The 257,227-nt window shown below is 36.3% G+C and overlaps 7 protein-coding genes, 1 long non-coding RNA gene and 1 pseudogene across 9 annotated transcripts; 5 read left to right on the top strand and 4 right to left on the bottom strand.

The window, feature by feature from the left end:
• Positions 1 to 363: 363 nt before the first annotated feature.
• On the top strand, positions 364 to 14,954 carry LOC102802183 (arrestin domain-containing protein 3-like). The gene is made up of 8 exons (XM_085506902.1): positions 364 to 554; positions 6,454 to 6,624; positions 9,151 to 9,395; positions 9,885 to 10,067; positions 10,793 to 10,993; positions 11,714 to 11,871; positions 12,420 to 12,433; positions 13,495 to 14,954. The coding sequence occupies exons 1-8, from the start codon at positions 440 to 442 to the stop codon at positions 13,770 to 13,772; spliced, it is 1,365 nt and encodes a 454-aa protein (XP_085363028.1). The 5' UTR covers positions 364 to 439; the 3' UTR covers positions 13,773 to 14,954.
• LOC102802051 (mitochondrial outer membrane protein SLC25A46-like) lies at positions 14,446 to 23,333 on the bottom strand. Of its 2 annotated transcripts, XM_085506901.1 has the most exons (6): positions 23,154 to 23,273; positions 20,991 to 21,081; positions 20,445 to 20,545; positions 16,913 to 16,990; positions 16,131 to 16,346; positions 14,446 to 15,663 (listed from the first exon to the last, which is right to left on the bottom strand). In XM_085506901.1, the coding sequence occupies exons 2-6, from the start codon at positions 21,022 to 21,024 to the stop codon at positions 15,061 to 15,063; spliced, it is 1,032 nt and encodes a 343-aa protein (XP_085363027.1). In that variant the 5' UTR covers positions 21,025 to 21,081; positions 23,154 to 23,273; the 3' UTR covers positions 14,446 to 15,060. The 2 variants fall into 2 exon arrangements, with proteins under 2 accessions (XP_085363027.1, XP_085363025.1); XM_085506899.1 differs by lacking the exon at positions 20,991 to 21,081 and having other exon boundaries at positions 23,154 to 23,333.
• A 6,903-nt stretch (positions 23,334 to 30,236) lies between these two features.
• On the bottom strand, positions 30,237 to 111,343 carry LOC102808258 (uncharacterized; annotated as a pseudogene).
• Positions 77,956 to 80,406, bottom strand: LOC146734981 (histamine N-methyltransferase-like). Its single transcript, XM_085506905.1, has 2 exons — positions 80,248 to 80,406; positions 77,956 to 79,423 (listed from the first exon to the last, which is right to left on the bottom strand). Exons 1-2 carry the CDS (start codon positions 80,369 to 80,371, stop codon positions 79,095 to 79,097), a joined length of 453 nt encoding a protein of 150 aa, XP_085363031.1. The 5' UTR covers positions 80,372 to 80,406; the 3' UTR covers positions 77,956 to 79,094.
• A 13,684-nt stretch (positions 111,344 to 125,027) lies between the features above and the next one.
• LOC146734980 (uncharacterized) lies at positions 125,028 to 125,417 on the top strand. The gene has a single exon (XM_085507300.1). It carries the CDS (start codon positions 125,028 to 125,030, stop codon positions 125,415 to 125,417), a length of 390 nt encoding a protein of 129 aa, XP_085363426.1.
• Positions 125,418 to 130,853: 5,436 nt separating this feature from the next.
• Positions 130,854 to 256,454, bottom strand: LOC102802145 (uncharacterized). The gene is made up of 7 exons (XM_085507299.1): positions 255,725 to 256,454; positions 253,102 to 253,122; positions 199,165 to 199,813; positions 162,986 to 162,998; positions 162,912 to 162,928; positions 131,519 to 133,271; positions 130,854 to 130,952 (listed from the first exon to the last, which is right to left on the bottom strand). The coding sequence occupies exons 1-7, from the start codon at positions 256,452 to 256,454 to the stop codon at positions 130,854 to 130,856; spliced, it is 3,282 nt and encodes a 1,093-aa protein (XP_085363425.1).
• LOC144356109 (uncharacterized) lies at positions 163,242 to 166,108 on the top strand. Its single transcript, XR_014931385.1, has 3 exons — positions 163,242 to 163,321; positions 163,682 to 163,768; positions 166,027 to 166,108. It is a non-coding gene; the product is annotated as an uncharacterized LOC144356109 (long non-coding RNA).
• LOC146734979 (uncharacterized) lies at positions 166,290 to 169,813 on the top strand. Its single transcript, XM_085506813.1, has 4 exons — positions 166,290 to 166,331; positions 166,432 to 166,629; positions 167,114 to 167,175; positions 169,666 to 169,813. The coding sequence occupies exons 1-4, from the start codon at positions 166,290 to 166,292 to the stop codon at positions 169,811 to 169,813; spliced, it is 450 nt and encodes a 149-aa protein (XP_085362939.1).
• On the top strand, positions 171,924 to 193,801 carry LOC144344263 (CST complex subunit CTC1-like). The gene is made up of 14 exons (XM_085506812.1): positions 171,924 to 171,955; positions 174,139 to 174,298; positions 176,074 to 176,253; positions 178,133 to 178,571; positions 179,058 to 179,494; positions 185,527 to 185,712; positions 187,464 to 187,573; positions 188,023 to 188,144; positions 188,617 to 188,755; positions 188,958 to 189,068; positions 189,543 to 189,701; positions 191,525 to 191,626; positions 191,776 to 191,944; positions 193,775 to 193,801. The coding sequence occupies exons 1-14, from the start codon at positions 171,924 to 171,926 to the stop codon at positions 193,799 to 193,801; spliced, it is 2,373 nt and encodes a 790-aa protein (XP_085362938.1).
• Positions 256,455 to 257,227: the final 773 nt, after the last annotated feature.

The following is a 257,227-nucleotide window of genomic DNA, read 5'->3' as shown; positions in this document are numbered from 1 at the left end:
ATTATGGGTACATACTACAAATTAAAATGCATGTACATATTCTATTCATTATTTCATCATCATTTCTCACTTTAAAACATATTTTAAATTTTCATGATAGATCACAATATCACCGGTTATTTCATATTAATTATCGAAAAAACACTCAGAGTTATAAATATATTGTCAATATTTTTTATTTCAATACATTTCATATGAATGTAAACAGTTCTTGACTAAATTACAGTTACTATAGTAACGGCGATCAAATGGATTAATTCACCAAGGCCACTGTACCATGCTTAAATTTTACCTTCACCGTATTCAGCTACCAACCCTGGATGACCCTTGACCTGTCAACAAGAATCGACGTTGGCGGCGTTATTTGATATATTAATAGAACTTCGTATTTTGCGTGTGTCGTCTGAGAGGAAACCAACTTGACAATTTATTCCACACGATGAAAGTCAAAACTTTTCGAATCCAGTTTGCCAAAGACAAAGAAGTTTACGAAGCTGGTGACTTGCTTTCTGGTGACATTCTATTAGACATTACCCGAGGAACGCTGTTGAAAGGTAAGTGGGCGTACTTTCACTGTGATACCCGTATAAACAACTTGCCGTGGGCCATAACCGAGGCACACATCGTGAACGATTCCGGGAGTGGCTAGTAGTGACTTAGATCAAACTTGTTGTTATGGCACATTGCCAACAGATAATATTTTTATTGGTGATCGTGTACCAGAAATTGACTGCATAGAAGTAAACTCGACACAGTGGTATTGTAATGAATATTTATATTTTAATTGCCCGCATTAAATATTCCAAGCTCCTGGTTCTATAATTAGTAACATTTGCTATACTAGTGACTGTGTGCTGAGGTCATGGCCTAGCTAGACAGCAGTTCTGTCATCACTGTTTAATAATTAAAGCTGCAGAGCAGCTTTGTGGAGTGAAATCTGAACATGCCTTAATATTATATTAATATTAACTGATATACATGTTATTGTCCAGAAAAACTATGCAGAATATTTTATTTTTCTATTTACAATGCTGAATTATTTTTTTTGTTGCCAAAAAATCCAAGATGGCAACCAAACCATGTGACTGATAAAATTATTTAAATTTTCTAATGAGAAGCTATGGCCATATGCTACATGCCAAATATCCAATCGGTAGGTTAAATCAAGATGGCGGCAAAATCATATGACTGATTTGAATTATTCATTTGCTGTCTGCAGAGTTTGGTATAAAGATGCAAATTTCAAAATAATCAGATAAATGATGCATCTGTGAAAAACTGCTTCCTGTTTACAAGTAATCAGAGATGGCAGCCAAACCACATAACCAATCACAAAGAGATTTGAAAACTTTAATGAGCATAGATGCAAAAAAAAAAAAAAAATCAGATCAATGAGTTCAGTGGTTCTGAAGAATAAGATTGTGGTGGATAAAGCCATGTGCCTGCAAACAGTTGGGAAATAGGTTGCCCATGTATCAGTCATGGTACAAACAATTCAAAATGCCTAGTCTCTCTAGTTCAAATTCAATCTAAGTTGGCTGCCAAACCAGTCGACAATGGTGGCAATGGGAGGGAGACAAATAAACAGCAAAAGAAGAAGAAAAACAAAAACTTGAGCAAAATCAATAGGCTCCAAACCGACTTGTACCCTAATTATTAAGAACAATTATATGCCTAGAATTTGAGACTTAAAATAGTGCCTAGTTTCTGTGGTTAGTTTAGCTTATATTAGCTTTGAAAATGTAATGTCAGTGAAAGTTTGTAGTAGTGAACATTTCCCAGCGGTCTATGACACAGTGTGTTAGGGATTCCCTGGGGTCTGTGATACAGTGTGTCAGGGATTCCATGGGGTCTATGACACAGTGTGTTAGAGATTTCCTGGGGTCTGTGATACAGTGTGTCAGGGATTCCCTGGGGTCTGTGATACAGTGTGTTAGGGATTCCATGGGGTCTATGACACAGTGTGTCAGGTATTCCCTGGGGTATGTGATACAGTGTGTCAGGGATTTCCTGGGGTCTATGACACAGTGTGTTAGAGATTTCCTGGGGTCTGTGATACAGTGTGTCAGGGATTCCATGGGGTCTATGACACAGTGTGTCAGGTATTCCCTGGGGTATGTGATACAGTGTGTTAGGGATTCCCAGCGGTCTATGACACAGTGTGTTAGGGATTCCCTGGGGTCTGTGATACAGTGTGTCAGGGATTCCATGGGGTCTATGACACAGTGTGTCAGGTATTCCCTGGGGTATGTGATACAGTGTGTTAGGGATTCCCAGCGGTCTATGACACAGTGTGTTAGAGATTTCCTGGGGTCTGTGATACAGTGTGTTAGGGATTCCCTCGGGTCTATGACACAGTGTGTTAGGGATTCCCTGGGGTCTGTGATACAGTGTGTCAGGGATTACCTGGGGTCTGTGATACAGTGTGTTAGGGATTTCCTGGGGTCTGTGATACAGTGTGTCAGGGATTCCCTGGGGTCTGTGATACAGTGTGTTAGGGATTCCCTGGGGTCTATGGCACAGTGTGTTAGGGATTCCCTGGGGTCTGTGATACAGTGTGTTAGGGATTCCCTGGGGTCTGTGATACAGTGTGTTAGGGATTCCCTGGGGTCTGTGATACAGTGTGTTAGGGATTCCCTGGGGTCTATGGCACAGTGTGTTAGGGATTCCCTGGGGTCTGTGATACAGTGTGTCAGGGATTCCCTGGGGTCTGTGATACAGTGTGTTAGGGATTCCCTGGGGTCTATGGCACAGTGTGTTAGGGATTCCCTGGGGTCTGTGATACAGTGTGTTAGGGATTCCCTGGGGTCTGTGATACAGTGTGTTAGGGATTCCCTGGGGTCTGTGATACAGTGTGTTAGGGATTCCCTGGGGTCTGTGATACAGTGTGTTAGGGATTTCCTGGGGTCTGTGATACAGTGTGTCAGGGATTTCCTGGGGTCTGTGATACAGTGTGTCAGGGATTCCCTGGGGTCTGTGATACAGTGTGTCAGGGATTTCCTGGGGTCTGTGATACAGTGTGTTAGGGATTCCCTGGGGTCTGTGATACAGTGTGTCAGGGATTCCCTGGGGTCTGTGATACAGTGTGTCAGGGATTTCCTGGGGTCTGTGATACAGTGTGTCAGGGATTCCCTGGGGTCTATGGCACAGTGTGTTAGGGATTCCCTGGGGTCTGTGATACAGTGTGTTAGGGATTCCCTGGGGTCTGTGATACAGTGTGTTAGGGATTCCCTGGGGTCTGTGATACAGTGTGTTAGGGATTTCCTGGGGTCTGTGATACAGTGTGTCAGGGATTTCCTGGGGTCTGTGATACAGTGTGTCAGGGATTTCCTGGGGTCTGTGATACAGTGTGTTAGGGATTCCCTGGGGTCTGTGATACAGTGTGTCAGGGATTCCCTGGGGTCTGTGATACAGTGTGTTAGGGATTCCCTGGGGTCTATGGCACAGTGTGTTAGGGATTCCCTGGGGTCTGTGATACAGTGTGTTAGGGATTCCCTGGGGTCTGTGATACAGTGTGTCAGGGATTCCCTGGGGTCTATGGCACAGTGTGTTAGGGATTCCCTGGGGTCTGTGATACAGTGTGTCAGGGATTCCCTGGGGTCTGTGATAAAGTGTGTTAGGGATTCCCTGGGGTCTGTGATAAAGTGTGTTAGGGATTCCCTGGGGTCTGTGATACAGTGTGTCAGGGATTCCCTCGGGTCTGTGATACAGTGTGTCAGGGATTCCCTGGGGTCTGTGATACAGTGTGTCAGGGATTCCCTGGGGTCTGTGATAAAGTGTGTTAGGGATTCCCTGGGGTCTGTGATACAGTGTGTCAGGGATTCCTTCGGGTCTGTGATACAGTGTGTTAGGGATTCCCTGGGGTCTGTGATACAGTGTGTCAGGGATTCCCTGGGGTCTATGGCACAGTGTGTTAGGGATTCCCTGGGGTCTGTGATAAAGTGTGTTAGGGATTCCCTGGGGTCTGTGATACAGTGTGTCAGGGATTCCCTGGGGTCTGTGATACAGTGTGTTAGGGATTCCCTGGGGTCTGTGATACAGTGTGTTAGGGATTCCCTGGGGTCTGTGATACAGTGTGTCAGGGATTCCGTGGGGTCTATGACACAGTGTGTCAGGGACTTTTGCAAAGTTTGTCTTCATGAATACCATACAATTTTTAAATCGTAAAAAAATCCTAGAAATGAAAATTAAATGCTTTACAGTGTTTAAAGTCTGCTACTTCAGAACCAAGGAAGGTAAAATACTCTCCATTCATTGGTCAGTATAACATGTAATATAAAGATGATTAATTTCCAGTCATCATATCAAATTTTTGCAATATTTGTATTTTTGCCAGGAACCAGGATGAACAATTGCAACTTTTGTTGTCTGCTGTTACACTTTATGTTACATATTTGCTCTATAACAAGCACATCTTTAATATATGTTGTTTACTGACTCATCAAAATATGACTTATTTTGACCATAGAAACACATCAGTAATATTATAAGTACATGAGCTACTAATAGAGCAAATACAGTAGTATAAATAAACATTGGAGGTAATATATATATAACTAAGCTGAGTCAGCCATCTTTGATTTGATTGGAATACGTGCAGATATTCTTATAATGGCTTGAATACAACTAGACAAGTACCAATTTTGAAATTAAAATAATGGCTATCAGTCAGCCATTTTTGACTGGCTTGTGATATACTATAATGGCTTGTCCATGTGCCAAATTTCAGTCAAATCAATAACTACATGGCTTGAATACAACTAGACAAGTACCAATTCGGAAATTAAAATAATGGCTATCAGTCAGCCATTTTTGACTGGCTTGTGATATACTATAATGGCTTGTCCATGTGCCAAATTTCAGTCAAATCAATAACTACATGAATTGAATACAACTAGACAAGTACCAATTTTGAAATTAAAATAATGGATATCAGTCAGCCATTTTTGACTGGCTTGTGATATACTATAATGTCTTGTCCATGTACTAAGTTTGAATGTCTAAACTCCTCGAAAGAAAAATTATTACATAACAAAAAAAAGCATACGCTCATTAATAAAAGTCACAGCAATACATAAACAATAAATAAAATAAAATCAGAACTCAAGATATAATAAGGACAATTTAATAATAAAGACATCCTTTGATTGTTTATTAACCTCTTCTAGTAAGATTTTCCACTGTAAACTACATACTGTAAAATATTTTATTATAGTGGAATTAATTTTTGCTGAAAAGATTTTTGGGGTGTTTTGTATGGAATTTATTTTCACTGATTTTTGACGAGTTGAATGTTAAAAATAGGATTTGCTGGATTTTATTTTCACTGAATCATTCCTTCAGCAAAAATAGCGAAAATTAATTCCAAGCGAAAATAAAGTATTTTACAGTAGTGAACAGTATGTTATGAAGTGTTCTTCATCAAACATACCTCACATATTTTTTTTCCTTTGGGGTTTTCGGTCTAGTATGGGTTTCCTTTTCAATTTTCAATTGGTGGTTACTGAGGCAAAATCTAGTGCAATTGGTCGATGTGTGTCATACATACACATCTATTTAAAATAAACATTTTCATTTTTTCAGCGTTTTATCCATTGCTATTTTATGTATTAATGTATATGACATCTGTACAAGAATACTGTAAAATACTTAATTTTAGCTGGAATTCATTTTTGCTAAAAAGACTTTTTGGGTGTTTTATATAAAGTTTATTTTTAAAATATAAAAAAAAAGAAGTTATATTTGCTAAATTTTATTCTCACTGAATTATCTCTTTAGCAGAAATTGCAAAAATAAATTCCAAGCGAAAGAAAGTATTTTACGGTAATGCAGACTTGATTTCCACATAAACAATGTGTACAGCTGTGACCGTAATTACATTTTGTAATGACAGTCATAGTCTGCATGCAGATTTACAGCTTCACAACACTCACCCCTGTATCTATGTAGCAGATTTTGTGACAATTACTCACACAATGTCATTTGATAGCCTTGAGACCCAAAATGCAACCCTGGATATTTAAATCAAAACATTTTTAACTTGTTTACTATTCTAGTAAATTGCAATGATGCTACAAGACAAAAATAGACAGGAATGTTATTTCACTCACAGTAGCAGCTTTTAATAGTTGTATAGTCTATTTGTGATTTAAACTGGAAAACATCTAAAAAAATACTGTTAGTAATGTATATTAGAATAGCTAGCATATGATTTTTTTGTTTGGATTTTTCTGCAGTGTAGAATATTTTAAATCTACTTTCAAGTTTTCTAGTATAGTTTGAATTTTGAATAATTAATTAAAAATGTTAAAGGTTTCCAATGATCATAAAACTGACAGGTGATCTAAGAGGATTTGATATATTTTTGGTGTTTTTCTTGTACTAGTCTGAAGCCCATAATATCAGGGTATAGTTACACACCCATATCCATATGAAGGATTGTTTTTTTACCAGGATTTCATATCAAATTTTGTGGTGAAGCTTGTGTAAAGTGGAGAGAGTATGTCAACAAGCACTATCGCAAAGTTGTTCATGAAGCTTATAAAACGTTATTCCGCCATGAAATAACTTGTTACGTTGGTAATGAAGCTTACTATAGACATGATGCTATGGTTGAAATCACAGGTAATAGACCATTTTTTGTTCACTGTGGGATCCCGCGTTATGTGTGAAATTGAATGTAAAAACAGGACAAACAAAGGTGTAGCGTCGTATAGTGGCGCCAAACATAGTATTTTGGGGGATTCAACAAATGCGAAGTATTTTGGGGGATATCGCCACGCTTAATAATGTGCTGTACACATTTGATGGTGATCAATTTCAATGAAGTAAGAGTATCTTAACGCAATATTCCCCAGTCAAGGATCGGCCTTCAAATTTGAGCTACGAAAATAGAAATTCGAAATCAAATCGTACGATTTTTGCGGCAGACGTTCGGTTCGGTTCACATCTTTCATGCATTACGCGAGTTCTCGCAATTGAACAGAGAATCACCTATTGAATATGAATAGTATCAATATGATAATATAATCACGCATTCAAGACACTTTATATTATACCAGGTACATGATATTTTCAAAAATTAAAAAAATGAAGAAATTTAAACAAATATCCCCTAGACTTGCATATAGTCTCTTGTTTATTTTTTAGCGTTTTTTTCAATAAAATAAAAGAGTGTGTAAATGGCAAAAGCCGGTTTACCACAAAAGTTGTGTTACCATGAATTGTAGATGCCCTTTTGCAGCACCAGTAATGATTGTTATCTGTCTGGGTTCAGTGCGTGATGCAATGATTGACAGGGTCATTATTATTCTACCAAACTTTTGCTATATATACACTCCCATATTTTATTTTATTGAATAAACAACAAAAAATAAACAAGAGACTGTATGCAAGTCTAAACGAATCCCTGAAAATAGTGTGAAATAATGGAATGAACATGAAAAAACATGTTCATTTCTTGCATGTGCCTTCAGCGACATAGTTTAGATTTCTCACCAGTGACATTGACATAACTAGATATACTGCTAGAATTATATTTGCAAAATATGCTGATGACATTTGAGGGAAAAAATCTATTGTCCACTTTATTATTTTATTTTTTATTTGCACTTGTTATTGCTCAACTTTTTGCAATGTCCTACGATGACTGTATGAATATTTATAGCAACTCAAATTTTGCAAGGAACAAATTTTTTTCTTTGGTCAGCTTTCTTTTCCCTAACACTGGTCTCTTGCATGTTTGAGCCATTTTCATTTTTTTTTCATTTTCCAAAAAAACACAATATAGAGAATGCATTTAATCATTCTGCATGTGTAATTCTTTTGTTCAATTTTAAGATCGTTATCCTATGACTCTTTGTAAAGTTAGGGCACATTTTCATGTTTTAGGTGTCTGTTTTTATAACAAAATGCTAATTCCTAAGATCAGCATTCATACTCATTACAGAATGATGTTTGAAAGAGTTGTTTATAAATAATTTGTTATTAAATTAATTTTGATGATTTTTTTACATCGGTAAGTATTTAACCAGATTTTATTAAAAAAATTGTGTGTTAGAGATTTTGTACTATTAAATTGATAAGTATATGACCATAGAAATAATAGTATAAATGATTTACTGTTTAATAGTCATTCAGATTTCATGATTCTGTGTTTTCTGGTCAATTGCATGTTTACATCAATGTGTCTGACTTATAATCTGACAGCATGTTATATGGTTTATATCGGGTGTCTGGGTTCTGTCACATCTCTCTCTATCAGTGTTAAAGATACGTTTCTGGTAAGTACACATTTCTGCATATATATATCATTGGAGAAAGCTTATAATTTAGACAAATCAATTCAGATTCTTGTTGCAAAACCTGTTATAAACAATTCCGACTTCGTATTTTCTCTATTAGGAACACATCTTGAATAGACGTGCACATAAAAATTATTCTATGTTCAATTATTTTGATCATAGACCGTCTGTCATTAACGTAAAAACATGTACTTCAAAATTTAACAAATTACTCTAGCTTGCCAAATTAAAGTAAATGAATTATTCAAAAATCATAATGCTCTAATAACCCTTTGTGTGCAATGTCAACTTTTATCACCATCTATTAAACTGATGAAATGTTGATAAAAATTGACAATTTTTTTTATTAAAAACTAATGGCAATATCTGAAACTGTCTGTATGGACCAAATTGATGATGAAATTTACTGAAACTTTTACAAAATTTGAAAATATTTGCATAGAATTTTGGTCTCAAAGTATTAACTTGATTATTATGCCTAGAATAGGCTAGAACACAGTCCCTCCATAGAAGGACTGTGGCAAGAATTAACCCATTGAGATCAACATTAAATTGTTGTCATGTTGTCATAGATCAACATTAAATTGTTGTCATGTTGTCATAGATCAACATTAAATTGTTGTCATTTTCATAAATAACAAAGTTTGATCAACACCTGTAGCAATAGAAAACTATGTTCATTGGATCCGGAATAAACAAAGCTTTTACAGAAAATACAGAAAATTTTGCAAAATGTCCCCCAAACATTTAATAGGCGTCAAAAGGCATTCATAGAATTGAGTCATCTCATAAACAAAACTAGATTAATTGTTTTCATTAATATTAATTGATACATTGCTTTGTATAGGTACACAGAAACCAATGGTAAAAGGCAGTGGTCTCACCTTACTATCACCAGGTCAATATCGGTATCCATTTCAATTCAAACTACCAGCTAAAAACTTGCCAGCCTCGTATGAAGGAAAGTACGGATATGTGCGATATTATATTGAAGCTAGGATTGACAGAACATGGAAAAGTGAACATTTCATTATTCAAGGATTCTCAATACAAGGATCACCAGTAAATCTGAATAAAAAAGCTGATATTAGGGTAAAATTCAAATTCAGTCTTATCAATTTTGACAATAGTTCAACTCATTCAAAATATTTCATCAGAATACAGTGGAAAAGTGAACTTGTTTGTGTAAGGGGTTTTTGGAAAACACAGACTACCTCAGACACAAACTGCAAATAAGTTTGAGAGCACACTAACTCTCACTAACCATGTCAGACAAACTCTTATAAAGTATCCTTATATGCCATAACATTGTTATGTAAAAAAAAAACCCACCACCTTAAACACATTGTAAAACAACACTCTCTTACATATCTTTATGTGAAAAAACACCATCTTATACACCATTATTTAAAACAACACTCTCTTATATACGTTTATGTGAAAGAACATTCCCATATATTCCTTTATGTGAAAAAACACCATCTTATACACCATTATTTAAAACAACACTCTCTTATATACCTTTATGTGAAAGAATACCACCTTTTACATCATTATGTCATCAATCATTCTCTACTGTAGACTCCCATATTAGTTGGCAAAGAAGTTGAAGTGGCCCAGGGATGTATATCATTATCTCACATTCAGGTGAAAGTTGAAACAAATCGCAGTGGATATGTACCTGGAGAAACTCTTCAGTTCACAGCATATGTCAATAATAAGAGTAGACATAGAATCAAGAAATTCAGAGCAGTATTTGTTCAGGTCAGAGTTCATGATATGTTTGTTTGTTTATTTATTTATTTATTTATTTATTTATTTATTTATTTATTTATTTATTTATTTATCACAACAGTGGCTATGATGTCATACTTAACCCATAATCATTTTGCACTTTAATATCACAATATTAAATGTGTGTGGAATTATGTGGCTGAGGTCATTAGCACATGAAGTCACGATGGCTTTCATGAATTTATTTTAAATCAATTGCAAAAATTGATAGCATTGAAAATATACTAATCTACAGTATCTTCTAAGAATGTAATATTTTTAGCTCCACTGTAGAGCGGAGTTTATCATATAAGTGATTGTCCGTCGTCGTCTGTGTCAATGTTTTACTTTTTCGACTTCTTCTTGAAAACTACAAGCCTGAATGCTTTGATACTTGGTGTATATGTACCTTGGGCAGACCTCTCTTAGATTTGTTCATTTCATGATGATATCTTCAATTCTCTAATTTTGGTGAATATTTCTGTCATTTTTGGTAAAAAGTGATATTTTCCACTTCTTGTTGAAAACCGCAAGTCTGATTGCTTTGATACTTTACATATTGTTCATTTTCTAATGATATCTTCAGTTCTTTATTGAAATGTGCATTGCTAACAGCGGAGCTATCTCAGCCGACAGGCTGCTTGTATTACGGTAAACAGTTCTGGCTGAAATGATTGAGAACTAACTACAGTTTCACATTTCAAATCTATATACAGTTCACATCCTACTATGGACACAGACGGGATTCTAGTAAGAAGATATGTCTTCGAGAACAGACCTCTGAATTAATAGTAATAAAAGGAAAAGGATTCAAAGCTGAAGTCACCAAACAAATAGAGGGTGAATTTGAGATACCGCCACTGCCAGCCACAGGATCTCATACATTCCCATACATCAATATTGAATATTATTTGCAAGTAAGTCTTTTTGTAGGGTTTTCATTCTTATTCATTAAGTATCAAAAAAGAAAGGAAAAAAAAAACACCAATTAATTGAGGGCGCACTTCCATGATGTCAAAACTCGGGTTCTCTTTTTTATTGACAGCATATTCACATTGAGACTGACACTGTGCAAGGATTATAGGAAAAAGATCTTTGTTGTTTGACAATCTGAAATACAGGACCATTTGAAAGTAAAATCCAATTCATATTATGTTCCTACAAATTTTCTGGTTTACATGTATATGTTTACAAATAAACATATGGGCAAACAGCATCAGACTCCACTAACGCCTGACAAAATAGTGTACTTCTTGTTGGCAAGATCAATACTGTGAATTTGCAAAGTTCACGCCTTCTGGCATTTTGGTGGTCATGGTAACACCATCAATCAAAGCCGTGTTTGCATTGTCGGCAAAAATCACAGACAGACTGTCAACAAAATGATAAACATTGGGCAGAAATTTGCCAGCACCTTAACACACATTATGTCCACAAACAAGTAAACTCTGCCGTAAATGGTTACTCTTGGATGGCTGTCGGGGCAAGTGAAAAACTACGTTGTTCTGTCAGGCGTGTGTTGGGTTTAAAGCACAGCAGAGGGCGCAACTCAAGCGACCTTGTCAGGCTACAAACAAACAAGAGTAAACATTTCTAAATTAAAACATTAACATTTCACATATTAATATTTGTTCTAGTTTACAGTGAAAGTAGCCAACTTTGACAAGACTGTGATTGATGTAATTGTACCTGTGTTGATTGGTAATATTCCATCTAGTCAAGTGTACACATGGAAAGAACCGCAATCTAATTTGGTGTCTTTATATCAACCACTGCTAACATTTGACTCTGGTGAGTATGTGTACAGTAACTTTCTTCATTATAAATAATTGTTACATACAAACATGATACAAACATTTGTGCAGTACTAAATGTATGTTCTATCCACAGTCATGTCTCTCTCCTGCAGAAATAGACTCAAGATTACTGTGGGATACTTTATTTTCACTTGGAATAAATTTTCACATAGAAATGATTCAGTGAAAATAAAATCCAGCGAATATACCATTTTTCCTATATTTTACATTCAACTTGTCAAGAATCAGTGAAAATAAATTCCATACAAAACATCAAAAAAGTCTTTTCAGCGAAAATTAATTCCAGCTAAAATAAAGTATTTCACAGTATATTTAACAATAAGTTTCTGCTCAGATTAATGTTAAAACTACTGTAAATGCATTAATGTTTTGCTATGTTTTAAATTTTGCTGTTGTGATATCCATTAAATTAAATCCATGTGAACATGTAAAAAAACCAATATAACTCATTGTTTTGATGATAATTCATGAACTTAAAACCTAGTATATAGACTCAAACTTCCAAAATTGTGAAATTAAATGCTAGTGAAAAAGAAAATAGTTTTACAGTATTGGGGTCACTGTTCATCCATATATCTATCCAATATAACATTTCTCAAGTTTGAACAAACAAAAGAATTAATTGTATACATAATTCATCCTGCTTCGTTCTGATATTTTTGTTTTGTTATATCTCGTCATAAGTTGATTTGATTGTTCAATACTGATTTGTGGAAGTGTTATTGACCGCTTGAATACTGTATTTACTTTCCCACAAAGATATGTATGCATCATTTGAGTATCACACTGAGCAATGGTGTTACAGCACCTCATCGCAAAAGTACTGGTATTTTACAGTATATTGTCTGCTTTCGGCAAATAACTGTAAATCTTGATATTGATCTCAGCCTGGACAAACTTACAACCATTTTTGCCTCTAAATAATCGTAACATTCTAAGTAACCTAGTTATCTTTCATTTATTTTGTGGGCCCATTCCCACATTAGTCTGGACATGTTGCCTACATTTTGTTGATTGCTTGATAAATAGAGCATGATGCTAATCTGAATATGTTAATTTTCCAAGAACAATAGATGACAGTGTATGTTTTCCCCACGTGCTGTATCAGATGATAATTACTACAGTGTTATCCCACAATTCTGGTGACGTTAAATAAATTTACATGGTTACTGTGCGAAATCTAGGAAATATGTCCTGACTATTATGGATAGGAAATAAAGAGGAAGGTAACCAAGCTACAATCAGGGAGAAAAATCTTTGTATTATTATCAGTTAATGGTTACAGTGAGCGATGGTACAGTGGATAGCCTTGCATCAGAGAGGTTGTGGGTTTGATTCTTAGAGCCGACTTTTTACTAAGCAGTGAAAATCAGTCTGTACATTATGCCCTGCCTTTCAACCATGTAGCATTCAGTTTGGGAAACCTGTTGCATGTGTACTTGCAATTAGCATAAAAAACCAACAAAGAATGTCAGGAGAGAAAAAAGTGACTTCAATATCTGGAATGTCACAAAAAATATTCAAAGAAATATTTTTTTTATGTGATTATGTACAAAATAAATGATATTGATTTTTTTTGTCAACAGGAGACGCCACTGAAGCGTCACCAATGGGAGTTCCACAACCAATAGAGAAAGAATGTATACCACCAATTCGTGTCAGAAAACCAGATGACGATGATGATATCAAGGAAGTCATTGTGGATTTAAAAGGTCGATACAAACCTAAATATAGATGTTATATTGAAAAATGTGATGTTAAACCAAAGATGAAAGTATTTCAAGTTGGGGAAGATTCTGTTCGTTTCTTTTTTATGAAATACATGCCTTACAAGGTAGCTAAAGTGGCTGTACATAATGCTATTGAGAAATCAAAATAATATATAAAATATTTCTCTGTTAGTCTCCATTATTCATAATTGGACACTTTATAATTTACTAGGTAGGCTTCATGGCTTGTTTTTCTTGAATTGTTCATTCAACAGTACCTTCGATTTTTTAGTGAATATATCTTTGTAGAATTACCAGTGATGTTCATTGTAACAGCTCCCTCTAGTGGTCAATTGTGAAAATCTGAATAATATAAAACATGTCTGTTTATGTTGAATTAAAATTTTATACTACCCAGCACATTTCTGTAGATATGTGCAATGCATGATGGGAGAGAACTTCCTATTGTACATAATGGAAAACTGAAAACTCAATAAATTGACTTAATTTTAGGAAATATTTTAACAAGGATTCATATCAATAATATGACTTATCAATGGAAAACAGTGACCATTTTCCACCACTTTTGTGATCCAATTTTTTGTTGTTTGTAATCCTAAGATGACATACAGTAAATTCAGTCTGAATCTCCTCAAATAAAACCGTTGTTCATAATTGTCTTCTAGTACCCGGTAACTTGGTTTCCATTATCTGCTGCCAGCGTTGACTACATAATCTTTAAAGCTTACACTTTACATTAATCAATGACAATATAACTGCTTTCATCAGCAATTTCTGATTACAACTGTCTGCCCATCAGTCTGTCAAAAATATACACAGTAGTTTGACCAAACACTTCTGTTTATTTCCTGAATATTGTCAAATTAATTTAAACATTATACATTTCTAAAAATTTATAATTATTGAAATAAGTCACAAAAAGCATGATAATAGTGCAGTAAGGAGTGTGGCATGGCACTGCTCAGTGTTCAACATGCATAGGAATGTGCCCATTAGTTAATAGAATGACAGTGGCCATAAGAAATATACAAGACCAGATACAGTTTGATCAGCGCTACAAAGGTGAATATCTAGTGTTGTATTGTTACAAGATAATTACACAGATTATTTACTACATTGTATTAAATAATAAATTCAACTTCATATTACAATTTCTTGTCTGAAACATTTTCTATTTTAGCACCAAACACAGAAATTGAATTTGCTGCATTTTAAGCGACTCTGGATTAAAATGCCTAAGTGTAATGTAGGATGCCTTAACATCTAGCTATCTGAAAGATGATGTAAACACTAGAGTAAATAAAAGGATAAAATGAACATTCTTTCTTCAACATACCTGTGCTATGATTATATATACAATGCTATAATTAAGTTCTGCAGTTTATTATGGGAGCATGAATTCATTACGTACTTCACTCAGTCACAGTAAACTGAATACTATCGTTGTTTCTTGTAGCCAAAATCTTCTGATAAACGAATGAAAACAGCTTTGGTGACTTTCAAAATGATAAAATGTAAAGTATATTGAATTATCAAGGCACCAAGACCTTTATAGAAGCCCAGTCTTCCTTCAGTTGCTTTAATATTATGAAAGCAATCGTGTAACCCTTCATAACGGGTATCTAAGGGTACAACTTCTGTACCAAAGTCCATGTTGTCTATTATGGTTCTTGTTCCTTGTATGTGTAGTCTATACACTACAGTTTCCAGTGGGTACACGGCGACATCCGCTATAAGGTGACCCATAAAACTAGCAAACAATTCTGGGTAATAAGCTTCAACCATTGTTTTTGGCGGGGGTGGTTCGTTCGCCGGAAGATGGGATGTCCTGTGTTTGTATGCATAGTTCATTATTGCCGAGACCAGTTGTTGTACTAATGATGATATTATATAGTGCAGTAATCCATGCAACACGGTAGGTATGACTAACGTCCACATTGGTAGAAGTCTTCTTGTTTGTGGCATGCCCCATCCCAGCATTCTAGAGAATCCTTCCTTTACACAGTCCAACACGCCAGGTTTCTCACTAGCAATATCACTCTGTGCAAAGATATAACAAATAAGTCACATGACCCATCTCATGAATCAATAAAGAGACATTCTATCAAAAACTATATAATTAATATGCATGGTTTTAAGCTAAAACAAATCAGGTCTTTGCATTGTTTCAGAGCACCTACCAAGTTTCATTGAAATACAATGATTGGTTCTTGTGATAATGGTGGAACCTTCATATTTCATTTTTAAATATCTGTTGACATATCCCTCAAACTAAGGAATTATTGTAATATTTTTATTCACAAATAAACCTCCATATAAAGACCACCTGTTTATAAAGGAAAATTTCTTAAAGTACACAGGTTTTATTACCACGGGTGGTCATTGTACACAGGTTTGACTGTAATAACAGTTATTTGTAATAAAAAGAACAATGCAGTATTCTTTAGTCTTTTCAGCAAGGCAGTTAATCCAATAGACATTTTAAAAAAAAAAGAGTATTTTCTCACCTGCACAGATTCAATAAGACTAGCAGAGAAGAATGGCATGGACACAAGTAATGTAAGTGATTTCAATGCTAGATGTCCTACAAGTTGTTTAGGTTTACTGTGTTTAGTTACTTCCTGGGGGAACCATGTGACTTCACTGATGAAGGACTCACTACACATAGATATTCCTTGCACTACAAATTTACTACCAATGCCCTTCCATAAACTAGATGCACCCTGCAAATCAAATAAGGAAGAGTAATTAAAAGTACCCCCGATATAATCACAATATCATGACAAATTATTGAATATTGTAAGTCATTATATTGTTGAGAGCTTCACAATGATTTAAATGTTGAAATACAAAATTAGATAATCTACCTTCACTATTCCAATATGACATGATATAGAGAATACGCAATATACGGTCAACTTTTTAAATTTCACTTCTGGGCACTTTCATGATTCAATGATTTTATGGCATTTTTAAGGACAAAATGTTGAGAAAATCACAGATACTCCATGTCGTAGGACCCAAGAGAAATTCTCACTGCTATAATATTGTCACTGGCAAACTGACAACATCCACGAAATTTTACCTCACGAAATTAGAATGGTTTAAAGCATGTGGTGATCTGGAATTATATGACCGGAATCATTTACTGTTTGTACAATGTATACAATTTGTACAGTACCTGAAATGTATGCAAAATGCAACCAGTTACACAGAACAACAGAAATGCTATTGTTGGCAGGCTATATTAAGGAAATTTAAACAGATTTGAAAATATGCAAAAACTTACTTGGGCTCTCTGTAACTTGATCATGATTTGGAAAACTGAGAATGGTGTTAGATGATATCGAGCACTTTTGGGATTTACCTAAAATAATATAGAAAACACATTTTACAACGCTGATTTAAAAAGAGATACACGATTTATGATATACATGAATGTACAAAATTATACGTCAAATTGTAGGTATTAGAAATATCACAAGAAAGTGTAGATTTACTAAGAGTTAACAAGTAAGAAGATGCTAAACCATTTCACTAAAAATGGTTTAATGGGTAAGTATTCGAATAACCTGTTGGTCAGCTATGTTATACTACAAATATACCTAGTAGTTATAATCAATTTCACCAGTTTTTGGTACATTTTACAAGCCTCTGACCAAAAACTATTGGTTTAAATGTATATCATTAAACCCATATCTTCAAGTATTTCAGATCTATGCCACAAAAAAATTGAAAGATTTAGCAATCTGTTGTACTGCCAGTGTACTGCACTGAATGTAGGTTAATTTACATGAATACTTGTGGAACTCGGTCTCCTCGCAAACGTAGACATTGAACTACCGGTAAAGTTGACTAAAGCTGCACAGCCTTAGTTGAAGCACAAAGTCTAATTTACAATGTCGGTTTACAAAATATGTCACAGTTATGTAGCTATGAAAATGTCGGTTTACAAAATATGTCACAGTCATGTAGCTATGACAATGCCAGTTTACAAAAGATGTCACAGTTATATAGCTAAGACAATGTCGGTTTACAAAATACGTCACAGTTATGTAGCTATGAAAATGTCGGTTTACAAAATATGTCACAGTTATGTAGCTATGACAATGCCAGTTAACAAAATATGTCACAGTTATGTAGCTAAGACAATGTTGGTTTACAAAATATGTCACAGTTATGTAGCTAAGACAATGTCGGTTTACAAAATATGTCACAGTTATGTAGCTATGAAAATGTCGGTTTACAAAATATGTCACAGTTATGTAGCTATGACAATGCCAGTTAACAAAATATGTCACAGTTATGTAGCTATGACAATGCCAGTTTACAAAATATGTCACAGTTATGTAGCTATAACAATGCCAGTTTACAAAATATGTCACAGTTATGTAGCTATAACAATGCCAGTTTACAAAATATGTCAATGTTATTAAGCTAAGACAATGCCAGTTACCAAAATATGTCACAGTTATGTAGCTAAGACAATGCCAGTTAACAAAATATGTCACAGTTATGTAGCTAAGACAATGCCAGTTAACAAAATATGTCACAGATATGTAGCTATGACAATGCCAGTTTACAAAATATGTCACAGTTATATAGCTAAGACAATGTCGGTTTACAAAATATGTCACAGTTATGTAGCTAAGACAATGCCAGTTTACAGAATATGTCACAGTTATGTAGCTAAGACAATGCCAGTTTACAAAATATGTCACAGTTATGTAGCTATGACAATGCCAGTTTACAAAATATGTCACAGTTATGTAGCTAAGACAATGTTGGTTTACAAAATATGTCACAGTTATGTAGCTAAGACAATGTCGGTTTACAAAATACGTCACAGTTATGTAAATGTCGGTTTACAAAATATGTCACAGTTATGTAGCTATGACAATGCCAGTTAACAAAATATGTCACAGTTATGTAGCTATGACAATGCCAGTTTACAAAATATGTCACAGTTATGTAGCTATAACAATGCCAGTTTACAAAATATGTCACAGTTATGTAGCTATAACAATGCCAGTTTACAAAATATGTCAATGTTATTAAGCTAAGACAATGCCAGTTACCAAAATATGTCACAGTTATGTAGCTAAGACAATGCCAGTTAACAAAATATGTCACAGATATGTAGCTATGACAATGCCAGTTTACAAAATATGTCACAGTTATATAGCTAAGACAATGTCGGTTTACAAAATATGTCACAGTTATGTAGCTAAGACAATGCCAGTTTACAGAATATGTCACAGTTATGTAGCTAAGACAATGCCAGTTTACAAAATATGTCACAGTTATGTAGCTATGACAATGCCAGTTTACAAAATATGTCACAGTTATGTAGCTAAGACAATGTCGGTTTACAAAATATGTCACAGTTATATAGCTAAGACAATGTCGGTTTACAAAATATGTCACAGTTATATAGCTAAGACAATGTCGGTTTACAAAATATGTCACAGTTATGAAGCTAAGACAATGTCGGTTTACAAAATATGTCACAGTTATGTAGCTAAGACAATGCCAGTTAACAAAATATGTCACAGATATGTAGCTATGACAATGCCAGTTTACAAAATATGTCACAGTTATATAGCTAAGACAATGTCAGTTTACAAAATATGTCACAGTTATGTAGCTAAGACAATGCCAGTTTACAAAATATGTCACAGTTATGTAGCTAAGACAATGCCAGTTTACAAAATATGTCACAGTTATGTAGCTAAGACAATGTCGGTTTACAAAATATGTCACAGTTATATAGCTAAGACAATGTCGGTTTACAAAATATGTCACAGTTATATAGCTAAGACAATGTCAGTTTACAAAATATGTCACAGTTATGAAGCTAAGACAATGTCGGTTTACAAAATATGTCACAGTTATGTAGCTAAGACAATGCCAGTTAACAAAATATGTCACAGATATGTAGCTATGACAATGCCAGTTTACAAAATATGTCACAGTTATATAGCTAAGACAATGTCAGTTTACAAAATATGTCACAGTTATGTAGCTAAGACAATGCCAGTTTACAAAATATGTCACAGTTATGTAGCTAAGACAATGCCAGTTTACAAAATATGTCACAGTTATGTAGCTAAGACAATGTTGGTTTACAAAATGTGTCACAGATATGTAGCTAAGACAATGTCGGTTTACAAAATATGTCACAGTTATGTAGCTAAGACAATGCCAGTTTACAAAATGTGTCACAGATATGTAGCTAACTGAGGGCACTCTTATCATAACGCTATGTTGATACAACTGAACTACTGCATTCTGGGTAGATTCGTATTAATTGAGGTAATACACAAGCTGTCATGATTGTTTAATACCAATGTATCGTTCAGTTTCCACTACGGTCAGTAATATTTTATACAGTTCAGTTATTGTTCTCAATTATTTTGCACTATTTTTGCACAAATTTATAATATTGATTTTCTTCTTTACTGACTCATGTTTATATTCTAAATTATAAAACTAAAAGTAATATAGTGTACAAATGTATAACCAGTTTACAAGAAAATTAAAAAATGTACAAGCATAATGAATGAGTTATGTAAATCATATGCTAATTATTATGCAAATTAGCCACCATCCATGACCAAAATCTCGACGAGAACACAGCAGCAGTATAAAACTATAAAACATGTGGTATTTTGTTTGGGAGACTGGTTCAAACACATGCACTTTCAATTACAACCCAAGACAAAAAAGTCAGGAAAGACAGCAGTGTCTCAAAGTCACCTGGCAAAAAAAAAACAAAACAAAAAAACAAAAATAAAATACTAAAAATAAATAAACTTTACCTGACATTGTCGTCTAAGTACAATACATGGATGAGACAGAACATTGTCAGTGAATAAACTAGCTATTCCAATACCAAATCCAGCATATCTATGCCACTGTTCTGTTGGGAGAAAATACAATTAAGTCAATTACACAGTTGAATTCATAAGCATAACATGTAGGTTGGTTACATGTCAATCACATATATGTTGTGTCAGTTATCCAATCATGCACATGTCAATTTGCGGAAATAAAGGGGTGTAGAACATCCACACATCTTCACAGAGTTTTATCTAAACCAGGTAACAGGGGTGCAAAGCTCTGATACTCTCGGGTGGCACCCTCTTACCGAATTGCCGATTGAACCTTCAAGTCATAAATATATTTCTTGAGCCGCGCATTTCCGTGCTGCTGTACAACATGAAATCTTCCTCAAATATATTTTTCTCTGTGAAAACACTCTCCAGCAACACAAGATGACAATGTGTCTTAGACACCAAATACACAAAAATTACTCCAAAAACATTTCAATGGTGATAGATGCATTGTTAAAACGGCACAGAAACCTTCCGATATGGCAGTTCCAGGTTGATCCGTCATGTTGTTTCTGTGCTAGCTTGGTCCTTCGCCTGTGTGTGCTCCCTCTTGTTCATTTTTCTAGAAAAAACCCTGCTTCAATTACTAGAATTATTTTCTGAATGTCAAAGTCAGGTTATGCATGTATGTTATTAACTTTTTATTATCAGGTATCAATTGAATGAGTGTGTACAGTAACATAGACTGCTCTAATGCATTTTAATTCATGTGCAACTACTACACAGAATAAAGAGTGATTCCTGCCTAGTCAATACAATTGCCTTTTTTTAGATTTCAATATAAAACAGTCATTTTAAATAAACATGCTTCATCTGACTGTAGTATATAACTATAATTCTCATTTTTAGATTAATTAAACAGACAGGGCAGATCAAAATTCAGTTAGCAGCTCTTGGAAACCGACAAGACAGGTCAAAATTCAACTAGAAGAGATTGGAAAAAGTGACGACAGGTCAAAATTCAGCTAAGACCCCTTGAAAACAGACATGACAGAGATCATATTCAATTAGGAGCTCTTGGAAACAGACATGACAGGTCAAAATTTGGTTACTTGGAAAATGGCAGGTCAAAATTTAACTAGAAGCGATTGGAAATGAACATGGCAGGTTAAAATTCAGCTAGGAGTCCTTGAAAACAGACAGGGCAGGTCAAAATTTAACTAGAAGCAATTGGAAGCAGACCAAAATTTTGCTGGAGATCTAAAATTCTTTTGTTTCATACAATAAAACAGGAACATTTCCAGCTGACTGACATCGCAAGATTGTTATGTGATTACAACTGGTTGGATCAAACTTATTCATGTTTGGTCAAATGTAGGCAGTATATCAGTAATACAAACAAATTTGTATGAACATGACAACTGGCTAATATTTTTATAATTACTCTGGTAACACAATGGCTAATTTAAAAATAGAACAAGCACTTTCGTGAATACATGTACATTGGAATGACCAATCACAATGCAGTTTATGTATTGTTACACACATACACATACCGGTACCTGACTAGGTTTATGTCATCAACTTTCATTTACCATAAAGCAATTTGAGAGAGAATTACATCTACTATTGCTATTTAATATATCCTCTAGTATTTTCTGGATGATGTTGGTTTGACCCAATCTTCAGACATTCATAACAAAACCAGTCAGCAAATTAACTGGCAAGGTTGATGTGTGAAACAATACATCGATGACAGTAACTTATACAGTAAAAAATTAACATTCTCCCAGTGATCAAATTTGATAAATGCCTAAATCCCACTCTTGTTCAACGCGAGTCCCATGCAACGCGAGTCCCATGCAACATATACTGTGTTTTAATTATTCAATTGGTCAATGACCCAAACCTATATGTACAAGCTATTTCCCTTCAAAGTGCAAATCTAAAAGTTTCCAATAATATCAAAAATATATATATTTTACAGCTGGTGCAAGATATTCACATACACCTAAGTTCCACACACGGTAGGCAATTACCAAGGGACTTTGCAACATTTCCAAACACTTTCCTAGACACTCCAATGACCGTTGTAGACGCAATAAAGTTACATACCCACTCACATGACAGTTAATATATATTTGATGTGTGGCCACAAGGAACGAGGGGTAGTTGGACTATTCTATTGCTTTGTAGGTACAAAAATCATTGCTCTGTAACACTTGGGAGAAATATAATATGAACATAAAACTGTGAATGAATATTAACAATGATATTAATATAAATTCTTTTGATTGGTAGTTTGTTGAGATTTTGTCAATGGATTTATATTAATAATATTAGCGCTGTGAGTGTCTCGTTTAATTTTTCGCATATTGGCTGGTCCCATTGCCAGTTTGCCAGAATACTCATCGCCCAGTCAATCTTTCCCTGGAATATTCACCTCCACACCGTCACCATATACCAGTTTCAAATATCTTTCAGATCTCGGACAAAATTCGATAATGCACAAACTGATTCTTGACATCATTAACCAGTCGTCGTTAATTAGTGACAAATTAATTATGTATAAATTATACTAACATTTAAATCTGTTACTCAAATCACGGTTACTAGAATAAGTATCCGAGCTTAAAGGACGAAAATGGGATACTTATTACATGACACAACATAGACATTCAACATTCTGCATACCAACATCATGTTGTTTGGGAGCTCCAGTCTGGACTGCCGACAAAATATTATGTTCAGCCATTGTTACAGGGTCATTGTTACCATGTTCATATTCATCCATGGTTTCTTGTTCAATTCCTGGCAATCTTTTAAAGACCATATCACTTCCCGATCCTGAAAACAATCATGGCTGCACCGAGTTCACCGGTGTTGATCACGTGTCATATTAAGGGTCATGACAAGGTCAATTAAGACGACTAAACCGGATGACAAAACTTCGTGTAACATACGACAAATGAAAATAGTGCATACACTATTTTTAACAAGCTGATACAGGCTAAAGAACAAAAATGCTCCATACATGCAGGAACGGTTACCAACCGTGATGCAGGCGACATTATAGAGCGAAGCAATCTTATGAAGCGCCTTCTGCGGTAAAAATGTATAACACTTTTGTTTTGTTTCTCATGTCTCCATAGCATTGGTTGCACGAGTCTAGTCCCCTGTCCCAATTTCAACGCTGAAACCGCCTCCAGCGCTGAAATTAGGGCAGGGGACCAGACTATGGTTGCGCATTTCACTCTTCACGTAACTGGAGTCATAAAAAATGCGCGATTATGGTTGAAATTGTTATCGTAGACACAATGTCTGGATTATCCTGGTAGATATAGCCAGATATTCTATCACTTTTGCGTATGCTTGGTATGAACTGCGTTTCGAATATTTCCGTGATATACACGAGACAGACAAGTCAGAGATTAATACTAATTTTAAAAATGTTAGCTCGCCTTATCAGCGTTGGCTAGCTTTACGCAAGTATCAGTATCACCGTCTTCATTAGAAACTCATCAGATGTTATAACAGCGTCATAAATATATCAACGCGAAAAATGTGTTTATTTATAACTTGCCAACGTAATGGACAGCGTGTCCGTCTTCAAATCCCGTTAACTAAACATTATCAAACATGTTCTGCAAGTTCCTGGTTGCACTTCATGTAACAATGTTACCCAGTGTAAAATTGCCACGTTCGAAATTGATTGAACGAATGTATGATTTAACAGTTTTCGAAAATTCAAGCTCAAATTCCATAACAAATTTAACAACTTTGCAATCGCTTTACACAACTTTGTTCTCTGCAAATTTTCAAATTGCTTTCACGATTTAAAGCAGTTTTTACGATATTCAGGGGAAATATTCCTCAAGTTTCACTAGGCGATTTACTCATTACATTTCATATTGACAGATCACATGGCACTCTACTATAGATGTCTTTTGAAATTGTATCTATGAGCTCCACATGATTTGAACATAATCCAACTATTTGTGGTTATTTACGACACTTTTCATCACTTTTTCGAACTTATAGAGTTATAGGTTTCGAAAATTAAACCACTTATATCAAATTTCCAAACAAATCAGGAAACTTTGCAATCGCTTTAAACATTTTTTCTCTGCTACTTAACATTATACGTTCAGTTCGTATGGGCGTCAATTAGAACCACATTCATTAAAACAAAATAACCACCAGTCGGTTATTTTGAATCTGATCAGAAAATCAAAATAATGTGCATCAAAGTCCCATAATGTTCAATGTATGTACCAAATTTGAACACAAGTCGATCTGCAAACATACAGGAAATGCTTGATTATGATGATTTATCAGTACAAACATGGCTGTACATGTCATTCGATCATCTTGAATCACGTGAAACAAGTGCATATGTATAATATGTTATGTGTTATGTATGTTTGAAGTTTGAATGTTATCGGCCCAGGCATGTCTAAAATATAGGTTCAGATCCACAGAGGTCAATCCATAAGTTCCTTTTGTTTTACATGGCATCATGAGACATAACGATATAACTATCTATGATCTATTTTTATAAGGTGGAAGCCTATACGTAAATTAAAATACCCAGAATTTATTCATTTTGTAATAAACTGTACTCCAAGACAATATAAGGATTTGGCCTGAAAAAAGTTGGGGGTCACCAGCCTTTTTTTCGAGAAATTGATGGTCGTATTTTAGTGAAAAGTCGCCATTTTGACACTATTATAACACTTTGACCACAGCAGAATTATTATGCAATATCCCAAAATATAGCCTGGTGACAAAGGCTAAAATAATTATATATTATTAATGACGGAGTACTTTTTGTTGTTCTGAATTATTTGAAAAATCAGGGTTTTAAAAAGTGTCAAAAAATGAAATTTTTCTTTAACATTGTGATCTATAGAATTGTTTTAAAAATAACAATTTTCAAGAAATATTAGGACATGTTTCTCAAAAAGCATAACTGTAACACACAAAATAATGCTATTTCATTGTACCATGAGACATTAGCTTCAGATTGTACATGATAAACTAATGAACATTGTCATGCAATATATGACCAATTTTGTCAAAATTTTTGCTGTAAATAAAATCGTGAAACGCATAAATATTACTGGCTGAAACATTTCAAATGTGTTTTATTTGACCTTTAGTTGGATATATTGGCTTACTCAACTTGCAGACAAATACAAGGATAAATTCATTAAATACAAATAAATAACCAATAATAGTAAAAATCGTTTTGTGAAACAATACTTTGACTTAGAAAAAACTACCGTTGTTGAAAGTAGACACATTAAATATTATTCTAAAATTACTTGTGCTTGAGATATTGAGAAAAAAGCTGATAACTAACTAATTATGCAAATTATTATGCACAAATAATCAGGTCTCTGCATAGTCCACGAGTATCTATGTACCGAGTTTCATTGAAATGTAATGCTTAGTACATGAAAATATCAAAAGCTGAAAATGTATTATGTATGCGAATTAGGTAAATATTATGCAAGGATATTAGGATGTTTGTGCATTGACCTATGACATCTGTGTACCAAGTTATATTGCACACACACACACACACACACATACTTGTATTGCAATATGTTCCGAGGACTCCATTGGATTAACTTTTAATATAGTTGAATTAACTTTTAATATAGCTGCGATATGAACTCGATTAAAACGCGTTCCTATATAGGGTTGCGTTTTAATTGGAGTTTAATTAAACTCAATTACAATGCAATACAATGGAGAATTGCATTTTAATTAGGTTTAATTAAACAAGAGTTGAATATCCCGTGACTGAACATAGAAATGTTTGCGAAGCTTAGGTTTAGTATCGGGGTAAGGTATGGTATAATTATATTAATATTAATATAACGTGAACCATACCTTCCCCCGATACTAAACCTAAGCTACGCAAAACGTATTAATAATCGAATTAACTATTAATATAAATTATGTTTTCCGAGGACTATGAAAAAGGTCCTCGGAAGGTGTGTATGTCCTCGGAAGTAGCTATATATATGTATTTTTGTCCTCGCAACATATAGCAATCCAAGTACACGCACGGGCGCACACGCACACACACACACACACAAACACACATACTTGTATTGCAATATGTTCCGAGGACTCCATTGGATTAACTTTTAATATAGTTGAATTAACTTTTAATATAGTTGCGATATGAACTCGATTAAAACGCGTTCATATATAGGGTTGCGTTTTAATTGGAGTTTAATTAAACTCAATTACAATGCAATACAATGGAGAATTGCATTTTAATTAAGTTTAATTAAACAAGAGTTGAATATCCCGTGACTGAACATAGAAATGTTTGCGAAGCTTAGGTTTAGTATCGGGGTAAGGTATGGTATAATTATATTAATATTAATATAACGTGAACCATACCTTCCCCCGATACTAAACCTAAGCTACGCAAAACGTATTAATAATCGAATTAACTATTAATATAAATTATGTTTTCCGAGGACTATGAAAAAGGTCCTCGGAAGGTGTGTATGTCCTCGGAAGTAGCTATATATCTGTATTTTTGTCCTCGCAACATATAGCAATCCAAGTACACACACACACAGACACATGCACGCACGGGCGCACGCGCACACGCGCGCACACGCAGACACGCACACACATGCACACACACGCACACACACCCATACTTGTATTGCAATATGTTCTGAGGACTCCATTGGATTAACTTTTAATATAGTTGAATTAAATTTTAATATAGTTGCGATATGAACTCGATTAAAACGCGTTCCTATATAGGGTTGCGTTTTAATTGGAGTTTAATTAAACTCAATTACAATGCAATACAATGGAGAATTGCATTTTAATTAAGTTTAATTAAACAAGAGTTGAATATCCCATGACTGAACATAGAAATGTTTGCGAAGCTTAGGTTTAGTATCGGGGTAAGGTATGGTATAATTATATTAATATTAATATAACGTGAACCATACCTTCCCCCGATACTAAACCTAAGCTACGCAAAACGTATTAATAATCGAATTAACTATTAATATAAATTATGTTTTCCGAGGACTATGAAAAAGGTCCTCGGAAGGTGTGTATGTCCTCGGAAGTAGCTATATATCTGTATTTTTGTCCTCGCAACATATAGCAATCCAAGTACACACACACACACACACACACACACACACACACACACATACTTGTATTGCAATATGTTCCGAGGACTTCATTGGATTAACTTTTAATATAGTTGAATTAACTTTTAATATAGTTGCGATATGAACTCGATTAAAACGCGTTCATATATAGGGTTGCGTTTTAATTGGAGTTTAATTAAACTCAATTACAATGCAATACAATGGAGAATTGCATTTTAATTAAGTTTAATTAAACAAGAGTTGAATATCCCGTGACTGAACATAGAAATGTTTGCGAAGCTTAGGTTTAGTATCGGGGTAAGGTATGGTATAATTATATTAATATTAATATAACGTGAACCATACCTTCCCCCGATACTAAACCTAAGCTACGCAAAACGTATTAATAATCGAATTAACTATTAATATAAATTATGTTTTCCGAGGACTATGAAAAAGGTCCTCGGAAGGTGTGTATGTCCTCGGAAGTAGCTATATATCTGTATTTTTGTCCTCGCAACATATAGCAATCCAAGTACACACACACACAGACACATGCACGCACGGGCGCACGCGCACACGCGCGCACACGCAGACACGCACACACATGCACACACACGCACACACACCCATACTTGTATTGCAATATGTTCTGAGGACTCCATTGGATTAACTTTTAATATAGTTGAATTAAATTTTAATATAGTTGCGATATGAACTCGATTAAAACGCGTTCCTATATAGGGTTGCGTTTTAATTGGAGTTTAATTAAACTCAATTACAATGCAATACAATGGAGAATTGCATTTTAATTAAGTTTAATTAAACAAGAGTTGAATATCCCATGACTGAACATAGAAATGTTTGCGAAGCTTAGGTTTAGTATCGGGGTAAGGTATGGTATAATTATATTAATATTAATATAACGTGAACCATACCTTCCCCCGATACTAAACCTAAGCTACGCAAAACGTATTAATAATCGAATTAACTATTAATATAAATTATGTTTTCCGAGGACTATGAAAAAGGTCCTCGGAAGGTGTGTATGTCCTCGGAAGTAGCTATATATCTGTATTTTTGTCCTCGCAACATATAGCAATCCAAGTACACACACACACACACACACACACACACACACACACACATACTTGTATTGCAATATGTTCCGAGGACTTCATTGGATTAACTTTTAATATAGTTGAATTAACTTTTAATATAGTTGCGATATGAACTCGATTAAAACGCGTTCCTATATAGGGTTGCGTTTTAATTGGAGTTTAATTAAACTCAATTACAATGCAATACAATGGAGAATTGCATTTTAATTAGGTTTAATTAAACAAGAGTTGAATATCCCGTGACTGAACATAGAAATGTTTGCGAAGCTTAGGTTTAGTATCGGGGTAAGGTATGGTACAATTATATTAATATTAATATAACGTGAACCATACCTTCCCCCGATACTAAACCTAAGCTACACAAAACGTATTAATAATCGAATTAACTATTAATATAAATTATGTTTTCCGAGGACTATGAAAAAGGTCCTCGGAAGGTGTGTATGTCCTCGGAAGTAGCTATATATATGTATTTTTGTCCTCGCAACATATAGCAATCCAAGTACACACACACACTCACTCACTCACTCACTCACTCACTCACTCACTCACTCACTCACTCACTCTGCAAAAACTCCCATTATGTGCTTTGCACACGGGAGTAAAACATTTGAAACCTTGCCCGCAAGGGAATAGTTAATACAACTGGTGAAGTTGAGACCAAGAATTGGCTCAATTCTTGAAATAGTGAAACTTCATAACATAATTTTCATTTCTTACTACCAAATAACACCCTAAGCTATACATTTGAGGGAGGGGTGTTGATTGTGTGATGTTCTGCTTCTATCATTGTCGTTGTTTGATTCCACAGTATTCTAATTATTAGTGACTTCATTCACAAAACTGCCCTAATCACCACTTTCATTAAGAGTGTTATATAACAAGATATCAGAGACAATTATACCCTATGATTTGAACAGTTCAGTCTTGCTCAATAAATAACTAAACTGAGACTCTAACACTTTATAAGGACGAATGTTTTCTAACTGAACACGACCGCTGTTTCCTTTTCAATTTAATGGGTACCGTTTCTGATTCACTTAATTTTCATGGTAAATTCACAATTGTGCTATTTACATGAGCAACTACGTTGACAATATTACCATGGATACTTAATTGACAACCACGTGGTAGCTCCTTTATTTGCATAAATTCTTGGAAAAATCAATCTTTCTTTAAGTGGGTATAAACTTAATTTAGCATTTTTGTCAGGAAATTTCATTTCATTAGCATATGAACATGTTGGGATTGCTTCTCATTTCAGGGAATTAGAACAAGTATTGCATATCCATTGTTTATCACTTACTGATTTAAAATCAGTTATACCTAATTTAGCAAGTTCCTCATTATATTGTTCATGATTACATTCAATAACAGAATGTCTATACCATGTTTGATAATAGCGATAACATAAATATTCTGGTCCTTCAGACACATTTCTCAGAAATTCATTAATGACTTCACTAAATCGATCGTTTTCAACTGCATTTTTATCTTTCAATCTCTTAGCATTACACATTTTTTCTTTTCAATCGCTTTGCATTTCTCTCCTTCTCCAATTGTTTTACATTTTTTTTTACTTTATCTCTTTGTATTACACTCTTTCTCAAGTTGTTATATTTGTCCTCTTTAATCTCATTGCATTTCTTCTCCTTCTCTAATTGTTCTATATTTTCCCTACTTAATCTTCTTGAATATCCTTCCTTCTCCAGATGCGAGATATTTTTTTTTCTTGGCTCTGGTTGACGATAACATTGGTTTTTACGTTTTTGTTTTATATATTGTTGTGTATATTCCCTCTTACGACCAATAACATCAGCTTTCACATGCCTCTTTTCTATTTCATCAAGCTCAATTTGCCTGTGTAATTCTTTACTTAAAATATCATATTTAAGAGATGAACTAACATCAGCCTTATTTTGAACCTGATCTACATCAGAAGATAAATCTTACCAACTAAGTATATGACATGGTTCTTGACTGTAATTATTAAATTCATAAAAAATACTATTTATTTCTATCATTTGATAACATGTAATCCCGTTCTTTTAAATTTTTTTCGATATCAATAAGTGTTACGCTATCATCATTGAATTTATACCAGTTATTATCAGAGCTTTAATATAGCCATAGTAATAACTTTTATGTATTAGTATTTGTTCGCGTTTTAGTCTAAAACTCTTTTTCCTAAGTCGAGGCATTCTAAATAATGAAAATATTGGAATGACACTTATGTAATTGTGCAAAGTTAATTTAATAGTCTGGATATTAGCAAATACTGCTCAGTATACTATATAATTATGTCAATTTATAGTATAATTATCTTATGTGACTTAATAGGATATAAGTGATTGTACAGTAATAACTTTAGAAAACTTATTGCACTAAAGAATACTGAATATGCTTTAAAGCAACTTATAATATAATTATTATATGTGAACTGTAGGCTATAACTTATTGTACAGTAGCAACTTTACAAAACTTATTGCACTCACTGAACAATGCAGACTAGTAGCGAGTACAACTGCTTACAGTAGAATACTATCTTATAATGCTTAACCACACTCCCTCGTGACTGTGGTTTGACAAACCAAGTAAACTAAAAGAATGTGTTTCTACTGATGACAGTACCAATTGTTGAAAACTGAGCTTAAATATAAACCTTGACCAGATCTAATTACCATACAATGACTTCTCACAAAGATCAAATGGAGGCACTTTTTAATAATGAACTCCAGATGGCCCTGATTATAATAAGATTGAAAAACCTACTCAAGTCACACAATGGAAATGTAATGATACACATACAGTGTAGTTGTACAAAGTTAACCCAGTGCATCTATTTGGGAGATTACTGCTCACAGTATAAACTGACAATTGTGAAAAAAAAAACTTTGAACAAATCTAATTACAATACGAGAATAAAGACAAAGGCATTTTTCTATAATGAACTTAAGATGGCACTGGTTCCAAGATGAAAATGTATACATAATCACACAAAAATGAAAAATTCCAAAGCATTTCAAAACAACTATTACACCATGGATTTTCTCGTTAAATCCTGATACATATTAGAAGGACTGAATTTCAAAACTTTAAAATTACTTTTTACTGCCTTGTGCTAATATATGTTTGGGTATTTGGAGTACTAACAAATTCCACTTTATGTATGTGCTCTGTAACTTGCAGCACATGAACCTAAAAACATTAGGTAATCAAACAAAAATGACCTTGTACTAAAGTCCAAAGAGTAGGTTCAACGTCTTCACTTTTTCGTAGCATAAAAACGATTTGCTACCTCACTTATTGCGACACCCTTAAATCGACTGATTTCCATTCCCCTCAAGAGTCAACAATGGTATATACCTCCATTTTACGCCACGACTCGAGACAGTCTTTTTTGCTTGACGTGTTCATTCGCTTTCAATAACGTTTCATTGGCTATCGGATTTGGAGTCTTGTGGATAACATTTTGGTTCAAATTCACGTAGCTATCACCCAGAAAACTCGAGTAAATTTGCATAACAATGATTTTGCCATTTTGCCAACATTTAAACCTTACTAGTGACATTCACTCACATTAAATTGCATTCGCTGTGCTAGGCAATCAACAAATGTATTTGCACTAAAATACGTTCAAAATCTGCATAACAAAACACTGTTTTTACCCTCGCTTACTAAAATTAAAATATGATTGGGGTCGCAGTCACCGTAGCGGTAAGTAGTCTCTCACTTCTTGGTTATAACTGTCCAAGTAATTGACATCCATTCAAAATGGATGACTGAGCAAAAATAGTTTCTTTTTTTTTCTGTTTTTGACTTCGACCTTTTTTGCTCGGAAAGCCATTCACGCTAAATTGTTATTCCCCGGGCGCTACTAATAAATAACCTCCCCACTAAGGGCTTGGCTGAATCATTCGTATCACCAAATAAACATTGAAGAATAGACGAACATTCGTCGGGATATTGCATTACTTGCATTACATTGCGTTTTTCTCGTGCCATAACTTGCGTTTTTGGAGTCCCTCAATTTTGTTTCAAAGACTGCAATCGCACAGACATAGCCAGAACGTTGAAAACTTCGTCGTGAAATTCATGTGCAGTAAGTTAAAGTTTTTGGATTCCTTCAAATTTGGTTTTGACCTTTGTCACCTATTCCTACATCAGAGTAAATTACAGATTAATATTTGTAACCTGGGTATCTTTGCTGGCATTTTCGCTCGGAAACACGTGCCATAAGACTAGACCTCCAAGGACGCAGGTCGTTTGGATCATGGACGTACTAACGTTAGTACTAACGTTAGTACGTCCATGTTTGGATGAACGATTTATTTTGTTCCAAGTTCGTTTTATGCCCAGAAACATAGCAACGTTGTTATTTTGGTAAATATATAGAAATGGGTGGAAATATCAGTTAAATCAATCATGAAGACCAGACTTTTAACCAGCCACCCGTCATTTGGGCGGGCAACATTTTTTGGGGGGGGTGTGTAAAATTGAATATTCAAACGAATACAGTTCGCTGCTGTTTTTCGTTACGACAAGTATGATTGGCCCAACTGAATCCACGCTTACTCGCTCAGCCAATCACGATCCTTGTTATAGCATTCATCGGAGTGTTTGACCTTGTATGATACTTCTCCCGGTGTGCGGAAGATCAACTCTTTCTTCACTCCAAAGTGAGTTGAAACAGGTTAGATTTTATTCATCATGTATAAATAATAGTTTTTAATATGGGTTACGAAAACTCTGGCGACTCACTGTGATCAGTGATCTGTGCCAGTCATTCCGGGCAGTCACCGTGACTCGATCGGATCAGGGAGTCTCGTAGCCCGTGGAGGCCGAATGATCAGCGGAAGGAGGCCAACCTACAGGACTGTTCTCAGGCTAGGAGTCTCTTTACAGGTCCTTGATCAAACAAATCAGAAACATTATGTTTAATTTGATATTTTTAACACGAAATGCAGAATACAGCTAATGCTGATCCAGTCGTCTCGGATTCTATTTTCGTTTGACTGGACATACGTGCTGAAATCGAGTGACTGCGTAATATCTTAAAATTGTGTGCGATCTATAACGTTTTCGTTTAAAGTGGACGAATTTGTTGATGTTTCTATTTTAAACATGTCTTTTTCATTCTAGTTTTTGTTTGACATTTTTATTTCATATAATTTGTTTGTTCTATGCATAAATTTTGTTTTCTATGTTTCAATTTAATTATATTCTAGAACATGTTTGGAAATTTAGTTAATGTGTTAGAAAAATATGCATGGCTTTATACAGTTGACAGGTATTCAAAGGTAAAATGTTTTTCTTTATACAAATGTACTAGTTTTCCAACAAAATAATGATATTATATTATTCTATAATTAAATTTGTTATATCACAGGCACTGAAGATGATGCTTCTGCATCAACTTCTAGTAGTGGCACTGTTTCAAGCGACAGTAGTTCTGATAAAAGGAAGTCAGCCAGAGGATTTTGTCTTGAATGGCTAGAGTGGATCAGTTACAGTAATAATTGCATGTACTGTAAATTATGTATCAAACATAAAGTGGTCCATGGGTTTTAACTGGAACAGATAATTTCAGAGACACAAGAGCTGGTATCAAGAAGAAGAAAATCACCAAATCTCCATTCCAATATTACACCAAGAATAACCACACCTGTCGCTGACCAATGCATACCTATCACTAGGAAGTGTAAACTTTTGCTTTCAACCTGGAATATCCGATCTCTCTGTAATAAAGCACCTGGAGTAGGAGACTATATCACTGACAAGGATATTGACATTATCGCACTGACTGAACCCTGGATGAAAGAAAATACTGATGAACACGTCATTATTGAATGCACCCCTAATGGATACTCCTTCAAGCATACTCCACGCAACACGTCATCTGGCGGTGGTATTGCACTACACTTTACTAATCTTCACTGAAGTTATCTACCTGGAAACCTATCACCAACATCAAATCATTTTAAGCTACAGAGGCCACGCTGATACACCAAGGAATCGCTCTCAAATTTGTCATCTTATATCGTCCACCACCTAGTGTTAAGGACAAACTCACTGTGTCACAGTTCCTCCTCGAATTTGGGGTCCATGCTTGAGAAATATGGTTCATACAATGGAAATATGTTCATTGTTGGTGACTTTTATTTGCATATCGACGATCAACTTAATTCCACTACCCAGAAATTCACCAACATTATTGACTCATGCAACTTGAAGCAGTGGGTTCATGACCTTACTCATATTCGCGGACATATACTGGACTTAGTTATCACAAACTCGGATGTCATTGACTCAATTTCCATCGTCAGTCAGAGTCTTTCTGACCACAGACCAGTTCATGCACAACTGTTACTCCAGAAGCCACCACTTAGATGCCAAATCTCTTATCGCTGCATATCATAAATTTCTTCTGCTGTTTTTTCTAAGGACATTGCTACCATCCAGGATCTACATCAACAACCTTGTGATTTGAACTTCGCTGTTACTACTTACAATTCTGCTATCTCTTGTCTTCTCAATACGTATGCACCAATCAAGAAGCACATCATCACTGTTCGTCCAGACACCAAGTGGTATACTGCTGAATTAAACCAGGCAAAGAATCATCGTAGGGCCACAGAGCGAAAATGGCGAGAAACTAGGCTTGAAATCCATCATCAAATCTACAAAGACGCATGTCGCCATGTCAACAAGCTAATTCGCGAGACCAAGTGTAGTTACTACACCAACCTCATTAAAGAATGTGCCAATGACCAGAGCAAGCTATTTCACACTATTTCAGGTGGCCTTTCCGGGTAAAATACTTGATGCATTCTTTACATTCATATGGTTTCTCACCTGTATGCACTCTCACATGTCTTTTCAGAATTGCTTTCTGGGTAAAATGCTTGTCACAAACTTTACATTGGTATGGTTTCTCAGTATGCAGACTGTGTTGTTCCATGTTTGACATATTCCTGGTACTCAACTTTTCAATCACTCCCTGCAAATAATAATACATCTTATTTCCTCAGTATGTATCATATGTGAATTAAGCTGGTTGGTTGAACAGTCAAATATAAGAACTCAATTTACCAGGTACTTTGCATTTATAAGGGAAAAGTAATGTATGATGAGTGTTTATGGTCAGAATTATTTAAGGAACTTAATGTAAACAAATTACCAATGATATTGTTTACAAGATAAGGAGGTGATCTCATATTCAAACACTTAGGTCATACCTGGGTTGACCCAGTCTGCCCTTTCTAGCCCTATTCAGACCTACAATATGCAAGTGTAGGTATGAACCTAACTCCCGGATTAACAGCACATTAACATCCCCACTAAAACAAACAACCCGAGAACAAAGAAAGACAGACCAGAGAATTTCAGGTTTAGATTGGGAAAATCTGCATGGGTTTTTCTTACAATACAATTTCAAGGAGGAAGATTCAAAAGAGATTTCACATACTGAGTGTTATATTTTTAAGAGTTATAACAAATTCCAGCAGTGAGTTTTTTTGCAAGTCATGTAAATTCTAATAAAACAAGTCATTGTTAATGACACAGTTCCCGTCCAAAATATTTTGATCTGACATATCAATTTGATGCTGATAAAGTCATTGAGATTAGATTGAAATCATTAACAGGAGATGAATTTGTAAAAAATTATGATTTATTGCTTTTACATGAGAATTGGACATTGGGCAGTCATATTGAATCAAATTACAAAAATAATGTTCCTGTTGATGTATCTGTTGGGATACACTCTTTGTACAAAATTTAAACAGAAATGTTCATTGCATTCATGGGAAAGTAGGCATGGGTATCATGAAAAACAAAAATGGCCACCAGTCAGCCATATTAGTTTGAATCACAGAAACAATATGACATGCTACTATAACCCATATGTATGATCATCATACCAACTTTGATCCAAATTGGCCTAGTCATCTCTGAGAAACAGTAAAAATGACGATTTAGCGCTTTTACATGAAAATTGGGCATCGGCCAGCCAGATTGAATCGAATCACAAAAATAATGATGGTGTAGATATATCTATTGGTATACTGCCTTTGTACAAAATTTAAACAGAAACGTTCATTGCATGGGTACCATGAAAAACAAGATGGCCGCCAGTCGGCCATAATTGTTCAAATCACGAAAAAAAATGACGTACACCTACAAATCGGCCTTGTCATCTCAGAGAAATAAACACGTTTAGGTATCAGAAATAGCAAATTTTACATCAAAATTTGTTTTGTCCGATCATAAAGTAACTTGACGTGCTTATGTAAGACACATTATGTATTGTCTTCATGTGAAGTTTGAATGAAATCCGTCTATGGGTGTCCGAGATATAGCTCCGGACGTACATACATACGTACGGAACGAACCCAAATTGTTTTGCTTCATAAATCTATTTACATATGTCATTTTTATGTGTGATGAACATTGTATTTATTTATTTCTGTGATTGGTAATAATGATCAGTTTCCCAAAACTTGCATTGTGATACAAGTCAATACAACTGTTATTGTGAATAATTAATCAAAGTATCTGCAATTAATTACGGACATGATGGGCTTGATATATTTTTTGTCATTATTAAATGTGAATCAAGTGATACCATGAACCATCTATTGTGATATACCCGGTATATGGTAAATTAATGTTTGAAACAGAACAGGGGAATAATGCAATAGAATTTTGAAGAGCAGCTTCTTAGGATGATTACTTATGTTATATATATATATATTTGGCATAGTCAGTAAAATATTTTTATCCATGGAGCTAACTGGTACATTTTGTCTGCAACAAGTACAGTCAGTTTTTGCCCATGTTAGTTCATGAGATCATAGAACACATTTTTGTTAGATTTGTAAAGTATGTGTGAATGGGAGTTATTAAAAGATTATGAATGTAATAAATCGATATGACAGTTTTTTCTGCGAATGCATCTCAAAACCACAGGTCTCAGGTCAAAGGTGAGACTAACATGTGGTCTTTTGTTTACCAATTAGCGGCTGTGTACCTGTGGGTTTACTCTGTGTGTATTTAGATGTTCTAATCTTGTTGTTTTCCAGTGATTTCTCTAGGTGCAATCCAAATACAGCAGGTGTGTCTTGTTTACCTGAGATTTGCGGGAATTTGAGCCAGCTAACCTGTATTTTCCATGTGGTTGATTACTGGCATGTTGATTTCCGATTTTAAGGCCATGTTTTCAACTTTGTTTATCATTTTCATATAGCAATCTTCTCATATGTTTACATTGTCATCTATGGAGTTTCAATTTATGGTATGAGACCCACAGTCCTATCACTGTGTCAAAAATAAAGGCATTGATAACGCTATGACTATGATGAAATTGTTTTTGCGTATCTGTTGACTGATTTAATTAGCTGATTACTAGCGAATGACTGTGTTATGTCTGTCATCGTTTCGGCCCATTTGAGGTTCTGATAGGAACTTGGCTCAGTGATTTGAAACTAATTACGAGATAATCGTCGCTATTCGGACTACTATTTCTGACAGTTAGTATTCGCAATTATTAATGTAGTGAACGATTAATCAAAATATATGACGTATTCAGTACTTAGTGTGACTGGCTGTATGACTGAAGGTTACGCCCTAGAGTCTTTTTACTGCTTTGTAATTGGTTAAGGTTTTGAAAGTGAATAAAGTTGTTTTTAGTTGGTCTTGGCGAGTACACCACGATTGACGCAGTCCAGTCTTAGAGAGTCTTGGAGCGAGTCTTGACGCAGTCTAGAGAGAGTCTTGGGACAGTCTTGCGATAGTCTTGGGGACTTTTCGCCAGGGCGCAGTGTCTTATAGAGTGCTCGACTGACCGACTAAGACAAGAGTTGAAAGGTATTTCGTTGTGTGTGTCTTATTTGACTGTAAAGTTTAAGTGACTTTCCCGATCCCGTACCTCAAGGGGACGCGATAGAGAGACGAGACGCTATTCCCCCCTGACACGTGTGGAGAACGCAGAGAAGATTTTCCCCCTGATACGACCACAGTAACATTGTCAGCTGTCGGCACTGCAGTGAAATTACGGGTATATACCGCTGACGATGTTATATCTTACTTTTCCGTGACAAAGTGCACACATTGATTAAAAATAAACAATTATTTTAGAAAGAACATCCAAGCACAGTCCTTTGAGGAACAGTGATCAAAGTAGGCAGCGTGGTGTTGTTTTTAAACACTGCGGAAAATCATGCATTCTGATTACCTCCATCAGAATTCCACTTGTCACCCAGCATGCATCGATCGCAATATTGCAATATGCACTGTGTTGCCATAGGCGGTAGTCCTCAGTACAAGGCACTCTAAGAATAAAGTATTTCCAGAGGTCAGGGTTCGTTCGTCTTACCTGCAGTTGAATAAATTTTGCTTTGAATGAACATTTACAGTAGTTCTTTCTTTCAGCGCAAGTCCATCATTTAATTTTTTTTGATAATTTTTGCCACTGACAATCAAACAATTAAAAACTGCAAATAACCGATTTGCAGTAAATGTGAATACATCTTCATGGTGTATGCTGCATTTTTTGTATTTAGCGATGTAGCATGAAAACAGTAGTAATGGTTTGAGCAGTACATCTGAAGTGCAACTTTGTTACAACAAATGTTTGTCTTCTGATACTTATTTGTTGTCAGTGACACATATCAATTATCCAGCCCAATAAAAAGTCTGGATTCACGTTTTTGGAGGCTTTGCTCAATTCGTGACTCAAGCGTAACAGTTCATCAAAACAAAACAATTTTTGGGAGATTGTTTTTTAGGCAAGACGCAGTGGAAAATGAAGCTTGCACACAAATAAATCGACACAATTTGGTCTATCAGGTCACAACGAGATTGGTTTGAATCCCTGTTTTTATGCAAATTTGTGTCTAGACTTTGTAACCGCAAAATTGGGTTTTATTCGGGCGGTTTGGGTTAACCAAGGTTTGACCCAAGTGATTTCACCCCTAAATGATTTACATCATTGAACACATACAGCAAAGCATATTCCTAGTGGGACTAGTGACCTTTGAATGTGTATCACCAGTAATCAATCAAGAAGAAACAGTAAAAACATTTTATCAGATTTAAATTACTACTTTTGGTATGATATTTTCACACAGGACATCTGTTGTTTGAACTAAGAGAAGATTTTATACTGATGATAGATGTCAGTTTGATAAAATTTGAAATAGAATTAGTAAAGTTATTCTGTAACATAACATTTACATTTTTAACAACGACGACATTTTCCCCTTTAATATACCTTTCCTTTTTATCTTATATGATACGGGCAAGGTAAAAACTAAGGATGAAGACTATAAATTTTAACAATCAAATGGCCACTATTTAAGAAATAATGAATCTTCTTGTTTCTCAGTTAATAGTAAATGTGCAATACCGGTATTAATGTCACAGGCATTAATTCTATAAATGTTCTATATTTCAGCAGACAAATACTTTTGGACGTTTTGGTGTAAAATACTCGTCCAAGTTTTCTGGACAAATGTATGTGCATGTATGCTACATATTATAAAGTCATTGTCAATGCCAAGATCAAACCCCATGTTAGTGACTGTAAACATTAGTGCTAAATAATTATTTACACTCGTGTGACAGACATGATACAATGTGAAGCCAGTTAATTTGCGTAATTCCTTCCTTTATTCTACCCACAATATTCATAACGCATTTCTAGTACAAAAATAATAATCAGCAGTCTTGTATTACATTCTGAAATTGATGCATGTGCAAATGTGTAACATGATGTATGTGTGAAGTATGAACATTATCACAGTCCAGCCATGTTATCAATATGGCTCCAAACACAGCATTAGTTAAAACATAGTTGATCTTTGAATACAAACAAGTTGCAGGATTGAAACAGCAGGGGGAAAGCAGTCTACCAAATGTCCTTGATTGATGTAAATATCTTACAAAAACATTGGTACCTAATTTGTTTTTTAAGGGACATAATTTCCAGCTTCATTCAAAGTAATTCAGATATTTTAGTATAAAAACCAATGCCTTATCTCAGAAAAAAGTTCTGCATTTAGACATGCACGATAACAGAAAATCTTAACTGGTTTTTGCCCAAGTATTTTGTACAGGTGTCTGTCAAAAATTAATGATTTACTGAGACAAATATGAACTGCCTTACCATAAAAACTTGATTAATTCGTGGTCCCTATTAATTCGCGCACCCATTTTTTTTTCGAACACTAATTTTTAAATGTATCCTTTTAATTCGCGGCTTTCAAAAACATTTTAAAATTTGTATCCTATTAATTCGCGGGCCAAAATAAAATGGATAACTCGGAATACATTGCATGACGACATTAAAAATATACATTTTGTTTGAGTTTTTATGTTATCAATCGCAGACGATCTCCGTCATCACAGCCTTTCAGTTAACAAGTAGTTTAGGTTCGGTCAAGATTTAACCTGAAAAAAATAATCATTCCCCCACGACACTACTGATGTTGGGCAAGATTATTACTCGATAAATATCCATCGGTCAGCACATCGATTACGAATTTCCAACGCTGGGCCACAGGGTTGCATCGACCATGTGTCCACCATTTTGGAAAGTGATTTTATTCTATGACGTCATTTAAGTGAACCGCCCTTTGGTGCGTAAATTGACGTTTTTGATTGGTCGGCGATTGACCTCGTGTCACATTTTCATTATAGATGAAAGTGCTTGGCAAATGTAAACAATGAACACATGGCTACAATGTAGCCGTTAACTTGTGCTGTTTTTTATTTCTTTGGCAGTACATCAGTACCGATGACCTGTACGACTAATACCGGATTCTGTTGTAAATTCGCCCATCCGAATTCACCCTAGCTGGTGGACCCATATTTGGGGTTCACATTTTCAAAAAAATTGTCATCAAATATTTTTAGAGGGCTTATATTTTCATTGAAAAATCCACCTATGCCGATTTTCAACTCCGGCAGTTGGACCACCCTAAACAAAGAAACTATTGCAGAAGCTAATCTAAATTTTCTAAGTTAAATTGTTATACATTTTTTTTCTTGCTGGAATAAAAAGTAGACAGCGCATCTTTCTCCAAAAAGTCACATTAACGAACATCGTGTGACAAATACAATTATTTTGTTTCATTTTATTTTATTAGTAACGAAAGTATATTCTAAACGAACTGCAACTTCATTGCTTAGTAGCAAATGATCGCGGTGTTTTACCATTGTTGATTGTTACCTAGTAATAATCATAATAGCGTGCATTCGTTGAATTGTTATAAATGCAAATAAATTTCAACTTATTTCATCGTAAGCGAATGATTCCGATCGCATTTTCAGCGTTTGATGCTGTAGAAATGAATATTCGCCATGTTTGACTTGAGCGGTGTTCTTTGACCTGACAGGTCAAATCGATAATTAACCAATGAAAACGAGGGAAGACGCGAACGTGTTCAAAATACCATAACTCATTTAAATATGTTAATGTTATTGAACGCAGTACGGATGAGATTTGCCGATCTTTTGGCTTGGATTTTGATGGGAAAACGGCATGATTTGTTTTTAAATAAAAAATTTAGTTGGTTTCAAAAGATAAACTGAGCATTTGAAGAATAATTTAACATTGTTTACAGCGATAACAGCTCATTGTCGAAACGAAGCTAACCCATTCACGCGCTAGTCGCAATAAACATCAATACTCTTGAATAGGCGTCAATGAATACGGCGAAACTTTTAGGCATCAGAAAAGGTAAAAATAACACCTTAAAAAACTCATTGAAAATCGCCTTGGGCGGCTTCTTGGTCCCATTTTATTTGTTTTTAAACCCAAACTGCCGTTTAACGGCCCTGGGCGAATTTACGGCAGAATCCGGTAATAATGCTGTTTTTACAACACAAACCAAACGTGTCTGACGGTATTGCCTAGAAAAACAAGCAGCCTCTCGGCTGAGATAGCTCCGCTGTTAGAAATGCACATTACAATTAATGTGAACAGAAGATATCATTAGAAAATGAACAATATGTATAGTATCAAGGTTTTGAAGAAGAAGGTGAAATTGTAAAGTTGACGACGACGGACGACGACAGGCAATCAGTAATATGAACAGCTCCGCTGTGTCGACATTTGTAGATGTTTTAAAGCTTTAGAATAGTGTTCTTGTTCACGATTTTAGTTTTTATATAATGTCCTTCAACTCTCTCCGATAAGTAAATTGGCTGCGATGAATAGAAATACGCAGAAACTTGTGACACAGATCACCATCAGAAAACATCATTTTTGTCTATAACTAGGTGTTACTATTGCATAATTTATTCAAACTTGGTACAGGGGCAATATATTTGTGGTGGATAAGTTTATATCGCAAAACTAGACGTTGGGGTGTTCTTTTCGCCACATAAAACGAACTGACTAATCACGCGGAATTGTTATTGAAACGGACATCGATTGCGTTGCGTTTTCTTGAGTTGAACAGACGTGAGGTATAATTCAAACTGGTTTATTTGTACTCAACATGAACATCAATACGTTGTACAGCAAATACTTCTTGGTATAAAATATAGATCGCTAAATAATAGCTTCATGAGGAGTTGGCATCGTAGAGAGCATAGAAAGGAGGGTGTGCATAACGAGCATCAAGTTGCGAAGCTACCATAGAAGGAATTACAGCGACGGCCTGAATCAGACTTCTCACGACAGCGCTTTGCCTGGTTAATGTAATTGTCAACGTTAGAGCGGCATTTGTCTCGGTGACAGCTAATCGGAGAAGTGCCAAACACGTGTTTGTACTCTAGAATATATCATGCCAAAACGTTCCGAAAATAAAACAACGCTAATGATTGGCGCATACAAACGAAACATAACACTGTCATTCCATATTAGGAGTGACACGCGACTAACACGAGGCAGAACTTTGGTGGGAATTTTGGGCGGTAAACAGACAAGTACCGCGAGAACGCAATGGGAAACAATGTAGCGAACGTTTGGATATAGCGTCACGGTTGCTACAGAAACCGATCTAGTCTCTCAGGGCTCAACTCGTGGTTATCAAAACAATGTCTGAAATTACAAACTAGCTTGGAGAACATCATACAGAAAGTAAAATTTGTTCATGTTAGATAACTGCGCGCGACATACTCCGGGGCGCAAAAATCACGAGAAGATCTCGGGATAACCTGAATCGAACATGATAAATTTTAAAATTAACTTGAATAAATCTCTGAAATTTAAATGACAGACTCTCAACAATAAACACATGTCAATCACATTGAACATCAGATATGAATTGTGAGTTTCAATCTTAGCTAAAACAGCAAATAACACGGTATATCAAAAACAATACAGTATATCATGAACACATTGCAGATTTTGCTTTACTGCACGGAACAAATGATTCTCATTGAAAACTTGAAATAAAGTTACAGTGCAATACAAAGTTCAAAATTCTACAAAGTTACACAACACCATCACGGCACATTTGCCGTATACTTTCGCTCGCTTTGAGCGCTGAAGCCCTTGGTTCGGGCCGACTAGAAAAGTCGTGGATTTGACTAGAAAATTCATTTTCAACGGAGGGACTACCAATAACTTCCTCGGGAATTGAGAGTGTATTCTCTGGTGTTTCTGCATTTAGTTCGAGTGGATAAAGATGGTGTATAGAACAATTTGTTGAGCCGTTTTTGGTCTGTATTTCCACTACTCGGACGATACCGTCCTTGCCTGGAAGCAATTTAGTTACACGACCTAGTAACCAATGACATCGTTTTTTGATGTCCTGGTGTAATTGGACAATATCCCCAACCTTTATACAATTATTGGTTGTCCCTTTGATTTGATTCAAGTGACGCTCAGTAAGTGATGTCAAATATTCTCTTTGCCATCTCTTGCTAAAAGCATTGTGAAGGGAGGATAAATACATAGCTCTTTTATTTGCAGTAATATTATCAATCTCGAAATTGGGTTCAGAAACACTAGGAGTAGCTGGGGGTAACATTCTAATCTGACGTCCATTTAACAAGTGGGATGGAGTCAGTGGAGCTAACACTTGCGGAGAGATGAGTTAATGGGCGGTCATTTATTGACGACTCGACTTCGACTAAAATTGTGGATAGTTCGGTAAAACTATCAACGGTCACGTTGGCACGACCTAGAATTTTCTTCAAGCATTTTTTTGTTATGGCTATCATTCTCTCGAAAGTAAAATTTTTTCATGTTAGATAACTGCGCGCGACAGTATTGTGTTGTAGCACATCCATAAAGATTAATGTTCCATGATCTCATGATATGCGTGAAATTTGAATGTTAGGAAATGGGATAAACAAAATCGTTTGTTTGGATTGTCAAGCATCTGAACAAATCTGGGAGAGGTCTACCTCAGGTGCCTAATATGTATAGTATCAAAGCAATCACACTTGCGATTTTTAGCAAAAAATCGAAAATATCACTGACAAAAATATTTATTAAAATTAGATATTACGAAATGAACAAATATGAGAGAGGGCTACCTAAGATACATATACACCAAGTATCAAATCAATAAGAATTGTAGTTTTCAAGAAGTCGAAAAAATCAAAAGTTGACATGGACAATCATTCATTTAATAAGCTCCGGTCGACAACAGAGCTAACAATGTTACTTTTCTGAATTGAGTGCCTGCTATATACATTTGACCTTTACACAGAGCCTCTGATTAACAACTTTACTACGGTAATCACAATTGTCAGTGAATGAATACCGTCTGTACAGAATGTCATGTAGTCGCTTAATTTTTTACCTTTTGCAATTTAATGTTTTTCGTCGAATGATAGTGGTAGTTGTAATTTTTTAAAACAAATCTGATAAGATAAATGTTTTGCTATATTTGTCATCATTTTGAAACCGTTATGTCAAACATTTCTTTCTGATCAGTTTTTCAACATGAATATGGACAGACTGTAGTACACTACATAAATATTACACGGAATACATGTACTCTTCCATCATTCTCTGTTTCTTCTAACTTTCTGATACTGTGACGTTGCTGAACAATATGCACTCTCATGTGTATTTTCAGGTGGCCTTTATGACTAAAGCACTTGTTGCATTCCTTACATTGGAATGGTTTCTCCCCAGTATGCACTCTCATGTGTGTTTTCTGATTGCTTGTATTTATAAAACACTTGTCACAAACTTTACATTGGTATGGTTTCTCACCAGTATGCACTCTCACGTGTGTTTTCAGTGTTCTTTTTTCAGTAAAACACTTGTTGCATTCTTTACATTGGAATGGTTTCTCCCCAGTATGCACTCTCATGTGTGTTTTCTGATTGCTTGTATCGCTAAAACACTTGCCACAAACTTTACATTGGTGTGGTTTCTCACCAGTATGCACTCTCATGTGTCTTTTCAGGTTGCTTTTTTCAGTAAAACGCTTGTTGCATTCTTTACATTGGTATGGTTTCTCACCTGTATGCACGCTCATGTGTTTTTTCAAATTGCATCTCTCGGTAAAACACTTGTTGCATTCTTTACATTTATATGGTTTCTCACCAGTATGTACTCTCATGTGTGATTTCAGGTTGTCTTTCCAGGTAAAACGCTTGTTGCATTCTTTACATTGGTATGGCTGCTCACCGGTATGCACTCTCATGTGTGTTTTCAGGTGATCTTTCCAGGTAAAACGCTTGTTGCATTCTTCACATTCATATGGTTTCTCACCAGTATGCACTCTCATGTGTTTTTTCAGGTCGCCTTTCCAAATATAGCACTTGTCGCATTCTTTACATTGGTATGGTTTCTCACCAGTATGCACTCTCATGTGTCTTTTCAGGTGGCCTTTCTGAGTAAAACACTTGTCACATTCTTTACATTGGCATGGCTGCTCAATATACAGACTGACGTCACTTGGGTATTGTTCCATGTTTGACAAATTCCTTGTACTCAACTTTTCAATCACTCCCTGCAAATTATAATAAATATCATTTCCTCAGTATGTATCATATGTGAGTTAAGCTGGTTGGTTGAACAGTCAAATATAAGTAATTTGCATTTACAAGGAGAAAATAATGTATAATGAGTGTTCATGGTCCTAATTACATTATTTAAGGAACTTGATGTAAGCATAGTTGTCATGATGTGTTCTCATTGGATTTTTAGTTTAGTTTTAGTAAAATTCATAACTTAAAAATGTCTCAGATTTCACCTCTAGTATTTACTTCCAATTGACAGCAAAGGCACTATGACTTGCAGTAAATTGCCTCAGAATGGTGATGAAATTTAAATCCATAGAAAGTCTCTCAGACAGCTTATTTCTGTTGTACTTGTTACTAGCGGACGATATTAAAATGAAATTGTAAGGGCAAACAAATAAGTAAATGTTTCACAACGCCGTATTTATGTTCAACTTGTCGATGACTGGCCAGAAATAGAGCTCACCAAAATAACGTTTTACTTGGTAGTTATATTCCAAAAATAAAAATAATGCAATTATTTAAGGTGACAATGAATGGTGCATAACAAAGACCGTTGATTTCAAACACTGATTTAGATGCCAGATTGATAGGTGCAAGGGTATCTGCTTAACGGCATCTGTAATGTCAAATTAACATATGAGGGTGTTTCCCCCGCCATGCTAAATTTCCTCAATTGCTTCATCAATTCAAACATACGATGGTTTCAATTTTGATTTTTCTTCTGCCAAGCCCGTGGGACTATTAATTCCGTGCAATAGAAATGGAGGGGTGTCAAACGGACCAATGACAATCAAATCAAAGTTAAACTGTAAATAGCTCCTGTATGATCAAGGCAAGTATTATAAAGGTATAGACTTTGCATAATAAGTGAATGTAATTGCATGTAGGTCCATACTTTTACCAAATATCAATAAAATTAATCAAGATGTCCGAAAAACTATAACATATATGGAAACACTAGATTTTGAAAAATATGAAAGATCACTTTAAAAAGAACAAAAAAGATTAACATGTGAGGACGCTATCACTGTAAAAACAGCTGCTTGTATAGAGATACCGGTACTCTCGTCATTTTTTTATGGAAAAACATAAAATTTATTTATTTCAAGTTAATTTTCCCAGAGCTACATCTAGTATTTTGTAATATTTGTGATACTACCTGGTTGGTTTTTATCGCACCAGTTGTCATGTAAGTGTTAGCTTTTGACGTTTTCCAAGAGCAATGTTGGGGATACTGGCAGCAAGTCAGTACACTCTTGATCCGTAAATAGTGGTAAAATATAGATTTTCATTTTATAATGACTAAAGTGGCTCTTAAATATCTCACTGGTTCTCTTATTACAATCAATTTGCAAATGATTTTCTTATATTTTTGCAGAAAACCGGCGATCCCAGGTCTAACGAGCACCTGTGATTCCACCAGCTTCCTCAGATTTCAACAAACCTAACTACATTTGTGCCCGGTATTTTGATTAACTCAAATACATCAGTGTTCTCCCCAGACCCCATGCCAAGTATTGCGACTAATTTGCAAAACAACACATCTAATTTGCATAATACATTTGCATAATAGTTAATTTATCCAACAAAGATTGTGATACAGTAACTACAATAAAAAAAAATATTTTTATGGCTCATATATTTTATATCATTTTTATTTCACTTTAATGTATTTTATGTGTGCATCAAGTCAAATAAAATTTGAAATAGAACATCAAAAAATGTATTATTATGAATATATTGTTATCCATGGAGGTAACTGGTTCATCATTATTGTCAACAAAGTGAAGGGGTCTCACTATTCACTGAGGGGCTCACTTTGTGGATGTATGTCCATGGATTTGGCGTCACTTGGATAGGAAGACATGACCGCAGGCACATGTACTTCCGTACAGAGGTCAAAACATAAGTCCCCGTTTTCATACCCCTTCCGAACGGGAACTAATTATAAATTACTCGTACTACTTATCATTTACTCGTACTTACATTATCACGCCTTGCTTAACAAAGCAAATTATACCAGGCCAAGTAAAAACATTCTATGTCACCTAAAGCAATGCGACCACAAGTCGGCGCCAAGCGGTTAGCCAATTCGCTAGCGAGTTTGCAAATTGGCTGCCCCAATACTTTTGAGACTTGCTTATAACAAAACCATGACATTTATAAAAGGCATAGTGCTAAGATTCACTTCAAGTATACCTGAAATATAATCCTATAATTGCATACGAGTCGCAAAACGTACAGCTTGGTGACAGTTGGAAATGATACCAAGATTTAACAATTCCATGAGAACATCGCAATGTTCTTTTAACACATGAAACGGATGTGCATTGGTCGAATTATAGTTTCAAGCACCCGTATATATTTTGACAATTAAATCCTCGTTCACATTGTGCAATTACAAACATGGCATTAAACCTTCCTGACAGTAACATGTAAGTTTTGTAAAAACCGGAATGAAAAAAGTCCGGAGTCACGGCAAATACTTTTTAGTGGTCACCCGTCTAAAACATCATTACTGTGGCCAATGACATTGAACTTTGCTCTTTTATAAAACAGCAGTTTTCACTTTCAAATAATCAAGATACCCTGGGGGAAGTATGTCCATTGTTTCACAAGAGCGACTGTCCCAAGGGATTTTCATCTTCTCAATTTCTCAAGGTAAACGTCCCAATGTTGTTTTGTTTACTAGAAGGACGTTGGCAGCATTTCTTGTATTAATTTCCATTGCACAAAAAAGCAGCAAATACGGTTGCTGAAGCACAGAATTTGCATGAATTTTTCTCCCGACCATTCACGCAAACTGCAAATCAAGTCTTTTACCGTATCCATAGTTGTTGACACTTTGCAGCTGCCTTGATGGATGTATTGTGACGTATTTTGACCTCCGGATTCTGACCTTGCATTCAGGCTACATTTATAGCTGCGGTTCCGTAGCTCTTTGGTGCGACCTACAATCGAATTTCGCCCTAACAATTTCATTTGGACGTCTTTTTTTAATTTTGTTGTTGTACGGGATCTATCACCGTTTAAAAACAGAAATCTGGCATACGTAAATTAAATCGCTTTTGCTTTCGATTACGATGGTGTGACATACCTTTATTGTGAATTGATAGCTGGATAAATAACATACAAACTTTTGTTTGCAATTTGTGTTTATAAATAAGCAATAATTTGTGATATTTTACAATTACCGCGGAAACCAAGCAAATTACGAGAAAACGACAGCCATTGACATCCCACACTCCCTAGCGCAGAATAAATATAATCTCGTTTGGCGGTCATGTGATACAGTGGTGGAAGAATAAAACTCACTCTTCCCGTTATTCTAATTGTTCCAACAAAGCAATCACATACAATATTTATAATTGTATGATTTTTGTTTAATAATAGAAACTTTATCTACTGATTTCGGTCACGTGGTACAAAATTATAGGTCTCGCGTAATTTGCTATAGGTCTCGCGTAACTCTGTAGTCCAAATGGCGTCTTTCGTCTTGTTATTTTTCTGCGACTCTGTGTACGGTAAATAAAGTCAATTTTTTATGACCACCGTCATCATTTCACAGCGCAAATAGGTTCTGGTCATTGTTTGGAAGTAAATAAACATAGTGAGTACTTTCGAAGGTCTTAAAATGTGATTTTCGCGACGACCAAATTTGACATGTGGATTTTAACCGGTATTCAGTCGCACAAGGCCCCATAGCCCTATGGGCCGGCCAGAGTCAGTCACGTAAATAATGCGGTCGGCAACATAGGGCTATGATTCCACAGCTAGCTACATTTACAGCCCTTTCATACCAGGTCAATTTCCTTTCATTATTACATCCAGATTCCATGATATTTATTATTTAAAACCAACCTTTATTTTACACTCACTCTAGTTTTCGCTTTTCTAAAATTATTTTACTGATCAGAAGACTTTTCACTTCCATCATGCAATATCCCATAGTACTTCCGCGGACACAGCGGCGATCGCCAACACAACTACGAATAACCTCGCTCCCAAGAGCTGAGGAATGAAGTAAGAAAAGCAGCTAAGCACAGTCACAAAACATGCTAACAACAACAACAGTAAATTTATGAACTTACCGGACACTAAATGAGAACTGGAGAAAAAACGCCGTTTAAAAAGAAGCAGAATTGCTAACAAGGAACTGTTACTGATGGAACACATGCGCATAGAAAAGCAGTTTTGTAAGATGGTTTACAAAATCTAAACAGCTTGGATTGTACCATTTATTTGTAGGAGTTCATCCTACCCCAGCTAGGGCATGCTGAAATTATCGATTTAATGTTTATATTGACTAAACGTGAGTAAAAAAAAAAGTACCAGAAATTCTATGTAAGTTGACAGTTATTACTTATTTTGTCAATAAGTCCAAACGAAAGTAATTCTCATTTTCACATATAGTTACGTGTTCCAACCATATGCAATGAATGGTATGCCCCTGTCTAGACTGTGTTTGCGTCGCGAAACAAGGTCATTGGTGATACATCATATTGCTTAGAAAGATGTGTAGAAAAGTGTATTGTAAATTTACCAGTTACATGCCGTTTTCCACGGATTACTAGATATTAGTAGAATAATAATTAATAGAATGACAAAATGATATGCTGATTGGCGCTCTGAACGTAAAGTGTCATGTGAATATGCCTTAATTAAATTATAAAACTTTGCAAATCCTATTCGACGGAATCCGGAATTCCGGCCAGAATTCCGGAATCCGTCGAAATTGTGGCTTGAATTCGGTCTGAATACAGAATACTTGGCATAAATGCTAAGTTCTCAACTAAAGCCCCCAACGATCCTCTCCTATATGATACCTTACAATGTGATACTTACTATTTAATTATTATTATCTGCTCTAGAGTAGCGTTCAGTAAAGTATGTAACCACGGTGAAACTAGTGAAAACAACCCCCAGCAGAAGAAGCTAATGAATCCTATTTTAAAATAACTTACCTATATTTTAGTAAATTTAATAAAATAATTAAAGCGCATTAGTCGTCGTGCTGCGCATGTACGATATGTATGGGTCTCATATAAACAAATATGGCGACTTTGACTGTTGCACAGATCAACGAGTACGAACTGAGATGTTTCCAAGCTATAATTAAGTAATTTTCATGTTATTGGAAGGTGTCGATGGAGTCACCGGCGGTAATCAGTGCAAGTCGCCCAGGTCAAACCTCATACCTGTGATTTCCATTTGAAGAGCGCATTTGATTGTGGAAAAATCGATGTCTATCAACACAAATGTCGCACATGCGCGACGACTACCGCGCTTTAAGCAAACTATAATATCTGTTTATTTTTTTTATAAGATTCCTCTCATTAGTAAATTAAAATAGCACCATCACTCAACAATATTTAGAATGAGTGGTTGGTCAAACGTTTGATGAGTCAGGTGCAGCTATTGGCTAAGCGTGTTGTACATAGATGCAAATGAGTATAGAAACCAATAATGCTGTAGGGTGTACTGGGAGGGGTGGAGAATTTCATGTTCGTAATGACTGGTTGTAATGCGCTATCTCGTTGTTTTCAGGATGCAGCCTGATATTTGTTGCTTTCTTGGTTGTTCAATTATGGCTAAAATTTGTGTGGTGGGTGGAAGATGTGTTTATTGCTTGTTGAGTCATTGTTTAGACACCCTGCAGCTTGAAATGGTATGGTCCAAATCCAAATTCGTTATGGCGGTGTTGAATATCTTTGCGATATGGCGGTGTCGTCTACAAACATGGCATCAAAATGATTTTTGTTTATTTATTTACTGTTGTAGATCATGAGAACTAGCCATTGAATATGATGTCGGGAATAAATGGTTTTCTGAACAAGCTTTATTAATTATTGCTGGCAATATTCCAGTATCAATTGGGAGCAAACTGTGACACTAAATCTAGTCGTTGTATTGTTATGCTTCTAAAATATTTTTGTTCAAATGTCTTGAAACAGATTCAAATATAAGGATATAGATTGTAAAATATTAAGATTATATAGTGTCCAACACATTAATTTGTAAATGGTCAATTTATTAATGGTAAAGAATTCAGTGGCAATATTATATTATAAAATAAAATAAATTAAATAGAAATATCATGTGTATTTTTGTATGTGGAAACTTGGCTGGCCCACTCAAAAATATAAAGAAGTGAGGTCTGCAGTTCTTTTTTTCTAATTTTCTTATTTGTGATAAGAACTGGTATTTTACAGAGTGTAAACAATAAAACACTCAAAGTGCAAGGCTAGTTCACCAACATGTCTATTCTCTTGCCTGAGTGTGAAAGTACATGGTTTAGTGACTACCTCTTATGTTTTTAAATTTTAGAATTTCGTTTTATTTGGGAAGGTTCTTCTATAAAAATAGAACATATATATTATATATATATATATTATATGTTTTGTTTTCCATATTTTATGCTGGACACGGTTCACAAATGGGTGAATTATAAATATTCAAAACATATAAAGGCCAGGCAGTACATTTCTTCACAATGTGCTATCATATGTGCTAAAAAGGCCTCGTTTAGGTAAAAAAAGAGGTGGTAACAGGTAAAGACTGGTATGTGCACATGACGGAAAAGTGTCGTGCAATGGAAATCAATTCTCAAATTAATTGTTGTTAATAGTACGGTCACAAGTGTACAATTAAAACATGTAGCCATAGTCATTCATAGTATTGCCGTTTAATTTGAATGAAATAAATAGAAAACAATTATTTATTTGGATGTTCAAACATATATACAATAGTAACTTTTAATTTAATGGACTTTATTGTTTCAAAAACACTTCTCTAATTGACCTATAACATACCTAAAATACAAATTTAAATATACGAATTTTTTATATCGAAATATCAAGCAATTTGTAACATTATAAACGATTAGTACTAATTTGAATATAAATTAGTCACGACCAGAGAAAAGTCATTTAATGTCTTGTGTGTTTTTAAAATTCTAAATGTTAATTTACATACATGTATACAGTAATTGTCAGACGTCGTCGTGTTGGTCTTAGCTACCATGAAAGATGGACATGGCGAACTTCTTTCTCCTATGTCGACAATAATGTGAGCGACAGTCTTTCTGGCCTAATGTTTTTTCAGTGAAATAGTTAATAAATGCGTTTGCGTTTGACCAGCGCGCGACTTGCACTAATTACCGCAGGCGACTCTTCGTGAGATACAAAATACTAGTATATTCCTTCTGAAGTAGCTGGTCGCGCAATCAACTGTGTATACAATCAGAGTCACTTGTATTGTGGTCGATGAATTCGGTTGAAGTGCCGACATCTATTGCCATGGTACTACCAACCAATTTTTTTCAAGTTTGTGAAAGTCGAATTTGACGTCTGGCTTGACTTCTAGTTACAGTATTTGTCAGGTTACTGGATATGTTCATACACTGATGTATTCCATCAATTGTCTATGAGAAGAAAAAAGATTCAACATGTTTCAACATTCTAAACATTGAACTATAGCGATCAATGAAATAGAGAAATAATTAAAAATGATATAATGAGTCTATAATTCGTAAATCACAGTTACTAAATGATAGCCATGTGCAAGTGAATTTACATCCTGTTAAAATGGGTGGATGGACGTTTCAGCCAAGAGTTTCGACCAGGGCGGACGTTTCGGCCTAAGTAGAGTTCATAATAGACCATGTACTAAATATTTCTGTGAACATCTGTATGCCGACACGTATTAGACTGTGTTACATATTTCTGTAAACATAATAATAATAATAATAATAATAATAATAATAATAAATAAATTTATTCATAATACTGCAGGCCTCCGGCCCCAAGGTCATAATTACATACCATTTTACAGAGGACAATGTCAATTTACAGTGACTGAAAAAGACAAGAAAATATGAAAAAAACGTGAATTGTCAAACTAAAATAATTGTACTACGCTTTTTTGTGGCGAGAAAAATCAAATTCGAAATATTACGCAAGATTACTGCATTTTGTAATTGTAATAGCGATATAAATTTTTCGGGTGAGGGAAATGTTTAATAATAACTTGGGATGTATTTAGATCTCAACTCTTGGTAAAACGGACAGATAATGCAAAAATTGTAATCGTCCTCTACACAATTGGTATTACATAAAATACAAACTCTTTCTGTGCGTGTATTATGGAATTTTCTATCAGTTTCAATACGTAGACAATTGGCAGAAATTCTTAGGCGACACAATGCTTCCCTGTAACAGTCTTTTTGGACTGTTTTAAGATAATTCTCTTGACCAAATATATATTTAAATTTTCTATAAAAACACAACTTCGGAAATAACTCGAGTCAACTTTGCCAATTTTGAATAATAATGTCCAAGCATCGCTGTTTGAAAAGCTTAACAAAGTATTCAGAATTTCCCACCCCTTGTTTGTACCGTGCTTCACCCAGACCATATAAAAGAATTAACATTTTAAAATTTAATAATAATAATAATATAGACGTAATAAAAAGGGGCATAAATATTAGACCCTTATATACTTGTATTATTTTTACTTAAATTAAAACCAAGTAAATATATACAACTAAAAAAACAATGGATATCTAAATGCCCATTTTAAATGGCTCGTTTCTCAATGTGTTTCGTCTACTGGCTAACAAAGCACTATTTTCCACTCCAGAATAAACCTAATATCTTTATATAAACGTATACTACCAGCACTTATTGTTATGAGATTACTGATATCAACACATATAACAATAGATGTGAATTTCATAATGAAAGTAAATCATTAAGACCTTTTATGCTCATTCCGTATATTAACGATAAAAGTGGTATACCGTTACTTTCTTATATGTCACCACCACTGTTTGCTTGATCTGATTAGCAGATATTTCTATATGGCTTTACTAATGTTGGCAACATTACTTGTAACGCTAATTTCAAATACTGAAGATCGTTTATTTTACAGAAGAGAGGCAGGGGCAGAAAATTCCGCCCTCGTCGAAACTCTTGGCCGAAACGTCCGACATTCGTTGAAATGTGGGTTAACGCTTTGGGTCATGGCGAGGAAAAGTGCGTGAATGTCGGTGTTTGGTTTGATAATACAAATAATTGAGAGCGATACACAGCAAAATGTCAGCGTGTGATTTGAGTTGTCGTGACTGTCTCGGAAGTGACCAACTGATACGAACTGGTGGTAACTGCGATTCGCCATGTAGCCAATTATGTCCTGCATGTTTTGTGTGTAAGAAAGTTGACGGACATCCCTATAGTAAACCTATAACTACTCCACTTCCGGAGTACCGTGTCCAAGAAGCCTCTGCATTTTCTATTTGTGGAATAGACTATGCTGGAGCTATGTATGTGAAGAACATTACTTGTAACACCACTACCAAGGCGTACGTATATCTGTTCACCTGTGCCGTTACTCGAGCCATACACCTCGAACTTGTCCCTGATATGAGTACTAATTCATTCATACTCTCATTCAGACGATTCCCAGCACGGCGCTCAACCCCATCAATTTTAATAAGAGATAATGCGTCAACTTTCATGTCGGCTGCAACCGAACTCCACAAGATCATGTTAGACCCGAAAGTGAAGTCCCTGTTATCACAACATCGTACCACGTGAAAATTTATACCAAACGTGCGCCATGGTTTGGTGGTTTCTATGGAAGAAAGATTGGTATAACCAATATATGGCAGTCTGAAATTTGACCAATTTGGTCAGAGTCCGCAATAGAGCATAAGCTATGATGGTGTTTTGGATCCCTCTGTCAATCTGTTGTGTCCCCTTGCTTGTTGAGGTAGGTCACCATCGTGACATTGTCACATCTCACCAATACCCATCTGCCCCCGATGTGGGTCTGAAAGGTCCAGAGGGCCGTGTTTGGCTAACTAAATGGTGTTCCGGAGACCTTGGGTCTTGAGGTCCAGCATGTGTACCCCACAGCTAGTTTCCTGAGGCATTCATTAAATGAAGAACATTTAGAATATGAAATATACAAGTATGTGTTTCTGTTAATAAAACACCACTTTGAGGACTTTTCCACTACCGCGTCCTTTCCAAAATTCACAAAATTTCACTGGTTGGTCATAAAAACTACTGGTCTTGGAGTATTGACTTTTCCGAATACTAGTAATCAAATTGATATTATACAACATTGATAACGACCGTTGTGAATATCGTGTAAATGTGTACACTATAGTGACCGCTTCGACAATGACCAGTCAACAATACTTCATTCCATATTTAGTTTACCATTTAACAATTGTTAATTTCCCTAATTGAAGAAAAAAAATGCTGTTTTTTTTGCTGCATAGAAAAATTCAAACAGATCATACTATGACATCTACAATTCACTCATCATTGTGTTAGCAGAATGCATTCGGAGATTCCTGGAGAATTGAGTTGGTATAACACTGCATTCTGATTGGTTAATAACAGTCAGGCATGTTGGAAAACATGGCGAAAATTGCTTTGCAGCGAGAACTTGCGTACAATTGAAAACATTCAACAAAGATAATGATGAATCTCTTGACTTGATCTGTTGACCGTTTTCCTACAGACCCTAATAATTGTGCTCCGTAAATTAAGATGGGCATGTAAGTAATATTGTAATAAAACGTGCATATTTGTTGTGGTCATTTCTGTCTCATCATTGTAACAATATTCCTGAAATGCAATTGCAATGGCAATGCAGCTCATTACGCAATTTTTATTCCACCAAAAATGTGTACTATCCACCCCCTATAGGATGGTGTGGGTCAAGTCGTGCAAGACAACAGCATAGCAGAAATGGTATTACATCAAATGTTTGTGTACAATTGAAAACATTCAATGAAGGTAACGATGCATCTCTTGACTTTGACCATTTTCCCACAGAACCTGATCATTTTTACATCATAAATTCTTATGGCATGTAAATAATATTGTAATATTATATAGTCCGGAATTTCAATTATGAAATGAAATGAAGGACATAACGGTTAACTGCATAATGAAAATTGCCTTGAACAAACAAGATCTAAATATTGAATATATGCAGTCGTAAATTTTAATCATTACTATTTGTCTCTGCAACTTACATGCAATGTTATCGCAGCGTATTGTGAGCTCGTACTGATCAGTGAGTGAGATTTGTTAACATTCGCTTGTTGGTTGGGAAAAAAACAAACAAATGATGTCACAGTGTGACAGCCTATATAAAGTAGTTAATCGAACCCGTGGACAGACACACTTATGGTCATCTTGGCCTTTTGACTCATGACATTTACTGTAAATAATCACCTGCTTGACATTTTACCACTTAATTATCTAACAGAACTTTGTAATTCATGTGCATCGTAGACAGTTATGCATACACAGTATGGACATTGACGCAGTTAAAACTTTCGTAGCGATGACATGGTTTATTATATATATATATATATAATAGACACGTAAAAAATGGGATCAAACAGAAGGTAGACTTGGCCGGGGGTACATAGAACTTGGCAGAATATTTGTATTGCACAGAACATGACAAATATGATTATTATACTTAAATATAATCAAAGAAAGCTTAGAAAGCACCCTAGTGTGCCGAGAGTATTGGAGACACATTAAGTATAATACATACAGAAAATACATTTGATTTTTCATCCATGGTTTTTAATCTAATTAGTTCCAGAGCACGATGAATTCAATTTAAATCTGATTTTTTTAGATATCAGAAATGTGCTAATAATAGATATTCAATATGCATGTTTATCAACATTAAATTAATCATGTCTGTGGATTACTTCAATGAACCAAATGAAGTATTATACAAATTAAGCTATTATTATGCATACATTTAGGTCTGCATATTGTTTCAGGGTGCACATGTACAAAGTTTCATTCTAATATTATAATTAATCCTAACTAAATTAGTGGAAAGCTGAAAAGTAAATTATTATGCAAATTAGATAATTATCATAGATGTATATAAACATAAATCTAATTTGTTCATCACATTATGTTAGAGCACACATGTACCAAGATAAGATAATTACTGTCACAGACCATCTACATATATGTATGAAGTTTCATTGAAATTTGATTAGAAGCAAAAATTATGATTTATTATGCAAATTAGTTAATTAATATGACATGATTTTAACCCAAAACTATCAGGTCTGTGCATTATCCTACAACATCTATGTGCCAAGATTCAATGAAATGGAATAATTAGTACTAGCGATATCAGTGTAAAATTCAAAAATTAACTAATTATGCAAATAGTGAAAATATCACTTTTTACCAAATATCACAAAAATATTCATTATAAATCGAGAATTGAAGATATCATTACGAAATGAACAAATATGAAAGAGTTATACCTGAGGTACATATACACCAAGTATCAAAGCAATAAGAATTGTAGTTTTTAAGAAGAAGTCAAACAAATAAATAGTTGATTCCGACAATCATTCAGATGATAAGCTCCGCTCAACAAAGTCGACAACAGAGCTAAAAATGTTCATTTTCAGAATGCCTGAATGACTAACAACTTTACTACGGTAATCACAATTGTCAGAGGATGAATACCGTCTGTACAGAATGTCATGTAGTCGCTTAAATTTTTAGCTCTCTGACACTGACTTACTTTTGCAATTTAATGTTTTGCGTCAAACGATAGTGGTAGTTCTTGAATCTTGCATTCTTTTAAATGTATTTCTGTGAATAAATCACTGTAATGAAACAAATCTGATAAGATGGATATTTAACCTGTATGAAGCCCAGTGTAATGCTGGGATAACTATATTTGTCATCATTTTGAAACTGAACCGGTATGTCAAACATTCTATCTGATCAGTTTTTCAACATGAATATTGAAAAACTGGTCAGAAAGAAATGTAGCACACTACATAAATATTACACGAAATACATCTACTTGTCCATCATTCTCTGTTTCTTCTAACTTCCTAATACTGTGACGTTGCTGAACAATATGCACTTTCGTGTGTGTTTTCAGACTGCATTTGTTTTTATAAAACTTGTCCCATTCTTTACATTGGTATGGTTTCTCACCAGTATGCACTCCCATGTGTGTTTTCAGAGTGCCTTTCTGAGTATAACACTTGTTGCATTCTTTACATTGGTATGGTTTCTCTCCAGTATGCACCCTCATGGTTGCTCGTATTGATAAAACACTTGTCACAAACTTTACATTGGTATGGTTTCTCACCAGTATGCACTCTCGACTGTTTTTTCAGATTGCTTTTCTCGGTAAAACACTTGTTGCGTTCTTTACATTGGTATGGTTTCTCACCAGTATGCACCCTCATGTGTTTTTTCTGATTGCTTGTATTTATAAAACACTTGTCACAAACTTTAAATACGAATTATATATTGCGAGGTTCAATAATTCTAAACCAAACTTAAACTTATATATTGAAAGAGTAAAACAAACCTTTAACCTAGAAAAAGCAATTGCAGAACAATATAACAAATACGAAATATTTGTTAACAAATGGGAAAATATAATGAAATACCTAGAAAAATAAAAATGAGCGACTTTGACCTTGTTTTTTGTGTTTTTGTATTTGTATTTTGTTCAACTTTATTTGTTCTTTTTTTTTGTATTTGTATTTAAAAAAAGTTAATCAGTATTCTGTACATCACACTTTAATATACGATTAATTAAAATCTGTGCATTGTATTTATTACATCACACTTTAATATACAATTAATTAAAATCTGTGCATTGTATTTATTAATCACACTTCAATATACGATTAATTAAAATCTATGCAATGTAAAAAAAAAAAAACAAAAAAAAAAAACAAAAAAAAAAAACTTTACATTGGTATGATTTCTCACCAGTATGCACTCTCATGTGTGATTTCAAATTGCTTTTCTCAGTAAAGCACTTTTTGCATTCTTTACATTGGTATGGTTGCTCATCTGTATGCACTCTCACATGTCTTTTCAGAATTGCTTTCTGGGTAAAATGCTTGTCACAAACTTTACATTGGTATGGTTTTGCAGTACGCAGACTGTGTTCTTTTATGTTTGACATATTCCTGGTACTCAACTTTTCAATCACTCCCTGCAAATAATAATACATTTCATTTCCTCAGTATGTATCATATGTAAATTAAGCGAGTTGAACATGGTCAAATACAAGTATGGTACTCAAGTACCCAGGTAATTTGCATTTATAAGGGAAAAGTAATGTATGATGAGTGTTTATGGTCAGAATTGTTTAAGAAACTTAATGTAAACAAATACCAATGATATTGTTTACAAGATAGAAGGTGGCCCCATATTCAAACACTTAGGTCATACCTGGATTAACCTACTCTGCCATTTCTACCTCTATTCAGACCTACATTATGCAAGTTCGTAATAGGTATGAACCTAACTCCCGGATTAGCATCACATTAACATCGCCACAAAAACAAACAACCCGAGAACAAAGAAAGACATACCAGGGAATTTCAGGTTTAGATTGGGAAAATCTGCATGGGGTTTTCTTACAATACAGTTTCAAGGAGGAAGATTCAAAAGAGATTTTAGTAGGAAAAAAATAAGATGCATACTATGGAGCTCCATATTCATACTGAATGTTATATTTTTAAGTGTTATAAAGAATTCCAGCTTTGAGTTTTTTTGCAAGTCATGTAAATTCTAATAAAACAAGTCATTGTTAATGAAACAGTCCCCGTCCAAAATTTTGTGATCTGACATATCAATTTGATGCCATCTTGTTTTTCATGGTACCCATGCTACTTTATCTTGAATACAATGAACGTTTCTGTTCAAATTTTGTATAAAGATAGTATTCCAAGAGATACATCTGCACCAACATGATTTTTGTGATTCAATTCAAGATGACTGGCCAATGCCAAATTTCCATGTAAAAGTGCTAAATAGTAATTTGTACATGTCTGACGCTGTTTCTCAGAGATGACTAGGCCAATTTGGATCAAATATATATTGGGTTATAGTTGCATGTCATATATTTTTGTACAAAGACAGCATACCAATAGATACATCAACATGGACATTATTTGTTGTAATTTGATTCAATATGACTGCCCAATGTCCAATTCTCGTGTAAAAACACTAAATCATAGTTTTTTACAAATTCATCTCTTATTAATTGTTTCATCTCCTATTAAATGTACAGTCAGTTTTGTGCCCATGTTAGTTCATAAAGTCATAGAACACATTTTTGGGTAAATTTCTAAAGTCTGTGCGACTGCGAGTTATTAAAAGATTATGAATGTAATAAATCGATATGACATTTTTTCTGCGAATGCATCTTAAAACCACAAGTCTCAGGTCAAAGGTGAGACTAACGTGTCGTCTTTTGTTTACTACTCAGCGGCTGTGTACCTGTGGGTTTATTCTGTGTGTATTTGGATGTTCTAATCCTGGAGTTTTTCCAGTGATTTCTCTATATAGATGCAATCAAAATACAGTAGCTGTGTCTTGTTTACCTAAGATTTGCAAGACTTTGAGCCGGCCAACCTGTATTTTTCATGTGGTTGATTACTGGCATGTTGATTCCCGATTTTAGAGCCATGTTTTCAACTTTGTTTATCATTTTCATATAGCAATCTCCTCATATGTTTACATTGTCGTCTATGGAGTTTCAATTTGTGGTATGAGATCCACAGTCCTTCTATCACTGTGTAAAATTTAAAAGCAGTGGTAACGCTACGACCACTGTAACATTATCAGCTGTCTGCACTGCAGTGAAATTACGGGTATATACCGCTCCCGATATCTTAGTTTTCGGTGACAAAGTGCACACATTCCGAATTGCAAGTTGATTAAAAATAAATGATTATTTTAGAAAGTACATCCAAACACAATCCCTCGAGGAACTGTGATCAAAGTAGGCAGCATGGTGTTGTTTTTAAACACTGCTGAAAATCATGCATTCTGATTACCTCCATCAGAATTCCACTTGTCACCCAGCATGCATCGATTGCATTATCGCAACATGTATTGTGTCGCCATAGGCGGTGGTCCTCAGTACAAGGCACTCTAAGAATAAGGTATTTCCAGAGGTCAGGGTTCGTTTACATAAACAGTCTCATCTGCAGTTGAATAAATTTTGCTTTGAATGAACATTTACAGCAGTTCTTACTTTCAGTGCAAGTCCATCATTAATTTTTTCTTTTGTTTTGATACTCTTTGCCACTGTCAATTAAACAATTAAAAACTGCAAATAACCGATGTGCAGCAAATCTGAATAAATCTTCATGGTGTATGCTGCATTTTTTTATTTAGCGATCTAGCATGTAAACAGTAGTAATTGTTTGAACAGTAAATCTCAAGTGCAACTTTGTTACAACAATTTTTCGTTTTCTGATACTTATTTGCTGTCAGTGACACATATCAATTATATAGCCCAATAAACAGTCTGGATTCACGTTCTTGGAGGCTCTGCTTAATTCGAGACTCAAGCGTAACAGTTCATCAAAACAAAACAATTTATTCGAAACGCTTTCAGCATTCTTTTCACCAGTATTTAGACGATTGTTTTTTAGGCAAGACGCACTGGAAAATTGAAGCTTGCATACTAATAAATCGACACAATTTTGTCTATCTGGTCGCAACAAAGATTGGTTTGAATCACTGTTTTTATGCAACTTTGTGTGGTCGTCCCGGGAAGCACTGTCTAGGCTTTGTAACCTCGATTTTGATTAACCAAGGTTTGACCCAAGTGATTTCACCCCTAAATGATTTACATCATTGAACACGTACAGCAAAGCATATTCCCACTGGGACTAGTGACCTTTGAATGTGTATTACCAGTAATCAGTCAAACAGTAAATTTTTTTATCAGATTTAGACTACTACTTTCTCAATTTTTTTATATTTTCACATAGGACATCTGTTGTTCAAACTAAGAAAAGATTTTACAGTTTGATAAAATTTGAAACAGAATTAGTAAAGTTATTCTGTATACATTAACATTCTTAACAATGCAACGAAACAACGACAACAGACATTTTCCCCATAAAGCGAACCTAAATGCGGCCTTAATTTATAGTTGTGTATATTCTAAACTGTATTCGATATAATATTGCAGTGGTTTAATTTTGTTTTAATTATAACTGTAGCTTGAATAGGCATTTGAAGTGCTTGCCATGGAGGCCATTCATGGAGGGGAATAATTAACGAACGAACATATTTAACATCCGGGTACTTTTCAAAGCTATGACGTTTTAGTATCTGATCGCATTCGTATACGCCATTGTTCATAGCCGTTCATGCTGCCAAGCATTGTGTACTATTAGTATAAACTCAACTTTTATATGCACAATGTGCTTTTTAAAACTTGGGTTAGAGCCTTATGCGTTTGAACCACAGTATTCTGAGAGTGAAAGCCCAATTGCGTTAAAGTACCGTACTTCCCCGATCGTAAGCCCCTCCCGAGTATGAAGCCCATCCCTATGTTTCTACTTGGTATTTATCGAGTTGAGGGCATTCACGATTATAAGCCCAGTGTTTTTACTGGGCGTCGACGATATCTTTAAAATATGCGTGTAAAAGGTGTGTTTCATTTCATAATAATCGTGATTGGCATGTTAGTTTGGTTCATGCTTTTAGTTTTAATTATGAGAAAACTCGCATTAATTTCAAGTTCAGAGTGCATGGCGAACATACACAACGTGATTCGCATCGTTTCTATTCTGTCATTTACTCAGGATGAACATCGATGTTGCAATTCTGGAGTAATCCATATTTTTTTGAGTAGTAGCCTTCGAAAAGCCAAAAATGTGATCGTCAAGGCGTGTACCTGGATATTGGGCATGGTTTACTTTGTGACTATCATGAAAGGCCTAGGGTTTGAACGATAAGACATGTTGGCGACCGAGAAAGGTGTTTAAATTCTTCCTCCACACTCAGTTTACCCACGGTTACTATTAACCGTCGTTTATATTTCGGAAATTGCGAATCGCCAGTTTTTAGGGGAAAAAATCATCGTTTTTTCGTTGCAATCAGTGCTACAGATCGCATTTTAACATTGCGGTAATTCACTTCCGCATTGCGCTAAAAAAATCATCGTCAATAATCGGAAAATTTCATCATTACGACACATCATTTTGATTGGTTAATGAAAGACATGACCTGTTATGTCAAAGGAAGTTGTTCCAGGTCAAATCGTGCTGAAAAACCTCATGGTGGAAAATTGTTTTGCGTCGAGAGTTTGCGTACGATCGAAAACATACCAAAACGAAGATAATGATAAACGCCTTCGTCCACAGTTTCCTCACAGACCCACCCATTATTTCACCGTAAATTCAGACGGTATGTAAATCGTATTGTAATAAAATGTGTGTGTTTTTTATGAACATGTTTGTTTCTTCATTGTAAGTATCGTTCAAATCAATGACGCATTTTTTTTCAAAAATAAGTATTATTTTCCCGAGCCCGGCGTGGTGAACGAATTTTTTTTTTTGGATAATTTTTCGTTGTTTGCAAGATGGTTACAGTGTTTAACCCCAAAACAAAATCATTTTTTCTGAGTTGGTCCTCGAGTACAAGCTCATCCCTTACATTTCCTTTACGTGTTCATGCCTCCGGGCTTATGATCAGGGAAGTACGGTATACTGTGACGATTCAGATCAGTCCAGTGTGAGTGATGAGAGTATATCGTCGACGATGCTCCTTGTTCGGATGAAAGTTTTATTTCAAATTACACGGAAGTCTGTGAACAATCTTCTTGGTGTTCCTGTGACACTTGTCCCATGTTTTGCCAGTGCAGCCCCGTGAATACATGGACGAAAATGTTTCCACCACCACCCTACGAACTCAAGATAGCATACTCCAGCATCCAGACTTTGAATAATTTGCACGCTGCACAGTGCAGTACTGGAAACAGCATTTATTAGACAGACAAAAAACAAAACAAAATGCCTGTCTCGATCAATCGCACATCCATAATGTTTGTATGTTGATACGCTTGTAAATAACATTAACGTAAAAGTCGAAACAACCTAGACTAGAAGTCAATTCACCAGTCCAGCCAGCTATGGCTCCTTAAGTTGCTTATATTTAATCAGATACTATTTCGTCATCATGCTTTGTTACCTTACCTGTTTATTCCTCATGAGGGCGTTTTTTTATGGCAAGATGGCGCAAACGGAAGTCCTTCGCAGGTTTATGGTTTCTCATGTTTAAATCATCATAACTCTGAAGATAATCATTTTTTTTAATTTTTTTTTCAAATTTATTATCAATATACATAACTTGATAAATACAAACACCAAAATAGGCTCTATTTAGTTCCCCTTTAATATACCTTTCCTTTTCATCTTATATGATACGGGCAAGGTAAAAACTAAGGATGAAGACTATAAATTTTAAAAATCAAATGGCCATCATTCTTGAATTAGATCATCAAATGAATTTACATATATGTGATATGATCAGTAATGTACATTGTATGTGTAAAATTTGAAAATGATCTCGCCAGACATATCATGAGATACATGTACATATGCACAGAAGTACATCTATCCCCATTCATGAATTCTGTTTGAATTGCATTTTACAACAATGAGGTAACAAATAATTATTTAAGAAATAATGAATCTTCTTGTTTCTCAGTTAATAGTAAATTTGCAATATTAATGTCACAGTCATTATTTCAGCAGAAAAATACTTTTGGTGTAAAATACTCGTCCAAGTTTTCTTGGACAAATGTATGTATACTACATATTATAAAGTCATTGTCAATGCCAAGATCAAATCCCATTTTTAGTGACTGTAAATATTAGTGCTAACTAATTATTTACACTCGTGTGACAGACATGATACAATGTGAAACCAGTTTATTTGCGCAATTCCTTCCTTTATTCTACCCACAATATTCATAACGCATTTCTAGCACAAAAATAATAATCAGCAATCTATAGTGGCCACCCATAGGACTTTGATATGTTGGCCTTTATATACAGATGGCCTTTATAGACAGGCACACTAATTTATTCATGAATATTAATTAGGCATTGAATCAATGTATTAAAACAGATGCCACAACCCCATTTGACACACACTGTCACACTTTCGTACACAGTATCCAAACACAAATTATATTATGTAAATTAAAATCATTGCACAATAATGAGTAGTATCGAAAATTAAATGTTTGAAGCAGCAGTTTTAGCCTCATTTCCTACTAAAGAAATCACTCAGCTTGCTTTGCTTAGCTATTCTGAATTTGTATGTTTCTTTTAATACTTATTGTGTCTCGTACACTTAGTAACTGTTCTAATAAATCGGGATGTCCCTGGGCTACAGCAAATTCTTCCAAGGAGAAGTGCTGGATCGCCTTCAGTTATGTGATAACTTGAAAGTTTCCTCCCAAACACAATTCCCTTAAAATTTTTTTTATTGTTTTCAAAAATCTTCCTGACCTACCTCACCTACGAAATGGTTGATCCCTCTAATCGAAACATTACTTTGCGCAATCGAAATCTGGACGACTTCCATGTTGGGCTCCAGTCAATTTCAACCCCGACCCCTCCCACCTCAGGCAATACGGGGCAAATATGGGGCATTAGACAGGGTTTACTGCCAAACTGTGCCGTGAAGGTGGGGTAATAGCCGTATTTTGTGTCCCGTCATCGCTAGCTGCGCATGCGTATACGTTCATTGAGTAGCAGGCTGGGAGCAAGCATGGCAGACAGTGGCGATCGGTGTGTGTATGTGGGGGGATTTGCCTATCCTTCCTGCCCCACGAGGTGGGGCATTTGGCAAATTTTACAACAATAATTTCCAAATCCCCCACTAAATCCCGAAGTGGGGAGGGTGGGGGTTGACATTAACACCTTGGCAACTCCATCGACATTGGCTGTTTATGCTATTGATTTAGCATTTTAGCTCACTGATAACAAATGTCAAACTATCTGTACGTTTTGAATCGGATTAAAACAGGAGTTGTAAGCGGAAATGGCACGGATCTAGAAGCCGTACCTACACGGCTGTGAAACTTCAAACGTTCTTCAGTGTAGCGTGTAATATGTGGGTCAACAAAAGCATATGTAAGTCCTAGATCATATATGGCATGGATTCATGAGATCAAAGTAATAAACTCAGAATCGAAAACAATATAATTACCGGTAGTGGATGTGTTCTAAGAATGTTTCTAAAACAAACTCTGAGTGGTCCTGGCTTCACATGTCGTCGCATTGCAATCCTGTTTTTTGTAAATGAGTTTACACCCAGAGATGTGGGCTGAACGATGTTCAAATATGGAACGCACACAGGTCACTTGAATGTATCATATAGTAGTGCAATTATTATGAGTAATATCATCTTTATATACCCCGTTATAATATACCCCGTTCTAGCCAATTATCACATTTCCGATTCAATTTATTTATTTAATATTTAATTTAAGTGAAACAAATAAATTGTGTTTTACAGTGCTACTTATTATTACATAGACATGTGACAGGACTTTTGTTTCGTGTATAACGTATGGCATGACATATTACAGTTTCATGTCGCAACAATATAACAGCAGTCGCCCTATAATCGATCAGATGAGAACACTACTTTATAAACTTTAATAGTAATAATGTTTGCACTATGCAAGGTGCAATACTTCGATTTTATCATACCATTAATGCCCCAGAGTTTCCATTTGTAACCGAATACAAACAGCTTACAATATAGATGCACCCATCTCACGGTGAACCATAACTAACAATTCAGCAAAATTATACGACTGAATTTTGGTCCCTGCTCAATAATGATAAACAAATTTCCATCCTAGATTATGTGTCCTGTTCGGTAGTTTCATTACAGTCTTCTCTTAGTTATTTACAGACCCCAATTCTAAATTTGGGTGAGTCGAGCGACATCTTCTTTGACGAGCTGAAATATTTTGTGCATAAATTAAATTCAAATTTGATTCAGATTCAAATAAAGTTTAGGACATTTTCATGGATAAGTTTGAAAATTCAATTACACGCAATAAAGGCAATACATATTACCAGTCACTTTAAAAGTCGAGGTGTCATTGCTTTTTAACAATATACTATATTTGGGTCAATTTCCTGAGACAATAACTCTCCTGTCATCAATTACGACATTATTCAGTAATATTATATATCAAAGATTGTTAAACTGGATTGAAGCAAACTATTGTCTCGGTGAAGAGCAGGCTGGTTCGAGGGAAATATATTCACAAATTGATAATCTTTTCATTTTATCCACTATATTAAATAGATATTTACCATTAAAGAGTAGGTAGTATTTAGCTTCATAGACTATGAACAAACTTTTGATAGAGTGGAGCATTATATTGTTATGAGGGTTTTGTCGTCCAAATTTAAAGTTTACTCCTATGAATGTATTGTTATGTTTCAAGGAATTTAAGTTATCCTGACACCTGTGGGCCAGCCTGGAAACCTTTCAGATAGATACGCAAATTATATCGACAAACAATGAAGACATCATTAACACAAGTGAATTCTAGAATTTTCAGGATACATTATAAAACATAATGATACCGACAGCAAAAGGAGTAAAAAACACGCCAAGCTACCTAACGACAAGTACGAAGAATGAATAATGGTTTGAAAACGCCAACAATTAAGTCGTTTCAACAATTACGTGGAAGTCAACGATCCTAACAGTCCACGATGAATCTTTTCACTTCAAGTGGAAGGAAGCACTAAGACTTGATATTCTAATTTCCTTTGGGTTTTACATACCGACGATCATGTCTACGGCAACTGTTATTAAATAGCCTTATGAGGTCCTTTATAATTGTTAATTTAAATATTGCTAAGTAGACTTAATTCATAATTTCTCAAGCATTAAGAAAGGTTTTGTTAAGTTGTCAAGGAGTTTTTATTGCATCACATGACTTTAGGAGATTTTCAATTAATTGTCAAATAATTAATGTGTCCATTTTAGAATAGTTTATATATTTTGCGAGTTTAAATCTATTGATTTGAGAGACACTATTATATCGTTTTGAAATCATTCTGAAATAGAAGAGACGAGCCTACGTATCTATCGCTGCATAGATGAAAACATTTGATCATGTTCAACAGAATTATGTGTACCTCGGTAATATTTTATAATTATGATATAAATGTTTCCAACTGATCTAGGAGACAGCTGAAAATATTATCTCTGAGAGCTCCATTGCAATCAACATTTCAAAAATTTATTTACATGCATGGTTCAGAATTCTACTGTTTACCTATGTAGTATAACATTGTATTACATTGTATCTTGTTTATCATTTAATGTTGCAATGTTAGGTGTTGGTCTTACCGCCTCTTTCTATAACCTTTGACTCATAACTAAGACTAATTACTTGTTGCTATGATAGTGGAATCTTCCACTTTGAATTGAACCAATCGCAGTTATTTATTCTATTTTGAAAACATTATGCAAATACTCCAAATTACCAGATTTTTGGAGGGAGTAGTTCTGGTTTTAACTTCAATGTACTTTGACGTGTTGCAATAAAGTGGATCTCTCAGAACTCTGACTTTGTCTCATGGAAGTCTGTTTCTCTACACAACGCAAGCCTATCTCACCATCACATAATTTTGGTGCCGAGACCAGATCGAATGTGGACTTAATTGCGGAACTCACAACATTCTACCGGAAATTGGTAACCTCTACAAGTAAACTCATCAGCAAGTTACAACTCATCGTTTGAACTCTATTATTAATATTCTTCAATTAACATATTCATCTCAATACTTCAACTACTCTCAAACTTCAAATGCAGCCAAACCTAAACTTGTGGAACACATCGAAGCAAGAAACAAAGCCAGACGCCTTGAATCAGTTCTAACTCCCGCCGAACAAGGTGTGATTCAATACAGTACTGCATCGGCAGCGAACAAGATGGCTATTCGTACTGACATTCTCACCAACAAATGGGCGATAGATAAACGATCAGAAAAATTCTTTGAAACTATCGAAGTTATCACTCTACACACCAGGAATTTATTAACTCTGACGGAGATGAGGTGGAAATCTACGCGCGAATCAGTCATATCAATCAGTTTCTCGATGACTGCAAACGAATCGATACAATCAAATCTACAACCAGTTCTACAGTTCAACTTAACCCCGCCCATTATCCGATCATCACAGAGGAGTACACTACCGTAACTTGAGATTGCAAAATTCTATGGAGATCCCCTGAAATGGTGTGAATTCGATGACAATTTCAAACATACTGTGGACTCTAATCCTAATATCACCGATGTACAGAAATTCGCATACTTAAAGGCCGCACTGGATGGTGAAGCCAGCACTCAAATACAAAGCTACACTCTGTCTGCTGAAAACTCTAGAGCTGCTTACAAACTAGAATCGAGGTACGGACAGACTAATCAAATTATACAAGCTCACATGCGATCACTTAGCTAGACAACGGTCTGAAAGTACTGACCAATCACTTCGAAACTATCGTGACAGTTTGGAAGTATCCGTAAGATCACTCCAATCACTTGGAAAACCTGCTTCAGGATATGAAGACTTCCTAATTCCTCAACTACTCGATAAACTACCAACAACCTTTCGTCAACAACTGTCTTGGCCGACATTTGGTGAGCGCTTGTAATTCACGATTCACGTGTCGCATTTGTAAACGTAAACGCCATACTTCGGTGCACGCTGACAGTCCGGATACTGCCAATACAATGTTCGCATTTGGATGCGGGTTCTAAGCTGGCAAATTCTGCTCACAACCGCTACACAGTGTCCTCGTAAATTGAGGGGACAAAGCCGGCGACTATGAGCCTCTGGCGTGCCTGCCCTTGCTTCTATCCATTTATAAAAACACATTGGTACAAATGAACAAGACATGCATGAGGGAGACCAATTACAGTTGAAAACTGACACAAAGAAAACGAACAAAGCGGTAAAATTTGCATCGTCAAGTTTTTTTCTTTGTTGTAAAAATACACACACAAAAGGGGGCGACACAGGGGTAAAATATAAGAAAACTTATTCTACCAGCCACGGTGTTGACTGCCGCGCTAGCAGCAGCAACACAAGCTAAAACTAGTCATTTTGGTGGGTATTTGAACGTAGTGAATTGGTTCAACAAGTGTACAACACGTTTTAGTGCCCATGTCACTGTCAGTTCATATGACGCGAGGAAAAACATTTTTTGTTTAAATTTGTAAAGTCTGCGAGATTGCGGGTTATCAAAATATGACTTAGAAATCAATAAATCAATAATGACATTTTTTTCTACAACGGCATTTCAAATCGCAGGTCAGCGATTTTTGATTGATCTATCTATACCTTATGCGGAACGCTACGATCACCACGGGTATTCACCGCTGCTGTTGCGATCATAGGTCCCTGACTTTTTGGTTTAAAAATACACAAATTTAAAATGTCTTGTAAATTAAAACGATTCATTGACGATTATCTTAGAAATTACATCAAAATCACCAACGAGATGTTGTTTTTAAACATCGCAGAAATACATGCACTCTGTGCCGCCATCTTTGTTACCTGGATCGTAAACTAGCATGCATCAGTAAATAACATGCGTTACGTCGCTTCAGTGGCATTCCTCGGTTTTTTTCCCATGCGAATTAATTTCACTTGTTTTTTTTAAATTCTTGGTAATTAGTTTCACTGGCGATGGAGTAGTAAAAACCACAATTAACCGCAGGGCAGCAAATCGGGATTTGAATTATTTTGGCTATGCGAAGTTTCACTGCTCGACGGTCAACGCCCCGAAAAATGATCTCAAATAACGGATCCATATTTATAGCCGCCGCTAAGATTTTGAAGGGACTCTAGTCCAAAGGGACAACCAATAATTGTATAAAGGTGGGTGATATTGTCCAATTACACCAGGACATCAAAAAACGATGTCATTGGTTACTAGGTCGTGTAACTAAATTGCTTCCAGGCAAGGACGGTATCGTCCGAGTAATGGAAATACAGACTAAAAACGGCTCACCAAATCGTTCTATACACCATCTTTATTCACTCGAACTTAACGCAGAAACACCAGCGAACACACCCTTTGAAAATGACTTTTCTAGTCGACCCGAACCAAGGGCCCCAGCGCTCAAAGCGAGCGAAAGTATACGGCAAATGTGCCGTGATGGTGTTGTGTAACGTTGTAGGTTTTTGAAGTTTATATTGCACTGTCACTTTATTTAAAGTTTTCTATTCAATAAGTTTCAATGAGAATCATTTGATCTTTGGAGTAAAGCAAAATCTGTAATGTGTTCATGATATACAGTATTGTCTTTGATATACAGTGTTATTTGCTGTTCTAGCTAAGATTGAAACTCATAATTCGTATCCGATGTTGAATGTGATTGACATGTGTTTATTGTTGAGAGTCTGTCATTTAAATTTCAGAAATTTATTCAATTTTTAAAATTTATCATATTCGATTCAGGTTATCCCGAGATCTCGTGATTTTTGCGCCCCGGAGTATGTCGCGCGCAGTTATCTAACATGAAAATTTACTTGTAATTTCAGACATTGTGTTGATAACCACGAGTTAAACCGCGATAGGCTAGATCGGTTTCTCCAAACGTTTGCTACATTTTTTCCCATTGCGTTATCATGATACTTTGTTGCTTACCACCAAAATTCCCACCAAAGTTCTGTCTAGTGCTCGTCGCGTGTCATTCCTAATATGGAACGACAGTGTTACGTTTCGTTTGTATGCGCCAATCATTAGCGTTGTTTTATTTTCGGAACGTTTTTGGCATGACATATTCTAGAGTGGCAACACGTATTTGGCACTTAGCTGTCACTAAGACAAATGCCGCTCCAACGTTAACAACTACTTTAACCAGACAAAGCGCTGTCGTGAGAAGCCTGATTCAGGCCGTCGTTATAATTCCTCCTATGGTAGCTTCGTAACCTGATGCTCGTTACGCACACCCTCCTTTCTATGCTCGCTACCATGTCAACTCATGTAACTATTTATTGTTTAACAATCCATATTTTATATCAAGAAGTATTTGCTGTACAACGTATTGATGTTCATGCTGCGTATAAATAAACAAGTTTGAATTATAGAGAACACTATAAAGAACACCTCAACGCACAGTTTTGCGACATAAACTTACCCACCACACCATTGAATGGCAGGCATGTTTGAAGTCATATTATCAGCTTTACCATCTTCTTCAAGGTACTCGGCGATTCCTTGAACATGGAAAGAAAATTTGACTCTATTCCACTTGTCTTGATATGATTCAATTAACCTCCTAAATTCCAACAGCCATACAATATTTCAATATTATATCAAAGTGTACGAATATTGCAAGTGCAAATGTAATAAAAGTATCATAAAACACCTGAAGGTTTTTAAGATCGATCTTTAATGATAGTTCGGTATACTTTCTTATGTACGTATACAGAACCACCTGTGGTATTTATTGCCTAAAGTACACAAGCCGTCACCAGTATTTTCGTTAGTAGTCAACTAATCACTGGTTGATCCAGAACGACAGTAAAAATATTTGAACAGATTGACCATTTTTAAATTGCTATCTTAAAAAAACGCACATACATCAAAGATACTTCCAATTTTATTAACTAAACCGAACAACTACGTGTATCCGAAAATAACGTTCTAGCAACCGTGGATATCGTATCAATGTAAACTAATACTGTACACAAAGAAGCGATCTAAGTTACCGCCAATGCAATAAAATCGAATCACAATCACGGTTATAGCCCCAGTTATTACTACCTTTGGAATATATACTTAAACTACTCGAAGAAATCATTTTGAAAAAAAACATTCGAGGTCAATAATGAATCCTACATCCAGACTTGCGGAGTTAGTATGGGATGGCTTTTGAGAGGCATCTTCATTGTATTCAATGATACCGTGCCAGAATTTAACCGATTCGCAACGGAAGCCAACATGCTTCATAAGAAGTACCTACCGTCTCACATTCGAATATTCTCTAACACAAGTAACGTACGAATATAAGGGACAACGCTTCCATGATTTGAATATACTAGTCATGAAAACGCATGCAAAGTCGAAGGAAAAGTTTCAGTATTTGAAACTTAATTCTTCTCAGCCCACATCAGTATTCATGCTCGAGCATGTAATAATCTAAACGATTTGTTACAGAAACATTGTGTGAAAGAGATTGCACAGATAGCGATATCGAAAGATACTCTTCAACGACAATTGTATCTCACATTTACGTTAATAAATTTTCACAACAGCATTCAATCCAAATATACGACGGTTTTAGCTCAAAAGAGCTGCATTAAAATACTAAGACACAATTGGAATTGACCCGTCACTTGGTAACACTTTTTTCAAACCCTCTATTTAGTGCTTTTCTTAGAAATAAAAACTTGAAAGATGAACTTAAAAGTTCTACTCTACACCTTAACAAACTCGTAATAAATGACGTACCAAACGACGAACAATTACTTTCCATTTTAACTTAACTGTATAATTCAAGTAGTAACGTCAAACCTAATCTTAATCTGTTATTATTAATAAATATTGTGTATAAAAGTAATAGGAGTGAATAAATTGCGAGCGCTGGGACAGGAAGTATGCTGTGCTGATCTTACCAGATCCTGGTACTTTCATATGCAAATGAATAGTCGCGCAGATGTCTATCATTTTATCGTGGCCAATCGTGAAAAGGGTCAATGAAGGCTGGCTACTAGGATCGCCCACGACTTACGCGAAGTTTGTTTTGACTGTACTATGCGCGATCGCGACACTTTCCACAGGAGTGTTTGACGAAAGAATTGTAAAAGTGCTGGAACGTTAAGACTACCATGATATTTCTTGCACAGAGGGAAGAGATGTCTTCGTCAGCGTGTCGTGTTGACATTCGACTTGTCAAAAACATGGAGATAAAGCCATGTCAAAAAGAACTCGTTTCGAAGAAACCTGGGATCTCTCACTTTCAGTTGCCATTCTCTTAGAGGAACATGCCTGCGACCTTTCCAATAACTCTCGCTTAGTTTGTTTAAATTTATTCCCGAACTCATCCATGTTTTTTTGCAGTCGACGCTTTCAGTCCACATTTTCCGCACGCATACGAACTGACAAGCTGTAGATCGACCGTCTCTGCCACAACAAATTCGATTTCTTCGCATGTCGTAGTTCTGTTGATCCCGCGAAACCGTCTATTCCGGTGTTTTATATTATCTATTTGTCTGCCACAAACAATGCACGTTGTTTCCTTGGTTCTAGACGATTTAATAGTTTCTTTGCTATTTTAGTTGGAGTGACTGTATTCATTGTGTTCATACTAACGTGAACGACCAACGCATTCAAGGGATCATTTAGAATAAATTTGCAAACTTTATGTTAATAAGCATCAACTATGAATTATTCATATCAACTAGAAACTTGCAGAAAGGGACAGTCTCTCGGGACTAATGTCTCTCACGTGAAATGTTTTGCATTCCCAATCAAACGCCCTAGGCGTTCGAATGTCTAGGAAACACAATTACATTAGGCCCAAGGACTGTCGACAGTCTATGTCAAACAATGTGAAGGCTAAATAAATTGATTTGGCCAATTACTGTTCCGACTGATGAAGGATTCATCAAAAAACACAAAAGAGCGCCATCACACAAGTGGGTAGTTCAATAACGGATCAATTGTCGTGCTATATCGACATAGGCTTTCTTCGAACTCAGTTTTGTATACCAATATTGTTTCTATGTTTACTTACTGCCCTCAGTCGGTGGGATGTTCGTCAATTTACCATCCCCATGGTGGATTTTGTTTTAAACCACTCAAACAACATCCAAAAATCACTCTCCAGAGAGAATTTCTTTCACCCCCTGCTATGAATATTGTTTGCACTCAGTCACGTATTATGCAACTATAATATTTGCCAATAGTATTACACTTACTTCGTACAAAGTCACTTTGTACCACACCTTGTTGAACCTCAGACTAGTAATACAAGAAAAAGTGCAAAGTTACCATGTGGTATCTATGTTGTCCAAAGTGACCGTATTATGATAAAGAATGAAAAGTGTTCAACCTCAGACTAGTAATAATGTATCATAAAATATCAAATTTATCATAATACGGTCACTTTGGACAACATGGATACCACATGGTAACTTTGCACTATGCGTGTACTTCATTCCATGGTACATTGAACTTTTAACTTATTTACCCGTATTCTGTTTGAAATTATGTTAATATCGCCTACGTTGTTTTTGTTAATTTAAGGAATAATGGTTATCCTGAAATTAAATTGTGTTTTTCAGGAGGGAGTTTAGTTAGTATCAAGCTACGGCTGCTGTATCTGTGCGACAGGAGTTGTAGTTTTGAAAGGAGCCATGCACGTATTTATTCTATAATTCATAATATCTCATTTCGTGCGTGATACTAATTGGTAATGTTATCTATCGGGTGGATGCAGAGATTCATACTATAGTTGTATTGCCAGTAAATTGAATAGACACCTGGTGTTAAAATAGCAAAACTGAAGTTAAAACATCTCTTGGTAGTCTCACTAATAGTTCTATTATATAAATGAGTTATTAGCACCAAGTACTATTTTATAAAACATGTATTCATAGACAGATTACAAATGGTATTTAACATCTTGTTTTCACTTTGGATAATGACAGTTATTTGTTGGCCGTGGGTTTGTATATTATGAATTATTTACTCAAAGGACATCATAATTGTTATTGATTCATGGACGCTTTTCTTGATCTTCAAAGTAATAGGACGACAGCTCTCAGACAACTGCCCCTTGACATCTTACTCAGTAGGACCTGTGATAACTGTCCCAAAAGTTATCCAGGGCTGTTGTCCTGGAACTTATTATCATCAGTATACGTTGAACTTACTTTCCCGCCAATAAGACAGACAGACTGGTTTGGACAGCTTATTCCCTTTGAATTGCAGTCTTCTCTTAGCAAATGTAAACACCGAGTAGTCTCTCCTTATGACATGTAGATAGAAATAATATCTGTTCATGCACGAAGAATGCCCTCTCTTAATTTCCAATGTATTTTTTTTCATAACTCTTTTTAAACTAATACCACATATCTATTAACCGGCTACAATATATTTGTCGCGTGTTTTATAAAAAATAAAATGACAAATTCAACCAGTATGCTAAATTTCGCGGATTAAACAATTATTGCTAAATTTACTAAACCTCAATGACGTCAGCAATTTACGTTGTATAGTATTATTATAATTTATATCAAATTACTAACTTTTAAATATGCACACTCGAGATTCAAAAAAACACATTCACAACAGACACGCCACACTCGCCGACCCAAACAGTCGGTTCCACACAGCGACCAGAAGACAACTCAGGCAACTCGGTAATATCAGTATGTTAAATCATGCAGCCGTGTTTTATAAATCAATGTTCCCAGCAAATCAGCAAAAGAGTGGGGATACAATAACCTAATAATAGTAATTTAATATCTAATATCAGTTTTGTTTTCAGACAACATTTCTGCATACAAGTAATGGTAACAGATACAGTGAGAGAAAAAATAAACAAAACAATTGAAAAAATACCGCCAATTTCATAACAGAAATATAGATATCACAAACAATATTGTTTCATTTCAGAGGTGTACAATATTCTACATTACATTGCTTTTCATTAATTAGGTATGAATCTATTCATCTACAAAAAATATGAAGGTAATATTTAAAGTTGTCAGAACCTGATTTCGAAAACCAAAAACGATAAATTTTACAACCAATCATTAGAGTTGGACTAATGTTATTAATATTGATAATGTAATGTTACTCCATTGGATGGTACATCCCTAAACATTATTTTGAAGAATTAATTACTGATTTAAAAATCGGAACGTAATATAATGACTTCTGTATTTCAACTATATGTTACTAAGTTACTACTAATTTTTCCAAATTATGATGTCGCTTTCATCATTATTAATCATTATTTCATCTTCTTTAAAATAACAACAATGATCCCTCAAATATTTCAAGCTCGCCTCAACCTCATTTGGTGGTCGTGAATTCCTAAAATTTACAATTTCGTTAATGAAATCTAGCAATCTATTACCATCTCTTGAATCTTTGTCAAAACACTTAGTGACAGTGACTTCGATAGGGCCGTGAATTATCTCAATAGGAACATTAGGGAACTGGAGACTTATCAGATTTTTAGCATCAATTCCTGTTATGTGTTTTCTGGACCCTTGGAAATTGTTTCTGTATTTCCTATACTTGCAGACTCCTTTGCCTGTGCAATACAATAATATGACTACGAGTTACAATTATATTGTACAGTTCATTCGATTGATAGACCAAACACATTATGTTTTTGTAATTAGCGCCAAATGCACACAACTGTACATGCATGGAGAAAACATAATACATATTTGATTAAAAAAAGTATGTATGAACACAGATTTAATCATTATGATCAGCAAAGCTTGATAAAACAAAGGTGGCGTGATTTGTGTAATTTCAAGAGACATGATTTACAAACCTGTCACAGCTCTTATTAGAAGTATTCCATTCACATTGAGCATGTTATATAAAGTGTGCAGTGTATTTCCAACATCACCAAAAAAATACAAAGAATGACAAGCATGTATGAAGTCATACTTATCAGCTGCACCACCTTCTTTAAGGTACTCGGTAATTCCTTGAACATGAAAACTAAAGTTGACTCTATTCCATTTATCTTGATGAGATTCAATTAACCTCTTAAATTCATCTAATGGACCAGATACCGGTTCCACCACGGTGTAATGTATTGTAGTATATTTGTCCACCAATGCATTAATGAAATGAAGATCAGCAGAACCTGATAATATGAAAACATTTACAAAGGTGATAATTTGTATTTCAGTGACATCGACTTTGTTTTAATCATAATTATCAAAAATCAAAAATCAAGATTTGAGTTTGTAGTCAAATGGTATGAATGAAATATGTGCAAATGTAATAGAATATATCTTGAAACACCTAAAAGGTTTATGCGCGATCTGTGTAGATAGTATTGTACACTCTTTTAGTGAGATTTGGTGTGGTTGTTTTGGATTCTTTTGTTATTGTGACAGACTATTCAATTTCCGACCCTCCTTTTTTAGGAAAATGTTGTCATGTACAACTTGTTCGTGTCTATTGTTTAGGGCTCAAGTAATTCTACAAAACTTCGGATTGCCGATGGACATGCGAACCATCGGTTATGAACTTGAAAGTCGAATAGCAAGATGACACTTTCAGGTGACAAACATCCAGTGACCTTGTTAAACCAAATAACAATCTATGTAAATTGGGTTCAAAATACTTTTATCTCAGTCCGAAGAGATACAAAAACACTGGTAAATATTCTAATTGGGGGTTTAGTTTCACGGAAGATGGTGGCGCTATTAACAGTTCCTTTCCCACGAATCGCTGTTAACGCAATCTTAGCGAAATTTGAGAAGAGTTTTCACACTCACAGGTCTGGGTTAGAAACACATGAAATACAACTAAACACAAACATGCATCCAAAATACATTCGACATTTCAATTTTTCGTCCCAAAGTCGTATATCAATAATTGGGGTCTTATCATAGTTAACCTAGTGAAATTGTCCTCAAATGGATTCGCTGATTTTTGTTATGCACAGTTATGGAAACGTACCATTCCCGGGTCCAATAGAGAGAACGTATACCTGGTTGCACGATTCAAGTTGTAACTTGTCAACCGTTTTTATCGAATCTTCCTTGTAACGAAGCTCTCTGAATCTCCCGCCGTAATCCATCATAGTTTGGAAACTTTGGTGATATTCATCCGGATAGTCAAGCAAGTAATCTGACGTTGTTGCCATAGTTTCTGCTACAATGTTGGTATTGATAGTACACAATTCTGAAAAAAAAATACTTGATAACACAAGTATACGCAAATCCAGAAAAACAAATACGACAAACAAAACACAATTAATCACAGGACACATACAAGTATCTCTAAGTAGCCAGCTAAAACACTGTATTGTTCTCCTGGAGGAGAGTAGTGTGTAGATTCTGGTTCAATATCAAATCAATATCTACGTAATTACCAGTGAACACATTTTTGACTTGTGTCGATGATTCAAAGATTATGCAATGCAAATGAACGATTTCATGTTTTTGTTCTGAGCCCACTAATGTACATCTACAACAAGTTATTGCGTTAAACATAACTGCTCTTGAAGGAATATGTCTATATTAATATAATATATATATATATATTTATAGCTCAATTGGCGATAGAAGGACCAAGACACCTGTAGACAAGACTTTCAAGACTGTCATGCCAAGTAGAGATCTTATTATAATTTAGATAGTCTTTGAACAATGAAGAACTAAAAGGACACATCCAGTTGCGATGTATGCTGAACCAGAGTGAACAAATGAAGGTGGGGAGCGGGGTGAATAATCTATGATACCAAGTCACACCAAAATAAAATTGTAATAGAATTTCTTTGTCTTAAGTCTATTATAAAACTGTCACAGTGTAAGGCCTGCTCATAGCAATTGCGAGGGCCACCCACATAACCCACACTGAACCCGTTTTTTTTACTGCTAGAATGCGGTGGACAAGACAATAGTACTGGAAATGAAATACACATCAAGCTCTTGGCTTTAATAGCTCTCAAAATAATTACAAGTAAATAAAGTCACTAAAATAGGGGATTGCTTAGGGAAGTGAGCATTGGTGATAACTCACAGTTCCAGGATGTGATACTGGACGACAGCTAATGGCTTCTGCAACACAACAACGAAGAAATACAGGACTCTTGCTTGCAGGGGAACGCTGGTAGTCTGGAGAGCACCGCTGAAAGCAGGAGATCGCAGAGAAGTTCATACACGTCTCACAGAATAATGGTTGTAGTCTGTATCCCTTGTCACATACTATCATAGTAGCACACACAGGATACCAAGTTGAAATGATGGACCCCAACTGTCCACAGTATGTCCAATTTATAGACATGATTCAGTGACACCACCTGGGTTTCCACATGAGCCAATCAGAATGTGATCTTGCTAGCAGCTGTGTCACGTATACAACTCAGTAGATCATAAACATCCTTTGTTATTCAAATAATAGCACAGCTGGTAGATTCCAACTCCCATTCCAGAGTTGAAAACAAGTATGGCCTGTCAATCACCTTTATGACAGTTATCACACGGCAATGCACACCGTTCTTTCCCATGATTTCATGCACATTATGAATTGTTAGGGAAATTTCTGGAAATCATGAAACTCATTTATGAACAGAAAGTGTGTACTGAGGGTTCACTAGTGGATTGGACCACTTTAACGTTGGCAGTGAACTACAGCATTGCACGTGTATTACCCATAATATCATTGCAGGTAATTCTTTTATCCAATACTGAGTTCTGCTCTTAGACAGATTAAAGTATAGAAGACTTATCGTCTACTGCCGGAGTTAAATTATCGGTAACTTTACTTTCAAAGAGGCCTGACATGACCACGGCTCTTGGTTATTCACTTATGGCACGAGGCCGGGTAACATATTAAACCGAACACCCAATATTACTCAATATTTTTACCACCTCATGTGCGGATTCTTAACTAATTTAGAATTATACTATTTGTGTAATACAGATAATTTAGACTGGTAGGCAACAGTATGTTCCAACACAATTTCGTATACATTTGAAAACATGAATTCACACCAGTCAATCCTACACATACAACGCCATGCATGAATAGTGAAACCATAGTTTATTGGGCACAGAAAGATTCATCTTTGCTGTGGTATCGTCCCGTATCTTATACGTCGTGCTAATCAGCGTGGTTCAAACTATACACAAATGCGAGTTCCCAGTTGATAAGAGGTGGGGGATACGAAATTAGACAATGTACAAACTACAACAAGGTCAGTAACGATCGTTGAACAACAAGAGAGCTACAATGTATTTGTGAAATATCACATAAATAAACTGAATATGGACAGATATCCATATAGGTAGAGTTGTGACTCGATTTGTGTATGAACAGCTGGCACATGCGAAAAATAATGCAAGCTCTTTCCCACTTTAAAAAAATGTAAAAACCGAGTGGCTCTTGGAAATCATGGAAGCAACGAGTTTCCATTCGATGTGTATACAATAAAGACAAATGACATGTTACAACCGCGGAATAATTATTTCATTGAGATCATGAAAATATATACAACATTAGACTGGCACAGTCGGGGCGATTAATTTGTCTTTGAAGTTTAAATAAAATAAAAGAAATCGCGAAATATTGGTGTTAGCGCGAAATCACTCCGACTGGTTTATTCTGCAGGAAATTCATTGCTATTAAATATTCATGATGCACATATTATAATGAGGTGGGCGCGAAAATACGTGCATAATGAGGTCAACATGATATAGGTCACACTGCAGACACAAAATGGCGGCACGTTGAAATTCGAGTTTGTCGTAGTCGTCGTTTCTAATTCATCACAAAGTGTAAAAAAGTAACTCGTACTAGTCGTAGAATTAAAAAAAATCGGCTGCTACAATCAGCCGACGTCTTTTTGGTCAGAGGTCAGTTGAAGGGACGTTGTGATTGGCTTAGATGATTGTCAATTAGAGTACTCATTAACATAATTACCCGTTGAAAAATCGACGGGTTCCTGCAGTGTCGATAGAGGGCCATGCAGAATAAACCAGTCAGGGTGATTTCGCAATTACAGGGGATTTCGCGCTAACACCTCCATTTCACGATTTTTTTAATTTTAATTAAACTACAAAAACAAATTAATCGCCCCGACTGCGCCAGTCTAATACAACATGTACTTTGGTATAAATACGGGTATACATTTGTAGCTACCAAGTTATAAATATGGTAACGAGTTTAAGGTCTCAGAATCGCCACGCTGTAAATTCAGTCAACCCCCGATCGTATGCCTTATAATTTGAGACATTAATGGTTTGTAATACACTAAATCATAACTATTATATAAAATGTGTAAACCTTATTAATATATCAGCCATGATGTACATAACTTGTGTATCTGGCCTACACTGGCTTTACCAAAGTTGGCCTCAATTTACGTTAGCATAGCAAAAGCCGTGCACATCGGTAACAAAGTGAGTAATTACATCGCCAAATCGACAAATATTCCACAGAGGTTATCGTTATAAATTTAAAGAAAAATTGCTAACACCCGTGGCTTTAACTCCATATATTTGATAACAAAATATTATCATTGCGTCACGACATGTATCACTTTGTGAATTCATATGTGCATTTTAACACAGTTTTTAGTTCATGTTTCACACAAATATTACATTTAAACTACCCCCAAACAGTACATATTAGAGAAAGATGGACTGCTGACCTTTTATGTAGCTGGAATCAGGAAGCTTAGTGAACCAGTTTAGCTTAAAGAAGGGTTTTTAAATGCCCGGTGTTTAAATTTACTGTATAAATAGGATGGTCTTAAATTTGAATACTGAATAAATTATGTTAATGATGCTATGGCTTGGGAGTAAAATTGTCACTAGAATTTATTTTTCGTATTGTTCAAAAAACTAAGCTGTAAAGATGGCTGCTAACAGAAATGGCAAGAGCCGTTGATATAAAACATTGCTATACAAATGTCACTGGTTCCTAGGGAAACACTCGCCAACAAAATGTCAACAACATGAATGTAGTATGGATGTGTGAACTGTATTGTAAATGTGAAATGGATAATTGTCATTATCTTTAACTGGTTGATGCGGGTTGCCCTGTGCTAAAACCACCATTTTATAATAGAAAATATTGTTTACATTCTCCAAAAATGTTGTGTTATTGTTCTTGTTTGATATGGGCGTTGGTTTGGTTAATAGAGACAGGCCCTCCTCACTCCTGAAGAAATTCATTTAATTAGTACATACTTTGTCAGCTATTCATTGTGTCACGCAGTGTAGCGAGAAATTGCTGTTTCGGCGGTCCATAGAGGGCGTAGCTTCATGGAGGGCACCGTGCTCTACACCGAAAGATGGTGTTAAATAATGTACAAGTGGTGGTCATTCTACGTGTTGCCACAGAGCAAATACCATCTACATTTTGGTCACCGCATTCAGAATAGAAGAATCAACGGAGAGCCTAGATGTTCAACAGCTATTACAAGCTAACAAAACACAATGCATAATGGATGCATAACACAGCGGGTCAGCAGGTATTCCTGCACCTACCCAACAATCGTTCATTATTGTAAATCAGCCAAATGTATACTTGGTAAACCAGTAGTAAAAAAGAACCAATCACCGCTGACATTATTTATAAATTAGTTGAACATTTCGAAGCTGATAATACTTTAACTGATACTAAGGATATTTGCTTATTTCTGTTTTCAAGTCAAGACCACCACAAAATGTTGTTCATTCCCATAAACAAATGAATAGGTAGTGTAAGCTAACCCATGTAAGATTATATTCATCAGCTGTATATCCCACGGTTCTGTGGTACAATGTAAGGTAGTCAAACTATTAGACAGTTATCTTGAGAATCATGGAAGCAGCGAGTTTTGTATTTGATGTGTATACAAAAATATATATTACAACCGTGGACTGCTTATTTTTCACGTTAGCAAATCCACACGGTGAACATCTCAGTTAAAATAGTATTCAATGCTTTGCTGACAAGTTCATTTATTTAGTATTCAATGGGTCAACTGCCGGAAGTATACTATTTGTAACTTCGCTATCAAAGAGGCCTGACTTAGCCATGTCTCAATGATCGTTCACTTATGATACGAAGTCCCGTAAAATATTAACCCAAAACATCTAATCATACTCAATACTTTTACCACCTCGTATGCAGATTCTTATTTTTTTAAATTTGTAATTAAACAATTTGTGTAACACAAAGGTAATTTAAATTTGTGAGCACAGGTATGTTTCAATACAATTACATGCATATACAATTGGAAAAAAAGAATGCATACCAGTTAATCCTACACATACAACGCCATACATGAATGATAAAACCGTAGTTTAATAGGTACAGAAAAATGTATTCGTGGTGAGTGATATTGCCTATGGCAGTATCGCTCGCCTTGTTCAGCACTAAACGTGGTCCTAACTGTGCACCAAGAATTCTTATACCCAGTTGATAAAATGAGGAGTTAATTACACACTGTACATAATCCAAGGTCGGCAAAGTTGAAGGTATAGATATATAGGACGAACCAGTGTGTGTTTGTGTGTTGGAATGTTTGTTACCTGACGTTTCCTGATGTTCGTCAAATCGTATCAATGCCGCGTAGGGTTGATTGACCGGCGAATTTTACGCAGCCAGCGACTAGAGTCAAATCTTTATACTCGCCATCGTAGCACCAAGCTACCTCCCCAATTTCACTTCCGATTGTTAGACTTGAACGTTGAGTTTGGCTATGATAGTATGTGAATCTGCCCAGGGTCACACAAATTATAGTAATTATTGTCTTCCTAGTATATGTTACTGAATATCATTTCTTCCAAATTATGATTCTACATCATCATTATTTATTTATTATTTCATCTGCTTTAAAATAACAACATTCATCTCTAAAATATTTCAAGCTCGCCTGAACCTCGTGAATTTCTAAAGTATACAATTTCGTTAATGAAATCTAGCATTCTATTACCATCCCTTGAATCTTTGTCAAAACACTTAGTGACAGTGCCTTCAACAGAGCCGTGTATTATCTCAATAGAAGCACCAGTGAACTGGAGATTTATCAGATTTTTAGCATCGATTCCTGTTATGTGTTTTCTGGTCAATATGAACTTGTTTCTGTATTTCAAATACTTGCACCATCCCGCACCTTTGTATTACAATAATATGGCTATCAGTTATTATTATAATTATATTACAATTATATTTAAAAAATCATATATATTTGTTATGTGTAGGTCATTGTATTACATTGACATAACAAAACATTATTTTTTTACAATTTGCGACAAATGCACACAACGGTACATGTCAATTGATCAATAATAAATGTATGAACACGGATCTAATTATTATGATCACCAACGTTTGGTAAAACAAAGTTTGCGTGATTTGTACAATTGTAGGGACATGATTTGTAAACAAAAGTATTCCATCCTCATTGAGCATGTTATATAAATTGTGCAGTGTATTTCCAGCATCACCAAAGTGATAAAAAGAATAACATGCATGTATGAAGTCATACTTATCAGCTCTACCACCTTCTTCAAGGTACTCGGTAATTCTTTGAACATAAAAAAAAAATAAAGTAGACTCTATTTCACTTATCATTATGGGATTCAATTAACCTCTTAAATTCTTCTAATGGACCAGATACCGGTTCTACCACGGTATAATGTATTGCAGTATATTTGTCCCCAATGCATTAATGAAGATCAACATCACCTGATAATATGAAAACATTTACAAAGGTAATACTTAATTTATACGTATATTAGTGACATCAACTTAAATAAGATGAATAATCTAAGTGCAAATGTAATAAATGTAATGTAATAAGCACCTAAATGAGTTAAGGTCGATATTTAATGATAGTACAGTATACCTTCTCTTAATGCCATTTTCGGAATCAGACATGTACTTTGTGACATTTCTCATTTGTTTCCTCTTTACAGAAAATATCAGTTCTCCTGCATAACCCTTAGTATCTATTGTCTTTGGACTCAAGTAAAGTCAATTGACATTGCATACAAGGTCACCGAAGTCTGATATCTTTCTGTACTTCTCGCGGACATGCGAACCATCTTCTAATGAACTTAAAAGTCGAACAGCATGACAAAGTTTGTAGGTAACACTTAATAATCTAATTAGGTTAAATTTAAAACAATTAAAAAAATACTGGACACAAACGGCTCAAAATCATTTGACAGTTAAAAATGGATTCGCTGATTTTTGTTATGCACAAATAATCGGATAAAATAAACAATTGTGGAAACTTACCATTCTCGGATCCAATAGAGAGGACGTGCACCTCGTTGCACGATTTTAGTTGTAACTTGTCAACCGTTTATAGAATCTTCCTTGTAACGAAGCTCTCTGAATTTCAAACCGTAATTCATTATAGTTTGGAAACTTTGGGGATATTCGTCCGGATAGTCGGGCAAGTAATCTAAGGTTGCTGCCATCGTTTCTGCTACAATATTAGTAATGATATTACACAATATCAAGACATGAATTCTGGAAAAAATAAAGAAACTGACAAAATAAGTGTATTGACCATTTCAGAAAAAAACAATGACGACAAACACAACTCAACACCACTTCAGAATGTTCATTAGGCTGAATAAGTCTATCCCATAAACCCACGTAAAACTATGTAACAATATATCCATCAGCTGTTACGCAATTATCAATGAACACAACTAGACTATTATTGTAGTATTCAATACAAAGGAAAAAAAATGAACCATTTCCTGTTTTCCCTGAAAAAGTGTTGGCGTTGAACATTACTGGTGGAATATTTGTATAGCTTTAATGGCAATGAAAGGACCAAGACAAGGGTAGGAAAGTTGCACAGAGAATGGGCACGTGTGTCATGCCAAGTAGAAATATCAAAGAGTTCTTATTATAATTTAGATAGCCCTTGGACAATGAAAGACTAAACGGCCACTCCAGTTGGGATATATGCTGAACCAGATCGAAAACAAATAAAGGTTGGGAGCGGGTTGAATACTCCACGATACAAGGCCACACCAAAATAGAATTTGTAATTATATTCCGATTTGTTATAGTCTATTATAACACACACGAACCTTGTGATGTTTTTATGTAGAATAAAGTATTCCAAACCCCAAGTACTTTCCAATAAGGAATTTGACCTTTGTGAATTGATAGGGGAATTGCTGGCAATCATGAAACTCATTTATGATCAGAAAGTTTGTGTACTCAGGGTTCACTAGTGGATTGTACCACTTAACGTCGGCAGTAAACTACAGCATTCATTGCACGTGTATCACCCATAACATTATTGCAGGTAACCTTTCATCCATCCAGTTCTGCTCATGGACAGATTAAAGTATAGAAAACTTACAGTTAGAAATCTCGGCACGAGTTGTGTCACAATTTGTGTATTCCCACCTGTTGGTACTCGTACCAAAAACAATCAAGTGTCTGTCCCAATTTCAGGCCAAATGTGAATATATATATATATATGTTTAATTTGTTTAAAAGTTTCCTCTCATTAGTAAATAGCGCCCCCACTCAACAATATTTAGAGTCAGTGTTAGTTCAAAAGTTTGATGAGTCAGGTGCATCTATTGGCTAAGCTTGTTGTACATAGATGCAAATGAGTATAGGAACCATTAATGATGTAGGGTGTACTGGGAGGGGTGGAGCATTTCATGTTTGTAATGACTGGTTGTAATGCGCTATCTCGTTGTTTTCAGTATGCAGCCTGATATTTGATGCTTTCTTGGTTGTTAAATTATGGCTAAAATTTGTTTGGTGGGTGGAAGATGTGTTTATTGTTTGTTGAGTCATTGTTTAGACACCCTGCAGCTTGAAATGGTATGGTCCAAATCCAAATTCGATATGGCGGTGTCGTCTACAAACATGGCATCAAAATGATTTTTGTTTATTTATTTATTTACTGTTGTAGATCATGAGAACTAGCCATTGAATATGATGTCGGGAATAAATGGTTTTCTGAACAAGCTTTATTAATTATTGCTGGCAATATTCCAGTATCAATTGGGAGCAAACTGTGACACTAAATCTAGTCGTTGTATTGTTATGCTTCTAAAATATGTTTGTTCAAATGTCTTGAAACAGATTCAAATATAAGGATATAGATTGTAAAATATTAAGATTATATAGTGTCCAACACATTAATTTGTAAATGGTCAATTTATTAATGGTAAAGAATTCAGTGGCAATATTATATTATAAAATAAAATAAATTAAATAGAAATATCATGTGTATTTTTGTATGTGGAAACTTGGCTGGCCCACTCAAAAATATAAAGAAGTGAGGTCTGCAGTTCTTTTTTTCTAATTTTCTTATTTGTGATAAGAACTGGTATTTTACAGAGTGTAAACAATAAAACACTCAAAGTGCAAGGCTAGTTCACCAACATGTCTATTCTCTTGCCTGAGTGTGAAAGTACATGGTTTAGTGACTTATGTTTTTAAATTTTAGAATTTCGTTTTATTTGGGAAGGTTCTTCTATAAAAATAGAACATATATATTATATATATATATATATATATTATATGTTTTGTTTTCCCTATTTTATGCTGGACACGGTTCACAAATGGGTGAATTATAAATATTCAAAACATATAAAGGCCAGGCAGTACATTTCTTCACAATGTGCTATCATATGTGCTAAAAAGGCCTCGTTTAGGTAAAAAAAGAGGTGGTAACAGGTAAAGACTGGTATGTGCACATGACGGAAAAGTGATTGTCGTGCAATGGAAATCAATTCTCAAATTAATTGTTGTTAATAGTACGGTCACAAGTGTACAATTAAAACATGTAGCCATAGTCATTCATAGTATTGCCGTTTAATTTGAATGAAATAAATAGAAAACAATTATTTATTTGGATGTTCAAACATATATACAATAGTAACTTTTAATTTAATGGACTTTATTGTTTCAAAAACAATTCTCTAATTGACCTATAACATACCTAAAATACAAATTTTTTATATCGAAATATCAAGCAATTTGTAACATTATAAACGATTAGTACTAATTTGAATATAAATTAGTCACGACCAGAGAAAAGTCATTTAATGTCTTGTGTGTTTTTAAAATTCTAAATGTTAATTTACATACATGTATACAGTAATTGTCAGACGTCGTCGTGTTGGTCTTAGCTACCATGAAAGATGGACATGGCGAACTTCTTTCTCCTATGTCGACAATAATGTGAGCGACAGTCTTTCTGGCCTAATGTTTTTTCAGTGAAATAGTTAATAAATGCGTTTGCGTTTGACCAGCGCGCGACTTGCACTAATTACCGCAGGCGACTCTTCGTGAGATACAAAATACTTGTATATTCCTTCTGAAGTAGCTGGTCGCGCAATCAACTGTGTATACAATCAGAGTCACTTGTATTGTGGTCGATGAATTCGGTTGAAGTGCCGACATCTATTGCCATGGTACTACCAACCAATTTTTTTCAAGTTTGTGAAAGTCGAATTTGACGTCTGGCTTGACTTCTAGTTACAGTATTTGTCAGGTTACTGGATATGTTCATACACTGATGTATTCCATCAATTGTCTATGAGAAGAAAAAAGATTCAACATGTTTCAACATTCTAAACATTGAACTATAGCGATCAATGAAATAGAGAAATAATTAAAAATGATATAATGAGTCTATAATTCGTAAATCACAGTTACTAAATGATAGCCATGTGCAAGTGAATTTACATCCTGTTAAAATGGGTGGATGGACGTTTCAGCCAAGAGTTTCGACCAGGGCGGACGTTTCGGCCTAAGTAGAGTTCATAATAGACCATGTACTAAATATTTCTGTGAACATCTGTATGCCGACACGTATTAGACTGTGTTACATATTTCTGTAAACATAATAATAATAATAATAATAATAATAATAAATAAATTTATTCATAATACTGCAGGCCTCCGGCCCCAAGGTCATAATTACATACCATTTTACAGAGGACAATGTCAATTTACAGTGACTGAAAAAGAACAAGAAAATATGAAAAAAACGTGAATTGTCAAACTAAAATAATTGTACTACGCTTTTTTGTGGCGAGAAAAATCAAATTCGAAATATTACGCAAGATTACTGCATTTTGTAATTGTAATAGCGATATAAATTTTTCGGGTGAGGGAAATGTTTAATAATAACTTGGGATGTATTTAGATCTCAACTCTTGGTAAAACGGACAGATAATGCAAAAATTGTAATCGTCCTCTACACAATTGGTATTACATAAAATACAAACTCTTTCTGTGCGTGTATTATGGAATTTTCTATCAGTTTCAATACGTAGACAATTGGCAGAAATTCTTAGGCGACACAATGCTTCCCTGTAACAGTCTTTTTGGACTGTTTTAAGATAATTCTCTTGACCAAATATATATTTAAATTTTCTATAAAACACAACTTCGGAAATAACTCGAGTCAACTTTGCCAATTTTGAATAATAATGTCCAAGCATCGCTGTTTGAAAAGCTTAACAAAGTATTCAGAATTCCCCACCCCTTGTTTGTACCGTGCTTCACCCAGACCATATAAAAGAATTAACATTTTAAAATTTAATAATAATAATAATATAGACGTAATAAAAAGGGGCATAAATATTAGACCCTTATATACTTGTATTATTTTTACTTAAATTAAAACCAAGTAAATATATACAACTAAAAAAACAATGGATATCTAAATGCCCATTTTAAATGGCTCGTTACTCAATGTGTTTCGTCTACTGGCTAACAAAGCACTATTTTCCACTCCAGAATAAACCTAATATCTTTATATAAACGTATACTACCAGCACTTATTGTTATGAGATTACTGATATCAACACATATAACAATAGATGTGAATTTCATAATGAAAGTAAATCATTAAGACCTTTTATGCTCATTCCGTATATTAACGATAAAAGTGGTATACCGTTACTTTCTTATATGTCACCACCACTGTTTGCTTGATCTGATTAGCAGATATTTCTATATGGCTTTACTAATGTTGGCAACATTACTTGTAACGCTAATTTCAAATACTGAAGATCGTTTATTTTACAGAAGAGAGGCAGGGGCAGAAAATTCCGCCCTCGTCGAAACTCTTGGCCGAAACGTCCGACATTCGTTGAAATGTGGGTTAACGCTTTGGGTCATGGCGAGGAAAAGTGCGTGAATGTCGGTGTTTGGTTTGATAATACAAATAATTGAGAGCGATACACAGCAAAATGTCAGCGTGTGATTTGAGTTGTCGTGACTGTCTCGGAAGTGACCAACTGATACGAACTGGTGGTAACTGCGATTCGCCATGTAGCCAATTATGTCCTGCATGTTTTGTGTGTAAGAAAGTTGACGGACATCCCTATAGTAAACCTATAACTACTCCACTTCCGGAGTACCGTGTCCAAGAAGCCTCTGCATTTTCTATTTGTGGAATAGACTATGCTGGAGCTATGTATGTGAAGAACATTACTTGTAACACCACTACCAAGGCGTACGTATATCTGTTCACCTGTGCCGTTACTCGAGCCATACACCTCGAACTTGTCCCTGATATGAGTACTAATTCATTCATACTCGCATTCAGACGATTCCCAGCACGGCGCTCAACCCCATCAATTTTAATAAGAGATAATGCGTCAACTTTCATGTCGGCTGCAACCGAACTCCACAAGATCATGTTAGACCCGAAAGTGAAGTCCCTGTTATCACAACATCGTACCACGTGAAAATTTATACCAAACGTGCGCCATGGTTTGGTGGTTTCTATGGAAGAAAGATTGGTATAACCAATATATGGCAGTCTGAAATTTGACCAATTTGGTCAGAGTCCGCAATAGAGCATAAGCTATGATGGTGTTTTGGATCCCTCTGTCAATCTGTTGTGTCCCCTTGCTTGTTGAGGTAGGTCACCATCGTGACATTGTCACATCTCACCAATACCCATCTGCCCCCGATGTGGGTCTGAAAGGTCCAGAGGGCCGTGTTTGGCTAACTAAATGGTGTTCCGGAGACCTTGGTTCTTGAGGTCCAGCATGTGTACCCCACAGCTAGTTTCCTGAGGCATTCATTAAATGAAGAACATTTAGAATATGAAATATACAAGTATGTGTTTCTGTTAATAAAACACCACTTTGAGGACTTTTCCACTACCGCGTCCTTTCCAAAATTCACAAAATTTCACTGGTTGGTCATAAAAACTACTGGTCTTGGAGTATTGACTTTTCCGAATACTAGTAATCAAATTGATATTATACAGCATTGATAACGACCGTTGTGAATATCGTGTAAATGTGTACACTATAGTGACCGCTTCGACAATGACCAGTCAACAATACTTCATTCCATATTTAGTTTACCATTTAACAATTGTTAATTTCCCTAATTGAAGAAAAAAAATGCTGTTTTTTTTGCTGCATAGAAAAATTCAAACAGATCATACTATGACATCTACAATTCACTCATCATTGTGTTAGCAGAATGCATTCGGAGATTCCTGGAGAATTGAGTTGGTATAACACTGCATTCTGATTGGTTAATAACAGTCAGGCATGTTGGAAAACATGGCGAAAATTGCTTTGCAGCGAGAACTTGCGTACAATTGAAAACATTCAACAAAGATAATGATGAATCTCTTGACTTGATCTGTTGACCGTTTTCCTACAGACCCTAATAATTGTGCTCCGTAAATTAAGATGGGCATGTAAGTAATATTGTAATAAAACGTGCATATTTGTTGTGGTCATTTCTGTCTCATCATTGTAACAATATTCCTGAAATGCAATTGCAATGGCAATACAGCTCATTACGCAATTTTTATTCCACCAAAAATGTGTACTATCCCCCCCTATAGGATGGTGTGGGTCAAGTCGTGCAAGACAACAGCATAGCAGAAATGGTATTACATCAAATGTTTGTGTACAATTGAAAACATTCAATGAAGGTAACGATGCATCTCTTGACTTTGACCATTTTCCCACAGAACCTGATCATTTTTACATCATAAATTCTTATGGCATGTAAATAATATTGTAATATTATATAGTCCGGAATTTCAATTATGAAATGAAATGAAGGACATAATGGTTAACTGCATAATGAAAATTGCCTTGAACAAACAAGATCTAAATATTGAATATATGCAGTCGTAAATTTTAATCATTACTATTTGTCTCTGCAACTTACCTGCAATGTTATCGCAGCGTATTGTGAGCTCGTACTGATCAGTGAGTGAGATTTGTTAACATTCGCTTGTTGGTTGGGAAAAAAACAAACAAATGATGTCACAGTGTGACAGCCTATATAAAGTAGTTAATCGAACCCGTGGACAGACACACTTATGGTCATCTTGGCCTTTTGACTCATGACATTTACTGTAAATAATCACCTGCTTGACATTTTACCACTTAATTATCTAACAGAACTTTGTAATTCATGTGCATCGTAGACAGTTATGCATACACAGTATGGACATTGACGCAGTTAAAACTTTCGTAGCGATGACATGGTTTATTATATATATATATATAATAGACACGTAAAAAATGGGATCAAACAGAAGGTAGACTTGGCCGGGGGTACATAGAACTTGGCAGAATATTTGTATTGCACAGAACATGACAAATATGATTATTATACTTAAATATAATCAAAGAAAGCTTAGAAAGCACCCTAGTGTGCCGAGAGTATTGGAGACACATTAAGTATAATACATATAGAAAATACATTTGATTTTTCATCCATGGTTTTTAATCTAATTAGTTCCAGAGCACGATGAATTCAATTTAAATCTGATTTTTTTAGATATCAGAAATGTGCTAATAATAGATATTCAATATGCATGTTTATCAACATTAAATTAATCATGTCTGTGGATTACTTCAATGAACCAAATGAAGTATTATACAAATTAAGCTATTATTATGCATACATTTAGGTCTGCATATTGTTTCAGGGTGCACATGTACAAAGTTTCATTCTAATATTATAATTAATCCTAACTAAATTAGTGGAAAGCTGAAAAGTAAATTATTATGCAAATTAGATAATTATCATAGATGTATATAAACATAAATCTATTTTGTTCATCACATTATGTTAGAGCACACATGTACCAAGATAAGATAATTACTGTCACAGACCATCTACATATATGTATGAAGTTTCATTGAAATTTGATTAGAAGCAAAAATTATGATTTATTATGCAAATTAGTTAATTAATATGACATGATTTTAACCCAAAACTATCAGGTCTGTGCATTATCCTACAACATCTATGTGCCAAGATTCAATGAAATGGAATAATTAGTACTAGCGATATCAGTGTAAAATTCAAAAATTAACTAATTATGCAAATAGTGAAAATATCACTTTTTACCAAATATCACAAAAATATTCATTATAAATCGAGAATTGAAGATATCATTACGAAATGAACAAATATGAAAGAGTTATACCTGAGGTACATATACACCAAGTATCAAAGCAATAAGAATTGTAGTTTTTAAGAAGAAGTCAAACAAATAAATAGTTGATTCCGACAATCATTCATATGATAAGCTCCGCTCAACAAAGTCGACAACAGAGCTAAAAATGTTCATTTTCAGAATGCCTGAATGACTAACAACTTTACTACGGTAATCACAATTGTCAGAGGATGAATACCGTCTGTACAGAATGTCATGTAGTCGCTTAAATTTTTAGCTCTCTGACACTGACTTACTTTTGCAATTTAATGTTTTGCGTCAAACGATAGTGGTAGTTCTTGAATCTTGCATTCTTTTAAATGTATTTCTGTGAATAAATCACTGTAATGAAACAAATCTGATAAGATGGATATTTAACCTGTATGAAGCCCAGTGTAATGCTGGGATAACTATATTTGTCATCATTTTGAAACTGAACCGGTATGTCAAACATTCTATCTGATCAGTTTTTCAACATGAATATTGAAAAACTGGTCAGAAAGAAATGTAGCATACTACATAAATATTACACGAAATACATCTACTTGTCCATCATTCTCTGTTTCTTCTAACTTCCTAATACTGTGACGTTGCTGAACAATATGCACTTTCGTGTGTGTTTTCAGACTGCATTTGTTTTTATAAAACTTGTCCCATTCTTTACATTGGTATGGTTTCTCACCAGTATGCACTCCCATGTGTGTTTTCAGAGTGCCTTTCTGAGTATAACACTTGTTGCATTCTTTACATTGGTATGGTTTCTCTCCAGTATGCACCCTCATGGTTGCTCGTATTGATAAAACACTTGTCACAAACTTTACATTGGTATGGTTTCTCACCAGTATGCACTCTCGACTGTTTTTTTCAGATTGCTTTTCTCGGTAAAACACTTGTTGCGTTCTTTACATTGGTATGGTTTCTCACCAGTATGCACCCTCATGTGTTTTTTCTGATTGCTTGTATTTATAAAACACTTGTCACAAACTTTACATTGGTATGATTTCTCACCAGTATGCACTCTCATGTGTGATTTCAAATTGCTTTTCTCAGTAAAGCACTTTTTGCATTCTTTACATTGGTATGGTTGCTCATCTGTATGCACTCTCACATGTCTTTTCAGAATTGCTTTCTGGGTAAAATGCTTGTCACAAACTTTACATTGGTATGGTTTTGCAGTACGCAGACTGTGTTTTTTTATGTTTGACATATTCCTGGTACTCAACTTTTCAATCACTCCCTGCAAATAATAATACATTTCATTTCCTCAGTATGTATCATATGTAAATTAAGCGAGTTGAACATGGTCAAATACAAGTATGGTACTCAAGTACCCAGGTAATTTGCATTTATAAGGGAAAAGTAATGTATGATGAGTGTTTATGGTCAGAATTGTTTAAGAAACTTAATGTAAACAAATACCAATGATATTGTTTACAAGATAGAAGGTGGCCCCATATTCAAACACTTAGGTCATACCTGGATTAACCTACTCTGCCATTTCTACCTCTATTCAGACCTACATTATGCAAGTTCGTAATAGGTATGAACCTAACTCCCGGATTAGCATCACATTAACATCGCCACTAAAACAAACAACCCGAGAACAAAGAAAGACATACCAGGGAATTTCAGGTTTAGATTGGGAAAATCTGCATGGGGTTTTCTTACAATACAGTTTCAAGGAGGAAGATTCAAAAGAGATTTTAGTAGGAAAAAAATAAGATGCATACTATGGAGCTCCATATTCATACTGAATGTTATATTTTGAAGTGTTATAAAGAATTCCAGCTTTGAGTTTTTTTGCAAGTCATGTAAATTCTAATAAAACAAGTCATTGTTAATGAAACAGTCCCCGTCCAAAATTTTGTGATCTGACATATCAATTTGATGCCATCTTGTTTTTCATGGTACCCATGCTACTTTATCTTGAATACAATGAACGTTTCTGTTCAAATTTTGTATAAAGATAGTATTCCAAGAGATACATCTGCACCAACATGATTTTTGTGATTCAATTCAAGATGACTGGCCAATGCCAAATTTCCATGTAAAAGTGCTAAATAGTAATTTTTACATGTCTGACGCTGTTTCTCAGAGATGACTAGGCCAATTTGGATCAAATATATATTGGGTTATAGTTGCATGTCATATATTTTTGTACAAAGACAGTATACCAATAGATACATCAACATGGACATTATTTGTTGTAATTTGATTCAATATGACTGCCCAATGTCCAATTCTCGTGTAAAAACACTAAATCATAGTTTTTTACAAATTCATCTCTTATTAATTGTTTCATCTCCTATTAAATGTACAGTCAGTTTTGTGCCCATGTTAGTTCATAAAGTCATAGAACACATTTTTGGGTAAATTTCTAAAGTCTGTGCGACTGCGAGTTATTAAAAGATTATGAATGTAATAAATCGATATGACATTTTTTCTGCGAATGCATCTTAAAACCACAAGTCTCAGGTCAAAGGTGAGACTAACGTGTCGTCTTTTGTTTACTACTCAGCGGCTGTGTACCTGTGGGTTTATTCTGTGTGTATTTGGATGTTCTAATCCTGGAGTTTTTCCAGTGATTTCTCTATATAGATGCAATCAAAATACAGTAGCTGTGTCTTGTTTACCTAAGATTTGCAAGACTTTGAGCCGGCCAACCTGTATTTTTCATGTGGTTGATTACTGGCATGTTGATTCCCGATTTTAGAGCCATGTTTTCAACTTTGTTTATCATTTTCATATAGCAATCTCCTCATATGTTTACATTGTCGTCTATGGAGTTTCAATTTGTGGTATGAGATCCACAGTCCTTCTATCACTGTGTAAAATTTAAAGGCAGTGGTAACGCTACGACAACCGTAACATTATCAGCTGTCTGCACTGCAGTGAAATTACAGGTATATACCGCTGTCGATATCTTAGTTTTCGGTGACAAAGTGCACACATTCCGAATTGCAAGTTGATTAAAAATAAATGATTATTTTAGAAAGTACATCCAAACACAATCCCTTGAGGAACTGTGATCAAAGTAGGCAGCATGGTGTTGTTTTTAAACACTGCTGAAAATCATGCATTCTGATTACCTCCATCAGAATTTCACTTGTCACCCAGCATGCATCTATCGCAGCATGCATTGTGTCGCCATAGGCGGTGGTCCTCAACACAAGGCACTCTAAGAATAAGGTTTTTTCAGAGGTCAGGGTTTGTTTTCATAAGCAGTCTCATCTGCAGTTGAATAAATGTTGCCTTGAATGAACATTTACAGTAGTTCTTACTTTCAGCGCAAGTTCATCATTTAATTTTTCGTTTGTTTTGATACATTTTGCCACTGGCAATTAAACAATTAAAAACTGCAAATAACCGATGTGCAGCAAATCTGAATAAATCTTCATGGTGTATGCTGCATGTTTTTTGTATTTTGCGATGTAGCATGAAAACAGTAGTAATGGTTTGAACAGTAAATTTCAAGTGCAACTTTGTTACAAGTCTTCGTCTTCTGATACTTATTTGCTGTCGGTGACACATCAATTATCCAGTCCAATAAAAAGTCTGGATTCACATTCTTGGAGGCTCTGCTTAATTCGAGACTCAATCGTAACAAAACAATTTATTCGAAACTCTTTCAACATTCTTTTCACCAATATTTAGAAGATTGTTTTTCAGGGCAAGACGCACTGGAAAATGAAGCGTGCACACAAATAAATCGACACAATTTTGTCTATCTGGTCACAACAAGATTGGTTTGAATCACTGTTTTTATGCAACTGTGTGCGGTCGTCCTTGGACGCACTGTCTAGACTTTGTAACCGCGATTTTGATTAACCAAGGTTTGACCCAAGTGATTTCACCTCTAAATGATTTATATCATTGAACACATACAACAAAGCATATTCCCACTGGGACTAGTGACCTTTGAATGTGTATCACCAGTAATCAGTCAAGGAAAAACAGTAATTTTTTTTATCAGATTTAGACTACTACTTTCTCAATTTTTTTATATTTTCACACAGGACATCTGTTGTTCAAACTAAGAGAAGATTTTATAGTTTGATAAAATTTAGAATAGAATTAGTAAAGTTATTCTGTACACATTAACATTTTTAACAATGACGACGAAACCACGATGACAGACATTTTCCCCTTCAATATACCTTTCCTTTTTATTTTACATGATACGGGCAAGGTAAAAACTAAGGATGAAGACTATAAATTTAAAAAATCAAATGGCCATCAGTCTTGAATTAGATCATCAAATGAATTTACATATATGTGATATGATCTGTAATGTACATTGTATGTGTAAAATTTGAAAATGATCAAGCCAGACATATCATGAGATACATCTATCCCCATTTATGAATTCTGTTTTGCAACAATGAGGTAACAGATAATTATTTAAGAAATAATGAATCTTCTCGTTTCTCAGTTAAAAGTAAATGTGCAATATTAATCTCAGAGTCATTAATTATATAAATGTTCTTTATTTCAGCAAAAGAATACTTTTGGTGTAAAATACTCGTCCAAGTTTTCTTGGACAAATGTATGTATACTACATATTGTTAAGTCATTTTCAATGCCAAGATCACATCCCATATTTAGTGACTGTAAACATTAGTGCCAAATATTTGTTTACACTCGTTTGACAGACATGATACAAAGTGAAGCCAGTTGATTTGAGCAATTCCTTCCTTTATTCTACCCACAATATTCATAACACATTTCTAGTACAAAAATAATAATCAGCAATCTTGTACAGCAATCTATAGTGGCCACCCATGGGACTTTGAGATGTTGGCCTTTATAGACAGGTGGCCTTTATAGACAGGTTCACTAATTTATTCATGAATATTAATTAGGCATTGAATCAATGTGTTAAAACAGATGTCACAACCCCATTTGACAGACACTGTCACACTAACGTACACAGTAACCAAACACAAATTATATTATGTAAATTGAAATCATTGCACAATAATGAATATCGAAAACTAAATGTTTAAAGCAGCAGTTTTAGTCTCATTTGCTACTAAAGGAATCACTCAGCTTGCTTTGCTTAGCTATTCTGAACTTGTATGTTTCTTTTAATATTTATGGTGTCTCGTACACTTAGTAACTGTTCTAAATCGGAATTTCCCTGGGCTATAGCAAATTCTTCCAAGGAGAAGGGAGAAGGACAGTTAGCAGTACTTTATTGATTCTAAAACGTACACGAAAAGGACACTTATCTATTGTAGTGCTGGATCTCCTTCAGTTATGGGATAACTTGAAAGTTTCCTCCCCAAACACAATTCCCTTAACATTTTGTTTATTGTAAAATCTTCCTGACCTACCTCACCTACGAAATGGTTGATCCCTCTAATTGAAACATTACTTTGCGCAATCGAAATCTGGACGACTTCCATGTTGGGCTCCAGTCAATTTCAACCTCGACCCCTCCCACCTCGGGCGATACGGGGCAAATATGGGGCATGAGACGGGGTTTACTGCCGTGGAGGTGGGGTAATAGCCGTGTTTCGTGTCCCGTCATCGCTAGCTGCGCATGCGTATAAGTTCATTGAGTAGCAAGCTGGTAGCAAGCATGGCGATCGGTGGGGGTGGGGGGGGGGTGCCTATCCTTCTTTCCCCAGGAGGTGGGGCATTTGACAAATTTTACAACAATAATTTTCAAATCCCCCACTAAACGCCGAAGTGGGGAGGGTGGGAGTTGACGTTAACACCTTGGCAACTCCATCGACATTGGCTGTTTATCCTATTGATTTAGCATTTTAGCTAACTGATAACAAATGTCAAACAATCTGTACGTTCTGAATAGGATTAAAACAGGAGTTGTAAGCGGAAATTTTCACACGTCGATGTAAACACAATTTCCGGCATAGTGTCCGAATAACCCAACCTCGGCTGTAGTGGCGGAGATGATACTAGATTTGAACGTATTGTTGTTCATATAAACGTTTCAAGTCATTCTGAGGAACAAAATATAGATACTTCACCTGGGTGTACTTCACCTCTGGCTTGTCTACTTTTGTAGTCATCTTTCGTTTATACGTTGGGGTATAATCTTGTCTGTTCGTTCTACAACAGTGCCTACCGACGCACGAGGTCACCTGGTATATCAGCTGTTTGACCTCGTCACAGGGTTCATGGCTGTTTGACCTCGTCACAGGGTTCATGGCCGTTGTCCAGCTGGAAAAGTGCCATGTATCTGCGGCTGATCTGCACTGGCTCGGAAGATGAATTCTGATTGGCTAAAAAAACAAAAAAACTTGTGGCGTTGAATGCACGTTCATTGTCAGTATTGTTATGCAAATTCAAACTAGCTAATCATTTACAACGTATCTGAGTTGGTTGTTTTAGTATGATTTTTCAACAATATAGTATGGTTTAAAACATCATAAAAAAATAATGAGTCGGGACTCCAAAAACAATATAACTTTAAAGCATATGTATTTATCTTTAATTTATACAATACAATGAACTTATCATACTTATTGGTAATATCCGACGCATTTACTTATGCCATTGTTTTGACTGCACCCATTCCATCCGTTCTTTCCAACATTATGTTTTGCAGGATATTGCATGATATGAAGTGGAATAGATCGTACATCTCATATTTTAAAAAAACAATATATATGAACAAAAAACTAAAAGTAAAAAACAAATATATAAAAAGACTTGACTTATAAATTCATTTACATACGTTTACTGTACAGAACATAACACTTCGAACATAAATGCGTGTCGGATGATTAAGCACGCCAACGATCACTTTTAGTAGACGTGTAGAAAGTGAAAAAAAGTATGTTTCGTCTTAGAGCGTCAAATGTGGGAATATTGGAGGACGTTAGCATCAGTCCCTGGGCCGACCCAGAAATAAACGAAATGCATTATTATATGCTACACGGAGATCATAAATATCTTACTATGTGTATTAAGTAATAAAATTACCACTAAAAGAGGTCACTGAAAGTCTTTGATATTCACACGGCGATTTTAATGTGTACCTTACATCAGCTGAGCGAATGAGATCTTGATGTCTGTCAATGTCACAAAGCATCGTCCATGGTGAGTGACTTATTATTTGGCATTTCGGGACACATGCCTTGTATTTCTTCTTATTTCCAAACAAAGCTTAAAATAACGCCAGAATTCTACTGTGCGTCGAGCTTTTAGTATTTTAGTCATTGTTCGCGTACAATTGGCATACTGTAATTTTAACAGGTATACCCTGTTCGCATGACCTGCTTAAGTATCACCTAATGAATATTCATGACTAACTCTTATAGTAAAAAATCCAATAACTAGCTTAATATTCTACGTAGCTCAATTGGCAGCGTGTGTCAGATCGTCGCAGTGTGAACTGTAATATCTGGGCCAACAAAAACGTATGTAAGTCCTAGATCATATATGACATGAATTTATGAGATCAAAGTAATTCAACTCAGAATCCAAAACACGATAATTACCGGTAGTGTTTATAAATTATGGGTGTGTTCTAAGAATGTTTCTAAAACAAACTCCGAGTGGTTCTGGCTTCACATGTCGTCGCACTGCAATCCTGTTTTGTTTTTTTTGTAAATGAGTTTATACCCAGAAATGTGGGCTGAACGATGTTCAAATGTGGAACGCACACAGGTCACTTGAATGTATTATATAGTGGTGCAATTACTATGAGTAATATCTTCTTTTCAGTTCTAGCCAATTATCACATTTCTGATGCAATTTATTTATTTAATATTTAATTAAAGTGAAACAAATAAATTGTGTTTTAATGTATCATTATAATTACATAGACATGTGACAGAAGGACTTTTGTTTCGTATATAACGTATGGCATGACATATTACAGTTTCATGTCGCCACAATATAACAGCAGTCGCCCTATAATCGATCAGATGAGAACACTACTTTATAAACTTTAATAGTAATAATTTTTGCACGATGCAAGGTGCAATACTTCGATTTTATCATACCGTTAATGCCCCAGATTTGTCATTTGTAACCGAATACAAACAGCTTACAATATAGATGCACCCATCTCACGGTGAACCATAACTAACAATTCAGCAATATTATAAGACTGAATTTTGGTCCCTGCTCAATAATGATAAACAAATTTCCATCCTAGATTATGTGTCCTCTTCGGTAGTTTCATTACTGTCTTTTCTTAGTTATTTACAGACCCTAATTCTGGTTTCTGGGAAATATATTCACAAATTGATAATCTTTTCATTTTATCCACTATATTAAATACATGTAGATATTTACGATAGGGTAGGTTGTATTATGGCTTCATAGACTATGAAAAAGCTTTTGATAGAGTGGAGCATTATATTGTTATGAGGGGTTTGTCCTCTAAATTTAAAGTTTCCTCCTATGAATGTAATGTTTTGTTTCTAGGAGTTTAAGTTATTCCGACACCTGTGGTTCACCCTGAAAATCTTTTATATAGATACGCAAATTAAATCGACAAACAATGAAGACACAACACAAGTGAATTCTAGAATTTTCAGGATACATTAGAAAACATAATGATACCGACAAAAACACACCCCCAAGCTACCTTACGACAAGTACGATGAATGAATAAAGTTTTGAGGACGCCAAAAATTAAGCCGTTTCAACAATTACGTGGAGATAACGACCCTAAGAGTCCAGGATGATTCTTTGCACTTCAAGTGGAAGCAAGCGCTAAGACTTGATATTCTAATTTCCTTTGGGTTTTACATACCGACGATCATGTCTACCGCAACTGTTATTAAATAGCCTTATGAGGTCCTTTATAATTGTTAATTTAAATATTGCTAAGTAGACTTCATTTATAATTTCCAAGTATTAAGAAAGGTGTTGTTAAGTTTTCAAGGAGATTTTATTGCATCACATGGCTTTAAAAAAATGCCAATTGTCAATTAATTAATGTGTCGTTTTTAGAATAGTTTATATATTTTGCGAGTTTAAATCTATTGATTTGAGAGACACTTTTATATCGTTTTGAAATAGAAGAGACGAGCCTACGTATCTATAGCTGCATAGATGAAAACATTTGATCATGTTCAACAGAATTATGTGTACCTCGGTAATATTTTATAATTATGATATACATTTTTCTATCTGATCTAGGAGACAGCTGAAAATATGTCAGGGAGGGCATGTGTCACCATATTGATAGACAATCACGTACATGATTTCACCTATGTTTGTTAAGCAATGAATCACGCGTATTATGGGCTTAACTCCCCCGAATCGGAAATAGTCTACCAAATGTCCTTGATTGATGTAAATATCTTACAAAAACATTGGTGCCCAATTTCCAGCTTTATTCAAAGTAATTTAGATATTTTAATATAAAACCAATGTAAGCCAAGGTCAGAGGCCAGTGACTCCAAAATGATGGCTGACAGATAAAGTTGTGTGTAAAGCTCTGTGAAAGTCGTCTGCTTTATTGCCATCGAGCACTCCTAATCTTGACTGGTTGAAAGTCTCAGAATTGTGTTGGTTGCTGGGTCAATCTATAAATACGGTGAGAATAACATTTCCTGCAATTTGCTGTGTTTTATATGTGCTGAAACTTTCCATGCTGCTCAGTATAAGTGCCTATTGATTATCATGGAATAACTTGTGCAGTGAACATTATATCATATAATTGTGTATGGTCGATTGAACTATCGGCTATTTACAGCACATTTATTCATTCTCGTTGATGTTACACTTGAATGCTTTATTAATTCAGTGTTTTCTGTGTTTATGTCAGATCATGCTCTGATTGAATATTTACTGTAAGTATTTAGTGAATGTGAATTTACCCGCTTGAGGGCGCTGTTTCCCAAGTCATGTAGTTTATGGTATGCTGTATTTTACTGTATGAATTGTTATGTACAGCAATTTGCTTATTGACTGTTTTTATTTGTTTGCAGTCAGTCGTTACTTGTCATGCGATATTTGGACTGGAATAAATTTTTGCAAATCGCTACAACTAGTATTATAAAAGCTCTATAATTCTGTTTTAATGGCTGAATCAAATTTCTGTGAATTTTGACTTTCGAAATTTATATACTCACTTGTTTTGTCAAATGACCTGTTTGTCAAATACAGAATTGCCTTAGAACACGTTGCGACATCACATTGTTATTGTTATCATGTAGAATTCCTTGTGGTGTTTTTTTTGTCACCAACCTATTCAATATATTAAGTGTGGATGGAATAGCATAATTATAAACACGTGTGAGTGCGTTTGCGTGAGTAAAAGGGGAAGATGAGACTCAGTGTCTCATCGTGTTCTAATATTTATTTCCAACACACGTGGTCGGCGCCTCTGATTGCGTTTATTTTGTATTTTTATTCTCGAAATGTATTACTGACTGCATTCGTTTTGTCATTTCTCGCAACTGAAAGTCCAAACTGACTTTGTTTTGACTGTATATGCATGATCAATCATAACGATAACAGATGCTGTTGTGCATTTGTCCACTAGCAACAAATCAACCTGTTTTACGTACTCTTGTAGTCTGGAGGACGTGATGGCTCTAGAAAGGTCCGTTGGTTTGTGTGCACAAAGTACGTGTTTCAGTGTTTGAACGGCAGTGTCAGAAAAAAAACTATGTTACAGCACTGTGCTGTATCAATATGTGTTGAGTGAAAAATCGCCCTGCTCAATTTTCAACAAATATTTCTCTTTTGTATACATGTGACTTTCTTTTGATGGTCAGTAAGCTCGTTCAGAGAAAAAACTAGCTACCCGTTCATTTGATTCCGCCATTTTAAATTCACCAAATATTGTGTTGTTTCTTTTGTGAGTTCTGATTGAGTGATGCATCTTACAATCGTTTGAGGTCGTGCGACATACAGTAAATCGTGGTGAAATAAGCCAAGGGTTAATGTTGAGGCTTCGGCCGAATATGGTCATTGGCTGGCGAAGATGTTGAAATTTGAATGAAATTTGAATGTTAAAAACAGGACAATCAAATGTCATTTGTTTGGGCTCTCTCCAACTGTGGCCTGCCCGAGGACTGCACTGTATTCTTTAAAATAAAATGACCACCAGTCGGCAAGTTTCTGCAATGTGTATTACGATTTTGATACATTGTGGCATACAAATAGCTGCCATTTGGCCATCTTTAATCAGATCATGAAATAAAAGCATGTGCACATGTCCGATAGGATGCATTGTGTGAGATACTGATTTCTACAGACTGATAGATGGACACACTCATGGAGGTTATTCCACATTTCTATCCAAAACTTTAATTTTGGTTGTATCCTTTAGCAATGTTTGACATGCCTCAGTTTCATTAAATCTTGGGATATTATATGTAGAAAGCATTACACAGGGACTTTATTTTAATTTTCTGATCCATCCTCCCATAAGGTGAATGACACCTACCACTATTGTTTAAATTAGACAAACTGGGATCGAGTCAAAATCTGAGCCCAATTAAGACATAGTGTGTAAATACCAACTCTTAATACCCACTAATGATAATCTACATAACTGTGTAGGCATGATACATGTTATTTTACAGAAATACCTACACATATCTTGTATTGAACAGATAACTTGAACAATGATGCCTCATTGCAATTCAAAGAAGTAAATAGACTAATATGTACAATACAAACACTGAACATGGCCAATCTAAGGGCCGTCAGGGTAAAGGTAAGCTATCTGGCAGTGTCAAATAAATGGGAATTAGAGCTCTCAGATCAATCATCTTAGCGGTAACACCTCTGTGGAGCGTCCGAGTATGTAAAGCTGATCATCTCCAGAACCCATCTAAAAAGTGTGGTACAACTCGCTAGGACCTGTAGTTTCCCATCTGCATGGCCAGTGAGCCTGAGTACCTCTCACTCCTGGTAATTCAAGAGCTTGTGCACCAAGCATACAGCTGCTAGTCAGCCATCTTTGATTTGATCGCGAAACTAATAGATATGTTTCCTAACATTTATAATGTATTAATTTGAACAAAAACTGGCAAAGCATGCATAAGATACCACATTTTCAAAAAACAAATTGGCTGTCAGTCCGCAATCTTGGATTGAATCAGTTTTTTTTTATTGGACAGACATTTTTAACAAATATGATTATACTTCTTTGTAAAAAAGAAATGTTAAATCTTCTATAAATACAATAAAACCACAACTAGTTTCTTGGAATCCACAGTGACCTTCCAATGGCAGTGCATGTTTGGCCGGAAACAATTCATTGAATATAGTGTACCGAATCAAGTGCGTACTATACCCTTTGACTTGACTTCACAAGCATTAGCGGATGAATATCATCTGTACAGAACATCACTGTAGTCAGTTAATCTTTAATCTCAATGACACTGACTTGCTTTCACAATTTAACGTTTTGTGTTAAACAGTCGTGGTAGTTCTTGTTAATTGCATTCTTTTAAATTTATCTCAGTGAACGAATCACTGCAATTTCAGGTGTTAAACAAATCAAGAGCCTAAATGAATGTATAATGCATGAAACCGAGTGTATTGCCAAAGTAATTATATTTGTCTTCATTTTGAAGTTGTGTACCATTATGTCTAACTCAAACATTTTTTTCAGTTTTTTTTTGTCAATCAAAACGTAACATTGATTTTCTTTATTTCAGGGCTTGTTGATAAAAGCAACACAACATCATATAAAAAGCCATTAAATTTCAACTCATTCAAGTGTATAAGGATCAAAACGAACATATATAGAGACTGTAGTACACTACATAAATATTACACGGAATACATGTACTTGTCCATCATTCTCTGTTTCTTCTATCTTGCTAATACTGTGACGTTGCTGAACAATATGCACTTTCATGTGTGTTTTCAGGCTGCATTTGTTTTTATAAAACTTGTCACATTCTTTACCTTGGTATGGTTTCTCACCAGTATGCACTCTCATGTGTGTTTTCAGGTAGTCTTTCTGGGTAAAACACTTGTTGCATTCTTTACATTGGTATGGTTTCTCACCAGTATGCACTCTCATGTGTGATTCAGGTGGCCTTTCTCGGTAAAACACTTGTCACAATACATTTGTATGGTTTCTCACCAGTATGCACTCTCATGTGTGTTTTCAGATTGCTTGTATTGATAAAACACTTGTCACAAACTTTACATTGGTATGGTTTCTCACCAGTATGCACTCTCAGGTGTTATTTCAGGTGGCCTTTCTCGGTAAAACACTTCTCACAAACTTTACATTGATATGGTTTCTCACCAGTATGCACTGTCATGTGTGTTTTCAGGTTTTCATCCCGGGTAAAACACTTGTTGCATTCTTTACTTTGGTATGGTTTTGCACCAGTATGCACACTCATGTGTGATTTCAATCTGCTTGTATTGATAAAAAACTTGTCACAAACTTTACATTGGTATGGTTTGTCACCACTATTCACTCTCTTGTGTGTTTTCAAGAAGCATTTCCAGGTAAAACACTTGTCACAAACTTTACATTGGTATCGATGCTCAGTATACAAATTGACGTCACTCTGGTATGATTCCCTGTTTGACATATTCCTGGTACTCAACTTTTCAAGCACTCCCTGCAAATAATAATACATTTCATTTCCTCAGAATGTATCATATGTGAATTAAGCGGGTTGAACACAGTCAAATATAAGTACCGGCACCGTTAAAATCCTAATATAAATCGTGGTTCATATTAAAATGTGTCAATATAAAAATTGGGATCAAAAGCTCAAGTTTGGGGTACAGTTTATATTAATCACTAAATGGGCGTGGTCATTTTCCTCTACAACACGTGCACAAAACAAACAATACACCGTACAACCTTTTGAATATAGGCGCAACTTCAATTTAGGCATTAGGGAAGAGTGATAAGCGTCACGTCACAGTAACATGATAAAAAAATACTCAGTATATTAAATGTAATACATGTATGCATTTATTTCTTTTAATTTTCTTCGTAACAGAAAGTATATTCTGAGAGAAGTTTCAAATAAAAACAAAAATGAATGCATTGCTTAGTAGAAAACAATCATGGTACGGCAACACAATTCGGCCATGCTTTGGCTTACAAGTGAATAACTTACTTCTTTTCAAAGTGTTGAAATTGTTGGTTATTACTCAGTAGTGATTATAATAAGGCACGAAAAATAAAATCGTTGAATTGTTATGAAATGCAATTAAATTCAACTTATTTTCACCGTAGGCGAATGATTTCGGTCACATGTAAATGATCGATGTGATACGATATCCGCCATATTGTTTGAATGCACACGAGACGTGTTTCTTGACTGGATAAGGTCAAGTCGCCAATTAACCAATCAAAATGCTGGATGGTGCCAACATGTTTGAATTACCATAGCTCATTTAAAAATGTTAATGACAGTTCAGCAACTTCACGGTGAATGCAACACGGAAGAGATTTACCGATAATGTAGTGCGATCTTTTCGCTTTGATTTTGATCAAGAAATTAGTTGTTTTCAAAAGATAAACTGAGTATTGAAAATTTAACATTTTTACTGTGATAACAGCTCATTGTCGAAAACTTGCGAAACATGGACTTATTTATAAGGAATATTGACAAAGGTTGCCTTATAAATAAGTGTGAATATTTTTTGGCACATTGTCAAAACAAATGAATAGGATTAGGACCAATGCCGTTTTGGACCTGCTGGATGAAACAAAGTCAGTCATGCTTTTGTTGAATTGGGGGTGCGGTTAGTAATAGGTACTTTTCAAGTTTTCAACTTCTCTGCACAAATCTGTAGCCGAGACTGCTCTATCACCTATGGGCAGGGATCCTTTTGGCCGTTCGGGCTGGCTCAACAATCAAAGTTTGACCTACAACGACGGGACCCACCCTAAAAAGATCTTCCTCAATGGATTGCGTGTCTCTTAGGCAATAATTGATAAAGACGATTTGCATTCTCTAAAAGCCTGGCCACAGAACATGTTCGAGGGGCACCTGACACAACAGCTAATGAGTTTGCCATCACACAAACCTCATGTGCTCGTAATTGATGTCCGTTACAATTTCTAGGTGGATCACTTAGACAGTGTTTGTGGTTTATGATTACACATGGTCGACATAGGGCCATAACACATAACCCTGCCTCGACTCTTTAGTATGTCTCTCATAGCAGCTCAAAGCTTTAACAGGGCATAGAAGAAACTCCTCGATGACGATCAATCCGTGTCTTTTAGCACAGCTTGATTGTCCATAAAGGCGATACAAACGTCCAAAAAACAGGGCTCCTAATTACGCCTACCAGAGGCGAGAGCTAGTAGGAAAACTGTTTTCCACGTCAAATATTTCAGTGGTGCTGATTCCAGCGGTTCAAAGGGTGGTTCGACAAGTCCCAATTGGGAAGTTGCCTAAATTGGAAGCCAGGTCTTCGATTATGAAAAGCAGTAAACAGTCGCCCCCGCTGAATACTTGTCCATCCCCCTCTTGTTGCTGACATAAGCATCAAACTTGCTTCCTTCTGAGGTACCAACCAAGGAAGAGGAGGATCTACTACCTCATCCCTTCTTCCTGGGAGAGAGGGGGCACTCTTCTCACCCCAGGTAGAGTAGGGGCGATTGCTCCCTGGCTGCTTCTGGCCAGTGGGTGCCGACTTCGGTAGTTGAGTTTTCTCCTCTTGGGATCCCATCTGTACCATCTGGTCAGTGGCTTTCCAAAGCTCCAAGACTGCAACCTCTGACGTAACAATCAAAGTGGGTGGAAGAGGTCCAGTCTGCGTAACTGAGATGGTGACTCACCCTGTTACTCAGTTCGACTGCATCCCGCTGCAGAGGTAGTCCCTGCCAAGAGAGCCAGATGACACTGCAGGATATCACATATAGCCGTGCAATACTGGTCTCAGAGGCTGGTGCGTTCTGCCTCTGAGACTGGGAACGCACTGTTTGGTCCAGGGGAAGAGTCTAGTCTTAAGATTACTCCCACCCTGGACTATATTCTTTCGCAGGGGACCAACACTCTCCCATCATCAACGTCTGTGCGCTCCATGCCACATTCAGTAATCTGCTTGACCAGGAGAGCCGTGTAGTCGGTGTTGCCTTTGATCTCACCGTCACGACACTACCAGAGCAACTGCTTTAGGACCTAGGGTGAGAGTATGAACATCGGGTCACTAGGATCGATGACCTCCCGCATCACCCCAACGACGCGGTTCAACGGAGGGCTGCCTGCAGGATTAGACATTGTCATCCCCAGAGATCGCGCTGTTGTTCGTCAGAAGCCCAAATCGCAAAACAGAATTGGGAAACCGTAAAAACATTGTCGCACTGCAAGTTATAAATAGAATGACACAATAAGCTAGGAAAGCAAACCAGTGTTACTGCGCATGCGCCAATTTACAAATGGTAAGCTAGTGTGTCACTTTCTTTTCCGCCACGTCATTTCAGCAATGAGTGACAGTCGGCCCGCGAAAACTCAAACTTCCTTTCAATGAACAGTCTATGAAGAGAGTGCGTGAAAAGTCCCATCACAGATTTTGACAGCAGTTTGAGTCAGACAGGATTGAACTCTGACAAAAAAATGCAACTAGATTATCACAGTCTTTAGACTACAATGCAACCGACCCCGAAGCAAAGAGACATCAACACCAAAGTCAACCACGTCGCCAAATGTCTTGGGTATACAAGAAAATCAAAAAAATTAAATCAAAATGTTTTACTGACATATTCCCTGGCTACAGCACGATGGGGGAAAAAGGTGTTTTATTGTACGGTGTACCGGATAGCCAAAATGCTGAATATATTCACACTGGAAAAAATGCAACCATTCACAAGCAAGATCACAAAGCTGCCGTCGTCGGCTCAAAACAGTACAGTGATATGAAACTTGTATCCGCTGAGTTGTACAATAAGGCGAAAGACGCAATAATGTATGCTATGTGTAATGTTACTCGTTGGCTAAAGAAAACATTGCTAATAGGAAAGACTGGGAGTTTAAATCTCCTATGTCGAGAAATTTATGTAAGTTCACTGAAATATTTGCTTTCTAATTTAAATTAATTATTCAAAAATAATTATTATGGAAAGTTCATTGATTTATTTTTTATTTTATTTAAAGCACCTGAACTTCAGTATTCTGAAGGCATCTAGTTTCAAGTGTATTCTAATGTGTTTATTTTACCATTTTGTATTATTTGTAATATTTAAAACAAATATAGTTGCATGATGTTGATTGAACAAGAATTTTATGTTTCAACATAATTTTTATTGGAATTTTTTTTACTCAAGCTGTAATCAACAATTGCTCAACGAGTACATCAGGGTATGTGTGAATGGTTGACAGACTTTCAAGAGATAATTTCTGATCACATTGAAAATGATACACTGCAAAACCCTGGCAAGATGTATTGTTTGATGGTTGATGAATGTACAGATGTATCCGTAGAACAATACCTAATTATGTATTTGCAGTTCATGGAAGATGGCATTCCTGAAAATCATTTTTTAGTCCCCATTCGGACGCAGTCCGAAAATGGGGACTTATGTTTTGACCTCTGTGCATTCGTGTCCATGCGTGCGTGAATCCGGGCCCGTATCTTAGAAATGCCTGGACCAATCACAATCAAACTTCAAACATACACCATACATGACATTATACATATGCACATCAATTTGTTTCACGATCTGATTCAAGATAGCCGAATAGCAGCTATTTTTGTACTGACAAATCATCAAAATTAAGCATTTCTCGGCTGTTTACAGATGGATTTTGTTGAACCTTGGTATACACATAGGATATTATAGGACTTTGATGTACATTATTGTGTGTTTCAGATAATATTCAAAATGGCCAACTGGCGGCCATTTTGTTTTAATGAATGTGGTTCTGTGCCATATGTCTGACATGTTTTGACTGATAATGTTAACATTTTAAATACTCAATACATCATGTCATAGATATACAGATTATTGGTTTGACGATCCTATTAAAATGGCCACTAACCTCTACTGTGCATCAACCTCTACTATACATCAACCTCTACTGTGCATTAACCTCTACTGTGCAACAACCTCTACTATGCCTTAACCTCCACTGTGTATTAACCTCTACTGTGCATCGACCTATACTGTGCATCAACCTCTACTGTGCTTTCACCTCTACTGTGTATTAACCTCTACTGTGCATTCACCCCCACTGTGTATTAACCTCTACTGCGTATTAACCTCTACTGTGCATAATCCACTACTGTGGATCAATCTCTACTGTGCATTAACCTCTACTGTACATCAACCTCTACTGTGCATGAACCTCTACTGTGCATTCACCTCCACTGTGTATTAATCTCTACTGTGCATTATCCTCTACTGTGGATCAACCTCTACTGTGCATTAACCTCCACTGTACATCAACCTCTACTGTGCATGAACCTCTACTGTGCATTCACCTCCACTGTGTATTAATCTCTACTGTGTATTAATCTCTACTGTGCATTATCCTCCACTGTGGATCAACCTCTACTGTGCATTAACCTCCACTGTACATCAACCTCTACTGTGCATCAACTTCCACTGTGCATCAATCTCTACTGTGCATCAAACTCTACTGTGCATCAACCTCTAATGTGCATTAACCTCTACTATGCATCAACCTCTACTGTGCATTAACCTCTACTGTGTATCAACCTCTACTGTGCATCAACCTCTACTGTGCATGAACCTCTACTGTGCATTCACCTCCACTGTGTATTAATCTCTACTGTGTATTAATCTCTACTGTGCATTATCCTCCACTGTGGATCAACCTCTACTGTGCATTAACCTCCACTGTACATCAACCTCTACTGTGCATCAACTTCCACTGTGCATCAATCTCTACTGTGCATCAAACTCTACTGTGCATTAACCTCTACTATGCATCAACCTCTACTGTGCATTAACCTCTACTGTGTATCAACCTCTACTGTGCATCAACCTCTACTGTGCATTAACCTATACTGTGCATTCACCTCCACTGTGTATTAATCTCTACTGTGTATTAATCTCTACTGTGCATTATCCTCCACTGTGGATCAACCTCTACTGTGCATTAACCTCCACTGTACATCAAACTCTACTGTGCATCAACCTCTAATGTGCATTAACCTCTACTATGCATCAACCTCTACTATGCATCAACCTCTACTGTGCATCAACCTCTACTATGCATCAACCTCTACTGTACATCAATCTCTACTGTGCATCAACCTCTACTGTGCATTAACCTCTACTGTGTATCAACCTCTACTGTGCATCAACCTCTACTGTGCATCAACCTCTACTGTGTATCAATCTCTACTGTGCGTTAACCTATACTACCCCAACTATTTCTTTCACGCACTTACTCGCTTCGATTTGTATTTCTAGAAAAAAATGTTTATTTGTGAGTTCTTATGACCATATTTACATACCATAGTTTATATTTGTCCCCATATGGTATTATGTGAATGTAGTTTTCCCATTGTTTGCTCAGATTGTCAGTAAGGAATAATTGATTGATTGATATTTTGATTTCTCATTCCACAGCAATTCCGCTGCATCTAATCTTAGCGGCAATGCGTGAGAGACTTGTCATGTTTTCTCAGCTGAGAATGCTGGTGATGATCATGGAGAACATTCTGTGCAAAAGACTTCACGAGAGCTTAAGGATGCATTTCCTGAGAGGCAAGCTGTGCCAGTTTTACATGGAAAAACATCTCCTTCATATTGGTCAACTTTATGCCTTGGTACTTTATGCGTGATCCCTAAAGGTCACACAATCTGGTACTTTATGCATGACCCCTAAGGTCATACATTCTAGTACTGTATGCATGACCCCTAAGGTCATACATCCTAGTATTTTACCTTGTGTCATCACAGGAAGCGCTGTCTCAGGACAGTCCTATGTCATATGACGCTTTAATAGCCAATTTTGGCCAAAATAGCGCTATACACAAAACTTGATACATACTTCTATTTATAATTAAAGTTGCGTTTTAATCACATAATTTAGCGAAATATTGTTTAGTGAATGAAATATAAATTTCATGCATAATTCAATCTTTTGCGCAGCAGAAACTGACACATAATAGCGATAATACAATGTGTTTACCTTCCGAACCCAAGTTAAGGAGATCAGCTTCTTACAGTTCAATAACATGTTTGAGCAAGATTTCAATGAAAGGAAGTCTGAGGAAAAGATATCCCTGGAGGATAGACAATTTCTACAATTTGTTACAAGTGTAATTCATCAAAGAGAAGATGACCATTTTGAAATATTCCTCCCATTCAGAGAACCTGAAATCAGTCTTCCCTGAGCTCAAGCAGAGAAACGTTTACAAAAGTTGAAGTACAGGTTACTAAAGGATGACCAGTAGAAAACAGACTATGTTGAATTCATGAATGATATCATAGATAGTGGTTATACTGAAGCAGCCCCTCATGATAAAGAACATGAAACACAGGTTTGAAATAGTACACCCCCCACCAGTGTGTTTACAATCCCAACAAGCCAGAGAAGGTGCGAGATGTGTTCGATTGTAGTGTTGAATATAAAGGACAAGTGCTTAATCATCACCTACTTCAGGGCCTAGACTTCTTAAATAACATGACTGGAGTTCTGTGCCGTTTCAGAAAAGAACCTGTGGCAATAATATGTGACATTGAAGCCATGTTCATGCAGGTGGGTGTTGATTTTAAGGATCGCAATTATTTGGGGTTTCTTTGGTGGAAAGATGGTAACATAACCCAAGAACCTTCAGATACCAAATGACAGAATTTAACTTTACTTTTGGAACTGGTCGATCACCTGACCACTCATCTATCAGAGTCATTTGAAATTTATTGTAATTGGCGGCCATTTAATGTTTGGAAATGTTTAAATATTCTTTATCTTTCGAGGGCCACTATAATATTCAAACGGCTTTTTATGATATATTTATTTACTTTCGCGAACTTTTAACTACTGGTCTCGATAATGTAACAACATAGGTAACATTTCCATGTAAATCTGACAACTTTGCACGAGATTTTCACAACTGTGTATGCACTTTGTTAATCACTTTGCGCTTGGGTAGTGGTACAATGTACTTACATAAATAGCTTTTTTAGACTTTTACATATTTTTGTTCTAGGTTTAACTGCGGGGTTTTATACGAAATGACTTAAGGGAAATATACACGCAAATCCACCAAATTTTCAAGAGCTTTTCACATTCTCAGGGTGTGTTTGTTCATTTTGCAGTCGGATCGTATGACAGTCAGCTAACATGGGAGACTTCAAATGAATTTTATTTATTTTTCATACTTTATAACTGCAGGGTTAGAAATAACAACACCTTAGATCAAATAAACACGCAAATCTACCAATTTTGCAATCGGTTTGGACAACTTTGCACGATGTTTCAACAGCTTAGACCAAAGAGATGCAGACTAAAAAAACAAAAAACTCACCGGCTGGTTTTCTCCAGTAGTCTCCCATGCAAGTACTAACCTCGACCGATTTAACTTTACTTTTGGAACTGGTCGATCACCTGACCACTCATCTATCAGAGTCATTTGAAATTTATTGTAATTGCGGCCATTTAATGTTTGGAAATGTTTAAATATTCTATATCCTTCGAGGGTCACTATGATATTCAAACGGCTTTTTATGATATATGTATTCACTTTCGCGAACTTTTAACTACTGGTCTCAATAATGTAACAACATAGGTAACATTTTCATGTAAATCTGACAACTTTGCACGAGATTTTCACAACTTTGTAAGCACTTTGTTAATCACTTTGCGCTTAGGTAGTGGTACAATGTACCAACATAAATAGCTTTTTTAGACTTTTACATATGTATTTGTGTTCTAAGTTTAACTGCGGGGTTCTATACGAAATGACTTAAGGGAAATATACACGCAAATCCACCAAATTTTCAAGAGCTTTTCACATTCTCAGGGTGTGTTTGTTCATTTTACAGTCGGCTCGTATGACAGTCAGCTAACATGGGAGACTTCAAATAGATTTTATTTATTTTTCATACTTTATAACTGCAGGGTTAGAAATAACAACACCTTAGATCAAATAAACACGCAAATCTACCAATTTTGCAATCGGTTTGGACAACTTTGCACGCTGTTTCAACAGGTTAGACCAAAGAGGTGCAGACTGCAAAAAACAAACAAAAAACTCACCGGCTGGTTTTCTCAGGTAGTCTCCCACGCATGTACTAACCTCGGCCGATTGAACTTTACTTTTGGAACTGGTCGATCACCTGACCACTCATCCATCAGAGTCATTTGAAATTAATTGTAATTGACGGCCATTTAATGTTTGGTAATGTTTGAAAATTCTACATCCTTCGAGGGCCACTACGATGTTCAAATGGCCTTTTATGATATATTTATTCACTTTCGCGAACTTTTAACTACTGGTCACGATAATGTAACAACATAGGTAACATTTCCATGTAAATTTGACAACTTTGCTCGAGATTTTCACAACTTTGTATGCACTTTGATAATCACTTTGCGCTTGGGTAGTGGTACAATGTACTAACATAAATAGCTTTTTTAGACGTTTACATATTTTTGTTCTAAATTTAACTGCGGGGTTCTCTATGAAATGACTTAGGGGGAATATACACGCCAATCCACCGAATTTTCAATCGCTTTTCACATTTTTAGGGTGTGTTTGTTTATTTTACGGCCGCTTCATATGACTGTCTGCTAACATGGGAGGCTTCAAATGGATTTTATTCATTTTTCATACTTTATAACTGGAGGGTTAGATATAACAACAACTTACATCAAATAAACACGGAAATCTACCAGCTTTGCAATCGGTTTGGGCAACTTTGCACGCTGTTTCAACAGCTTAGACCAAAGAGGTGCAGACTGCAAAAAACAAACAAAAAACTCACCGGCTGGTTTTCTCAGGTAGTCTACCACGCATGTACTAACCTCGACCGATTGAACTTTACTTTTGGAACTGGTCGATCACCTGACCACTCATCCATCATAGTCATTTGAAATTAATTGAAATTGAAGGCCATTTAATGTTTGGTAATGTTTCAAAATTATACATCCTTCGAGGGCCACTACGATATTCGAACGGCCTTGTATGATATATTTATTCACTTTCGTGAACTTTTAACTACTGGTCTCGATAATGTAACAACATAGGTAACATTTCCATATAAATCAACAGTGAAGAATCATTCGAATTTACGATTTCCGAGTGCCGACAAACACGCTCATTACGCGTGAACTCAAAAAGAACCAAAATCTACGTAAAATTATTTCCGGTTTTGACAAATACCGGATCAACAGTCATACACAGACAATAATAATTTACGAATTTACACAGTGAAAATTACAAAAGTTCGTAGTTGTTCAAAAAACAATCTCGGATCTGTAATTTGTAGTACGTTCATGGCCATCTTCAAAGTCAAAACCCTCAAAGTCCAAGTCGGCGTCACTGTCGCTGTCTAACAAGATCCCTACAGCTTCGCCCTCAAGTTTGTCGATGTCGTCGCACACAATTTTGATTTAGCAAGATTTGTTTGAATCATTTCTATAATTAAACAGAAACCAAACCGCCCTGTTCATGACATATTTCAAAAAAAGAACCATATACATTTTTGTTGACTGGTAAAAAATCTTGAAAAAACAAACAAATGTAAACTGCGTAAATAGTGGTGACCCAATGCGCTGCTCTATTTATTTCACAGCTATTTTGCGTTCACTCTTCATTTTTACGCAATTGACATTTATTTTTCAAAATTGTTTATCAGAATCACAACAGAATGCAAGGAAGTCGGCTGTTAATACAACGGACAAAAACAGTTTTTTTTATTTTATATTATTTTATTACAGGTGTAGAAAACAACTGGGGGTATGCTAGTGTTAAACTTCAGACTGTGCACACAAAAAAGATTTAAATAAACAATAAGCTTTAACGTTGTATTTCCTTGATTCCGTATAATCCTGTAGTCTGGACTTGATAACAGTTGCGACCATAGAGGGCGCTGTAATCCAAATGATAATAATTATAAAAATATAACATGCAAAGACACATCAAATACATTGACCATACGTTTATTCGTTATTTGACACTGTCATCAATGAGCACATAGCAAATCACACAACACAATAATAATTCCTATAGCAGCTGATATGTCTCAAATATTCAGTGCTATTTGTCTCCATAGCAACAGTCAAATGGAATATATATCCACTCCACAATATAGAAACAACATGATACATAAAATGAAATAGTTAAGGACTAGTTCCGTCACTAACAACTAGGTCAATCCAATGCAAACACTCCAATTATAACGTGGGGAATTTCAGACATGCCTTATTTAATTTTTTTAAAGTTATTATTTAGACAAAACTTGTTAATTTGGACAAATACAAATAGGGACTAATATCATTGAAAAATTAATTGTTTTAGAAAAATGAAAAAAAAATGCTTCAAAGAATTAGTTTTTAATACATTTATTCATTTCAACTTACGGTATTCATAGAATTATTATCATATGAATAAAAATGTGTAGGTGTTTTAAAACTTTAGAATTGTGTTCTTGTTCATGATTTTAGTTTTTGTATAATGTACTTCAACTCTTCGATAAGTAAATTGGATGTGATAAATAGAATTGTCTCCAACTGTGACCTATAGAACTGTATGCATGTAAAAGTCCACCAGTCAGCTATTTTGAATCAGAGGCTATTACATCCAAGATGATTGATCTGAGAGCTCTTACTCCCATTCGTTTTGTGATGGTGCAGCGTTAGACCATGGTGCTGGCATCTTGGGCACTGGAAGTCGTGTAAAGGTCAGACGATGATAAACTCACACACACAGTGACCTGCTACAAGACTTTGCTGTTGTGGAATAGTTCTTAGGGATTTACCAGGACACTGACAGTTAGCTTACCCAAAACTAGTGTGTGTGACACGTCCATTGCCAGACAACACTGGCATAGGAGAAACTGGCAGACTGAATTTTGCCCAATTTGGTCAGAGTTCGCAATAGAACATAAGCTATGATGGTGTTTTGGATGTCTCTGTCAATCTGTTCGAGCGTCTTGACTTTGTTTCCCTTTGCTTATTGAGGTAGGTCACCATCGTGACATAGTCACATCTCACCAATGGCTAACTGAGTGGGCTTCCGGAAACCTTGGGTCTTGAGGTCCGGCATGTGTGCCCAACAGCCATCTCCCAGAGGCATTCATCAAATGAAAAGCATTTAGAATATGAAATATACAAGTATGTGCTTCTGTAAATATAACAACTGCAGAGATACAAACCATTGCGATTTCAGTGTAATTATTATGAAATTGAGGGCTAAACTGCATTGTTTCAATACAGGGAATAATTACAATGATGTTACTGTACTCGTCCGACTCAGTGCCCATCCACCATTTTTGGGGCATTTCTACTACTGATCCAGGGTTCACGTTCGGCCAAGTGCCCATCCTTTCCAAAATTTCACTGGCTTGTCATAAAAGCTGGTCTTGGAGCATTGTTTGACTTTTCCGAATACCGGTAATCAAATTTATATTATACAACAATTATAACAACCTAGACTATAGTGACTGTAGCCGCCATTTAGTTTTATTGTATTTTTATTGTACGTTCGTATGATATTTCACGATATACGTTCTTTTTCTGGAACATTTAGACAGAAAAGTCAGTTCATCGATAGCACTCGACGGAGATAGATCCCACATCGTTTTTACCTGAAAGCCGGAAAACTGAGGTCAGTTACTCCCTAGACAATTAGTAATAATGGTCTGATGTAGCAAAGTACCAACTATTGTAATTCAGTTTAGAAGTATTGAGTTTATATTTGTATTGTTGAGGTGAGACCGCCTTTGTGTGTCAATTCTTTTCCTACTTCAAGATACTGATGGTCAAGCTACGTGAGGGACGAGTAACTATGAATATTATCTAATTAGAAAGCTACAAACGTACAAGGGTGCGCGTATATGAGTGAAAACGGTGTGATCAACAGAAATTGTGATATAGGGCGTCGTTGAAAGACTGAAATGTACCGATATGGGAAGCGACGTTTGAATTATTTGCGACGTCACGAAATCAAGAGTTTTCCGTGGATAACGTCACCGTCATTCAGTGAAATTAGAAGATATTAGAACATGAGTAAGTAGTTCATTATTACTACAAACGGTTTGTATATTCGTTATGATTCAAACCCAACGTTTCAAGTGAGATCTGAAAGTTGTTCTACGAACGCGAAAACGTATTTCTGCTGAGTTCCAATTCGCGTTCATAACTAATCGTTTTCTACAAACACTGGAACGTATTTCTGATTAATTACAAGTCGCGTACTAAACTGATCGTTCTAGAACACTATGCTTTGAAGTATTTCGAATTTGCGAACCATCTGTAATAGTATTTCCTGCTACGGATTAATGTTTGAGTATTGACTAGCGTGTATCAGCATATTTTATAACAGTGACATCTGTCCACATAGTGCATGTTAATCGTCAAAATGAGTAACATAGAAACACAATCGGAAATATACATATGTACTAAATCTAAACTGGCGGACAGCAAATCTAATGAGGAAAGTGGCGACATCAAAGCGTCATCATGATTATTTGGCAAAGGTGACCACACCACTACAATTGTTAAAATTGATACAATACCAAAGTGTGTATCAATTAAAACACAAGAGTCTAAAGAAGACCAAATAAATAGATTGGAAGCTTCCAGGTCAGCATACCTTGGTAAAGTTACAGAGAAATGGCATCAGATCGAAATAGTATTGCTAGATAAGAATCACGCTTCTCACGTTGAACATCAATTACAGGAATGGCATGGAATGGATTTCAAACAGGCTGATAATAAGTACAGACAGTTATAACCCCAAAAGAGCAAAATATTAGACTATGACGCCTGGGTAGCTCCACGACTTGTTGAGTGTGACAAGTTTAAACAGAAAGTAGAGTATTGGTGGCGATCTTTCCAGAGATGTGGATGACATTAAACCATCAGGATTACATGGAATATGTACCAAGATCTCATGATAGTATTAGAAGTAAATTATCGTCACAAGCTGGTAGTCGTTCTACTCGTGTTAAAATTAATGCATACAAGGTAAGCATATTGGCTAAAAAAGCTGAGTTGATGACGCGTAATTCCACATTGAAAGAAAAACAAAAACTACCTTAACGACGCATTAAGGCAAAACGGGAAATGGAGCTGTTTGATTTAAAAACTGAACAGGAAATATAAATGTTTGACATAAGGAATGAAATCGCTGTACAAGATGCAAAGCTTGAAGTTTACAAGGCATATGAAACAAGTTGAGAAGTCACAGAACGACAATATTTGCAAGCAGCATTTGAACCAGAAATAAAAGAAAATGCTACAAATCGTAAAATCACAAATACAAGTAATGGTGGTACATACAACACTGAAAAACAAGATGACAAAAAGAAAAGCCACGGTATTAATAATAGTGCATCATGCATTATACTAAATAAAGGAAATCACTTGGATACCAGCAGTAATGGCTATATAAATTCACATGACAGTCGATTGCTGGAACTGACACAACTGAATTTCAGAGGAGACCCACTGAAATATAAAAGATTCATCCAGGCATTTAAGCATGGTATAGAAGTCAATACAGACAACCCAGAAGATAGGCTTTATTTCTTTGATCAGTACACAGAGGGTGAACCAAAAGAAACCGTCAGTAATTGCATATATATGGAACCTATATATGGAAATGGTTAAGCTACAGCAAGAAAATTGCTAGATGAAAAATATGGTAACCCACACAGAATAGAAATGACATACACAACATACACAGGTGAAGTCAGAAGATAAAGTTCGACTAAATGATTTCTTGATATTCCTGACTAAGTGCCACAATGCAATGCAGGGCAAGGTGCATTTAAGGAAGCTAGACAATCACAAAAATATAATGATGTTGGTGGATAAATTACCATATAGAGTGAAAGAACCCTGGAGACGGAAATCGGAGGGCATCATGTTAACCCGACCAGTCCAATTTAAAGATTTGCTCGACTTTATGGTATGACAGCTGAACGCAGTCAGTGTGAAAAGTATACTGCTTTTGCTTTTGTTTGTGTTGCTCAGACACTTCATACCAGATACAAAAGTGTAAAAGGTTTGCCAGTAAAAACAACAAAGACAAGAAGCAGCTGAAAAAGAAATTACTGGGAAGCCAGTAATCATACCAGTTAGAGTAAGAAGTAAGTCTACAGGTTTGTCAACAGAATCCTACGCATTCATAGATACTGGTAGCGAGGATCAGACAACAGCTGAATGTTGGTGGACACAAAACAAGCAGTCTGTCAGCTGAGATAGCTTCGCTCAGTAATGCACATTTCAATTGAAGAACTGAATATATCATTAGCAAATGAACAATATCAGTATCAAAGCAACAGGGCTTGCTGTTTTCAACAAGAAATCAAAATTATCACTTTTTACCAAAAAATACAAAATATTCACTTAAATTAGAGAATTAAAGATATCATCACGAAATGAACAAATCTGAGAGAGGTCCACATGTAGTACCTATATATGTAATATCAAAGCAATTGGACTTGCGGTTTTCAACAAGAAATCGAAAATATCACTTTTTACCGTAAATGACAAAAATATTCACAAAAATTAGAGAATTGAAAATATCATCATGAAATGAACAAATCTAAGAGAAGTCTACCCAAGGTACATATACACTAAGTATCAAATCAATCAGGCTTTAGTTTTCAAGAAGTAGTCGATAAAGGAAAACATTGACACGGACAATAACTCATTTGATAAGCTCTGCTCGACAAAGTCAACAGCGGAGCTAACAAAGCTGAATCTACACACTGTAACTGGATGTAAAGGAACAGACAGTTATGCAATTAAGGATCTAGAAGTCATGAATTTGAATGATTGTGAACCTAGAATCAACTTTCCCATGGTTTACATACAGCGTGGGATACCTGTCTCTAAAGAGGATATTTTGACACAGCTAGACATACAGTGTTGGTAATACTTGAAAAAGTATATCTACCAAGTATAGATGCAGATATTGGCTTGTTGATTGGTAACAGTGCACCCAAAGCGTTTGAGCAATGGGAAGTAATAAACAGCGAAGATAATGGTCCTTATGCTGTAAAGACAGTTTTAGGATGGGCTGTTAATGGATCCCTGAAAAGGGCTCGTCACAAAGAAGACTCAAGTCAACACAGTTCGCATGCAGTTGTGAACAGAATTCAAATTGGACAAAACCTTAATCAACAGTTAACCAATTACCTAATTTAGAATTCCCAGAATGAATTATTGATGACAAGCCAGAGAGGCCAATTAAAGACAACAAGTTCATGGAAATCATGAAAGCCAAAGTACAACACATAAATGGACATTACCAAGTACCATTGCCACTTCGTAATGAAGATGGCCAGATGCCAGACAATAGACCAATTGCCGAACAGCGACTGAAACAGCTGAGAAAGAAATTACAAAGAGATCTGTCATATCACCAGGAATATAATCAGTTTATGGAAACTGTATTTGCCAAAGTTTATGCTGAGTCAGTATCATTAGAAGAGATGCCGGGAAAAGAGAGCAAGAAGTGGTATATTCCACATCATGGTGTACGACATCCACAAAAGAAGAAACTGAGGGTTGTATTCAATTGCAGTGCCGAATTCCAGGGGACATCACTCAATAAGGAGTTGTTACAAGGTCCTGATCTAACCGACACATTAGTAGGTGATTGATACATTTTCGTCTAGAACCAGTTGCATTGATATCCGACATAGAAAGTATGTTTTCACAAGTTAACATATCACAGAGTAGAAAGATTTTCAACGTTTTCTGTGGTGACCTGATGGTGATACTAGCAAGCCTGCAGTAGAGTATAGGATGAAAGTTCATATCTTTGAAGCAACTTCACCACCAAGCTGTGCCAATTACACTTTAGAAGGGACAGCTGAAGATAGTTCAAATACAGAAGCCTTAATTGTTGATAGTATACGAATCAATTTCTATGGTGATGATATGCTAAAATCTGTGCCTACAATGAAAGAGGGTATAACTTTGGCTACGAATATTATGACCACTTGTAAGGAAGGTGGCTTCAGACTTACCAAATGGATAAGAATTATAGATGGGTACTGGGAGCAATACCAAAAAAGGAGAGAGCTAAAGAAGTTAAAGACTTGAACTTACAAATGGATGAGTTGCCAGTAGAAAGAGCTCTAGGCATGCAGTGGAATGTGGAAGCCGACACATTTGGTTTCAGGAACTGCATCAAAGAAAAGACAACTACCAGAGGAGGCATACTGAGTATTGTCAACTCTATGTTTGACCCATTGGGGTTTGCAGCTCCTGTGATTCTGCCAGCCAAAGTTATACTCCAAGACCCATGTAACAGTAAGTTGAACTGGGATGCTAAAATTCCTGCCAAACAGCATAAAAAATTGAATAAGTGGCTGGAGGACCTACGTAAGTTGGTAGAGAACTTCAAGATTAATAGGTGCCTGAAACCAGAAAATTTGGTAAACCAATAAATACCTAGTTACACCATTTTTCTGATGCCAGTGAATTGGGTTATGGTGCAGTGTAATACATTAGGATGGTGAATCAGAATGGACAAGTTAATTGTATTATTCTAACAGGCAAAGCCAGAGTGGCACCAATGAAACAAATGACTATTCCACGATTAGAGTTGACAGCAGCAACATTGTCAGTGAAACAGAATAAACTCATACAGAAAGAGATGGAAATGAAAGTGGATGAGACATTTTACTGGACCGATAGCATGACTGAGCTTCGGTACATAAATAAGAAGCATACAAGATTTCACACTTCAGTTGCAAACAGAGTGGCACTGGAACGAGAAGGATCAGTACCTGCGCAGTGGTCATATGTGAACACTAAGGACAACCCAGCAGATGAATGTTCACGAAGACAGTCTATAGATGACTTTCACGAGAATAGTCAATGCATTTATGGACCACGAGTCTCAAGAACAAATCCAATTGCTGAATTAATACAACATTACTCAAATTGGTTCCAGCTAAGGAAGGCAGTTGCATGGCTGTTGAAGTTCGAGAAAAAGTTGAATATCCGATTGGAGAATAAACACCAGAATGTAGATTCTGTGTTGACTGTACAAGACATACGTGATGCTGAACTGGCTATCATTAAATTTGAACAACAGAGTCTTTGCAGAAGAAGTTGCCATACTTAATGGAAAAGAGAAGTATGTGAAGCGAACCAGTCGTCTCTACAAATTGATTCCTGCATTAGGAACATATAGTCTGTTATGGGTAGGCGGTTGATTGAGTCGAGCAAACCTCTCAGATGAGAAAAAACATCCACTGATTTTACCTAAAGATTTTACCTAGATGTATCTGAATTAATCCTACGTGATATTCATGAGAATGGTGGACACTTTAGGAGAAATTACATAATTTGCGAACTAAGAATCCGAAGAAATATTGGATTATATATCAGGGGTAAAATTCTTCTACTCGGGAGTTCTCCACACTTGTCAGGGGGGAAACTCGTCTCGTCTCTCTATCTCGTCCCCTTGAGGTACGGGATCGGGAAAGTCACTTATACTTTACAGTCAAATAAGACACACACAACAAAATACGTTTCAGCTCTCGTCTTAGTCGATCTGTGGAGCACTCTATAAGACACAGCGCCCTGGGGAAAAGTCCCCAAGACTCTCACAAGGCTGAACCAAGACTCGCCCAAGACTGGACTGCCTCAAGGCTCGCCCCTGGACTCTCTCGGACTCTCGACTGCCCAGGACTGCACTTGACTGCGTCTATCGTGGAGTATTCGCCAAGATCAACTCAAAACTCTCTTTATTCATTTTCAAAACTCTAACCAATTACAATGCAGTAAAAAGACTCTAGGGCGTAACCTTCAATCATAAAGCCAATCACACTAAGTACTGAATACGTCATATCTTTTGATTAATCGTTCACTACATTAATAACTATGGATATAAACTGTCAAAATGGCGACGATTATCTGGTAATTAGTTCCAAATCACTGAGCCAAGTTCCGTCCAAAACTTCAAATAGGCCTACACGATGACAGACATAACACAACAATTCAGCTAATAATCAGCTAATTAAGTCGGTCAACAGATACACGAAAACAAATTCATGACATATACATGCTAACTCTGCAACAAGAAGTATTGGAATTCAGAAGATGGCTGATTTACCAGTTAAGCGCGTATCTTCTAATGAACCACCATTCACAAGAATGGGTGTTGACCTATTTGGCCCAATTGAAAATAAGAGAAGAAGAAGTGTAGTGAAAAGATATGGAGTAATTTTTACTTGCTTGGCAAATTGTACTGCACATATTGAAATAGCTGAGTAATCGAGTACTGACATCAAAGCATTGAGGCGTTTCATAGCAAGAAGAGGACAGGTGAAGTACATCATATCAGACAATGGAACTAACTTCATCGAAGCCAATAAACAGTTAAAGGAAGAGATAGACAAATGAAATAAAGCAAAGATATCCGGGTTTCTTATACAAAAGGGATTAACTGTAGCTGTAATACGCACCATAAGAAAACTACTGAGATCCATTATGGAACAACAACTGTTAACAGATGAGAGTTTACAGACTTTTATGTGTGAAGTACAATACATAATTAATAGCAGGCCAATCAACAAGCTATTTGATGAAGCTTAAGACATTGAACCACTGACACCTAATATGTTAACAATGAAAGATGTATCTCTCCCACCTAATTTAACAAGAGTTGGCAGAGCCATCTCGATGCTGGGAAAATAAGAGTATTTAAAGGTGTGTTTTGGAGCAATGGATTGGCGAACAGGCAACAAATCACTTTCAAAACCTTTGACTTTGTTTTAGTGTTAACTTGAAGTATACATGAGGGTACGTATTATTATTTATTTATTTTGGAAACTCCGGGTTCGGGTGCGTTTCATACAAGAAGATCGATACGAACTACACCGCTGAGTGTAGTAGACATAATCCCGATGGCAATAGGAAGTTCGAAGGAAGCTAATACAGTTGATTTATAACAGACGAAGTAAATGAAAATCACTTTTCAGTCCTCCTTGAGACACAAACGTAATTTAATACACACTACTACACCACGGTCAGTCACACAAAGTCCCCCAAATACAAAAGGCAGTTTTAAATGCACCGGGGAACACGAGACAAACAATTGTGCATACTTAGATGACGACTCCAGGCTATACGCAGCGCGAAAATGGTAATTTAAACTTTGCTCGCAGATTTTCTCGGGCAGATTTACATAATACAGTTCGATAACACGGCCAGTCACATAAAATCCATCAAAAGGGAACTGCATGTCGTATAATGCCAAAACAGTACCATGATTTCACAACTTTCGTAACACGTTTGCTTTTATCGACGTCCACTGTACAACAGTTTAATGTCTTCCCGTTCACAAGAACACAAAGCCTAAACTATCAGAAATTCGTAACACATTTGTAAATTCAATCTATCGAAAAAGTATAAAAAGCATTTTTATAAACAATTTTTATTATATAAATACACTTTGAAAAAAACAAGATTCATAAACATAAATCTATTTGAATACATTCTCACTACAAATTACACAATACTTATTTTCTAATGGAGTTTCTCCACAACACAAACTATTGGAATCATGCACACGTGCGAGTACTTCGGTGACACATTTTATAGCTACGTCCAAAATAGTCCATTATTTATTGCGCAACTGTGACCACACGACATCATTCTGTTAACATCCACACATTTTCATAAAATCTCCATGCAATTTTTGACAATTTATAAGTAAAATACACTACAATTTACTCCAGAAAAATAATTTTCTTGGTACATTCCTACATTCTTGCATACTAATGATGGATTCAGACACATTCCAAGCTGAACAATTTTCTTGGACTAATAACAAAGCTGGTCAATCGTTTCCCAGCAACAAGACGGGTATATATTTCAAAAACAGAAGGAAACAAGTTCAGTACATGGCAGACTTGTTTTCGCGACGATGAATAAAGGAATATCTACCTTCATTGCAAGAATGACAGAAATGGTTGAGGTCAAAACCCAATCTGAAAGTTGGTGATATTGTTCGCATTAAAGATGACAACACTCCTGATGTGTTTGGCAATGGGCATTATAGTCAAGGTTATTGCCGATAAAAATAATCCTGTGAGAAGAGCAATGGTAAAGACCAAATATAAAATATTGGAACAGGCTTATGATAAGTTACGCGTGCTATTTGGAAGAATGATAGAAAATCCTGACAGACTAAGAGTTGAAGTTTTGGTACATTAGTATGTATTTACATTGAAGTGGACCCATCAAACCCACTTTCTCAACCATAGAACATTCAAAAACGTTGCAGAAGAACAGAGTGCAGAACCATCATAGTAATAAAAATCTGGTAGAATTTCCTGGACCATTTGAAGAATACGTACATTTTTTTAAGTGCCTTTCGAATTTTATTAAGTTTCGTTTTCATTAGTTATTCTGTATTTTTGATTTTTATTAGAATGTTATCAAGATCATAATTAGGGGCTGGAATGTAGCCGCCGTTTATTTATATTGTATTTTTATTGTACGTTCAACTTTTTGTATTTACGCCCTGCCCTCTTGTGGCTGTAATATTTTACGCTCCGATATACGTTCTTTTTTTGGAAGATTTAGACAGAAAAGTCAGTTCACCGTTAGCACTCGACGGAGATAGATCCCAAATCGTTTTTACTTACGTTAAGACGAATGGAAGCTAGAAAACGTGTAACTGAGGTCAGTTACTCCCTAGACAATTAGTAATAATGGTCTGATGTAGCAGAGTACCAAATATTGTAATTCAGTTTAGAAGTATTTGGAGATTATATTTGTATTGTTGAGGTGAGATCGCCTTTGTGTGTCAATGCCTTTCCTACTTCAAGATACTGATGGTCGAGCTATGCAAGGGACGAGTAACACCAAATAGTATCTAATTAGAAACCTATACACGTACAAGAGTGCGCGTATAGTGACCATGTGTAAACTAATCTTCGACAACGACCTGTCAACAATATTTCATTCCATATTCAGTTTACCATTAAGAAATTTTTAATTACCCTATTTTGAAAACAAAATATGCTGTTTTTTTGCTGCCACGATTAATTCAAACAGATCATACTTTGACATCTTCAATTCACTTCCGCATTGGGTGAGCAGAATGCCTTTGGGGATTCCCGGAGGTGCGTTGGTACAACACTGCATTCTGATTGGTTAATAACAGACTTGACCTATGGATGTTGTGTTGCATGTGTTATTGCAAGAGGTGGTCACACCCATTTTGAAATGTTACATGAACTGAGATTTTCGATTTCAGCCCTTCTCTCTTTTAGACCTCATGTAACGAAATGTGGAATGATTACATGCATTCCTTATAATCCGTTTCATTATGCAGATATTTCACATCAATTATGTGACCAAATGGGTTTATCTGAAATAAAGGATCTTGCTGTAACTGTGAATATTCAAGTGTTCCTTAAATTGTTTTGAGTAGAATATGTAATATCAAAGCAACCAGCTGCAGACTTGCGGTATTCAACAAGAAGTTGAAAATATAACTTTTTACCAAAAATATTCATTAAAATCAGAGAATTGAAGATATTATGAAATGAACAAATATGAGAGAGGTCAACCTGAGGTACATATACACCTGGATATTTTGCCTTTAAGAAGCCCAGTGTAATTCTATAATAACTATATATATAACTATATAACATTTCCTTCTGATCAGTTTTTCAACATGAATATGAACACAGACTGTAGTACACTACATAAATATTACACGAAATACATGTACTTGTCCATCATTCTCTGTTTCTTCTAACTTCCTAATACTGTAACGTTGCTGAACAATATGCACTCTCATGTGTGTTTTCAGATTGCTTTTCCGGGTAAAACACTTGTTGCATTCTTTACATTGGTATGGTTTCTCACCAGTATGCACTCTCATGTGTTTTTTTAAATCGGCTTTCCTGGTAAAGCACTTGTTGCATTCTTTACATTGGTATGGTTTCTCACCAGTATGCACTCTCATGTGTGTTTTCAGGTCGCCTTTCCAGGTAAAACGCTTGTTGCATTCATTACATTGGTATGGTTTCTCACCAGTATGCACTCTCATGTGTGATTTCAGGTAGCCTTTCTCGGTAAAGCACTTGTTGCATTCTTTACATTGGTATGGTTTCTCACCAGTATGCACTCTCATGTGTGATTTCAGGTGGCCTTTCTCGGTAAAACACTTCTCACAAACTTTACATTGGTATGGTTTCTCACCAGTATGCACCCTCATGTGTTTTTTCTGATTGCTTGTATTTATAAAACACTTGTCACAAACTTTACATTGGTATGGCTGCTCACCAGTATGCACTCTCATGTGTGATTTCAGGTGGCCTTTCTGGGTAAAACACTTGTTGCATTCTTTACATTCATATGGTTTCTCACCAGTATGCACTCCCATGTGTCTTTTCAGGACACCTTTCATGGTAAAGCACTTGTTGCATTCTTTACATTGGTATGGTTTCTCACCAGTATGCACTCTCATGTGTTTTTTCACAGCACCTTGTTGGGTAAAACACTTATTGCATTCTTTACATTCATATGGTTTCTCACCAGTATGCACTCTCATGTGTGTTTTCAGATTGCCTTTCCAGCTAAAGCACTTGTTGCATTTTTTACATTCATATGGTTTCTCACCAGTATGCACTCTCATGTGTTTTTTTAAAACGGCTTTCCTGGTAAAGCACTTGTTGCATTCTTTACATTGGTATGGTTTCTCACCAGTATGCACTCTCATGTGTGTTTTCAGGTCGCCTTTCCAGGTAAAATACTTGATGCATTCTTTACATTGGTATGGTTTCTCACCAGTATGTACTCTCATGTGTGTTTTCAGGTAGCATTTGTCGGGAAAACACTTGTTGCATTCTTTACATTCATATGGTTTCTCACCAGTATGCACTCCCATGTGTCTTTTCAGGTCGCCTTTCATGGTAAAGCACTTGTTGCATTCTTTACATTGGTATGGTTTCTCGCCAGTATGCACTCTCATGTGTTTTTTCAGGTCCCCTTTCCAGCTAAAGCACTTGTTGCATTCTTTACATTCATATGGTTTCTCACCAGTATGCACTCTCATGTGTGTTTTCAGATTGCCTTTCCAGCTAAAGCACTTGTTGCATTTTTTACATTCATATGGTTTCTCACCAGTATGCACTCTCATGTGTTTTTTTAAATCGGATTTCCTGGTAAAGCACTTGTTGCATTCTTTACATTGGTATGGTTTCTCACCAGTATGCACTCTCATGTGTTTTTTCAGGTTGCCTTTCCAGGTAAAATACTTGTTGCATTCTTTACATTGGTATGGTTTCTCACCAGTATGCACTCTCATGTGTTTTTTCATGTCACCTTTCCAGGTAAAATACTTGATGCATTCTTTACATTGGTATGGCTGCTCACCAGTATGCACTCTCATGTGTGGTTTCAGGTGGCCTTTCGTGGTAAAGCACATGTTGCATTTTTCACATTCATATGGTTTCTCGCCAGTATGCACTCTCATGTGGCTTTTCAGGTGGTATTTCATAGTAAAGCACTTGTTGCATTCTTTACATTGGTATGGTTTCTCACCAGTATGCACTCTCATGTGTGGTTTCAGGTGGTCTTTCGTGGTAAAGCACTTGTTGCATTCTTCACATTCATATGGTTTCTCGCCAATATGCACTCTCATGTGTGGTTTCAGGTGGTCTTTTGTGGTAAAGCACTTGTTGCATTCTTTACATTCATATGGTTTTTCACCAGTATGCACTTTAATGTGTCTTTTCAGGTAGCATTTCCAGGTAAAACACTTGTTACATTCTTTACATTGGTATGGTTTCTCAGTATGCAGACTGTGTTGTTCCATGTTTGACATATTCCTGGTACTCAACTTTCCAATCACTCCCTGCAAATAATAATACATTTTATTTCCTTAGTATGTATCATATGTGAATTAAGCTGGTTGGTTGAACAAGTTCAAATACAAGTACTCAAATTGCCAGGTAATTTACATTTCCAAGGGAAAAGTAATGTATGATGAGTGTTTATGGTCAGAATTATTTAAGAAACTTGATGTAAACAAATACCAATGATATTGTTTACAAGATAGGAGGTGACCCCATATTCAAACACTTAGGTCATACCTGGGTTAACCCAGTCTGCCCTTTTCAGCCCTATTCAGACCTACAATATGCAAATTTGTAGTAGGTCTGAACCTCACTCCCAGATTAACAGCACATTAACATCCCCACTAAAATAAACAACCCGAGAACAAAGAAAGACAGACCAGGGAATTTCAGGTTTAGATTGGGAAAACCTGCATGGGTTTTTCTTACAATACAGTTTCAAGGAGGAAGATTCAAAAGAGATTTCAGTAGCAAAAAAAAATAAGTTGCATACTATGGAGCTCCATGTTCATACTGAGTGTGATATTTTGAAGTGTTATAAAGAATTCCAGCAGAGAGTTTTTTTGCAAGTCATATCAGTGTGAAAGCTTAAAATTGGTTAATTATGCAAATTGGGTAATTAATATGTACAGATTTTAACCCACAATTATCCAGGTCTGTCTATTGTCCTACAGTATCCATGTATAAACATTCATTGATATGTGATGATTACGGTAGTACCTGAGATATCAGTGTGAAAGTTGGAAATTGGTTAATTATGCAAATTAGGTGATTAATATGCACAAATATTTACCAAAAACTAATTGGGTCTCTGCATAATTTTAGATTCATTGAAATGTGATGATTAGTACTTCAGATATCAGTAGAAAAGCCGAAAATTAATTATGCAAATTAGGTAATTAATATGCACAATTATTTACCCTGAAACTAATCAGGTCTCTGCGTAGTCCTAAAGGATCTATGTACCAAGTTTCATTGAAATGCGATGATTAGTACTTGAGATACCCGTGGAAAAGCTGAAAATTAACTAATTATGCAAATTATGTGATTAATATGCACAAATATTTATCCGAAACAATCAATCTCTGCATAGTCCTTGAGTATGTAAGTACCAAGTTTCATTGAAATGTAATGCTCACTACTTATATCAAAAGCTGAAAATTAATTAATTATGCAAATTAGGTAATTACATGTACTGATATTACCATAAAAACTATCAGGTCTGTGCAGTGTCATATGACATCTATGTACCAAGTTTCATTGAAATGTGATGATTAGTACTTGAGATATCAGTGGAAAAACCGAAAATTGACTAATCATTATGCAAATTAGGTAATTAGTATCCACGGATTATTACCAAAAACTAATCAAAACCTAGCATTAGTTCAGAAAATCTATGTACCAAGTTTCATCAAAATCCAATGAGTGGTTGTTTAGATATCAGTGGAACAGTCATGGAACCACTAAAAAATAGCTAATTATCATGCAAATTAGGTAATTAATATGCACTGATTTTTACCAAAAACTAATCAAATCTGCGCATATGTTCAGAGCATCTATGTACCAAGTTTCATCAAAATCCAATGAGTGGTTCTTTAGATATCAGTGGAACAGTCATAGAACAGCTAAAAATTAGCTAATTATCATGCAAATTAGGTAATTAACGAGCATGGATTTTAACCAAAACCTAATCAAAACCTAGCATTAGGTCAGAGCATCTATGTACCAAGTTTCATCAAAATCCAATGAGTGGTTCTTTAGATATCAGTGGAACAGTCATAGAATAGCTAAGAATTAGCTAATTATCATGCAAATTAGGTAATTAACGAGCATGGATTTTTACCAAAACCTAATCAAATCTGCGCATTGGCCCAGAGCATCTATGCACCAAGTTTCATCAAAAACCGATGTATGGTTCTTGAGATAGCAGTGGAACAGTTGGACACACATACACACATACACACACACACATACACACACACACACACATACAGACACACCAACTGCAAAGACTCCCATTTTGTGCTTCGCACATGGGAGTCAAAAACCTTGCATTTGTTTCATAAATCTATTTATATTGTCATTTTTAATTGTGATGAAAATTGTATTTATTTATTTCTGTGATTGGTAATAATGATCAGTTTCCCACAACTTAGATTGTGATACAAGTCAATATATTTGTTAATGTGAATAATTAGTCAAAGTATCTGCAATTAATTACAGATACGATAGGTTTGATATAATTTATGTCCATATTAAATGTGAATCAAGTCATGAACCCTCTATTGTGATATACCCAGTATATGGTAAATTAATGTTTGAAACAGAACAAGGAAAAAATGCAATAGAATTTTAATGAGCAGTTTCTTAGGATGATTACTTATGTTATATACATGTATATATTTGGGATGGTCAGTAAAATATGTTTATCCATGGAGCTAAATGGTCAGTGAGACTGCAAGTTATCAAAAGATTATGGAAGTAATAAATCGACAATGACAACATTGTTTTATGTGCATACATCTCAAAACCACAGGCATCATGCCGCTATTCAACCAATGACCATTTGTAGCCCCCAATTCAAATGCCTTGCAAGAAACAATGAAATTTTTGAAATATTTTTTTCTCAGGTGCGCCTTGTTTGAGGGCGTGCATCACCTGAGTCAAAGGTGAGACTAACAAGTGGTCCTTTGTTTACTTAGCAGCTGTGTACTTGTGGATTTATTCTGTGTGTATTTGTTCTAATCTTGATGTATTTCTAGTGATTTTTCTAGGTGCAATCCAAATACAGTATGTGTGTCTTGTTTACCTGGGATTTGCAAGAGTTTGAGCCGGCCAACCTGTTTTCTTTTGTAGTTGGTTACTGACATGTTGATTTCCGATTTTGTAGCCATGTTTTCAACTTTGTTTATCATTTTCATACAGCAATCTCCTCATATGTTTACATTGTCATCTAAGGAGTTTCAATTAGTGGTATGAGACCCACAGTCTCTCTATCACTGTGACAAAATTGAAGCCAGTGGTAACGCTACGACCACCGTAAAACTGTCAGCTGTCTGCACTGCAGTGAAATTACGGGTATATTTTTACGGGTATATACTTTTCGGTAAGATTTACTTTCATTTTTTTTACAAGACATGAATGTCACAGTCCCCGTTATTTGATTATAAAGTAGTACAAGGAACATCTGCAAACAGGTGAATGAATATGTACTCTATGTGGGTACAACTCATCATGAAGTGATTTCCTGTAATCTAGTTTTGTACTGACAACTAAAAACTTCCACTGACCCATGTTCAGAATCTACTGAGTGCAACAAAACTATGTGTCATACATGTATACTTGCTCAAAAATTGCTTTCATCAAAGTTCAAATATTTTTGTGAGGGTGTGATCATTATTGCCAAAAGCACATCTACTCATGCCAAGTGTAATCATACCAAATATGAATGAAACGACACGGTGGTGGTAAAGATAGCAGCAAATAACTGCATTGTTTTAATTTGCATATTTTTGGGAGGGCGTGGCCATTACTGTCAGAAGCACATCTACTTGTGTCAAGGTGTAATCCTACCAAATATGAATGAAATCAACTCAATGGTTGCTGAGATCAAAGGAAATAACTGTAAGCAAATAACACCGAATAAACGGCAAGGTAAAGACTATGTCTAATATAGTAAATACGTACTGCGTGCGTGACTCGAACCGGCGCTCGCGTACGGCACCTAATCGCCTAGCTTCACGCCACTACACGTCTTCCCCTCAGCCACCGGGCATCCCCAAAAAAGGATGCTTAATAACCGAGCTTATTACGTGCAGAGAACATGAAACCCGTCCACGCGATACGTGCCACACAGCATGGCCAGAATGCGGCAAAGGCCTTCAGATCTGGCTGTAGTAGGATGGTGAAAGTAATGGTACAGCATTGTAACAGTGAATAAGTACTGAGAAATAATTTTAAACTCATAGTTGCTGTCGACATAGGAAGTAAAGTAAGCAAATAACACCGACATATTATTAGACATAGTCTTTACCTTGCCGTTTATTCGGTGTTATTTGCTTACTTTACTTCCTATGTCGACAGCAACTATGAGTTTGAAAGGAAATAACTGGATTAGCTAATTTGCATATGTTTTGGGTAAGGTGTGGTCATATTAATAATAACCTAAAAGATGACTTCTGATGATAAGAAAGCTATTTTGAAATTGGGTTCTGAGGTTCTGCAAAGTTGGTTCTGAGTTCTGAAAAGTATACACTACCGATTGAATACATTTGGTGAAACTTGTGAATCAGAAATCAGGAATTCATGAATCTGAATTTAACAGAATCAATTATTCTGAGCATGCTCATTTGCTCTGTCAGTGCAGTAGAGAGAGGTAATTTTGGATGAAAGTCTTGAAAAAGACCCACTTAGGATTTTTCAGATCTGGGAAAAAAAAATACGTGCATATATAACACAGACATGTTCATCAACTTGCCAAGTTTCATTGACATCTTCTGCAGAGTCTCTGAGAAAATGTGAGAGATAACTTGAAAATAAAAAAAGAAAGTAAAACTAGTACTCCTCTTTCAGGCTTTGCCTGAACAGGGACTAACTAACTGGTCAAATCAACACAAAGATAACTCTGTTAATCCTAAAAATAAGTGTGTGAACGAGATCAGTTCGAATCGCTGTTTTTATGCAAATTTGTGCGGTCGTCCTAGGATGCACTGAATAGATAATGTAACCGCAAAATTGGGCTTTATTTGTGTGGTTTGGGCTAACTAAGGTTTGACCCAAGTGATTTCACCCCTAATTGATTTACTTCATTGAACACGTATAGTAAAGCATATTCCCACTGGGACTAGTGACCTTTGACTGTGTATCACCAGTAATCAGTCAAGTAGAAACAGTAAAAAAAATTCTTTGATTTAGACTACTACTTTCTCAATTTGTGTATGATATTTTCACACAGGATATCTGTTGTTCGAACTAAGAGAAGATTTCATATTGATGATAGATGACAAAGCAGTGTTCTCCACAAGGGGTTTTAGGTTGGCGGCCCGCCCATCAAGTTTTACGGCCGCCTAGTAACTCTCAACACCCGCCCACCAACGTACATCCAGCTGAAATTATTTGTAAAAAGCTTGCATTGTTCTTCCCAAGCCTAAACAAAAGAGTAGTTGAAAGAAGTAAATAGGAACGAAATGTATATGCACAGTAAATAAACAAATATATTAGCAGATTGCATGTAAACTCAAACAAAAATTAAAATTCTAGCCGTATTTACAACGTTCGCTCGATTTTCGTCGTAAAAACAGCATGGAGTAGGCAAACTGGTGACCTTTTGGTCTACCCCATTCAACGACCGTCGGCCACCCACCGTTGTTGGCGCTGTAACGATTTAATATCTAAGTTGCATAGGGGAACAGCGCATTCTGGGTGTTCGTGTACTAAATTCGGAAAGCGGTAATAAACATCAAACATGGCTGCCGGATTAGTTTACCGCGAGTATTTGTAATTGAATAATATTTTAGTTATCTTTTCCATGTTTTTTTTTCAATTTATCCATTTTTTATGTCTAATCTTTCGAGAACATAGCAGATTCTTTTCTTTTGCCGATTGCTGGCATTTTTTCTTGAATTCCAAAACAACGTGTGAAAACGCAACATATCGTGACCGTAAATGCGTAAATGCATCTTACCGTCCGTCAGCATGGGTGAGTACTGATGCCACAAATAAAAAATGTTATGAGTTTTATTTTGACAAATCGTTCGTTTTGCCGTCGGGGACAAATCATCTCGTATATTTTCTACATTATAACTCTTGTACTTGCTCTTGGTTACTCGAATTGCATTTCATGAACGTAGAATAATTTGCGAACGTGTAAATCACCGATTTCAAACTTTTTGCATTTCGTAAATAATAATAGTGACCAATCAGTTTGTATTTCAAAAAATTGTAACATGTTTCAATTAAATTAAAAAGAGAATAGTAAATAACTTAGTGTGTATTGCAGTTCATGACATAAATGTAAATGCTAGAATGCTCTATGTAAATGACATGCAAATTAATATGCAAATTTATGCTAATTAGGCCGCCCACCAGCTATTTTGGATTGTGGAGAACACTGCAAAGTATGATAAAATTCGGAATAGAATTAGTAAAGTTATTCTGTACACATAAACATTTTTAACAACGACGACAAAACCATGATGACAGACATTTTCCCCTTAAATTTATATACTTTTTATTTTCATCTTGTATGATACGGGCAAGGTAAAAACTAAGGATGAAGACTATAAATTTTAAAAATCAAATGGCCAATTTTCTTTAATTAGATCAGCAAATGAATTTACATATACGTGATATGATCAGTAATGTACATTGTATGTGTAAAATTTGAAAATGATCAAGCCATACATATCATGAGATACTGATACATGTACATGTACATGTATGTACAGATACAGAGAGATAAATCTATTCCCATTTATGAATTCTGTTTGAATTGCATTTTACAACAATGAGGTAACAAATAACTATTTAAGAAATAATGAATCTTCTTGTTTCTCAGTTAATAGTAAATGTGCAATATTAATCTCACAGTCATTAATTATATAAATGTTCTATATTTCAGCAGAAAAATACTTTTGGTGTAAAATAAAGTTTGCTGGGACAAATGTATGTATACTACATATTGGAATTAGGCAGAAGGTTCTCCGAACGCACCTACATGTATTCACATAGTTCATAGCCACCATAGACTCCGGTCAGTCAAAATGACTATTTTGAACTGTAGGTATTAATCAGCGATTCTGCCAATGACGGAGAGATAGAATCTAGGTCAGGGGAAGCCCCATGTCCCCAAGATTTTTTTCCCTTACTTCACGAACCACATGACCGAGAACATATGGCCGCGCCAATACGGCTGGATATCCACTCTGGTTCCTTTCTCTTTGCATCGAGGACTTAGACCAACGCTACGGAAAAAGTGGGGTTGTTGGGGGGGCCCGGAGTGTATGGTGGGTATGAACTATGTGAATAGGCAGGTTCAGAGAACCCTCTGTCTAAATGCACTAAGTTCAATTACCCACCATAGACTCCGGTCAGTCAAAATGACTATTTTGAACTGTTACCAGAGGCATACCTGCGGTGAGTGGGTCAAAGGGGACCCCCTGTCCGAGGTTGGCCAGTGACGACCACCAGGGCAGGGCTTCCTTCACTTGGTTCGAGATCAAACCCCGCCTATCTAATTCCCATAGGAGAGCTTGGCATTGTAACAACAAGTGTTGTACCGGGCGGCTGCGTAGTACGGCCTGGGGAACCACCCTTCAAAACCGAGGTCATCATTCCGATGATCCGCATTAGTTCTCGGAGGGACACCGAGGGAGCGCTGACTAGGCGTTCGGCTAGGCTGCGACCCTGAACGTAAAATGGAAAAAAAAAAACTAATGCACCACTTCCCAGCGCCGACAACACAGTTGAAATGTACCGACAAGTCTGAATGCAAATGTGATTGCCCATCGGACAACTGAAATAGTAAGGGTATTGTCTTTGTGGTTTTTTCCAGTCACATCAAATTTGCTTTCCCAAAGTGCTACATTGTAAAGGAAAATAGTTGATACAAATTGTTTTTCATTGCGTAGATAATTGCTTACAAGGTAGTCGTACGCAACCATTTAGAAGCAAGTAATAATCACATCAACAACCGGCTACAACAAGAGTTTTCAAAAGTTTTATTACACAAAATTAAATCTTAAAAATGCTCACAATAAAGATAATATAAAAGTGTTCTTACTTTCTGACAATATTAAGTAGGTTCAGTGATATGTAATAACAAATACTTGAAAAATTGCGATGTAAATATTGCGTATCGGCAAAACGAAATGGCTGCCATTTCAAGACACTGAAAGTAGTTCTAAAATTGTAGCCCACAATTCGAGCATGAAAAATTACGTATTTCGTTTTAATTTTCAATAAAAAATATTAATTTCATGCAATTATTTAAGGTAGTCCAATTTTACAAATATTAACGAAATCTTAAACTAAAGCATATGTTGTATTTTCTACAACATAATTTTTAGTTGAACAAACACAGCAGCTGGGAAATGAGCGATAGGTGACAATTAACCTGGTGGGGTTCACCAAGGAAAAATCAAATTGTAGCTATGTGTGGCTTGAAGACGTTTCGTGATTCTGTTATAATAAATAAGTAAACCGAAAAAAATTTTTTTTTTATACTGAACTTTTTAGTCCCAATTTATGGGACAAGTAATTTTCTGTACAGGACAAGTGAAATTTAAAAGCTCCAAAAATCTGAACTCTCAGAGGAAGTGCTGTCGTGGATCCACTCTTTTTAACTTGCTAATGGTGTTACACGGCAGTTAATTATACTGCTGGTAAGTGTAAGTTTGATAACTTATGCTATGGCTGTAGTTATTAGTGACTAGACAGCCTTCTTGTTTTACTTTGTAACAATGATTATATTTCCAAACTACAAGTATCGAAAGATTATTTGGCTTTAATTGCTGTCCATATATATCCCCAATTGCATGTACCAGGGTCATAGATGCACACATACACCGTGAGAACACATTTTAGTAGCAAAGACATTTAGTAACGTGTCAATTTCGAAATTTTCCGAGGGGTACTTTTATTTCAGGTGGTACTTTTATTGGATTTTGAAGATTTGTCCGCGGGGTACTTTTATTCCAGGGGGTACTTCTATTTGAGAGGTGAGAGTAGCTTACCTCTGTGTCAAACTCCATGCCCAGGAACACCAACTGTGCGTTGGGTCGAGATGGACTTGTCGATTTACTAAAGAGCCCAAGTGGTGAAGTAAATCCTGTGTTAGCCTGACGTATTTGGCTTATAACCCCTTGTCCGGGTTATGTAGTAACCAGTTGTCTAGGTACGGATTGAGGTGTACCGACATTTGGTGAAGCAGCAGCACTACCTGTTTTTTTTCACTCTGGTGAACATGTAGGGCGCTATGCATAACCCGAACGAGGGTCACCCGAAATTCGAATACTTGGCCCAGCTGGGTGATTCGAAGGAGATGGCAACTCGCCGGGTGCATCAGTATGTGCAGGTAGGCCACGCTTAAGTCTAGCGGGGCTAGCCACGCGAAACGGTGGATGGAGAGAAGAACGCTGAATGGCGTCTCCATGCGGAACCGATTGAGGAGCACATACTGATTCAGTCTGCCTACATGTAGGTCCAGAACTGGATGCCCGCCACCTGTAGATTTGGTACTATGAACACATTTGGGTAGAAGCCTGGACTTAATGCCGGCTGATCTACCCTGTGTATGGCACCCTTTCCAACAAACTGCTACTTCCTGCCTGATTGCTTCTGCCTTGCGAGAGTTCCCCGGCAGTGTCCAATAGGGGAGACACCCTAAGTTGTAACCTGGCCACTCGCCGAACACATGCCTGTCCCCTCAGTACATGTAAGAGGTACATGTAAGCGTCAAACACGCTTCCCCCACTTCCGGGGTGGACGACCACCCGAGGAGGGTGAGGAGCCACCACCTGGCCCTTTCCTCTCTGGGGGCGTGTCGCTACTTTTCCCTCCCTTGGAAGGGTATGAGCGCTTGCTACCTGGCTGACACTGGCTAGCGGATGATGCCCAAGGGCGTTGTGTTTTCTGTGCTTGGGGTGCCCTCCGCTTACCGTTGGCAGGCCCACCTGGCTAGCGGATTCGGTCTGAACCCTCTGGTTCATTGCACTCCGAAGCTCCAAAACTGTACCAGCCATTCCCCAAGCAAAGTGGGTGGAAGTCTAGTCTGCGTCACTAAAGTGGGGACGTATCCCCTGACTCAGTTTACCGGCGAAAACAGTAATGACGCCGGCCTAGAGAGCCACGTGACACTAGGGAATGTCACAAGTAGATGTGCGGTGGCCCACCAGTAAATGTGTCGCCTGGTCTAGGAGGCTGTTGTGTTCTGCCTCTGAGGTCTCAGAGTTCTGGGTGCGCACAATAATGCGCTGAAGCAACTCTGCCCTCAGGGTGTGATTGATCGTCTCAGATTGAGCTGGCCTTTACCCGGTTTGCCGAACAGAAATTCGTGGTACCGGGGTCTGGGGAAGGAGCCTTGGGATTTGGTTGGCGGTGTTTTGGTCTCATCCCACACTTTGAGGTCTGATCCCGAAACCACACGGGCCGGATAGCGTTTGGTCTAGCGGAAAGTGTTGCATAAGATTTTACCCCACGTAGACGTTAAGTCCTTAAGAGTTACCTCCTCTGCGGCTGACCAACGTCCGTCCATCAACACTGTTTGCACGCCCCGTGCCCAAGTTCCCACTCAGACGGACAGGGAGGGACGTGCCAATGGGGTTGCTTTGAATCCCAATGTATGTGATCCCATAAGCCGGGCTGGGAACAGGGGTTCCGCAAATGGGGACGCGTTTGAATGCAAATGATGCTTTCGTGTTTCTTCCTGCTTGCCCACCGGGGGGCCGCAGTGGAGACAGCTTGCTCCGGCTGCGTCTGATCTACCCGGCCTGCCGGGGACGAAACCCGCCCCGACAGTCCTTCAACCAAAGCCCTCATCTCGGAGGCAAACCCGGCGCAGTGCGAGGAAGGATCCACAAAGTGACCCGCAACGGGACCCATAGGAGGAAAGACCTCCAGGGGCACAGCTTCGCTGTAGCCGGTAAAATCGGGTAAATCATCGCCTGAAAACACATACTGTGAGGATGCCTTCCGATCAGTGGGGGGGACCGAGAACAAATATTGGTACCTCCACCATAGGGCCTCCTACTCAACGTATTGGTACACAAAGTACTTTTTACTCATGCCAAACTCGCAACTCACTTTAACCGATTTTCTTACTGGACATGCGGCCTTGGTGTGACAATATGAGCGACGTGGTCAGTCTCAGCGATTTTGATGGCTCTGAAAAAATACATCAGGCCTCAGAACTCCAGTGAAAAAACACACGCCTTCAAAGCAAAACCCCGATCCCCGCACACAGCTACATGTATGCAAAAGGCATTTCCAATGTGGGTTCTATGCTGGTAAATTCTGAATATAACCACTGCAGAGTCGACTCAAAACAAGGAGACCAAAAAACAGCAGCAAGCCCTGGTGCTGTCATTACATCTACTCATTTCTAAATACGTAGATCAAGTGTAAAATGAAGACGACATGCATGAGGGAAGTGAATAACAGTAGGAAAAGGTGTTGTAACGAAATCAACAAGTGATTAAGCTACGACGCCCGGGTTTTATTTCTTTGTTGTGAAAAATGCTACACACAAAGGGTTAAACGACACAAGGGTAAAAATGACGGGTGCCGCGCCAGCGGCAACAACCCAAGCTGGAAACCCAGACAGGAAAAAGCAAGCGATCCAGGCAGAGCTCGCTAGACTTCATCTCCAGAGCAGAGTGGATATCCAGCCGTATGGGCTCGACCACGTGGTTCGTGACGTAAGGGAAAAGAATCTTGGGGTCATGGGGCTTCACCTAGATTCTATCTCTCCGTCATTGGCAGAATCGCTGATTAATGCCTATAGTTCAAAATAGTCATTTTGACTGACCGGAGTCTATGGTGGGTAATTGAACGTAGTGAATAGTCATTGTCATGGCCAAGATCACATCCCATTTTTAGTGACTGTAAACATTAGTGCTACACTTGTGTGACAGACATGATACAAAGTGAAGCCAGTTTATTTGAGCAATTCCTTCCTTTATTCTACCCACAATATTCATAATGCATTCCTAGCACAAAAATAATAATCAGCAATCTTCTATTACATTCTGAAATTGATGCATGGGGATATAATTTTCAGTTTCATTCAAAGTAATTCAAATATTTTAGTATAAAAACCGAGGCCTCAACTCAGAAAAAAGTGCTGCATTTAGACATGCAGTATAACAGAAAATCTTAGCTGGATTTTGCCCAAGTATTTTGTACAGGTGTCTGTCAATAATAAATGATTTACTGAGACAAATATGAACTGCCTTATTATATTCATTGTGTGACTACTGCATTATTTGAAATATAAAAAAACACCCTCATGTTGCAAGCTCTGCTTTGTATGCAAATCAACTCAATATTTAGTTGGTGTTCAGTGGAGAAAGAAGTCAACTTTACTGTTGCCTCCTGAGAATCTACATCTTCAAACACTGTTATCTTTGTTTTTAAATTAGTATTATAAAAGCTCTATAATTCTGTTCTAATAGCTGAAACAAATTCCTGCGAATTTTTAATTTCAAAATTTATATGCTTGAACAAAAAAATGTTTTGTCGAATTACGTGTTTGTCAAATACAGAATTTCTTTAGAACACGTTGCGACATCACATTGTTATTGTTATCATGTAGAATGCCTAATCTAATGATCAATAAAAATATATTGACTGTTGTGTTAATTCAAACTTTAAACTTTTTCCTTGTGGTGTTTTTTTCTTCACCAACTTATTCAATATATTAAGTATGTCTAGAAAAGTATAATTATTAACACGTGTGAGTACATTTGCGTGAGTAAAAAAGTTAGATGAAACTTGATCCCTAACTGCAACATGTTATAATATATAATACACACGTGGTCTGTGCCTTTGATTGCATTTATTTTGTATTTTTATTGTCGAAATGTATCACTAGCTGCGTTCGTTTTGTCACGTCTTGCAAATGAAAGTCCAAACTGATTTTGTTTTGGCTGTATATGCATGATCAATCATAACGATAACAGACGTATGTGCATTTGTCCACTAGCAACAAATCAACCTGTTTTACGTACTCCAGTAGTCTGGAGGACGTGATGGCCTTAGAAAGGTCCGTTGGTTTGTGTGCACAAATTACGTGTTTCAGTGTTTAAAAGGTAGTGTCATTGGAGAAAAAAAAACAATGTTACAGCACTGTGCTGTGCCAATATTTGTTGAGTGAAAAATCGCCCTGCTCAACTTTCAACAAATATTTCTCTTTTGTTTACATGTGATGGCAACAAATTTACAATTCAATAAGGTACATGTACATGCAGCTTTGTTTCTAACCGGAAATATTGCATCGGGTCGGGGATATACCAGGTACATGTAAAAACTGTCTCAGTTGCTAAACCTCCATGTATCTTTTATCCAATGCGTACTTGTACTTTGAACATTTGCAAGTTTTCCTAGGTGGTGCGGGACAGTTTTGTTCACAATCGGATGAACTCCACGTACTTGACAATGCAATTTTTGATAGGTTTTGTTGAATTATGAATAAACTATGATAATGAACACTACATGAAAATTACGCTGCTACTTGAAAATCATTCCACTACATGGAAATCGGTCTACTTCCATGGTTGCACTTGTGTGCAGTTGTAACACTTACTCTTGATATCAGAGACCCACTTTGTGACCTTTAATCACAACTAATATCATTGCGATCGCTGTAGCCGCCAAGTTAACAGTGCTTTCTCTGCTTACCCACCATATTCCCACCCTGGCTTGTAAGGGATTCTTGCCACTGCTATTTACAGCATTTAATATTTACTTTAATATGCCTTGACATTGTACAACATTCGTTATTTGTTTTTTTTTGCTTTTCCTAATTATACTTTGAGATATTTCTTTTGCAATGTTTACAGTCTTTATATTATTAACTATGTAACAATAATTCCATTCGTCTTTTATCAGTTACAAGTCTGCTGAATTCTGGTTTCCCTGTGAACATTTAAATGTAGAAAGTTTTGCTATTCTCTTTGTAATTTGACAGTACTTTTTATATTTTGTTTTCTTGCCAGTTATGAGATGTGTTTATTTTTTTCCTTTAGGGTGAATTTCATTCGTAGTGTTTTCGGTTTGTAGTACAGGCAACAGTTACCAGTAGTCTCCCCTGACTCAGCCTAGCAAATGATTTGAATATGACCTTTGACATTTCCACCGCTAGTTGTCAAAGGGGCAGACCACTGATCTCGTCAGTAGTTGTTAATTGTGAATTTAAGATTAGTAATAAATACCCCCTACTGTACCCAAACACCGTCTCTGTGTGAGTGATATTGTGCTGTCCGCCCCCTCAACAAACCCAGAATTAAATGTACGATTTCCGCAGCTGTTGTTTATGGGGCTCGTCTTAGGTCTTATCATGGAACTAGTTTATAGTTCCATGGTCTTATGTTTGTCATAAACAAGAACCAAATAAAGTATGAAGTAAGAAAAGCAGCTAAGCAGTCACAAAACATGCTAACAACAACATCAGTAAATTTATGAACTTACCGCAAACTAAATGAGAACTGGAGAAAAAACACCGTTTAAAAAGAAGCAGAATTGCTAACAAGGAACTGTTACTGATGGGACACATGCGCATAGAAATGCAGTTTTGAAAGATGGTTTACAAAATTAATCTAAACAACTTGGATTGTACCATTCATTTGTAGGAGTTCATCCTACCCCACCTAGGGCACGCCCAAATTAGCGATTTAATGTTTATATTGACTACACGTGAGTAAGAAAAAAAAGTAACAGAACTTCTGTCTAAGTTCGCAGTTATTACTTATCTCGGCAATAAGTCCAAACGAAGGTAATTCTCATTTTCACATATAGTTACGTGTTCCAACCCTATGCTATGAATGGTATGTCCCTGTCTAAACTGTGTGCATCGCGAAACAAGGTCATTGGTGATGCATTATGTTGCTTGGAAAGATGTAGTGTAAATTTACCAGTTACACGCCGTTTTCTGTGGATAACTAAAGATATTAGTAGAATAATAATTAATAGAATGACAAGATGGTATGCTGATTGGTGATGTGTTCCGCTCGGACATGAACGTGAAGTGTCGTTTTATAACTGAAACTACAGGGCTCCCTGTGCAAACACTTGGGGCCCCATCACGGTTACTAAAAGCTCAGAGCTAGAAGTAACCGTGGCCCCATATGCAAAACTTGCAAAGACCATTCAGTCTTCAGTCACTTCACTTAAGCACTTTTACTACTAGCTCGACTCTTGCTGTTATCATTAACCGGAATCATTAATATATTCACGCACCCTTTGTCCTAGATTTCGATATTAGACAAACTTTTTATTTCCCGCCGTTTTGCGATTGTATTTTCTAGATTCTTTGATTGAACCACAGTCCCTCTATAGAGCACGGTTACTTTTTTAGTAACCTTGCATATAGAAGGACTGTGATTGAACGCAGCCTTTACAGTTCATTCACAGGGAGTTGGACAAACTTATGTATTTTAATAAATTATTAGGTAATACAATGTTATATAACTTTTCTTTTACCCCCCCCCCCTTCTGACCTTTGTTTATACCATTCTTTCCTTTATCACAATCTTTGTTACCCGCTAATGTTATATGCAAATTTGAATGCACGATGTAGACACAACATTCACACCCTATTATAGTATAATATCCCATTGGGTGTGAATGTTGTGTTTACATCGCGCGTTAAAATTTGCATATAACATTAGCGGGTAACTAAGATTGTGATAATAAGGAAAGAGGGGTATAAACAAATCTTCGCTTTCAAAGGTCTAAGTTTATTCCGTTGGTCTATAGGTCGAAGACACGAGACCGTGCGATTCGGACGATGTATAAACAAAGATCAGTGATTACTTGAAATCGATACCAGGAAGGGGGGGGGAAAGAAAAGTTATATAACATTTTATTATTTAATAATTTATTAAAATACATAAGTTTGTCCAACTCCCTGTGCTTCATTCAAAGTCAAAAGTTGACCGTGTCGGTGCCGGTCTGCAACTTGCCCGTAACATAAGCATGATCATGTGAAGGTAGTTAATAAATTAAACGCTGCTCCGGTCACTGGTAGTATTTGCCATTTGATAGGAAGACGGCCACACAGTCATGCCATGTAGTCCCAAACATGAATATGACTTCTGTTTGCAAAAATGCACTATGTGTCCGCACTAGCACTTGCAATTTGCACATACAAAAAAAAGTTAGGAGAGACAACAGTGACATTCAATGCCCGGAACTGTCGCCTGGCACAAAAAAAAAACATTTAAAAAATAAATCGGACTGCTCAGACTGATAAATGTGATATATAGAAGATAATATTTGGTAATCGTAGTTCTAAGTAACTATTAAAAAATATCTATTTTCAATAGTAACTTAGAACTTACTTAGAACGATTACCAATTTATTATCTTCTATATGATCATGTGAACACTGCCTGTAACTCGATCAATTTAGCAACACGAAAAACAATTCATGTAAATATGCTCTAAATTATAAAACTTCATGTCCTACATACATACAACAAGCGACGTTCGCGTTATAATAGGCTCCGTGACGTTCGCGTCGCCGCAATAAGCCCGATGTGACGAACTTGTTGAGGTGCGTGTATTTAGTTATTGCGACGTAAAAACCTGTTCACATCGTTGATATTGTTTTAAGCTTTTGCCATCCGTCAATAAAAAAGCTCTTTTCTAGAGAATTATTATATTATTAACGATGACTACTATACAGCCGACCAGAATTGCGCAAACCACCATTGCCCACATTCAACTACGTATGGTTGACGTCACAGAATCGCTTCCCCAATAGAGGGCATTACTAAAAGTTGAATTATCGCAGATTAAAACTTTTTTTTTTCTTACATTGTATGGGAACTGAAAATACAATATATATATATAAAGATCTCTGTTGGATCTAAAACGAATAAACCGCCAGAGAAGCAACCGATTTAAATCGACAGTTGTGCCAAAAGTCACATTCAGCTCAACAGTCAACAGCTCGACAGATAACTTGAAAACGAACTGCGCAAACAGAGTTGTGTATTGGAACGACATTTTTTGCACGTATCTACGTCATTTTGACGTCGCTTAATCACTTCGCCGATAGAGGGCATGACTCATGGAAATGGTGAGAGCAGAGGCACACTGTAACAGCACGGCAGAGAACTGAAAATCGAACTGCGCAAACAGTTCTGCGCACCCACAAGTATGACTTTGAGATATACATGGAAAGGTCAAGTTCTTCTAAACGAAACTATGTATATTGTATTCTGTTGGTCAGAATCGCAATCTATTAAATACTTAGATTGAAACAATAAATTTATTGCAAACAAAAAGATCCTGTTGTATTTTACATTGTGGTATTAAAGGGTGGTGGTCGTTGTACAGCGCGTGCTCGGTTTTCATGCAAACGAACAAATATAACCAGCCAACCAATGAGCACAGACCGTAATGACACCATCTAAAAATGTTCTAATGTGTTTCTATCGACCAACAAAAACCTCTTGTTTCGGTTTGAATTGTGAAAAATATTTATAAAAATAAAGGAAATATGGGTCATGTCGATAGATACTGAAATAAACATTTAGCTCATTACATTCTGAAGTCTGAATTTGAGAGACGATTTTGATCAGACTCCAGCTAACTGTTGAAAGTAACCACAGGTTTTTTTCTTTACCCCGATCATAGCAAGTTACGAAAATCATGGAGAATGCAGAGGCACTTATATTTAACTCTAGTACTATTGCTCAAAATGTTTTCAGTGACTTTTGTCAGTGACAAGTTAGTGCACGCGTTTGGGAACTGCGCATGCGCGGGTCTCTGCTTCAAAATATCCGCGCAGAGGCTTATGTACATTTTGTTCTGGTGTTTCGATTTTCATAGGATTTCCCTTGTTTTAATTCGAATAAAGGGAATATAGTAAGTCGATCGATAGTTTATACCGATATCATGCTTGAGTTTGTGAAGCGGATCGAAATATAATTTCGAAAATCAATGGTGCCGGTGTGCAACTTAGCCGAAATAAAAGCATGATCATGTGAACACTGCCTGTAACTCGATCAATTTAGCAACTCGAAAAACAATTCATGTGAATATGCCTTAACTTATTGTAATCGAAGAAACGAAACGAAACGTAACGAAACGAAACGAAACTGGATGACAATCATAATAAAAAATAAACTGTAATCAGAGAAAATAGGTTTTATACGCACAATATTGACAAAAATATTCCGTTTCGTTCCGTTTCGTTTCTTCGATTACAATAAGCCGTTACAATGAACACTGTGACGTTCGCATAAAATAAGCGTAAATCCATAAAAAGGCAGATCTGGAAGGGACGTTTCGAAGTCAGTCGTCCGTGGGCCAACGTCGAATCAACAACGTCCCGTTTACGAATAGACGAACTCATTTCAGAATAATCCAGAATAATTACGAAAATTAGCAATCATGGCTGAGATGAGAATAAATAGTGGCCGGAATAAACAAATTTATTATCGCAAATTCGAAAGTAGTTTTCATATTAAGCGTGTGATGGCGCTGTTTATTACGTTTCAACACAAAGGCGGCCATAGTAATCCCCTAGCCGAACGTCAAATGGCGGCTGAGTTGAAATTGAAACATGTACTGGTAACTTCAAACGGATTCTGTTTTGATATAGCCGGTAGAATAGTGTACAGAAGAGTGTGCGTTGAAGCGGCTGGGTCAAAATAGACGATGGATGCCTTATTAAAAAGGGCGACGAAAGAAGGACTTGGCAAGACGAGTGCGGTAGGTAAAATAGCGAGTCCATAATTATTGGGTACGAGTGTAGTTCATTTCTGTAGATATGGTTTATTACGTCCGACCGTATTCACTTACTTGTCGTTGGCTTCGATAGTACGAAAATAGATCAAGACACTGTCCTGATGTATGACCCCGATATTACGTTGTCATAACCCAAATTATCCTCAGCTTCGCGGGCTGATCTGAATGTCGACGTCCTCTGTCCTGATATGAGCCCCATATTAGGGGGGGGGGGGGGCAATATTAAGTTTGGCCATTAAATCACTTATCTGATCATTGTCCTATATCTGTGTCTCTGTCTGCATGTGTTAAACATAATATGGTAGATGATCATAGCCTGCTTTCCCCTTTACCCGGCAAAATTATCTGGGATGGCGACAATCGGGGAAAATTATATTATATTAAAGCAATTTCTATTAAGAATATAGGGGGAAACTTCAACATTATCAGATTTCTAATTTTGTAGATGTTGATGAAGCAGTGGCTAACTTCAATTCAATTATTATTAATGCAGCAAAGAGTTCTTTTAAAGTTATCAATCCAAAAAAAAAAAAAAAGGCCAATAAACTAAAACATAAAAAGTGGTTTGACAATGATGTCAGTGAGGTAAGAAGAAACCTAATTAAATATTCGCATTTATCAATAGTATTAGATAAGAACGATATAAAATTAATAAAAAATACAAGCATCTAATTAAGAATAAAAGGAATATAAAGCTAATTTATGTAATAAAATCATTATGCTTAAAGAGTCTAATCCTAAGTGTTTCTGGAAGTTACTTGAGAAACTTGGTGATTTAGATAAAAACCCACAAAAGCATGACAACATCAGTGTAGAGTCATGGTTAAATCACTTTAAATGTTTAAATAATAAAGTTAACGTGGAAGATAAAAGCTTCTCACAGACTATTGTAAATGATATTAGTAGTATGGAAAGTTTAGATGATTACAAACACATTATTAATCAAGATTTCACTAATAAGGAAGTATTGCAGCATATTAAACTTTTAAAGTCAGGCAAAGCTTCAGGCACTGATATGATTTCAAATGAAATGTTGAAGCATGGGGCTCCCTTTATTATTAATTCTCTTACTAAAATGTTCACACAAGTTTTAAATTCAGGCATTATGCCATTACATTGGAACAGTATAGTCTCATTATTCCTATTTTTAAGTCAGGTAACCCAAAGGATGCTAATAACTATATAGAGGCATTGCCATTTCTAGTTGTGTATTTAAATTATATACTATGATGCTAAATACTAGATTAACTAAGTACTTACAAGAAACTAATCAAATAGTGGATAATCAGTTTGGCTTCAAGAAAAAACATCTTACAACAGATAATATTTATATTCTTAAATCCTTAATTAATAAATATGTCAATTGCAAACTGAAAAAAATCAGGGAATTATTTTTTTTCATGTTTTATTGATTTTTCCAAAGCATTTGATTCAGTCTGGCGAGAAGGGCTGTTATATAAACTTCTTCAGTTAGGTGTGGGTGGAGATTTTTATAAGGCTATTAAAGCTATCTATAAAAACATTAAGTATAGCATTCAATTGAGTGCAGGGATTACTCCATATTTTAATTCAGAGGGGTAAAACAAGGGTGTAACCTTAGTCCTCAACTATTTAATATTTTTGTTAATGGGATCTGTGACGATGTTAAAAATTTTGACCCTGTAGATTTAAATGGCTTGAAGCTCAATTGTTTGTTATATGCTGATGACTTGCTATTGTTTTCTACAACCCAAGAGGGGTTACAAAAGTGCATTGATGCAGTCCAAAATTACTGTGACAATTGGCATTTAAAAGTAAATATTAACAAAAGCAAAATCATTATTTTTAATAGACTAGGTAAAAACGTAGAAAACAAATTTCAGTTTTATTTGGACGCCACTAAATTACAGTGTGTTAATTATTATAATTACCTTGGCATTGTTTTTCAAACAAATGGAAAGTTTCATAATGCTACATGTATGTCTAGGCTACAAGACAAAGCACAGAAAGCACTGTTCAAGATGTACAAAATGCTTTGGATCAGTGAGGAATGTTATTCTGTTTGTCTGGCTAAAAAACTATTTAACTCTATTATCAAACCCACAGCTTTATATGGGGCTGATGTGTGGGGAGGGGTTATGCTGAACATCTACAAGGGGTCTGGTAAAGATAAATGTACAGTCGACAATTGCAATTTTGAAACAAAACTTTTCTCATATAAATTAATTCCTGAAAAACTCCACATGAAATTCTGTAAAAGAGTTCTGGGTGTGCACAGGAAGGCATCTAATGACCCATGTAGAGGTGAATTAGGTCAATATCCACTTATATTGGATATTTGTGTCTCAGTTATGAAATATTATCAAAGACTAGTATGTAAAAAAACAAACAATTCTATCATTGATGCAGCCTATGATGAATCCAAAACTTTTGTGCATGACCCATGGCTTAATTTTATACAAAAATTACTAGTCATAACAGATCTAACTAATTCAGACCCACATCAGAATAATGTTTGTGATATGTTTAAAGAGAAGCTCAAATGTTTGTACCGTATGAAGTGGAAAAACAATTTGTTGAACAATTGTAAGCTTGACTTTTACAGGTGTGCTAAAGAAAATTTTGAATTTTAACATTATTTAGAAAAAATTAAATTCATAGAATAGAATAGCTTATACTAAATTTAGAACTTCTCTTCCCATTGAATCCAGTAGACATAAAGGCATTTTGAAGGAAAACAGGCTATGTAATCTCCATGAATGCAATGAAGTAGGGGATGAGAAACATTACATTTTATATTGTAATAATTGTCAAATCAAAGAACAAAGATCTCGATTCCTTGCAGCTTTATACATCTATGCCCCAAAGTTGGAAGATTTTAGCATGGATGAATTATTTCCTATTATTGTTTCAAGTAATGATTTTTTCATTCTTAGCATTTTTGCAAAATTTATTTTCGATATCTTGATATGTTTTAGTACTGTAAGTTTTTGTTGTTCTGAATGTTTTGTTTTGTTATTGTTATTTTTTGACTTTACCCAAGATTTCATTGGTACGTTCCAAATAAAAAATTCTATCTATCTATCTATCTTGATAAAATATACGTACTATTTTGCCAATTGTCACTAAGTCTTTTATTCCCCACATAATCTTCACAACATGCATTTTTGTGGTGCTATATCCTGGGATGGAGTCATTGTATAATTACAACTAATAATATAATGATAATAAATACAAGTTTATATAGCGCCTAGTATCCATCGCAGTGATGCTCACTGACGCTTGGTTTCACAGATACATTAGGCTTGCTGAAACAGGTAAGATTTGAGTTTGGTTTTGAAGATGTTAACATTTGGTGCAGAACAGATGTCATTCGGTAATTGATTCCATAAAGATGGCGAGGAATGGGCAAATGACCGGTCACCATAATTCTTGAGATGAGTTCTAGGTACGGCAAGTGTATGTTTCTTACTTGAGCGAAAGGTTCTCTGGTTTTGATTTTTGTGAATAAGGTCCGATATGTATGGTGGTGTCAATCGATGAAGTGACTTGTACGTGAGTAGTAAAATTTTAAAGTGTATCCTACAAGTATAGTGAACTGGCAGCCAATGTAAATTACGAAGAGCAGGAGTGATATGATCAAATTTTTTGGTACGTGTAATTAGACGGGCAGCACAGTTTTGAGCCCTCTGAAGCAGGTGTATCTGTGAATTCGGTAAGCCATAGAGTAAGGCATTGCCGTAATCCAGTTTAGCGGTTATAATAGAGTGAATGAGTTTAAGAAAGGTATACTCAGATAGATGTTGGCGAATGAGTCCTACGCGTCTGATATCTGGCATGTACTGATGATGTGTTTACTGAACTGAAGTGAATCATCGAAGATGACACCAATGTTGCGAGCTGCTTTAACCGGTTTAACGAGTGTTGATACCATGCAAGGGGTTAGAGATAGGTCAAATTTTGAACGGATTAGCAATATCTCTGTTTTACCATCATTTAGCTGTAGTTTGTTGTTAAGCATCCAAGCCTTGATGTTAGATAGGCAACTATACCTTAAAGCCTTAAAGGCCCAATTCACTTGCCCTGGGCAAGTGTTTATTGTAGGTGTGGCTATGCTAATGAGTCCTGTTAATCACTTGCATAGCCTATGTTTACAGAAATTCATAGTTTATTTACAAGCTGATAGCACTAATACCCATAAGCATCAAAGTATATAACGGGTCAGTCAGACTTGCTTCCACAGACCTGAGCTGTATGGGCATTCCGTAATGACTAGCTAACATGGAACGTGTTACAAATAGCATAGACCATTTCTTTGAATTACGTTTATTTCAACAATGGCGTTCGTCTGAAATGCAGAATTAACATATCATATGTATTTGCCACCCTCTTATCGTTGAACTACGATGACACAGCGATGACCACGATGCATTTATGCTTAGGGTGTGGATGTTCAAGCTCGTTACGGTCAAAAAAAAACATTCACTGCACGGTGTTCACACTTTCACTCGCATAAATGCTGCTACTGGAACGTGGCGATAGTAAAGATAGTAAAAAAAAGCCACGAAAAAGCTAGTAAATTAATTCGTACTGAGTCACATGTAATATTATTGGTCTTTCATTGGCAACTTTAGAGAGTGTCTGGTCCGAGTCTCATTCCTGTTCCATTTATCGTCATATGCTGCATATTTCTGAAATACGCTCTTTATCACAAAGTAACAGTAAACTATACTAAACACAGTATTCATTTTATTAAGAGACGAATAAGAGTATTTCTGGTTTGTATTTCCTTAGTAGCGTGTCTCCTTTTCCGGTTCATGTTTTTGACGTTTATCCAACAAAATCTCAACTCGTACACTATTTATTGTCATAAATAGTATATATAATCACTGCTGTGATATTCATAGTCACATACATCCATTTTGGCACGACATAATCAATCTGTAAGTACGAGAAAATGCATCTTTACCTGAGCTTGGCTGGAGCTGTTTACTAGAGCGTGACTTTCAAGCAAATAATCCCTATTGTTTAGAAGCGTATTTATAGTATACCTGGGCCTTTAAAGCTTGGAATCCCTATGTGGATAGTAAAACTATTGTCAAATCTATCACACCTATAGTTGAAACTAAGAAGGATCCAAACAATTTACATGTAATTACATGGGAAATATATTTATGTACTTTATGGAGGAACACTTACCTAGGTATTTTCATGAAATCAATGGAAAATGTCGTCTTTGGGTGACATGCCTGACATGCGATCTAATTAAATGTACATACATTGGTGAAGGCACTGATTTATGCGATCTACATGTACGGCTTACGACCTGATTGATGTATATTAATTGCTAGGAGCCACTGATTGGATGGTGTCTGTAGGCATGTGTGGTCGGCGTGCAATCTGGTTGAACTTGATACATAATAAATCTTGATTAAAGCACATGTGCATACATGATCATAGCAAATTAATTTGTTTTCATATCATAATTTTTCACATTACTCAGGTAAAGATGCAATCCATAACTTTACAGCTTTTAAATAGTATTTTGTGAATCCCAAAGAAGTTTATTGATGAATGAATTCTTTGCAAACTTATTTTAACACTACAACTAAGAAATAAGTCTTTCGCTATTCTAGTTTTTATTCACAATTTCATAAATAATTAATCACATTTCATAATTTTGGGACATCATTCATGCTAATATAGCGATGAAATCAAAATGTTAATGCTTTACTAATTTATCTGTTTTGTTAAATGGTGATTCTCAGGAGAAGAACTGGCTGACTAACGCATACACTAGTCTCAAAGAATGTGCCTTTAATGCAGACGTCGATGTGAACGAGTCAAGTAGAGCTACTATTGGAATCATTAAACAAATAATATCAGGTAATGACTGGTTAGAGGAGGTTGATATTTGAAAAATATAATGAAAAAACACTCATGACATCAATTATTGAAATTAGGTAATTTACATATTGTAATGTATATGTAAATTCTCTAATTTGCATATGGTTGAAAATAATTATATATGTTGAAATTGTCAGTGATTATTGGTGGTAGTGCAACAAACTATTCTGGAAATATTGTCCACTACTCATAATGCAAGTGACCTGGCAGGTACATATATAACTTTCTGTCAAAGGTTATATTTCATGATTATTGTACATTCAAAACAGTTTAAACATTTCTGGAAATATTGTCCACCATTCATAATGCAGATGACCTGGCAGGTACATATATAACTTTCTATCAAAGGTTATATTTCATGATTATTGTACATTCAAAACAGTTTAAACATTTCTGGAAATATTGTCCACCACTCATAATGCAGATGACCTGGCAGGTGCATATATAACTTTCTGTCAAAGGTTATATTTCATGATTATTGTACATTCAAAACAGTTTAAACATTTCTGGAAATATTGTCCACTACTCATAATACAGATGACCTGGCAGGTACATATATAACTTTCTATCAAAGGTTATATTTCATGATTATTGTACATTAAAAACCATTTAAACATTTCTGGAAATATTGTCCACCACTCATAATGCAAGTGACCTGGCAGGTACATATATAACTTTCTGTCAAAGGTTATATTTCATGATTATTGTACATTAAAAACCATTTAAACATTTCTGGAAATATTGTCCACCACTCATAATGCAGATGACCTGGCAGGTACATATATAACTTTCTGTCAAAGGTTATATTTCATGATTATTGTACATTGAAAACCATTTAAACATTTCTGGAAATATTGTCCACCACTCATAATGCAAGTGATCTGGCAGTTACATATATAACTTTCTATCAAAGGTTATATTTCATGATTATTGTACATTGAAAACCATTTAAACATTTCTGGAAATATTGTCCACCACTCATAATGCAAGTGACCTGGCAGGTACATTTAAATAACTTTCTATCAAAGGTTATATTTCATGATTATTGTACATTAAAAACCATTTAAACATTTCTGGAAATATTGTCCACCACTCATAATGCAGATGACCTGGCAGGTACATATATAACTTTCTGTCAAAGGTTATATTTTATGATTATTGTACATTGAAAACCATTTAAACATTTCTGGAAATATTGTCCACCACTCATAATGCAGATGACCTGGCAGGTACATATATAACTTTCTATCAAAGGTTATATTTCATGATTATTGTACATTGAAAACTGTTTAAACATTTCTGGAAATATTGTACACCACTCATAATGCAGAAGTTTTCAAGTAAAGTTTTCTTTCTTCAAAATATTGAGAACTTCTAGACTCATGAAATTCGCAAAAATGTGTCTGAAACGAAAGCAGTTTTACAGAAGAGGTTCTTTTTTTCTTGACAGTGTTCAGTAAGCAACAAGAAGATGAGGAAATCAAGTCATTACCGCTAAGATACAACATTATCTCTTGCAAGACACTGCTACAATCTCAGCATACGCCATGTTTTTCAAATCTATCTATGTCAGAGACGCAGCATAGAAAACTGATTCAAGATTCACTCACAGGTAAGAAATCACTAAAAACCACAGTGAACTAAATACAGTTCAGTTATTATTGTCTGTGCATGTTGTCCACATTTAATAAATTGTGTCCGCTGAACAACATTGAATGGTTATGTCAGTGATATGTTTAGTTACAGATCTTGTTATTAATTCCTATATCTTTAATACTTGAGAGATCTTTCATTCTTCCCACCAAAAATGTATTGCAATATTTCAAAAATGTATTCTTTGTTAATTTTAGACCAAATAAGTTGGTTATACATACATTTTGAAAAAATTGTGTTTGATTTTATGAAAGCATCCAAAGTTGACTTTTTTTTGTTTTTTCATTTTGTGAAACAGAACAAAATTTGACTTTGGTATTCTTCGAATTAATTATTTTTTATTTTACTTAGGTCCAAAGCTCTTAGATAGAACCCATTTGGTGCTGATTGGTAAGCTGACTGCGAATCCTAGATTTTTGAAGGATAAAGATAAATGTGGTAATCTTTATTTAGAAGATAATAGTGCTGCTGTACTTTGTGAGGTAAGAATACCTATGTAACCAAATTTGATTCCCTAAAAGGTAGCATATCCATTTACTTTCAGGTGCAACAGGTCATTATACCATTAATTAAAATTGTTTACAAAGAATTCTAAGCATTTGTCATTTGCAAAAATATAATTATTATCTTTACAAATCTGATCGCAAAAAACAAAATGAAAACCTATGTGATTGAATGTTACTATTACCCCTCAAAGTCTACTGCACATCACCCTATACTCCCCGCAATCTCTATTACCCCTCAATATCTATTACCCCTCAACGTCTACTGCACATCACCCTATACTCCCCTCAATCTCTATCACCCCTCAATATCTATTACCCCTCAATATCTATTACCCCTCAACGTCTACTGCACATCAGCCTATACTCCCCTCAATCGCTATTACCCCTCAATCTCTATTACCCCTCAATATCTATTACCCCTCAACGTCTACTGCACATCACCCTATACTCCCCTCAATCTCTATTACCCCTCAATATCTATTACCCCTCATCTCTATTACCCCTCAACGTCTGCTGCACATCATCCTATACTCCCCTCAATCTCTATTACCCCTCAACGTCTACTGCACATCACCCTATACTCCCCTCAATCTCTATTACCCCTCAACGTCTACTGCACATCACCCTATACTCCCCTCAATTGCTATTACCCCTCAACGTCTACTGCACATCACCCTATACTCCCCTCAATCTCTATTACCCCTCAACGTCTACTGCACATCACCCTATACTCCCCTCAATTGCTATTACCCCTCAACGTCTACTGCACATCAGTCTATACTCCCCTCAATTGCTATTACCCCTCAACGTCTACTGCACATCAGTTTATACTCTCCTCAATCACTATTACCCCTCAATGTCACTGCATATCAGCTGAAATTATCACTTTCCAAACCAGTCAACTTAAATATGCAAGCCAAATCAAATCTTTTAAAATTAAAATCCTCAATAACTTCAATTTTCTTTAATGTTCATTGGTTTTGAAAAAAAATTGCCCCCAAAATTGAAAAATGATTGGAAGAAAATTTTGTACTGCAAAATACTTTATTTTCAACTCATCAAAAATCAGTGAAAAATTCCATACAAAACATCCAAAACGTCTTTTCAGCAAAAATTGATTTCAGCGAAAATAAAGTATTTTACAGTAGTTCACATTTTTCTGATTTGTCTTTCTAAAAGTATGAAGTATTATGATGGAGCACAGCTTATGGTATTTTGTAACTTACACATGAATTTAAAAAAAAATTAACTTTTTTATAAACAGATTACCCGAGTGACAACTGGACTGTTTTTCGAGTGAATATTTTGTAGTATTTAATAAATCATTATTTCTTTGTTTTCTTTCTACAGTTTATCACTGTTGATTTTTCATGGTTAGATCAGTGGGTTATAATTCCTACCTGGAATTTTATTCTGCCAAAAGGTAAGTTTGTATAGCTTAGCTGAAATTAAAATAAGACAAATCAAATATCCACAGACTGGTGAATGTAAGTTATATGATTATGAGTGCTTCTTTAAATACCAAAGTCTACTTTCATTTCCTTTCACAAATTAATCTTGCATTACCAGAATATATTTTTTTTTCATATTCAAGCCAAATTTATATGAATCCATTTGATCCAAACATTAATGGAAAATTATTGAAAAATACACTAAAAAGTTTAAAGGATTAAATATGCTTTAAACTACAAAATGAACTATTAGGTCTCTGACTGCGTGAATATAAAAACAAAAGAATTAACAGCAAAATTAAGATTATTAAGTGTGCTCATATAAAAGCAAAAGAATCAACACTAGGCTCAGACAGAGCATATATTTAGTGAATAAAGATGATGATTGATTTATTTATTGAGAGTCTGATCCTCATGGCTTAAACTTCACAGAGGCATCAAAGAAACAATCAGTGTTCATTGTATTGAACGTATCTTCCAGGGTTTGAAGGCAGCTGTTATCTTGAAATATCAGACAGGTGTTTGCCTATGGAAATGTTACAAGAGAGTCACTCAAATATGAAAGGATTGCAAGTAATCTCCACCACACTAGCACTGCGTATCCTTGACAACAGGTGCAGCTATTCAATTGTTGTTTCACATACATATCTCAGAAAAAAAATCTTGTTTTTATTTTGTATTGCTTGAATTATTTTTCTTATGCTGTTTTTTATTTGTCACCCACATTTTTTAAATTCTTGAAAGTGAAAAGAATGGTTAGTAATTATAGCTAATTGGTCACATGACATGCATAGCAACTATCTTCTCAAAAACCACAGTACGAATTAATTAAAGTGTATAACGTTTACAGTCCATGTGCTTCAACATTCGTAATGGAAACTGTTTTGGTTTTCCCGTCCAAAATTCAGTGCAGATATTTTAATTTTTGACCAAAACATTTGTCAGTTTTCTTCAACATTTCATGTGGGGAGGAACAGACTGTACACAATGATTTTGATGCTGGTGCCAAAAGTTGACAATGGAACACAAAGGGTAATTGTATTTGTGTGAAAGTGATGGCATGTACTGGTAATAGAAGGTCATAGGAAATTTAACAGTCTTCGTACTGCTTGGTATGATACCCTGCACTGCATAAAAAGTCAATTGTTTGATTTACAAAATTCAAGAACTACAAGATGTTTGTGGAGCTTGAATTATTTATTATTTCAATGCTAAACAAATGTGAAATATTTAAAATACAATCTTCTGTTTATTTCAGAAATAATTATAATCTTACTAGGAGTGTTACATTACATGGTGAAATTACTGCACTCAGTCCAGTACACAGGTAAATGACCTCTGATTTTACTTTCAAAGCATGTAGGAACATTGTGAAATGATCTAGCTATGTAAGTGTTTTTAAACCAAATAATAAGGACACAGTACTTCCATGACTCAATCCCTTGCCACGAGAAAGAAATACTTTATACATAGACTACAGTTTTAACTTGTAATTTCTTGAATACCTGCCCTCTCAGGATCATATTTAGTTTCTTTTGTTTTTATTCACTAGGCCCAATAGTTGAATGTGAACATTCATAATTATTTATATGCAATCACAGCATATTCCTTTCCAATTTGTTTACAGAAAGCCAGATTCTGTGGTGTTTTTCGTAGAACTCACCTCCCAGGAGACAGAAGACAGAGTTTCATTGGTTCTTAAGGTATGAATGGACACATTTTATAAACTACTTGTTTGAACTTAATAAGATAAGGGTACAAATGTATGTGATATGTGGTGAAAATTACAATAAACAATAAACATAAAATAGCAAGAAAAACAAAACAAGTTGATGAATATATGTACTATACAATCCTTATCTTATAAATTTATCATTTGTATTTCCGATTCCATCCTTCCAAACTTTTCTGAAGGATTCATGAAAATGTTAAGAGAAACCTAAATGATTGAAACTGTCAGTCAATAAATTATATTCTCTGGGTTTAACGTGTGCTTTGAGATGTAATGCAAGGCGATGCATGCCTGTAAATTACAAAAATAAAACCGTGTCTTATCCATACAGGGTATCCAATTTTCACATTGGTATCATTTTCTGCGATTGAAAGAAGAGTTTGCATTCACCAATGTTGTTCCTACTACAGTCAGTAAGGTAGAGTAATACATTCATCATAGGCTACATTTACTGTCATTATTATGCATATAGTAAAATTTGAATTTTATTTTTTTTATCTCAAAGTGTGAGTCATCAGACCAGATCATGATCAGCAACGTATAAAATGCATTTAAGTATTGTTATATGGGGACTCTGTAATGTTTTAGATTTTTTTTTCTAGGTTCCATTGTATCTTTTTTTATTCACTGTTTTATTTATTGTTTTGCTTTGCATTTCACCATCCATTTTTCAATGACTTTAACTTTGAGTGTTTATATGTGAAGATTCAAGAAAGAAGGTAGTTAAATAATATTCTTAGAAAAGTAAGCAGTTAATGTGGTATTTTAAACAAGAGTAGAAGACTAGTTAGCTTGCTGTCACCTTCTGGAAATGCCTGGTATTATGGTCATTCTTCAAAAGTGAATCTGAGGGTGAGTTGTGTGGGCATACAGAAGCCATAACACTGATGTCTGCGTGTTGATCTGCGTGTATGTTCTGAGGGCACACAGATGCCACGCAAGACAAGTCTGCGTGTAATACCAATTCTTTTGCTTTATTACTATAAATAAAATCCATTAACCTAGCAGTAAAACTGGTTTTCAGTAGGGAATATTTGGAGATGTCAATAGAACGAATTAAGCAAGAAGCTAGGTCCTGGTTAAAAGTTGTCAAGGCCAATGTTCAATCTGACATTCAGTGTACTTAAATAATATTGTTAGAACATCGTGATTGAACATACATACTTTGTGATACCAGGTGATGAATAATGACTAGGTATTCATTCAATTCTGAGGATAGAAATCTAAATAAGTTTGATTGCGGTTGGTATTTTACAAACCCAAACCATTTCTTGGTGCGATTCAGGTGTTAATGATTGGCGTTGAAAGAATGCAATCTTCAGTTTGCTGTCCACAATCTTGAATGAGTTGGACTGTACTATTTTTGATTAACCGTAAGATTGTTACCAAACACATCAACACTTTTGTTCAGTGGCTACTCCTACATTCTGTTTTCAATGAATTTGTTTCACTGTCAGACTGTGGATTATTTAAAAAGTATAAAATGTTACAAATTTGCCAAAATGTATTAAGGAGAAATGAACTAATATAAAATTCGTTACAAATCTTACAACATATGGGATTTACTTTTTATAATACTCGTGGTGAACCTGGTCTGCTCCGACTGAAAGTGAACGGTATTAACTTTGGAGGTGATGCCGAACTCGATAAAATGATAAAATGAACAGTTAGAAGAACAGCAGCGAAGTATGAAAATGACAAGTGAACTGGCAGCGTAGCTGATTTTTACAGCGGGCACAAAAAAGTTGCATACATTCAACCCAATAAAATGTTTGGGCTTCCAAACACCACCAGACATTCGCCTGACTTGATTAACTGATTGTCAAAACACCGGTCGCGGTATATTTGATGTATAGTCACGATGACTGCGTATTTGGATTAATATTTGAACACAATATTTGAGTTCATCTCTGTTGTCAAAACTCAAAATGATCACAACGTCAACGGCATCTATGTTGTTTTCTTACCCCGACACAAGCCACGCCGTGACCTGTACCATGGACTTCTTGTTTATATGGTAATGCTACCCCAACTATCTAAACAAAACCCAATAAAAAACATTCTAAAATAACGTATTGATACCGAATTGATTTTGGTTTCATCGACCCATGGAAAAAAACTCGCAACTTGAAGGCCAACAGCTTCAATGGAATGTAACATTCACAACTTGTAGACATAATCTATGACAAGTGGTCGTCGCTTAATCAAACATTGTCAGCAGAGATGGATTTTAGCTTAACAGTTCAAAATAAGTGGCGTACAACTTATTGTTTTGTTTTATTTTATTTTGATGCATTCAAAAATATGAATGATGTCACTTTTCAAAACTGCATTTTTTTGGTCCTTGGCTTACTTCATAACGATAACGTAGAAAAGAATTGACAGTACACACAGACTTGATTTGTGTGGCTTCTGTGTGCCCTCAGAATGTACCTGCAGATCAACCTGCAGACATCAGTGTTATGACTTCTGCGTGCCCTCACAACTCGCCCTCAGATTCACTTTTGAGGCACCCGTAAATGAATGCATTATTGCATGTTTGTACCACACACACACAGAATGTTGTGAGCTTGATATGTATGGCTGCCTACTCAACAAATGCACTGCCAACTTTGCTAACAAGTTATTATTCTTATAGTAAGATTGACGCTTAATGTTCTTGTTGACATATTTCAGGGTAGCAATAATGCGTACTCTGTATTTGCGGCAACAAATAAGACAAAGTTTTATAAGATACGTAAAGAAGACTGCAAAGAAATTACGATTAAGGTAATACGAAGACAAAAGTTTAATTATGGCTGTAGTTACAGCTAAATATCATAAAACATTTTTTGAATAAAGCAATATCACCTAGCTCTGTTGGCTGATATTTTTGAATCGTGCTTGAGGTGTTTTGGACAGTTCATTTCATAGGAGGTGTGTCTGTATTAAATGTTGTCATGGCAATAGACCTGTATGAGAGCAGTGCCAATTGCAGTATTGCAAGTTTACACAACTTTTATAAGTAATTTGTAGACAACATCTTACATAAGTGCAATGTAAACCAATCTGGTTTTAAACACTTATTTTTGTCATCCACAGAGATTGGAAACTAGGTATTTGTGTAAAGGAAATATTGATGTTCCAAATACAGATACACCATGTGATGATAAAATTACAGAATGTCATAGTGATCCACCACCTTGTAGTCATGGTGATAGTGAGTCGCCAGGCCCGTCCTACAGTCATACTAGTAGTGTTAGTGGAAGTGTACAGCGGGAATCATTGTGTTCATATAAAGTAAGTATCATTTTACTGATGTAAAGTGAATAAGGGCAGGATAATTCACATTCATGGGCATCTGGATGTGGAAATAAAAAATAAAGCATCACCCCTATCCCCCCCCCCCCCCATAAAATTGGTCCAACCCATGACATGACATGACATGACATATTGACTCTGAAACTAAAGTATATCAATTTAATTGTCAAGTCTGATCATATTTGGTAGGTCACATATTAATATATTCAGAATGTTGTATATCAGCGGTTACATAGATGTGCCTTGTCGAACACCCTTGATGTAAGTTGCATGTAAAGGGTGCATATAAACACTACTAATGTACGTCAGTTAACACACCACTTAATTACAGCCAATTATGTGATGCTGGTGGAGATATTTACACTGGATTCCCAGAATACAGAATCTGAAATTGCCCAGTAAATCTGCACTGCACAGTTAAAGTCACTAGTCAAAAGTATTAGTAATTGTATTTGTCTTTCAGGGAACCATTACAGAAGTGGTTAATTCTGAGGCTGGTGTGTATGACCTTGACAGTAAAGTGCGGTAGGTGTAAATGAATGGCTTTATGTATATATTGATTAACAATTTTATCCAAATCATTATATTTCATGTAGGTTATAAATTGGTTATCAACCCTGTCCAAACCATTATATTTCATGTAGGTTATATATTGGTTATTAACCCTGTCCAAACCATTATATTTCATATAGGTTATATATTGGTTATCAACCCTGTCCAAATCATTATATTTTCATGTAGGTTATATATTGGTTATCAACCTTGTCCAAACCATTATATTTCATGTAGGTTATATATTGGTTTCCAACCCTGTCCAAACCATTATATTTTCATGTAGGTTATATATTGGTTATCAACCTTGTCCAAACCATTATATTTCATGTAGGTTATATATTGGTTATCAACCCTGTCCAAACCATTATATTTCATGTAGGTTATATATTGGTTATCAACCCTGTCCAAACCAGTATATTTCATGTAGGTTATATATTGGTTATCAACCCTGTCCAAACCATTATATTTCATGCAGTTTATATATTGGTTATCAACCCTGTCCAAACCATTATATTTCATGCAGTTTATATATTGGTTATCAACCCTGTCCAAATCATTATATTTTCATGTAGATTATATATTGGTTATCAACCCTGTCCAAATCATTATATTTCATGTAGGTTATATATTGGTTATCAACCCTGTCCAAATCATTATATTTTCATGTAGGTTATATATTGGTTATCAACCTTGTCCAAACCAATATATTTCATGTAGGTTATATATTGGTTTCCAACCCTGTCCAAACCATTATATTTTCATGTAGGTTATATATTGGTTATCAACCTTGTCCAAACCATTATATTTCATGTAGGTTATATATTGGTTATCAACCCTGTCCAAACCATTATATTTCATGTAGGTTATATATTGGTTATCAACCCTGTCCCCAAACCAGTATATTTCATGTAGGTTATATATTGGTTATCAACCCTGTCCAAACCATTATATTTCATGCAGTTTATATATCGGTTATCAACCCTGTCCAAACCATTATATTTCATGTAGGTTATATATTGGTTATCAACCCTGTCCAAATCATTATATTTTCATGTAGATTATATATTGGTTATCAACCCTGTCCAAACCAGTATATTTCATGTAGGTTATATATTGGTTTCCAACCCTGTCCAAACCATTATATTTTCATGTAGGTTATATATTGGTTATCAACCTTGTCCAAACCATTATATTTCATGTAGGTTATATATTGGTTATCAACCCTGTCCAAACCATTATATTTCATGTAGGTTATATATTGGTTATCAACCCTGTCCAAACCAGTATATTTCATGTAGGTTATATATTGGTTATCAACCCTGTCCAAACCATTATATTTCATGCAGTTTATATATTGGTTATCAACCCTGTCCAAACCATTATATTTCATGTAGGTTATATATTGGTTATCAACCCTGTCCAAATCATTATATTTTCATGTAGATTATATATTGGTTATCAACCCTGTCCAAATCATTATATTTCATGTAGGTTATATATTGGTTATCAACCCTGTCCAAATCATTATATTTTCATGTAGGTTATATATTGGTTATCAACCTTGTCCAAACCAATATATTTCATGTAGGTTATATATTGGTTTCCAACCCTGTCCAAACCATTATATTTTCATGTAGGTTATATATTGGTTATCAACCTTGTCCAAACCATTATATTTCATGTAGGTTATATATTGGTTATCAACCCTGTCCAAACCATTATATTTCATGTAGGTTATATATTGGTTATCAACCCTGTCCCCAAACCAGTATATTTCATGTAGGTTATATATTGGTTATCAACCCTGTCCAAACCATTATATTTCATGCAGTTTATATATCGGTTATCAACCCTGTCCAAACCATTATATTTCATGTAGGTTATATATTGGTTATCAACCCTGTCCAAATCATTATATTTTCATGTAGATTATATATTGGTTATCAACCCTGTCCAAACCAGTATATTTCATGTAGGTTATATATTGGTTTCCAACCCTGTCCAAATCAATATATTTTCATGTAGGTTATATATTGGTTATCAACCCTGTCCAAATCATTATATTTCATGTAGGTTATATATTGGTTATCAACCCTGTCCAAATCATTATATTTCATGTATGTTATATATTGGTTATCAACCCTGTCCAAACCATTATATTTCATGTAGGTTATATATTGGTTATCAACCCTGTCCAAACCATTATATTTCATGTAGGTTATATATTGGTTATCAACCCTGTCCAAATCATTATATTTTCATGTAGGTTATATATTGGTTATCAACCTTGTCCAAACCATTATATTTCATGTAGGTTATATATTGGTTTCCAACCCTGTCCAAACCATTATATTTTCATGTAGGTTATATATTGGTTATCAACCTTGTCCAAACCATTATATTTCATGTAGGTTATATATTGGTTATCAATCATGTCCAAACCATTATGTATTCATGTAGGTTATATATTGGTTATCAACCATGTCCAAACCAAGGTAGAGGAATGAGAGTCGGCGTCAAAGTTGAGATTCTCAATGCTCATTTGAAAGTTTACAAAATGGTATGTATGTCTGAATTACATGCAGCGGGATTATCAAGTGATATGTAACATTCTATGAGTACACTATCTTTATAATAATCTAATTATTTAATTATACGTCTTTGAATTCTTGAACACTTGGTACTGGTATTGGAACCTAAAAAATAAATGGAATTTTCTCGCCAAATATAAACCTCCTATTGAAACATGTCTGCCATCATTGAAATATTGCTGGTCATTCGGAATTCACATTTCTTAATAAGGTATTATATTGGTTTCCAACCCTGTCCAAACCATTATATTTTCATGTAGGTTATATATTGGTTATCAACCTTGTCCAAACCATTATATTTCATGTAGGTTATATATTGGTTATCAACCCTGTCCAAACCATTATATTTCATGTAGGTTATATATTGGTTATCAACCCTGTCCCCAAACCAGTATATTTCATGTAGGTTATATATTGGTTATCAACCCTGTCCAAACCATTATATTTCATGCAGTTTATATATCGGTTATCAACCCTGTCCAAACCATTATATTTCATGTAGGTTATATATTGGTTATCAACCCTGTCCAAATCATTATATTTTCATGTAGATTATATATTGGTTATCAACCCTGTCCAAACCAGTATATTTCATGTAGGTTATATATTGGTTTCCAACCCTGTCCAAATCAATATATTTTCATGTAGGTTATATATTGGTTATCAACCCTGTCCAAATCATTATATTTCATGTAGGTTATATATTGGTTATCAACCCTGTCCAAATCATTATATTTCATGTATGTTATATATTGGTTATCAACCCTGTCCAAACCATTATATTTCATGTAGGTTATATATTGGTTATCAACCCTGTCCAAACCATTATATTTCATGTAGGTTATATATTGGTTATCAACCCTGTCCAAATCATTATATTTTCATGTAGGTTATATATTGGTTATCAACCTTGTCCAAACCATTATATTTCATGTAGGTTATATATTGGTTTCCAACCCTGTCCAAACCATTATATTTTCATGTAGGTTATATATTGGTTATCAACCTTGTCCAAACCATTATATTTCATGTAGGTTATATATTGGTTATCAATCATGTCCAAACCATTATGTATTCATGTAGGTTATATATTGGTTATCAACCATGTCCAAACCAAGGTAGAGGAATGAGAGTCGGCGTCAAAGTTGAGATTCTCAATGCTCATTTGAAAGTTTACAAAATGGTATGTATGTCTGAATTACATGCAGCGGGATTATCAAGTGATATGTAACATTCTATGAGTACACTATCTTTATAATAATCTAATTATTTAATTATACGTCTTTGAATTCTTGAACACTTGGTACTGGTATTGGAACCTAAAAAATAAATGGAATTTTCTCGCCAAATATAAACCTCCTATTGAAACATGTCTGCCATCATTGAAATATTGCTGGTCATTCGGAATTCACATTTCTTAATAAGGTATTGTTTGATACTGGGAAATTTTAAGATATCTGATGAATAATAATGAAATTAATGTCAGACATATAATTTTTTTGGAAAGTTGTTAAATGACTCATTGTTGATGTTTGTTATTTTCATTATATACATGCACTATCTAAATTTGTAAGGGTTGTTTATTCTGCCATATCATCACTGCTATACCTTGGGTAGATTCTTATTTTTGGTTTGATTGGACGCATGTTTTCTTGGCACTCCCAATCAGAAATCAGATTTGTGTATTTTACTGAGATTATGGGAAACCTTTGAGAAATGTTGACATCATTTAATATGTAAAGTTACTGTCCAGAAATAAATAATTAATGATTTCATGATATCTTTATATAGATTCCCAGGATTCGACTGTGTTGTTGTACTCTCAGTACTGTTTTCATTACGGAGTTCTCACCTTTACTGACAGCATACAGGGTAATAGATCGATTCATTCACTTGATTGCAATAATTTTTTTGAAACATTTTTATGTGTTTATTCATAATTTTCAACGAAATGGACATAATTTCCCATTACCCTTGAATTATTTGGTTTTTTTTATGAAATTAAAAAAAAATTCAATGGTTAATTTTCAGCCATTTCTGACCAACACAAGCGTCTACATGCACCTGTTGTACTCCAATAATCTTAGCCTTGTGTATTATCAATGGCTGGTTGACATGGCAATGCAGATGAAGAAGAAATTTGTACCTCAAATTTTGAGGTATGTTGTACCTACAGATTGTCTCTTTAGAATCAAGTTGCTCATTTTCCTCCAGTTTCCCTCTCAACATTCATAGTGTTGAGGTACTAGTAAAATCTGTCTTCACCAAAATTCTATGTAAATTGAAAACCAGTTTAAACTGAGTAATATTTCTAGTTTTCTCTTTGTATTTACTCATACCTGATTAAAGAACTCAATAAAGTGAACATGTTACATTGACTGGTATTCATACACATGTGTTTCATATATAGTAGTATCTGCTGATTTTAATTACTTTGTATTGTCAAATGTTTACGGTGTTATCTAATGGTTTTTTTTTATTCAGTGAAAAGCTGCTAATGGGCATGCATATACCAAAACACAACAAGTAAGTGAACTGAACCAGTGTGGTAACAATGTTATGCATAACTAGAGATAACAATGTGTGCCTAATTAGTGATGATAATGTATGCATAACTAGAGATAACATTGTGTGTCTTATTAGTGATGATAATGTATGCATAACTAGAGATAACAATGTGTGCCTAGTGATGATAATGTATACATAACTAGAGATAACAATGTGTGCCTAATTAGTGATGATAATGTATGCATAACTAGAGATAACATTGTGTGTCTAATTAGTGATGATAATGTATGCATAACTAGAGATAACAATATGTGTCTAATTAGTGATGATAATGTATGCATAACTAGAGATAACAATGTGTGCCTAATTAGTGATGATAATGTATGCATAACTAGAGATAACATTGTGTGTCTAATTAGTGATGATAATGTATGCATAGCTAGAGATAACAATGTGTGCCTAGTGATGATAATGTATACATAACTAGAGATAACAATGTGTGCCTAATTAGTGATGATAATGTATGCATAACTAGAGATAACATTGTGTGTCTAATTAGTGATGATAATGTATGCATAACTAGAGATAACAATATGTGTCTAATTAGTGATGATAATGTATGCATAACTAGAGATAACAATGTGTGCCTAGTGATGATAATGTATACATAACTAGAGATAACAATGTGTGCCTAATTAGTGATGATAATGTATGCATAACTAGAGATAACATTGTGTGTCTAATTAGTGATGATAATGTATGCATAACTAGAGATAACAATATGTGCCTAATTAGTTATGATAATGTATGCATAACTAGAGATAACAATGTGTGCCTAGTGATGATAATGTATACATAACTAGAGATAACAATATGTGTCTAATTAGTGATGATAATGTATGCATAACTTGAGATAACAATGTGTGTCTAATTAGTGATGATAATGTATGCATAACTACAGATATCAATGTGTGCCTAATTAGTGATGATAATGTATGCATAACTAGAGATAACAATGTGTGCCTAATTAGTGATGATAATGTATGCCTAACTAGAGATTACAATGCGTGCCCAATTAGTGATAATAACATTTACATAACTAGAGATAACAATATGTGCCTAATTAGTGATGATAATGTATGCATAACTAGAGACAACAATGTGTGTCTAATTCGTGATGATAATGTATACATAACTAGAGATAACAATATGTGCCTAATTAGTGATGATAATGTATGCATAACTAGAGATAACCATGTGTGCCTAATTAGTGATGATAATGTCTGCATAACTAGAGATAACAATGTGTGCTTAACTGATAATAATGTTTGCATAACAAGTGATAACAATATATGCTTAACTAGTGATGACAATGTACACCTAACTGGTTTTAACAAAGTATGCTTAAAGCGCGGTGGTCGTCGCGCAGCGCGTGTCCGAATTTCATATAAATAAACAATGTATTTTACACGCGTTGTATACGTCGCTATGAGTCCCATGTCGAACAGGACGCGGCACGACGACTGTCGCCCTTTAAACTGAAATTATTTCAACATTTTGCATTGTTATAATAGACAGGTTATGAGCTGAGATCCCAAATCTCAGCATTACAATGCCAAGTACACTTTATCTGCTTTCAATAAATGAACAGGATGCGACACGACAACTCCCGCCCTTTAATTGATGACAACAATTATGCCTAACTTTGGTAACAATGTAAATAAATTGTAAATAACTGTAAATAAGTTTGTATCATTTTTATTTTTTGTTATTATAGTGGTGATAACAACAAATATATGTCTATTGAAATAATTATTTGTTGTCTTCTTTTCAGACCAGAGCAGAAGATTCCTGGTGTCTTTTTTAATATATTAAGAATAGCATCTCCATCAGATCAGAAACCATTATTACCGAAATTATCTCGTAATATATATGCTGAGTTTCTTGATCCAAGACATCCATGTTCTGTGGTTGGATCAGATGCAGTTTCCAAGGTAACCCTTACCTTTGCAAGTTTCTCACACTTCTCATAGGTTTGAAAACATTTTCTCAATACTTTTCAGTATCTGGGAGTTTTCCCAATGTTTGTCAGTGATTGAAACAGACTGATTGGTTGTTTCAGTGCTCAAAAGACAGATATTTCCTTCAATTTTGACCACAGGTAATGGAGCGTTTGAAAATAATAATGATATTTTTTATTCACATAACACAAAATGCATCATTGCTCTGTTCTTAGTCCCTGTTAGGACTAAGTCCGAAAATGGGGACTTATAATTCAGTTTCCATCCGTCCGTGTGTCTGTCCATGTGTCCATACTTCCGGAGTCATATTTCAGAATCCTTTGGACCAATTCCATTCATTTTTTGCATGTGGTTAGTACTGTATGTGGGACATATGCACATGCGCAGTGGTTTAGCAATTCGATTCAAAATGGTTGACTGGCAGCCATCTTGTTTTTTGAAAATGTTGCATTTTGGACATGCTTTGTAAGTTTTCATTCAAATTTGGTACATAGATTATACATGTTAGGATACACATCCTCCGTCCATCTGCAAGTCTGTCCATCTGTTCGTTCGTGCATCAGCCTGTCCAGAGTAATATTTCAGAATCCTTTGGTAGACCGATTTCGTTTATTCTTTGCATGTGCTTAGTACTTTATGTGGGACATATGCACATGCAGTGGTTTAGTGATTTGATTCAAAATGGCCGACTGGCAGCCATCTTGTTTTTTGAAAATGGTGTTTTGGACATGCTTTGTCAGTTTTCATTCAAACTTGGTACATAGATTATATATGTTAGGATACATGTACATGACAATTTATTTCGCAATTGGATCAAAGATGGCCGACTGGAAGGCATCTTGTTGTTTTTTTATATGTTGTATCTTGGATATGCTTTGTCAGTTTTCATTCAAATTTTGGCACATACTTTGTACATGTCCATGACAATTTGTTTCAAAATCGGATCAAGAAGGGATGATTGACAGCCATCTGACTTTTTGGCCTTTCTACTATATTTCCAAGATTTATGTACCATTTTCATTCATATTTGGCACATACATCATACATGTCAGTGTCATCCATGTATCATTTTCATTGATATTTAGCATGTCATAAATGGATACATTGTACATGTCAATTCAATTTGCAATTTGATCAAATTGACTGGCGGCCATCTTGTATGTTTAAAATGTGATAACTTGGACATGCTTTCACTTGTGATCTATGTTTTTCTTTGCTATGTCTTAAACCGGAGGGGTCGTCATGCAACACACATTCAAATTTGATTTTGATTTGAATCTGTTGTATACGCCACTTGGGACTCAAGTTTGAAGGACACGCTCGCGACAACCTCTCCACTTTAATATGACAAGCACAAAGAGAACTTTCAAAAATTTAACGAGGACTGTGTCATTTTCATTGACTTGTTCACTTGAATATTTATTTATGAAAAAACAAAACAAAGCAAGCATGCATCTGATGAAAACTTTGGTCTTCTCACTTGCGGTATACGCCACAGAAATTAACAGGAGGGGAAACAGTGTGAAGAAGAATGAAAAAGGATTTTAAAGGGAACAAAAACAGTGTGAAGGGGAATGAAAACAAATTGAGGGGAACTCATTGTGGTTTCATTTCATTTTTGAGAGAAATGAATTTGAGAAAACTGTCTAATTTTATAACATTTTACTGAGAATCTCTACAGCAAATCACAGCAACTTTCTTGCAATTACATTAAATTATGCAATTTTCTGAACTGTTTTAATTCCTAGTCTGATCTGTACACAATTCCTACTATGGCTGAACTTAAACAAATGCTAGAAAAGATGGCATTTCGAGAAGAAAGCTGGAGACCTGTAGATTTGTTAGTATCGCAACAGACTACAAATTTGAATGAAGCGTTATATTGGCGCTATGACCTCATGGAACCTGCAGATTTCAAACCGCCATTGGTGAGTAACCATAGCTTTCTAGTATTTAATGGTAGACTCTGTTTTAAAATCTAATATTTCTTTTGAATAGATATTTGGGGTAAATATCGTACTCCCCCGATCATAAGCCCCTCTCCAAGTATAAGCCCAGCCCTCTGTTTTAGACATTTAACGAGTTTAGGACATCCCTGAGTATAGGCCAAGGGTGTTTTTACCGGGTGTCGATTCATTGTATAAAAATTGTTATTGGTGTGGTTCCTGCTTTTGCATTAATTTTAAAGTGCATGGCGGGCGAACTTACGGAACATGGTTCACATCTTTTCTATTCTGTTATTTACTCACGATGAACCCCGTTGTTGCAATACTGAAGTCCATATTTCTTTTTGGTAGTAGTTTTCAAAACGCCAAAAATGTAATCATCAAGTTGTGAAACCTGGTCATTGAACATCGTTTTACTTTTCTGAATAATTGTGTCCATTGAATGGGGGGTGAAAAAGCAAACTATTCTTCGACGTGACTTGTTAATGACCGTGAAAGGCTTAAATACTTCACCCACCCTCAGTTTACCTTTTGAAAATTTGCAAAAATTGTTTCTTTTTGTCAAAATCAGTGTTAATAGATCACATTTTAACATCAGGGTAATTCACTTCTGCATTGCGATGAAAAAATTACTTAATCGGAAAACTCCATATGTATGACACAGCATTTTGATTGGTTAACGAAAGATGTGACCTGTCAAATAAAGTTGTTTCAGGTCAAATCATACTGAAAAACACAATGGCGGAAATTGCTTTGAGAGCTTGTGTACGATCGAAAACATTCCACACTGAAGATAATGATAAAGATCTTGTAATTAGTTTCTGAGCCTACACACGGCCCCTCTATCTCGGTCAAGCAACGCCAGACATTTTTGTTTGTTTGAATCCGGGTTGCGGTTAAACAAACTTCTTGTCCACGACAGGGATAGAGGAACTTGTCACACAACATGTACTTTATTTCTTCACATATACTATCAATTCATGTTTATGGTTTATCTCGTGTGTGCTAATTAACTCTGTGTCCGAACTACAACAGTAACAACCATCGTAGTTTTCATGTCCGTTGTGGCAAATTTAACACCTCTGCGAGGTGTGACTGCTTTTGAAGCCTTCCATTGTTTTCACGTAAGCGGCGGCGTGTGACACAGGAATTCTATTTTACAGTCGTGACCACGTATTTTTACTGACGTAAAATAAAATATTTACCATGGTAAGAAAATGGTGTGTTAGGAAGGCTTTTTTATCAAACAGTTTATTCAATAGTTTGCTTAGAACCGTGATCAGGGGAAGTGTAAAAGATGTAATATTTCTCCGAGACCGGTACTGTGAATGAAAGATGTAATTTGGATAATTTTTCATGGCTGGGAAGATGGTTACAATATTAAACCCCCCAACAAATTATCTTTTCTGAGGTGGTCCTCGAGCATAAGCCCATCCCCTAATTTTCCCGATTTTACATGTTCAGGCCCCTGGGCTTATGATTGGGGAAGTACGGTAAACTAATTTCTAGATTGTGAATCTCAATTGAGAACCAAAACTGCAAACAAGTTTGATGTAATTTTTACTCTTCTTTTGTATGGATATTTGGGGTAACTAAACTAATTTTTGGATTATAAACCTCAGTTCCATTTATTTTCAATTCAAAATGATCGCAAGTGTACAGTCGGCTTTTACATTATAGGGAAGTGATTGTTTTCATAAGATAGACTCTTTCATTCAGCAAAATATCAGGTGCTTTGTCATTTTCAGCATTTTACTGTATCTAACGTACTGTGTTCGTCCTTCCATTAACAGTTTACCAATTTAAAAATAATTGAAAGGCAAGGTTGTAATAGATTTGCTATGTTTTTTTTTTCTCTCAGTTGCTCATCGGTCACTTAGAAGTCTGTAATAAGACCGGACTCTTGCAGTTAGTGGACCAGACTGGTTCTATTGACTGTGTAATTGCTGATCTTGACGATTCAGATCACAGTCATACCTGCGATCCAACTTGCCTATACCAGAACACTCAGTCACAGAATCAAACAAGACGTTTCAACTGTCCATATGTAAAGTCTTGGTGTTTAGGTCAGCTACTTAGACTGAACAGATACCAAGTTGTGGTAGAACGTTTTCTCATCAGCAGCTTTCCGTCTGTAGAACAGTTGGGCTGCTCCAAGTACATTGAAAAGTCACAAATTCGTAGCTATGTGCAGTTTTCTATGTCTGATGCAGTTAATTTCCACAAGAAACTAAATCGAGATAATGCTGGATGTAATGACACTGTATCACTGAAGAGGAAGCGAGAATACAACAAGAGCAGTACAGTTTTGACAAGATCACGCAAGTGTCCTACATCTTCTACAACTGCAAAAATAGGGAGTCATAGCGATATTGTGATTTGTGAAACAACAACAATTTAATAGTTACACTATCGGTGATTAATAACTGACTTACGGATGGGATGAATCACAAATTTTGCTATGATCATACTAAATTTGCGAGAAATAATTTGTTTTCGAATTTTGCCAGTAAAGTGAAATTGTTGGGAAATTCATCAGTCAACAATCTCAAATTACCATGGACATTTCTGTGAAGAGAAACACCCTAGCTATTTCTTTCACACACTCACTTCCATTTGTATTTCTAGAAATATGTTTATTTGTGAGTTCTTGTAACCATATTTACATACCATAGTTTCTATTTGAACCCCCTATGCTAGTATGTGAACGTAGTTTGGCCATTGTTTGCTCAGATTATCAGAAAGAATTAATTGATTGATTGATATTTTCATCTCTCATTCCACAGCAATATCTACTAGTGTAGAAAGACCAGAAACAAACCACACTGGCATGAAACCAACAACTGATGTCGTGCAGTTATTTGTGGTCAATGACAAACAATTTCTGCATGTGAAACCAGTGACTGTCAATGGTGAGAAATCCATCCAGTTATCTAGTAATGTTGCTGTGACTCTTCTTGGAATGCCAGATATTGTGTCTCGTAAGCAGGGTATTGAGAGTATAACAAAAGTTGATACAGACAGAGACGCTGCATCTAATCCTAGCGGCAATGCGAGAGAGTCTCGTCATCATGGAGAACATTCTGTGCACAAGACTTCACTAGAGCACAAAGACTCACTTCCTGAGAGGCAAGCTGTGCTAGTTTTACAAGGGGAAACAATAAAATGGTATCATCTCCTTCATAATGGTCAACCGTATGCCTTAATAATGCCCAGATCACAGGTATGATACATTATGCATGACCTCCAAACGTCACATATTCTGGTACTTTATACATGAACTCTAAAAGTCACACATCCTGGTACTTTATGCATGACCCCTAAAGGTCACACATTCTGGTACGTTATGCATGACCCCCAAACATCACATATTCTGGTACGTTATACATGAACTCTAAAGGTCACACATTCTGGTATTTTATGCATGACCCCTAAAGGTCACACGTTCTAGTAGGTTAAAAGGTCACACATCCTGGTACTTTATGCATGACGCCTAAAGGTCACACATTCTGGTACGTTATGCATGACCCCCAAACATCACATATTCTGGTACGTTATACATGAACTCTAAAGGTCACACATCCTGGTACTTTATGCATAGCCCCTAAAGGTCACACATTCTGGTACGTTATGCATGACCCCCAAACATCACGTATTCTGGTACGTTATACATGAACTTTAAATGTCACACATCCTGGTACTTTATGCATGACCACTAAAGGTCACACATCCTGGTACTTTATGCATGACCCCTAAGGGTCACACATCCTGGTACTTTATGCATGGCCCCTAAAGGTCACACTTCCTGGTACTTTATGCATGGCCCCTAAAGGTCACACATCCTAGTACTCATTGCATGGCCCCTAACGGTCACACATCCTGGTAATTTATGCATGCCCCTAACGGCCACACATTCTCAGACTGGTACTTAATGCATGACCCCTAAAGGTCACACATCCTGGTACTTTATGCATGACCACTAAAGGTCACACATCCTGGTACTTTATGCATGACCCCTAAGGGTCACACATCCTGGTATTTTATGCATGGCCCCTAAAGGTCACACATCCTGGTACTTTATGCATGGCCCCTAAAGGTCACACATCCTAGTACTCATTGCATGGCCCCTAAAGGTCACACATCCTGTTACTTTATGCATGGTCCCTAAAGGTCACACATCCTGGTACTTTATGCATGGCCCCTAACGGTCGCACATCCTGTTACTTTATGCATGGTCCCTAAAGGTCACACATCCTGGTACTTTATGCATGGCCCCTAAAGGTCACACATCCTAGTACTCATTGCATGGCCCCTAAAGGTCACACATCCTGTTACTTTATGCATGGTCCCTAAAGGTCACACATCCTGGTACTTTATGCATGGCCCCTAACGGTCGCACATCCTGTTACTTTATGCATGGTCCCTAAAGGTCACACATCCTGTTACTTTATGCATGGCCCCTAACGGCCACACATTCTCAGACTGGTACTTTATGCATGGCCCCTAAAGGTCACACATCCTAGTACTTATTGCATAGCCCCTAAAGGTCACACATCCTAGTACTTATTGCATAGCCCCTAACGGTCACACATCCTGTTACTTTATGCATGGTTCCTAAAGATCACACATCTTAGTACTTATTGCATGGCTCCTAAAGGTCACACATCCTGTTACTTTATGCATGGTCCCTAAAGGTCACACATCCTGGTACTTTATGCATGGCCCCTAAAGGTCACACATCCTAGTACTTATTGCATGGCCCCTAAAGGTCACACATCCTGTTATTTTATGCATGGTCCCTAAAGGTCACACATCCTGTTATTTTATGCATGGTCCCTAAAGGTCACACATCCTGTTACTTTATGCATGGTTCCTAAAGGTCACACATCCTAGTACTTATTGCATGGCCCCTAAAGGTCACACATCCAAGTACTTATTGCATGGCCCCTAAAGGTCACACATCCTGTTACTTTATGCATGGTTCCTAAAGGTCACACATCCTGTTACTTTATGCATGGCCCCTAAAGGTCACACATCCTGTTACTTTATGCATGGCCCCTAAAGGTCACACAATCTGTTACTTTATGCATGGTCCCTAAAGGTCACACATCCTAGTACTTATTGCATGGCCCCTAAAGGTCACACAATCTGTTACTTTATGCATGGTCCCTAAAGGTCACACATCCTAGTACTTATTGCATGGCCCCTAAAGGTCACACATCCTAGTACTTATTGCATGGCCCCTAAAGGTCACACATCCTGTTACTTTATGCATGGTTCCTAAAGATCACACATCCTAGTATTTATTGCATGGCCCCTAAAGGTCACACATCCTAGTACTTATTGCATGGCCCCTAAAGGTCACACATCCTGGTACTTTATGCATGGTCCCTAAAGGTCCCACATCCTGGTACTTTATGAATGGCCCCTAACGGTCACACATTCTCAGACTGGTACTTTATGCATGACCCATAAGAGTCGCACATCCTGGTACTTAATGCATGACCCCTTACGGTCACACATCCTGGTAATTTATGCATGGCCCCTAAGGGTCACACATCCTGGTAATTTATGCATGGCCCCTAAGGGTCACACATCCTGGTAATTTATGCATGACCCCTAATGGTCACACATCCTTGGTACTTTATGCGTGACTCCTAATGGTCACACTTACTGGTACTTTATGCATGACTCCTGATGGTCACACATACTGGTACTTTATGCATGACCCCTAAAGGTCACACATACTGGTACTTATTGCATGGCGCCTAAAGGTCACACATCCTGGTACTTATTGCATGGCGCCTAAAGGTCACACATCCTGGTACTTTATGCATGACCCCTAAGGGTCACACATCCTGTTACTTTATGCATGGTCCCTAAAGGTCGCACATCCTAGTACTTATTGCATGGCCCCTAACGGTCACACATCCTGGTAATTTATGCATGCCCCTAACGGCCACACATTCTCAGACTGGTACTTTATGCATGGCCCCTAAAGGTCACACATCCTAGTACTTATTGCATGGTTCCTAAAGATCACACATCTTAGTACTTATTGCATGGCTCCTAAAGGTCACACATCCTGTTACTTTATGCATGGTCCCTAAAGGTCACACATCCTGGTACTTTATGCATGGCCCCTAAAGGTCACACATCCTAGTACTTATTGCATGGCCCCTAAAGGTCACACATCCTGTTATTTTATGCATGGTCCCTAAAGGTCACACATCCTGTTATTTTATGCATGGTCCCTAAAGGTCACACATCCTGTTACTTTATGCATGGTTCCTAAAGGTCACACATCCTAGTACTTATTGCATGGCCCCTAAAGGTCACACATCCAAGTACTTATTGCATGGCCCCTAAAGGTCACACATCCTGTTACTTTATGCATGGTTCCTAAAGGTCACACATCCTGTTACTTTATGCATGGTTCCTAAAGGTCACACATCCTGTTACTTTATGCATGGCCCCTAAAGGTCACACATCCTGTTACTTTATGCATGGCCCCTAAAGGTCACACAATCTGTTACTTTATGCATGGTCCCTAAAGGTCACACATCCTAGTACTTATTGCATGGCCCCTAAAGGTCACACAATCTGTTACTTTATGCATGGTCCCTAAAGGTCACACATCCTAGTACTTATTGCATGGCCCCTAACGGTCACACATACTAGTACTTATTGCATGGCCCCTAAAGGTCACACATCCTGTTACTTTATGCATGGTTCCTAAAGATCACACATCCTAGTATTTATTGCATGGCCCCTAAAGGTCACACATCCTAGTACTTATTGCATGGCCCCTAAAGGTCACACATCCTGGTACTTTATGCATGGTCCCTAAAGGTCCCACATCCTGGTACTTTATGAATGGCCCCTAACGGTCACACATTCTCAGACTGGTACTTTATGCATGACCCATAAGAGTCACACATCCTGGTACTTAATGCATGACCCCTTACGGTCACACATCCTGGTAATTTAAGCATGGCCCCTAAGGGTCACACACCCTGGTAATTTATGCATGACCCCTAATGGTCACACATCCTTGGTACTTTATGCGTGACTCCTAAGGGTCACACATACTGGTACTTTATGCATGACTCCTGATGGTCACACATACTGGTACTTTATGCATGACCCCTAAAGGTCACACATACTGGTACTTTATGCATGACCCCTAAAGGTCACACATCCTGGTACTTTATGCATGACCCCTAAGGGTCACACATCCTGGTAATTTATGCATGACCCCTAAGGGTCACACATCCTTGGTACTTTATGCATGACCCCTAAGGGTCACACATCCTTGGTACTTTATGCATGGTTCCTAAAGATCACACATCCTAGTACTTATTGCATGGCGCCTAAAGGTCACACATCCTAGTACTTATTGCATGGCTCCTAAAGGTCGCACATCCTAGTACTTATTGCATGGCGCCTAAAGGTCGCACATCCTAGTACTTATTGCATGGCTCCTAAAGGTCGCACATCCTAGTACTTATTGCATGGCTCCTAAAGGTCGCACATCCTAGTACTTATTGCATGGCTCCTAAAGGTCGCACATCCTAGTACTTATTGCATGGCTCCTAAAGGTCGCACATCCTGGTACTTCATGCATGGTCCCTAAAGGTCACACATCCTGGTATTTCATGCATGGTCCCTTACGGTCACACATCCTGGTAAGTTATGCATGACCCCTAATAGTCACACATCCTAGTACTTTATGCATGACCCCTGAGGGTCACACATCCTGGTAATTTATGCATGACCCCTGAGGGTCACACATACTGGTACTTTATGCATGACTCCTGATGGTCACACGTCCTGATACTTTATGCATGACTCCTGATGGTCACACATACTGGTACTTTATGCATGACCCCTAAGGGTCACACATCCTGGTAATTTATGCATGACCCCTAAGGGTCACACATCCTGGTAATTTATGCATGACCCCTAAGGGTCACACATCCTGGTAATTTATGCATGACCCCTAAGGGTCACACATCCTGGTAATTTATGCATGACCCCTAAGGGTCACCCATCCTGGTAATTTATGCATGACCCCTAATGGTCACACATCCTTGGTACTTTATGCGTGACTCCTAAGGGTCACACATACTGGTACTTTATGCATGACTCCTGATGGTCACACATACTGGTACTTTATGCATGACTCCTGATGGTCACACATACTGGTACTTTATGCATGAATCCTACGGGTCACACATACTGGTACTTTATGCATGAATCCTACGGGTCACACATACTGGTACTTACCGCATGACCCCTAAGGGTCAAACGTCCTGATACTTACCGCATGACCCCTAAGGGTCAAACGTCCTGATACTTTATGCATGACCCCTAAAGGTCACACATCCTGGTACTTTATGCATGACCCCTAAGGGTCAGTCATTCTGGTTCTTTTAGAGCTATAAATTCACTATCCATAGGAATTTCTCAATTACTGTTGTAAAAAGACCATGTCTCTTACATACATTTACTTATTGCAATCAAACTTTACAACTACTGATACATTATAAATCATGTCATTCATTTCATGTTCTGATTCATTTCAGTTTTATTTATCATTGAACAAATAGGAACCCTGTCACTTTATTCATTTCTATGCCGATATCTCACTAAAATATCGGCTGAATCAGTTGAAACTTTGCACCTGATCAAATTTGTTGAATTGACAGTCTTCAAAGGTTTTCAGAGTCGTTTCTCACAGATGAACAGGACTTTGTATCAGAATCATACATACTGGGTTAAAGGTGCAGGTCATTTTTAACAACTGTTTCTCTGTGATGACTTGTTTGATTTTGTTCAAACGCAGTACAGTGATTTACATACAAGACTTTGGTTGCATGGCATTACATTTTTTACCTTGCCCTATTACAGTACATTGCCAGCAATGAGTAATTGCAGCACAGCACTATTTAACTAAAGGTACACCCACACTCCTTGATTGGTGGTAGTGATGGACAAGGACTGTGCATTGTGAATCTTATTGAAGTTGAAAAATAGTTCAATATTTAAAATTGAAGTAAATGTGCACAATAGTGGAAATTTCTGCTTTTGTAGGATAACTGTACTGCCATTAAAGTGCCAGAATCTTTTAGAAGTCTGCATGACAAATTAACCATATGCATATGGTAAATGCAGTCACAATCTCGCTATTGAAAATGTCTGGTGTCTCGTCTCATTTATTTAAATGATTTTCTTCAACTTTACATTTTCTAGGACCTCTCTGTGTTTGATACACAGTTACCAAGTGACAACAGTGTCAGTGGTCTACAGAGGGCAGTACACCTAACCAATTGTAGGTTTGGTCTGTCGATGACTGATAGAATGATCATAATGCCAGCAGCATATCTTCGGCTGTCACAAACTGTCAAACAAAGTGTCTTGGCAAAGGTAGCTAACCAGGTGAGATAAATCGTTTTTTTTTTTAAATTCCAATGCAGTATGACCCTCATATATTGTCATATTGTGGATCGAGAAAAGATGGAGAAAAGAAGTGTGTGCATGGTTTTAGAAAGAAAGTGGTTGTTTTTTTGTTTTCAACCTGAAGAGTAAACTCAAAATAAAGTAGTTATTTTCTCTCATATCCTTTCTCAAAAATTGTAGCAACTTTTAACTAAATCTATTCAGCAATGATGAGCAAGAAAATAGCATTGTTATAGAAGTATTGTAAGGTTGTATGTAGATATAAAAACAGAAATATTGATTATTATTATAATTAGTCCTTTATTTCAGGGCAAAAAAGTCGCATAATAAATACATAACAAACACCAACACTATTAAACACAATGTCTAAAATTAGTTCAAAATTTGGATAAGAAAAACTGTCAGAATTGACACAAGTACGAATTAAAGAATTATGGCTCGTAAGTAGGCGCTGACTGAAGTTGTATAATTCCTTGCGCTGAAGAGATTCAAAGTTTAAAATATTTCTATTCACGCAATTACCACTGGCACTGCTAGCCCGTTTAAGGCTAAAGATCAATCTTATAGCGTTATTATAAGCCACTCGCACTGTATTCACAATTTGTGTACAATAATCACACCAAACATTCAAACAATATATACTGTATAAATACGTTCTAAATAACATACACTTATCGTAATCTGAACTTTTTATAAATTTTCGTAAAATAAAATTTGCCCTAGCATAAATACACCACAATTGTCACTTCATATCAGCTTCATCCTTGCCATCTAATGACACCATATAGCCCAGGTACTTTTTCACTGAGACGAAAACCAGGTTTACCATACAAGTACAAGCATGGAACCCTTGTCTGTCCCCACGTTTTTGCAAAGAATAACATGCATTCTGTCTTAGTAGTGTGGAAAAGAATGTCAAACTCCTCACCATAACATAACACTCGCAGATCTCAACGAGCTTTTTCAATGATTTGACAGAAGGTGAAACTAACAAAATATCATCAGCATAAAAAAGATGATTCATTATTTTACCAGCTAAATGACATCCAACACCCGCTTTTTGCACCCTAGTACCGAGATCATCAATATAAATTGAAAATAACATCGACGAAAGAATGCTTCCTTGTTGAACTCCATTGGTCACTCTAAAAGATGCAGATATTTCTGAAACCTATCGGATACAAACAGTTTGACCTCGATACCAATGCAATAGACAACAGACACTGAACACAGACATTCCCTTGTCAAGTAATTTTTTGAATAACTTCCAATGGTTTACCCTGTCAAACGCTTTTGTTGCGTCCATGAAACAAGCAAAAACGGGCGAGTTGTGACTTTTATAGAAGTCGACAATTTCCTTCACTACGAAGATACACATTTCTGTTGAATGCTTGCGTTTAAACCCAAACTGATAATCACTAGTCACGATAAACTTTTCAATTCGATTCAAAATGCATGATTCAAATAATTTCGATAAAACGGTTACTATAGCAACAGGTCTATAGTTATTCACTCTTGTGATATCTTTAGTCTTATCTTTAACAATATGGACAATCATTGTATCCATAAAATAGTCTGTCAGGTGTCCATGTACAAAGAATGCAGTAAACCAAAAGGCTAGTAGAACAACACAGTATTTGATCCACAAATATATGTTCCGAGCACAGTCTGTCTTTTCCGAAACATTTTTCCTTTTCCAATTTATTAATGATTTATTGACTTCATTACAGGTGCATATAATAACTCAAGTTGAAAATGACAGAATTCAGAAAATTCAAGAAAGACTAGCGAGTAATAAAGAAAATCATGTCTACACAGTTCTTGAAGTCAAGTCACAAAGGTAGTATTTAAACATAGCCAATCTAAAATGAATTATATTATGTGATGGTCCTTGTTCTGTGCTGATTGGTTGCACCATTTTGCTTGAACTTGAACCTGAGTTTATTATCAGTGTGATGTTGGAGGAAGAAGCCAGATATTCATAATTTTCAGTGAGCTGTCAAGTATGAAATTATATGCACACCACTTTGGTTGTGATACAATTTAATTGACTTGTGATCATATTCATTCTTGAAAACAAAATTTTAAAATCTTATCAGCTGTTTTTTCCAGGCATGCCTGGGTTGACATGCGTTTAAACTTGATATGAACATCACACATAGTGGTTTACTTTATGCACAATATTTATCTATTTTTATCCATTTTAGATGCACGTTGGGTGAATGTTTAATACATTGACAATTGTAGACAGGGACTATGTCATTTACAATGAATCGTTTGTATTATTAGTTTCACAGCTAGTAGAGCACGTCAAATTGCAGTTCAATGTAAAATCATTTCGAGAACCATGGTTGAGGAAAGTAAATATGCAAAGTCATGTCAAGATGACAATGAACTGCTGTTGTCATTGGGTACGTGAGGTAATCATTACCTCTTCATTTCAAATTCCTTAACCATTCATCTTTTGGTAAATAAACCTTTTTATTTTGATTAAGACCTTTAGAAAATGGGAAATTTGCTTCAAAATTAATTAATGAATTATAGAAAATTAGAGAAAACTTTGCAAGATAAGATCAAAATTTAGGTGACTAAAGTTATGTTATTCAAATACTTAATGTACATGTAATCTGATTTTGTCGATATCCATATATTATTGTTTTCAAAATTTAGTTATTTCACTTGTTTTCTTAAAAACAAAATTGTCTTTTTTCACTTTTTATGTATTTTTCTATAATTTTGGGCCAAATAGACATGATGTTTTCAATAATTATGTCTTAATCAACAATATTATTTTATGAAAATTGACTTTTTGCTCAAAAGATTAATAATAGCATTTTTATATGAGTTATAATTATTAATTATGCATTATTTGTTATAACTCAGGTTCATCAACTCTTGGGAGGAGAAGTATACAGTTGGTAGTTTGTGATTTGTTAACTCCAGACAGATTAGATGTTTATTTTGATACAACTAAGTTCTCGTATCCACTCGGTTTGATGCCAGGAAGTCATGTGACATTCAGGTATTTTTAAACATCAAATGAATGTGGCAATTTAATTGTGAGTCATACTTCTAATTTTGGTTACCTTGAGCTGTGGCATTTACCATAGAGGGCATACTTTACTTTGAAGTTTTAATTAAAAGGGTGAATATGTAGTACAATTTTGTTTTGCATATAATGTATCCTGGTGATCTATTCAGTAATGTTTTTATCTATTAAACAGGAATCTTGAAAGATGTGTATCCAGGAAATCTAAAGTTTATTGCCGATTTGAGTCCAACTCATCGGTCACAGTGGATAAGTTTCCAAATCTGCGAAGTCAGATGCAATACAGGTAGGAATATCATAAAGAGGTTCTACATGACTTTCAAACACATTAGGATATAAACTTGCTAGGGAGCCCTGTCCAGGCTCCCCAGTGTTAGGGGCTTTCATTCACCTTAATATGCTGTTGATGAGGCTATTCTATTTTCAAGTTAGTTCTGAATTTGTCAAATTGAGGCTAGTCCAAAAATTTTCAATATCTACTCTTATCGGTTGGTGTAAGGTAAGTGATTTCAACTATTTTAAAATGTCAGTCTGATCTATTTTCAGAGATCACATATTTCACCATCAATAAGTAGATATAATCTGACAATATTTTTCTTAGATTGACGACAGGATTCATGAGTGATTACTGCCAGAGTTTTGTATCATACGGTATAAAAACATTTTGTTTGTGGTTTCTCGATTTCCCTTATTATATAATTTAATATGAATAATTAATTATGAGTAAATCAAGTTTTTCTTTTGTTTTTGCAATATACAGTGTTGATTCTAAGGAAGCTGTCGCTGAAGAATTTGATATCAATGAAATGGATAACTTACCCCTAAAATATTTATGTCATTATTTACATGAGAATTGTGATTACAAAAGTGTGTCTAAAATTCATGGTCACATTACATTTATACAGTATGTGGCTTTCAGGTATGTATTTAATGTTTTTACATGACACCAAGAGGTCACTCATCCTGGTACTTATACAGGACCACAAGAGGTTACTCATCCTGGTACTTGTATATGACCTCAAGAAGTCCCTCATCCTGGTACTTGTACATGACCTCAAGAGGTCCCTCATCCTGGTACTTATATACGACCTCAAGAGGTCACTCATCCTGGTACTTATATACGACCTCAAGAGGTCACTCATCCTGGTACTTATACATGACCTCAAGAGGTCACTCATCCTGGTACTTATACACGGCTCCAAAATGTCACTCATCTTGCGTGTGTTTCTAGTGCCAACTTAAGGTGCTTGAGTCCATTATGTGTTGTCGGGGAGTTCATTATTGTTATTATTTTGTAGCCTTGTGAATACCAGTGGATTTGCTGCCTCTAAAAAGCAACCAACCAACAGTGATTTTAATCTGACTGTATAAATGAAACAAGCAGCCTATTGGCTGGGATAGCTCCGCTGTTAGCAATGCACATTTCAATTAAAGAACAGAAGATATCATTAGAAAATGAACAATATGTATAGTATCAAAGCAATCGGACTTACAGTTTTTAACAAGAAGTCGAAAATATCACTTTCTACCAAAAATGACAAAACTAATCACCAAAATTAGAGAATTGAAGATATCATCACGAAATGAACAAATCTGAGAAAGGTCTACATGTAGTATCCGTATATGTAATATCAAAGCAATTGAACTATTTGTTTTTAACAAGAAGTTGAAAATATTAGTTTTTACCAAAAATGACAAAAATATTCACCGAAATTAGAGAATTGAAGATATCATCACGAAATGAACAAATCTGAGAGAGGTCTACATGTAGTACCTATATATGTAGTATCAAAGCAATTGGACTTGCGGTTTTTAACAAGAAGTCAAAAATATCACTTTTTACCAAAAATTACAAAAATATTCACCAAAATTAGAGAATTGAAGATATCAACATGAAATGAACAAACCTAAGAGAGGTCTACCCAAGGTACATATACACTAAGTATCAAAGCATTCAGGCTTGTAGTTTTCAAGAAGAAGTCGAAAAAGTAAAACATTGACACGGACGACGGCGACGACGGACAATCACTCATATGATAAGCGCCGCTCGACAAAGTCGACAGCGGAGCTAAAAAATACACACCTGAAAACACGGATACTTTCTTTTGCTTATGCAAACTGTGCCCGGAATGACATTTACCGAGAGCCGGCGCGGAGGAAATACAAGTCACGTCGGTCATAGTCTATCTCGTTTCGCAAATTGTGTGGTACTACTCACTACAAAAACAGAACAAATTCGTCTCTCTGTACTAGTAGACATACATTATACCCCCACTTCGTTTATCGCATTTGCTTGGATAAATCGCCTTCGGTTAACCTCACTTCATCAACATGATAGGGCGAACTAGTCGAGAGGCCACCAGGACAGCGGCATGAGTCACAGAATCTAGAAGCGTGCATACTAGATAGAGCGCTTCGACCGACCGCGCTTTAGCATACAGAGCAGACGATGATGCCCTCACAAAATTTTTTGATTTTGATATCTGCTGTTATTGGTAATGAACCATTTTATTTGATGCCAATTTTAGTATTAAATACTTGTTATCTAACAATTTCTCTTCTTTTTCAATAGTTTCTCCTTTATTCGTTTTTGAAAAAAAATTTGTATTCATATCCATGGCACAGGGCCTTGAAGCTCAATAATAATCTGCTGTAATGACGTCATAACATCCACTGGTATTGATAATGCTATAATATAATAAAAGATAAAGTTATACCATATTTGGTTATGATTTGTTTTAGGTATTCTTGCTCTACCTGTGGTGATCTATTCCAACAAGGATGTTGTAAGAACACGAAACAGAATTGCGATTCTACTACTGGAGTTTTTAAAGCTAAAGCAAGGTACAATCATGTTAAATTTCAATTTCAACCGTTTTTCGACTTTTACGTATGTCGCGTTCTATAGCGTCAAGACACTTCTGTGATGTACATGTATACGAGTTATCGGTAAATGACTTTAAGCGTCTTTTACCTTGTACACCATTCCACAGTTTTCTGATTGATGATGGTACCTATGAAGCCAATGTGTTCTGCAATGGGGATGTGGTTGCTATGATACTTGGTTTATCTAAGACTCAGTGTTCAAGTATACACGAGGTGGTTTATCAAACTGGTGAGGTGTCGTACACGTATCAAAGTAATGAATACTATAATAGTACTGTAAGTATGTTACTTCATTTGATAAGTTTTTATTATTTTTGGTGAGTGACAACACAGCAGTAAAATGCAGCGGTTACCATAGTCCTTCCATTAATTGGATCATGAATAAATAATGATTTGTAACTGAAACCTTTTTACAGTCAAACCCAACTTTTTGCACCTTCCACAAAATAAACCCACAGAATTTTTTTCATAATTTTTCAACATCAAGACTTGTAAGTGATGACAAATTACCGGGTATTTACATTTGATTAAAAAATTACCATGGAAACTACCGTATTTATCTGGGTAAGCGCCCAGGGTCCTGAACATGGAAAATAGCCAAAAAATAGGGGTGGGCGTATGCCTGGACATTCCCTGCAAAAAAAACAACTAAAAATTGCGAAAATTGACAACACGCAGATTGAACTGCGACAGGGAATAGAACGGCGAATAAAAACATGCAACGGAAATAAATGAACAATATGCAACAAAAATAATTTATTGCTTATGTGACAAATAAACCAGAAATAATAAAAATCAACAGTGAGGATCCATTTGAATTAGGATTTCCTCACTGACAAGCATGCATGAACTCAAAATGAATTCAAATGTCAGGGATTAAACTTCGTAAAATTATTTCTGGTTTTGACAAATACCGGTACAACAGCCATACAGCCATCCATCCGCAGTAAAATTACGAAAGTTCATAAAAATACTTCTCAGATTTCTCTTTGTACGTTCATTGCCATCTTTGTCAAAGTCAAAACCTTCAAAGTTCAAGTCTGCGTCACTGTCGCGATCGAACAAAATTCCTACAGCTTCGTCCTGAAGTTCGTCAATGTCGTCCCACACAATTTGGACTTAGCACATTTAATACACGGATTTCTGTCGGGCAATTTTAATTCACATCTAATCACAATAAAGATACAAGAAAAATGGGGTCACGATGCTTTTGTTTACCGTCTGGCAATTATTTTTGACCTTTAAGCATCCGCTTTACTGAATGGCTAAGAATGACATCACTACTAGTGTTTCATCATAGAGGTCAATTCAACATTGCTTTCTTACCAGACTTAAATGCTCGTTAATCACGGTGAAAGTTACCATTCAGCAATTTCCGGCCGTATGAATGTCTCACTTTATGGATATCACAGTCACAGTGGGCTTGAAATAGGAAGAATTTTTTTCCAACAACAGAAGAATAATTTTCAAGAGAGAAATGCAATAGCTGCGATGAAAGATGGAAAAAAAAGTTGACATTCTTCGGCGTGACATCCTGGCATGACATTACAAAATTGCTGGCCCAAGTTATGGATTTGCAAGCTGCTATCGAATATTTTATAAAGCCAAAACAACGTGATTTCAACCACTTTCTCGAGTACAGATTGCTACAATGGTTTCATTGTCGATGACGCTAAAGCCGAACGAGTGCGACACTTGCTTTGCGGCTCTCAGTAAGATTTGCTTGAATCGTTTCTAAGGAAGTCAACTGTTAATAGTAATACAACAAACAAAAAATAGGTTTTTGTTATTTTTTTATTACAAGTATAGAAAAAGACCTTCTTTATTGTATCAAAAGTGGAGGGTGGGCGTTTCCCCAGGCATGGGTGCTTACCCGGATAAATATGGTATAGAAAAATACATATATTTGCAAAATTAAGGAAGGGAAAACTGTTCAAAAGATTAATAGAATTCCCATGAGATTTTGCAGTAGTCACCGAGCTGATATCTCCAAATTTTATCTTGCATAATAGATATGTTGCCAACTAATAAAAAGTTTCTATGAACTGTAAATGTGTTTAAAGTAAGATGTGATTAAATATTTTTGTTATTTTCCTTCATTGTCAGAGTTGTACTAAATTCCTGCTGGGCTAAACTAATTGTTGTAACTATTTTGTTTGTTTCTAGTCACACAATGTTCACTGGGGAATGAACCCGTTAGAAAGTCTACTTCAAAGTCTGTGTACAAGTCAAATGTCATGTCGACCTGTTGTTTTATTCTGCAAACAGTTCAGGCCAAACTCAGAAATGAATCATAACAACCGGAGTAAGTGATCAACGTTTACTGTGAATACAATAGACAAGTGTGTACAGTTTTACCTTGAGAAACTGTCTTGGTGACATGAAATGGAGATTTGATTCTTAGTGAGTCACACACATGCTACTTTTGAACTTGTTCTGGCCAATAGCATAACCGAATTCTAACATTACTGTCGGCAACTATGGAAAGGTTCAATTGCGTGAAATTATCACCCAATTAAAATAGACAAAATAAGGTATATATTTCACACAAATAGGCCTGGGATAAACACTATTGACCACTTTGCTGACACATTTTTTACTCCTGTGTGCGAAGCACACAATGGGAGTCTTTGCAGTTACCCTGTCTGTATGTGTGTGTGTATGTCAGTCGTTCCATTGATATCTCAAGAAACGTATGATGGTATTTAATGAAACCTGGTGCATAGATGCTTTGGGCTAATGCGCAGATTTGATTAGGTTTTGGTTGAAATCCATGCATATTAATTACCTAATTTTTAGCTGTTCCATGACTGTGCCACTGATATATAAAGAGCCATTCATTGGATTTTGATGAAACTTGGTACATAGATGCTCTGGACTAATGTACAGATTTCATTAGTTTTTGGTAAAAATCTAATTAACCTAATTTGCATGATAATTAGCTAATTGTTAGCTGTTCCACTGATATCTAAAGAGCCATTCATTGGATTCTGATGAAACTTTGTATGTAGATGCTAATGCAGTTTTGGGTAAAAATCCATTCGTGTAATTAACCTAATTTGCATAATGATTAATCAATTTTCGGCTTTTCCACTGATATCTCAGGTACTAATCATCACATTTCAATGAAACTTACCTAGATACATAGGACAATGCATAGACAGATATGTAAAATATTAATTACCCAATTTGCATAATTAATCAATTATCAGCTTTTGATATTTCAAGTACTATCACTTCATTATTTTCATTAAAACTTGGTACATAGATTTTCTAGAACAATGCAGAGACCTGATTAATTTTTGGGTAAAAATGTTTGCATATTAATCAACTAGTTTGCATAATTAGTTAATTTTCACATTTTAGACTGATATTGCAACTACACATTATCCCATTTCAATGAATCCTGGTACATAAATGTTCTAGGACAATGCACAGACCTGATTAGTTTTGGGTTAAAATCAGTGCATATTAATTACCTTATTTGCATAATTAGCCATTTTTCAACTACATATGAAACTTTGTACATGTGCGCCCTGAAACAATATACAGACCTAAATCTATGCATAATAATTGCTTAATTTGTATAATGATTCATTTTGTTCATTGAGGTAGTCCAATGTTGATAAACATGCATATTGTTAGCCTATTATTAGCCTATTCCAGATATCTTAAAAAATCAGATTTAAATTCATCAGAGGTACTAAAAACCATTTCTGTATGTATTATAAATTTTGATAATGTAAATAACATTGTTTTTTATGTTGTGCATCGCAAATAGCAAACAAATATTAGTTGCTAAGCTTCTTGCTTTGAATTAATTTTAATGTGTCTCCAATACTCTCAGCACACAGGAGTGCTTTCTTTGATTAGTTATTTTATAGAAATGCATATTTTTATGGCAACGATGCTTGATTTCAAATGGGATCTTTGTCATATATCACACTAGTTGTGGACCCTTAATCTTATCCATCAATGATGACCATTCACTGGTCAATGCTTAAGTCAAGGAAAAGCAAACCACACAATAAGTCATCATTCATATTGCTAGTACATCAAATCACAACACAAGGATTGTTTTAAAATTTACTAGCCATTTGTTTCATTACAGATTATCCATTAAGAAGTTTTGGATATGGTCACAACAGATACCAAACTAAAGTCCTTCCCCGTGTACATTTATTTTGTGTTGCCATGAAAGAAGTGTTCTACTAGGTCATCTCTCACAGTTCTTTATATATTGCTTTTTTTTCTAAACTTTTACAAAATACACAGTCCCACATTATTAGTTCCTGTCAGATGTAGTCAAAATGGGAACTTGCATTTTAGGTTCCATCTGTCTGTCAATTTGTTTGGATATGCCTTATCAAATTTTGTACAAAGACCACCAATGCACATAGATTTTTTTTAACTGGCTGCCAGTTTCATTCAAAAACACTAAAAATAAACTTATCGACTGATTTCATTCAAACTTGGTTTTGACATGACTTGTCTGACTGGTGGCCATGTTTTTTTTCCATGAGCACTTTACCATATTTCGGACATGCCTTAATTTTGTTAAAGTTGTAGACAAGACTTAAGATTGTTAATTCGGACAAATACAAACAGGGACTAATATCATTAAAAATACCTTGTTTTATATATTCTGAATTGAATTGAAAAATATTATAATAGTAATTACAGAAACAAATTAAAAAATGCTTTAAAATGATTAGTTTTTAAATCACACCTACTGGTAGCAATTTATAGCCAAGTTGATACTTACCGGGTAATTATAGCATTATTATTATAAATTTGTAGATGTTTTAAAGCTTTAGAATTGTGTTCTTGTTCAAGATTTTAGTTATCTAATGTACATTTGTACTTCAACTTTCCACTTTCTATTTCTTTAATTTATTAATGTCGAATTTGTTTATAAGAAATTTATAATAAATATATACTATATGATTTCAGTGATTTGTATTTTTACTTATTGTTAAATACAGCATTCAACAAATCACGTCTTAGTAGTGTGACCTTTCACCTGAGACATTAATTTGCTGCAGAGTCAAAATGATTATATTTAAAATATTCGAAGAGTTTTGAATACGTACATTCAATGAGTGAATTGGCTGTGGTTGAGAGAACTATACAAACTTGCGACACATATATCAACTGTCAAACATTTTTGCCTAAAACTTGGGGATACTGTCACAAAATGTATTAAAACTTGTATGTTTAGCATATTTATAAAGATTGATATGTGTCAATAAATCATTTTGAGATCCCATACTGTGCCATCATTAGAATCACTAAAGCAGGTAGGCCATTCATAACCGGCCCACAAACCTGTGCGTGATCTTGTTGGGGAAAAGCTTTATTCCACTGCAGTTAAATCTAGTCATTTGATTGGGAATGCCAAGGAGCTGGTCCCACCAATCAGCGTTGCTGTATCATAAATGTGTAGGATGGGAGCTCATCACAGAAACGGCATTTAGGCTTTGCACTGATTCACCTATGATAAGTTTCCACAATTTATTTTCCAACATTGAATGAAGACGATAGAATGTCTAAATATTTGTGTAAACTGGTTTAGTAAACTGTCGAAACTGATAACATATCGACTTGCACGATCCGGTCTTCGTTACAACCACTGTGGTCGTAACAAACACATCATTTTCCACTGATACAGCACTAAGCGCTTTCTTTTGATGGTCAGGAAGCTCGTTCAGAGAAAAAGCTAGGAACCCGTTCATTTGATTCTGCCATTTTAATTTCACCAAGTAATGTGTTTTTTTTTTTTGTGAGTTCTGATTGAGTGATGCAAATGAGCCGAAGTGAATCTTATAATTGTTTGAGGGCGTGCGACATACAGTAAAACGTGGTGAAATCTACCAAGGGTTAATGTTGGTACTTCGGCAGAATAGTGGTCATTGGCTGGCGAAGATGTTACTATGCATGAAATTTGAATGTTAAAAAACAGGACAATCAAATGTCATTTGTTTGGGTTCTCTCCAACTGTGGCCTGCCCGAGGACTGCACTGTATTCTTTAAAATGAAATGACCACCAGTCGGCAAGTTTCTGCAATGTGTATTAACTCTATGCACAACCGCATGAGATCTTGTTTCCAGAATGATGAATATATATATACGATTTTGTTACATTTTGGCCATCTTTAATCAGATCATGAAATAAATGCATATGTGCAAGTCTGATATGATGCATGAATGCATGTGTGAGATGCGGCTGGATACAGACGGATAGATTGACACACTCATCGAGGTTATTCCATATTTCTATCCAATACTTTAATTTTGGTTGTATCCTTTAGCAATGTTTGACATGCCTAACAGTTTCATTAAATCTTGTAATGTAGAAAGCATTACACAGGGACTTTATTTTAATTTTCTGATCCATCCTCCCATAAGGTGAATGACACCTACCACTATTGTTTAAATTAGACAAACTGGGATCGAGTCAAAATCTGAGCCCAATTAAGACATAGTGTGTAAATACCAACTCTTAATACCCACTAATGATAATCTACATAACTCTAAATAAGTGTGTAGGCATGATACATGTTATTTTACAGAAATACCTATACATATCTTGTAATGAACAGATATAACTTGAACGATGCATGATGCCTTATTGCAATATAAAGAAGTAAATAGACTAATATGTACAATACAAAAAAACTGAACATGGCCAATCTAAGGGCCGTCAGGGTAAAGGTAAGCTATCTGGCAGTGTCAAATAAATGGGAATTAGAGCTCTCAGATCAATCATCTTAGAGGTAACACCTCTGTGGAGCGTCCGAGTATGTAAAGCTGATTATCTCCAGAACCCATCTGGAAAGTGTGGTACAACTCTCTAGGACCTGTAGTTTCCCATCTGCATGGCCAGTGAGCCCGAGTACCTTTCACTCCTGGTAATTCAAGAGCATGTGCACCAAGCATACAGCTGCGAGTCAGTTATCTTTGATTTGATCGTGAAACAAATCATAATAGATATGTTTTCTAACATTTATAATATTAATTTGAACAAAAGCTTCTTGTCGATTGCATTCTTTTAAATTTATCTCGGTGAATGAATCACTATAATTTCATGTGTTAAACAAATCAAGACCCTAATTTATAATGCATGAAACCCAGTGTATTGCCAAAATAATTATATTTGTCTTCATTTTGAAGCTGTGTACCATTATGTCTAACTCAAACATTTTTTTCAGTTTTTTTTTTGTAAATCAAAACGTAACATTGAATTTTTTTTATTTCATGGCTTGTTGATAAAAGCAACACAACAGCATATAAAAAGCCATTAAATTTCAATTTATTCAAGTGTATAAGGATCAAAACGAACATGGATACAGACTGTAGTACACTACATAAATATTACACGGAATACATGTACTTGTCCATCATTCTCTATTTCTTCTATCTTGCTAATACTGTGACGTTGCTGAACAATATGCGCTCTCATGTGTGTTTTCAGGCTGCATTTGTTTTTATAAAACTTGTCACATTCTTTACATTGGTATGGTTTCTCACCAGTATGCACTCTCATGTGTGTTTTCAGATTGCTTTTCCGGTTAAAGCACTTGTTGCATTCTTTACATTGGTATGGTTTCTCACCAGTATGCACTCTCATGTGTGTTTTCAGGTCGCCTTTCTGAGTAAAACACTTGTTGCATTTTTTACATTGGTATGGTTTCTCACCAGTATGCACTCTCATGTGTGTTTTCAGATTGCTTTTCCGGTTAAAGCACTTGTTGCATTCTTTACATTGGTATGGTTTCTCACCAGTATGCACTCTCGTGTGTGTTTTCAGGTCGCTTTTCTGAGTAAAACACTTGTTGCATTTTTTACATTGGTATGGTTTCTCACCAGTATGCACTCTCATGTGTGTTTTCAGATTGCTTTTCCGGTTAAAGCACTTGTTGCATTCTTTACATTGGTATGGTTTCTCACCAGTATGCACTCTCATGTGTGTTTTCAGGTCGCTTTTCTGAGTAAAACACTTGTTGCATTTTTTACATTGGTATGGTTTCTCACCAGTATGCACCCTCATGTGTGTTTTCAGGTGGCATTTCCAGGTAAAACACTTGTTGCATTCTTTACATTGGTAAGGTTTTTCACCAGTATGCACTCTCATGTGTGTTTTCACTTGCACTTTCCAGGTAAAGCACTTGTTGCATTCTTTACATTGGTATGGTTTCTCACCAGTATGCACTATGCACTCTCATGTGTCTTTTCAGATCGCCTTTCTGAGTAAAGCACTTGTTGCATTCTTTACATTGGTATGGTTTCTCACCAGTATGCACTCTCATGTGTCTTTTCAGATGGTGATTCTCGGTAAAGCATTTGTTGCATTCTTTACACTGATATGGTTTCTCACCACTGTGCACTCTCATGTGTTTTTTCAGGTCGCCTTTCTCAGTAAAGCACTTGTTGCATTCTTTACATTGGTATGGTTTCTCACCAGTATGCACTCTCATGTGTCTTTTCAGGTCGCCTTTCTCAGTAAAGCACTTGATGCATTCTTTACATTGGTATGGTTTCTCAGTATGCAGACTGCGTTGTTCCTTGTTTGACATATTCCTGGTACTCAACTTTTTAGTCACTCCCTGCAAATAATAATACATATCATTTCCTCAGTATGTATGATATGTGAATTAAGCCAGTTGAATACTGTCAAATACATGTACTCAAATTGCCAGGTAATTTGCATTTACAAGGGAAAAATAATGTACAAGAGTTGGCCGAGCCATCTCGATGCTGGGAAAATAAGAGTATTTAAAGGTGTGTTTTGGAGCAATGGATTGGCGAACAGGCAAAAAATCACTTTCAAAAACTTTGACTTTGTTTTAATGAAAACATGAAGTATACATGAGGGTACGTATTATTTATTTATTTTGGAAACTCAATTTTTAACTGAAGGAATTAAACTAAATTAAATAATCATGTTAGAAATGACTACTGTTCAACTCCGGACGTTAAATTGTACTTAGCGTATGTTACTATGACAATCAACCAATTCGAGAAAAACAGTTGACAATGACTAAATGCATGGTGACAGCCAAACCGCTGTTTAATTGAAATAAAAAAATCAAAGAAAACAGCTCTAAGACAAGAAGAGAAACACGAGCGATGTATTCGAACAATAGGCATTAGAGACAGCCAAGTTTGTTTCACCTCGATCAATGCAGTAATACCCATGATGCACTATTCCCATAAGCGTGGGTATGTGGAAGTTCATAGCCAAGCTTACTGAGGTCAAGAACAAAGTAAGAAATTAATTGACGAGACCATCCCGATTTGCCGTCGATTTCTGGGTTCGGGTGCGTTTCATACAAGAAGATCGATACGACCTACACCGCCGAGTGTAGTAGACATAATTCCGATGGCAAGAGGAAGTTCGAAGGAAGTTAATACAGTTGATTTATAACAGACTAAGTAAATGGAAATCACTTTTCAGTTCTCGTTGAGACACAAACGTAATTTAATACACACTACTACATTTCGACTAAAGTTTACAAACACCACGGTCAGTTGCACAAAGTCCCCCAAATTCAAAAGGGATTTTTAAATGCACCGGGGAACACGAGATGAACTTACACTGTAGATGACGACTCCACGCTATACGCAGCGTGAAAATGGCAATTTAAACTTTGTTTGCAGATTTTCCCCGGCAGATTTACATAATAATACAGTTCGATAACACGGCCAGTCACATAATATCCATCAAAAGGGAACTGCTCGTCGTATAATGTCAAAACAGTACCATGATTTCACAATTTTCGAAATACATTCGCTTTTATCGACATCTGCTGTACAACAGTTTAATGTCTTCCCGTTCGCAAGAACACAAAGCCTAAACTATCAGAAATTCGTAACACATAATTCAAGTGATGGAATAGCAAAATTACTCATCATTTGTAAATTCAATCCATCGAAAAAGTATAAAAAACATTTTTATAAACAATTTTTATTATATAAATACACTTTGAAAAGAAACAAGATTCGTAAACATAAATCTATTTGAATACATTCTCGATAAAAATTACACAATACTTATTTTCTAGTGGAGTTTCTTCACAGCACAAACTATTGGAATCATGCACACGTGTGAGTACTTCGGTGACACATCTTGAGACCTCCACTGTCGTCCCTCTCACTCAACGTCTCGGTAGACGAGGCACCAGTAGACGAGTGGGAGGACTTTCCGCTCATGCCAACACACCACTCACTTACACCAATCTTTCTGGACGCGCGACCTTTGCTGCAAACACGAGCGACGCAGTCAGTCTCAGGGATTTTTACATGGCTCTGGAAAGTATCCCAGGCCTTAAAACTCCAGTTATTACAAACGCCTTCACAGCAAAAGCCTGAACCCAGCGCGCAGTCTAAGCACACGTAGCATTTTGAATGTGGGTTCTACGCTGGCAAATTCTGATCACAACTGCTACACAGTCTACTCGTAAATTGAGGGGACAAAGCCGGCGACTATGAGCCTCTGGCGTGCCTGCCCTTGCTTCTATCCATTTCTAAAAACAGATTGGTAATAATGAACAAGACATTCATGAGGGAAACCAATTACAGTTGAAAGCTGACACAAAGAAAACGAACAAAGTGGTCAAATTTGCATCATCAAGTTTTTTTCTTTGTTGTAAAAATACACACACAAAAGGGGGCGACACAGGGGTAAAAAATAAGAAAAAATTATCCTACCAGCCACGGTGTCGACTGCCGCGCTAGCAGCAGCAACCCAAGCTAAAACTAGTCATTTTGGTGGGTAATTGAACGTAGTGATTTGGTTCAACAAGTGTACAACACGTTTTAGTGCCCATGTCACTGTCAGTTCATATGACGTGGGGAATAACATTTTTTGGTTAAATTTGTTAAGTCTGCGAGATTGCGGGTTATCAAAATATGACTTAGAAATAAATAAATCAATAATGACATTTTTTTTCTACAACAGCATTTCAAAACTGATCCATCTATACCTTATGTGGAACGCTACGATCACCACGGGTATTCACCGCTGCTGTTGCGATCATAGGTCCCCGACTTTTTGGTTTAAAAAACTCAAATTAAGAATGTCTTGTAAATTAAAACGATTCATTGACGATTATCTTAGAAATTACATCAAAATCACCAACAAGATGTTGTTTTTGAACATCGCGGAAATACATTCACTCTGTGCCGCCATCTTTGTTACCTGGATCGTAAACTAGCATGCATCAGTCATGATGTCACAACATACGTTATGTCGCTTCACTGGCGTTCCTCTGTAATGAGGCACTCTAAAAATGAGGTATTTCTAGAGGTCAGGGTTCGTTTTTTCTTTGGCTGTCTCGTCTGCAGTTGAATAATTTTTGCTTTGATTTATTTACGTTTTTTTTCCCAATGCAAATTAATTTCACTTTTTTTTTATGTTAATAAAATTTTTTTTTTTTTTATTCTGAAATACAGAAAAAAAATACAGAGCAGATGACAAAATCCCCTCTGGGAAAAAAAAAAAGTACATGACAAACGCTGTCTGGTAAACGGTGGCGAGACAAAAACAAAAACAAGATTAATTTACTTGTATTAAGCCAACCAATTATTTAAGAGCTCCCATTTACGATAGTGATATTGTTCCTTTCCTTTATATAGGGCTATTTCCAACTCTATTTTTCTATTTTCACGGACTAGTGATTTAAACGCAATTGCAGAAGGGATTGTAGCATTTCTTCTACAGCTATAAATATACTTTTTGAACAGTAAAATAAAATGGTTCAAAATTAGATTGTCATCATTTAAAATACCTAAAATTATATATACTTTATTACACTCTATTTGTTGAATAATACTACACCCTGCCTGCAATGCATTCCATAATTTTTGAACATGGTGACAGTCAACTAAAAGATGTTCAATTGTTTCATTATACAATTGGCAGAGTGAACACAGAGGAGAATTTACAAGGTTCCATTCAAATAATTTTGCATTAACAGGTAGGTATCTATGTAAAATTTGGAACTGAAAAGCTCTCATGGCTGAAGCTATAGTTGTCTGAAAAGGAAGTGAAAAAATCACATTACTCATTTCCGAGGATACACCATACAGTTCTTGAAGTCTGCTGACAATGGTTGGAGTCTCAACAATATCTCTGCATAACAATTTATAAATTTGTTTACTTGTAGTTGAATTAATATCTATATAGGAGGACTTGCAATAAATCCTTTCACCAAAATCAACCTTTGTATGTCTGTTTCTATGAATTATACTTTTCCATTCCCTTGGAATAGCATCTATTATGCCCTGAATTTGGAAAAATTCTACTTGAGAAATACCTTTAGTATTCCAAAAACCCCAATTGTAAAAGTTTCCATTGGTGTCAATTAAATCCCCAATCCTATTAATATTTTTTGTTTGCCAATCCCCGGAAATACACTGAATGGTTAGCAATCTTTAAAAATTTATTATTCCGGAGTATCTGGCTATCAATTTGCTGTACCGTTTCAGGAATTATATGGGTAATTTTTGACCAATCTTGTAAAATATCATAATAGAAAAGTGGGACCTTGTTTAACAACTCTTTAATCTCAATGTTACACGAAAACATAATATTACTCCCAAAACCCTTTAAAACCCTATTCATAATAGTTTGCCATCCAGCAAGACCACCAGAGATAAATTTTTTAACCCATTTTATTTTTTGTGCCTTTATGAAAGAGTCAACTTCAATCATATTAAGACCCCCATTTTCAATACTGGAGATCAATGTATTACTTTTAACTTTGTCTCTCCCGTTCCAAATAAACTTAAATATAATCTGTTTTATCTCTTTGATAACTAGTTTTGGTGTATGAATCATTGTTGCTATAAAAAGAAACTGTGAAAGACCGAATGTTTTCAAAATTTGAATCTTACCAATAATTGAGAGTGATCTTTGAGACCCCAGATTACGCATTTGTTTCAGTTTTGTTAATTTATTTTTGAAATTTTCTTCAAAGAACTTGTTTTCATCATAGGTTACATAAATGCCCAGTATTTTTATACCATTAGACCAGTTTAAAACAAATTCAGGTTTTTTCTTTGGCTTGTGCCCATAACCCAGCAACAATAATTCTGTTTTATCTTGGTTTAATCTCAAACCTGAACAACATTTAAAATTATTAGTTATTTGAAACAAAACTTTAATTGATGTTTGTTTGATAAAACATGTAATGTCATCTGCATACATTGCCAGTTCAATACATTTCTGAAAAATAATAAAACCTTCAATAGACTTATTGTTTCTAATTGCAATTGCTAACAATTCAATAGCTACAATGAATAGATAAGGAGATAGGGGGTTTCCTTGTCGAACTCCTCTACCCACTTCAAAATAACCAGTTGAGATACCATGGTTCATGACACAAGCAGTAACATCTTTATAAAACATTTTCACCCAATTTATAAATGATTCACCAAAGTTAAAACTCTTTAAGGTTTCAATAATAAACCTATAGTCGACCGAATCAAATGCCTTGTGAAAATCTAGAGACACTAGAACACCTGACATATCATTCTGTTTAGAGTACCACATAAGATCAAGAACTGTTCGTATAGCATCCCCGATGTAGCGGCCTTTTACAAATGCACATTGGTCTGGATGAATTATGGAAGGCAAGACATTAAGCATACGCTTTGCAATAGCTTTGGATGCAATTGTAACATCTACATTTATTAAAGATATTGGCCGATAATTTGAAATATGCGTTTTATCTTTACCTTTTTTGGCAATTAATGTGATGACACTCTGTCTTTGTGACAGTCCCAATAGACCTTTATGATATGAATAATTAATACTATTAAGCAAATACCTTCCTATTACTGGCCAAAATGTCTTATAAAAATCAGCAGAGAGACCATCGTTCCCTGGTGTTTTATTGTTAGGCAATGATTGGAGTGCTGAATAACATTCTGACATTGTTAATTCTCCCTCACACTTCTTTTTTGCCTCTGCATCTAAACGGGGAATGTTATCACTTTTCAAAAACAGCTCAGCATTACTGCTATAGAGATCAGTTGGCTTAACAGCATAAAGTTTAGAGTAGAATTCTTTAATACATTTATTTATCTTATATTGGTCATTAATTTCACTACCATCAACATTCAGACGCCTCACTGTTGACCGTGTTTTATTTGTTCTTTCTGAACCTAAAAAATACATTACTTTTTTCCCCCATCTCATAATAGTTAGACCTGGACCTGATTATTAACCCATGAGTTTCTTCTTCCAAGATGTTTTCCAACTGTAGTTTCAAATCAGTATAAAGTGCCATATCATTCTCATCATCTAATTTTGATTCCAAATCTTTAATTGATTTCTCCAATTCAAGTAATCTCTTTCGTTTATTTTGGGCTTTACTCTTTGTATAGGAAACTGTAAATCTCCTCATCTTATATTTCATGAACTCCCATGTCCCAATGGCATCCCCATCTAGGGTACCCTGTCCCCAAGTGTTAATATTCTGATTCATTTGGTTGACAAAGTCCTGATCGAGACACAAGCTATTAACAAACTTCCAGTACGATGTACCGTGTTTATCCATAGAGTCGTTACTTAAATATAAAATCAAAGAAAGCTTAGAAAGAACTCCCATGTGCGGAGAGTATTGGAGACACATTAAATATAATTCGAAATTACTTAGCTGAAAACTAATTATGCAAATCAGAAAATTAATATGACCAGATTTGAGTGTAAAACTAATGAGGTCTGCGCAATGTAACAGAAAATCTATGTCTCCAAGTTTAATTGAAATGTGATTAGAACCAAAAAATTATGAATTATTATGCTTATTAGGGAATTAATATGAACAGATTTTTACCCCAAACTAATTAGGTTTGTACATTGTCCTAGAGCATCTTTGTACTAAGTTTCATTGAAATGGAATAATTAGTACCGTGAAAACTCCAAAATTTCGACCCCTCTAAAAATTCGATTGGCTATTTATTTGCCGGGTTTCGGTGTTTTATTTACCTCCAAATTTTCGACTCCACTAAAAATTGCCGACTCATTCTTATTCGAAAATTGCGACCAGTTTTAGTTTTCCCCCAAACGAAAAAAAAAACCGATGTGAGCGTTCAAACGGGACCTTCCTCGAAGGCATGAATCCGGGTTTCTGATTGACTGAGAGATTTTTATTTTATTGGTAACGAAAATATATTCTAAATAAACGAAGTTTCAAATAAAAACGAACACAAAAATCTCGGCATGCTGCGTTTCTGAATTGTTGATTATTACTGTACTCAGTAGTGATTATAATAATGTACACAAAATAAATTTGTTGAATGGTTATGAAATACAAATAAAAGTCAACTAAGTTTCATCGTAAGCGAATGATTCCGGTCTCGTATAAACGTTTGATGCTGTAGGATATCCGCCATGTTCTCTTAGGTCAAATAGGTCAAATCGCTAATTAACCAATCAAAAAGCTGGATGATGCCAACGTGCTCAAATTACCATAGCTTATTTAAATATGTTAATGTTATTGAACGCAATGCGAAGAGATTGATGTTGTAGTACGATATTTTGGCTTGGATTTTGATGCGAAAACGGCATGATTTTTTTTTAAATAAAAAAAATAGTTGTTTTTAAAAAATAAACTGGTCATCTGAAGAATAATTTAACATTGTTCACAGTGATAACAGCTCATTCTCGAAAGAAAGCTTACCCGCTCACGCTAGTCACGATAAAAATCATACACGTGTACTCTTGAATAGACAGACGTCAATGACTACGGTAAAACTTAGACTCTATTTTAGCCGGCAGGATTGATTGAAATGTCCGAAAAATGACGCCAAAATACACCTTAAAAGTCCCATTTTATTTTCTTAAATCCCATTTTATTTTTTAATCCAAGGGCGAATTTACGGCAGAATTTGGTCCCTCAAATAAGGGACACGTGAGCTTTGATTCTAACCGGATACATTGCACTGGGTCGGGGAGATAGTTTGCTAAACTTCCATGTATCTTTTGTCCAATGGGTACCTGTACTTCGAACATTCGCAAGTTTTCCTAGGTAGTGCGAGACAGCTTTGTCTTTTGACCTATTAGTTTTGTGCTGACCTCTTCTGCGCGTCTTGATGTTTTGTTTTGCTTGTCATAATACTCACTGATTGATGACTTTGTTTAGATTTTGAGTTACAACTCGGCCACGACTCTAAAAACATGTCACATTTCTAACGCCAATTATTTAAAACCGGTCGAAATTTTGGAGTTTTTACGGTACTTTAGATATCAGTGTGAAAGCTTAAAATTGGTTAATTATGCAAATTAGGTAATTAATATGTACAGATTGTAACCCACAATTATTCAGGTCTGTCTATTGTCCTACAGCATCCATGTACATTCATTGATATGTGATGTATAGTACCTGAGATATCAGTGTGAAAGTTGGTTAATTATGCAAATTAGGTGATTAATATGCACAAATATTTACCGGAAACTAATTGGGTCTGCATAATTCTAGATTCATTGAAATGTAAATGATTAGTACTTTAGATATCAGTAGAAAAGCTGAAAATTAATTATGCAAATTAGGTAATTAATATGCACAATTATTTACCCTAAAACTAATCAGGTCTCTGCATAGTCCTAAAGGATCTATGTACCAAGTTTCATTGAAATGCGATGATTAGTACTTGAGATACCCATGGAAAAGCTGAAAATTAACTAATTATGCAAATTAGGTGATTAATATGCACAAATATTTATCGAAAACAATCAATCTCTGCATAGTCCTTGAGTATGTAAGTACCAAGTTTCATTGAAATGTAATGCTAACTACTTATATCAAATGCTGAAAATTAATTAATTATGCAAATTAGGTAATTAATATGTACTGATATTACCATAAAAACTATCAGGTCTGTGCAGTGTCGTATGACATCTATGTACCAAGTTTCATTTGAAATGTGATGATTAGTACTTGAGATATCAGTGGAAAAACCGAAAATTGACTAATCATTATGCAAATTAGGTAAGTAGTATCCACGAATTATTACCAAAAACTAATCAAAACCTTGCATTAGTTCAGAGCATCTATGTACCAAGTTTCATCAAAATCCAATGAGTGGTTGTTTAGATATCAGTGGATCAGTCATGGAACCACTAAAAAATAGCTAATTATCATGTAAATTAGGTAATTAATATGCACGGATTTTTACCAAAAATTAATCAAATCTGCGCATATGTTCAGAGCATCTATGTACCAAGTTTCATCAAAATTCAATGAGTGGTTCTTTAGATATCAGTGGAACAGTCATAGAACAGCTAAAAATTAGCTAATTATCATGCAAATTAGGTAATTAACGAGCATGGATTTTTACCAAAACCTAATCAAATCTGCGCATTGGCCCAGAGCATCTATGCACCAAGTTTCATCAAAAACCGATGTATGGTTCTTGAGATAGCAGTGGAACAGTCGGACACACATACACACACACATACACACATACACACACACACATACACACATACACACATACAGACACACTAACTGCAAAGACTCCCATTTTGTGCTTCGCACATGGAGTCAAAAAGTGCAGAATGATCTGAGGCAATTGAGGGCACAATATCAACCGATCTTGCATTATCCTGTAGGAAGTCTGAGATAAACCAATAATCTAGACGACTTTGGATGACTGGTGATCTCTGGCGCCAAGTATATAGTTTTAAATTGGGATTTTTAACCCTCCATATATCAATCAAATCCAATACTGCTAGCTTTTCATTCACAATATTCAAAATATCTTTGTTGAATCTCAGACTTCCTCCTTGTCTATCCAAAAGTGGGTTTAAACACAGGTTAAAATCACCCCCCAAAATAACTGCTTTATCGCCCTCAGGGTTAAAGTCCTCAATCTTAGAGCAAACTTGATTGAAAAAAGGTACTTTATCAACTGGACAATTGGGTGCATAAATATTACAAAGAATTACATTCATACCCTGAATTGTAACATCCATACAAATTAGCTTACCATTGTTATCTCTAGATGTATCATGAACCATGATATCCAATGATCTTTTGATCATAATACCAACCCCCCTACCATGACTGGTTCCATGAGAATAAACAATATTACCCTTCCAATCATTTGCCCATCTCTGCTCAATCTCTTGTGTACTATACAATTCCTGTAGCATGATAACATCACTACCATTTTGTTTTAACCAAGTGAATATTTTTTTTCTTTTCAAATAATTCCTAATGCCCCGTACGTTCAAAGACAGGAGCTTAAAAGAAAAACTATCCATTACTCAACAAAAAACAAATTACACCACCGTACACAGACAGACCAAAAATAAAAGTAAAAGACCAGTAAAACCAGCACCAAAGTGCATGGTGAAAAAGCATGCCTTCACAAAGTACAAAAAAAAAAAGATAAAGAAAAAAATAAATAAATAACAAAAAATACTGTAAATCACTTAACCACAAAGGGATAAATGAAAAGGTCACTGGGAATAAGTAACATTCAGTATAAAGCTGTCCTATACACATATTACATGTAACCACCATGGTGGCCTTTCTCCACGGCTCAGACGTTTCAACTTTCATTTCATCATTCTCAAATAGTGACATTGATGGTACTCACAGTAAAACAGAAACTTTCCTATCCGGAAATTACTTTCAAATTTACATTTTTCCCGCGAGAAATACCATATAAATATAACATAAAAGTTAACTAGGAACAAGTAACAGTCAATATGTAACTAACCCATACTCGTGCATGTAATCACCATGGTGGCTTATCTCCACATCTCAGACGTGTTAGCTTGCCTTCGTCATTTTCAAATAATAGCACTGCTGGTACTTGAGGTGGAACAAAAACTTTTCTCTCAGGAAATTTCATTTTGAAGTTTCTTTTTTGCGCAAGGAGTACTTTCCTTTCACGACGGACTGTTTCTGTCACGTCATCGGAGACCGCCATCTTGACTTTTTGACCCTTCCACATTATTGTTTTTGACATTAAATTACATGGGACCAACTTCAACATTGCCACTTTATCCTGGAGTCTCAAAAACTTAATATGTATGGGTCTAGTTTTACCCACTATCTTGGGAGGACCGGCTGGAGTTCGGTGACACAGTTCAACTGCCCAACTTTTGGCTTCAGCAATTCTAAGATCGTTTACCAGCAGACTAATTATGAACTCGACCATGTTACGCAAGCTTTACTCCATTCCTTCTGGAATATTATATATAACCACATTGTTTCTTCTAAGCCTATTAGACAAAGAGTCCACATTCACCTTCAAATCTTGTATCTCAGATAATATAAGTTCCCCATCTATGTTGCGTAACTCTACTTTCTGAATACGTTCGTTATGTTCTAACAACGATTGTTCCATATTATTTACCTTTGTCGATAAAGGCATTAACATACCAATAATAAAATTCAGCTTCTCATCTAATGACATCGTGTTAAGGTTTACTGCTTGCATCTCCTTCGCCTCTCCGTCTTCGGGTAAACTCACTGTGACGCCATCTTGACACATGTTTCCATCGTTTGAAATTTCACAGTCAGGAGGTTTCGGCAAATCTGTCGCTTCCCTAAGAAGAGCTGCTCTAGTTTTTACACCTGTATCCATACTGTTACCATTTACTATTACTCTTATCACGTTCTGAGTATGAGGAGATCAGTATCAACAACGAAATGACAGCAACATTTACTGAGCGATGTTCAGTTAGCAGTGACCAGCGGCATGTCAAAGGTCAACAGTTGAATAATTTTTGCTTTGATTTATTTAAGTTTTTTTTCCCAATGCGAATTAATTTCACTAGTTTTTTTTAAATTCTTGGTAATTAATGTCACTGGCGATGAAGTAGTAAAAACCGCAATTAACCACAGTGCAGCAAAGCGGGATAGATCTTCCCGACGTAATGGACAAATTATTACTTTGCAGGCCCGCTCCCTCGAAAGACTTCTTGTAGACTTCCGTTTTATCACTGTTTTTGTAAGGCTAACAAAGGCAGGATTACCTTTCGATCAATACATGTTATTGTTTTAAAGATGTGCAAGACGAGGCTGACACTTGTAAACAATACAACAACTTATGCTTCGTGAACAGGATTTCAAGAATCGCGGGCGTACAAAAGCGACGCTGCTATTTGTCTAAGCGATGCAGGTCTGCGGTGCTTGAAAGGCCTGAGGTAACACATAAGGTCCGTTTCACCATCAGGGGTACCAATGAAAGTGTAGCTTTTTAATGAAAATCACAGCTTTGACACCGTGCAGCATAGCTTGGTCAGGAAATGAAATCCGCTAGTTTTGACATCGAAAACTCAGTATTTTACCCGTTTTCTCAACAAAATCACCAAGTTATGCTGTGTAATATGCCGCGATCAGTAGGGTTCAGCTTCAATTTCATTTCTAGAACGTTTCAACCACCATTTTACAAAACTTGCAGAGAAATCTCAATTCCAATTTTCGAAGCGAACAGGCTAGCAGGACGTCCCATTCTTATACATGTAATGTTGTACATGGCCGTTGTTCATGTATCTGATATACAGTCCGTCACCGACCATCAGGAAATCAGCCAATCAGTTACCGATCCCCCACCCCACCCCGGAGTAATATGGGATTTGGAAATAATTCTCGTGAAATGTTCAACTTGACTCATCCCCTGGTGCAGGAAAAAAAACATGAGGACCAGAGTATTTCATCCATGATAGCCTCAACATGGGAATTGTACCTTTGCCAGAATATTTTGGGACATTCAACCAGCTCAAGTGTTCTATTTTATGTCCAAGGTGTGACTGACCTCATTTCATAGTCTGCTCGGCAAATTGCTGGGGGTGCCAACATGTCAACGAGAGGGGGGGGGGGGTCACCTCATTGTTTTGTCTATATAGATCACATCCCACTGTACCTAACAAATCATGAGTACAACAGGCTGGGGATACTACATGTAAATGGGGTGACCGCCCCACCCCCGGACAAAATTTCAACTCTGCCGAGTACCCCACTTTGTTTGTCTGGCTGTATTGCTTAGGGGATTATATTAACTGCTGCATTGATAAATTCTCTGGCTACAATTATATTACTTTAACTAGTGCCTAAAATTATGATTGATGGTTTTCTGTATGCTCCCATGGTTTTAGGAGCTTTGCAGTTTCTGGAAAGTATTGAAGCTGGTGGGTTCTGAGACAGAAGATGTGAATGATTCAGACCCAGGGAGTGTGGCGACTGGAGAAGTTTGCAACTGGGACGCATACTGAAAGGGTATATGAAGGAAATGACTCAAATGGTGCATGAAAATAACAAACTTTCCCTCAGCTCTACAAACTCAAAGGTTTCAACTAGATGTATGACACCATGTTGGGTTCATTTTGGAAACTGATACCAATGACAAAACATACAAGCTAATTTTCATAGCATTTAGTGCTGTTATTCCTAAATTATTCAAAAAGGTGAACTTCCCAAAATATAATAGTGGGTTTGTATGGACTTTTCTTTCTGTAGTCACATACTGTGCATAAATACTGTAATGGACATTAGCTGTAACTTTTAGCAAATTTTTTAGTATTTTCAGTTCAATGTATCAGCCACAGTTTCTTTTTCTACTTCTCCACAGTATGCGAGAATATACAATCTTCTACTTAGTAACATACTCTGTATACGTGTATTAACAAATGTTATTTTCGACAAATGAATTCCATTCAACACTTGAAATAAATTTTCAACAATAACAATTCTGGTTTATCTTATATATGCTGTGTTTGATAAGCATAATACCGAATATTTCTATTACGCTTCAGGGAGTAGAACAAGAAACTACAGCTGATACACAAAACAAAACTACTGAAAAACTTGCCAAAAGTTACAGCTAATAAACTTTAATAATCAGCTGACCAAACGTAAACAAAATATTCTTTGAAATACTTTATTTTCAATGGAATTAATTTTTGCTGAAAGCAGAAATTATGGATATCACTTGGATTTAATTTTCACTTTTGTTGCTGTACATGTATGTGTAAAGAATAGGAAATAAGAACTTTAACTTGGATTTTAGAGAGGGAAATTCAGGTGCCCTGTGATCTGTTACTTGCAGAAGTGTTTCCTTATGCTCCAATTCAATGGAAATTTTACAGTGGTTTACTTCTGCTTTGGTATTCAGCTCTGAAACATTTTTGGTTGTCCATTAAAAATTAGGAAACAAAGGCTTTCAGAACAACACTACCTGTATTTTGTTTGGTCTAAGGTGCAATGAAATGTTTTCTTTTAATCCATGATTGTGTTAGATGCATTTTTAATTGTGTTTTGCTTAGTAAAAAAAGAAATCACACACATTGCAGTTCTTATATATATATATATATATACACCAGTATGAAATGCTGTTATATACTTTTAGTAGATGGTAAAAAAAGCTGCAATATGCTTGTTTTACTTTATTGTTGTTGCACACTTTTGTAATTGTTTTGTTAGTGCATCCTTTTTTGTAGCTTTAAACAAGGACAAGCTTTCAGAGTACTAGTCCCAGCATGTCAATAATATGACAAGACATTACTTTACACAGACATGAAGGGAACATGAAATTATTTATCATCGTGGTTGTATGACAGTAGACATTTTAACTGCATACAACTATTTAATGTGAAAGTTCAGAAGTACTTGTTTTAAAATGAAGTGATATTGCCTTACACTATGTCATAAAAAATTTGATTTGTTAAAAAACAGTCAGGAATTTAAATATATTTTAGTTAAACTTGAATTTCCTGCCATTTTCAAAACCTTCAAATATTACAATGAAAATAGAGAATACCATGTCTCAGATTGGCTGTTTACAACTGAGATATGTGAATAGATGACTATGTTCTCAGTCTGTCATCTCAAAAGTTTGAGAAAAGTAACATGTTGTCCATACAATATTGTAACAAACATTGAAATAAAGGCTTTAAGGCCAAGAAAAAAATAAGTTTGTTTCTCCTCCCTACACTTGTCAATTCCGACCTGCTGCGTGAACCGTTTGAAGTAGAAGCCCACCAAAATAACTGACAATAATGCAGTGCACATGGTAGAAAATTTGAGTAACTGTAGGAATGTGCAGTGTACATTTCTGAATGACACATGTTGTGTGTAGAGGATCTGTTATGCTTATTTGCACACAAGTGCAGAGTAAAACTGCAGAACTTTTGCTATACAAGAGTCCCACCCAGCAGCACTGCTTTGAATTTATCTGTGAACATTCTGTTGCTCTTTGCATGTTCTTTTTGACTGAAGAATAACAAAAATTAGAAAAAAAATAAAAAGCCGCAAATGAGAAACAAACTTCTTTATTTTCTTGGCGTAAGATATTGCAAGTTACCATCGATATTACTGTACTTGTGCTTGAAAAATTTACCTACTTTTATCAGGTTAAGTAGTCCTATAAAGTTCATTGTTATTTACAGTTTATGAACATGTGTATTTTCTATTACATTTGTGTACTGTTTTCATATATTTTAATAAATTTTAGTTTGTTCCTGTTAAAATAATTCAGCATTTTAATTGCATTATTTTTCTGTACAGACATGCTGACATCAACAGTTGACTGAGAATTTGCACTTCACAAATTTGTTTTTGTACTCTTTCCCAGTCCCACAAGTCCACTGAGCCTTTCTTCATTGACTTTATGGAATCCTCTGACTCCAGTGACCCCCTTGCCTGGTTCATGTGACTTTGTGAGTCCCTGTAATATGTGTCAGGCCGTGCGTTGTCTATCTGGCTTGTCGAATGGGTGATCCTAGAAAATAAACATCAGAAAAAAAAAAAAAATTATATGACTCAATTATTTGAATGTAGCTGTATACTTTAAAAGATCCTTTCCACAAAGTATTGAAGCACATTTTGTACAAACTCTTGAAATTCTATTAGCTATCACAGTCAAACATGTAAGTAACATGAAACACACCCCTGTCCCTTTTCATAGTCTGAACACTGGAATAGTAAAAAATAGTACAAATGTACTGAAATACATGCAAAGTTGGCATGGAATAAAAAAAAATCAGAGCATTAAGTAAATACAGAGCTTGACAGAATTTATCCACCAGTCAACTTTAATCCGAACGAACTGTATATCAGATACATGAACAACGGCCATGTACAACATTACATGAATAGGACGTTCTGTTAGCCTGTTCGCTTCGAAAATTGGAATTGAGATTTCTCTGCAAGTTTCGTAAAATGGTGGCTGAAACTTTCTAGAAATGAAATTGAACCTGAACCTCACTGGTCGCGGCATATTACACAGCATAACTAGGTGATTTTGTTGAGAAAACAGGTAAAATACTCACCGTCGCTAACACTGCTTTTAAAGGCAGCCATGTTGTTCACGCCCTCAACATCAAAATAGGTTCAAAGCTTGAGTTTTCGATGTCAAAACTAGCGGATTTTATGGGGTATGTTTTTCCACTTTCCATGTATTTACTCGAGTTTTAGTATTTTTATTGGTTTTTTATTGGCATATTTTCACGTAGCGGATTGTCTTAACCGAGCGCAAAAGTTTGCAACTTTAGGCCATCATTTATACCGTTAATGAGTCCCACAATGCAATGTGTTCAGTGTGTACGAAATCAGCGCATGCGTAGTGAAGTCATCAACATGGCGGGAATTGACGGTGTAGACATATTTTTACAGCGAGTTCTTGGATCAAGTGAGAGAATCTCAGAAATTATTGACAAGTTTAAACGTAATTTTACAAATGTTTACTTGAATTGCGTATTGTATATTCATTTTTATTGCTGTGGAGTTTGACATGACCCATCGGATTTGTAATTTCTTTTGGGGGCCTGGATCGGGGGACTGGATATTCGTCTGGTATAAAGTTTGGATGAAAACTACCCGAGGAAAACTGTTATTGATTTTTTCAATCGCAAATAATAATGATGTATAGACCGAGGGTATAGAGCCAATTTTGGCGCTTTTCCGTGACTGTTTTCGGATGGTTATACATTATGTCAATAAAATGGGCGGCAATTCTAACAAAATTCAGATTGGAGAACCCCAGGGGGGAACCATTGTCTCGAGTCAAAGAACAGCTGACATAGTGGTAAAGTGGAAAAGAAAATTTGCAATTTGTGTTCCAATAACGATATTGAAAATGAATATCATTTCATAATAACCGGTTCCAGATACTAGACACAAAGGAATGACTTATTTGAAGCAGTAGAGAAAAACAAATATTGGGAATGAAAAGAAATTCATATAATAATAATTCACAAACCCGCTCAGACTAGCAAAGGAACTGACTGGTCACTTGACCTGTCTGCATAAAAACTTGCTTTACTCCATAATTGTTTTTCACTTTCTTCCTTCTATCTTTTACTTCATGCTTTAAAGAAATTTATTTATGTATTTATAATATTATAAATTTATAATATTAGCATATCTACTTCTGTATTTTAGACATATAAGCAAATGGAAATGTTAAATTCTGAAAATATTGTTTGTGAGAAAGTCTAATTCTGATCATCTGCTGTTGGCTAAACATTGTGCTTTAATGACGCTATCATACATGCCATGCTGACTTCTATGTGCAGCAAACTAAATTGGCTGCTATAATATCCCAATTTTTTTGATTTGATGAATACCATGCTGGTGACTTGTCTGATATCAAAATTACTGAAAAATAAAATACTATTTTTAAAATATTTCAATTCTGTTTATGATACCTGGTATGCTATATGGGCATTAAATTTAGTTCATCAAATTATCAAAGCTGTAGATATGATTCTAGCATGGCATTATGACAGTGGTACATTAAAGCTTTGTGCAGTGTACTACTTGATGTTGGGCCATAATAATAAACATAATCAGTAAACAAAAAAAAATATATTATGAATGTCCACTAAATAGTTGTTGACCTTGAGTTTACTGATCATTTCCTAGTCCTCCTTTCAGTCTCTGATCTCTTTGTCAAACAACTTTTTTGTGAATCAAATACTATTAAAATGCTGTGTGTTAAAAAGTAAGTGCACTCTATTTGTTCTTATTTTCCTTGGTTGATAATTCATTCATTCAGATTGATGAGTCTGGATGATGAGAAAATTCAACCTATAACTGAATAAATTTAATGACAATTTGGTCTCTGGTGGGATATACAAAATCACTATTTGGTCTATAATGGGGTATGGTTTTTAAGTGAAAATGGTCTATGATGGGGTCTGGGGTTTTGTTTCCCGGCCGCACACCCCTACCAAAGTGAAAGGCCAGTGCCCATTTCATTCCTGCAGGTAAGCTTTTCCTGACCAAGCTATGCTGCACGGTGTCAAAGCTGTGATTTTCATTAAAAAGCTACACTTTCATTGGTACCCCTGACCATAGAAAACAGGGACATGCTACTGTAGGTATCACTTTCATGTTTTCTAAGGTCTATGATTTCACGGGTGCTAAAAACATTCTCTTAGTCCACAATTAAAACAAAAGTCTGATTTGAATGATTTTCTAAGTACACTTCCAAATTTTCACTGTTGATGGTGTTGTGGCAGTTGTTGGCAGTCACTGTCAATTGATACCCATGATATACATTTCTGGAGCAACCTTTCTCAAAATTAAAGTTATTACAATTTTCTTTTCCATTGTAGTAAATCCTGGGTTGTCATTTCATTACGTGGCTGGTACTGATAGTCACGTTGATTTTAATTTCATTGCCCTCTAAATCCATGATAATAGAGCGATTATCCGCTTTCTGATCAGGAATGCGACAAGATTTACATATTTACCTTGTAATATGTTACCTTTCATGGTTTAAGATAGATTCATTGGATACAGTGCAAAATCTCCCTGCACATGTTATTTTGATTCTGCGTACCAAACTGTATCAGAATTCTCATCGCATTGTTCAACTGTTTAATGGTACCATGGAAATGCTTAAAATTGGTTAATTACCCAAGTAATATGCAAATTATAGTTTGCCATTGTGACATTGGATTCTGTTTGTATGGTATTTTGCAGTTCCCAATAGAATAAAAGATCCAAAATATTTGTATGTGCACATGATCTAAACAGTGTGTTGCAGCACAATAGTGCTTTAATTGTTTTACCACCATGCTAGTGTTACAACGCCAAGATGTGTCAATATGCCACTGATGATTTTTTTTTAAATGAAACTGATAAGGCGCACTTGTGTGCACAGGGAGCTGTAATGAGACTTACAGCTCCCTGGTGTGCAGTTGTAACACTTACTCTTGAAAGCAATATAGTTTTATAAGTCACTAATTTTGTGCGTTGTATAAATGAGTATAAATTGAAAATATGTTAAACCATCTTGGTTTTAATTTCCCAGGATCGCCATGCATGTGTGTGTGTACGATTTCCGCAGCGGTTGTTGATTATGGGACTCTTTCATAAACAAGAACCAAATAGAGTATGATGTAAGAAAAGCAGCTAAGCACAGTCACAAAACATGCTAACAACACATCAGTAAATTTATGAACTTACCGAACACTAAATGAGAACTTGAGAAAAAACGCCGTTTAAAAAGAAGCAGAATTGCTAACAAGGAATTGTAACTGATAGGACACATGCGCATAGAAAAGCAGTTTTGCAAGATGGTTTTCAAGATGGAATGTGCCATTTATTTGTTCGTCTCACCCCCACCTAGGCACGTCGAAATTATTGTTTTAATGTTTATATTAACTAAAAGTGAGTAAGAAAAAAAAGTAACAGAAATTCTATCTAAGTTGGCTGTTATTACTTACTTCGGCAATAAGTCCAAACGAAGGTAATTGTCATTTTCACATACATTTACAGTTCCAACCCTATGTTATGAATGGTTTGCCCCTGTCTTGGCTGTGTGTGCGTCGCGAAGACAAGGTCATTGGTAACACTTGGCTGGTTCCCGCCTCAAGAGGCCGGTAACTAGTAACGGTTCCGGCATTCTGATTGGTCCGTCACTTTTTCGTTGCTTGTCCTATTACCCTTGGCACGGTTACTAACTTTTAACTTAAAGAACTTTTAGTAACCGTGCCCTTGGTTACCTGACGTCAGCGCTTACGCTCGTGGCCCTAGAAAAAATAAAATAAAACTGTTTCTTTTGTTATAAATTTGCACAGAAACAGCGAGAAATCTGAGAAACATCACAAAGACGTCAGTCTAAACAGACAGAATGTATGGGCATGGCGTAATGACTTGTTTACAGAATACGAATATTATTTTTTTTTCAAATTACGTCACTTAGAATCCCGGCCCAGTGGAACAATATGGCGATTACTAGTCATCTGCGTCCTACTTGCCAATCACAAGCCGATAGACGCCGGTAACCAGCGAATCTCCCAGGCAGAGTTCTATTTCTTCAAATATATTAACCGAAAGTAGCTCTGGGAAGAATAATGCCAAGTCGGTCGGCGAGGGCCTACTCACGGGGGGGGGGGGTCACTCTACTATATTAAATCCTTACACCATGTGCATTCTTGCTAAAAAAAAAAAAATAACAGGCCCCTGTGGCTGGCAGCACATTGGCAAACCTTGTAAATTCAGTACGCCCTACAGCAGACATAGAAGAAGAAAAACACCCTCTATTGCAGACATATAATGAGAACATCCTACCCCTATTGCGAACATTCTCTGCCGTTTTTTGCACTCAAGTGGAGTGCGATGAACTCAAACAAGCTACTTGTGGTTGCTGTGTATGCAACTCCTGTTGGTGTCATTCGTTGTTTGATGAAGAAAGATGAGACTATTGACATGATTGTGAATATGAATATTTATTTGACAGTTTAATACACAATGCACACAACTTTGCCAGGATTCTTATTCCATCAGATACCAGTACGCAATTCTATGTTCAGCTCCGAGTGACTTTGGCATGAATCGGGGCAGAAAACCCAGAAAACTAAAATCAGGAACTGAAAGACCCGGCCCTCACTTAGGAACTTTAGGGGTACTTATGCTCGTACCAAGATTTCAAATTAACCCCTCAAATGTGGGAAGACCATTACATTTATAAACCTGGCCCTTATTGACGACACAATTAAGTGAAACTGAACAAGATATTCATTAACATTAAAAACATACTGCCATCCACTTAGAAAGGGTTTAAAATACCCAATTACCCATTTTTTAGGCACAGAAAGATGAGAACATCATGTTATTCTTTGTTATTTGTGGGGGTTATTTGATTACAACGAAGATAAAGATTGGGTGCAGGATCAAAATGTCATCATTTCATATGACGGAATTGCTCCGTACTTCATGGTCCGTAACGGGCTATAAAGAGTGGATATCATCCTGGGATTTCAGTCTTGTATGTTATGGCTGTTACAGTCTCAGGATTAGGTCTACAGTATGTCTCAAATCATAGACACAATAAAGATAAGTCGCATAATAGTAGAACTAACCACCAAAGCCAAATTGTTGCTTTTGGCTTTTTTGAGAAACGGGCGAGTACCATCCCTATACAAGAACAAATAATTTCATAGAAGCAAAACCAATCCCATCTGATGATCAGATGTGATGCAAATATATAACATGGTTAATTTGGAAAATTGGGGCTATCAATTTGATTCAAAGACTACCAATGTCTGCCTTCGTTTTGATCATCGAGTGCCTTTCAATTCATTATCCGAATTCCCCTGGCACACATCGACAGTATACATATTTAATACTGCCTGCTTCTAAAACAAAATTGTCACAATCGGGCCAAATTTGGCAAGAGCCGCGATTGATACCTCTCGAACCGGTAGCCATCTTATCGATCTGTGCGAAGCCGAGGCGCGAAAGGATTTTCGGAAGTGTGGATGACTCCGGGGGATGACTTTCCGTTTGCTCGTGTTGGAAGTGGCGGGAAAGTCCCGGTGGGAAAGTTCAGGCGGGCGTTTGGGGCCTGGTCGAGGATATGGGTCTGCCAATTCGGGGCCTATGGCGGTGTATGGGAGTGGTCGTTGCAAAAGGAGGCCTACAGCGGGCGCAGCAACCCTGTGAGTTTATTACTGGGGGCCTGTTGAGCCTATTGCAGACATTAGCATTTTAAATGGGCATATTTGCCTCCCGCGCATAACGGCATATAGAGTGACACACACCCCCCGGGGGGGGGGGGCTCACGTCTACATGTTAGGCTGAGGTAATACTACACATACTTACCAGTTACACGCCGTTTTCCACGATTACTAGATATTAGTAGAATAATTGGCGATGCGCTGCCCTTGGCTGTTGCCTCGGCTAGGATATGAACGTGAAGCTATGGACGGTTTATAACTAATGACGAGGATGGACAAGAGTACAGGTTACAGAAAATAAAAAAAGCATTTTACGTTTTTACAAGAAATAAAATGAAAGTTCCATTTACAGTAAAAAAAAATGTTTTTACACTTCACAGATAAAACACATTCCTAATTACATTTTACATTTTTTTTTAAATATATTTGATAATTTGTGTTTGAGAATCAAACAATATCACACATTGAATAAACCTCCGGTCAACGCGTTCTGCTGTGACAAATCTCCTGGGCTTGTGCGACGCAACTTTGTAATTTCGTACGAATTACGACATTTAATGTGGACAATGCTTTATACGTACAACATATCTTTGTACGAATTACGGATGAGTAAAATAGCTGATTACGTTTTACGCCATGCCCATGTCTACGAAATTTCGTTTTTTTTTTGTTTTTTTTTTTTTTTGTATTTCAATTACATTATTACGAAAATAAAAACAATTGATTACAGCTTACGAAAATACACCTTGACGACCTTCTAAATCCACAGAACTCTCTGTGCTAAAACCTGGCCCCATTTTTGAAGTTCGCAAAGAGCATTCAGGCACTTAGAGCGCATGCATCAGATGGCCATAGCGTGTCAATGCTTACAAACAAGCGTCTACTTTTGCGTTTTTAGCGCGTGTTATCATCGCTTGGGACTCAATTCCTGTGCGTGCGCAGGTGACGACCCTCCCGGTTTAACTTCAACACTTTTATTACTAGCTCGTCTTTTGCTGTTATCATTAATATATTCACGCACCCTTTGTCCTAGATGACAAACTTTTTATTTCCCGCCGTTCTGCGATTGTATATTCTAGATTCTTTGAATGAACGCAGCCTTTACAGTTCATTCAAAGTTAAATCTCCCGGGTCTACATGTACACTCAAGCAGTATAATAATTCTTGATGTGACAGTCAATAACTTACCGCATGTTGTGAATGCGTCAGAAGACTATATTCTACAGCATAACTTTCATGATATAGATGAGTATGACGCAATTTGATTAAAATAAGATCCTAGTTTTGTCTTTTTTCATTTTTATTTTATTTATTTATAGTTTTGGTACTTAACATAAAAAATGCAATATAATTAACAAAAATAGTAAAAGTAAAATAAATATAATTATGATTAATTTCATCCAATATCATATGCTCACCATGCGGCACCATGTCAATGAGAAAATTATAGTACCATCATTGCATACAGCTTTCATCACAATACATACAATTGTACTAGTGTGGGGAAGTAGGTAGTGCCGAAAGAACGAATTAATTGTTGTTCCTTGGATTTGCGTGTTTTAGGTGGGACAATTTGCGTGACCTCTACTATACATCAACCTCTACTGTGCATTAACCTCTACTGTGCATTAACCTCTACTGTGCATTAACCTCTACTGTGCATTAACCTCTACTGTGCATCAATCTCTACTGTGCATTAACCTCTACTGTGCATTAACCTCTACTGTGCATTAACCTCTACTATACATCAACCTCTATTGTGCATTAAACTCTACTGTGCATTAACCTCTACTGTGCATTAACCTCTACTATACATCAACCTACACTGTGCATTAACCTCTACTGTGCATTAACCTCTACTATACATCAACCTCTACTGTGCATTAACCTCTACTGTGCATTAACCTCTACTATACATCAACCTCTATTGTGCATTAACCTCTACTGTGCATTAACCTCTACTGTAAATTAACCTCTACTGTGCATCAACATCTACTGTGCATTAACCACTACTATACATCAACCTCTATTGTGCATTAACCTCTACTGTGCATCAACCTCTACTGTGCATCAACCTCTACTGTGCATCAACATCTACTGTGCATTAACCTCTACTATACATCAACCTCTATTGTGCATTAACCTCTACTGTGCATCAACCTCTTCTGTGCATCAACCTCTACTGTGCATTAACCTCTACTATACATCAACCTCTACTGTGCATTAACCTCTACTGTGCATCAACCTCTACTGTGCATTAACCTCTACTATACATCAACCTCTATTGTGCATTAACCTCTACTGTGCATTAACCTCTACTGTAAATTAACCTCTACTGTGCATCAACATCTACTGTGCATAAACCTCTACTATACATCAACCTCTACTGTACATTAATCTCTACTGTGCATTAACCTCTACTGTGCATTAACCTCTACTATACATCAACCTCTACTGTGCATTAACCTTTACTGTGCATCAACATTTACTGTGCATCAACCTCTACTATACATCAACCACTATTGTGCATTAACCTCTACTATACATCAACCTCTACTGTGCATTAATCTCTACTGTGCACTAACCTCTACTGTGCATTAACCTCTACTGTGCATCAACATCTACTGTGCATTAACCTCTACTATACATCAACCTCTATTGTGCATTAACCTCTACTGTGCATCAACCTCTTCTGTGCATTAACCTCTACTGTGCATTAACCTCTACTATACATCAACCTCTATTGTGCACTAACCTCTACTGTGCATCAACCTCTTCTGTGCATTAACCTCTACTGTGCATTAACCTCTACTATACATCAACCTCTATTGTGCACTAACCTCTACTGTGCATTAACCTCTACTGTGCATCAACCTCTACTGTGCATTAACCTCTACTATACATCAACCTCTATTGTGCATTAACCTCTACTGTGCATTAACCTCTACTGTAAATTAACCTCTTCTGTGCATCAACATCTACTGTGCATAAACCTCTACTATACATCAACCTCTACTGTGCATTAATCTCTACTGTGCATTAACCTCTACTGTGCATTAACCTCTACTATACATCAACCTCTACTGTGCATTAACCTTTACTGTGCATCAACATCTACTGTGCATCAACCTCTACTATACATCAACCACTATTGTGCATTAACCTCTACTGTGCATCAACCTTTACTGTACATTAACCTCTACTATGCATCAACCTCTACTGTGCATTAACCTCTACTGTGCATCAATCTCTACTGTGCATCAACTTTTACTGTGCATTAACCTCTACTGTGCATTAACCTCTACTATACATCAACCTCTACTGCGCATTAACCCCTACTGTGCATCAACCTATACTGTGCATTAACCTTTACTATACATCAACCTCAACTGCGCATTAACCTCTACTGTGCATCAACCTCTACTGTGCATAAACCTCTACTGTGCATTAACCTCTACTGTGCATTAACCTCTACTGTGCATCAACCTCTACTGTGCAGTAACCTCTACTATACATCAACCTCTACTGTGCATTAACCTCTACTGTGCATTAACCTCTACTGTGCATTAACCTCTACTATACATCAACCTCTACTGTGCATTAACCTCTACTGTGCATAAACCTCTACTGTGCATCAACCTTTACTATACATCAACCTCTATTGTGCATCAACATCTACTGTGCATTAACCTCTACTGTGTATTAACATCTACTGTGCATTAACCTCTACTGTGCATTAACCTCTACTGTGCATCAATCTCTACTATACATCAACCTCTACTGTGCATTAACCTCTACTGTACATCAACCTATACTGCGCATTAACCTCTACTATGCATTAACCTCTACTACACATAAGCCTCTACTGTGCATTATCCTCTACTGTGGACCAATCTATACTGTGCATTAACCTCTACTGTGCATCAACCTCTGCTGCGCATCAACCTCTACTGTGTATTAACATCTACTGTGCATTAACATCTACTGTGCATTAACCTCTACTGTGCATCAACCTCTACTATACATCAACCTCTACTGTGCATTAACCTTTACTGTACATCAACCTCTACTGTGAATTAACCTCTACTGTGCATTAACCTCTACTGTGCATTAATCTCTACTATACATCAGCCTCTACTGTGCATTATCCTCTACTGTGGACCAATCTATACTGTGCATTAACCTCTACTGTGCACCGACCTCTACTGCGCATCAACCTCTACTGTGCATCAACCTCTACTGTGCATCAATCTCTACTGTGCATCAACCTCTACTGTGCATCAACCTCTACTGTGCATCAACCTCTACTGTGCATTAACCTCTACTGTGCATCAACCTCTACTGTGCATTAACCTCCACTGTGCATCAACCTCTACTGTGTATCAATCTCCACTGTGCATTAACCTCTAATGCGCATTAACCACTACTGTGCATTAACCTCTACTGTGCATCAACCTCTACTGTGCATTAACCTCTACTGTGCATTAACCTCTACTGTGCATTAACCGCTACTGTGCGTTCACCTCTACTGTGTATTAACCTCTACTGTGCATTCACCTCTACTGTGCATAAACCTCTACTGTGCATTAACCTCTACTGTGCATTAACCTCTACTGTGCATCAACCTCTACTGTGCAGTAAACTCTTCTATACATCAACCTCTACTGTGCATTAACCTCTACTGTGCATTAACCTCTACTGTGCATTAACCTCTACTGTGCATTAACCTCTACTATACATCAACCTCTACTGTGCAATAACCTCTACTGTGCATAAACCTCTACTGTGCATCAACCTTTACTATACATCAACCTCTATTGTGCATCAACCTCTACTGTGCATTAACCTCTACTGTGTATTAACATCTACTGTGCATTAACCTCTACTGTGCATTAACCTCTACTGTGCATCAACCTCTACTATACATCAACCTCTACTGTGCATTAACCTCTACTGTACATCAACCTATACTGTGCATTAACCTCTACTATGCATTAACCTCTACTACACATAAGCCTCTACTGTGCATTATCCTCTACTGTGGACCAATCTATACTGTGCATTAACCTCTACTGTGCATCAACCTCTGCTGCGCATCAACCTCTACTGTGTATTAACATCTACTGTGCATTAACCTCTACTGTGCATTAACCTCTACTGTGCATCAACCTCTACTATACATCAACCTCTACTGTGCATTAACCTTTACTGTACATCAACCTCTACTGTGAATTAACCTCTACTGTGCATTAACCTCTACTGTGCATTAACCTCTACTATACATCAGCCTCTACTGTGCATTATCCTCTACTGTGGACCAATCTATACTGTGCATTATCCACTACTGTGGAGCAATCTCTACTGTGCATTAACCTCTGCTGTGCATCAACCTCTACTGTGAATCAACCTCTACTGTGCATTAACCTCTACTGTGCATCAACCTCTACTGTGCATTAACCTCCACTGTGCATCAACCTCTACTGTGTAGCAATCTCCACTGTGCATTAACCTTTAATGTGCATTAACCACTACTGTGCATTAACCTCTACTGTGCATCAACCTCTACTGTGCATCAACCTCTACTGTGCATTAACCTCTACTGTGCATAAACCTCTACTGTGCATTAACCTCTACTGTGCATCAACCTATACTGTGCAGTAATCTCTACTATACATCAACCTCTACTGTGCATTAACCTCTACTGTGCATTAACCTCTACTGTGCATTAACCTCTACTGTGCATTAACCTCTACTATACATCAACTTCTACTGTGCATTAACCTCTACTGTGCACAAACCTCTACTGTGCATCAACCTTTACTATACATCAACCTCTATTGTGCATCAACCTCTACTGTGTATTAACCTCTACTGTGTATTAACATCTACTGTGCATTAACCTCTACTGTGCATTAACCTCTACTGTGCATCAACCTCTACTATACATCAACCTCTACTGTGCATTAACCTCTAGTGTACATCAACCTATACTGTGCATTAACCTCTACTATGCATTAACCTCTACTACACATAAGCCTCTACTGTGCATTATCCTCTACTGTAAATTAACCTCTACGGTGCATCAACATCTACTGTGCATAAACCTCTACTATACATCAACCTCTACTGTGCATTAATCTCTACTGTGCATTAACCTCTACTGTGCATTAACCTCTACTATACATCAACCTCTACTGTGCATTAACCTTTACTGTGCATCAACATCTACTGTGCATCAACCTTTACTATACATCAACCACTATTGTGCATTAATCTCTACTATACATCAACCTCTACTGTGCATTAACCTCTACTGTGCACTAACCTCTACTGTGCATTAACCTCTACTGTGCATTAACCTCTACTGTGCATCAACCTCTACTGTGCATTTACCTCTACTATACATCAACCTCTATTGTGCATTAACCTCTACTGTGCATTAACCTCTACTGTAAATTAACCTCTACTGTGCATCAACATCTACTGTGCATTAACCTCTACTATACATCAACCTCTATTGTGCATTAACCTCTACTGTGCATCAACCTCTACTGTGTATTAACCTCTACTGTGCATTAACCTCTACTATACATCAACCTCTACTGTGCATTAACCTCTACTGTGCATAAACCTCTACTGTGCATCAACCTTTACTATACATCAACCTCTATTGTGCATCAACCTCTACTGTGTATTAACCTCTACTGTGTATTAACATCTACTGTGCATTAACCTCTACTGTGCATTAACCTCTACTGTGCATCAACCTCTACTATACATCAACCTCTACTGTGCATTAACCTCTAGTGTACATCAACCTATACTGTGCATTAACCTCTACTATGCATTAACCTCTACTACACATAAGCCTCTACTGTGCATTATCCTCTACTGTAAATTAACCTCTACGGTGCATCAACATCTACTGTGCATAAACCTCTACTATACATCAACCTCTACTGTGCATTAATCTCTACTGTGCATTAACCTCTACTGTGCATTAACCTCTACTATACATCAACCTCTACTGTGCATTAACCTTTACTGTGCATCAACATCTACTGTGCATCAACCTTTACTATACATCAACCACTATTGTGCATTAATCTCTACTATACATCAACCTCTACTGTGCATTAACCTCTACTGTGCACTAACCTCTACTGTGCATTAACCTCTACTGTGCATTAACCTCTACTGTGCATCAACCTCTACTGTGCATTTACCTCTACTATACATCAACCTCTATTGTGCATTAACCTCTACTGTGCATTAACCTCTACTGTAAATTAACCTCTACTGTGCATCAACATCTACTGTGCATTAACCTCTACTATACATCAACCTCTATTGTGCATTAACCTCTACTGTGCATCAACCTCTACTGTGTATTAACCTCTACTGTGCATTAACCTCTACTATACATCAACCTCTACTGTGCATTAACCTCTACTGTGCATAAACCTCTACTGTGCATCAACCTTTACTATACATCAACCTCTATTGTGCATCAACATCTACTGTGCATTAACCTCTACTGTGTATTAACATCTACTGTGCATTAACCTCTACTGTGCATTAACCTCTACTGTGCATCAATCTCTACTATACATCAACCTCTACTGTGCATTAACTTCTACTGTACATCAACCTATACTGCGCATTAACCTCTACTATGCATTAACCTCTACTACACATAAGCCTCTACTGTGCATTATCCTCTACTGTGGACCAATCTATACTGTGCATTAACCTCTACTGTGCATCAACCTCTGCTGCGCATCAACCTCTACTGTGTATTAACATCTACTGTGCATTAACATCTACTGTGCATTAACCTCTACTGTGCATCAACCTCTACTATACATCAACCTCTACTGTGCATTAACCTTTACTGTACATCAACCTCTACTGTGAATTAACCTCTACTGTGCATTAACCTCTACTGTGCATTAATCTCTACTATACATCAGCCTCTACTGTGCATTATCCTCTACTGTGGACCAATCTATACTGTGCATTAACCTCTACTGTGCACCGACCTCTACTGCGCATTAACCTCTACTGTGCATCAACCTCTACTGTGCATCAATCTCTACTGTGCATCAACCTCTACTGTGCATCAACCTCTACTGTGCATCAACCTATACTGTGCATTAACCTCTACTGTGCATCAACCTCTACTGTGCATTAACCTCCACTGTGCATCAACCTCTACTGTGTATCAATCTCCACTGTGCATTAACCTCTAATGTGCATTAACCACTACTGTGCATTAACCTCTACTGTGCGTCAACCTCTACTGTGCATTAACCTCTACTGTGCATTAACCTCTACTGTGCATTAACCGCTACTGTGCATTAACCTCTACTGTGCATTAACCGCTACTGTGCGTTCACCTCTACTGTGTATTAACCTCTACTGTGCATTCACCTCTACTGTGCATAAACCTCTACTGTGCATTAACCTCTACTGTGCATTAACCTCTACTGTGCATCAACCTCTACTGTGCAGTAAACTCTACTATACATCAACCTCTACTGTGCATTAACCTCTACTGTGCATTAACCTCTACTGTGCATTAACCTCTACTGTGCATTAACCTCTACTATACATCAACCTCTACTGTGCATTAACCTCTACTGTGCATAAACCTCTACTGTGCATCAACCATTACTATACATTAACCTCTATTGTGCATCAACCTCTACTGTGTATTAACATCTACTGTGCATTAATCTACTACTGTGCATTAACCTCTACTGTGCATCAACCTCTACTATACATCAACCTCTACTGTGCATTAACCTCTACTGTACATCAACCTATACTGTGCATTAACCTCTACTATGCATTAACCTCTACTACACATAAGCCTCTACTGTGCATTATCCTCTACTGTGGACCAATCTATACTGTGCATTAACCTCTACTGTGCATCAACCTCTGCTGCGCATCAACCTCTACTGTGTATTAACATCTACTGTGCATTAACCTCTACTGTGCATTAACCTCTACTGTGCATCAACCTCTACTATACATCAACCTCTACTGTGCATTAACCTTTACTGTACATCAACCTCTACTGTGAATTAACCTCTACTGTGCATTAACCTCTACTGTGCATTAACCTCTACTATACATCAGCCTCTACTGTGCATTATCCTCTACTGTGGACCAATCTATACTGTGCATTATCCTCTACTGTGGAGCAATCTCTACTGTGCATTAACCTCTACTGTGCATCAACCTCTACTGTGAATCAACCTCTACTGTGCATTAACCTCTACTGTGCATCAACCTCTACTGTGCATTAACCTCCACTGTGCATCAACCTCTACTGTGTAGCAATCTCCACTGTGCATTAACCTTTAATGTGCATTAACCACTACTGTGCATTAACCTCTACTGTGCATCAACCTCTACTGTGCATTAACCTCTACTGTGCATTAACCTCTACTGTGCATAAACCTCTACTGTGCATTAACCTCTACTGTGCATCAACCTCTACTGTGCAGTAATCTCTACTATACATCAACCTCTACTGTGCATTAACCTCTACTGTGCATTAACCTCTACTGTGCATTAACCTCTACTGTGCATTAACCTCTACTATACATCAACTTCTACTGTGCATTAACCTCTACTGTGCATAAACCTCTACTGTGCATCAACCTTTACTATACATCAACCTCTATTGTGCATCAACCTCTACTGTGCATTAACCTCTACTGTGTATTAACATCTACTGTGCATTAACCTCTACTGTGCATTAACCTCTACTGTGCATCAACCTCTACTATACATCAACCTCTACTGTGCATTAACCTCTACTGTACATCAACCTATACTGTGCATTAACCTCTACTATGCATTAACCTCTACTACACATAAGCCTCTAGTGTGCATTATCCTCTACTGTAAATTAACCTCTACGGTGCATCAACATCTACTGTGCATAAACCTCTACTATACATCAACCTCTACTGTGCATTAATCTCTACTGTGCATTAACCTCTACTGTGCATTAACCTCTACTATACATCAACCTCTACTGTGCATTAACCTTTACTGTGCATCAACATCTACTGTGCATCAACCTCTACTATACATCAACCACTATTGTGCATTAACCTCTACTATACATCAACCTCTACTGTGCATTAACCTCTACTGTGCACTAACCTCTACTGTGCATTAACCTCTACTGTGCATTAACCTCTACTATACATCAACCTCTACTGTGCATTAACCTTTACTGTGCATCAACATCTACTGTGCATCAACCTCTACTATACATCAACCACTATTGTGCATTAACCTCTACTATACATCAACCTCTACTGTGCATTAACCTCTACTGTGCACTAACCTCTACTGTGCATTAACCTCTACTGTGCATTAACCTCTACTGTGCATCAACCTCTACTGTGCATTTACCTCTACTATACATCAACCTCTATTGTGCATTAACCTCTACTGTGCATTAACCTCTACTGTAAATTAACCTCTACTGTGCATCAACATCTACTGTGCATTAACCTCTACTATACATCAACCTCTATTGTGCATTAACCTCTACTGTGCATCAACCTCTACTGTGTATTAACCTCTACTGTGCATTAACCTCTACTATACATCAACCTCTACTGTGCATTAACCTCTACTGTGCATAAACCTCTACTGTGCATCAACCTTTACTATACATCAACCTCTATTGTGCATCAACATCTACTGTGCATTAACCTCTACTGTGTATTAACATCTACTGTGCATTAACCTCTACTGTGCATTAACCTCTACTGTGCATCAATCTCTACTATACATCAACCTCTACTGTGCATTAACTTCTACTGTACATCAACCTATACTGCGCATTAACCTCTACTATGCATTAACCTCTACTACACATAAGCCTCTACTGTGCATTATCCTCTACTGTGGACCAATCTATACTGTGCATTAACCTCTACTGTGCATCAACCTCTGCTGCGCATCAACCTCTACTGTGTATTAACATCTACTGTGCATTAACATCTACTGTGCATTAACCTCTACTGTGCATCAACCTCTACTATACATCAACCTCTACTGTGCATTAACCTTTACTGTACATCAACCTCTACTGTGAATTAACCTCTACTGTGCATTAACCTCTACTGTGCATTAATCTCTACTATACATCAGCCTCTACTGTGCATTATCCTCTACTGTGGACCAATCTATACTGTGCATTAACCTCTACTGTGCACCGACCTCTACTGCGCATTAACCTCTACTGTGCATCAACCTCTACTGTGCATCAATCTCTACTGTGCATCAACCTCTACTGTGCATCAACCTCTACTGTGCATCAACCTATACTGTGCATTAACCTCTACTGTGCATCAACCTCTACTGTGCATTAACCTCCACTGTGCATCAACCTCTACTGTGTATCAATCTCCACTGTGCATTAACCTCTAATGTGCATTAACCACTACTGTGCATTAACCTCTACTGTGCGTCAACCTCTACTGTGCATTAACCTCTACTGTGCATTAACCTCTACTGTGCATTAACCGCTACTGTGCGTTCACCTCTACTGTGTATTAACCTCTACTGTGCATTCACCTCTACTGTGCATAAACCTCTACTGTGCATTAACCTCTACTGTGCATTAACCTCTACTGTGCATCAACCTCTACTGTGCAGTAAACTCTACTATACATCAACCTCTACTGTGCATTAACCTCTACTGTGCATTAACCTCTACTGTGCATTAACCTCTACTGTGCATTAACCTCTACTATACATCAACCTCTACTGTGCATTAACCTCTACTGTGCATAAACCTCTACTGTGCATCAACCATTACTATACATTAACCTCTATTGTGCATCAACCTCTACTGTGTATTAACATCTACTGTGCATTAATCTACTACTGTGCATTAACCTCTACTGTGCATCAACCTCTACTATACATCAACCTCTACTGTGCATTAACCTCTACTGTACATCAACCTATACTGTGCATTAACCTCTACTATGCATTAACCTCTACTACACATAAGCCTCTACTGTGCATTATCCTCTACTGTGGACCAATCTATACTGTGCATTAACCTCTACTGTGCATCAACCTCTGCTGCGCATCAACCTCTACTGTGTATTAACATCTACTGTGCATTAACCTCTACTGTGCATTAACCTCTACTGTGCATCAACCTCTACTATACATCAACCTCTACTGTGCATTAACCTTTACTGTACATCAACCTCTACTGTGAATTAACCTCTACTGTGCATTAACCTCTACTGTGCATTAACCTCTACTATACATCAGCCTCTACTGTGCATTATCCTCTACTGTGGACCAATCTATACTGTGCATTATCCTCTACTGTGGAGCAATCTCTACTGTGCATTAACCTCTACTGTGCATCAACCTCTACTGTGAATCAACCTCTACTGTGCATTAACCTCTACTGTGCATCAACCTCTACTGTGCATTAACCTCCACTGTGCATCAACCTCTACTGTGTAGCAATCTCCACTGTGCATTAACCTTTAATGTGCATTAACCACTACTGTGCATTAACCTCTACTGTGCATCAACCTCTACTGTGCATTAACCTCTACTGTGCATTAACCTCTACTGTGCATAAACCTCTACTGTGCATTAACCTCTACTGTGCATCAACCTCTACTGTGCAGTAATCTCTACTATACATCAACCTCTACTGTGCATTAACCTCTACTGTGCATTAACCTCTACTGTGCATTAACCTCTACTGTGCATTAACCTCTACTATACATCAACTTCTACTGTGCATTAACCTCTACTGTGCATAAACCTCTACTGTGCATCAACCTTTACTATACATCAACCTCTATTGTGCATCAACCTCTACTGTGCATTAACCTCTACTGTGTATTAACATCTACTGTGCATTAACCTCTACTGTGCATTAACCTCTACTGTGCATCAACCTCTACTATACATCAACCTCTACTGTGCATTAACCTCTACTGTACATCAACCTATACTGTGCATTAACCTCTACTATGCATTAACCTCTACTACACATAAGCCTCTAGTGTGCATTATCCTCTACTGTAAATTAACCTCTACGGTGCATCAACATCTACTGTGCATAAACCTCTACTATACATCAACCTCTACTGTGCATTAATCTCTACTGTGCATTAACCTCTACTGTGCATTAACCTCTACTATACATCAACCTCTACTGTGCATTAACCTTTACTGTGCATCAACATCTACTGTGCATCAACCTCTACTATACATCAACCACTATTGTGCATTAACCTCTACTATACATCAACCTCTACTGTGCATTAACCTCTACTGTGCACTAACCTCTACTGTGCATTAACCTCTACTGTGCATTAACCTCTACTATACATCAACCTCTACTGTGCATTAACCTTTACTGTGCATCAACATCTACTGTGCATCAACCTCTACTATACATCAACCACTATTGTGCATTAACCTCTACTATACATCAACCTCTACTGTGCATTAACCTCTACTGTGCACTAACCTCTACTGTGCATTAACCTCTACTGTGCATTAACCTCTACTGTGCATCAACCTCTACTGTGCATTTACCTCTACTATACATCAACCTCTATTGTGCATTAACCTCTACTGTGCATTAACCTCTACTGTAAATTAACCTCTACTGTGCATCAACATCTACTGTGCATTAACCTCTACTATACATCAACCTCTATTGTGCATTAACCTCTACTGTGCATCAACCTCTTCTGTGCATTAACCTCTACTGTGCATTAACCTCTACTATACATCAACCTCTATTGTGCACTAACCTCTACTGTGCATCAACCTCTACTGTGCATTAACCTCTACTGTGCATTAACCTCTACTATACATCAACCTCTATTGTGCACTAACCTCTACTGTGCATTAACCTCTACTGCGCATCAACCTCTACTGTGCATTAACCTCTACTATACATCAACCTCTATTGTGCATTAACCTCTACTGTGCATTAACCTCTACTGTAAATTAACCTCTACTGTGCATCAACATCTACTGTGCATAAACCTCTACTATACATCAACCTCTACTGTGCATTAATCTCTACTGTGCATTAACCTCTACTGTGCATTAACCTCTACTATACATCAACCTCTACTGTGCATTAACCTTTACTGTGCATCAACATCTACTGTGCATCAACCTCTACTATACATCAACCACTATTGTGCATTAACCTCTACTGTGCATCAACCTTTACTGTGCATTAACCTTTACTATACATCAACCTCAACTGCGCATTAACCTCTACTGTGCATCAACCTCTACTGTGCATAAACCTCTACTGTGCATTAACCTCTACTGTGCATTAACCTCTACTGTGCATCAACCTCTACTGTGCAGTAACCTCTACTATACATCAACCTCTACTGTGCATTAACCTCTACTGTGCATTAACCTCTACTGTGCATTAACCTCTACTATACATCAACCTCTACTGTGCATTAACCTCTACTGTGCATAAACCTCTACTGTGCATCAACCTTTACTATACATCAACCTCTATTGTGCATCAACATCTACTGTGCATTAACCTCTACTGTGTATTAACATCTACTGTGCATTAACCTCTACTGTGCATTAACCTCTACTGTGCATCAATCTCTACTATACATCAACCTCTACTGTGCATTAACCTCTACTGTACATCAACCTATACTGTGCATTAACCTCTACTATGCATTAACCTCTACTACACATAAGCCTCTACTGTGCATTATCCTCTACTGTGGACCAATCTATACTGTGCATTAACCTCTACTGTGCATCAACCTCTGCTGCGCATCAACCTCTACTGTGTATTAACATCTACTGTGCATTAACCTCTACTGTGCATTAACCTCTACTGTGCATCAACCTCTACTATACATCAACCTCTACTGTGCATTAACCTTTACTGTACATCAACCTCTACTGTGAATTAACCTCTACTGTGCATTAACCTCTACTGTGCATTAATCTCTACTATACATCAGCCTCTACTGTGCATTATCCTCTACTGTGGACCAATCTATACTGTGCATTAACCTCTACTGTGCACCGCCCTCTACTGCGCATCAACCTCTACTGTGCATCAACCTCTACTGCGCATCAATCTCTACTGTGCATCAACCCCTACTGTGCATCAATCTCTACTGTGCATTATCCTCTACTGTGGAGCAATCTCTACTGTGCATTAACCTCTACTGTGCATCAACCTCTACTGTGCATCAACCTCTACTGTGCATTAACCTCTACTGTGCATCAACCTCTACTGTGCATTAACCTCCACTGTGCATCAACCTCTACTGTGTATCAATCTCCACTGTGCATTAACCTCTAATGTGCATTAACCACTACTGTGCATTAACCTCTACTGTGCATCAACCTCTACTGTGCATTAACCTCTACTGTGCATTAACCTCTACTGTTCATCAACTGCTACTGTGCGTTCACCTCTACTGTGTATTAACCTCTACTGTGCATTCACCTCTACTGTGCATAAACATCTACTGTGCATTAACCTCTACTGTGCATTAACCTCTACTGTGCATCAACCTCTACTGTGCAGTAAACTCTACTATACATCAACCTCTACTGTGCATTAACCTCTACTGTGCATTAACCTCTACTGTGCATTAACCTCTACTGTGCATTAACCTCTACTATACATCAACCTCTACTGTGCATTAACGTCTACTGTGCATAAACCTCTACTGTGCATCAACCTTTACTATACATCAACCTCTATTGTGCATCAACCTCTACTGTGCATTAACCTCTACTGTGTATTAACATCTACTGTGCATTAACCTCTACTGTGCATTAACCTCTACTGTGCATCAACCTCTACTATACATCAACCTCTACTGTGCATTAACCTCTACTGTACATCAACCTATACTGTGCATTAACCTCTACTATGCATTAACCTCTACTACACATAAGCCTCTACTGTGCATTATCCTCTACTGTGGACCAATCTATACTGTGCATTAACCTCTACTGTGCATCAACCTCTGCTGCGCATCAACCTCTACTGTGTATTAACATCTACTGTGCATTAACCTCTACTGTGCATTAACCTCTACTGTGCATCAACCTCTACTATACATCAACCTCTACTGTGCATTAACCTTTACTGTACATCAACCTCTACTGTGAATTAACCTCTACTGTGCATTAACCTCTACTGTGCATTAACCTCTACTATACATCAGCCTCTACTGTGCATTATCCTCTACTGTGGACCAATCTATACTGTGCATTATCCTCTACTGTGGAGCAATCTCTACTGTGCATTAACCTCTACTGTGCATCAACCTCTACTGTGCATCAACCTCTACTGTGCATTAACCTCTACTGTGCATCAACCTCTACTGTGCATTAACCTCCACTGTGCATCAACCTCTACTGTGTATCAATCTCCACTGTGCATTAACCATTAATGTGCATTAACCACTACTGTGCATTAACCTCTACTGTGCATCAACCTCTACTGTGCATTAACCTCTACTGTGCATTAACCTCTACTGTGCATAAACCTCTACTGTGCATTAACCTCTACTGTGCATTAACCTCTACTGTGCATCAACCTCTACTGTGCAGTAACCTCTACTATACATCAACCTCTACTGTGCATTAACCTCTACTGTGCATTAACCTCTACTGTGCATTAACCTCTACTGTGCATTAACCTCTACTATACATCAACTTCTACTGTGCATTAACCTCTACTGTGCATAAACCTCTACTGTGCATCAACCTTTACTATACATCAACCTCTATTGTGCATCAACCTCTACTGTGCATTAACCTCTACTGTGTATTACCATCTACTGTGCATTAACCTCTACTGTGCATTAACCTCTACTGTGCATCAACCTCTACTATACATCAACCTCTACTGTGCATTAACCTCTACTGTACATCAACCTATACTGTGCATTAACCTCTACTATGCATTAACCTCTACTACCCATAAGCCTCTACTGTGCATTATCCTCTACTGTGGACCAATCTATACTGTGCATTAACCTCTACTGTGCATCAACCTCTGCTGCGCATCAACCTCTACTGTGTATTAACATCTACTGTGCATTAACCTCTACTGTGCATTAACCTCTACTGTGCATCAACCTCTACTATACATCAACCTCTACTGTGCATTAACCTTTACTGTACATCAACCTCTACTGTGAATTAACCTCTACTGTGCATTAACCTCTACTGTGCATTAACCTCTACTATACATCAGCCTCTACTGTGCATTATCCTCTACTGTGGACCAATCTATACTGTGCATTATCCTCTACTGTGGAGCAATCTCTACTGTGCATTAACCTCTACTGTGCATCAACCTCTACTGTGCATCAACCTCTACTGTGCATTAACCTCTACTGTGCATCAACCTCTACTGTGCATTAACCTCCACTGTGCATCAACCTCTACTGTGTATCAATCTCCACTGTGCATTAACCTTTAATGTGCATTAACCACTACTGTTCATTAACCTCCACTGTGCATCAACCTCTACTGTGCATTAACCTCTACTGTGCATTAACCTCTACTGTGCATAAACCTCTACTGTGCATTAACCTCTACTGTGCATTAACCTCTACTGTGCATCAACCTCTACTGTGCAGTAACCTCTACTATACATCAACCTCTACTGTGCATTAACGTCTACTGTGCATTAACCTCTACTGTGCATTAACCTCTACTATACATCAACCTCTACTGTGCATTAACCTCTACTGTGCATAAACCTCTACTGTGCATCAAACTTTACTATACATCAACCTCTATTGTGCATCAACCTCTACTGTGCATTAACCTCTACTGTGTATTAACATCTACTGTGCATTAACCTCTACTGTGCATTAACCTCTACTGTGCATCAACCTCTACTATACATCAACCTCTACTGTGCATTAACCTCTACTGTACATCAACCTATACTGTGCATTAACCTCTACTATGCATTAACCTCCACTGTGCATCAACCTCTACTGTGTATCAATCTCCACTGTGCATTAACCTTTAATGTGCATTAACCACTACTGTGCATTAACCTCTACTGTGCATCAACCTCTACTGTGCATTAACCTCTACTGTGCATTAACCTCTACTGTGCATAAACCTCTACTGTGTATTAACCTCTACTGTGCATTAACCTCTACTGTGCATCAACCTCTACTGTGCAGTAACCTCTACTATACATCAACCTCTACTGTGCATTAACGTCTACTGTGCATTAACCTCTACTGTGCATTAACCTCTACTATACATCAACCTCTACTGTGCATTAACCTCTACTGTGCATAAACCTCTACTGTGCATCAAACTTTACTATACATCAACCTCTATTGTGCATCAACCTCTACTGTGCATTAACCTCTACTGTGTATTAACCTCTACTGTGCATTAACGTCTACTGTGCATTAACCTCTACTGTGCATTAACCTCTACTATACATCAACCTCTACTGTGCATTAACCTCTACTGTGCATAAACCTCTACTGTGCATCAAACTTTACTATACATCAACCTCTATTGTGCATCAACCTCTACTGTGCATCAACCTCTACTGTGTATTAACATCTACTGTGCATTAACCTCTACTGTGCATTAACCTCTACTGTGCATCAACCTCTACTATACATCAACCTCTACTGTGCATTAACCTTTACTGTACATCAACCTCTACTGTGAATTAACCTCTACTGTGCATTAACCTCTACTGTGCATTAACCTCTACTATACATCAGCCTCTACTGTGCATTATCCTCTACTGTGGACCAATCTATACTGTGCATTATCCTCTACTGTGGAGCAATCTCTACTGTGCATTAACCTCTACTGTGCATCAACCTCTACTGTGCATCAACCTCTACTGTGCATTAACCTCTACTGTGCATCAACCTCTACTGTGCATTAACCTCCACTGTGCATCAACCTCTACTGTGTATCAATCTCCACTGTGTATTAACCTCTACTGTGCATTCACCTCTACTGTGCATCAACTTCTACTGTGCATCAACCTCTACTGTGCATTAACCTCTACTGTGCATTAACCTCTACTGTGCATCAATCTCTACTGCGCATCAACCTCTACTGTGTATCAATCTCCACTGTGCATTAACCTCTACTGTGCATTAACCTCTACTGTGCATCAATCTCTACTGTGCATCAACATTTACTGTGCATTAACCTCTACTGTGCATCAACCTCTACTGTGCATTAACCTCTACTATACATCAACCTCTACTGCGCATTAACCCCTACTGTGCATCAACCTATACTGTGCATTAACCTTTACTATACATCAACCTCAACTGCGCATTAACCTCTACTGTGCATCAACCTCTACTGTGCATAAACCTCTACTGTGCATTAACCTCTACTGTGCATTAACCTCTACTGTGCATCAACCTCTACTGTGCAGTAACCTCTACTATACATCAACCTCTACTGTGCATTAACCTCTACTGTGCATTAACCTCTACTGTGCATTAACCTCTACTATACATCAACCTCTACTGTGCATTAACCTCTACTGTGCATAAACCTCTACTGTGCATCAACCTTTACTATACATCAACCTCTATTGTGCATCAACATCTACTGTGCATTAACCTCTACTGTGTATTAACATCTACTGTGCATTAACCTCTACTGTGCATTAACCTCTACTGTGCATCAATCTCTACTATACATCAACCTCTACTGTGCATTAACCTCTACTGTACATCAACCTATACTGTGCATTAACCTCTACTATGCATTAACCTCTACTACACATAAGCCTCTACTGTGCATTATCCTCTACTGTGGACCAATCTATACTGTGCATTAACCTCTACTGTGCATCAACCTCTGCTGCGCATCAACCTCTACTGTGTATTAACATCTACTGTGCATTAACCTCTACTGTGCATTAACCTCTACTGTGCATCAACCTCTACTATACATCAACCTCTACTGTGCATTAACCTTTACTGTACATCAACCTCTACTGTGAATTAACCTCTACTGTGCATTAACCTCTACTGTGCATTAATCTCTACTATACATCAGCCTCTACTGTGCATTATCCTCTACTGTGGACCAATCTATACTGTGCATTAACCTCTACTGTGCACCGCCCTCTACTGCGCATCAACCTCTACTGTGCATCAACCTCTACTGCGCATCAATCTCTACTGTGCATCAACCCCTACTGTGCATCAATCTCTACTGTGCATTATCCTCTACTGTGGAGCAATCTCTACTGTGCATTAACCTCTACTGTGCATCAACCTCTACTGTGCATCAACCTCTACTGTGCATTAACCTCTACTGTGCATCAACCTCTACTGTGCATTAACCTCCACTGTGCATCAACCTCTACTGTGTATCAATCTCCACTGTGCATTAACCTCTAATGTGCATTAACCACTACTGTGCATTAACCTCTACTGTGCATCAACCTCTACTGTGCATTAACCTCTACTGTGCATTAACCTCTACTGTTCATCAACTGCTACTGTGCGTTCACCTCTACTGTGTATTAACCTCTACTGTGCATTCACCTCTACTGTGCATAAACATCTACTGTGCATTAACCTCTACTGTGCATTAACCTCTACTGTGCATCAACCTCTACTGTGCAGTAAACTCTACTATACATCAACCTCTACTGTGCATTAACCTCTACTGTGCATTAACCTCTACTGTGCATTAACCTCTACTGTGCATTAACCTCTACTATACATCAACCTCTACTGTGCATTAACGTCTACTGTGCATAAACCTCTACTGTGCATCAACCTTTACTATACATCAACCTCTATTGTGCATCAACCTCTACTGTGCATTAACCTCTACTGTGTATTAACATCTACTGTGCATTAACCTCTACTGTGCATTAACCTCTACTGTGCATCAACCTCTACTATACATCAACCTCTACTGTGCATTAACCTCTACTGTACATCAACCTATACTGTGCATTAACCTCTACTATGCATTAACCTCTACTACACATAAGCCTCTACTGTGCATTATCCTCTACTGTGGACCAATCTATACTGTGCATTAACCTCTACTGTGCATCAACCTCTGCTGCGCATCAACCTCTACTGTGTATTAACATCTACTGTGCATTAACCTCTACTGTGCATTAACCTCTACTGTGCATCAACCTCTACTATACATCAACCTCTACTGTGCATTAACCTTTACTGTACATCAACCTCTACTGTGAATTAACCTCTACTGTGCATTAACCTCTACTGTGCATTAACCTCTACTATACATCAGCCTCTACTGTGCATTATCCTCTACTGTGGACCAATCTATACTGTGCATTATCCTCTACTGTGGAGCAATCTCTACTGTGCATTAACCTCTACTGTGCATCAACCTCTACTGTGCATCAACCTCTACTGTGCATTAACCTCTACTGTGCATCAACCTCTACTGTGCATTAACCTCCACTGTGCATCAACCTCTACTGTGTATCAATCTCCACTGTGCATTAACCATTAATGTGCATTAACCACTACTGTGCATTAACCTCTACTGTGCATCAACCTCTACTGTGCATTAACCTCTACTGTGCATTAACCTCTACTGTGCATAAACCTCTACTGTGCATTAACCTCTACTGTGCATTAACCTCTACTGTGCATCAACCTCTACTGTGCAGTAACCTCTACTATACATCAACCTCTACTGTGCATTAACCTCTACTGTGCATTAACCTCTACTGTGCATTAACCTCTACTGTGCATTAACCTCTACTATACATCAACTTCTACTGTGCATTAACCTCTACTGTGCATAAACCTCTACTGTGCATCAACCTTTACTATACATCAACCTCTATTGTGCATCAACCTCTACTGTGCATTAACCTCTACTGTGTATTACCATCTACTGTGCATTAACCTCTACTGTGCATTAACCTCTACTGTGCATCAACCTCTACTATACATCAACCTCTACTGTGCATTAACCTCTACTGTACATCAACCTATACTGTGCATTAACCTCTACTATGCATTAACCTCTACTACCCATAAGCCTCTACTGTGCATTATCCTCTACTGTGGACCAATCTATACTGTGCATTAACCTCTACTGTGCATCAACCTCTGCTGCGCATCAACCTCTACTGTGTATTAACATCTACTGTGCATTAACCTCTACTGTGCATTAACCTCTACTGTGCATCAACCTCTACTATACATCAACCTCTACTGTGCATTAACCTTTACTGTACATCAACCTCTACTGTGAATTAACCTCTACTGTGCATTAACCTCTACTGTGCATTAACCTCTACTATACATCAGCCTCTACTGTGCATTATCCTCTACTGTGGACCAATCTATACTGTGCATTATCCTCTACTGTGGAGCAATCTCTACTGTGCATTAACCTCTACTGTGCATCAACCTCTACTGTGCATCAACCTCTACTGTGCATTAACCTCTACTGTGCATCAACCTCTACTGTGCATTAACCTCCACTGTGCATCAACCTCTACTGTGTATCAATCTCCACTGTGCATTAACCTTTAATGTGCATTAACCACTACTGTTCATTAACCTCCACTGTGCATCAACCTCTACTGTGCATTAACCTCTACTGTGCATTAACCTCTACTGTGCATAAACCTCTACTGTGCATTAACCTCTACTGTGCATTAACCTCTACTGTGCATCAACCTCTACTGTGCAGTAACCTCTACTATACATCAACCTCTACTGTGCATTAACGTCTACTGTGCATTAACCTCTACTGTGCATTAACCTCTACTATACATCAACCTCTACTGTGCATTAACCTCTACTGTGCATAAACCTCTACTGTGCATCAAACTTTACTATACATCAACCTCTATTGTGCATCAACCTCTACTGTGCATTAACCTCTACTGTGTATTAACATCTACTGTGCATTCACCTCTACTGTGCATTAACCTCTACTGTGCATCAACCTCTACTATACATCAACCTCTACTGTGCATTAACCTCTACTGTACATCAACCTATACTGTGCATTAACCTCTACTATGCATTAACCTCCACTGTGCATCAACCTCTACTGTGTATCAATCTCCACTGTGCATTAACCTTTAATGTGCATTAACCACTACTGTGCATTAACCTCTACAGTGCATCAACCTCTACTGTGCATTAACCTCTACTGTGCATTAACCTCTACTGTGCATAAACCTCTACTGTGTATTAACCTCTACTGTGCATTAACCTCTACTGTGCATCAACCTCTACTGTGCAGTAACCTCTACTATACATCAACCTCTACTGTGCATTAACGTCTACTGTGCATTAACCTCTACTGTGCATTAACCTCTACTATACATCAACCTCTACTGTGCATTAACCTCTACTGTGCATAAACCTCTACTGTGCATCAAACTTTACTATACATCAACCTCTATTGTGCATCAACCTCTACTGTGCATTAACCTCTACTGTGTATTAACCTCTACTGTGCATTAACGTCTACTGTGCATTAACCTCTACTGTGCATTAACCTCTACTATACATCAACCTCTACTGTGCATTAACCTCTACTGTGCATAAACCTCTACTGTGCATCAAACTTTACTATACATCAACCTCTATTGTGCATCAACCTCTACTGTGCATCAACCTCTACTGTGTATTAACATCTACTGTGCATTAACCTCTACTGTGCATTAACCTCTACTGTGCATCAACCTCTACTATACATCAACCTCTACTGTGCATTAACCTTTACTGTACATCAACCTCTACTGTGAATTAACCTCTACTGTGCATTAACCTCTACTGTGCATTAACCTCTACTATACATCAGCCTCTACTGTGCATTATCCTCTACTGTGGACCAATCTATACTGTGCATTATCCTCTACTGTGGAGCAATCTCTACTGTGCATTAACCTCTACTGTGCATCAACCTCTACTGTGCATCAACCTCTACTGTGCATTAACCTCTACTGTGCATCAACCTCTACTGTGCATTAACCTCCACTGTGCATCAACCTCTACTGTGTATCAATCTCCACTGTGTATTAACCTCTACTGTGCATTCACCTCTACTGTGCATCAACTTCTACTGTGCATCAACCTCTACTGTGCATTAACCTCTACTGTGCATTAACCTCTACTGTGCATCAATCTCTACTGCGCATCAACCTCTACTGTGTATCAATCTCCACTGTGCATTAACCTCTACTGTGCATTAACCTCTACTGTGTATCAACCTCTACTGTGTATCATCCTCTACTGTGTATCAATCTCTACTGTGCATTAAACTATACTACCCCAGCTATTTCTTTCACGCACTCACTCGCTTCCATTTGTATTTCTAGAAAGTTTTTTTGACCATATTTACATACCATAATTTCTATTTGTCTCCTTATGGTAGTATTTGAATGTAGTTTGCCCATTGTTTGCTCAGATTGTCAGAAAGGAATAATTGATTGATTGATATTTTGATTTCTCATTCCACAGCAATTCCGCTGCATTTAATCCTAGTGGCAATGCGTGAGAGACTCGTCATGTTTTCTCATGTTTCAGCTCAGATTGCTGGTGATGATCATAGAGAACATTCTGTGCAAAAGACGCATTTCCTGAGAAGCAAGCTGTGCCAGTTTTACATGGAGAAACATCTCCTTCATATTGGTCAACTTTATGCCTTGGTACTTTATGCGTGACCCCTAAAGGTCACACATCCTGGTACTTTATGCATAACCCCTAAGGTCATACATTTTATTACTTTATGCATGACCCCTAAAGTCATACATCCTGGTACTGCATGCATGACCCCTAAGGTCATACATCCTAGTATTTTACATTGTGTCATCACAGGAAGCGCTGTCTCAGAACAGTCCTATGTCATATGACCTTTTAATAGCCAATTTTGGCTAAAATAGCGCTATACACAGAACTTTAAATTAAAGTTGCTTTTTAATCACATATTTTAGTGAAATATTGTTTAGTGAATGAAATATAAATTTGATGCATAATTCAATCTTTTGAGCAGCAGAAACTGGCACATAATAGCGATAATAAAATGTGTTTACCTACCGAACCCAAGTCAAGGAGGTTAGCTCCTTACAGGTCAATAACATGTTTGAGCAAGATTTCAATGAAAGGAAGTCTGAGGAAAAGATATCTCTGGAGGATAGACAATTTCTACAAAATGTTACAAATGGAAATCAGCAAAGAGAAAATGACCATTTTGAAATGTTCCTCCCATTCAGAGAACCTAAAATCAGTCTTCCCTAATAACAGAGCTCAAGCAGAGAAACGTTTACAAAAGTTGAAGTACAGGTTACTAAAGGATGACCAATTGAAGACTATGCTGAATTCGTGAATAATATTATAGATAGTGGTTATGCTGAAGCAGCCCCTCATGATAAAGAACATGACACAAAGGTTTGAAATAGTACACCCCCCACCAGTGTGTTTACAATCCCAACAAGCCAGAGAAGGTGCGAGTTGTGTTCGATTATAGTGTTGAATATCAAGGACAAGTGCTTAATCATCACCTACTTCAGGACCCAGACCTCGTAAATAACCTGGTTGGTGTTCTGTGCCGTTTCCAAAAGAACCTATGGCAATTATATGTGACATTGAAGCCATGTTCATGCAGGTCGGTGTTGATATTAAGGATCGCAATTATTTGGGGTTTCTTTGGAGAAAAGATGGTGACCTAATCCAAGAACCTTCAGAATACCGAATGCTGTTCACTAGTTTGGTGTGACATCAAACTTTGCACTGAAAACTATTGCAGATGTTAATGGTGATGAATCTAATCTGGAAGCAGCAGATTTTGTGAGGAATGATTTTTACATGGATGATGGATTTAAGTCAGTTTCTGATCCCACCCAAGCTATCAATCTGATCGAAAGTTGCTCACAGTTGTGTGCCAAGGGAGGATTTAAGCTCCACAAATTTGCTAGTAATGATAAATGAGCTGTTGAGAATATATAATAATATCCCTGTTAGTAGGATAGCCAAGGATATTCAAAGCTTTGATATTTGTCATGATAATCTCCCAGTGGAAAGAGCACTTGGTGTGCATTGGTGTTTAGAGTTTGATACTTTTCAGTTTTGAATCAAGATTAAGGATAAACCCTTCACCCGCAGGGGTGTATTGTCTACTGATTTTCGACCCCCTTGGTTTGGTCTTTCCAGTTTTGCTTATGGGAGAGAAGATCTAGCAAGAATTAACCAAGGATGGAATGGAATGGAATGATCCAGTCCCCGAAGATATAAGATCGCAATGGGAAAAGTTGAGGCATGAGTTGTCTCTTTTGGGTTGTCTCAAGGCGCCCAGGTATTACAAAAGTGATGGTATTGGTGAGCTTAGTACAGTTGAGATGCATCTTTTTTCTGATGCTTGTCTTCTAGGTTATGGTCAGTGCAGTTACCTGAGGCTACTAGATAATCAGGGTAATGTTTCTTGTTCTTTAGTGATGGCAAGGTCTAGAGTAGTTCCTGCAAAACCAATCACCATACCACTTCTGTGTTGGACAGTGAGTTCTTAAATAAGGAGCTGAAGTATGATGATCTTTCTCATTTCTTTTGGTCAGAAAGCAAGTTTGTATTAGGGTATATTGCAAATATGTCTACCCGCTTTCACATAGCTGTAGCCAATAGAGTACAGAAAATTCAAGATCATACACAGCCAAGTCAGTGTAGATATATTGAATCAAAGAAGAACCCAGCGGATATCTCTTTAAGAGGTTCAAGTGCAGATGCTTTAATCCATAAATTTATCTGGTAGAACGGTCCAGTACTTCTATCCACAGTAAAATTTCAGAGCTCTATATCGAAGCCATGTATGCTTGATAATGACTGGCATCGATTAAAGAGAGCCATAGCAGTTTGTCTGAGGTTCAAACAGAGGTTAATGGACCATTTGAAGATTTCAAAACCGAAAGTACACTTGAGTCCTGCCAGGGAGAATTCCAGATCAGAACCAACTGTGAAGAAGACAAGCTCATTATTCAAACTAGATCCCTACCTGGATAAGTAGGTAATTACACGTGTGGGAGGAAAGATGCGTAGAGCTAACCTTCCAAAGGATGTTTCCCATCCCATTCTACTTCCTAAGAAAGGGTATGGTACAAAGGTCTTAACATTACATCACCATGAGAAAATTGGTCATTCAGGCACTGGAATGACACTTAATGAGATACGAGCCTATGGTTATTGGATAGTAGCGTATAGGGCAAGCAATAGAAGTGTTGTTTGGTAATGTGTAACTTGTAGAAAGTTGCGTGGGTTGTTGTTGCATCAGAAAATTTCTGACTTACCAGTTGATAGGCTAGAGACTGTCGCCCCTTTACATATAGCACTGTTGATTGCTTCGCTTCATTCTTTGTTAAAAATGGTGGACGTGAATTAAATCGTTATGGAGTATTGTTCACTTGTTTAAATTCTCGAGCAGTTCTTATAGAGGTAGCAAATTATCTTAGTACTGATTCCTTTTTGAACGCACTTCGTCGTTTTGTTGGTTGCCGAGGTCCAGTGCGTCAGAAGTGATCAAGGCATCAATTTTGTTGGAGCTAAAAGTGCCATGCAACATTAAAAGAGATGGATGAAAGATCATTTAGATCAGTAGATAATTGTTAAAGGACAACTGTGACTGGATAGCCTTTCAAATGAATTCCCCCACATTCAAGTAACATGGGAGGAGTGTGGGAAAGGATGATTCCGTCAGCTCGGAATGCATTAACTGCACTTCTATCTGTTCATGGTCATCAATTGGACGACGAGTTGATAAGAACATTAATGGTAGAGGCTGAGACTATTGTGAATAGCCGTCCCCTCAGTTATGACGATATTACCGAGACAAGTTCTCTACAGCCCCTTTCCCATAGCCATATACTAACGCTGAAATCGAAGGTTGTTTTACCTCCCCCTGGAGTTTTCCAGACGGCAGATCTATCTATTTAATGAGTTCTCGAAATGATGGAAAGCCGAATTTCTACCAACCCTACAAAGGAGATTCCAACCAAACCTACAAGAAGATGATATCGTCCTGATATTGGATGAGAGTTTACCAAGATATCAATGTCCGATAGCCAGATTAATTAAGACATTTGCGGGACAAGATGGACTTGTTTTACCTGTTGTACTGGTTTGGTGCTATTTGCTTTCTTGGCTGAGAATAATGCTGACCTGGATGGAGAGTGCTATAAACTTGAAAATGCCATAGAAATCACGTTTGCCAATTTGTGTCCATGCAATTTTAGAATGACAACTAGCGAAGGCTATGTCATTCATGACTTGTTAATTCCAAGTCGCGTACTAAACTGATCATTCTAGAACACTATCCCTCGAAGTATTTCGAATTTCTGTAATAGTATTTCCTGCTACGGAATAATTTTTGAGTATTGACTAGCGTGTACCAGCATATTTTATAACAGTGACATCTGTCCACATTCTGCATGTTAATCGTCAAAATGAGTAACATGGAGACACAATCGGAAATATACATATGGCGGACAGCAAATCTAATGAAGAAAGTGGCGACATCAAAGTGTCATCATGATTATTTGGCAAAGGTGACCACACCACTACAATTATTAAAATTGATACAATACCAAAGTGTGTATCATTCAAAACACAAGAGTCTAAAGAAGACCAAATAAATAGATTGAACGCATACTTAAAGTTACAGAAAAGAGGCATCAGATCGAAATGTTATTGCTAGATAAGAATCACGCTCCTCACGTTGAACATCAATTACAGGAATGGCTAAATACTTATCAAGATTTTAAACTGCCTGATAATAAGTACAGACAGTTACTATCCCAAGAGAGCAAAATATTAGATTATAGCGCCTTGGTAGCTCCACGACTTGTTGAGTGCGACAAGTTTAAACAGAAAGTAGAGAATTGTTGGCGATCTTTCCAGAGATGTGGATGAAATTAAACCAAGATTCATCCGGGCATTTAAGCATGGTATAGAAGTCAATACAGACAACCCAGAAGATAGGTTTATTTCTTAGAGCAGTACACAGAGGGTGAACCAAAAGAAATCGTCGGTATTTGCATATATATGGAACCTATATGGTATATACCTATCGCAAGTGAAGTCAGAAGATAAAGTTGGACTAAATGATTTCTTGATATTTCTGACTAAGTGCCACAATGTAATGCAGGGCGAGGTGCATTTAAGGGAGCTAGACCATCACAAAAATATAATGATGTTGGTGGTTAAATTACCATATAGAGTGAAAGAATCCTGGAGACGGAAATCGGAGTCCAATTTAAAGATTTGCTCGACTTTGTGGTAAATGAAAACTGAGTGTTACATAATGTATTGTTTTGTGAGTTGAATAGTGCACAACATAAGAAGAAAGTAGTGAAATACGACAAGAAAGCTGTACACAGTCAGTGTGAAAAGTATACTGCTTTTGCTGTAAATGTTGACACCAAACCAAACAATCCACCTTTGGGTTGCTCAAACACTTTACACCAGAAGCAAAAGTGCAAAAGGTTTGCTAGTAAAAACAACAAAGACAAGAAGCAGATCATACGTGCTAAGGGACTTTGCTATGGTTGCCTAAAGAAAGAAAACCACCTAATCAAAACTGTAAAAGTAAATTAACATGTGACATCTGTAAACAACTTCACCCAAACATATTGCAAAGAGATACTACATATACCTGTTCTAAGGATGAACCAATGACAACATCTGGGGGACATTATCATTAATTGCCAGGCCACTCGATCAAAAGAAATTACTGGGAAGCCAGTAATCATACCAGTTAGAGTAAGAAGTAAGTCTACAGGTTTGTCAACAGAATCCTACGCATTCATGGATACTGGTAGCAATGCAGTGTTTTGTACTGAAAGGATCAGACAAAAGCTGAATGTTGCTGGACACAAAACAAGCAGTCTATCGACTGAGATAGCTTCGCTCAGCAATGCACAATTGAATTAAAGAACTGAAGACATCATTAGCAATTGAACAATATCAGTATCAAAGCAACAGGTCTTGTTGTTTTCAACACGAATTCAAAAATATCACTTTTCCCCAAAAACAATTAGATATTTGAAGATATCACCACAAAATTAAAAATTCTAAGAGAGGTCCACATGTAGTACCTATATAATGTGATATAAAAGCAGTCAAAAATATCACTATTTACCAAAAATTACAGAAATATTCACTTAAATTAGAGAACTAAAGATATCACCACGAAATGACGAGGTCCACATGTAGTACCTATATATGCAATATCAAAGCAATCGAAAATATAACTTTTTACCAAGAATGACAAAAATATACACCAAAATTATAGAATTGAAGATATCATCATGAAATGAACAAATCTAAGAAAGGTCTACCCAAGGTAAATATACACCAAGTATCGAAGCATTCAGGCTTGTATTTTTCAAGAAGAAGTCGAAAAAGGAAAACATTGACACAGACGACAATGGACTCAAATCACTCATATGATAAACTCTGCTCGACAAAGACAACAGCGAATCTAACAAAGCTGAATCTACACACTGTAACTGGATGTAAAGGAACAGACAGTTATGCAATTAAGGACCTAGAAGTCATTAATTTGAATGATTGTGAACCTAGAATCGACTTTTCCATTGTTTACATACAGCGTGGGATACCTGTCTCTAAAGAGGATATTTTGACACAGCGAGACATACAGTGTTGGTCATACCTGAAAGAAGTATATCTACCAAGTATAGATGCAGATATTGGCTTGTTGATTGGTAACAGTTCGCCCAAAGCTTTTGAGCCATGGGAAGCAATAAACAGCGAAGATAATGGTCCTTATTCTGTAAAGACAGTTTTAGGATAGGCTGTTCATGGATCCCTGAAAGGGGCTGGTCACAAGACTCAAGTCAACACAGTTCAGAATTCAAATTGGATAAAAAGACAGACAGGTCAATTACAGACAACAAGTTCATGGAAATCATGAAAGTACAACACATAAATGGACATTACCAAGTACCATTGCCACTTCGTAATGAAGATGGCCAGATGCCAGACAATAGACAAACTGCCGAACAGCGACTGAAACAGCTGAGAAAGATATTACAAAGAGATCTGTCATATCACCAGGAATATATTCAGTTTATGGAAACTGTATTTGCCAAAGGTTATGCTGAGTCAGTATCATTAGAAGAACTGCCGGGAAAAGAGGGCAAGAAGTGGTATATTCCACATCATGGTGTACAACATCCACAAAAGAAGAAACTGAGGGTTGTATTCGATTGCAGTGCTGAATTCCAGGGGACATCACTCAACAAGGAGTTGTAACAAGGTCCTGATCTAACCAACACATGAGTAGGTGATTGATACGTTCTCGTCTAGAACCAGTTGCATTGATATCCGACATAGAAAGTATGTTTTCACAAGTTAACATATTACAGAGTAGAAAGATTTTCAACGTTTTCTGTGGTGACCTGATGGTGATACCAGAAAGCCTGCAGTAGAGTATAGGATGAAAGTTCATATCTTTGGAGCAACTTCATCACCAAGCTGTGCCAATTACGCTTTAAAAAAAGACAGCTGAAGATAGTTCAAATACAGAAGCCTTAGTTGTTGATAGTATACGAACCAATTTCTATGGTGATGATATGCTAAAATCTGTGCCTACAATGAAAAAGGGAATAACTTTGGCTAAGAATATCATGACCTTTTGTAAGGAAGGTGGCTTCAGACTTACCAAATGGATAAGAATTATAGACGGGTACTGAGAGCAATACGCAAAGAGGAGAGAGCTAAAGAAGTTAAAAACATGGCATGAACACCAAGCTGTAGGGTTAATTAAGCAGAATGAAGATTCTGTGTTGACTGTACAAGACATGCGTGATGCTGAACTGGCTATCATTAAATTTGAACAACACAGTCTTTGCAGAAGAATTTGCCATAATGGAAAAGAGAAGTATGTGAAGCGTACAGATTGGATCCTGTATTAGGAACATATACTAGTAGTCTGTTACGGGTAGGCGGTTGATTGAGACAAGCAAACCTCTCATACAAGACAAACCATCCACTGAATTTACCTATACAATTCACGTCTAATTAAAGATTACAACACTCCTAGATGTGTTTGGCCAATGGGTATTATAGTCAAAGTTATGCCTGATAAAAATAATCTTGTGAGGAGAGCAATGGTAAAGACCAATTATAAAATATTGTAACAGGCTTATGATAAGTCAGTTTGATAGCAATATAAAAAGAATGATAGTAAATCCTGACAGACTAAGAGTTGAAATTTTGGTACATTAGTATGGATTTACATTGAAGTGGGCCCATCAAACACACTTTTTCAACCATAGAACATTCAGAAACGTTGCAGAAGAACAGAGTGCAGAACCATCATAGTAATAAAAATCTGGTAGAATTTCCTGGACCATTTGAAGAATACGTACATTTTTTTAAGTTCCTTTCGAATTTTATTAAGTTTCGTTTTCATTATTTATTTTGTATTTTTGAATTTTATTAGAATGTTATCAAGATCATATTTAGAGGCTGGAATGTAGCCGCCATTTTGTTATATTGTATTTTTATTGTACGTTCAAATTTGTGTATTTACGCCCTCTTGTGACTGTAATATTTTACGCTCCGATATACGTTCTTTTTCTACAACATTTAGACAGAAAAGTCAGTTCTCTGTTAGCCCTCGACGGAGATAGATCCCAAATCGTTTTTACTTACATTAAGACGAATGGAAGCTAGAAAACGTGTAACTGAGGTCAGTTACTCCCTAGACAATTAGTAATAATGGTCTGATGTAGCAGAGAACCAAATATTGTAATTCAGTTTAGAAGTATTTGGAGATTATATTTGTATTGTTGAAGTAAGATCTCCTTTGTGTGTCAATGCCTTTCCTACTTCAAGATACTGATGGTCGAGCTACATGAGGGACGAGTAACAACAAACAATATCTAATTAGAAACCTATACACGAACAAAGGTGCACGTATAGTGACCATGTGTAAACATGACTTCGACAATGACCTGTCAACAATATTTCATTCCATATTCAATTTACCATTAAGAAATCTTTAATTACCCTATTTTGAAAACAAAACATGCTGTTTTTTGCTGCCAAGATTAATTCAAACAGACCATACTTTGACATCTACAATTCACTTCCGCATTGGGTTAGCAGAATGCCTTTGGGGATTCCCGGGGGATTGCGTTGGTACAACACTGCATTCTGATTGTTTAATAACAGACTTGACCTATCGATGTTGTGCTGCAATTGTTTATGCAAGAGGTGGTCACACCCATTTTGAAATGTTCCATGAACTGGGATTTTCATTTTCAGCCTCTCTCTCTTTCAGAACTCATGTAACGAAATGTGGAATGATTACATGCAGTCATTATCATCTGTTTCATTGTGCAGATGTTTCACGTCTATTATGTGATCAAATGGGTTTATCTGAAATAAATAATCTTGGTGTAACTGTGAATATTCGAGTGTTCCTTAAATTGTTTTGAGTGGTAAAATATATAATATCAAAGCAATCAGACTTGCGGTATTCAACAAGAAGTTGAAAATATCACTTTTTACCAAAGATATTCATTAAAATCGAAATAAGAATTGAAGATATTATAAAATGAACAAATGTGAGAGAGGTCTACCTGAGGTACATATACACCTGGATATTTTTCCTTTATGAAGCCCAGTATAATTCTGTGATAACTATATATATAACTATATAACATTTCTTTCTGGTCAGTTTTTCAACACGAATATGAACACAGACTGTAGTACACTACATAAATATTACACGAAATACATGTACTTGTCCATCATTCTCTGTTTCTTCTAACTTTCTAATACTGTGACGTTGCTGAACAAAATGCACTTTCGTGTGTGTTTTCAGGCTACATTTGTTTTTATAAAACTTGTTGCATTCTTTACATTGATATGGCTGTTCACCAGAATGCACTCTCATGTGTGTTTTCAGGTGGCTTCTCCGGTTAAAGCACTTGTTGCATTCTTGACATTAGTATGGTTTCTCACCAGTATGCACTCTCATGTGTGTTTTTAGGTCGCCTTTCCGGGTAAAACACTTGTTGCATTCTTTACATTTGTATGGTTTCTCACCAGTATGCACTCTCATGTGTGTTTTTAGGTCGCCTTTCCGGGTAAAACACTTGTTGCATTCTTTACATTTGTATGGTTTCTCACCAGTATGCACTCTCATGTGTGTTTTCAGAGTGCCTTTCTGAGTAAAACACTTGTTGCACTCTTTACATTGGTATGGTTTCTCACCAGTATGCATCCTCATGTGTTTTTTCTGGTTGCTCGTATTGATAAAACACTTGCCACAAACTTTACATTGGTATGGTTTCTCGCCAATATGCAGTCTCAGGTGTCTTTTCACATGGCCTTTCCGAGTAAAACACTTGTTGCACTCTTTACATTGGTATGGTTTCTCACCAGTATGCACCCTCATGTGTTTTTTCTGATTGCTTGTATTGATAAAACACTTGTCACATTCTTTACATTGGTATGGTTTCTCACCAGTATGCACTCTCATGTGTGTTTTCAGGTTGCTTTTCTGAGTAAAACATGTGTTGCATTCTTTACATTGGTATGGTTTCTCACCAGTATGCACCCTCATGTGTTTTTTCTGATTGCTTTTATTGGTAAAACACTTGTCACAAACTTTACATTGGTATGGTTTCTCACCAGTATGCACCCTCATGTGTTTTTTCAGATTGCTTTTACCGGTAAAACACTTGTTGCATTCTTTACATTGGTGTGCTTTCTCAGTATGCAGACTGTGTTGTTCCATGTTTGTCATATTTCTGGTACTCAACTTTTCAAGCACTGCAAATAATAATACATATCATTTCTAGTTGAACAAGGTCAAATACAAGTACTCAAATTACCAGGTAATTTGCATTTATAAGGGAAAAGTAATGTATGATGAGTGTTTATGATCAGAATATTTAAGAAACTTGATGTAAACAAATACCAATGATATTGTTTACAAGATAGGAGGTGACCCCATATTCAAACACTTAGATCATACCTGGGTTGACCCAGTCTGCCCTTTCTAGCTCTATTTATACCTACGTTTTGCAAGTTCATAGTAGGTATGAACTCCCGGATTAACAGCACATTAACATCCCCACTAAAATAAACAACCCGAGAACAAAGAAAGACAGACCATGGAATTTCAAGTTTAGATTGGGAAAACCTGCATGGGGTTTTCTTACAATACAGTTTCAAGGTAGAAGATTCAAAAGAGATTTCAATAGGAAAAAAATAAGTTGCATACTATGAAGCTTCATGTTCATACTGAATGTTATATATTGAAGAGTTATAAAGAATTCCAGCTTTGAGTTTTTTTGCAAGTCATGTAAATTCTAATAAAACAAGTCATTGTTAATGACACAGTCTCCGTCCAAAATGTTGTGATCTGACATATCAATTTGATGCCAACTTGTTTTTCATGGTACCCATGCTACTTTATCTTGAATGCAATGAACGTTTCTGTTCAAATTTTGTATAAAGATAGTAACCAAGAAATACATCTGCACCAACATGATTTTTGTGATTGAA

Source organism: Saccoglossus kowalevskii, chromosome 13 (genome assembly GCF_978046115.1).
Source record: "Saccoglossus kowalevskii chromosome 13, keSacKowa6.1, whole genome shotgun sequence".
Lineage (NCBI taxonomy): Eukaryota > Metazoa > Hemichordata > Enteropneusta > Harrimaniidae > Saccoglossus > Saccoglossus kowalevskii.
This window is presented reverse-complemented; position numbering and strand designations above follow the sequence as displayed.

What these genes read in the sequence shown, in the direction of transcription:
- LOC146734980 (XM_085507300.1), top strand. Translation starts at nt 125,028, where the DNA reads ATGAAAGCCAAAGTACAACACATAAATGGACATTACCAAGTACCATTG.
- LOC146734979 (XM_085506813.1), top strand. Translation starts at nt 166,290, where the DNA reads ATGGCAATAGACCTGTATGAGAGCAGTGCCAATTGCAGTATT. An exon ending in AATCATTGTGTTCATATAAA is followed by an intron (nt 166,630 to 167,113) that starts GTAAGTATCATT and finishes TTTGTCTTTCAG; the next exon opens with GGAACCATTACAGAAGTGGT. An exon ending in GACCTTGACAGTAAAGTGCG is followed by an intron (nt 167,176 to 169,665) that starts GTAGGTGTAAAT and finishes GTATTCATGTAG; the next exon opens with GTTATATATTGGTTATCAAC.
- LOC144344263 (XM_085506812.1), top strand. Translation starts at nt 171,924, where the DNA reads ATGAAGAAGAAATTTGTACCTCAAATTTTGAG. An exon ending in CAGATTTCAAACCGCCATTG is followed by an intron (nt 176,254 to 178,132) that starts GTGAGTAACCAT and finishes TTTTTCTCTCAG; the next exon opens with TTGCTCATCGGTCACTTAGA. An exon ending in TGGCAAAGGTAGCTAACCAG is followed by an intron (nt 185,713 to 187,463) that starts GTGAGATAAATC and finishes ACTTCATTACAG; the next exon opens with GTGCATATAATAACTCAAGT.
- LOC102802145 (XM_085507299.1), bottom strand. Translation starts at nt 256,454, where the DNA reads ATGGAACAACACAGTCTGCATACTGAGAAAGCACACCAATGTAAAGAA. An exon ending in ATGTAAAGAATGCAACAAGT is followed by an intron (nt 253,123 to 255,724) that starts GTTTTACCCGGA and finishes ACTCTACTGCAG; the next exon opens with GCTTTCTGGTATCACCATCA. An exon ending in CTTTCTGGTATCACCATCAG is followed by an intron (nt 199,814 to 253,101) that starts GTCACCACAGAA and finishes GGAAAGTGCAAG; the next exon opens with TGAAAACACACATGAGAGTG.
- LOC146734981 (XM_085506905.1), bottom strand. Translation starts at nt 80,371, where the DNA reads ATGATGGATTACGGCGGGAGATTCAGAGAGCTTCGTTACAAGGAAGAT. An exon ending in CTCTATTGGACCCGGGAATG is followed by an intron (nt 79,424 to 80,247) that starts GTACGTTTCCAT and finishes TCATATTATCAG; the next exon opens with GTTCTGCTGATCTTCATTTC.
- LOC102802051 (XM_085506899.1), bottom strand. Translation starts at nt 23,292, where the DNA reads ATGGTCTTTAAAAGATTGCCAGGAATTGAACAAGAAACCATGGATGAA. An exon ending in TCAAGTTACAGAGAGCCCAA is followed by an intron (nt 16,347 to 16,912) that starts GTAAGTTTTTGC and finishes TTTGATTTGCAG; the next exon opens with GGTGCATCTAGTTTATGGAA. An exon ending in GTCTTATTGAATCTGTGCAG is followed by an intron (nt 15,664 to 16,130) that starts GTGAGAAAATAC and finishes ATCTTTGCACAG; the next exon opens with AGTGATATTGCTAGTGAGAA.
- LOC102802183 (XM_085506902.1), top strand. Translation starts at nt 440, where the DNA reads ATGAAAGTCAAAACTTTTCGAATCCAGTTTGCCAAAGACAAAGAAGTT. An exon ending in TGCTATGGTTGAAATCACAG is followed by an intron (nt 6,625 to 9,150) that starts GTAATAGACCAT and finishes TGCTTTGTATAG; the next exon opens with GTACACAGAAACCAATGGTA. An exon ending in TCAGAGCAGTATTTGTTCAG is followed by an intron (nt 10,068 to 10,792) that starts GTCAGAGTTCAT and finishes ATCTATATACAG; the next exon opens with TTCACATCCTACTATGGACA.